Raw genomic sequence first — 255,783 nt, 5'->3', positions numbered from 1 at the left:
CACCAAGGCCAAATTAGCTGCAACCAAGGCCAAGTTAGCTCGACCCTTTTTCACACCATGCATTGGACTGCTCAGCCTCTACCATTTTCCCAGACTGTCTGGTCTTCTTCCTCACATCCCCCAGGCTGTATGCTAATCCCTGCCAGTATCCCTGAGCACAAATTGGGCGTAGGTTAGAGAATGTTTTCATATGTGGCCTTCCTCCCTAATTCCCTCTCTCTGGATGAAATCTCTCTCCCCTGAAGTCCCGTTCCACCTGTACCTCACCTGGAGACCTCTTGAGCCAGCATCACAGTTGGTTGTGTATCTGTGTTCATTTCGATTAGGCTTATAAACTAGGCACGTGTCTTTTTTCTTTGGATCTCATGTAGACCCTCAATCATCACTTGCTGAAGAGATGAAGAAGCATAGGAAAACACCAAGTATGCATTTAATGAAATTTAATGGTCTCTTTGACCCTTGCCCCGCACCCCCATTCAGTCTGCACGCCACCTCCTAAATCATTTTCTAAAGCCCAGTCAGTCATTCTAAAGCACACACCAAAAGAACCTAGTAGCTCCCCATTGCCTGTTGCATTACATCCACATTCCTCATCCTGAACCAGGCCTGCCCAGGCTGCTTTGTCACACTTGGTCTCAATCCTACCTGTCCAACTAATCTCCCAACACATTTATCTCCTCAGCCCCCACGGTACTTCTGTAAGGGCCTATTCGTCCTTCTTTTCTGTCCTAATGTCTATATTTCTTCATCTTGGAAAATTTTATTTTCTTTTCCTTATTCCCATCTTGCCACCTATGTAGTTTGGTTATTGGTCCAGCTAATACTTCCGTGCTAAGATTTTTTAGGATGAAAAGGGCCATCATTTAAATGTTGAGGGATTTTGTCTGGCAAAAAGTTTTCGTTTTGGAAAACCATGCGGTTGCACAAGTAGAAATAAGAATCCACTCAAGGTTCTTTGAGACGGAACTGAGGAAATCATGAAGCTGAAGGTAAATGTTTCCAGCTTTCAGACTGAGAGGCTGGGTGTTCTGTTTGGTAACAGACATGATGTCTACAGTCCAGTGGGAGCTGGGTCGTGGGTTGTGACAAATTTAGCTGATGCTGTATCTGAACTCTGGTTTGTTCCTTTAGGATGTGGCTTTTTTTTTTTTCTTAATTGAGAGTTTCTTGCTAATAATAACAGCAAACACTTGTTACACACTTACCATGTGCCAGGCCTGAGATAAACCCTTGCAAGGATCAATTTCTGCAATCCTCAAAACAACTTTGGGATTTTTTCAGATGAGGAAAGAAAGGCTCTGGGAAGTTGAGGATTATGTCTTTCAAATCAGAGTCAGAGCCAGGATGTGAACACCAGGAGTGTGACTTTACAGTCTGTGCTCCAAACCTCAGCATCTTTACTTTTTTTAAAAATCTCATCCTTCTAAAACTTCTAATTGGGGTATGCTTATAATTAATATAGTAGTACATATTTATTACTTGCGAGTGCAAACTCAAAAACCTTACATTGGCAGGGGTGCCCATCACACTTTGCCATTTGTTTTCATATGCTGTACTGCATTATTTGCGTATTGCTTCATTTTCATTGGTCACATTTCTCCCAAGGAATTGGAAGTCTCCTTGGATTGTGTCTTAAACTTCCACTCTGTCTCCCACAGTAGACCCAGGTATATCCTCCCTAAACACTCCATGAACTGAGTTAAATCCATACTCCAATGACCTTCTCCCTCTGAAGCAAAGCAAAGCTAGCGAAAATACACAACACTGTAGATTTCTAGGCCTTCTGGGGGAGGCTGGAGCTACTAGTAAGCACTGCAAATAGAACAACATTGTAACTTAAAAATAATTCTGCTGTACAAACATGAAAAGTGTTATTGCAGTCTCCCAGGGATGTATAATGGATTTGAACTTTAAAACACCAAAATGAAGTTCTATTTAATTTAGGGCTTTGCTGTTCAGGAAACTAGAATTGGGCGTGATCAGCCTGAGTGGAGGTGGTTACAGTTTGTGCTTTGGCTCCCTCTGTTGGCAGGAAGGAAGAGGTAATTTTTTTCTTTACTTGGAGTAATTCTTGGCTCAGGTTTTATAATGGCTGCTGTTTACTGTATGTACTGTCTGAAAAAATTCATCTTTTAAAGTTAGGAAAGGCTTAAGACCTTAAAACCTACTGAATCTTTCTTCTCAGATGGAAACTAAATACACATTTTCATTCCCTTTACGTGCTAACATTACTGTCTCTGAAGCTAGATTCACTATAAAGCGCTTATTAATTATCATAGAACACACACAGAGCTTGTTCCACTGTGGCTTTCCCAGTCTTCTAACTGTAGGGGGTAAAAAGTACAACCTCGATTGCTAGCAGAGTTTGTTACAAGCCTCATTTTCCCACACTGTCTGCTAACCCTGTATCTTGGTAGTGTTTTCCATGACAGGAGAAGGAGCTTTGATCTCAACTAGTAAAAGGAATCAAATACCCAAAATTCTTTGTTTGATTCATCAAGTGGAATAAGGAACACACACATCATCCTCTAGCACGCTGTCTCTTTCCCAATGTCCCCTACGCAGAACTTTTATATATGAGTCTGAATTGTTACTTATGTCAATGACTCATCATTTGAGAGTTGGCACCAACACCTCCAGACAAAATTCCTCTGCAAAGTGTTTCCACAGGGGCACTGAACACCTGTCTCTTCCTCTGTTCCTCCATGTTCAACTCCAAGAACCAGTGAAGACAGATGCCACAAGTGCCTGGTACATTGCAGAGTTCAGTAAAGATTTTTGTAAATATGATTTAAAGTCATAATCTATTTTACAGGCTAATTTTGCACATGTAAGAATTCCTTGATGCTTGCAAAGACATATTTTATTTCATTAATCGTTATTAAAGAGGGCATAACAATGTTATACATAAAATGCTTGTTGTCAAGGAATGTTGCTTATATTATGGTGGAATGAAACAGGCCTGACAGCAATCAGGGTCCTGCCACTAACTGTTTGGAGAGACAGGCAACCATGGGCCCTCAGAATCCTTGCACACTAAGGATCCTTGCACTAAGATGCAAAAGCCTGCTCACTTGGGCCATTTCTCAGGGTTGTGCTTATAGTGAGCAAACTTGAGGGTGTCTCCCCATAGGACAAAGAGCAGTCTTGCTTACTGCTTGCTATAAAATGGTGGGTTCCCCAAGTTTAGCATTTCTCTCCTGTAATGCAATCCATTTTGTGTGCAAGCATCCATCTGGGCCCATCTGCTTCATTCCTGTGAGAATTGGGGTTTGGAACCCAACACAAACACGTTGACACTGCGGCTACTGCTTTTGCTGTAACAGTCTTTCATTTATGACCCAGTACTCTCGTGTGCTCTGTCAGCATCCATGAAGCTGTGACAAGCTAACGTGTTAGCCTGCAAAGAGGGTAAAATCTCAGATTCTTCACAGTTCTTGATACTTACTAGCTGGGTGTCCCTACACAATTAATTTAACCTCTCTTAGTTGCAGTGTCCCTTCTTTCTGAAGGGGACAATAGTAGCTGCCTCATAGCACCGTTGAGGAGTTAAATAAGAATGGAAAGATCCCTACCAGACTACATTCTTCCTGGGAGCTCCCTTTCCCTCTTTAGAACACTGAGAGACTACTCTGCTTTGATGCCTGATGATGCTAGGCAGGGACGAATGGCGTGAGGCATGGCGTGAGCTGTGGCTGCTGGTGGTTTGGTGCAATGGTGGGCCGAGAACCGACCTGAAGAGCGCGCACAGCGGCAGAGCCGAAATTTCTACGTGGGCGGGGCTCGGAAAGCCGCAAACTGATTGAAGAGGGAGGCCCTGGGGTTTTGTCTGCAGCGGTTGCATAGCAACCACGCAGTATTTACTTAGACTGTCTATTTCAAGTGGCTTCGGGGTCGCGCTGTTGGGGACTACTGGGGCACTGAGGCCCCCTCCCCCATCACCCACCTGATTCGTGGCGACCACGCCATTCCGAGGAGCCACTGGCTTGGCCGCCTCCCCCCGCCCCGGGAACCCCGCGGCAGCGCTCGGGCGCGCGCCCTCCAGCCGCACGCACCCGCACACGCATGCTCCCGGCGCTCCCACGCGCGCAACCACCCTCATGGCTGCCGCCCACGCAACCGCGTGGTCTTGGGGCGCGGACTGGGGGCGGCCGCGCGGCGCCCGCGGACACAGCTCCCGGCCCTCGGACAAGCTCTCAGAGGATGCCAGGCGCGGGGCGCGTCGCCCCCCTCAGTCCACCAGAGCCCGGATACCTCAGAAATTCGGCTCTGGGTCTGTGGGGAGCGAAATGCAACCCAAACCCCGTTTTACCGAACCCTGCGCAAATAAAACACGCACAAGCACGCACACAGACGTCGCCGCGGCCCGCCAGGGAAGAGCCAGGGACCCGGGAGGGGCCGCCGCTCGAGATCGGCGGCTAAAAGGTGCGACGTAAGTGCCCGGCGTTACCGGCCCGGCTTAACGGCGCAACGGCCGGCCTGGTTCCGTGTCGCCGGGGCCAGGGCGGGGCGGGAGCGGCCGCCGGAGAGACCCGGTAGGCGGGGGCGCTCGGGGCAGGAAGGGACCGGGGAGGAAGAGCGAGGGTGTGATTTGTCCTGAGCGGCCAGATACGGCGGCGCCCCGGGTAGGCCCAGGACCCGGCTCTGGCAGCCCTCGGACCGACCGGCTGGGGCCCGGCGGAGTCGCAGGGCTCGGCGACCTCGTGTGAGGCGGCCGCTGGGGAAGGACGGGCGCCTTCGGCTCACGTTTGGTGGTCGCTACCCAGGCTAGCAATACCGTGGTCTCGGCAAGACAGACGGATGGCTGGGGGGACGGCTCAGGGGGCGGTGGGAAGGGCGCGGGGCCGTCGCCTCTGGCTTAACAGAGCAGATGCGCGAGGACTCCAACAGGTGGCTCCGTGGCGCAATGGATAGCGCATTGGACTTCTAGAGGCTGAAGGCATTCAAAGGTTCCGGGTTCGAGTCCCGGCGGAGTCGCAGTTTTTCCCGATTCCCCCCCGAAATTATTTTCTGACCCCATCGTTTCTCTCCCCGTTATTTTTTTCCCTAAACGGTTGAACTTGCCTCTCCATCTCTGCCCTTTCTCCTTCTGCATTGGGCTTCTGCGGCCGTTCCATCTCTAGCCGCTCGCGCAAGTGCGCTCGCCCCCCGCCCCGCTTCCTCAGCTCTGTGGCTCAGGATCTGGGCCCAGCTGACAGCGGAGCCTGATCCAGGACCTGGGAGGAACGGCTCCGGCCGGTGGCCCAAGCGAGGCCTCGCCATTTCGGCCCAAAGTTGGCCCGGGTCTCGGCTGTTCCGGAGGAGTGTCCCCCACGCTCCTGTGCTGACAACCCCTAGCTCGGAGCGCGGCGGTGAGCGCTAGGGAGGGCGCGGGAAGGATGAGAAAATGGGCCTACACCGTGACCTGCGCTGTGCAGGCTGACTGCCCTTCCAGTCCCGGAGGCTTCAAAATTGTCACGTACCGGAATCCCCAGTAGGATCCTGTCAGAAATGCAGATTCCTGGGCGTCATTGAGGGCCTCGAATGGAGTCGATTGGGGATGGGGCCCAGGAATCTGCATTTCTGGTAAGAACGCCCGCTCCTCAATCCCAGGATTCCAGTGCTAGGAACCGAGTCCCAGGTCCGTTCTGCCTGTCAGCTCCTCCAGGCAGGGATTGCTATCTTGCATCTCTTCCGACAACTCATAGGTTTGCATGTGATTAGGGTTCCACCTCACTAAATGCAAGTACATCAATGAATGGGCTTTTCAAAATTCACTGTAACAAATTTGATGCAAAAAATTGAAAATCCAAAATTGTCAAAAAACATACAGAGAAAAGTAAGCATTGTTGTTCCTATACCTTAGCCTTTCAATTCTCTTTATAAGCTTTATATAAGCTTATAAGCCTTTCAATTCTCTTTATAACCATTAGCGAAAATGGTTTCTTGAAAATATTTTCAAATGTATTTTATGCACGTGTCAATTTTTATATCTGTTGTCTCTGTTGATGTTGTTGATATACAATTGGTAGTATGCTACACTTGCTCTTTCACTTATTAATATAGGTAGACCTGCCTTGTTCCATTGTAGGTATGTATTGTAATGATTTAACAGTCTTCAATAGTTGGAAATTCAGGTGTAAATATTTTCCTGTTACAATGCTTCAGTGAACATGCTTGTTCTTACATTGTTGTAGACAAGTGCAAGTATATCTATAGGATAGATTCCTAGGAAGTTGGATTGTTGGGTCAAGGGTTTGTTTGTTCATTCTTTGATAGATATTGCCAAATTGCTCTCCTAGAGATTGTACCCACTTTACTCTCACAGACCCATGTGTTATCAAACAGGTGAAAAATGGTTTCTAGTTGTAGTGTCAATTCATGTCTTTTATTACGAGGGAAAGCTGAGCGTTTTTTCATATGGGGAGTGATTTGTATTTCTTTTTTGTTATTTATCTGTTCTTAGGTTTTGTTCATTTTTCTATTGCATAGTTGGTCATTTTGGTATTGGTTTGTAGTTCTTTACATATTCTGGAAACCAGTCCTTTGTTTATATGTGTTACAATTATTCAATTGATTTGTCTTTTGATTTCCTATATAGTATTTTATTTTACTGCCTTACAGAAATTCATATATTTGGATTTATCAGTCTTTTCCTTTATGGCTTCTAGGTTTGGGGTTATACTGCACTCAGATTCTTAAATAATTTCATTATGTTTTATTTTAGTGCTTTATCTGGTTTTATTTTTATACTTAAATTTTAATTTCATCCAGAATATACTTTTGTATCAAGGGTAAGGTGGGAATTTGGTCCCAGAATCACTGGTAATGAACACCCTAACTCTTCTTTTCTATACTCATTTATTTGAAATGCCTATTTTATCATTTTCTAAATTTCCACTTGCATTGGGGTGCTTGGATTCTCTATTCTGTTCCATTGATCTGTCTTCATTCTGATTCACCAGAACTGTGCTGTTTTTATGTCTAATGGGGCCAATCCTTTCTCATAACATTTTTTGAAAATTTTTTCCTCAGCTATTCTTGAATTGTTTTTCCCACATAATGTTAATAACTAGCACCTGTTTAGCATTTATTATATACCAGGTACTATTCTAAGTGCTTTATGCATTTTAAGGCATTTAATCCTCCTGACAACTCTACCAGGTAGATATTATCCCCTTTCGTGGAAGGGGCATCTGAAACAGAGAGGTTAAGTAACTTGACCAGGAATACACAGCTAATAATAAGCAGTATGCCAGGATGGGAACCCAGGAAGCCTGGGTCTTTGGGTAAAACCATAATTCTGCGTTGCCTTTTCACATGAGCTTTAGTTACAGCTAGTCTGGTTCTAATCTTAGGAGATATTTGTATTGGAGTCATGTTATATATAGATTAATATAGGGAGAATTGAACTGATTATGTTGAATCTTACTATTTAAGAGCAGAAAGGAGGGAAAAAAAGAACACCTATGCCTTTCCATTTGTTCAGTTGCTTTTCAGGAGTATGTAAAAGTTTCTATTATATATCTTGAATTATTTGTTAACTTTATTCCTACTTTATCCTTTTTGTTGGAGTCTTTTATTCCATTATGTTTTCTAAGTGATTATTGTTTGTATATAAGAAGGCTTTCGATATTTTAAATAATAAATTTATATGTAGCCATCTTAATTGAACTGTTTTACTATTTAAAATGGCTTTTCAGTTCCAAACTATGGGATACCACTTCACATCCACTAGGATGGCTGGAATAAAAAAGACAGACAATAACACACATTGGGAAGGATGTGGAGAAGTGGGGATGTAAAATGGTGGTATCTTTTTGGAAAAAAGTTTGGCAGTTAGTCAAAAATTTGTACAGAGTTACTATAGAACCTAGCAATCTCACTCCTAGAGAAGTGAAACCTGTGTTAACACAAAAATTTGTACGATTGTTCATAGCAGCATTATGCTTAATAGACAAAAAGTAGAAACAACCCAAATGTCCATCAAGTGATGAGTGGATAAACAAAATATGGTGTATCCATACAGTGGAATATTATTATCCAGCAATAAAAAGGAATGAAATAGTGATTCATGTTGCAACATGGATAAATCTTGAAAACATTCTGCCAAGTAAAAGAAACTAGTCATATAAGACCACATATTATATGTCTACTTAAATAAAATATTCGAAATAGGCAAATCTATTGAGACAGGAAGTAAATTAGTTATTGCTAAGTGCTGGGGATAAGGGGAATATGAAGTGACTGCTAATGGGTATTTAATGGGATTTTTTGGGAGTGATAAAAATGTTTTGGAATGAGTGATGACAATTGCTCAACTCTGAATATACAAAATCCCAGCGAGCTACACATTTTAAATGGGTGAACGTTATGGTATGTGAATTATATCTCACTTTTTTAAAAGGAAAAGTTTTTTCAGTGAACTACATTGTGGTTTTTGGAAATCTATCACCCACAAATAATTATAGTATTATCTTTGTTTTTTATGCCTCATTATTATTTCTCTTGTAATAGCATCTGCTAGTATCTCTAGAAAATGTTCATTTTTGTGATAATGGTGACAGTAGACTGAGTCGTCCTGTTTCCGATCATTATAGGAATGCTTCTCCACTAAGCATGATGCTAGCTTTTGGGGTTGGCGTGCACACACACACAGACACACACACACTTTATCACATTAAGAAACTATACCTAGTTGTCAGTAATCTGTGGAAATTTTTCTCCTTTGATCTATAATATTGTGCAGTATATTGAGAGATTTTCTAATATTCAACCCTTCTTGCATTTCTGAAGTGAATCCTACTTGGTTGTGATGTATATTTATTTTGGTATTCTAGTATTTTGCAGTTTTTGCATATTTAGAAAGATTGACATTTGTTCATATACCATAAATGCAGCATTATTTAGAATGGCCCCAAACTGGAAATAACCTAGATGTCTATCAATAGTGAAGTGTTTGAAAACAAACAGAAACAGTCTCCTAAATACACAGAACGAACTGGTGGTTGTTGGGGGTGGGAGGATGGGCGATAAATAGGTAAAGGACGTTAAGAGGTACCAACGTCAGCTATAAAATAAGTCACAGGGATGAAAAGTACAGCACAAGGAATATAGTCAATATTGTATTAACTTTGTATGGTGACAGATGGTAACTACACCTATTATGGTGAGTATTGCTTAATGTATGGAATTGTCAAATCACCATGTTGTACACCTGAAACTGATCTATGCCAACTATACTTCAATTAAAAAATTAAAAAAACAATTGAATTGTTTGAAGAAAGTATAGTAGAGCCATATAATTGAATACAATGCAGACCTTTACAAAATGAGGAAGATTTATGTATACTATGGAAAAATATCCAAGATTATATGAAGAAAGCCAATATGAAAATGAGCATGTTTAATATGATTCTCTTGGGCTAAATAATGCTAATAATAATAGTAATAATGTGTCTTACTATGGTTGTATGTGCGTAGAAAATTTCTGGAATCATATGCAGTTAACAATGCTGGAGCAGGAAGAACAGTGATATGGGGTTGTGGGCCTTCTTTTTTTATATCTCATTGTAATGTTTGAATTTTTTCATATGAAGTCTATCTTATCCTTGTAATAAAAAAGTTAAGTTTTGAAAGGGTAAAGCAAAAGAAAAAAACAAAAACAAAACCTAATGTTAATGATGAAGGGGAAAAAAAACATTTTGTCTGTTCCCTAGATCACTTTCATATGGGCAGCCATGTGATACTACTTACCATTAAAGATTTTCTGAACTTCATCCAACATTTATTGACTACTTACATTTTACTATATGCTGGATCTCAGGCATAAGTACACTGTTTAGAAGCTCCTCCTGTTAAGAGTGGAGAAACATGTAAACAAAGTATCTCTTTACAGTGATTCCAGCAGGCACTGTGTCCTGGAGGTCTTATACAAACATGTTAAGGACTGTGGACTTGACAGAAAAGGTAGTGAGTGGGAAACCACTGAACAGCTTTTTAGGTAGGAAGCAGTGTGACTATTCAATGTGTGCTTTCTGTCCCCACTCTGGCTATAGTGTGGATACCTGGCTGGACCAACAGTGCAGGACTGGAAGCTGGAAGACCAGTTCAAGGCACTTTGAGTTGTTTAGGTACGACAATGATGGAGGCTGGGGCACCTGGGTGAGTCAGTCGGTTGAGCATCTGACTTCGGCTCAGGTCATGATCTCGTGGTCTGTGAGTTCAAGCCCTGTGTCGGGCTCTGTGCTGACAGCTCAGAGCCTGGAACCTGCTTTGGATTCTGTGTCTCCCTCTCTCTGCCCCTCCCCCACTCATGCTCGCTCACTCTCTCTCTCTCTCTCTCTGTCTCTCTCTGTCAAAAATAAATAAACTTAAAAAAAAAATGATGGAGGCTGGAACTAGGGGTGGTGTGGGGAGAAACCCAGAACACAGACATTTGATGGATAGGCAAAGAATGAGGTTTTCAAAGAGTCCAAGAAAGGGTAGCCAGAGAAGTAGGAAGAAAACTAGAAGGAAGTATTCTCTCCGAGAATTGATGGAGCAAGGTGCCTCTAGAGAAGGGAGTCAGGAGGAAAAGGGAAACGTCTAACAGTTTTCCAAACAACTGCTTATGCCAACCAGTTTAGCCCTCACCATTTAATTAGTCCCCAGATCCTAGCAAGTAATGATTATCCCCGTTTTACAGATGAGAAAATTAAGATGCAAAGATCTTAATTCTTAAACTTGCATCTTAAATTAAGATGCAAAGATCATCAGGAATAAGATGAAAAGAGTAGCCTAGAGATGATGGGAAAATATCTGCTCTTCTAAGGCAGGTAGGAAGAGAGGGGGATACAAGCATGAAGGTCAAGGGAAAACCAAAGGTGTTCATTTTTGAAGACCTATTTTCTTTGTGCTCTTTTCCAGCTCTGCCCCACACACCCAGGACTCCAGGAAGGTATTGACAAAGAAGGAGTTGCCTGAAGGGGTGGAGACACTCTCATCTTACTGCTGCCTGTAGTCCATAAAGACCTGAAAGACCAGAGGCTGGGACTGGTTTCATTCAGCTTCCTCCTGATCTGGGGCTTTCTCCATCTTAATATAAAATATTAAGAAATATTTTATAATCTCATTCATCTTCAATTTGATTTATATTTTTGAGTACTAGCATAAGGAACCACGTAGGAAAGACATACAAAGGTGAGTGAGATAGAGTGCATTTTCTTAAGAGTTCACCCTAGTGTGGGGCAGGGAGCCATGGATCGATAGTCCCATTAATTAGGATTGGCTTTGGCTGTGAGTGGCAGGAAACTCAAACAATGCATTTAGCAAGATAGAGGTGTCTTCCTCAGGTGAAAGATCAGGCAGTGGCAACTACTGGATCAAGAGACACCCAGGCTCCTTTTTATTCTTTCACCTTAAAATGCAGCCTCCTCCTGATGTTCCGAGAAGATTGCTCCTCTCCTACCATCAGGTCAACATACTAGTTAGTGGGGAGAAAATAAAGGGACAGAGTCCCACTCCAAGCTCACTCATCTCAGGGACACTTCCCAGAAGTTGCACATACTGTTTTCACTCACATCCCATAGAAAGGCAAGAATCATAGCTTTTTTTTCTCTTTTTCCAGGTAGCCACATTCTCAGCTACAAATTACGTGTTCCATACCTAGTAAGGAAAGGAAGAAAGCTCAGCAGATTTTGTTGGTGATGTGGAAACAGGTATGCAGATAGTTGTAGTGCAAGGCTAAAATACAAGTGTGACAAGAGTTACACTTACTAGCTCTGTGACCTTAGGCAAGTTACTTCTTAAGCTGTCTGTGCCTGTTTCTTAACTTACATAATGACGATAATAGTAACATCTACTTCGTAGGTTTACCTGAGGTTACCTAAATTATTATATATGTTTTGTATGTACACACATATAAAGTTACCTAAAAATTTAACTCCCCTCTATATCAAGGCAGCTGAGATGAACTTTTGCGAAGCTCAAGTCGGAAGTAGTGGCAGATTTGGCTGGAAGGGCAGACGTTAGACAAATTAGCCAAGGTTTTAATGAGCTTCACATTCCGGAATTAAGCTAGGACTTGTTCTTCTCAGTGTTCATTGCTATTTTGGCAACGTGTATGTGTATAAATCTGAGTACATACACACATACATACATTTAAGGGAAAAAATGTCTTGCTGATAATACGCTAACATTAATATCTAGAAAGTCTAACCACAATGTGTGTCTTTTTTGTGTTACTTTAGCATGTTACTCTATGGAGGGTGGAGGAGTAGGTGTAGGAGAGAATGAGACTGAACAAAACTTCATACATTTCTTTTCACATGGGTGACTACAAGCACATATTTCTTTCCTATCATTTAAAAAGGTCGAGGAAAACACCTTCTCATCATTTGTAATATTCTTCACTGCATATGGTAACTAAAATTCTCATGGTAACTGGAACCAAATCTAACCATAGTTTTCATATCCATATTTCACTTTTTCTTCCCTTAATGAACAAGACGTCAGAATTTCAGTATGTTGCATGGGGTCTGAGGTCAGATTTGGTGCCTGAGCCCTACCAGTCCCTCCTTTGTAATCCTTGTTGTAACCATAAGAAAAGCCCATGGGAGGGAAAGTACCACTCATCGCACAGCTGGGGACACTGAAGGACTTCTCAGCTAAGTTGTGAGGGAATATTTATATTCCCATCATCCCCTACTTTTAGTAGAGAAAGTGAGGCTCAGAATAGCCCCAACTCCAGTTTCCCGTCTTCCCTGGAAGAGAGGAGGTAGACCTGTACCCTAACAGGGCAAGAGTGACTGCACGTTTTCAGACTTGTTAATACAGCAACTCTCTTCACTTATAAAGATAGAGCCCAGTATCTTGGGTTCACTTCAATCCTTTTTCCTCCGGAGGGGTGAGTAGGAAGGAGGCAGGTAGGGAGAATTTCCTAAATACTATGTGTTGAGCCCCAAAGAGAACATTATAAGGTGCTAGCTAACATGTTAGGGAAGTATCTTGAACCATCCAGATCTACTCAGCTACTAGCTGAATACCAGAGTGACCTCATCTTAATACCATGTGGAGCCCAAATCACCCAGGCACGCCTTGACCCACCAAATCATGATTTATAAAAACACAGTGGTTGTTTGGAGTCACTGAGCTTTGGGGGGTAATTTATTACACAGTGATAACTGGAACATACACTATGCACCACCCATCACCTGTAGCTAAAATAATTTTGCCTTCCTCACTGTTGATGTATTTACTAATCACGTTTTTTCCACGTCAGGAACTCTCCACTGTTATCTAACTTCACATCTCCTAGCTCGTTTTGAGGTTTCATTTCTTTGATACAACACTGATCTGCTAGGATAGTTAATAACAGGTCATGCTATTAACTCTGCTTCTTGGAAGCTATTAATTGGAAGCATTCCTTCTTCACTTTTAAAACTAGAAACCTTTCTTCCTCATTTTAGCTTATGTAATAATGAGAAGACCTGCATCTTACATTTTAATTGGTCAGATGCTTGGGGAACAGCTATTTAGAATGCATTTTTTGTTTCAGTCCTTACTGAAAACTTCTAATAAAATGTCCTAGGTTGTTACTCTGAACGGTAGTTGTCTGTAATGGAGAAACTGAATGGAAAAAGTACCTATACATACCTCAGAAATGGTATTAACATTTTTTTTTTCATTTGTTTTCTTGTAACTTACTGTTTCTAAAAGTGGGAATCCCATAAATTTATCCCAGTTACTCAAGTTTTTATTAAACTTTTCTATATAGCTCTCAACCCCCCCCCCCCCGCCTTTTCTTTTTAAAACTGCCATGGATCCTTGACAGCCAAGTATGGCCTCTCATCAGACATCCTTGTTATGGGGACCCATGAGACAGTTTCTCAGGTCTTAATAATAAGGAATAAATGTTTCTCTAAAGCAGTTTTTATATCAATACTGCACGTAGGACTGATTTTTGTTAGACATTAGGAAGCTCAGGCCCCACCTTTACCAACTGTTACACTTGGTTTTACAGAACTGTTTACTGACTTCACCCTGGCTTCATCTGATTTCTACCATCCTCCTTTTCTGTTCCCTCATTTCCTCACTTAAGCCTGTGCAACAAGGTAGGGCGTTTTAGAAATCTTTCAAGGTCTTACAATGTGTTGATGTCCCTTTTATCAGCACACTCTACCATACTGGCACTTTGTATGTTTTATAATGCTTTTCAGCTGAGGAGTCAAGCCACTTTCTCAGTCATTAAGCCTTAGTTCAGGTGAACCAAATTCAGGGACACAAGCCAAAATCACCAAAACCTACTTCTCTATAGAACTGCTTTGCTTAAAAACAAAGGACAAATACATCCATTATTCAAATATACAGATATTTGTAGAAGGTTATTTGTAGATTTCCTTCTGACCTTTACTATAATTATACTTAGATATCTTTCTTTAGTTTTGAAGGTTTAAAATAAATTTAAGATCATATTTGAGATGAAACTATAACATATAAATGTTAATAGAGATACCTTTAAATGATTTTTAGTTGAATTGTTTATTCCACTGAATAAGTTTTGTTAATTGTTAAAAACTCTTCTTTTTGTTCCAAGTTATTTAAGTGGCTCCACAAAAATACATATAATGAAGTAATATTAAAAATGAATCCATGGGGACAGAACAAAAGAGAGCATGTTAAAATGTAACTAAAAGTAAACCCTCAGAACACCTCTATGGTGGCTTACGGACTGACTGAGCTGGACTCGGCACTTAGGCTCAATTCTCTTTCCTCACCACTGCCTCCTAACCTAGAGAGCTCGAATGCTTTTTTTGTGTGGCAAAGATCAGAGGTCACTAATCTTGTTTTCCTTGTAATATGCACTGGACATCACAAATATTTGTAATAGCTGCAGTTTTCAAATACCAAATATTCAACCCATCATGGCATTCATGAGTCAGAAACCATAACGAAAATCATACAGTAGATAAGAAGTTGATATACACCATGACCCTGAGAAAAGCTGGGTAAGTCCTCAACCCTCTGTGCACAGAGACATCATACTGAATGATTATAACAATTTTGAGTCTTCTTACAGCATAGTAGCATGCATGAGTTGAAGTAATGTTCTGAGAACAGCGACTCCTTCTGGAAGAATCTGTGAAGGGTAATCTAACTTACTTCTTGTTTTGATTATTCAATGCTCTCATAGTGGGGTCCTTATTTTACCCAGTGGGAGGCAAAACTTAATATTCTTGGAATAAAAATTTTTCTGTAAAAGAGAACAGATGCAGATACTTGCCTAACTCCACCTATGAATGCCACTGTCAGTTCTAATACTAGGTTGGTTATGATCCCAAGCAATAAACACAAAATACGAGATTTTATATTTACTGAAATCCCAAGGAAGCAGTTTGCTGGAAAAATAGAGGTTCCATAAATGATGACATTAAAGGGAAGAACCCACAAAGAAGCATTATAAGAAATGGCCAACACGCCTTGGGTACCACAGGTAGGTTAGTCAGGATGCATACTTCTGCCATTGGAGAAGGAGATAAACCCAACCACTTTAAAATTATTCCTGGCCAAATTAAAATTATACTGATTTAATCCTAGTTCACCTGAAACACAACACTCAATCTAGATAAAATTAATCTTTCCTCCCGTTTTAGTTGCTAGGGAAAGAAAACAGTTCTCCTGTGTCTTCTACCTTTAACCCAAACTTTCTCAGAAGTCTTTGTTACCTTTTTAAGACTTTTTTATAATTTCATGTAGCTTTTCAGTCATACTGCTCCAAAAATACTTTGGTTCCAACTATGACTTTTATACTTGAAACAACTGTAGCTTCACCAATTTTCTGGAGCTAAACTTGGAAATGGGCATTTCCTGTCTACACACACACACACACACACACACACACACACACACACACACCCCTACATGTGAATCATGGTATTGTTTAGCTTTATTATAGAATTTTAAAGTTTTTTGTATATGTTAACAAACTTTATACTTTCTAAATGTTTTTTAATTCAATTTTCTTTAAATAACTAAGTGTCGAAAACTTTACAAAAATGTTAATCATCTTAAAATGGTTGATGTTTTCCTTTTTCTCCCTCAAAGGGTCTAAGGATGGGTGGGTCTTTTGTTTTTTTAAAAAAAATTTTTTTTTCAACGTTTATTTTTATTTTTGGGACAGAGAGAGACAGAGCATGAACGGGCAAGGGGCAGAGAGAGGGAGACACAGAATCGGAAACAGGCTCCAGGCTCTGAGCCATCAGCCCAGAGCCCGACGCGGGGCTCGAACTCACGGACCGCGAGATCGTGACCTGGCTGAAGTCAGATGCTTAACCGACTGCGCCACCCAGGCGCCCCTGGGTGGGTCTTTTGTAGACACGCTTGTTTTTATCCTAAGGGGTATGTGATTGATTCTCCCTCAAGTCAACTTCTTTCAGACAGGGCCAGTCTATATTAATTTGTGTGATGGTGTTCTCAAAAACATCTTGAGTAAACAAAGAGATGTAAAATACGTGGCTTGCTCGGTGAATCTCAATTGCGAAATTTCTTCTTCTTTCGAAACTTCTTTCCTGCTGCATTTGCTGCTTTTTCAGCCATGATCTCTGAGTACTTCCTTCGGTTATATCTAAAAAGAAAACCAAACCTTTAAGTTCTAAAGTATCACATTAGAAGTTAAGGTAATGGTGGTTGTATAACTTCTAACCCTCAAAACATTTTTTGCATTATCACTGTTTAATCACATTTGTACTAAGTTGTACACATTTGGAGCTGGGAGACTGGGCAGTGAACAAGACAGCCACATTCCCTACCTTCATAGAGCCTGCAGTCCATTGAGGAAAAAATGGCAACTGTAAGGGAGGGCTCTTGAAAACTTTGAGCCACTGGACACCCATGCACTATGTCCAGTTATCAGATGGTATCAAATGCTTTAAACATTTTTTGTAGGATGAAAATGTAAAAATAGACTAATGCAGAAGCAGGTATGAGGCTCTATCTATCTTTAAGCCAGACATTAAAGAGATCTGCACTAAATTATTTTTGTTTTGTTCATGAAAATATTTGTTTTTGTTAATGTGTAATGGGATATTATTTTAAAAGGAATTAATAAATATTTTTGAAGTTTCTTAATTTTAATTGCCATTATGGCAAATATTAATAAAATGTAGTACACAAAAGTTCAAAAGAAGGGCTTATCAGTACAGTTAATTAGGAAAAAGTAAAAATTCTCTAACCTGTAAAATTAGCCAGAAAGTTCTAGACCACTTTCACTGTTACATAAATCTGTTATTACTAAAGCTGAGGATTAGCTAATACTCTCTTTAAAACAGAAGCTATTTAACAGTTTTAAGAAAGGCAGAGGGGAGGGGCACCTGGGTGACTCAGTTGGATGTGTGACTCTTGCTTTTGGATCAGGTCATGATCTCATGGTTCATGAGTTGGGAGTTGGAGCCCCGTGTCCGGCTCTGTGCTGACAGAGTGGAGCCTGCTTGGGATTCTCGGTCTCCCTCTCTCTCTCTGCCCCTCCCCTGTGCACAGGCTCTCTCAAAAATAAACATTTAAAAAATAAAACAGAAGCTATTGAAGCCCATTACAATAGTACAGCTCACTCAATCCCACAAGAAGTCAGCACCACAATTTACACACATTCTAACAAATGTAAGATTACATTAAAAATGAAACAAAATCAAATGTGTTCAAACTTCAGTGACATTAAAGTAATATAGACTGCTATACACATGGGATGCTACATATGAATCCAATGATGACCCCAAATCTAAAACCGTAATAGATACACAAAAAATAAAGAGAAAGGAATCCAAGCATAATATTAAAGAAAGCCATCAAACCGTAAGGGAAGAGAGCAAGAGAAGAAAGATCAGAGAAAAACTATAAAAACAACCAGAAAACAATTAAAATGGAAATAATTACAACCTATCAGCAATTACTTTAAATGTAAATGGCCTCAATGTTCCAATCAAAAGACACAGGGTGAATGACTGAATAAAAAAGGAAGACTCCTCTATATACTTCCTACAAGAGACTCACTTCAGCCTGAAAGTGAAGGAATGGAAAGAGATATTCCGTGCAAATGAAGTGGGATGGGGGGTGGGGGGGACAGGGTAGCAATACTTGTATCAGATGAAATACACTAAAAATAAAGGCTGTTGCAAGAGACACAGAATGGCATTATATAATAAAGGGATCCAATAACAGGATATAACTATTGTAATTTCTATGCATTCAATATAGAAGCCCCTAAATAGATAAAGCAAAAACTAACAGACATAAAGGGAGAAACTGACAGTAATACAATAATTGTAGGGAACTTTAACACCCCATTTACACCAACAGATAGATCATCCAGACAGAAAATCAAGGAGAAAACAATGGCTTTAAACAACACGCTGGATCAGATGGACCTAACAGAACAGTCCATCCCAGGAACAACAGAATACACATTCTTTTCTTTTTTCTTAATACATTATTTATTGATATGCTTTTCTTTATTTACTTTTTAATGTTCACTTATTTTTAAGAGAGAGAGAGAGAGAGAGAGAGAGAGAGAGAGAGAGAGAGAGAGAGAGAGAGCATGAGTGGGGGAGGGGCAGAAAGCGAGGGAGACACAGAATCAGAAGCAGGCTCCAGGCTCTGAGCTGTTAGCTCAGAGACCGATGTGGGGCTTGAACTCACAGACCATGAGATCATGACCTAGGCTGAAATCGGACACTCAACTGACTAAGCCACCTAGATGCCCCATGAATACACATTCTTTTCAAGTGGAACAGTGAACATTCTCCAGGATAGGTCACGTGCTAGCTCATAAAACAAGTCTCAATAAATTTAAGACTGAAATCTTACCAAGCATCTTTTCTAAAGATAATGATGTGAAACAAAATGAATTATAAGAAAACAAACATGGAAGCTAAACAACATGCTACTAAACAACCAATGGGTCAATGAAGAAATCAAAGAGGAAAAAAATACATGAAGACAAATAAAAAATGAAAATGGTCAAAAATCTTTGGGACACAGCAAAAGCAGTTATGAGGCAACTTTATTGTGATAAAGGCCTACCTCAAGAAAGAAATACTTCAAACAATGTAACCTTACACCTATAGGAACTAGGAAAGAACAAATGAAGACCAAAGTTAGTAGGATGGAAATAAAGATCAGAATGGAAATAAATGAAACAGAGACTAAAAAAACAAAAAAGCCAGACTCGTCAAGAAAAGAGAACTCAAAATCAGAAATGAAGGAGAATTAATAGATACCACAGAAATACAAAGAATTATAAGAGAATACTAAAATTAAAAAAGTATATGCCAACAAATTGTGGACAACCAAAAAAAAAAAGATAAACTGCTAGAAACATAAAATCTTCCATAACTGAATCAGAAATAGGAAATTTGAACAGACCTATTACTAGTAACAAAACTGAAACAGTACTCCAGACTCTCAACAAAGTTCAAGATCAGATGGATTCACAGCTGAATACTATCAAACATTTAAAGAACAGTTAACATCTATTCTTCTCAAACTATTGCAAAAAATAGAAAAGGAAGGAAAAACTTCCAAATTCAATCTGTAAGGCATATTCCTGATACTGAAGCCAGACAAAGACACCACAAAAACAAAAAAAACCCCAAAACACTACAGGTCAATATGCCTCACGAACAGAGATGTAAAAATCCTCAACAAAATATTAGCAAACCAAATCCAACAATGTTAAAAAAAATCATTTACCACCATCAAATGGGATTTAATCCTCAGATTCAAGGGCAGTACAATATTTGCAAATCAATGTGGTGCATTAGTAGGAAAAAGGATAAAAACCACACGATCATCTCAGTAGGTGACCAAATACAACATCCATTTATGATTTAAAAACTCTCAACAAAGTGGGTTTAGAGGAAACCTACCTCAACAAAAGAAAGGCCATATATGAAAAACTCACAACTAACATCATACTCAATGGAGAAAAACTTTAAGAGCTTTCCTTCTAAGATTAGGAACAAAACAAGGATGTCCACTCTCACTAGTTTTATTCAATATAGTACCAGAAGTCCTAGCTGCAGCAATTACAGAAAAGAAATACAAGGTATCCAAATTGGTAAGGAAAAAGTAAAACTGTCACTACTTAGATGACCTGACATACATATAGAAAACCCTAGACACTAACAAAACACTAACAAAGTGTTTAACCCTAGACACTAACAAAACACTAACAAAGACACTAACAAAAAATAATCAGAATAAATTCAGTAAAGCTGTAGAATACAAAATTAATATGGAAGTTGCATTTCTGAACGCAAATAATGAAGTAGCAAAAAGAGAAGAAAACAATCCCATTTACAATTGTACCAGAAAGAAAATACCTAGGATTAAATGTAACCAAGGAGATTGAAACAACCTATATGCTGAAAGCTTTAAGACACTGATGAAAAGAACTGAAGACAACACAAATGGAAAGATGTATCACACTCATGTACTGGAAGAATTAATATTTGTAAAATGTCCATAGCACCCAACATAATATGCAGAATCAGTACAATCCCTGTTAAAATACCAACAGCATTTCTTGAAGAGCTAGAACAAATAAACCTACAATTTGTATGGAACCACAAAAGACATCAAATAGCCAAGGCTATCTTTAGAAAGAAGAACAAAGCTGGAGGTATCATAATCCCAGATTTCAAGATACACTACAAAGCTATAGTAATCAAAACAGTAAGATACTGACACAAAAACAGACACAGAGATCAATGGAAGAGAATAGGGAACCCAGAAAATAAACACACACTTACACGGTCAGTTAATCTAGGACAAAGGAGGCAAGAATATACAATGGAGAAAAAATCTTTTTAATAATTGGGAAACCTGGACAGCTACATGCAAAAGAATGAAACTAGTCCACTTTGTTATTCCATACACAAAAATAAACTCAAAATGGATTAAAGAACTAAATATGAGACCTAAAACCATAAAACTCCTAGAAGAAAACATAGACAGTAATACCTTAGGACATAAGTCTTAGCAACATATTTATGGATAGGTCTTCTCAGGCAAGGGAAAACAAAAGCAAGAATAAACAAGTGGGACTACACCCAAATAAAAAACTTTTGCAAAGCAAAGGAAACCAACAAAACAAAAAGAGACAACCTACTGAATGGAAGATTTATGTGGAAATGGTATCTGATAAGGAGTTAGTATTCAAAATATGTAACTTCCACAATTCAGACCAAAAAAACCAATCTATTAAAAAATGGGCAAAGGGACCATAACATTTTCCCAAAGAAGACATACAGAAGGGCAATACACATGAAAAGATGCTCAATGTCACTAATTACCAGGCAAAATCAAATCAAAACCACAGTGAGACATCATATCACACCAGTCAGATTGGCTAGTATCAAAAATACAAGAAGCAACAAATGTTGGCAAGGATTTGGAGAAAAGGGAACCTTCGTGCACTGTTGGTAGAAATAGAAATTGGTGCAACCCCTGTTGAGAACACCATGGAGGTACCTCAAAACATTTAAAATAGAAATACCACATGACTCAGTAATTCCACTAGCGGGTATTTACCCAAATAAAACCTCAAACTTGGAAAGATATATGTACCCCTATATTTATTGCAACATTATTTACAATAGCCAAGATATGGAAGCAACCCAAGTGTTCCAAGGACAGATGATGAATAAAGATGGTGTTAGACACAGACACACAGACACATAATGGAATATTATTGAGCTACATAAAAGAATGAAATCTTGCCATTCATGACAACATGGATAGACCTAGAGGATACTATGCTGAATGAAATAAGTCAAAGAGAAAGACGAACACTGTAGGATTTCACTTACATGTTCAATCTAACAAACAAAAAACAGACTCTCAAATACGAGTCAGAATGGCTATTATCAAAAAGAAGTAACAAGTGTTGGTGAGGATATAGAGAAAAGGGAACCCTTGGGCTTGGTTGGTGGGATGTAATTTGGTGCAACCACTATGGAAAACAGTATGGGGGTTCCTCAGAGAGAGGCAGATAATAAACTGATGGTTGCCAAAGGGAGGCTGGTGGGGGAATGGGTGAAGTAGGTAAAGAGGATAAAGAGGCACAGACTTCCAGTTGTAAAATAAGTCATGGAGATGAAAAGCACAGCAGAGAATATAGTCAAAATTACAAAAATGTTGTATGGTGAGATGATAACTACACTTACAGTGATGAGCATTTTGTAATGTACAGAATTGTCAAATCACTACGTTGTACACCTGAAACTAATAAAACACTATATCAACTATATCTCTATATCAACTATATCAACTATATCTCAACAAAACCAAAAACCACATACAACGCTGAAAATCACATTTCCTTCTGTATATCACACTTACTTCTTCTGTTCCAAGACATTCCTACTAATGGAACATATGACACATTAAAAATGTTAAGTTCCCTATCCTAAAGTATTCAGAGGCCAGAAACCTCTTAAGGAGAATGTTGTAGAAAGAATTAAAACATTCCATGGGCTAGTAGAGTGTTTCACATAGTGTGATACATAAATTTAGGTGATAGACAATATTCACTTAAAGCAATGTATTTATCTTCAGGTACATTACAAAAATTATAAGCCAACTAACCCATTTATAGTAGGCAATATAAAGTTTCCTTTTATTTTTTTCTTAAAAAATTTTAAGTTTATTTATTCTGAGAGAGAGAGAGAGCGCGTGCGCACGTGAGCGAGTGCATGCCAGCAGGGGAGGGGCAGAAAGAAAATCCTAAGCAGGTGCCAGTGTCAGCGCAGAGCCTGATGTGGGGCTTTCATGAACTGTGAGATCATGACCTGAGCCGAAGTCAAGAGCTGGATGCTTAACCGACTGTGCACCCAGGGGCCCCTAAAGTTTCCCTTTAAAATAAAAGCAGGCAACATACAGATGATGCAAACATGAAAATGGTACTCAGTGACTGAAGTATGGGAACAATGAACTGTAAGACTACCTCTAACCTGCAATTTTATGAGTTTCATTCTACGAAATTTCTAGTTTACTGCCATCTTCCTCATGCTATTACTTTTTAGTGAAAGCACTATCAACACTGCTGTGATTTCTGAGATTGCTAGCATCGAGATTACAAAATACAGGACAATTTTTAACCAGAACATATGGATCACACTTAGTAAGCAAAGAATCAGCTTGCACCACACCTCTGTGGGGATGGAGAGAAAACGACAGGCTTGAGATAGAATAGGAGAGACAGTCTGAATGTGGGATTAAAGGAAGTGCTAACCGATGGATGGTGATGCTGTTCAGTCATGAGGTACAGAGCACTGGGAAAGGATTAGACTGTATTGCAAGGGTGGGGTCAGGAAAGACCAAGTTAGCCCTTAGAGGTGTTTGTGAGATATCCACTGGATGCTCCTGAGGCAGCAGATGGCTATGTGGGTATGGACTCAAGAGAGATCCGGACTACACATAATACATTTGGAAGCCAGCAGTATATAAATTATAACTGACGCCCTATGGGGGATGAAACTCCCAAGGAGAGAGTAGTGAGAAAAGAGCATTGCTTATTTCTAAAATTTTTACCATTACCAGACTAATTAGGTTATGTAACACTTGGGTTAAATTTGTTTTCCATGCTGACAAAGTTTTTAAAACCCTTTGACAGACCTTTTCACTTTTGCTATTAAACCAATCTGGAAGTTCAACAAGGGTTTCTGTATGAGGTGTGCTTTTAAATCTCCTAGAATACACACATAGATGCTTTAAGGACATTTAAACATACTCCCAATTGCTCCCATCTTAAAAAAATCCTCCAACTCCACTTCCACTTCACAAACTTCAAAGAATTGTCTTCACGTCTCCCAACTCTCTCCAATCCAGTTTCCTCCCCATCACTCCCCTAAAACTCCTGGCAAGAATGCTGTGACCCCCACGTAAATCCAAAGGAAGTTTTTAGTTCTTATTTGATCTCTCCGCAGCATTTATTCCTGTTAACCATTCCCTCCAGTTTATATCTGCTTGTAACACTCTCTTGCCTGACTGCTATGACACTATGCCATCCTGGTTGTCTTAATGTCCGTTGGCCATTCTTTCCCAGTCTCCTTCACAGGTTCAGTCTCCTCTAGCCAGTCAAATATTTACGAGCTTCCATGTAAAGCAGTAGTTCTAAACTGGGAACTGCTTATGCCCCACAGGGGACATCTGAAAATGTCAGTAGTCATTTCTGTCACATTTTGGGAATGGAGTGCTACTGACTTATAGTGGGCAGACACCAGGGATGCTGTTAAACATTCTACAATGCACAGGACAGTTCCCCCTAATAAACAGTTATCTCATCCAAAATGTAAATAGTGCTGCCATGCTAAAGCATTTAAAAATTACCTGAAATTTAAAAGTTTATGTATGTTCGAAAGGAAAGCATATACAATTCAAAATGAAACATAAATTCCTTTACCTTCTGAACTCAGAATCAGCCAGCAGTTCTTCCACAATAGTTCTCTTCCTTTGTTTTTTGGGAATTCGGGAATGGTAGAAGTCAGCTGGATTGTCAACAATGGTTCCAATCTATGAGCAAATGATTGAAACAAGTCATGTAATACTTGAATGCTAAGTTGCCTTCATATTTCAGGGTAGCTCTAACAAACTGTATTTATAGAAAGGAAAGGAAAACCCAATTTAAATTGAACTGATATTAAAGTTAGTTTTGCCATTTTTTTAAAGCAAAAAGAAGCCACTTATTCAATTGGCATTGGGTCCTACTAATGACATTTCAATAGAATTTATAGTAAAGTCAAAAGTCCTTTTATGTAATTTAGTGCTAGGCAGTACAGCAAACTCTTGATGAACAGTGTAACTAGAAAAGTGGGACAGAGAATTTAAATTCTTTTACGTTTTAGTTTCTCAATATAACTGACACATAAATTCTACTACACACTTATTTGATCTCATACGTTATCATAAATGCTACCTTCTTAGTAACCACTCTGTTCATACATTCAACCAAATAAAACTTACAGTGTCTACTATGTGCCAAATACTGTGCTAAGTGTTTGGGAAACAAAGACAACATCTGGCTCCTGCCAGCAAAGAGCCCAGTCTTAAGGAAAATCCATAGACAAGTAACTAAAAGATTAAAGCATAACATATTATGCTGAACAAAACACTGCAGATGCCATGAAAAGATAAGTGACCACTTCCACCTAATGGAAGTCAGCGTTTCACAAGGATGACATTTTAGCTTAGATTCGTATGGGCAAAATTTCACCAAGCAAACATAGCAGAGCTAAGTACATCATGCAAAGTCGGAATGCCAAGACCAGTTTGTGTATATTATGAAAAGACAGTGGCTGAGTGTGTTGGAGCTTAAGAGGGCTATGTGACAAAACAAGGGCTAGTTAGCCAGTTGGAGTGCAGACTATATAGACTCTACCCTCTGTGTCATAAAGAAACATCGAAGGTATCATTGCATGATACCTGTGATATCACTGAGCAGAGGTGTATCATGAGCAGACTGCCTTTTTTTTTTTTTTTTTTTTTTTTTTTGTAAAGAATAGATGACTGGCTACAATGTAAAGGATAGACTATAAGGGAGAGCAGACCTGGAGGAGAAGGACTACTATAGTAATTCAGATGACTGACAAGTAAGGTAATCAACAAGAACAGAATAAAGTTGACAGCTACCAGAGGGTGAATCAACTGGATTTTCATCTGCAAACACTTTGAAAACCAACTTTTAACTTATTTTCAGCATTTGCCTGGAGATGACCCTCTACCTGGAGAAGTAGAGTTTGGTGCAAATGATTCCCTATGTCCTCCTCCATCCTGTAAGGATTCTTGCTGTTAGGCTAATATTATTTATACACGATACACCCAACTTAGAGGTTCCGTAACTTTTAGAGGTATGACCTGGCAACTTAGTTACCATTTGCAATACCTTCTCTCTATAGAGAACGCCATTACAAGTTGGTGGCCAACTGGGTTCCGGCCATTATTACACAGCCTAAGCAGATGTGTGTCATAAATATTCATCTGTGTTAAGAGTAAACAGAAAGAACACTATAGTGCTCTCCAAACTAAAATCCACAGAACATCACTACCACCATTGTTGTTTCATACCTGGAAATACTTGGGGAAGCCATCCCTATCATTTTTCTTGTAAAACCTTTTTGGGTCCATGCTAGCTCTCATCTTCAGTGCTTTGAGATCATTTTTAAGTTCATCTGTCAATTCTGGAGCTTTCATACCAAACCAGCCATCACCCGCTGATTTTTGTCGTTCTTTCTGAAATTCAGATTTCAAGAACAATTAAACCGAAAATTCTGACCTTAATAAGCAGTGTATAAACTATACCTCATTCCCTCCAAAATTATATATAGAGAATTTCATGAATTAAAAACAAGAGGTTACTTTACAGAATATATTAGTCCTCAGATTCACCTTTCATAAAAGAAATTGAATCACAAGTGTTTACTTTGGTAAATTAGGCACAGTATTATCAGTTTCATAAATGAGGGTTCCTTAAAATTTATTTTGTGTCTTAGTAAGAATTGCTGATTTGCCGGAGAATAACCCACACCTTTAATCTTTATTCTGTAATCTGGCCTACACAAGAGATAGTGTATAAAAACATTTTCACTTCTGGAGCTTGTATGTTAACATTAACATTTTTATTCAGTCACCCAGGTGTCTCAAAGTCACTTAGTCTGACCAGTCCAGAAATTTATGTTATTTCTAAAATTAAAAAAAAAAAAAAAAGGATTCTATTCTTTGAGAAACTCCCAGCAAGTTATTTACCTAATTTTATTTTTCATTCATACAACATTATGGAGTGTCTACCACATGCCCGTAATGCTCCACCTTAGTGCTGAGACATTACCAGGGGAACACCCTCAAATTTCCTTCAAGCTCCCTTGATAACTTTACCCTTATTAGTTGAAATGGCAGATGGAAACAATCCCCTATTTTTACAAAAGAAACTAGTTTGTTAGGGATGCCTGGGTGGCTTAGTCGGTTGAGCATCTGATTTTACCTCAGGTCATGATCTCACGGCTTGTGAGTTTGAGCCCTGTGTCGGGCCCTGCGCTGACAGCTCAGATACCTGCTTCAGATTCTGTCTCCATCTCTCTCTGCACCTCCCCTCTGTTCGTGCACTCTCTCTCTCTCTCTCTCTCTTTCTCTAATATAAACTTTAAAAAAAATAAAAAGTAAATAGTTTCCTACCGTCTCAGTGGGCAGACTACAGAGACCTGGGTTTTTTTTTACATTAAGTTCCCTACGACAGCTTACAACAGAGCTCTTAACTCTTTGTGAACAGTACCTATAAACCAAAGGTGTGGACAGTAACCTTATATGCTGGCTGTCTAAGGAAGGGGAAAAAATTTTCACCAAGTGAAAACCTATATAAAACGCGTTTATGAAACTGTATTTTATGGGCCCTTAAATTTTTGTGACAACTTTCTTTGCAAATACATTTTTTTTTAAGATTTTACTTTTCTTACATAATCTCTACACCCATCAGGGGGCTAGAACTCACAACCCTGAGATCAAGAGTCACGTGCTTTACAGACTGAGCCAGCCAGGTGCCCCCAAAATACATATCTTTAAGTTACACAACCATGGTGTATAAGCTGAATATATATAGTCAAACACACCTAAACATTCTAAATAATGAGAGCCACTATACTTACTCTGCGTTTTTTCTGAAGTTGATACTTTGATTCACTATATGGTGGGACACAGTAGTTTTTTTCAAAATCAGGAGTAATGATGGTTTTCTGCAAAAGCTGCAAAAATATTAAATTGGTTTTAAAAATATCAGAATATCATATAATCTTTTCCAACATCTTTTACCTTCTAAGCAAAACATCTCCCACACTGAAGACTACTCCAAATATATTAGCCCTCTTTATATACAACCATACTACTGCAAAGTTGTTTCAGTCCTTAAGTTTGTCTATTACAATAAAAATGCTTTAGAAGGCAAACTGAAGGATTATTTTAGGAAACTTCATCTTAAATTTCTTTTTCTAAACTAAATCAGCACACATCAGATTTACATTAATTTGTCTAACTTGTTTTCATGGATTTGCAACCAGCCACTTGCACCAAACTGGAAAATAAACTCAACAGGAAAAATGCCATAACAGCTCTTGAAATCTCTGAAAAAAACAAGCAAAAAACCCCTAGCCTTTAGTAAGTTCTTTTGATGTTGGTAAAACAGCTTCCTCTGATCTGAGGAGTTGGTATTAAGTACAGTGATATAAATCTGATTAAACAACACACACTTTTTTATATCAACGAAATCATCCTGTCTCGATAAATCTGCTTTGTACAATTCAACAACATATCTCAGACACTCTTTTAACATCAATTCACACATAGATCAACTTCATACTTTTTAATAGCTGTTACGCACTATAATTTTTCTTCCAATATTTAAGTGTCCATCAAACCTTTTCCCACTTAAACACTATAAACATCATCTCTACACACATATGATTATTTCTGTAAGATTCTAAGTTTTGACAGGTACTGCTAAATTGCCTTGTATTCAAGTAAGGTTAAATCCTACCAATGGTTAATCAGTGCCTTTTTCTTTACATTGCTACCAACACTAGGTATTTTTGTGTGTCGTTAGTGGTGCCTTATGGCTGTTTCCATTTGCTGTTGATCATCTTTTTGTGTATTTATTAGTTATATACAAGTCTTCTGTGGGAGATGCCTGTACTTTTGGGGGTTCTTTTTCAGAGGTTCTTCTGCATTTTTTGTTTGCATATGGTAAACAAATATTGTCATAATACTATTTATGTTACTAAAAAGTGCTTCAGGGTAATTAGTCCTCTCCCATAGTATAAGAACTAAAGACTGCTCCTGAGCCCTCAAAATAGTTCACAGAAATATTAATTTGGTCAATAATATTTGAAAGTAATCAATTCAGAAATCCTCAATTCAGGTTCAGGCGTAGGAGTTTCTGGATAGTAGAGTAGCAGTCTAGACTTTCCTTTCACTCAGAAATGAGAGCATGACATTTATTTAGCAGATTGTTAGGAGCTTGTTGTGTATCAAGTACTATAGTGTGAGTGAGTGTGTGTGTGTGTGTGTGTGTGTGTGTAGAGAGAGGTTGGGGGGTGGATGCCACTGACCAGTAGTGGGTAGAGGCCAGGGATGCCGCTACATATACTAAAGTGAACGAGGCACCTTCCTACAACAAAGAGTTACTAGCACAAAAGACCAGTATTGCTGAGGCTGAGGAATCCTGTTTTAGAAATATAAAGCTAAAAGACAGGAAACTAACAATTATATGATCAATAATGAGTCAACTCTATATTGGGTGTTGCAGAAGCACAGAGGTGGTAGAAAAGACTAGAGTTGGAGAATGTCTCCCAAAGGCAGTGGTCTATGAACTCTGCACTGGCTTTGGAAAGAGCAGGACATGTTCAGGGAACACAGCATGTGAACACAGCTGAAGGAACAGAGGCACCTTGTTTTGAAGAACCACTGAAGGACTTAAACAGGAGAATTTCATGGTTAGATTTGTGTTTGTGTGTTTTTTTAAGTAAACTCTACACCCAATATGGGGCTTGTACTCACAACATGGAGATCAAGAGTGGTATACCACATATACAACTTCCAACCGAGCCAGATTTGTATTTTTAAAAAGAGAAATCTAGCACAAGTATGGAGGGTGGCTCGAAGAAAAGAATAAAGAGACCACTGCAGTAGTCTAGATGAAAAAACAAAGCCCTGCACTAGTCAATGACAGTGGGGTGAAAAGGAGGGAACAGAGGACAAGGATGTAAGAAGCGGCATCCCTTAGGCTCAGCGATTGACTGCAAAAGGAAAAGAGATTTTGGCATCATTAACCAGCACAGAGAATACTGAAGAAGGAGCTGGTTCCAGCCAGAAAGAGAAGGAGGGCTATTAGTGAGGTTGAATGCCTGAGCAAATCTGAATAAACAGTCAACAGGCACAACAGGATTTAGACACAACAGGCACAACAGACCTGAAGGGACAGCAAGGCTAGAAAATACAGATTTGGGGAAGCCATGCACGGTTGTGATGAAAGATGAGGGTTTGGGTGAGGTTGCCTACCCTGCGTTTCCTTCTGCAATTATATGTATAATTTTAGGTCTACATGCAGGTATGTATTTTTCCTGGTGGGGGGAGTGGGCACCCAGTTTTCAGATTCTCAACAGCATCCAGCATCAGATTCAACAGAATCCTGTGCTGGATTCCTACTAGGAAATTCCTAGGAAAAGAGAAGAAAACACAACCCCTGGGATAACTGGTAGGTGCAAGAAGAGGAATGCTGATCCTGTATTGTTTTTCAAATGTCATCTTTTATAGCTAGGACTTTGAGGGGGGAAAAAAGGAGCACAGTAGGCTAATGTGGTTTTCCTGCAAGAAAATTAGTCTCTTATCAAGGACTAATAATTTCTAGAAGTGACTGCATAGTTCTGTGAAAACCAACAGGACACTCCGTGTAACTTACCGTGTCTTTCTTTTTCTCCTTGATCTGTGTTAGGGTTCTCTTGTTTGACTGTAGTTTGTCTGCATTGAAATTAATATACAAACCACCCAACTGCTTGATACTCATACCAGGGTCTATGTTGCTGCTTGTCAGCTTCAGACTGAAAGAGAAACAATCACTTAAAGATCAAGTAATCAAATAAAAATGGAAACAACGGAGACTGTATTTTTATTTTTATTGTTTTTTTAAAAGTTTTTTTGAGAGAGTGTGTGAGTGAGTAGGGGAGGGGGTTGCAGAGAGAGAGAATCCCAAGCAGGCTCTGTGCTGTCAGTACAGAACCCAACGTGGGGCTCGAACTCACAAACCGTGAGGATCAGGACCTGAGCTGAAGTCAGATGCTTAACCGACTGAGCCACTAGGTGCCCCGAAACTATATTTTTAAAATCACCTTTTTCTTTCTCTCCTTTACTGCCAATGACCTCTCCCCCTACAAAAAAAAAGAAAAATCTTACTTTTACAATGGATTCTGAAAAACTGAATACATGTCTTAAATCTAATACAACCATTTAGAAGAACATTCTAGGATGAATAATGAATGAAAAAAGTTTTTTTTTATTTCCTAGATTTTCTTAAAGATTAAGACCACATAATATGCCAATGTACTTCATAAAGGAATTTTATAAAGAAAAGAATTACAGAAAAGAAGAGATACATCTGGCAGTCTAGCTCAACTTCATACACAGGCAGTGAGTTAACAAATATACACCTGCCATCGCTAGTAACAATGAGAAAGGTTTTGAACTTCCAAGTTACCCAAACTTAAAACGTTTTCCTGGGTAACTAAGGGCATTTGGTAATGCTTCTAAATCAGTGAGTTTTAAACAGTAATGAGTATCTGTATTTCCCACTGAAGGTTTTTAAAAATATAGAAGTCATATTCCAGGATCTACCAAATTGGAATCTTCTACAGTTGGGTCTGGGTTCCTGCTATATTTATGTAATAAGAATTTCTACTTTTACATTACTGAAAGGTCCTGTTTATAAGCAAATACATTTGGACTTATAGTTACTTTCTTACCTAATTATTCATATAAACAGCAGTTGAAAGCTTTGATCAATCTCTACTGGAAAGTGAAATCACTACTGTAGTGGTTTGGCAGTGACTCTCAACCCTAAAGGTACATCAGAATTATCCTGGATGAGAGTTACTTTAAAAAATAATAAATATGCCTGCGGCTAGCCTCAGAGGTTTATTTCATTGGTTTAGAGTGAAGACTGGGCATCCATTAATGTATAGGCCCCTACCAAGGATGTCTGTATTTCCAGTGGATACATTGCCACCAGGGACCTGTGCCTAGAAAAACAAATTTAAAAGAGAAAACAAAAGAAACTAAAGAAATAGCCCCAAACATTGGTACTTTTCAATGGGTGACAGATTATAGGTGATTATTTTTCCTCCAGCTTTTCTCTATTTTTCAACTTGTCTATGATCTGCATGGAGGAAAAGAAAAAAAAGTTCCTTTCCTTTCATGTTGTTCTTAACTATCATGTAGGAAAATCTTTAATAGATTTCTAATAGGTCACTGGTGGGAGAAATAGGACTAACAAAGGCACACACAGAGACCAGGGAAATGGGGGATAAAAGAGCTCTTTCGTAAAGAACCTGAGGCAGGGGCTCCTGGGTGGCTCAGTCCGGTAAGTGGCTGACTTGTGCTCAGGTCATAATCTCACAGTCTGTGAGTTCGAGCCCCACATCTGGCTCCCTGCTGTTAGGGCAGAGCCTGCTTCAGATCCTTCCCCCCCCACCCCCTTCCCCGCTCATGCTCTCTCTCAAAAATAAACAAACATTAAAAGAAAGAAAAAGAACATGAGACAGTAATTTTCTCAATTCCCTTGATTTCTTTTATATTTTTATGGTAAATTAGCCACTTGAAGTATGTATCAAAAACCTACTTTTAAAAATAAAGGTAAAACTTACAGTTTAGACTTTGTGCTATTTAGTAAGTCATCTTCATCACTAAAGTCATCATCTTTATTTCTGTCAAGGTCTGATGGTTCTTCACTTTTTTCATCTTCTTCCCCCTCTTCTTCCTCAGTGGCAACCTCACTTGCCTTGTCTCCCTCATCCAGGTAAAAATGTTTATCAGTACTCAGTCCGGGAGTTGTGTCGATTACAAACAATGGGTTGTCACAAGACATATTTTCTGAGTCTCCATTTAATGACTCCTTTTGACCATTATTTTCAACAAAACACACAGTGTCCTCTTCGTTCTCACTGTTTTCAGACTGCTGGCTCTCATCACTGCTGAGCACTAATAAAACAGAATCACCTTTATCCAGAGATGTGTTGAGCTCAGACTTGAACAGTTTGGTTTCGCTCTCAAAATCTATACCCCTTTCGTCATTCATGTCTTCACGGATACCTTTGACCGTGCACTCTTCTTCATCACTACCACCACCAAATTCTGTCAGGTCACTTGTTTTTTTGGTGTTCTTTCTCTCTTCATTCCATCTGTCCACTTCTACCACTGCAAATGTCTGAGCTAACGATTTCATTATAGCCTTACAGTTCAGATGTGAGGACTCTGATGTAGTTTTGTTATTTTGGGGGGTTGACTGCCTCTGAGAAACTAACTGCTGAATGTCAGTGTCCTGAGGTTCAGAAAGGCTCTCCAACTGAGAATTTTTCTCATTTCTTTCTTTCTCCTCCTCTACCATTCTTTTGGATTCTTCATCTAAATTCTTACAATTCTGTTTTGTTACTTCTTTGAGAGGTACAACACTGGCCTGTTTTTCCTCTCTTAGATTAGAATGTTGACGTTTTTGCACTGCTTTTTTTCCCCCTGAATTTCTGTGGAAGGAATCATCAAAGTCATTATAAGTTTCATTACTATAGAAATTTGGCTTATTTATCTGAGAAAGAGATCTTGCAAGTAAACAAGCTGTTTGTCTGGTATCTGAATCCTCTGAATTCGTTGGCAAATTTATAATCTGCTTTTCAGTTTCTGGTACAACGTTAGTATATTTCTCCTCAGTTTGTGACTGTAATTTCTTCTGCATACTTCTTGTTGTTCTCATAGTTGTAACTTCAGAAAATGAAGAAATGTCTGAGTATGATGATTCAGCATCAGAAATAATTTCTGCATATAATTCTTGGTTTGGCTCACTTCGGGATTTAGCCTTACTTCTTCTAGTTCTTGTAGTTATTAATGTGGGCGGCACAATTCTAGAAATACCTGAGACATGTGATTCAGCTTCAGAGTCATCGTCTTCTTCAGCATGAGATTGATTTATTGGAGTTATTTTCAGCCTTTTCCTAACACTAGACACCGGGGTGCATGCAACCAAGATCTGCCGTCTCCTAGTTACTCTTAAGATGGGATCCTGGAGCTCAGACACAGAAGAACAATCTGACTCTACCTCAGAGGTCTCTCCATCAGTATATGGCTTGTTTATCTCTGGTAATGAGACTGTAGTTCCACTCTTCCTCTTTCTGCTTTTAGGAGTTCTAGGGACTGGACTTTGTTTCCTAGTGGTTTGTGATTCAGCAGTAGTTGGGTCAACAGGTGGAGATTCTTTCCTGCTTTTTGGATGTGCCTGAATTCTTTTAGCAGAATTCTGAAAGTCAGAACAAATACACTGTCATTTAGGTAGGGCTGGAATTAGGGCAAAGCGAGTGAAATACTCCTCTCAGGAGCAAATTTTAAGAGGGCACTAAAAAACTCCAGTGAGATTAATACAAAGACAACCACCACCACCCACGATTAAAGAAAAAAAAAAATCAACTTAAATACTGGATCTGCCCCTGCATTTGCAGGACCCTTCCTCATAACAACGAGTACCCATGATTTTAGAAAGTAAAAATAAAAAAACACATTGGATCTGACTCTACATTTGGAGGACCCTGCCTCAGTCTTCTTCCCAAGACCTAGATCTAACTTTAGGGAACAAAACAAGTAATTGAAAATTTTCTGCACTGAGTTATCAAATGCCAAATATGCTTGGTGGACCTGCATTCCGACACACACACACAGGAGAAGAGAGAAGAAGGGTAATACTAACTCTGAGCACAGATGTGTTTAGGAACACACACACACACACACACACCAGTGGAATCAGTCGCGTCCCTTACCTTCACGTACCTAAAGGAATTAACGCTCCATTCCCTTGGCCGCACAATCAGACCAGGGGACCACTAGAGCCACTAACAGCCACCAGGCGGCGTCACGGAAGCTCTCCCCAACGCCGAAAGAAAGTGCTGAGGCCATTACCAGCTCCCCCACGTGAAAACGGTCACCTTCTTTTCACCCTCATCAGACTCGTATTTGGTTGCCGAAATTAATCCTCCTTCGTACAGTGCTAACAGGTTAAAAGGCCGCAGCCGTGCACCTGCATTACGGAGGTGTACTGCCCGAAGCAAGTTACCTGACCTCTCTGTTCCCTGCTGAGGACTGCCTTAAAAGATCACAGCGAGGACCGAAGAGGTAGCTACGGGCTTGGCAACGGGCCTGAAACAGGGCAGCGTGCGACTGGCTCGGGCCCTTCCCTCCGCTCGTCCTCACGCTGCTCCGCCGGGCCTGCGCGCCGCCCTACCACCCAAGCGCCGTTCTGCGAAGCGGCGGGCAGAAATGACGGCACGCTGCGACCCCTACCTTCTGCTGGGAGTTTTCAGCCAACGTGGCTTGGATCGTGGCCTGAGGCCGTCCGGACCTGGTTACCACCATCTTCCCGGCTCGCGGCCACTTCGGTTCCGGCGCCCCGGAAGTGCGTCAAAGAAGCGACTTGCTAGCCTTTCCCGCGAGGATTCCGGAACTAGCGAGACTCTCGTGCCAGTCTCCGGCCCACGGACCTAGGGATTCCCAAGGCCACGGCTTCTAGCGTTCGCTGCGGTGTTTGCTGTGGAGGACTGATCCACCGGCCTTCTGCAGGGAGTGACCTTCGTGGCGGCGGCGGAACCCGCAGTGACCGAGGGCCCCGTGCCAGTTTCACACAAAACTGGAAAATTGCATCTTCTTTCCAACTTCATCCATCCTCTTATTTGGCAGTTCTAAACGTCTTAATGTAGTCATGGGTGTGACCGAAGGAATCATTTGCATTGTTTATAATACCTTTTTTTTTTTCAACATCCTGCCCTTATTCGTACAGTTAAATATTAATAACATTGAAAGACTCTTTGAGGTAAAGATGTATTTGTTAAATGTCTCAGAAACTCGGAGACTAGTTAGGAAGCTGTGTGATCTAAAGGTGGGATGGTAACTAGTGATCGGAAATACGCAGAAAAGAAGAAATGTAAATTGTAAAGGAGAGCGATCATTTTGTTTTGTTTTGTTTTTGTTGCAGTGAAGGGAATGACCAGAATCAAAAGACGTTTCATTTTCTTTTAGGATGAAGGATGGAGACCTAGAATATATCTGAGGAGAATGGAAAAGGATTGAAGTAGGTAAACGGATATTGGAAGTGAGAAAGGATGAATGCCTCATCAAATCTATTCGTTACTGTTTTATAAGAGAAAACCAATTTCTCTTACTGTCACAAAGCATACTTAAGTGGGCACATTGCCATCTAGCTAAATAGGTCCTTTCGGTAGCTTCCCTTGCAGCCAAATGTGGCTAAATTTTGGCCAATTACATACAAATTAAGGGTTGTGTAGTTATTTAGGGACTACATGAAAAGTAGGGATTTTTCGTATAGGGACTATATGAAAAGAGAGGAGGTCCTCCCTGGACCTTTAATTCTTTAATTCATTTTTCTCTCTGGAAAGCTATATTCTCAGGTTTCATGCAGCAAGTTTGTGCCATGAGGATAAAGCCAAACTTTAGGGATGGCAGAGCAGTGAGAAAGAAAAAGTGAGTCCCTGACAACTGATGGAGCTGCCATTTCAGTCCTAAACAGCCTACTTCTAGATCTGTTTCACCTGAGAGAAATACCTGTGTTTTTATTTTTTTTCTTTTTCAAGTTTTTATTTAAATCCCAGTTAACATACAGTGTAATACTAGTTTCTGGTGTAGAACTTAGTGACTCATCACTTAAACTGTCATCTGGAGATTTTCTGTTACTTGCAGCTGAGCCTAATCCCTACTGAAGAATAGGATAAAAAATAGAAATGGAGGAGTTAGTCACAAAAGAATGTTCCTTCCTTTGAGGCAGGAGGGAAGAGTTGATATCAAGCACAGAGAGAATGTGAATGCAAGGAAATTAAAGGGGAGGAAAGAAGAGGGGCTTTTGGATGGATAACCTCAATCTTCTCTGTAAGTAGAAGATTCATCTACTTAGAGGAATGGAAAAGGTTTAGACTGACTCTTATGGGGAATGTGGTAAAACAAAGGAGGAATTTTAGTATGGCCTAGTAGCAATGAGACTATGTAAGGAAGAACATAAAAGAAAACAGGCTAGATTTAAAGACAAGATAGAATGCTGTAGAGGAAGGAAAACGAACCTATTGGAGGTGGGTAGTGGAGATCAAAAGCATGGAGGACAAAGTGTCAATTATAGTAATAGCAATGAGCTCGAATTTGCTGGGTACTAAGTGCTTTACATGCATTAACTGTACAACTTTAACACGAACAAATTCATGAAAATAGCAATTAAGATCATAGGAGTGGGTATAGAAAATTGGGAAGTATTAGAAAATCAATGTGTAATGTTCACTTGTAAGTATAGCCCCTTTAAAGTAAAACAAATAGGGGCACCTGGGTGGCTCAGTTGGTTAAACAACTGACTTTGGCTCAGGTCATGATCTCACTGCTTGTGAGTTGGAGCCCTGCATCGGGCTCTGTGCTGACAGTTCAGAGACTGGAGCCTGCTTTGGATCCTGTGTGTGTCTCTCTCTCTCTCTTTCTCTCAAAAATAAATAAAACATTAAAAAAAAAAGTAAAACAAATAAAACCCCCAAACATTACAATCTTAACAAGCTCAAGAAACAAAATGCAAAAATTAAAATGGCAGTACATATTCATAATCTGAGAAGACTGAGCTGGTCTATAAACAGTCTGCTGATAATAGGCAAAACTGTGATGTGTTCCGTTTTTATGTGGGCTAATCAGGTCTGCCATGTTTCTATTTCTACCTTTATTGCCTACCCTCTTTATCCAAGGTGGATTTAGGGCCAATCCAGTATACCCAATTTTAGTTAGATATAGTATGAAAATACAGTAGTTATCACTCAGGCTCAAAGGGAAATTCTCCCTTGATAATATTTTACTAATTAAACCTTTAAACTGAAGGTTTGAATCTTTCCCTGGAACTTCAAGCATTAACCAAAAGATGGGGGTTTTAGTTCATGAGCCTTCTAAAACTAAATACTATTTGTAACCATTCTGTATTAAATAATATAAAACACTAAAGTTTGGCTTGTAAGATGGTCCCCAATGGTCCAGTCTCCAAGTTTCAAACCTTTGAATGTGGACTGGACTTAACAATGAAAGGAATGACAAGTGATACATACCTATTTTATGATTAGATTACAAAAAAAAGCTGGCTTCCATCTTGCAGTCTCACTTGTTCATTTTGTGGGAAGCCAGTTGCTTGTTATGAGCTGCCCTTTGGAGACACCATGTGGCAAGGAAGTGAGGGAGGCCTCTTGGCCTATAGCCAACCAGGAACTCATTCCAGCCAACAACCATATGAGCAAGCTTGGAAGTAGACCAACCTCAATCAAGTATATAGATGAGACTGTAATTCCAGCTGATGCTTTTTTTTTTTTAATGTTTATTTTTGAGAGGGAGACAGTGGAGTGGGGGAAGGGCAGAGAAAGAGAGAGGGAGAACAGATTCTGAAACAGGCTCCAGGCTCTGAGCTATCAGCACAGAGCCTGACATGGGGCTCAAACTTGGGAACAGTGAGATCGTGACGTAGGCCCAAGATGAACGCTTAAGCGACTGAGCCATCCAGGCACCCCCTGACACTTTTGGTTGCAACCTTTTGTGACACTCTGAGGTACCCAGACACAGCAATAAATCAAAGTCACTATCGAATAATTCTGCTTTAAAATTTCAAGTAGGTGCTCTTTAATGTCTAGCTTCTTGCACTCAGCATGTGTCTGAGATTCATCTATGCTACTGTATGTAATTTTTATTGCTGAGGAGTATTCTATGATAATACAACTCATTTATCCATTCAGCTGTTGATAGCATTTGGGTGGCTTCCAGTTTTCAGCTATTATAAGTGCTATAAACATTTATGTCCTTTTTGGACATATGTTTTTATTTTTCTTGAGTAAATACCTAGAAGAATAATTGCTGGGTCATATAGTAAGTGAACACTTAATTTTGTAAGAAATGTCAAGGTATTTTCCGTAGTGGCATACCATTTTACATTCCCACCAGCAATATCAGAGTTATGCTTGCTCCACATCTTTGTCAGTACTTGGTACTATCAGTCTTTTAAAATTTTAGATATTTTGTGTTTTAGTGACATCTCATTGTGGTTTTAAATTGCATACCCTGATGTTAAGCATCTTTTAATGTTTTTTTTTAATGTTTATTTATTTTGAGAGAGAGAGAGAGAGAGAATGCATGCAAGCATGCACTGGGGAGGGGCAGAGAGAGAGGGAGAGAGAATCTCAAGCAGGCTCTGCACTGTCAGCACAGAGCTCCATGTGGGGCTCAATCCCATGAAACATGAGATCATGACCTGAGCCGAAACCAAGAGTCAGATGCTTAAATGACTGAGCCACCCGGGTGCCTCTATTCATTTTATCTTTGGAGAAAAATCTGTTCATTTTGTCTGCTTTTCATTGGGTTATTATGAAGTTATGAGTTCTTTATACAATCTGGATACAAGTATCTGACACATGATTTACAAATATTTTCTCATCTTGTGGGTTGTCTTTCTACTTTCTTGACAGCGTACTTTGAAGTGTAATTTTAAAATAATTTTATTATGTCCTATTTTTCCTCAGAAATATGTACTAGAAATATTTTCCCTGCCTGTATCTTGTATTTTCACTTTCTTAATGTCTTTTGAAGGATGTAAGATTTAAACTTCGAATAAATCCAGTTATCTGTTTTCTTTTATGATTAAGTTTTATGTTATCAAAAAGTTTTGCAGCCAGCTTTAATTTCCTGCTTTGTTCTAATTCCAATCATATCAAAGTAGGTTGAAATTTTCAACTAAAAATAAAAAAGAGACTAGAGAAAAAGACATTACTTTTAGGGACAGAAATCCAGATTTTCATCAGGAAGAGTATATATACTGGGAATCAGTGTAATATTGTCTTCAAATTGCTCAGGGAAAGTATTTGGAAACTTAGAATTCTATAATGTCAAATGATCATTTAAGATTGAGAACTAAATTAAGATATTTTCAGACAAACGAGACCTGGAAAGTTTACTGCCCAATGACCTTCCAGGAAAGAATTACTAAGGACATATACTTAAGCAAGAAAAGTTGAAAGAGTCAACAGTGAGGAAAGAAACAAGGAAAATAGAGTTAAAATAAGTAATGGACATTGTCAAACATGAACCTTTCTAAAATAATGGACCGACACATAAAAATCTTGTATGACATTTTATACATTTATTCATTGTTGAGAGATACATATTAAAGTTTTGTTTGACTTTTCTGGTAGTGAAACTACGTAACAGCCATATTCTGATCTATGTGGGGGATTTGGGCAAGTTTTAGCCTCTTGATTATAAAACATTACTTTTCCAACCTTACTCTTGTCTCAACAGAAGCCATTCCTTTTTATCTGTAAGGGCAAGCTCTCTAAGAAAGTGTTTTCACTGAGTTTCTAAAGTTTACATATAAATTGTTCATCATTCAATAAAAGCATATTTACAAATGAGGCAAACAAAGGCCTCTGCCAGAATGCCCACCTATCCTGTCATCCTACTCTAAGACTAATTTCTTCAGGGAGTCTCCTAGCAGTAGATATTCCCTAGCCCCACTTCCTTCCATATGCCCCCAATCCCTTTTCACCACTTCAGTCATTAACAGATGCAGCCTTTATTGCTTATTCATGTACAGATCTCTCTTCCCGTCCCCCCCCCCCCCAATATACTATATGCTCCTTGAAGACACAGGTTCTTTTTCATTTCTATGTTTATCTGCCAATATCTTACACAGTGGTTGGCATATAGTAGGCATTTGATAAATCATTGAATGAATGAATGCACGAATAGCTTTATGGCTTGGATACTTAAAAGCTATTCATAATTTTCAAATCATACTGTTTATGAATTCAAATAGGTCAAAATCAATATAATATTCTAGATGCTTACACTATTCAACTCAGTTAAAAAATATACAACACACTTTATTAGGTAATTCATTAATACTCATAGGTGATATTAAAGACTATTATAAACATGTTTATTAATGCTTTTATTTTGCCTGTATTTCATAATACACTACTACAGACACATAAAAGTAGAATTATCTAATGAAAACATTTTCCCCTAAGTGTATTTCTAATTCTGAAAACTATAAAAAATATTAGTGAAAATTATGTTACATAGTTTTCAAAAATAAAACTGACATATCCCATCATCAACTTTATGGGGGAAATGACAGGTAAAAGTTCTGGTACATTAGGAAGTTAACTTTAAAAAAGAGGTTCAGAATCATAAGTTGGTATATTTGCTTATGAAAACAAATGGTTTAAATTCTCCTTAAAACAACTTCAAATTTCTCTAAACATACAATTTGCAGAGAGATCAACTGTCGGCAAATATATAATAAACTATCAATCACTTACATTCCCCAATATTGAAAATGCTAGGTGGAAAAGTTGGAAAGAAATCTGTTAAAAAATGAGATGTAATTGAATGAGACTTAAGCCTTTATCATTGAAAACAAAGATCCTATTTCAGTTACTACTTGGCTCTGGTAGGGAAAAGTCTCAGCATTTATGCAAAATAGAGTAACTTTATTTTCTATTCCATACATAGCTGTTTAAGTGATCTTTGAGAACAGAAAAATCATTAGCTACTTGTGATTCACTCTAGCACCCGCCATCCCTAAATGGATACTCTAACTTGGATACCAGCACAATGTAGTCTTCAGAATTTACACAATGTGAACGTATTTTATAAGACACCTTGGTCCTTCTGGTGACTATAGTTTCTTGGATGGGAATTCAAGATAGACTCATCATAGAACAAATTCTAAGTTACAGTACATTGTGTTAAAGTAAGGCTCCAGTGTATTTTGGAAATGTAATAACAAGCTGTAGCTTCTTTTCATGTTTATGGGGAAAAAAAAAACAATTATATAAATTCTTTGTATATTGAGTCATGGACACACCTCTCCTGAGAAAACATATCTGTTATATACACTATTGATAACTTAGCTTTCAGCTTTAAGCAATTTTTTGGTAGTATTACTGCTCTTTATTTTATGGCTTTTTAAACATTAAGTCCTTAAGTATTTGGAAAGTATTCACTATATTCTGATAGTTTATGAAAAAAAGATGCAAATATCAGCTTGGAAAATTGTAAAGCCTTAAAAAAATCATTTTTTGGGGTGCCTGGGTGGCGCAGTCGGTTAAGCGTCTGACTTCAGCCAGGTCACGATCTCGCGGTCTGTGAGTTCGAGCCCCGCGTCGGGCTCTGGGCTGATGGCTCAGAGCCTGGAGCCTGTTTCCTATTCTGTGTCTCCCTCTCTCTCTGCCCCTCGCCCGTTCATGCTCTGTCTCTCTCTGTCCCAAAAATAAATAAACGTTGAAAAAAAAATTGAAAAAAAAATCATTTTTTACAGGTTATTCAAAAACAGAAATTAAAGGTACAGAAGTGAAACAAAAAAATAATCTTAAAATTCCATATCTACCTGATCCCCTTCACAACATGAAACTATAATCTTGCTTCTTCATTGAGAGGGGGGAGAGAAGAACACACAAAAAAGCTCCTCTGACACTTGCATAAATCAGCAACATTAGTTTTTTTTTTTTTAATCTTCAAAATAACCCTTCAAACAATCCATTTCTGTAAGTCTAGGGTTTAAAAAAAAAAATGTGATATTAAAGTTCCCTCTTAAAATACCTTGACCAATTCACTGTTTAGGCTTAAATTAAAATGAACATTTGTTTAAAAACTTAGGTTGTATGAAAAAAATGTACATTTCCAGGTTAAAAAAAAAAGTTAACTATATACATTCAATAACATATACAATTACTAAAAAGGCTATATAAGGCTTTAGGAAGCAATTCAGCTGATTTCACATTATAATTCTAATGATGAAATTATCCAACCAGTAAACTATAAAATCTTGTTTAGAATAGGAAGAGTCTAGTGTATTTACTTTGAATATGAAACCATATTTTTTTTCTGTCTAAGTTGAAAAAACTTCGGCAAAATTAGTTTTATATCTTAATTTTTATAAACCATGTATTAGGACACATGGTTTAAAAGTACTGATTGAGATATGAGATTTTTGAAGAAATTTTCAAACTATTTGGATGACAGACACAAATTTATAGAACTATGGAGACATATAGTGTATATCAGAGGTCATGGCTTATTTATTTGCTATTTTCTGGTTCTTAAACTAATGAGGAATTATAATAAATAATCTACAGCCTCTTCTAGTTCTAAAGTTTGTATTATACCATTTTGTTTTTAAATAGTTAAGACTGCATCTCAAAAAAGTTGTCCAAAAAGACAATGTTGGCCCTGAATTAAAGATTTTTTTCACTCCTTTTCTGGCTTTTAGTACCTCCTAGCCAGTTATTAGTGGGAAGCAAATATTACCTATTTTACTCAACTGATTCTGAATGCTTATGCCCCCCCCCCACTTCCCATAGCCCACAATGCCCAGTACATGGTAAACACTCAATACTTTTGAATATTCTTGAATGAGTAGCAAAATATTAAGGATGGACCAAGAATTAAAAAGAATCTGGAGATGATAACAGTTGCTTTTATAAAACCCCAAATAATAATTTCAAAGCTTCTAGTCTCCTTTTTCAGATTTGCTTTGGTTCGTCTTGGAAATCATTGCAAGGAAAATATGGCACAAGAATACAAGGTTAAATCATTATAGGTAAATACAAGCAAGGACACATAAAGTTTAAGTTTTCATTCATGTATTGAAGAAATGAATTTTATTTACACTACTGTGGATCCCAGCTACTCCAGTTACTCTGGATATAATCATTAATAACAGAAAAAATATCTTCCAGTATTTCAATCTTAACAATTGTAATTGCTTAGTTATACTATAGAATAAGAAGCCTTTAATTAATTTTTGGAAATAAAAAATATGTATATACATTACCCTGATGCCTAGGCCCAAAATATATGCAACAACAAATTTTCTTGATTTCTATTAGTCATAAAAATAAAGGAAAAATATATTGCAAGTATTTTCTTTATAGGCAATTTCAATTAGAAAATAATAGTTTAATGAAAACAATACAGTGGTTCAGGTAAGTGAACTGATATGGAGGCAGGAGAAGTATTCAAAACTTGACGGATAACATGTTGTCAAATATAACTTAAGAATAGCTGCCTCCATGACAGCATTTACAGGAAGTAACCAGATTTTTATACATCTCAATTTTATCTTATATTCAAGGAAACTACAAGTCAGTAAGTAGGTTATGATCCTAAGTCATAGTTAGGAACCCCTTCTTTTAGCTTGTAAGATGTAGCCTTTTGATTTGATAATTCCTCTACTTTTAACAATGACTGAATACCGCAGTAGCCACAGGGGCACCCACTCGTGTGCTTGAATGTCAGGGATGCTTTCCTGAAGAGCTTCTTGGAAACTGGCTTCAGAAAGCAGTTCTTAAAACAAACAAACAACAAATAAAAACCCAAAGTGTTAAATTTGAAAATAACAACACTTTACCATGTAGGTAAGCATTTAGATACAACAAAAGAAACACTTCAAAGAAATATAAAATATGAAGAATATAAAATATGCTTTTCCTTAATGTATGCTATGAATCTGAACCAGAATATCAGAAAGAGCCAGGCAGTTCTTTAAGGTATCTACACCTGTACCCCGGCCTATTTAATTCATAACTTCTGATGAGTGGAGCCTGCATAGTTGTTTTGGTTTTTTTTGTTGTTGTTTTGTTTTGTTTTTGAAGATTTCCAGGCGATTCTAATGTAGAGCCAGTGAAAATACAGATAAGTTACATACAACGATGAAAAAGGAAAGTTATCAATAATCCTATCAACTGGAGACAGATCATTTCCATTGCCATGTATTTCCTTCCAACTTTTTTTCTGCATCTATTTTCCATATCTTAAAAATCATAACTGTAGTTATAACCTAATTTATTTTTTCAACTTATATTATGAATCTTTCCATGTAATTATTCTTTGGATGCATCACTTTTTTTTTTTAATGTTTATTTTTGAGAAAGAGAGACACAGGTGAGTGGGAGAGGGGCAGACAAAGAGGAAGACACAGAATCCATGCTCTAGTCTCTGAGCTGTCAGCACAGAGCTGGCGTAGGGCTCAAACCCACAAACTGTGAGATCATGACCTGAGCCGAAGTCAGACGTTTATCTGACTGAGCCACCCAGGCGCCCCGGAAGTATCACTTTTAATAATTACCCAGATACTACATTATCTAGATCTCATAATTTATACATTTCCTCATTGCTGACCAAAAAAAATTCAAATTTTTCCTAGTATTTTGCTAATAAAAATAATGCTATGCTGAACATCTTTAAAATGCATGCCTGGCTATGGAATAACAAAGCCAAAGTACAAGTACATTTTGAAAGCTTGATCTATAGGATACTCTGAGTTGCTTTCCAGATGGGCTGTACTTTACACTTCCACTAGCAGTTGATAATGTCAGAATGCCAATCTTATATTCTCTCGGGCACCAGTGATCATTTAAAAACTCTTTGGCATCTCTTTGATAAAGTAATTATTTTCTGATTCTACATTTACATCCTGCTCTGATGTACTACTCTCTTTCTCACTGCCTCTTCTCCAGCCACACTGGCCTTGAAATCCTCAAGCACATTCACACTTTTGAATCAGTTGATTACTCTTTCCTGAATCCTCTTCCTCCAGACTCCCACAGGTTCTCTCCCTTCTTGCAGGTCTCTGATTAATGTCACCTTAGCAGAGAGGCCTCCCTGACTACCCCATATAAAACAACAATCCCTAACCTGGGCACTCTTTTCTTCTTCAGTCAACTTTTCTCCATAGCATGTACCACCATTTATCACATTTAACATTTATCTTATGGTCTGTCTCCTCCCATCATGAGTGTTGGAATTTATATGACTTGGTCCTATATCCCTAGTATTCTGAACACTGCCTGACACATAATAGGTACTCAAATGTCTGTTGAATCAACCAATCAATGTGAAAAGTTTCTACTAGGGTCAGAACCAACCACACAGATAGGCATTAAGTGACCATCTAGACTGTATGATTTGGGAGCGCTAAAGGACCCACTTGCCCCAAAAGAACTGCTGTGATATTTGAATAATGTCAATAGTAAACTCTCAGTAAATGTTTGCTATTATCATGTGCTAGGCACTTTTCTGAGTACATGTATTAGCTCATTTAATCCACATGTTAACCCTATAAAATAGATATATTCTCCCCTTTTCCAGGGGGAAACCGAGGCAGAGAGGTTAGATAACTTGGCTATGCAGCCTAGTAAAGTGTAGCTTTCATAAATGGAAGGCAAATGTCTCTTTGGGAAAGTAACATGAACATGGATTTGCTTATCAGACCACCTGACAGAGAAGAGGATTCTGGAGGAAATGAGACATAAAGCAGATCAGACTTAATGGGAGTGAGGGGAGGGTGAAACAAATGAAAACGGGAAGGTTCTGAGTCAGGATCACCCACTTCACAGTTTCACCCTGACTGTAGTTGAACTGTTACCGCAACTTCTAGGGCAAAGAGTAATGGAAAATAAACACTTTCTGAAGAACAGGGTAATTTTAGAACAGAGGAAGGGCTTTAGAGGGGACTTAAAAACAAAACTCTATTTTAGATGACAAGTAGAGTTAAATGTTTTACAACTTGAGTGCTTAAAAAATAAAATGTGACACACATAATCAGAGAGCTATGCTATTATTCATCAACTTAACCACATACTTTTACATTAACCATGCGAGCTCTTTAGAATCAGTAAACACAATTAATCTTTTAAGAAAAGAATTGCTTCATTATAGATCAAAGTGAAGATTCACTAATGGTATATGCAGAATCAGCCTATAAATTCTAATCAAAGGGTTTAGAAGTAAAATTAGAAAGACATCCAAGTGTCAAGTTATGTCAGTAAAACAAAAAAAATATCAAAAAAGGATTAAATCTCTCTTCTCATATATATATATGCAATTTATTTCACCATAACAACATGCATTAGCACATAATCCACATGCCAACATTTAGATAACATGGAAATAAAATACCAGACACCTTAGTCTTTTCCTATTTCCTTTCCTACTGGAAGAAGGAAAGAGTTTTTTTCAAGTGGAGCTAGAATGGGGTGCAGGCTCATCCATCATCTGTTGGTAACAATTACTGTTGGAAAAGCCCCCCTCCTCCTCACCCCCACCAAATAAATAGATAAGTGATATAATATCTACTAACATATGGAAAGTTGGAATTTAAAGTTGGGTTTATGTTTCAGAACAAATCAGCATAGAAATTCTTTGTTAGATTTTCAACTAAAATGACTTTTTAAAAAATGAATCTAATTACTTATGAAAGTAATTACTAAAGGGAGAGGCAGAAGTCATTATCTCCTGGTATCATTTAGATGAAAACTGACAAGAAAGTAAGGTTTTCAGGCTGAAATACCACAACGCTACCATCTCAAATCAAAAAGATAGTATAGCATAGGGAGGAAGGCTCCAAATTCAGCCAGGACCAAGTCCAAGTTTAAACTCTGTCCCATGCCAGCTGGGTGGCCTTGGCTACTTTCTTAATTCTGAGGCTTACCAATAAAATGTCTAGTTTCAGCTGTTGTGAGGAATACAGATCATCTCTCAAAGGCATTTAGCATGATACCTAGTATCTAATGAACAGTAACTATTAAAACTCCTCCTCTTCATACAAAACAGTGAAAAAATGAAAATGTGGCAGACTGCTAATAAATAGTGTAACATCTTAAGGGGGTATACATGAGCACACTAACTGAATCCAACCACCAGTATAAAGCCATCTTTTTAGACATGGAAGTAAAAGCTAAATATTTTTTCTCCAAGAATCACCTAGAAAATGTAATTTCTTCCAGTATTTATTAAACTAAAACCTCTATAAAAATGTCATAGGTACCTGGGTAGCTCAGTTGGATGAGCGTCCCACTCTTGATCTCAGCTCAGGTCTTGATCTCAGGGTCATGAGTTCAAGACCCACACTGGATCCACACTGGTGTGGAGCCTACTTTGGGGGGTAAAAAAGGCCAAATCTCTAGGGCGCCTGCGTGGCTCAGTTAGTTAAGTGTCCGACTCTTAATTTCAGTTCAGGTCATGATCTCAGGTTTGTAAAATAGAGCCCTGCATTGGGCTCTGTGCTGAGCATGGAGCCTGCTTGGGATTCTCTATTCTTCACTCTCTGCCCATGTCCTGCTCACGCTCACTCTTTCCCTCTCTCTCTCAAAATAAATTAAAATTAAAAGAAATGTCTTAGGGATTTAAAACTTTCACATTTCTCACTTAGAACTATACCAAAAACACTCTTTCATTTTTTTCAGTGAAAAAATAGGAATGGAGCAGACTGCTAAATAAGTATAAAACATTCCCTTCCCAGTTTCCCTACTTATCCTGTAAAATGTTGTTAAAAATAGTTCTACAGAAGGCAGAGAAGCCATTCTCAATAATCAAATGTTTCTGATCAACACAAAACATATGTCTTGATAGTAATGATTAATAAAATACCTAATCAATTACCTATCCTAAGATGCTTAAATTTTAAATTAAATTTTACCTGCCTCTCTTTCTAGATATTTATCCCCTTTAAGTGGCTGTTCAGTACAATTTTTGCTGTACCATACAAGATTTTATATGATACTATTTAAAATATCCTAAAAGATCCTTAATATTTATAAACTTCAACAGACTGGATATTCAGGAAATGATCCCATTAATTTTTTCCCATTGATATAAAGACAAAATAAAGCTTTCTGAAACTAAAATAAAGGCATATGTATTTTGAACTAACCATTAAGAGAAGTTCTAGGTAACATTTATCACTGTCCAAAATTAAAAATTAAATTTTAACAAGTAGCTTCTTGTAAGATAAAACCTCATGATCAATCAAGAAATGAAAATCTCAGTCTTACCTTTTGGATCATTATGAGTCAATAGCTGTATGTCAAATTGTTTAGCAAATGCAGTCAAATCAGGTGGCATCACACAGCAAGAGGCAAGATTAACTTGGTTACTATTTGGTTTTACCTAAAGTGAAGAAAATCATGACATCGCCACTAAATTAAGTACTATAAAAAGTGGAAAGCAATAAAAGGACACAACTTTAGAAAATATGAAATATTGCATGTATAATGCTTACAGTTTATAAAATACTTTAAATGAATGTATTTATTAACATATGTTTTTCTAACTCATGTTAGTGGTAACAGGGAAAGGAAAGAACTTCAGGTGGTAGCCAATGTAGTGCTACACTACTAGAAACTCTCCCGCTAGCACCTGCAACCTAGTACACCTGTCTCAGAAATAAACATGATTCTAAGTGTGATGGTTCCAGCTAAAGAGGGAGTATGTCTTAAAGGTAAAAGATTAAAGAGGAGTGATACAAACATTTAATATTAAAGTATAAAATATGGTTATGGGGCACCCGGATGGCTTAGTTGGTTGGGCTTCCGACCAGCTCAGGTCATGATCTCACAGCTTGTGAGTTCGAGCCCTGCATTGGGCTCTGTGCTGACAGCTCAGAGCCTGGAGCTTGCCTCAGATTCTGTGTCTCCCTCTCTCTCTGCCCCTCCCCAACTTGTGCTCTGTCTCTCTCTCAAAAATAAATAAACGTTAAATAAAATTAAAATATGGTTATAAATCAGACACATTTTGAAAAAGAACTAGATAATTTCTAAGAGCTGCTCTGGTTAATTTATAGATACATTCCAGACCACCCAAGTCTCTCTAGCAGAATCTTGGCCACATTCTGGCTATCACCAAATCAAAGGGAGAAGGGGCAACATGTTCTCTAGGGTCTTCCTGTCCATAAGAAACTGAAAAATCTGAAAAGGAGAAGATTGGGGATGAAGTATAAAGAATAAAGAACAACACATAGAGTAAAGGTAAAATACTAGTTAGTAAGCAACTTCCCTAATAGTTTTGTACATTATTAGGCCAGAGAGTTGTGATTAATTTATGACACCTACTCTGTATCAAATTCTATGAACCTAAAGTCTTTTTTATCTTTAAGTAACAGCAAAATATTTGTATATATGATATTCCCTTACTTAAGAAATCAGAACCACAATGTAATCTTATCTAAAGAAAAATGTAATAATTTTATCACAAAAGTAAAACTGAAGGAAACAGCCTTAATTCATTTTGGCTATAAGTGCTTCAGGACACATTTTCCAGTGTTTTTGTCACTCATTTTTTTTTAAGTGTATTTATTTTGAGAGAGTGAGAGTGCAAGTGCATGCATGGGGGAGGGGGAGAGAGAGGGAGGGAGGGGGAGAGGGAGGGAGGGAGGGAGGGAGGGAGGGAGAGAGAGAGAGAGAGAATGAGAATCCTAAGCAGGCTCCATGCTGTCAGCATGAAGCCCAACATGGGGCTTGATCTCACAAACTGTAGGATCATGACCTGAGCTGAAATCAAGAGTTGGACACTTAACCGATTGAGTCACCCAGGCACCCCAATATGTCACTTCTTTGAAATCCAATTAATAATTAAGCTCAATTAGGCACGTATTTGAGACCAAAAAATCCAATGTTTTAGATAAATCTTGCCTCAAAACTCCCACATTTGGAATAGCAAATCAACAGTGACTGTCCACTATTGTGTATGATGCTAAACAGTATGTAGCAAAGACTATAACAGCTGGGCTCCTCCCAGAGTACTTGTGATCTAGCTGTGCTTTACCTGTGCCCACTGATACAGCTGTTCCAACTGTGTTTTGTCTAGATCAGAGGTACCTATTGCAACAATCTTTTTGCTCTGAACTAAGTTTTCTAATTCCTCCCAGTAAGGCTGCAAATGCTCCAAGGAAAGATTAACTCCATCTTCAATAGGAGGTGAAGCAATGATCACAGAATCCAGCTGTGCAACTCCAAGGACTGAACAGGCTGATGTGAAGGAAAACACGAAAAGGATAAATATTTGTTACATAATAAAAACAAGTATTTCTAATGTCCTTCAAGTATCCCACTAAATTCTGTCCATATGGTTCACTAGTTTTCTAATATAGCAGATTATTTCACTCAGTTTCATAATCATTTACAACATTTCCATCTCTTAAAAAAGTATAAGCTCCTGTTCATCTATTGGGTCTGTGTGGCAGACAAGTCAGTTTCTTTGACCTGCCTCCTTCCTAGAGACTCACAGTTATTATAGTCCTTCTGGAGAACAGGCCTTCATCTTGTTTCTAAGACGATTTTTTTGGTAGCTTCCTTATCTTCATAAAATTTTCTTCTCCAGTTCTACTAGTATCTTATATAGATGACTATAAGAATTCTGACCTCATATTCTGTAATTGGTAGTCATGGCAAAGAATAGTCTTGAGACTCTGAAAAACTAAATTTATGGTTCTAATCTATATTTATAGAGGTAATTTAATTTCTTTTTAAAAATTTTTTTAAGATGTTTATTTATTTTTGAAAGAAAGAGAGACAGAGTGTGAGTAGGGGAGGGCCACAGAGAGAGGGAGACAAGGAATCTGAAACAGGCTCCATGCTCTGCACTGTCAGCACAGAGCCCAATGTGGGGCTCAATCTCACGAACTGTGAGATCATGACCTGAGCTGAAGTCAGACACTTAACCGACTGAGTCACCCAGGCACCCCAATAGAGGTAATTTCTATAAAAATAATTTAAAGAGTTTACTTTAAATGATTCTTTTTTCATTCCACAGTTATATTATAGAGCTAATTACTTAAGCATCCAACCTCTATACTGTAAGAACATTTTAGAAGAAAAAATATTGAATAATTGTAATATCACAATAATCTAACCAAGAGCCAAAGATGAAAATGCTTGTTTTGTTGTGGTGGTGGTTGTGGTATTTCATTATAGTACTAAAAGGGCTAAGAATAGGATTAAGAATTTCTATCTCCAAACATATAGTCAATATTTGATTATATCTTTTACATTCTTCTTATATATCAAAATATGAACCTACAAATGCTTATATGATCTGACATAAGCCTTAAGAAATTAGGCGAGAACCTTAAAGAGTAAAATTGGAATGAGCTCATTTTCTTTTTTTCTGGACCTGAACACAAGACCTAACTAATACACCTATACTAATTTAAAGATCATTATGAAGGTAAAAAGTTAAATTTTTGCTTACCCATGTCAACTGCATTTCTAGTTGATGATGAAGAGTTTGATCCTACAATGAACAGTTTTGCTGGGTAACAAAAGAAAACAAAACTGATTACTACATTTGGGTAACTTTTACTACACAGTATTAACATTGCCAACGATATTAAGATGACAGAGAATCCTGTATGAATTATCTTTCCTTTCCTAGTCACATAATTTTATAGTTTCCATTTTAAGACATGAAAGTACATTTCCATTGTAATTTTTAACTTATATGTCAGTTGCCAAAAAAATACCCATTTGTCAAAACAAAAAAGCAAATATTAATTTTCCATCTGTTAGAAGGCAGGTCAGATAAATATACAAACTTAAATTACTCAAAATGTATATTTTTATGTATTAAATATTAATGGAGCATATTACTTTCTTCAATAAACTAAAATCAATGCAAAGACTAAATTAAAATTACTTATAATGAGAAGAAAAATGAAAAGAATACCACAACCTCACCTTTCTAATACAATCATTCTAAGTTTTAGACATTACCTTTCAGTTACTGGTCATATGAAGCAGGGTATAGCATTTATTCCTATCTATTTAGTTTACCTTTACATAATTTTTTTTACATCTTTATCAAGTATTTAGTTCCCTTAAAGTTTTTTTAAAATCATAATATATTCACTCTAGAAATGAGAAGAACCTACAAGAATACAAAGACCAAAAAAAAAAAAAAAGCCAATTGTCTCATCACTGAAAGCAGTCACTGTTTAGGTTTCTGTATACTCTCTATTTTTAATGAATAATTTTACATACTCATTTTTAATGGCTGAACATTATTCTGTAATTTTGATAGGGTATAACTTACTAAATAATTTCCTACTTTTTGAACACTTACATTAGTACCAGTTTTTTGTTATCACATACAATGTTAAAGAAACATCTTGGTAACTTTGTTCAACTTTATGCTGAAGCATTTCCCAAGGACAAATTGTCAGAAATGTGTTTATGAGTCAAAGGGTATGAGCTTTTTTGTGAGTCTTCTTATATTTTATTTACCTCCTACTGTTATATAAAAGATTTGGGGGTGCCTGGGTGGCTCAGTCGGTTAAGTGTCTGACTCTTGACTTTGGCTCAGGTCATGATCTCACGGTTCATGAGTTAAAGTCCTGCATCAGGCTCTCTGCTGTCAGCGCAGAGCCCGCTTCAGATCCTGTCTCCCTCTCTCTCTCTGCCTTCCCCTGCTTGCGCTTGCACTCTCTCTCAGAAATAAACATTTGAAAAAAAACAGAACTTCTCTCCTAACAGTATAGAACACTATCAAATGTAAGTTTTTTGCTAATTTAATAGGTACAATATACACCTAATGTGGTTTCAGGACCACATTAATTGGCATTTCTTTGGTTACCAGGAAAGCAGAGTAGTTTTCTGTAAGACTGAGGCTTTGGCTTGATTTAAATTCAAATTTATTTGTATAGATTTACCTCATGTAAATTCAGTATTCAAAATCTAAATTTACTCAATAGACAAATAGGTAGAGTAGTGGGAGAGCAAGAAGAGAGAAAATCAGAAAAGGGAATGGAGAAAAAAAAACAGGGCTAATGAAGTATTTGTATGTAAATTGCCTGGTATTCAACAAATACAACAAATTTACCTTGTACATTTCTTGTTTGTCCCTTCCTTTCTACTGCTAATATTCCTAAAGCATTGCTTTCCTCATGCAGCTTCTCTGTTTAAAAGTCATCACCACTCTCTACCAGGTGAGAGTCAATCTTCACCACTTTGGTCCAACCATAGCTGCCATAGTTATGCTCCATGAAAACCCTCCCCACCACTATCCCTGTGGTCATGAATCTGGGCTATTTGAAATGGTCTCCTTTCTCTGAAAAAGGAGGTATTTTTAGATACGTAGGGAAAGGGAAGCTCTTCAAATAGGGAAAAATTTGATACTTATCAAAAATCTCAAGCCCTCTAGGAACTGAGGACAACCTGTACAAGCTCCAAGATGGATCTAAACCATGAAGAACTGCAATCAACCACAGAGAAAAGGTTGCTTTTACCTCCTTTATCCAACACAAATAGCAATGTGTTGTAAAAGAAATGGGTTTTAGAGTCAGGCATACCTGGATGGATTCCTGGTTCAACCACATACTGGTTACATGACAACTTCTAAGTTATTTAACGTCACTTGTGCAATGGGGACAATAGACCTACCTTGTAGAATTGTTTTGAGAATCATGTGAGGAAATATAACCAAATTGTTATATTGCTAACTCAATATAACTCAACAAATGGTAGTTATTGAGTCAAAAGACAATGCCCTATCTCATCTTACATGTCCATCCTAATAACAGCCACAACACAACCACAAATGGTAATAAATAACAACTATCTAGCTAGCACTTAACTGTTTTGCCAAGCACTATGTTAAGTGCTTTTGTTATTTCACCTAATTTACAAAGAAGCCTGTGAAAGAGATGCATCCCTGTTTTATAAATGAGAAAACCGAGGCTCAGAGAGGTTAAGTAACTAGTTAGCCCAAGATTACACCAGTCAGTAATCTGTATATGAAGGAATTTCAATCTAGCCAAGGTCAAGCTTTTAATAACTGTGCTATGCTGACTGTAAACTGAGGGCAAAAACAGCACATCTCTATTTTTTCATTCCTTGAGCTTAGCATGGTCTCTGGAAAACAGTCACTCAATACATTTGTTGAATGAGTTTAACATGTATTTTACTTCTCTTCATGCAACTTGTTGCCAGACTTCTGTTTACGCTTTCAGATGACTTCAGCCATCGCTCAGCAGTGTTCCACCAGGAAGAGAAGGCTTATGCTCGCTTCAGGTAGACACTGCTCTTAAGCCTTCCCTTTCTTCTTTCCATTCCCTCCACCTTAATCTTCCTACTGCTCTGAAGTCCCAACATATAAATTAATGAGACCACCATGAAGAAGAGCAAGGTGAAGTTCTATTCTGACTCTGCTTAAGTAGCCAAAACTGACCTCCTATAACTTCCACTTGGAGTTTACATCAAGATTATGTTTAAAAAGAATCTCTGTATTTCTCACACTTAGTGACTGAGTCTCTCATTACCAGAGGGAAAGAAAGGTTTATTCCCATGCCTGACAAAATCTATCACTTCCACTGTATTACAAAATAAATTGTAAAGGCCGGACTTTACCAGAAACTTTCATTTCTTCTCTTTCATCAGGATTTATCTTTTCTACTGCATGAGATACAGTACATTCCAAGACATCTGGAAACTCCTATAATAAACACACAATGTTTACAATAAATATAAAATTAATGTTTCTGATTAGCTATATGTTTTCTATTGTCCATAGTGCCCTTTAGAAGCAGAGAGCCCATAAGATTAACTGGGTTCTTTACTGAATGTCTGGATGAGCTTCATAAGGTTTGCAAAACCCTGAAACAAAGGTAAAACGCTGTGTGTGTGTGTCCATTTACTGGGAAAAATTATCTCATTTTGAGCAGGTACTCAGAGGAATGCATGATAAAAAACAAAAACAAAACAAATAGTGGTGGCGGTGGGGAAACATGTGAGGAGTTAGAACTACTAGCACAGTACATAATTTTAGTTAAAAAAGAAACCAATGAAAAATGATAAATATTCATCTATTCAGGATAATGACATGTTAAAAACTTCTTATATTAATCACAAACACTTTAAAACAAGTTTTTTTTTTCCTGAATGCAATAAAAAAAGTAAAGGCCATTCTAATGCATTATAATGAATAAATTATGAGGAAAATGATAAAATGTTAGTACATATAAATCAGAAATATATTAACCCACATTTACAAAGTAAATAGTGAGGGCTTCCTCACAGTTCTTGAGCATATTACAATGCCTAGCACACATCAAGGGCTTACAGTAAGTGTTTATCAGTCATGCATAGAGGCAAATGGTCATTTCAGAGAAACACAGACTGATCAAAGACATTAATCAACATCTGCCTAGCAGCTAGAGAGTTTAAACTTGCAGAATGCCCAGGGAAACAAGCATTTCCAGCACATGTCCTCTTTCATAGTTTTAAAGTAGTCTATGTAATTTGTTATGAGCTTTTGGCTGAATTGGATTCCAAAGACTGGCTTGCAACCACTCTGGTTTATATATTAATATTTATGATAATAGTCATATATTGGTATTTAATGTGACACCCAGTGTTTCACTTGAAACTGACATTAAAAAAATTATATTGAGAGTTATGATGCTCTACCAAAGCAATCTAGCAACCAAAATTGCTCAACAGTCATTCCTTTACTAGACCAAATATAAACTGGAACAAAATACATTGTGAAGATACCGTGCTGGGAATTAAGCACCGAGAATCCTGATTATCTTGTCTAGTTGAAGATTTGGTGACACATCCTGGATTTTCTGTTTTATGCTTAAGCATACTGGGTCAGGCAGCCAGCCATCTCAGCAAATCAGCTACAGGGAGTTTTATGCTAATTGCCTATTTGACTTCCCTATCACAACTGGGGAATTAATTCCCTGCTTACTGCATTTCCCTTTTGACCCACATGATTTCTTCATTCACATTTTACTCACCCTGACCAAATCAGGGCTGATTTGGGAACTCCACTCATTCAAGGTCTTTTGGATACAATCTCGAAGCTGTAAAAGGAATGCGTTTTGAAACTGTTAATCAAACTCTATATATTTTTCCGTACTTCTACAATAAGAATGTATTTGTTTGATCAGTGGAAAAAAGATGTCAATAGGAAAAATCATAAAAACCAAAATTTTAGTTTTACAAGTTTTTTGTTTTCTTCAACAAAAACGTATTTAAATGTTTTTATCTTAATCTTCAAATGATGATAAACAGTACTTATTTTAAAAGTATTTTTGTACTAATGAAAGTTTAAGTAAACTTTTGAGACATAAAAGTATTCCCAAAGAAACAAAAAGAAACAGGGGTTCAAGTTCAGGGAGGCTGACTAAAATTATTATTAATCACTATGAGATATTCCTCAAAGACAAACAAATGATTCTCTAAGTGTGGCCAGAGGAACTCCTACAGTATTCACCTGTGGTATTCATTAAAAATTACAGTACCTGAGCCCCATCTTAGACCTGCTGAATCACTCTAAGGGCAGTGGAAATTGCATTTTAACAAGTATCCCATGTAATCAACATATAAAGTTTGAGAACTACCATAGTCATATCTTTTTTTTCTTTCTTTTTTTTTTTTTAACTATTTAAAAAAAATTTTTTTTAACATTTATTTCTGGAGAGAGAGAGAGAGAGAGAGAGAGAGAGAGCGAGAGCGAGCGAGCATGAGCAGGGGAGGGGCAGAGAGAGAGAGAATCTGAAGCGGGATCCAGGCTGTCAGCACAGAGCCCAACACAGGGCTCGAACTCACGAATCCACGAGATCATGACCTGAGCCGAAGTTGGTGGCTTAACTGACTGAGCCACCCAGGTACCCTGCACTGTAGTCATATCTTAACACAAGTCAACTTGCATAATGTCAGCCCACACGTCATTTCCTAACACTTAGGTATACCTCCAACCTGCCTTCAATATATTCTTGTACAAACAAAAATTTGTTTATGCTGACATTATGTATGTTGTAAATCCATTAAAATGCTCATTCATCTTTCATGCTTTATGTCAGTGTATTTCAAACTTGTCTAATAGTGGTCCAGAGTAAGACGTACATACATTCACATAGAGAGTGACTACCTACATACACAGAACAAAATGTTGACAAAACAAATAGTTTGCTACATGCCAGGCATTCTGATGGCTTCTATTAATTAGAAAAAAAAAATATGCTGTTCTATGACTCAGCAAATTGATTTAGGACCACTAATGGGCAACACTAGCAATTTGAAATCACTTATAAACATCCAAGGACACAGTGCTTTGCATTCTGTGGGCAATCAATGAGAAAATAAATGAGTAACTGGGAGCAAGTTCCTGAACTGCAAAAGCACTTTCCAAATAGCAATAACACAGACTCAGCTTCTGAACTATCTATGACTGCTTATGATAAAAATGGACACAAGCCCTTTACTGCTTTTATCTTAGTACAGATAATTACAAGAAACTGGTCTATCAATTTAAGAGCTGAGTCATCTAGATTAAGCTTCATAATCTACAACAAAACTATATGTGCTATCCACAATAACCCATACGAATTCAATCTACAAGGTCTGTATCTTCATAGAAAATATATAATCCAATTTAAAATAGTAAATAAAATTAGTTGATAATCATTCCAGAGAGAATTACAAGTCAATATTCTTTTCAAAATTAGTAAAAGTTGAGGCGGCAGGTTAAGAATTCTATCAAGTATGGTTTGGCTCATATCATGCGAGAATTTTAAGAAAACTTCCTCTGGAAGGATGGCTTATTTGCATACTTAAGGCTCTCCTGATGAATTCTCCAATTCAGGAAGGAAGTATATTTTCAGAGTATTCACCCCTTCTTGAAACCATTTCTTTAATAATCTTGGATTCTGCAAAATGTCAGAACAGACCCAATGTTACAATAATATGAGAAATTCATTGACTATATCACTAACCTAGTGATTTCTAATCTTTTATATGTTATGTATATTGACCCAACATTAACCTTATACTTTTTTATGCTCTGCTCTCTTCATTCTTATCATATACACATATGATCACTGAAGAGAAGTATCATCATAATGTCATGTATCATCAGATCTCATGTTGTTTAAGAGTTGTAAATATACTTACTATGTGAGTTCTCTGGCCAAATACTCTTACAACAAAGAACTAAGCAAAACAGTCCTATAATGGCTCATTTAAAAAACAAGATTTGACGGGGCGCCTGGGTGGCGCAGTCGGTTAAGCGTCTGACTTCAGCCAGGTCACGATCTCACGGTCCGTGAGTTCGAGCCCCGCGTCAGGCTCTGGGCTGATGGCTTGGAGCCTGGAGCCTGTTTCCGATTCTGTGTCTCCCTCTCTCTCCGCCCCTCCCCTGTTCATGCTCTGTCTCTCTCTGTCCCAAAAATAAATAAAAACGTTGAAAAATAAAATTAAAATACAGACCATCTTTAAAAAAAACAAAAACAAGATTTGACTTCATAAAATTCTAGTGAAAAAGAATTTTTTTAAAGATCATAGAATTGACAAAACACATTAGAGGGGCACCTGGGTGGCTAAGTCAGTTGAGTGGCCAACTTTGGCTCACGGTCACGATCTCACTGTTCATGGTTTCTTGAGCCCTGCATCTGCACTGACCGCTCAGAGCCTGGAGTCTGCTTTGGATTCTGTATCTCCCTCTCTCTCTGCCCCTCCCCTGCTTGTTTCTCTCTCTCTCTCTCTCTCTCTCTCTCTCTCAAAACTGGATAAACATTAAAAAGAAAGAAAAGAAAGACATTAGAACTAGAAGAGACCTTTTTAGGAAACTTGAACTCTCTACTCAATGTGTAAATGTTCTTAATAATGAGTGATTTATTCAGTTTCTTTATTCTAGGAGGTTAAACTGTTTCAAGTAGCATATCCTAATTTGGAGCTTTGGGTGATACAAAGTTCCTTTTTACATGGAAACAAAACATGCCTCTCCTAACTAAACTGTCATATTTTCCCTACAATATGCTGCCATATCTTCAAGTTTTCCTCAAATGTTTTCTCGCTTATTTTGTCCCTCTTATGCAGCAACCCAAAATAAAACACCCAAACCAGAATTAGTCCCTTGAACAATGTTTTTCAAATTGTGGAGTATGACTTGTTACATTAAGAAATAAAAACTGTAGGGACACCTTGGGGGCTCAGTCAGTTAAGCTTGCTACTCTTGATTTCAGCTCCTCTGCACTGACAGTGAGGAGCCTATTTGGGATCCCCTCTCTCTCTCTCTCTCTCTCCCCCCTTCCCCCACACACAGTCTCTCTCTCTCTCTCAAAATAAATAAATAAACTTTAAAATAAAATAAAATAAAATAAAATAAAATAAAATTAGTGTAGGGGCACCTGGGTGGCTCAGTCAGTTAAGCATCTGACTTCAGCTCAGGTCATGATCTCACAGTCCGTAGATTCCAGCCCTGAGTCAGAGCCTGCTTGGGATTCTCTCCCTCTCTCTCTGCCCCTCCCGCACTTGTGCTTCCTTTCTCTTTCAAAAATAAACAAACTTAAAAAAAAAAAAAAAAGAAATAAAGAGTGTGGTATGTGACCTGTTACATTAAAAAATAAGAAAAAAAATCAGAATACACAGGATATACTAAAGGTTAATATCTTCATAAAACCTTTGAGATTTTTTGTTTTACTTAAGTATAATTTACATAAATAAAATTCACTCATTTTAAGTGCACAACTCAATGAGTTTTAGAGAATTTGTGCAGAGTTTTACAGACTTGTGCAGCATCACCACAATCCAATTTTAGAACATCTCCATGTGCCTAGTAGGAGTCACTACCCATTCCTACCCCCGGCCCCAGGCAACCGCGCATCCTACTTTCTGTCCTTATGGACTATGAACGCGACTGCAAGGTAAAATTTCTTCCTGGGCTTGCAGTCAAAAAACTCTGAAGGCCACTACTTTAGAGGGTGTTGCAGTGAAACGAGAGAGCAAAAGTTTCACCCAATATTGTTAATATACATGGAAAATGGTGCATTGAACCAACAGCGCTGAGAGGAAATTAAGGGACTAGAAATACAGGAATATTTACTTGGGGGAGAAATAGTCTAAGTGGGGCGGTTTAAACAGAAAAAGGTATACACACTGAGGTGGATGGAATCCGGTCACAGAATATGGTGCGGACTTTGATTCCTATTAAAGTTACAGCCCAGAGCTCTCACTCTGATGGGTGCTCGCTCTCAACGCCAGGCCTGGCCACAGGCCCAGAGCGGACGCGGATGCCCTGTGCTCCTGCACCGATTACCAGCATCTCCAATAAAAGAGCAAAAGCTGCCTAGGACTACAGCTGATAGCGTCATAAGGTGGCATAGGGCACTTTCCCTTTTAATCAAGCTTTGTTTTAGCTTTCTGACGCAATCAGGTGAAAATAATAACGAGATAAATGCCTGCGTGGCGAACATTTTCCTGTATTCTTTTCATCCTCACAGCGGGTTGATGAGCTTCAAAGTTGTGGAGACAGACTGAGGGAAGGGAACTTTCTCACAGTCACACAGCTCCTGAACGAAAAGGTGCGTTTCATTTAGTCATCATCCCTCGATACTCGGATCGTCCCACACCACCGACATGCCTCCGCAACGGGCTGTGCACACGGACTCCCCACGCAGGGATGACCAGCCCCGAACCCGTAACACGTGTGTAATTCCAGACTGATCTCTGCCACTTCAAACTAGCGATTAGTCTTCGGGGAAATAAACTAAGGGAGATTCACCTTGGGCGAGAAGAATCTGTACCTTATTCCAAAGCCGAACCTGAAGCGTTTAGTCACCTGCCTTACTGTAATAGAGAAACTCCTGTCAGCCTCCGAGCTAAGTGGATTATTTACTGCTACCCTCACCTGAATCCCGGAAAAGCGAGCCTCTACACCGTCTTCACCTGGCCGCGGGGTGGGGAGGGGGGGAAGGGGCCGGGGGGCTGGGAGAGCGAGGTACTGGCTCTCTCTGCACCCACCCCGCCCATCCCACCCCCGCGAGGAAGAGGGGGCCGGTACGTTCGAGAGCTCGGCTGTCGCCCGGAAGCTTGACAGAGGCGTCCTCCGGGGTGAAGTTGCACCTGCCAAGTGTTTTAAGACGCGCGGCCGCGGGGCAGCAGGTTTGGAGGCGACGTCCTAACCCCAGCGGCCTCACCCGGCGCCCTCCGCCGCGCCCCGAGCCTGGCCGCCCGCCCTCCCCTCGGGCGCTGCCTCCCTCTCGGAGCCGCCCGGCCGGCGGCCTGCCCCGGGAGCTCGGCGTCTCTCACCTCCTCGCTGTGCGTGGACGGGCATTTCTTCCGCAGGCGGCCCCAGTTCAGCAGGTTCCCCGTCTGCAGGTGCAGGGTGCGGGCCCGCGCCAGCAGCGCCCCGGCCAAGCGGCTGTCGGTGCCCATGGCAGCGGCCGACCGAAGGGGCCAGGAGGCGACGGGGTCGCAGGCGAGGAAGGAGGCCGCCCCGCAGGACGCGGTGCCCGAGGCGGGAGAGCCGAGCGCGAGGCTGCCGGCCCCACGCGGCGGGACCTCGGCCTGCGCTCGGGAACGAGGGAGGCCGGACGGTGGCGGAGCGGCGGCCCGGGAGGGACGCGCTGGCGGCTGCGGCTGCTGCTACTGCGGCTGCCGCCTCAGAGTTGACTCCCAACCGAAGGGACCGTTTCCTGGAAGACAATGACTAAGCAGAAATCGCGGCTGAGAAAGTGCTTGGTAACCGTTACCCGTCCCGCGGCGGGGCCGGGCGGGGCGGGGCGGCGAGAAGGCTGCGGGACGCCTGCCCGCGGGTGACTGGCCCTTGGCCTGTGGCGGGCGTGGCGCCGGGCGGGCGCGCGGCGCAGAGAGCGCTGGGCGCGCAGGGCGCGCGGGGCGCGCGCGGCGGGGCGGGGCGGGGAGGGACCCGGCGCTCGGCAGGGCTCCCCCTGCCGGTCAGAGGACGGAGTGCCGGCCCGTGCCCCCTCCACCTAGCGTCACCAGCCGCGCTTGCGGTTTCGCCTCCCAGCCAATGGGCGGTCGCGCTGGTGATTTCCTTCCATACCTCTTTAAAAAGACAGCGAAAGCATCTACCATGGCTTTGAAACACTAGGTTTTAGTTCCCAAAAGCAGGTGTTAAGGCAAAGTTCCCCTTCTTTGCTTTTCTACCCTTTTAGTTCATTTTCTTTCTTAAGGCCTTTTCCCCCAAACTGCGGGTGTTTCTTCATGTTCTTTAAGGTCTCTTGATTTGCACTATTTGCTGGACAGTGTGTGAAGTCAAAGAGTAAAACTTAATCTTTGTTTTTGAGAAGCTAATACTCTAGTTCTAAAGATAAGGCGTAAGCATACGAAAGGGTAGCGTAGGACAGTTTCCTGATGAGTTCAGATTAAAGAGAACACTTCGACCGGTGAGATCAGGGAAGATTTTGTGATTCTTTACTACTAAGCTTCATATGTAGTAGACTTGGTATGAACCTCAAATTGAACATTTATTGAGCTTTCCTCAAGAAACATTTATCCTCGTTAAGAGCAATTAGATATATTAAAAAGCAAAATTCTATTATAAAAGATTCCGGTTGGTAAAAATTCAGGGGGAGGTGGAAAGAAGCTGGTAGCAGGAGGTAAGAGATTGAGTCTGATTTTGAGTAAATATTTGTTGGCTGAATGAAAGTAAGAATTCATTGAAAAGGGTAATGCCAGAAGCAGGAGCAAGCATGGAGTATTTTAATTAATGTAAACATTTGGTTCTTTAAAACAATTTTTTTTTATTATTTATTTTTTGAGAGACAGAGCAGGAGTGGGAGAAGGGCAGAGAGAGAGAGAGAGAGACACACACACACACAAAGAATCCGAAGCAGGCTCCAAGCTCTGAGCTGCAGCACAGAGCCCGCCCTGGGGCTGGAACCCAGGAACCCTGAGATCAGGACTTGAGCCCAAGTCTAATTCTTAACCATCTGAGCCCCTGTAAACATTTGATTCTTGTGTTAATTTGCTGTGGCATTGTTTCTTGACTTCCTGTATATTCTCTAATATCATGCAAATAATTCTTGATTAAAACTTAGAGGTTATACCTCCTAAACTATTAGATCCGCTTTCTTGCTAGGAATTTATACAGCATACTGGTCACAGATGTAAACCTGTATGCCTTGCAAACCTGATTTTACCAGGTACTGGCTATTTTAACTCAGTCTCTCTCTTTCACTTTCTCCATTCTGGGCAGATGATAGTTTAAGCCATATGAAATTGCTGATAATTGACCATTTTTGACCTACAGAAATGGTTCCATAGTTCACCTGACATAGTATCTACCCCATTGAGCAGGTGTGAGGAATTAGAGAACTTACAGTCCTTAGTATAGTACTTGCCTCATTGTAAAGGTTCAGTAAGTGAGAGCCCCTATCATTAACACCTCCACTCTTTTCCCCTTACAGTCCAGTTTTCACAACATTGGCAAATTCATAAAATGAATTCATAGCAGCATTGTGTTATGTTTTTAAAATTTATGTTATGTAAACTCATTTACTCTTCACAGCAAGTCAGATAAACTTACTGAAAATCTCACTACTAAAAGGAATTGGGGCCCCAGTCAAAACCCAGACCCCTTATCTTCAAATTCCTTACTCTTCCATGTTACAATTTACTTTTGACACAAAAAGTGTATTTATTGATGTGATTTTAATTCTTGAGTGTGTGCACGAATGCTTTATATGCTTTTTATACCTGTACAGCTTTAAAAAATCTATATATTATACTTACTGATAGCCTTGTCATAATTTCATAGTATTGAGAAAGGGAAACTTAATCTTATAAATTTATTTGGTGACAAAAACAAAAAATGAAAAATCAGAAGAACTTTATCATACACAGTTATTTTGAAGGAATCTTTTCTATAGAAGAGGAGTAATATTGCTGACATTTCCATATTTTGGGAATAGCATAATTTTGGTTTTACCTGCTTTAAAGTTCTGCAAATGTTTGTAAATACAAAAGTCACTAACATCCACCACTCTTTTTTTTCATTTTCCTTGACCTTTCCAGGATCTGATACTATAATCCATGCTTCCTTTTGAGAACCACTCTCCTCAACTGGCTTGTAATTACACTACACCCAAATTTCCTCAACATATTTGATCACAGAACAATTTTAAAAAACGTAATGAACTGTTGGAAGCCCAACAAGAGCTCATGAGCTATAAGTGTTTAGATTCAAGCAAAGAGCAAAAATGTTCTCATGAGTGAATTAATTGTTGCAGGAAGTGGTCACATTTTTATTCATAGTCTGTTTTTACATTATCCAGGAATAAACAAAATGTGAGAATTAGAATTAATTTTACCTCATTAAGGAATCACCTGGTACATTTTATTCTTAATAAGGTAAAATGGGTTCAAATTATCAAATCTTGGTTTAATATTATTTTATGCAATTGATTTAAATTTTTTTAATTTTTAAAGTTTGTTTATTTATTTATTTATTTATTTATTTATTTATTTAGAGAATGCAAATGGGAGGGGCAGAGAAAAAGGAGAGAATCCCAGGCAGGCTCTGCACTGACCGTGCGGGGCTGTATCTCACAAACATGAGATCATGACCTGAGCCAAAATCAAGAGTCTGACGCTTAACTGACTGAGCCATGCAGGCACCCCACTCTCAATTTTAAATTTAATAATACACTATTATATTATTCTCCATAACAGACAATACAGTACACAGATGTCTATCTTGTCCATATTAAAAACAACGTAATACTCCATTATACGAACATACTATAATTTATTCATTTATTTTCCAAATGGTTATTTTATCAGATTGTTTGAACATTAAATTTATCCTTGTTTACAATCCAAAATAGTTACCTGAAGTTTGTTCCGTGTGTGTCTCTGTGTGTGCGTGTGTGTTTACTTTTATTGTATATTTGTTTTTAAACCCTTTGGCACAATTTTCTGGGGGTGTTCAGACTGCCACGATACATGTCAGGAGAGACCTTTCCTTTTGTGCTGCCCATACTATAATTTATTTATTCTCTGTATTTAATGGCCAGATAATTGCTTTCAGAATTTTGCTAGAATAAACATTGTGGCCATAAACATTCTTAGTACTTGCCTCTTTGTACACAGGGGAACATTTTTCTCCAATAACTAAATGTAGTACTACAGTCTTAAAGGGTGTGCATTTCCTGCTTTTATTAAAGCTACTGCTGAACCAATTTACACTCAAATTTAAATTGTGTAAGACTACCTATTTCCTCCCACAGTCACTAACACTAGATATTATCTGTCTCTTCAATTTTTGCCTGTCTGATGGGTAAGTGTATCTTGTTATTCTTTGATTACTGGTAAGATTTTATTGTTTTATGATATATTGTGATCATACTCTATGTAGTTTTACATGCCTTTAAAATTAATATTGTAGCATAAGCATTTTTCCCATTTTTATACTGAATTATTTTCCAGTCTCTCTTGACACACAGACCAGAACATTGCTAATTTTGGGCATGTTTTGGCCTTAAAGCATGTTTGATCAAGGCAACTAGCACATATCTATTCAGTATGTAACCGCTGGAGACAAACAAGCTTTTAGTAAGGAGTAATTGAGACATGTTTTAAAAAACTTCACAGGCCAAGTTTCTTCCCTCCCGGTTCCTGTTTCTGTAGCAATTCCAATGAGGCATGGTAGACAACATTCCATGAAAGACCGGAGGCTGCTGTTCAATTCCTGGGGTGGTGGTTTGCCGGTGGAACACAGTCCGCAGTGCCTCACTGCTATAGGAAGTCCGTGCTACGTTATTTGATAATGTGCTCTGTGGTAGAAATCTTCGGTTGGCACTCTATCCCCAAATACCTTCCGGGGTGCCTTCGTGTGCAGCAGAGCGTGGAAGCGAAACCCTGTCATCTCAGCATCCCTTGCAGCCCTCCTTCTAGGTACAAGTTAGATTACGTCAATGCCATGTGCGAGTTTTAGATCTCAAAGTGTGATGGAGGGCATCTTCCTGCATCTCGCGACAGCCACGGTCTCCTGTCCTATCCCCAGCTTTACAGGTGTCAGGAGGCAGTTTGCGCCGCTTCCTGATCCCTGGAACAAAGTGATAGTAATACTTTCTCAAAATCAGCAGGTTCAGTGGCAGCCTCTTGATTGCTCACCCTTCTTATTGTGACACAGGAGCAGTTCTTTGGGAAGGACGCTTAGGTTAGCAGTGTCACTCTGGGAGTTATTCCTAGAGGCCCAGACTCAAAGGTATCTACTTTGTTTTTTCAAATACATTTTTTTTACATGACTAGAATTCATACTGTCAATAACTATCTTTATTTAAAAAAAACTTGGAGCACATGGGTGGCTCAGTCGGTTAAGCATCTTACTTTGCCTCAGGTCATGATATCATGGTTTGTGGGTTCGAACCCCACATCAAGCTCTATGCTGACAGCTCAGAGCCTGGAGCCTGCTTCGGATTTCTGTGTCTCCCTTGCTCTCTGCCCCACCCCCCCCCCACCCCCTACCTCATGCTCTGTCTCTCAAAAATAACCAGTAAACAATTTTTTTAATAAAAAAATTAACATCATAGAAGACATTTTCTTTTGTTATTAAAGCTACTTTTAAGTACATCATTAATATTTTTTTAAACTTTTTTTGATGTTAAATTCTTTTTAAGTTTATTTATTTGGAGAGAGAGAGAAAGAAATAGTGACGGAGAGCACGAGCAACGGAAGGGGCAGAGAGAACGGGAGGGGGAGTATCCAAAGCAGGCTTAACGCTGTCAGTGCAGAGCCAGACGCTGGGTTTGAATTCACCAACTGTGAGATCGTGACCTGAGCCAAAACCAAGTCAGATGCTTTAACTGACTGAGCCACCCAGGCACCCCTGTCATGTTTTATTTTCTTACTGATTTATAAAAACTAAGGACATAATTGCTTTGTTAGTCTTATGTCACATGTAATTTCCCATTTGGAATTTTCTTTTTAGTTTTGGTTAAACCAAAAACAGTTTTGGTTACTGTGTTAATTGATCTATGGAAGCTTTTTATTTCTTTATAAACGAATCTGATATTCTTTTCCCTTGTGGCTTTAGCTTTTGGTGTTATGCTTAGAAAGGCCTTTCTACCATGAGGTAACATAACAATTATCTCCCTCTATTTTCTGCTAGTACTTTTATTGCTTCAGTTTCTACACTAAATCTTTATTCCATTTGGCATTTTTTTGATACAAGATATGAAATAGGTATCTTCTAATTCATCTACATACTTGGATTTGTTTCTAGTCGTTCCCTTCTATCTCTGTCTTCCATCCAGGGGCACACTATCATATTGTTTTATTTCATTTCTTTTAATCTCGTAGTACGAGTTCACTTGTATTGCTAACACCATACCATACCATTTGAGGATGCATACACAGGTATTAAAAGTAGAGGGACGCTTGGGTGGCTCAGTTGCTCAAGCGTATGACTTCCGCTCAGGTCTCGAGGTGCATGGGTTCCGGCCCCGCATCAGGCTCTGTGCTGACAGCTCAGAGCCTGGAGCCTGCTTGGGATTCTGTGTCTCCCTCTCTCTCTGCCCCTCTCCCGCTTGCACACGCTCTCTCTCTTTCTCAAAAATAAATAAGCATTAAACAAACAAGTAGAAAGTAAAGAAAAGCAGTAGTTCCAAAAGTCAAGACAGTGGTCACTTCTGAGAGTGAGGGCAGGGTTGTGAGTTGAGAGGTGCACACAGCTGGCTTCTGGAATGCCGCCAACGTTTTACTTTCTGACCTAGGCGAGGTTACACAGGGGCTCACCTTATGATAATTCAAGCCGCACCAATGTTTCACTTACTTTTTCTGTAAAGAAGATGTCCCACATCAGATAGAACAAGCCAGTTTCTCTGGGGTGTGGCTGTTATTCTCCAGCTAACGTGTGTTAAAAGTTGATAGGGTTTGGATTCTACTAGATAGGGAAGGAGAAACATACAACACACAATTTCAGCAAGTTCTAGTTACTACAAGCCTTCAGACAGGGGGAAACAGGGCAGTGGCTTGTCCTTGAGAAGTTAGAGCCTTGTGTGGTGTGCACCATTGGATGACTCTTACACCCACGTCCTTGCTGGACACCTCCACTTGGAGTGCCCACTGGCACCCTGAACTCTTGGCCACTAAGCCTGGCTCTCCGTCTCCCTCCTAAACTGTTCTGTATCTCACTTGGTGCACTACCTTCTAGCAGTTTCTGGAATTGTGGGAGCCCAGGGAGCCCTCCTTTCCTCCTTTATGGTTTCCATCTCTGCTTTTGGTCCCCTCCTTTCAACCCTTTGCAGAAGCCTTCTCATGCTGTGGATCTCCACAATGCCACCGTGGTGATCTTTCTCAACTGCAAATGGGCACTTCTCACCTCCATTTAAAACCTGTTTCTGAACTCCCGGAATGAGAAGTCCCTCCTCTCCTGTCTGCCTGCTGACAAACTCATCCTTGGAAACACAGCATGGGTGTCTTTTCTTCTGGGCCATCTTCGCTTCTCCCAGTGAACTCCTCTCTTCGCCCCTCCCCCTCCTGTGTAGCTACCCTGCAGGTCCACCACTGCGGTCTCACACTGGCTGTTGCTGGGGTTTCTATTGTGTCTTCTGTACTAGCCCAGGTGTGCTGGGGTGGTGGGTGGCTTACTTGCTTTTGGATTGTTGTACCCAGCATGCTGCCTAGCACCTAATAGCAGATGCTCAGCTAATGTCTGTTGATCTGAACATGTGAATAAATCATTGTGGGCTGGTAATCCAGCAGAAAGATGGGATATGCTGTCTTCTCACATAAGCAGGCATCTTGGAGCCCCCGAACAGCTAGTAGCCACTGCATGCCTTTGCCCTGCCCCATCCTTCTGTGCGTTTAACAGGGCAGTCCTCCTCTTCATGCTCCATCCGCTTCCCATCAGCCACCCTCTCCATGTTAGTGAGCGTATTTCCCCTCCTGTCTGTGTAGTGTCGTGGAAGGGTCACTGACTTTGCAGTGGTAGACCTAGGAACTTCTCCTGGCTCTGCTAGCGGCTAGCTGTGTGGCCTAGGACAAGTCAAATATTTTCCTCTGAGCCTCGGGCTTTTCTTCTGTAAGTGACAGGTGCAGTGGGTTAGACCACAAGGAGTGGTTTTAGAAGTGCTCAAGGGTCAGGTGGGCAACAGCTGGAACTGGGGCCTCAACCCTGCCTTTAGCCAGAGCAGCTCTGTCTTAGTGTGTTTTACTTACACATCTTGGTAAATATTTCATGTGAACAAAGGTTTCCCTCTGGCAAAACCTGTTCAAAAATCCACAGCTTAGGTGAATTTTCAAATCCTTTTCCTTTGTTTATTATCTCAGGAACTACAAAATCTCCATTTGTTAATAAGAAAAAGGTCTTGCTCTTCTTCTGAAAAGGATTCTTATCTGCTGGGAAGGCTTCTCCTCCTATAGTTGTTGGTTTTTTGTTTCTTTTTTTTAATTAACATTTAATCATAGGTCCAGCTGGTTCTCTGAACTAACCTGACGTGTACAATCCTGGCTTGTTTGTATTTTTATTGTCTTTCTAACCTTTGCTCTCGGTTCATGCTGAGATTTGCTAGCTGATTATAAAACACAGTTCTGCAGTGAGGTCATCTTGGAGATTAGCTTGCTGCTGCAAGAGATCAGAGGCAGGCCCAAACTTGCTTTCTGTGAACTGAGTGGGAAGAGAAGCATGGGGCATTGGCAAAATTCATTTTAACATTTGCCATCTAAAAAGCATTTGTTAAAAAAAAATCCAAACAATTAGGATACGAACTAAAATTCAGTGCATGTGAGTATAAAGAAAAAAAAAAGCCATTTGTTGTGTAACTAGCACATGCAGGTGAGGAGCCAGGGACAGAGGTGGGGACTAAAAAGCAAGACTCTGCTATGTCTTCTGTTACAGATCAGAAATCTTCCAAGAAATGATCCAGCTAACCCCGAACTGTGAGGTCTGTAAATGTTTGTTTCCTATTGGAAATAAAGAGAACTTGTGAGCCATTCTGACCTGTTGGTATAACCTTCAGAGATAAATTTAGTTCAGACTTGCTCTTTGTCATCTGAATCTGAATTCTTCGCTGTTTTTACATTAATGGTTAAAGCACATTACAGAGTCTGTAATAACTTATTTGGTGACTGACTTACTGTCACTTGTTTCTTTAAATGAAGCAAAGTTGCCAAAGCAAGCATGGATTTTTGCCTCCATGCTTTTGCACCTGCTGTCCCTCCTTCTGGACCCTCTCCTGTCCTCACATACCCTCACTTTGGTTATCTGATTCTTTAAGTGTCTGTTGAACGTGTGACATCTTTTGGCCCCTTGTCTGGGTTATGCACCCCTCTCGTGTCCTCTAAAACATCCTGTACTAATGCTGGCTGTAGAGAGCACTTTTATCAGGTTCATGATCACGACAGTCTGTAGTACTAACTTATACATAGGATTTACTGGCTACTAATCATAAATACAGTGAATTCACCTAAACATGAATTCACTTAATCCTCTCATAGCTGGGAGGTGGGTACTGTTATCATCACCATGTATACACGAGGAAACTAAGATACACAGAGGTTAAGTGACTTTCCCAGGGTCACATAGTTAGCATGTGGGAGAGCTGAGATTCTGATCCAGGCAATCTAGCTGCAGAGTCTGTACTCTTAAGTATGATAAGTCCGATGCCTTTCCAATGCCAGGACAGTCTTGTTCACAGCCAGCTGTATTCCAGAGCCCCGCAATTTCCTCGTACTTAGAAGGCAATAAGGCATACTTGTTGGAAGAGTGGATGAAGCATGGCACTCACCTCCAGGAACTTTCCTACATGGTGGCTTGGTCACAGAGAGATCTGTGAGGCAGAGGCAGAGACTTACCTACGGCTGAGGGCCTGAGGAAGAAGGAGAGACTCGTGCTATCTGGGAGCTGGGGGCTGACAGTGGGCTCAACATTCTCCCATGGGGAACTGGGGGCTCAGCCAGACAGTGACAGTCCCTCTCTGGTTGTGTCAGGACATCCTGGAATGCATCTTGTTCTGAATCTTGAACTAGTCACCCAGATGACCTCAATTTAAGAGAAATATTATACGTTTGATTTGCATAAGTCTATTAAAAACAAAAGCAAAATTCTCAGTGCCGAAGAGTGAAGAAATTAAACTTGCAGAACCATCTGAACAGTAGTTTCCAAAGAGCAAAGAAAGAACAACTTAAAAAAAAAAAAAAGGATTTTGAGTCCAAAGAGCTTGTGTGGAGGAAGCTGTCATGAGCCGCCCCACCTTGCAATGCCTGAGGTCCATGGAGGGAAAGGAATGTCAGCAGAGTTTGGCTGAGGAGACCCACTTGGGAAGACACATGCCCTCCTGGCAGCTCTTCCATCCTGAGTGCCCGGGCAAGGCATTTATAAGAGCTGCTAAAATTAATAGGTGTTTTGACAGTGCTCAAGTAGCCTTTTATACATGCTCAGGTAGCCTTTAATTTCCAGATTAGATACATTACAGGAGGGAAGTGAGAACATTTGCTGTAGAAAAGTCTGATCTGGGTCTTGCCCCTGCTTCTTGCACTTGTAGGACTTCTTCCCAGCACGTGGGGTCCTTGCCTCTTCCCCTTCCTCAGGACCCTGCAAATCCTTCCCCTTTTCCAAACCTTCCCAGATAAATCCACTGCTTACTAATTTCCTAATTTTTGGAAATACTACATCATTTAAAATTTGTAGTGAAATGGTAAAGGCAGTATTATATGATACCTTCCCACATCAAGTTGTGGGGTTTAAGATTATTTCTGCCAATTTCTTGAGCATGCCACTCAACCCCTCGGAGCCGTCATACTAATAACAGTTCCCCGGTATGGGGTTATGAGGATTAACTAAGGAGATACATGGAAAGTGGTTGGCACACTGCCAGGCATACACCATGCCCTCATGGGCCAATTTTGTTTATCAGGGCCCCAGAAGCTTCTCTTTGCCTCTGGATCCTTTCTGGTCCTGGTGGTACCCCAGAAGTGACTCTGGGGTTCGAGGTGGTCTTGTCAACCACCACATTCAGCAGACACAGACACAGGGAAGTTGGGTAGGGACTGAAGCTACTAATCTAGTGTCCATGTCCCTTGGAATGAGGAGGATCCCTTCTGGGCTACAGAATAGAATGTGCTAGAGCAGCTTAATCCCTGGTTTATTTATTAACCAAGTCAAGGAGAGTTTGGCTGAGGATGTCTTTTTTCTCTCTACTCCATGCCCCATCTTGATCCTTTGGTTTCATTTAAATAAAGAAACTGAGACCAACCCAAACAGCAAAAAAAGATTTATTGGCCCAGAGCTGGCAGAGACAGCTCTTTGTTCAGGGGCCACTCATTATCATGCATTCCCAAGGTGTTTCTAACTTCCTGGTTCTTACTCCCTCACAGGGATTTTTCATGAGATTCAAAAGTAAGTATTCTAAAGGTTCCCCTAGGAACAAAAGCTCACTGGGGGAGAGGCATCCCAGGCTCAAAGTCAGTAACTTGGAATTGGGCCGCCTGATCTCAGGGCTGTACTGCTAGGACAGAAAGAAACCGCAGATCCGAGCTGTGGGGATTCCTGGGTTTGGGTCTGCTGCTGTGGTCAGGAGTGGGACAGTCTTTGCCTGGAGATTTTCATTTTCACAACTCTGAGTTCTCCGTTGTTTAATCAAAAGTAGCTGAAACTATGGGGCGGTAAGTGAGGTGGCATGACAAGACCTGAATTCTGGGCTGTGGGATCAGGATTTGGTTCTGACCATGATTAATGGGGAAATTATTTTAAAAACATAAGCCCCATTGCTCTGTGCCAGACATTTCCAGGCTGTTAACAGTTGCTAGCGTTTGCTAAGCACTTAGCGCTAAAAAGGCCCTGTGCTGCATGTTTGTCAGGTGTTTCATTTAATCCTCATAACAACCCTTCAAGGGAGGCCTCCAGTATGAGCATTATATCCCCACTCTACAGATTTGAAACAGACGCAGAGAGGCTGGTAACTGGTCCAAAGTGAAATAATTAGAAAGTGGCAGAATTGGGACTTGAACTCACATGTGATCAATATCCAAGCTAGTGTGCATTTGGTAGAATTCAGGAAAAATAGCAGCAAATTCTCTCCTTTTCCCCCAGTTCAGTGAAATCGGTGGGAATAGATGTGCTCCCCTCTTCCTTATAATGTGGTCCACAGTCTCCCAACCCTAGTGCCTTGGACAGGGGGCGTGGATTTACCTCCAGCATTGTCTCAGGGAGGGAGGCTCAGGCTGGTGACATAGCCCAGCACCATGGGTCTGGTAATTGCCCGGTCTGGGTAGAAATAAGGTCCAAGTACAACTTGTACTGTGGGGAATGTGGTGTGAGGAGGTGTCCTTCCTGTCCTTCCTCTTAAAGGAAAGGTGCCAGTTCAGTCTAGATTTGTTTGTCAAAAGCACCAACTGCAAGGCCTTGGTGGGAATTTTGCCCTGTAACCCAGACTGTAAATGCCCACTGTAGGGGGGTTTGTTTTAGGGAGGAAGATTTGAGTTGGGCCATATCCAGGGCTGAGGTCAAGGTTGAGTGGGGCCCAACTGATGTGCTTTTCAGATCGCTCAGCTTCTCTCCTGCCTCTCCTCCCAGGATTTTAGCGAGGACCTGACCCACCCCTTTACCTCCTAGGCCTGGGACAGACAGGCCAGAGAAGTGAAGGGATCTGCCCAAAGTCACAGTGCTTTGGGGTGGCGTCAGAGCCGGAACTCCAGTCCCTTAGTATGCCTTTCTCTGCCCTGCCGGGCTCTTTGTTCCTGGTAAATTGACACAGTGAGAACTTCATGAGGAAAGTCTATATGCCATTACTTCTGTTGGTATGTAACTCTCTTTTTGTGTTGAAGTTTCTCTTCCAGAAAGAGACACTTTAGTAAGGGCAGTTAACTGTTGGGGTTTTCCCACCATCTTTCCCTCAGGAACTCTGAGGAGGTCATGGTGAGCCAGCAAGAACACAGTGTTGCCTGACCTGAAGGTGCCTGACGGGCTAGGCCAGGCCAGCAAGTTACTCATTTGGCAAATGTTTATGGAGCCTAGGGCCCAAACTGGAGGTCACTGTGGTAATACTATCACCCTGGCCAGGACAACAGCTACCAGGCGGGTGGGAGCCATGGGCATGTAATCAGGCAACCATTCTACAGAGTGGTAATGTTTCAGAGATGACCCAGGCTGTTCCAGTAGCAGAGCTGATGGTTTCTCACTCAGTGGGGGACCCTGGCAGGATTCTGAGTTAACAGTGCAGCTGGGGATAGAAGAAGGAATGAAGGGGCAGGCAAGGGGTTCCAGGTGAGAGAGGTGACAGTCTGGGGACAGCACGTAGTTTATTGCCTGGAGCAAGAGCTGGAAGAGGGGAGAGATAGGCTGGAGAGGAAGTCAGGGGCCAGGCCTTGCGAATCTTGATGAAGACGTTGGACATTTTCCCGAGAGCAGCAGGGCGTGAGACCTTGATTCCATCTCTTGCTTGCAGCTTAAGTGGGTGTGAGAGAAGCCCTTTGAGCCCACAAAAGAAGGTGTTTTTTCAAAAGAGAAAAAGGGGCAGAAAAAGTCCTGGCCTCTATGCCAGGGATTATAACTAACTCTGGCACTCCATGCTGGCCACCAAACCAGCTTTTGCCCTTGGACATGGTTCAGTTCCAGACCTGGGGCTAGGGAATCTCTCGTGCATCTTACCCCTCCGTGCTTTCTTCCCTGCCACAGGCTGCAATGTACACTTGATGACGTGATTGTGGGCTCGTGCTGTCTGTCACCAGCACACTTTCAATCTCTGAAAGCCAAATGCTACATCTGGTGCCTTTTTGTTTGTTTGTTTGTTTTTCTCAATGGGACTGTCTTCTTGTATGTTACTGTTATGAAAGTAATATATGTTCCTTACAACAAAAAATTAAACATCACAGAAGTGTATACAACCAAAAGTGAAATTTCCTGCCTCCTTTTATAATCCCATTTCCCTAAGAAAATCATCCTTCCAGACAAAGGAACGCATATACATGTATGCCTAGACATTTTCTATTGCAGGATCCCACGTAAAAACAGGCTCCCTGGTCCCTTAAAACGTCCTTCAGTTCTTTTTGGAAGTCCCCAGAAGGGTGTCTCCCCTGTGTCCATAACCCTGTTGGTTGTCCCTCCACATAGCAACTTCTGTGTCCCCCCTCCCATGCTTCTAGTGTATCTGCTGCTCACAGAAGCTTGAAGAAACTCACAGAAGCCAAACACCAAAGTCCAGGTCATGGGTGCCATGTCTTCAAAGCTTCCTGTCCTTGGCTGGCAGAGTTGAGACAGTGAGTTTCATCTGTTCACCATGTGCTGACCACCCTTTGTCATCGGGGGCCCAAGGCTGCTCTGCTTAGACTCTGAGACTCGACGCGTCTCTTCTGAATGGTCCCATCAATTTCTGCTGCTAGGAGCCTAAAATTCAGTCTGGGAATCAAGTGGGAGGGGAGATGCTCTTCTTGTTTTATTGCTCCTTTCCCTTTTTTTTTGGCCCTGTCCACCCTCACAAAGACAAATCTCTTCCTTCTTGTCCTTTGTCTTCAAAGGGTTTACATTAATTTGTAGAAGCTCTTTATATGTTAACAGTATCATGTATTATTTACCTTTACATATTACCACTTTTAATCTAAACTGAAAATATTTCTATCAGTTTAGCTTTGACATTGTTAATCTTGTCCTTTGTCCTTAAGAGATTCAAAGTTTATTTAGTCTAATCTACGTAATTTTTCATTTATTGCCTCTATGTTAAGGACTCTTCCACTGCAAGATTACAATAATATTCTTTTCTAGTAATGTAGGAGTTGTATATTTAAGTTAAACACTTGAACCTGTCTGGAATTTGTTCTTGTGAATGTTGTGTGGTAAGTGGAGTTTCTTTAAAATTCCCCAAATGTTGGCTGTAGAAGCTAAAAGCTAAGAGAAGAGATAGACCAAGAGACTCAGCTGGCTCTTGGATGCTCTATGTGGGAGAAACTTGTTTGCTGAAAACATAGAGGATTGTGCTCTTGGCCACTTTGCAGTTCCATCTGTTTCCTGCTGAGAATGACTCTCAAACTTTGTGTCTTTAGAGCCAGTCTTTTCCAGGTGATGTTATTCCAGGCTTCAGAAGTTTGGATGAATTCAGGGCTGTGTTTTGTTGCATATGAGGTAAGCTGAAGAATCACTGTAGATAAACTGAAGACTGACTTTCAGAGGAGGCCAGGGCTATCCTGTCCACAACATCCAAACCTACCCTGGTGGGGTGGGCAAGTAACCACAAGTTCTGAGCTGCCCTGAGACCCTAAGATCCTCAATGACTCTTGGCTAACTTCATCAACGTTGGTAACTCTCTGTACCTGGCACTTGTTGGGACCTCAAAAACATTCATTTGTTGGATTATCAGAGAGCCATTAGGAAGAAAGTATGGATGCCAAAGAAGATGATGGCCAAAATAGGAGAACTTTCACAGCAGTTCAGTATAGGGGAGATGACATCCCTCCATCATATATTCAGCAAATATTAGTTGAGTGCCTACTATGTGCCAGACACTTTCCTAGGAGCATAAGTGTGTCGTTTTTTATCAAAAACCAATTCTCCAATACCAACTGGGTGTCCAGCAATTCAACTCAATTATCACACTAACTGTTGGAAGTTAGCAGAGACCCCAGAGGTTAAGAGCACAGTCCCATAAGACTGCCCCGCTTTAGATGCCAAGTACAAATGGGGTCCCCAGGGTACCAGTATTTCTACCCAGCTGACTACAAAACTGGGGCTTCCCATGATCCTCTTACCCCCTCAGTTTTGATAATTTGCTAGAACAATACTCAGAACTCAGGAACACATACTTACGATCACATTTTATTGTAAAGAATATAAATGGACCTGGGGCACATGGGTGGCTCAGTTGGTTAAGCATCCAACTTCAGCTCAGGTCATGATCTCATGGTTTGTGGGTTCGAGCCCCACATCGGGTTCTCTGCTGTCAGCTCAGAGCCTGGAGCCTGCTTCGGATTCTGTGTCTCCCTCTCTCTCTGCCCCTCCCCTGCTTACAGTCTATCTCTCTCTTTCTCAAAAATAAATAAACATTAAAAAAATGTTTTAAAGAATATAAATGGAACAGATGAAGAGGTACATAAGACGAGGTCCAGAAAGGTCTCCAGTACAGGAGTTGTTGTCCTGGTGGAGTAGTGGTACCCAACGCTCCCAGTATGTGATTATGGTTATCAAATTTGAAGCTCCCAAACCCTGTTGTTTACAATTTTTATATGGGGTTTCTTTATATAGGCATGGCTGAAGAAATCATTGGCAATTGGTGATTGAACTCAACTTTCAGCCCTTCCCCCTCCCACCCCCAATCTAATCACATGGTTGCTTCCTCTGAAGCTATGTAGGGGGCCCACTATTAGTCACCTCATTAGCATAGATTTAGCCAAGGTCAGAAAGAAGTATGCTATGAATAAAAATACCTTCATCATCATAAGGAAGAATAAAATTATATGAAATGAAATTAAATGAGATAACCATGAAACCATTGAAGAGATAACCATTAAATGAAATAGAATAAGGTACTGTCATTGATTAAGTCATCCAGGAGACATTGAGCATCTTAGGGTCTCAGAGCTGCTCAGAACTCATGGTTACTTGCCCACCTCACCAGGGTAGGGATGACATTGTGGGCAGGAGAGTCCTGGACCCCTCTGAAACTCAGTCTCCATGGTCTACAGTGATTCTTCAGCTTGCCCCTATATGCAACAAACACAGCCCTGAACACCTCCCTCCAAACCCATGGGTGTTAAGAGAGACAGGCTTAGGTTCAAATCTTAGCTGTGTCTCTCATTAGTTCTATAGCTTGGTAGATAATTCAATCTCCCAGTTTGGGTGGCCTTATCTTAAAAGCAGGGGTAAAAATAACTACTTCGCAGGGTTATTTTGAAAGCTTCTAGCTCATAATGAGAACTTGACAAATGTTAGTGTTCCTCATTCCTATTAGGTCTCTTCAGCCTACTCTGTTTGCTATGGGTGGGGGGTAGTTAAGGAGTCACAGCCTTTGTCACACAATTATTACAGCTTGAGGCATTTGGGGTTTATTTGAAAATGGGAAGGACTCTGCCCAACCTGTCTGATATCCAGTCTCTGAGAGGAAACAGCCAGGGGCACGTAAAGCCTTTTGTATGGCTGTTAAGATGAAGGGCAGCACAGCTGTTTGTGTGCATGTTTCAGGAGTAAATATTAATCTACTGAAACTCATTTTTGTCATTGGGTGTCTGAAAACCTGTCCTGTGCTTCTGAGTAGTGTCCCTGAGCTGAAGGCATTTGGGAAGGGTAGAAGTATGGCAGTGGACCCCCCTAACCTTTGGTTCTGGCCTTATTGGCACTGGTTTAAATATGCTAGGGGACACCCTAGACCAGTAGGACACATATGATCAATATGTAGAGTTTTTCGTTGTAATTTTTGTTTACACCAGCTGGAAATTCTTGACTATAAGATCGAGAAACAATTGTGTCTTCTGGATAAAAGGAGCAAACCTAGGTATCATAGGTGTGATGTGATAGAAAGTGTAGCAGAAGGAATATGAAAATTGGGGCAGACAGATCTGGGTGAGTCCCAACTCTGCGACTTACCAGTTATATGATCTTGAGTCTCTCCCTGAGCCCCAGGTTAATCCTCTTAATAAAAGTTGGGATAATAATATCTAGAATTAAATGACATAGAATGAATATCGTGTATGTGAAAGTATCTTACATATATGTCTTTATTTTTCACAAAATAGTTATAAGATGACAACATATCATTTTGAAGACTACTTAAAGGTTTATTTGAATTAAAATAAACCAATTCCTGAATCCTAAATCTTAAAGTTCTCTCAAGATTTCAGATATCTTGGGGCGCCTGGGTGGCGCAGTCGGTTAAGCGTCCGACTTCAGCCAGGTCACGATCTCGCGGTCCGTGAGTTCGAGCCCCGCGTCGGGCTCTGGGCTGATGGCTCAGAGCCTGGAGCCTGTTTCCGATTCTGTGTCTCCCTCTCTCTCTGCCCCTCCCCCGTTCCTGCTCTGTCTATCTCTGTCCCAAAAATAAATAAACGTTGAAAAAAAAATTAAAAAAAAAAAGATTTCAATATCTTTATTCCATATCACAATGGGTGGTGACAGTGCCCACCAGTTAGGTGAATTACAAACTCACCAGGCATCATGGACAGCAAAGAGACCATCATCATTGGATTGTCCTGACCTCTTGGCCTCTGTACCAAGACATAGTGTACTTGATTGGGTCTTACTAGGGCCAACCACTCAACTCCTCATATTAATGAACTGTAATGACACTATTACTTTAGTTCTTTAGAGTAGAATAGTATCTTTGATAGCCATTTCTTCAAGCTTGAATCATGGTATTGAAAGCTGATTACAAATGCTTGACTCTCTATAAACTCACTGTTAATGATAAATATTTTGTATGTTTATTTATTTGAGAGAGAGAAAGAGAAATTGTGCATGAAGGGGAGGGACAGAGAGAGAGGAGAGAGAGAATCTCGAGCAGACTCTACACTGTCAGCAGCAGAGCCTGATGTGGGGCTTAATCTCATGAACTGTGAGATCATGACCTGAGCCCAAATCAAGAGTCAGATGCTCAAACCAACTGAGCCACCCAGGTGCCCCATGATAAAGATTTTTGATACCTATGTTGAAACTTATCTTTTGATTAATTATATGAGGTTGATGTTTCTTAGATTTTTTAGGTATTGACTACACACTCACAAATGTCATTAGATCACATACAAATGATTTTTTAAATGTTTATGGCCTGGAAATTGACAGACAAGTTGACACAGAAAAGCCAAAATATTTGAGTTAGGTACCTTGTAGCTGCTTTAAATGGAATCATCTCCTACTGGCTGTTTAAAGCAGTTGAAAGTGATTATTTTTCCATTTTCTTCTCTAGGTCCTCAGTGGTGTTCCACCAGAGTGTAAATGAGGCTTAGTCACAGCAAATGCCAGTCAGGATTCATCCAGTGGTAGGGCAATCCTGCTAAGTGTAAGCCAAAAAAAGAAAAATCTAGGGAGTGTTCAAGAAACACATGTCTTGGTCTAGAAGCTGGTGACTGGGTGGCTGCAGGGCTAAGCTCTTAGCATGTTGGCTCAGTGGCTGAACATGGGCCCAGACAGAGGCCTCATGGTTGTTTCAAGCATGCTCATTTGAGTGGCCACTCATTGGCGTAGGGAATCAGAAAAAAGAAGCCTGAAACATATGGTTCTTGCCCTCTGAGATGGCAGAATATGAAATGAAATGTTACAGACGATGGCATCGTGCAATCCTGGGGGAGACGCAGCTTTGCCGTGGAAGAGGCACGGAAGATGCGACCAGGGCTGGGCTCTGAGGGTTCATCCTGGGATGCACGTGGGTGGTGAGCACCAGGGTAATGTGAACATTACCTAACCTTCCATGCTGTCAGCCAGTGTCAGTCGGCTTGGGTTTTTTACCAGGCTCAGAATCACCAGATAATGAGAAGGCATTTTTCTGCAGAAATCCTGCTCAGTTGGTTAGGCAGCTCCAAGGGGGTGAGTGGGCAGGCTCTTGGTTGGAATGTCATTGTCATATTTATCAATGCATTAATCACCACTGGCTGTAGGAAACTGGGCTACAAGCAGGGTGAGTTCCATTCTCTGAAATGATAGACTTGGCATTTCAGGTAAGTAGCTGACATGGCCTGCACCCAAATTCCCCCTGGGCTTTTGTTAACCAAACGAGCACAGGTTCTGTCCTGTCCAGAGCTCCTGTGGCCCTGACTAGACTGGACGTGGATCTACCCCAGGCTCCAGCCCCCAGCACAGCCTGTATTCTCTAGAATCCAGAGGTCCATCAGTGGACCTAGGGCCCCAAAGCTTTTGTATTTTCGCAGCAAGCACTGGTTGCCCTGGGTTTGGGGCTACAAATGTCGCAAGGAAAACAGTCCAGGAGTACTCAGGCATGACCCTCCCAGTGGCCTCTTTTCTCAGGAGTCTGTCTCTTTCAGAGCCTACTCTGAGCTCTACACCCCATGGGTAGCAGAAGGTTACTGGGGGATTATCAAAGGATTAGGGAGCTTTGCTGAGTGAGCATGGATGGGGTACTTTCTGCCAGAGTGACTTTTCTGAAACAGATCTGATCACACCACCCCTCTATGGCTCTACATCTCCTACAGCTGTATTTAGACAAGTGTTATCCAATCATCCTCTTCAACAAACTCATCCAGCAAAGGGAGTGCTTATAAAAATGCAGATTCCTGGGTCCACTCCCTGACCTGCTAAATCTGAATTTCTGTGTGCAGCATTCGGGAACCACAGTTAGAACAAACTCCCCCATGGATATCTCCTGTTACAGGACAAAATCCAAACTGCAGAGCCTGGAGTACAAGACCCACCAGGATGCGGATCTGTCTCTATCTTCTCTCCCCCTGGAAGCACCTGCTCACCCTGTACTCCCAGCTTCTAGCCAGACTGATGCACTGCACAGAGTTAGGGTCTCTCACCCCCACCCCCTGTTGCTCCCACTGCTTAGAACATGCTCCCTCCCATTCCCCTGCCTCCTTCCCTTTGTTTTCTTTTCTCCTTTTAATAATGTACTCAGCCATGTCTCCTTTGGGTTAAGCATGCTTCTTCCACTTACCTCTTAGCGGTGCTTATGCTGACTCATAATCATTTGGGTACTCATATTTCTCCCCATTGGACTATGTGTTCCACAGGAATGGGGGCCATGTCTTGTCCCTGGTTTCCCAGTGTGTACTATGCTTCCTGGCCCTTAGTAGAGGCTCCGAAACAGTTGCAAATGAATCAAGTTCTCAAGTTAGAGGCACCAGAGACTTGGGTCTACTGGGTTTAGTACATTTTCTTAACAGAACTCCAATGGCAGCAGTGGTATTTATTTTAAATTCTCTTAAGGACAACAAAGGGATTAATACAGAAGCAGCTCAGGCAGTAAGATTAACCATGCACACTTTAGTAGCCATGATTAGGCATACTATATGCAACAAAGTACAAATGGAAGTACAATCACAAGTCCCACTGTTGTCCTGTCCAAACTATGCGAAACCATGCTCAACAGGCCCGTGGTAGGACTGGTAGGCCACTGGGGTCGTTGGTTGGGGGTAGGCTATAGTGGGGGGTCAGGGAACCCAAAAGCTGAAACTAAGATAGAGGTCCTACCCCAGGACTTTCAAGGAGAAAGGAGTGACGGTCTGGGTCAGCCTTGGCGGGCACACCAAGGGTTGGCGCTCTTAAGATCAAGTAGCGTTGCCAAGTCCTGAAGGCAGCAACTGTGGAAGGGGCCACAAACACCACCATCAGCAAGAGTCTGGAACCAGACAAAAACTGGGCCAAGAACTATGAAGAGTTTGGAAAAGGTAGAGCTAGCACTACCTTCCATGAGCTCCAGGGACAGCGTGGCAAGCCCGTGTGGTGAGGTTTTACGATGAAGGCCTTGTTTTGGGCAGTCCACTGAAGACTAGCTGTGGGCCCTGTGTGTGTTTGTGGGAACATGACACCTGCGGGAGGGTGAGCATCTGGGCCTGGTGTCGAGAAACCAACCCCTTGATGACAATCTTAACCTCCCCCCTCCCCTTTTAAATAAGCAACAAAATTTTATTTCTCACGGTTTTGCAGGCTGGAAGTTTAAGAGCAGGGTGCCAGCATGGTGGAGTTCTGATGAGGTCCCTCTTCTGGGTTGCAGACTGCTGACTTCCCTTGTGTCCCCAAATGGCTGAAAGCAGAGAGAGGAAGCAAGCCTTCTCCCTTCTTGGACTCTGCTCCAGACCATGGCTTTTGTGGTTTTGAAAGAGGCCACCATCCCTCTTTCTGCTCTGGCCAACCATAACTCTTCTTTATCTGTCGCCCACATGAAGGCAGATCATGGAGTAGGAGGCCTATGTGTTTTCACGTTTAGAACATTCTCAACACTCCTAAAGCTGTGAGACGCAGGCTCTGGAACTTCCACTGCCGGCTTTACCTCTGCCTGCCTTTTGCAACCGCAGCCTGACAGGAGGCTCTTGTCCAGCCTCTCCTCACTCGTGGAGTCTGTTCCCAGAGCCCCAGGGCATGTCACAGCTCCGGAGTGTTTAGTCCAAGTGTCTCACCACCTCTGCTGCTTTAGCTTTCTTAAGTCCTTTTGCCTCTTCTAGTTTGGCCTGATATCTGCCATTCTTTTCACCTCATCACAGAACCTCATGAAACAATGTTTGTTCATCGGATTTTCCATGGAATGATGCTGTTGGGGAGTGTCGTGAGGAAATACTGTCCCTGTGTCCCCCAAAGTCCGTTCCAGCCTGATGCTCCCTGCTCAGTTCCGTGCACGACCTCAGCTACCCGGTCTCTCTGCACACAGTTACGGCACTGTTTCAGATCTCTTCTCCACCTATCTCCTGCCCAATCCCTAGCTTTGTGTCTCATTAGTGTTTTAAGAACTGCAAAACCTATCCCCTTCCTCTCTTCTTTCCTTCCTTTCAGCTCTTTGTTGGTAATTATAGAAATACTATGCTTTCTGAGAAGAGGGTCTGGCAAGCACATACATGCAGTTTTGGCCTTTGCTTGATACCCATCTGTTTCTCTGCTTTTTTTTTCTTTAATTTTTTTTTTTTAATTTTTATTTATTTTTGAGAGAGAGAGAGAGAGAGAGAGAGAGAGAGAGAGAGAGAGAGAAAGAGCGAGCAGGTGAGGGACAGAGAGAGAGGGAGACACAGAATCCAAAGCATGCTCCAGGCTCTTAGCTGTCAGCACAGAGCCTGATGCGGGGTTGAAACCCACGAACCTGCAAGATCATGACCTGAGCCGAAGCCAAATGCTTAACTGACTGAACCACCCAGGCGCCTCTCTCTGCTCTTCTTTTTAATTAAAAGACTGGAAGGTGTGAGCGTTGGCTGAAGACCGATGGGGGCCATTAAGACTTGAGCCTAATTCTGGCTCCGACATGGAGTCTCCCTCTGGCCTTGGGCAAGTTCCTTAAATCTTTTTATTGTCTCTAATGAAGAGTCCAGGCTGTTTCTCAGAGACAGGCTGAAAACTGTTGAAAATGCTAATTATTGAAAATATCTTCATAGCTACATCCGTTGGCAAATTCCACACTCCTTTTTGCAAGGTCCAGGGTCAGATACCCTAGTTTCCTTCTGCCTTAGCGCCTTCAGATAGCTGGTCTATTTTTTTTTTTTTATAGAACATCAAAAATAGGCATTCATTATTTGGAGTTATTAAAAATAAAAACACACTCCTGAGCAAATGGGGTAGAATGTAGTTATCAAAGCCAAGGTCTGTTGCTAATAAAAGTGTGTGTGTGTGTGTGTGTGTGTGTGCACGCGCACGCGCGTGCACCCCTGCTGTGGGCCATGTCTATGTTATGTAACAACTGATCTTTGATCCCTGATTGTTATCTGGTGAGTAGCCAGTTGGAATTGGGATTCACATGGCTTGGGAGCTGCTAGTAGCCTTGCTCGGAACCGGACAATTTTATGGAGATTCAATCCTGCTTGATAAACACTCTTTCTCCCTGGTCTATCCAACACCAGTCCAGCTGGTTTTTGGGTCCAGTGATGTTGCTTACTGCATCTTCCTAGAGAAAGAGTTCCCAATGATTAGTGTGGAGCCAGCTGCTGAGCTGGCAGCCGGCCCCAGGCTTGCAGGAAGTATTCTGGGTTCTCCTGAGGACATTTGTACATCTAAGTAGGGGTTTCCAGGCTTGCTCTGTTGAGAAGCTTTAACACCCTACGCAGCTGCCTGAGTTTCTTCGGAGGGAGTGTGTATGCTTCCCCACGTGGGATGGGGAGCCCAGTTTACTTCCCTTCAAGGTAAGCTCCTTGTTAGCTGACCTAGGGCCCGTTGTTACCAGTGCACAGGGCCTAGGGGCCTGTTACAGCATTGGCTTCTTGGCTTCAGTCTAGAATGGCTCGTTTTTGGTTGTTGGGTGAGTCAAAAATGATATTTCTATCACATCACTTAAGTCAACCAATCTAGGCTGCTGTAAGCAAGATGCAAACGTTTTTGGGCCACCTCATAGTCTAGGAGGTATGTGCTGCATTGTTGGGCAGCTCTGCCCCCTCCCAGCCCCTGCTCCCCACCCCCCCCTCCCTACTCAGGAACCCATAGTCCTTCTATCTTGTAGCTCTGCCATCCCAAGTCCTTGAGGTCATTTCCATGGTTGAAGCTGGGTTACCACAAAACCAAGTCCAGATATTAGATTGGAGAAGAGAGCAGGGAAGTGCACTCCGGTTCCAATGGTGCACATTATCACTTCCACTTCATTCTGCCAGAGTGAACTCAATGACAACACTACCCCTTGCTACAAGTGTAAGGAACGCAGTCCCTACCTGGGCAATCACACACCGAGCCATTACTCTGTTATTGTGGAAGAAGAAGACAGACACTATATTGCATTGTAATAAATCTTAGCCATGACTACAACTATATGCAAGTCCTCCTAGCCAGTCTCTGAACGTAGGGGTGGCCTTGGGGACAACCATCATATGCTCCCATCAGTAGTGAGAGTTCCCACAACCCCGTGACTTTGCCCCAGGTTTGATAGCTTTTATGGACTGAATGTTTGTACCCCCTGAAATTCATGTATTGAAATCTAGTCTCCAATGTGATGGTATTAGGAGGTGGGGGTCTTTGGGAAGTAATTAGGTCATGAGGGTAGAGCCCTTATCCATGGGCTGTGTGCCTTTATAAGAGGCTAGAAAGCTAGATTGCTCTCCTTCTGCATGTGAGGATACAACAAAAATCAGCAATGTGCAACCCAGAAAAGGGCTCTCACCAGAGCCTGACCATGTTGGTGCCCTGACTTCCAGCCTCTAGAACTATGAGAAGTACATCTCTGTTGGTCATAAGCCACCCGGTCTATGGTACTTATAGCAGCCCAAGCTGACTTAAGACAGTATTATTTGACTTTCTAATTTTTGCCAACTTGATAGGTGTTAAGTAGTATCCTATTATTTGGATTTCCATTTCCTTGATTACTAGTGAGACTGAGCATCTTTTCATATGTTTAGTGACAATATGAGTTTCCTCTTCTATGAAGTGCCTATTTATATTCCTTGCTCATTGTTCTCTAGGGCTGTTTGTCTTATCTTTTTGAATCTTAATAGTTCTTTATATCTGGATACTAGGGGGGAGGAGAATGATTAAAAACAGGGAGATGAGAAAATGAAGGCCTTTTAGGGATTTGGTTTGGCTGGATTATACATATATAATGGGGACTGACAAGGATTAAAACTGGAAGGGTAAATTGGGGACAAATGAAAGGCTATTAATGCCAAGTTGAGGGTTTTGTACCTTATTCTGAGATTTATGAGAATCACTGGAAACTTGAGTAGGTGCATGATCTTTTTGGGAAGACTTCTCTATTCCCTCCTACTTCCTGCTTGTCGGGATTGAGTGGGCTTCCTCTGGGCTCCTATAGGTCATTCATTTATAGTCTCTCTCTCTCTCTCTCTCTCCTTCTCTTTTCCTCTTCCTTCTATCTCAGTCTGTTCAGACTGCTACAATAGAATACTGTAGCCTGGGTAGCTTATAAACAGCAGAAATTTCTTTCTCACAGTTTTGGAGGCTAGAAGTCTAAGATCAAGATGCTGGAAGATTGGGCATCTGATGAAGATCCACTTCCTGATTCACAGATGGCTGTTTTTTCCCTGTAACTGTGTATGACAGAATGGCTGGGGAGCTCTCTAGGATGGGACTAATCCCATTCACAAGGGTTCTACCTTCATGACCTAAGGACCCCCTAAAGGCCCCACCACCTCCAAGTACCAGCACATTGGGGGTTAGATTTCACCATATGAATTTTGAGGGGATATAAACATTTGGTCTATAGCACTCTCTTCCTACTGCATTGACCTGATCTGTTTCTGGGACAGCTTCCCCACCGGAGTGATGTTAGAGCTTTATTCTTGTTTCATCGTAATTAGCACAGTGCCTATTTCAAAACAGCTGCTCAGTAATGATTACTGAACAGAATTCAAGAGCTTAAGTATGGTATCGATGGATGGGAGAAGACAGTTAGAAGCTGGAACATCACCCAGGCAAAAAGCAGTAAAGGTAGTGGAGAAAGGGAAATGATAAAAGCAAAATAAGAGGGACAGCTGAGAATGACCTAGTGATGCTGGAAGCTGGAAGGAGGAGGAGGAGATCAAGGAGGAGGGTGACTCTGAGATGTTGAGCCTTAGGGGGAGAAGAGTTCAGAATCTCAGAGATGGATGATAATTAAAAATTTTAAAAACGTACAAAGTTGCTTATAATGGCTTAGCATTCTGTAAATTCAAGGCTTATGTCTTTATAGTGGTAAATACCACTGGTTACTCCAAAAAAGGGAAACTCTGTCCAAATAGAGGACTAAAAATAAATGCAGACTTCCTAGTTCTTCCCTGACATTTTTGCCCAAGAGCCCATATTTAAACATTAATCAATCTACTGACTGTGCTACTTTGTTTCTATAGAGCTTCTTGGTTAGCTGAGGGAAGGAACATGGATATTTGGAGCTGGGCCCTTAGACGCTGCTTTAGGCCAAGAATTGATGCTTACGCCCATAAGATATCCTGTTGCATGAGACCTGGTGGATGTGAAGCAGGCAAAAAGCCAAGCTCGGTGACACCTTCCTGTAGGCTGGTTGCTGTCGGTTGTTATTGATAAGGATCATCTTCTGTTTTGGAGCCATCAATCAAGATTGGAGATCTAAAATGATAGCTTCTGAGCTTGAAAATCATCCTCATTCTCCATCCTAAGAATTATCCTTGCTCATTTGGAGTGAAAGTCCCCACTGTATAACAGGAAAGGCAACAAGTGGTTTGGGAGTCCCTAAAAGGCACCCGGAGCTGCTTTTGCTGTCCCTCTAATACTAACTCTGCTTACTCACTGGAACAGGGTGGGCACAGTATGGCCTGTGAGCCAAATCCAGCCTCACCCATTCCATTAAATACTGTCCACAGCTGCTTCCGTGCTACAGTGGCCAAATTGAGTGTTTCAACCAGAGACTGTCTGACCTGCAAAGCTGAAAATGTTTGATATTTTTCAGAAAGTGGGCTGACCCCTGTGTGAGGATGTTAACACCATGAAGACAGAGGCTATGTCTTCTTTTCTGCTTAATAACCAGAAAAATGGAACACTGGAATTTTTTCTGTTCCTCTTCTTCTGCCTTCAGTTTCTTTCCTCTTCTCTCTTACTCCTTTGCTTCTCTGGCAGCAGTCAGTATTGTTCAAGACCAAAGAGATTGCCAAGCTATGGTGGAAAACGAAACTAGCAGCACTGCCACACCGCGTGCCGGAATGCTGTCTGACCAGGTGCTACCCGTGCTGTGCTTTGTAGATGAAATGTGCTTCCTGAAACTCACCATGACCGAAGACTATGGGATTTGGTAATAGTAAGCTGTGGTTCCTTATGGAAGTTACGAATGTACAAGATCAAGAGGGTGACTAGTTTAGGCCAAGTCCCACAAGACATATACATCTGAACCTTAATATCAGGCACCTGCCCAGAAAGCTGAGTGTATCATGGTGAGCTTTGGGAAAGGCTCTGAGGAGAGCACCTTTTGGGAGTTCTCATGTAATATATGTCTCAATTCTTCAAGAATATAAATTAAGTTATGACCCAGCAATAGCACTGCTAGGAATTTACCCAAGGGATACAGGAGTACTGAGGCATAGGGGCACTTGTACCCCGATGTTTATAGCAGCACTCTCAACAATAGCCAAATTATGGAAAGAGCTGAAATGTCCATCAACTGATGAATGGATAAAGAAATTGTGGTTTATATACACAATGGAGTACTACGTGGCAATGAGAAAGAATGAAATATGGCCCTTTGTAGCAACGTGGATGGAACTGGAGAGTGTGATGCTAAGTGAAATAAGCCATGCAGAGAAAGACAGATACCATATGTTTTCACTCTTATGTGGATCCTGAGAAACTTAACAGAAACCCATGGGGGAGGGGAAGAAAAAAAAAAAAAGAGGTTAGAGTGGGAGAGAGCCAAAGCATAAGAGACTCTTAAAAACTGAGAACAAACTGAGGGTTGATGGGGGGGGGGGGGTGGTGGGAGGGAGGGGAGGGTGGGTGATGGGTATTGAGGAGGGCACCTTTTGGGATGAGCACTGGGTGCTGTATGGAAACCAATTTGACAATAAATTTCATATATTGAAAAAAAAAAGAATATAAATTAAGCTAGCAAACTGCTCCATAATGACCTTCATGATGACAGAAGTTCCAATTCTGACTTCTTGGTTTCCACGGAGCTCCATGTTGGACTACGTTGATGCAGAGCCAGCTGCCCCATGGCTCACCTCCCTCTCCTGCTTTCCCAAGGGGCCTCACATGCCACATGTAGACATGAGTCTGCATGATTAAAGACCACCTTTAATCCAGGAAAGAGGCCCACGCAGGCCCTACAAGCAGACTTTAGAACATTTGGGAAGGGAATTCCAGAGTTCTGGGCCTGATGCCTCCTTGGACACAGGCGTGAAATAACTGGAGGAAGACCAGAGTGGGACCCACAGGGAAGGCTTCATGGCCAGCCAAGTAATTTAATCTTTTTGGGAAATGGTTTCCTTTTCCAATAAAATGGTGCAAAACAAAACAGTTCGTTAAGGCCTTAGTTTTTGAACACTGAGGTATTTTGTAGTTCTACAAGGCTGTTCTATGAATCTGAAACTTCTAGCACCTAAGCTTTTCTTAACTTGACAACCACCTTGGACAATATGTGGTAGCAATTCTGCCCTGTGAACATCAGGAGTCACAAATGATTAATCTTGGGATCTGCTTGAGGCACTGAATTATTACATTGAGGAAACCAAGCCCCACATAGCTTGGGCTTAGTGGTCTAAGTCTTTCTGGTGCTTGAAACAGCTGTCCCACCAAGGTCATGCTGCTGTATTTCTAGGGATAATCTTCCTTTCTCCATAAACTTTGCAGGACTGGTGTTACAGAACTGCGTCCTTGTTGGCCCCGGGGCAAGTACCCAGGGTGTCACAGGGTATCTTTCTTCCAAGCCCAAAGCTTGTTGTCTGCCTCACTTTCCCTTTACTGTCTCTTTAGGAGAGGCATAATAGCAGGCAAAAGTAAAGTTTTCTAGGAGTTTTGTTTTGTTTTACTCAAAGATTCTTTTTTGATTCTCCATTATTCCAAAATCTTCAGCTCCCCCAGAGAACTGGAACCTGAGAAGATCTGGCAACAAGTCACATTCCTGGCATATCTCCTGAGTGGTCTTTTTTCTGAACTGACTCTCCATTTTCTCTACCTCTTCTTTGTAAATCTTATTAAATCAGATTGGGAGACCTTTTAATAGAGTAATATGTTCTCAGGATATTTGAGCCACGCTTCCAACAGGAATACTCTTCAAACCCAAACGAAGCGTAAACATGCCTCTTCCTCCTGGATTTCTTCCCCCCTGCGTGTGTTTTGTAATTGGTATTTTTTAAAAAAGCATGGCATCCCTGTCGGTCTACCTGCACTTTGCTGCTGTCTTTAGCTTTCAGAGGTATCATTTTCTTGGACCTATTTCTTTTCTGCATATCTTTCCTTGCTGGGTTTTTATAATGTTTAGTTTGGCAAGTAATTATTGAGTGTTTTTTGTGTGTCAGGAGCCGGGGAAAACGACAGAAAAGACAGACATTTCCAGTGGAGAGCTCAGGTGTAGTTGAGACGGGCAGCTAAACTGAGCTTCCCTCCCCCAGGCAGGGTGGGACTTCCTCCCATATCTGACTCTTCCCAGTCCTGGACTCCTTCCCCAAACCATCACGACCCAGCACAAATGAGTGATTATGCTCCTCTCCCCACACCTTAGTCTCCTTTGTGATATGGTAGTTGCTGACTTAGATGACAAAACCAGACAGAATGCAAGGGCATGTGGTAAGTATCAACAGCATGCTCTGGGCTTTCCCAAACTATTTTAATTCTAGTTAAAATGGTTTTATGGTTTGGGTCATTGGTAGATTAAGAAAAAAGTCAAAACCAGATTAAGCTATGAGGCTACCAGAGTGGTTTTGTAAATCTGTAGTTTCCTGATAAACATCTATAATGGGTAAAGCGGTGGGCCAGTAACTGTGCAGGATTTAAAGCTGTGTAAGCCCTCTGCTTTCTGCCTCTGGGGAAGCATAGGAGTCTTACCGAGGGAAAAAAGGTCACCGCCTCATGTTCACTTTCTTCCACTTGCCCTTCTCGGGAAGAGCTACTAAATCTCAGCATCTTTCTCCTGCTTTCCTCCCTCACCCCAGGACTTTGGATTACACTGAGTGTTATGTGTGTGGAGCAACCCTGCTTCAGAAAGTGCTTGAACTAGGAAGCCTGTCTGTGGACCATATAGAGAAGACCGCCTTGGCAAGGCACCGTTTGCTCTCCTCATCCACAAGTCTCTTAAAATGGTTTGGATTAAAAACGATTATGTTCTGATTCTTCGTGAGCTTTTCTGTGAGCAATCAGATGTCCTGTGAACCACTACCCCCTAACATCCCTGCAGAAGATGCACACGTCAGCACTGTGGAAGTGGCACAGCACTGTATGAGTGAGGCATCGACATCTTTAAACAGTTACATAGACATACTGGATCTCATATCCAACCGAGGATCCACTCTCACCTGCCCTTGCCTCTTTGTCTCCTGTCCTAATTACACCTATGAGGTAGGCACTCAATAAGCTGGGCAAGCAGACAGGAAACCTAGATTCAGGTAATACCCAGCTGACGATGGATAATGTTTACATGCATTACCAGCTGGGTGTTTTCCTCAAACCCTCTAAAGCAGACTTGCCGTGGAACCTCAAGACCAGTCCATTCACTTCCACCCCAGCGTTGCAGAATCCTGCCGTGACTAGCACTTCTGGGACAACTCTCACAGAAGCTCACACAGAGACAGGAAGCTACGCAGGCACAAAGGAGGTCTAAATACCAGATGACGCACACCGGGGAGACGAGTGAATTCAGTCTGTGATAAGCACGTTTGCACTTTATTTTCTCCTTAAAAATCACACACACACACACACACACACACACACACAGAAGCAGATCCATTGAAAACGAGAGTGATATCCAGTCAGTGCCACTAAGAGGGTAGGCTGGGGTTCTACTTCTGCTGGCTGGATGAAAAGGGTTTCACATTTGTTTGACCGGGTCGGTTTTACCGTCAGGTGTTCCAGGTGAGCAAGTCAGTCTTGGTTTCTCTCTGAAAGAGTCCGCTTTGGAGTCCGCTGCCTGGCCTGCATGTGTTTGTTTCTGCTGCTGAGCTGGTCTGGTCAGATGACCACATGGCAAAGGCTCCCGCATTTCCAGCTGCCCGCGGTTTCTTTCCGGCCATAGTGAATGAGTGGTGTGGAGATCAGACCTGTGGAGGAGGTCAGATGGACTCTTGTCATCCTGGATTTTTGAAGAGATGGCACATTGGCTTTTAGACTTTAAAAGTTAAACATCTGTCAATCAATTGCTGAAGGAAGCTCCGCTGAGGACAGTGGTTCTGTCAGATCACCAACGTACGGGCCATGCTTGTTTCCTTGTCTGCGAAAAGGTTGGACCAGATGACCCCCAGGTCCCTCTGGCTCTACAGTGTAGACATTACAAAGACTCATGCCATATGTGTGCACATGTTTACCTCTTAGAGGGAAGCTACACCCTCTGTGCAGTTTCCAAAGGCTGTCATGGTATCTTTTGGTTTGTTTTTAGCCTAAAAACGTTACCATGCTCTTCTTGTCTTGAAAACCAAGAATCATAACTTAGGTAATTCATGAGGTACAGAATTCCCTTTGTGTAGTTCCTACAGAGGTGGCTCCTAGGAAGCATGAAAATCTGACAGGGGCATGGAAAGGTGGGAGAAATTGAAGCTGGGGTTAGGATAGCAGGCTCCAAATCAAAGTCAGGCATTACGTCCAGCTCCTAGAGAATTGGACACCTTTTTAACTGCAGAGACATGGTGTCTGGTTAGAAGGTACAGGTTGAACTCCTATACCAGTTCTGGGGGGGGTGGGTGGGAGTGTCAGTAAGGAGGGGGTTGGATGTAGGCCTACCCAAATCTGGACAAAATGTGGTTTATTAATTCTCTGGTTTAAAAATCACACATCCTCTTAAGAAGATGATTAATCTAGTATTAAGGGCTAAGAACATGCTTTGAGGTAGGGCAAAGATCCCAGTCAAGGTTGACAGTACTTCAGAAACTAATTGATAAGGATATGAGTTATACATGGAAACTCTTTAACAATGTGTAAGATTAAGGATCAGACTCACCACCAGAAAAAAAAAATCCAATTAAAAAATGGCCAGAGGACCTGAAAAGACATTTTTCCAAAGAAGACATACAAATGGCCATCAGACATATGAAAAGATGCTCAACATCACTCAACATCAGGGAAATACAAATCAAAACCACAATGAGATGTCACCTTATCCTAGTCAAAATGGCTAGTATCGAAAAGATAAGAAATAACAAGTGTTGGTGAGGATGTGGAGAAAAGGAAACCCTCATGCACTGTTGGTGGGAATATAAATTGGTGCAGCCACTATGGAAAACACCGTGGAAAACAGAAATACCATATGATCCAGTAATTCCACTTCTGGGTATTTACCCAAAGAAAACAAAAACACTAACTCACAGGGATACATGCACTCCTCTGTTTATTGCAGCATTATTTACAATAGCCAAGATATGGAAGCAGCCCAAGTGTCCACTGAGAGATGAATGGATAAAGATGTGGTATATTGTGGTAAGCATAGCATAAGGTATAGAGAAGTTGAATTATTATGTTGTATACCTGAAACATAACATTGTGTGTCAACTATACTCAAATAAAAAAACTAAAGAAAAAGATGTGACACACACACACACACACACACACACACACACACACACACACACAATGCAATATAATTCAGCCATAAAAGAATGAAATCTTGCCATTCATGACAACATGGATGGACCGAGAGGCTATGATGCTAACTGAAATAAGACAGAAAGACAGATACCATGTGATTTCACTTATATGTGTAATCTAAAAATCAAAACAAATAAGTCAGAAACACTCATAAATACAGAGAATAAACTGGCGGTTACCAGAGGGAGGGGTGAGGGGCATGGATGAAATAGGTAAAGATGATAAAGACGTACAAACTTCCAGTTATAAATAAGTCATGGGGATGAAAAGTATGGCATAGGGAATATAGTCAATAATATTGTAACAATGTTGTATGGTGACTATCATGAGCATTTGTAATGAATATAATTGCCAAATCACTACAGTTTTACAACATTTTATGTTGTACACCTGAAAGTAATATTGTATGTCAATTACATTTCAGTTAAAAAAATTGCATACCAAAAAAAAAAAAAAAAAAAAAGAATAAGGGTCAGGAACTCGTCTGAGTTGTTCCTGATTCTGGAAACACATGTGATGGTCACTCAATTATAAACCGTAGTTCACTGATCATCTATCTACTAGTTTTCTGTCAAAACCTTGACCCTTACTTGTTTCCATAAAACAGATTGTGACCCTCTATAAACCTCATCCCAAAAGATATTTTCCAGTACTGAGTACTTTAAGAACTCAAAACATCCTTGATAAGTAGTCACACTGCTCTGAAGATAATGAAATGTTGGTGTGGTCCTTGCTCACAAATTGGGGCTGGGAAGCCACCAGCCTGCTGAATTTCGTCAGTCTGTGCTCTCACATTTGTTTGGAGGCAAGTGGTGAATGTTTACTAGAACTTATTGAGAGACATGACCTTTTTCTTGTTTGTAAGAGACATTAAGGGAAATTATTTTAAAGTAGTACAATGTAAACAAGAATGTAGTTACTATTGGTTTCGTGACATTTATTTACATACAATGTTATACAAGAGGATTTTTGCAAACCTTTATAAAGGTAATATATCATTAAGTCAGACTTAGGGTTTAAGTCACAAATTTATTATAAAAATGTGCCAATTTAATAAATGTGTTGCAGTAGGTTTTCTAATATTTGTATACTAAAATGTGGCAGACAAAATAGAAAAATGGTCACATCCAAGAAGAGGGACAATTTTGGAATTAAATGCTGCAGATCACAGACAATCAGCAGCCCCTACCTGGCCTAGGGATGACCTGGTTTTAGCCCTTTAAGAGAAAGTATACTGGGTGGTGGTGGGGAGACCATTGCCAGTTCTAAGAAATACTTTTGCTGCCCAGTGATGTATTTTAAGTTATAAAAGGTATTCATAACTGGAAATGGCATTCAAAGAATAATTTTCTACAGGTGTAAACATCAAGTATAAGATTTATAAATGAGGAAGAGTGGCCAGAAAATATTAGCAGAACTATCATTACCTGGACAGATGCCTTTATTTAGGCCTTTCTGGGTCCTCTAGGGAGATGGGGTGGGGGCAAGGTTAACCTTGTCAAGTAGCTATTAGATCTCTACTGGTCAAGAGCAAAGGGAAAAATTCATTGCAAGCATGGCCTTGAAAAGAAGTGTTTCAATCCATGGCAAGATTTGTGTGTTTTTTGCAATTAAGAAGCCTGTGGGAGGAATGAGAATTTTATAGGAAATAAGGTTTTGCACATCTTTACTTGTTGTAAAACTGCTTTGATTTTATTCTCCAGGTAAGTTTGGATAGAATGGCTGAATTAATTTGTCCTTTTAAAATCCCAGGCTTGGGATGCCTGGCTGGCTCAGTTGGTAGAGCATAAGACTCTCAATCTCAGGGTCCTGAGTTCATGCCCCATGTTGGGCATGGACCCTCCTTAAAAAAAAAAAAATTCCCAGGCTTCAGCCAAGGCACTTGGATCCTGGTGCCTCCTGCAGTACTTTGCTCTCTCTCTCTTTCTGGCAACTGGGATGAGGTGGACATGCTCCTTACATGGATCACCATGCCAGGAGAGGCTCCTGGAAGCACCTAACCCAAAGGTTATCACAGGCCAGGACATACCTTCTATTGCTTCTTCCTCCACCATCTTGATACATTTTTTAAATTAATTATTTTTTAAGTAATCTCTACACCCAACATAGAGCTCAAACTCACAACCCCAAGGTCAAGAGTAGCATGCTCCACTGAATGAGTCAGCCAGGGGCCCCTTGACATTTTTATAAAGAACAAAGAGCCCTCTTCCTAAAACAGACAATCTTTGCTCTAACCAACTATGTCCACCATTGAAATGGAGTGTCAATTAATTTCCTTCCTTTGAAACTCAAACATATGACCAAAAACATAAATGTCAAGTATCCCAACAACCCAAGCATTTAAATATTCTCTATTTTCCCTGCGTCATATTTCCAAAATCCAAGTTTTTTCACTATAAGCAAAAACATACGGGAAAATTCTTTTCAAAAACGCTCTCCCACACCACCCAGATGGCTCCCTGATTACAAAAGGAAACTACACAACCACTGACTGAACAGGCCTTAGCTCAGAACTGGTGGGGAGTGGCAGGGATGTGGTGATGTGGTGTGGGTGGAGTTCTCTGTGGGAGGCGTATCTGGGCCTTGGGGTCCCTCAGGCCCAGTGGACCAGTCCCCAAGCTGAGGATGTGCCTCAAACAGTGAACTAGGAGAGAGTGACAGGAGTACCTTGGCTTGTCGGCTTGCTCCAGCAGCTCGAGGGTGCAAAGGGAGGTCATGAATTTCAGTGTGCTGTTTAGCAAAATTCACAAATACCTAGAAGAAAGAGTAGGAGAGAAAGAGTAGGTAGATGTTTCCAGAAGAATGGTATCTGCCACCCATCACTTCCTTTCTCTTTTCCCAGTTAATATATAGTCCTGCTAGAGCAGCCATGTTCCGCAGGAGAGGTAGCCTAGCCACGAGTGCCCAGGATCTGGCTGGTTTCTTAGAATTCTGAGCTAAGCCAAAGGAATTCCTGAGGGAGGATTCAAAGGCCTCAGGGCAGATTCTCAGCTAGCAACTATCCTCCTAAACCTCTAAAGAAACTGAAAACAAAAAAACAAAAACAAAAGCAGGAGTCTGATCTCTTCTCCCTTCTGTTCTTTATTCATTGTGCACTATGGCTAGGACTCTCTCTCCTGCCTTCATCCACTGGCAAGAAGCTGGGGAGCCAGCTCCTCAAAGGGGAAATGGAGACTTGCCTATTCCCATTGCTTTATTAAACAGTCTTAAGGATGTTTATTTAAAAAAATAGCAACAACAAAACCCTCAGAAACCACGCAAATGTCCAAATGGATGAATGGATAAACAAAACGTGGTATGTACATACAATGGAACATGACTCAGCCTTTAAAAGAAGGCTGACACGTACTACAACATGGATGAACTGGAGGACATGATGTTAAGTGAAATAAACTAGAGGCCAAAGGACAACTGTACGGTTCCACTTACACGAGGTAGGTGGAGTAGTCAACAGAAAGTAGAACGGTGGTTAACAGTGGCTGGTGGCGGGGAGCAGTTAATGGGGAATTATTGTCTAATGGATAGAGTCTCAGTTTGAGAAGATAAAAGATTTCTGGAGATGGATGGTGGTGATCCAGTTTACAATAATGTGACTGTACTTAATGCCACTGAATTGTACATTTAAGAATGGTATACTTTGCCATAATAAAAAAAAAAGTGATCACATTAAAAACCCTGACATACTGCACACAGGTTTATCAAAAATCACTGAATTGAACACTTTGAATGGGTGCATTTAAATGTATGTAAATTAAGCATCAGTAAAATTGATTTGAAAAGATAACAAAAGCTACCACCACAAGCCAGGAAGGATGAAATAAAGTCATAGTATAGTGGGGAAGGATGATGTAAAGTCAGTGAAATTTGCTTATATTTCTAACATATTTCTAACATATTGTTAGAAAACAATTTCTGATCTACCAAGATTTACTCTAATGGACAGAGGAACCATAGTGTTAAAAATCAGGCATGCCGTGCTCCCTATCATGTGGCTTCCAGCCCAGCCTGTGCATCAGTTCTGTACATGGTACCCCTCAGGCAACTTGCCTGGTCCAGTGTGGTCTGTGTGACTGAGTACTCCTCGATGAGCAGGCTGTCCTTGTGGGAGATGAGCAACCGGAAGATCCGGGCCAGGGAGGAGGAGGAGACCTGGAACTGGAGCATGTTGTAGTGTCTCTCCCTCTGCACGCTGCCCGGGAAATTCCCCTGGAAGAACTGCTCCACTGGATTCAGGTCCGGAAGCAAGTCTTCCTTAGGGGATTTGATTTTCATTGTGACAATGTAGCCATCTCCAAACCTAGGGGATACATGTGGTGGCATGGCACAGGCATGTTAGTGGCTGGGTCTAAGACAATTCCAAAATAAGGAATAGATAAATCAAAAATACTGGGGATTAAAGGCCCAAACAACAGACCTTGTGTGTATGTTTAAAACTAATAGGAAGAAAAAAACAATGACAGTTCCTGGAGAGATAGATTGATACTAGTTTTTAGAGGTCTAAATGTCTGTGTGGTGAAGTAAGTCACCAGACCTGTGACACAGATGTTCCTTGCTCCCTTCCCTCCCACATCCCTGCTGAAGTCAAAGTGGTTTGAGCCCCTTGGGGAGATCACAACCTACACATGAAGGAATATGGGGCTAGTGTGTACTCAGTGATAGAAATGCTGCCTGGTCCTTCTAAGGGATCTCCAGGAGGGAACAGAGACTTAGGAAGGCAGCACTTCCCTGTGGAAGCTTCCAGAAAAAATGAAGCTGCTAGGGTCAGAACTATCAGTGCTTCTCTCTTCCGCTCACCAGGTGAACTGGTCACCCACATATGAAAAAAGACTGGTCCACCAGGGAGTGTGGCTAGCTGGCTTCCCTACATGCTCATGTCAGGGTATACTGTGTCAGTTCTAATTTATTTCAATGCTCCCTGCATGACCAAGGGTTGTTCCCCTCTACAATAAAATACCTTTCCATTCAGCTCCAGAAAACTGACGGTCTCTCCACATTGGAAACATTCCCCTCTCACCTGTTCTCCCATGAGGACAGTGAGGAGTGAGAGGGAAAGGGGTAGGGAATCCATTGTGTCTCCTGCATTTGGGCCCAGGAAGCTATGACACGGGTCTGGTGGCCTCATATGCTGATGTCCCCCTAGATATATTTGTGCAGTGACCTAGCTGTCATTGCTCAAGGGGCCAAACACCCAAAAGCAGTGAATCTACTAGACCTTGCTGTCAATGGCTTATCTGCCCTGATGCATATGAAGGATGATGTGTCCTGTGCAACAGTCCCAGGGGTACATCAAAACTAAGCATCTTGGCCTAGATAAGGTGGGTTATGTACTGTTCCTTTACCAACTAGCACACTGACTTTTATATTTTGGGCTCTTACAAAGTTTTTGTTAAATAAATGAGTGGTAACTATAAATCTACCCTTCCTAGTTTTTAAAGCATATCAGAATGCAAGGAAGCATGGCATTATTATCATAATCTTATTTTAACTGATTGTTGGCTTTGGCACACAAACTATTATTCATAATATATTATATCTAGTAGTTTACAATTTGTAGGGACAGGGTAATCCTACTGAAGATTATTGGCATTGTTAGTTTGTCATATGCTACATTGTTACTTCTCAAGCCCCAAAGCATACACGTGTCAGAAAGGAAAACTGATTCCCAGGCCATTTGGTCCCCTAACCATCCCTATGTTGGTCATGGATTCTTATTCAATTGATCATGAGAGCTGGATCCATGGGGATAAGTGGTGGGATAATGAGGCAGTGGTAGTGACCCTCCCTCATCTCAGCCAGGCTCTGTATGCCCCAATCAGATCCCCATCTGGAGACTCAGGGAACCCTCAACCACAGGCAATTAGCCCAACACAGACGAGTTTCTTTCAGCACAGCAGCTTTCTCTGTTGCTGTGGAACAAGGACCATACCATACCTCTGACTGTGGGATAAAGGCAGCAGGACCCTCCCAAGTGTCAGCAGAGAGCACAGGGCCTGGCTGACTCCCCTCTACTCCCAAGAAAGGTAACAAAGGCAATCCGCTAGCATATCCTTACTTGTACTTGAGGTGCTGAATGGTGCCCAGACACTGAAAGGTGCCTTTTACCATGATGGCCAGCCGGGTACACAGAGCCTCACATTCTTCCATGCTGTGGGGCAGGAGAGAGGAAGTAAGAAGTAGGGAGGACTCCTGTCTGCCTAACTGCTCCATCCCAGCCCCTGGGAATCTCTTGCCTGTGGGATGTGAGGACCACAGCTCTCCCTTCTCTGATGATGCTCACGATGATGTTCCACAACATGCGGCGTGCCTGGGGATCCATGCCCGTGGTGGGCTCATCCTGTGGGGAGACAGAGAGGGACAGAGAGGCTTGGAGCCACCCTCTCCTGGTTATTGCACCCTGCTTGGTTGACTCTCTCTGAGCAGCTGTGCTCTCTGCTCTCTGGCACACAATGGGCAAAGTGCCTCCCCAGTGGGCAAGACTTGGGGAATCTAGGCTTTGGATATGGAAGACAGAAGATGAACCAGGAGAATAAAGAGAAATTATGATACCCATTGGCCCATTTCAGCCCATGAATGGGTTAAAGTTGATTAAGGCAATGGGAGAATGATATTAAAAATAAAGAAAAAGCAACAACCCTACACATACATTTACAAGGAGGCAGAGAGATAGCCCAGGTGACTTTTATGAGTCACCTCCCAGTCCTGAGACTCCTGCCCTCATATACCCCAGACCACATGGGCACAAGGGCCTTCAGTCTGGTACAGATCCAGTGAGAATCACATGACCCTTTGATCTAGGCCAATGCTCCTGCCCACTTTGTATCCCAAACAGACCTCCTCAGTAGTAATTCCTGACCGGAGGGACTGAACTTCCCTGCTGTAAGCCTGTGGGCCCACAAGAGAGTTCCCAGGGACTCACAGTAAGAATATGTTGTGACTCCAGTTTCCCCCAAGAGTTGTGAATCAAACACTGGGTTGATTTGTTCAAAACAAGCAGTATAGGAAACCGTCTAGATGAAAAGAGACCATAGCAGTTTCTAAGTCTACTGCCCCAAACACAGAGATGCAGCACTTATTTTAAGCCCTTGGGCTCATCTGTCCCTGCAGGTCCTGGTGGTCCTTACCAGCAGCACCAGAGGCGGGCAGCCTATCAGTGCAATGGCTGTGGAGAGTTTCCGCTTATTGCCTCCACTATAGGTGCCAACCAGGCGGTCTGCATAAAGAGACAGGCCCAGGCTCTGAATACTCCAGTTTGTCACCTAGGGAAGAGAAAGAGATCCCATTTGGAAAAGATATACAATCAAACACATCAAACCTCCACCAATTCAAAGTCTTGGGCTCCCAGATCTCACACCTTCAGGATAGACCCAGCTAGGCTGAAACAAGGCCACCTGCTGGCTCATGTGGTGGTTCATGGGCTTCAGGAGCCAGATGTCTCCCTTCCACACTGTGCCTGACATCACAGTGTGGCTTGGTGTAGCCCCCTGAGAAATGACCTTCAGCCTTGTGAAGAGCAAGACTATGCTTCTCACCCAGTGTCCCAGACTATGGCTAGAGTGGAAGACTCCTAGGGTCTCAGACCTGTTGCTTCCATCCTTCAACTGGGTCACACTTGAAGTCTCATGCATCTAATATATACTTATCGAGCAACTACTATGAGTCAGGCACTAGAGAATAATGGTGAACACAGCCATTGTTGTTGTACTCACAGGGTGGAGGATGACACACAATCAAAATAAACAGAAAAACGAAAGGTTGTAATAGGGCTTTGAGGAAAATCAACAGGAAAAAATGATTAAGAAAACAGTGTGAGCGTGTGTGTGTATGAATGTGCACAGGAAGAAAACTAGAGAAGTCTTTGGAGACAAGGCCACCATGCTTCTGCCTTCTGTGCTTATAACTCTGCCTGGAATGTTCTTCCCCTAGATATCCACGTGACTCCCTCTGTCACCTCTTTTAGGTCTTCACTAAGAGGTCACTTCCTCTGTAATGCTTGCCCTGGGCCACCCTACTTAAAAGTGCAATTCCTCCCCCCAATAATTCTTTCCTACTTTATTTTTCCCTTACCGGCTTTTCACTTTCAAATGTACTGTGTATTTTATTTACTTATCTATTTATTATCTGTCCCACTAGAATGTAAGCTTCACTTTTAACTTATTTGGAATAGTTTCCAACTTATAGAAATGTTTAAAAATAAGAATAATACAAAAACACTCATAAACACTTTACTCTCTTTTCTTTCCTCTTTCCCTCTCTTATACACACACACACACACACACACACACACACACACACACACGCACACACGATTTTTTCGGAGCCATTTAAGGTAGTTACATATCGTGGCCCTTTACTCCTAAATACTTCAGTGTCTACTTCCTAAGAAGAGAAATACTCTTACATAACCTCAGTATAGTTAGTTATCAATGTCAGTAAATTTAACATTGTTAAGATATTTTCATCTGATCTACCCTTCATAGTCTGGTTCTGTCAGCTGGCCCAATAATGTCCTTCATGGCATTATTCTCTTTTCAGTATAGGATACAATCTAGTGTCCATTACTCAGTCACTCTGTCTACTTAGCTCTTGTGGTCAGAACATTTCCATAGCCTTTGTATTTTAGACTTTGATACTTTTGAAGGGTACAGCCCCTGTATTTTTTTTTTTAATAGAATGTTCCTTTAGAGTTTGTCTGGTATTTTCTCATGATAATATTCAGGTTACACATTCCCAATCAGAATATTATGGAGGTGAAGCTGTGTCCTTCCCAGAGTATCACCTCTAGGGGTAGAAATGTCCAGGTGCCCCTCACAGGGGATGTTGATTTTGAACACCCAATTAAGGTGTTGTGTAATTTCTCCATTGTAAAATTATTATGCATCCCCCTCACAACCAATAAACAATCTGTGGAGATACTTTTAATATATACAAATATCTTCCTTCTCAAAAAAGTTTCCCCTAGATTTAGCAGCCATTGATGATTCTTGTACAGTTCAATCTTTATTATGATCACCGCAAAATGATTTTTCCAACTCTAGAATTTCTTCCACACTAACCAGTTGGCTCTAAGCATTTGAGTGTAGGCAGAAACCATCCCCTTTTCTCTTGTTTATCTATTTAACAGTATGGAGTTATGAATTCCCATGGTTCTCCCAATGTTTTATACTTTGTCACGGTATTTAATTATTTTGACGCTCAAATTGTACCATATTTGGCTATTGGGAGCCCCTTTGAGATGGTTCCTATGTGGCTATGACATGATTCTTTTTTTTTTTTTTTAAGCACTTTACTTTTTGGTATAATAAGATGTTCCAAGCTCATTTTATACCTACATTTTCCCAGCCCTGGAATTTGTCATTTGTCTGAGGAGTTATGGTTCCTGTTATTGGGGAATGAGATTAGACACCAAAATTTGGGCTTTAAGTGTACTCACTGCTACTAGAGTATTTCTGCTTCTTGGCCCTTTCAGAGGACAGATATATACATACACAAACATGCACATGTGTATGTATACACATTTATATGCATATGTGCAATATACACAAGCCCATATGCATGCATGCACAAACACATGCATATCAATATTTCATGAGTTGACAGAGATATTTTAATTCCAACCCAACACCACAGGGTTCTTTCTTGCTTTCCCCCTTTCCATATTTGTAGGTCTTTTCTTACACAGTGAGAACTCTGGCTTCAAACAACATTAACACATTTATTCATTTACTTAATCCAGTAACACATCTAAAAATGTTTCAGAATTGCTTTGCTCATGACACCATAAAAAAACAAATCAACTAAAAAGAGCTTGGAATTTGTCTGTAGTTCTTTCCCTCTGCTCTGCCTGCCCAAGGCTGAGGAAATATAGTCAGATACTGTGCCCTCAGTTATTTGTAGTTCTTTTCCTCCCCTTCTATATGGTTATGATACTTACTTCAAATAAAATTGGATTAATTTGTTTCTATTTGCTTTCAGAGTCAGAATTTTCTTTTTGTTTTTATTAATTTAGTTTTATTTTATTAATACATAGAACACTAACATGCTTCCAAGAGTCAAAACCATACAAAAATATATCCTGAGAGAAGTGTTATTCCCTCCCATTTCCATTTTACCCCATTTCCCTATTGTTAGTTACCAAATTCATTGTGTTTTAGGCCTATCATTCCTGTATTTGTATTTGTAAAGCTAAGCAGACATATGTCTGCTTTCTTGGTTTTCCTACTTTCTTACATTAAAAAGTAGCATCCTACAGCCCATTGTAATAGTGTCTTAATGTATGGAGTTGACAAATCACTGCTATACACCTGAAACTAATATAATATTGTATGTCAACTGTACTTCAATAGAAAATAGTGGGAGAAAAAAAGTAGAATTCTACATGTGCTCTTTTACCCTTTGCTTTTTTCACTTAAAAATATCTCTTGGGGGGCACCTGGGTGGCTCTGTCGGTTGAGCGTCCGACTTTGGCTCAGGTCATGATCTCATGGGCTGTGAGTTCGAGCCCCGTGTCAGGCTCTGGGCTGACAGCTCAGAGCCTGGAACCTGCTTTGGAGTCTGTGTCTCCCTCTCCCTCTGCCCCTCCCCCACTTGCACTCTGTCTCTCTCTCAAAATAATAAATACATATTAAATTTTTTAAAAAAATATCTCTTGGAAATAACTGCATTATCAGTTCACAGAGATTTTCTCTCTCTGTGCATGCGTGTGTGTATGTGTGTAACAGCTGCATAAGATGTATTCAACCAATCTCCTATGCCTGAATGTTTAGGTAATTTCTAATGTTTTAATTTTTTGTGACTACTAGTACAATGAATAACTTTGTGCATATGCATTTTGCGCTGTGGGAGGTATATATCTGGGGTAAGATACATATTTTGTTAGATATGAAGGCAGGGATTTTCTTGTTTTGTTTACTGCCATACCCCCATTTTCTATAACAGTATTTGGCACATAGTAGACACACAGTAAGCATTTGTTGAATGGATAGCATGCTCTAACTTTCCCACGTCCAAATAAATGCACTCTCACGAAACAGGTTTAGGGTTTACCAAACTTCTGAGTAGCCACAAGAAACCATTTTTTACCCTTTCGATTTCATCTGCTGGTACACCTCGAAGACGGGCATAAAGATAAAGATGTTCTCGCCCTGTGAGCTGGTCATCGACTGCATCAAACTGAGGACAGTAGCCCATACTTTGATGGACATCAGATATGTTGGTTAAAATACTGCAAGAAGAAAAGGCAATTAGCAAGTTTCCTTCATAGAGGGGGTGACCAGAGAACTGGAGCTGGAGAGCTTCTGCCTGTGAGATAAGCAAGCTACCTCTTCTGCTTTGCTTCAGAAATGTGCGCAACATTTACAAATCAAAGCAGAAGCCCTTTGGTTAGAAACTGATGAACTCTGGAATTCTGAGCTTTGAATCCAATAGATCTTTTCAAGTTTCTCTGTCTAGGATAAACTGAGTATCTCTTACCCAAAATCAGCTTTACTTTTGGAGTGGGTCACCTCACATGTGGGTTTAAAAACAAAGGGAAGATCAAGTGTTAGAAAACGTCAGTGATTTTTGATCCCTTTCAAACATTTGGGAAATACAGAAGATGCATGCTTCTGAAAGGAAGTAAACTTGATCCATCTTTGTCTATTGGCAGATATACAGTAAGCGAAAGAGGAACCAGTCAGATCACTACCCAGAGCCAGACACTGTCAGGGAACAGAGAGGAAGTGAATTGAGTTCTATTAACTCCCTTTGACTGATATATTCTCCCTCAGTAGAAAATACACTATCTTGATGAAAACAAACTGTCCATAGACTGGTCCAATCTCTCCCTGCTTCCCTTGTAGCTTAGGGTCTATGAACAAAAGATACAGGCAAGGGGCGCCTGGGTGGCTCAAGTCAGTTAAGCGTCCGACTTCGGCTCGGGTCATGATCTCGCTGTTTCTGAGTTTGAGCCCCGTGTTGGGCTCTGTGCTGACAGCCTGAAGCCTGCTTCGGATTCTGTGTCCCTCTCTCTCTGCTCCTTCCCCACTCACACTCTGTCTCTCTCTCTCATAAATAAATATTTTTTAAAAATTAAAAAAAAAAGATACAGGCAATATGATGGGAGAGGCACCATGTAGTCCCCCACTATAACAAAAAGTACTTCAGGCATGGCTGAGCCAATTAAAACCACCCAGGAAAGCAAGGACAGTACTTTGCCAAATTCATGGGAGCTGCCCTCCCAGAGAAACCCAATCTTGCATCTTAAATCCAAAGTTGTGTTCCAGTTTCCATTTCATTTAGCTTCCCTCTTGTAGGTATCAGGCTGTGTCTTACTTGGGCTGTCATTTGATGTCTTATGGTAAATCCTATTACATCCTCCTGCCTGCTGTCCCTTAGCCCCTCAAGATCCCTTTTGTTACAACTGTCAAGTTATTTGCTTGGTTGCAGGTTAAGCTGCATCTACAGATGAGACAGATTAAGCCATGGCCTGGTTGCACCCTGCTTGTTTGCTCTAAACCCAACAGGGATGGCGGAGAAGGCTGGGGAACCAAATTCATCCTGTCTGAGCCATGTTCAGTGGATATTCAGCCATGTTGCTGAGGATGGCTTCCAGGAGACAGAAGGAGGCCTTAGTCAGGCAGTTGCTGAGTGAAGTACGTACTGCCTAACTCCTCTTATAAACCAGGGCAGAGGGTTCCTCAAGGCACATCTAATGCCTGTGAGCTCTGCTGTTTAAGGAGCAGCCTGGAAAATGGCAAACAGCATAGGTTCGTGTTCTTGATCCTGTGCCACAGAGGACCAGTGTGTTTACTCATACCTTATTACAGAGAACAGCAGGCACCCTCCAGAATCCAAGGACACATGCCAGTTTTCCCTTTATAAAGCCTTCTTGGCCTGGCAAAGCCAAGGATCAGCACAGAAATAGCCAATTCAGACTAAGGCCCCTGAAGGCTCTTAAACCAGCCCCCATTTAGAAACTTGATCCAGAGAAAGGATGCTTACCACAGGGGTTCTTAACCAGGGACTCAGGGAACATAAATGTGATTCAGGGCACAGTAAATTCCCTTAAACTCTTTGCAAAAAATGTATGGAAGGAGGTAATGGGGGATAATGGCATATGTATGTATGTGCACACGCACACACACACACACATAAAGTATGTTTTTAATATATATATATATATGGTTTTAAAAAAAGATTTTAAAAAAGTAATCTCCATACTCAATGTGGGGCTCAAACCTACAACCCCAAGATCAAGAGTCACATGCTCCACCAACTGAACCAGCCAGGTGCCCCAACAATGGCATATTTTTTAGGAAGACTGCGCAAGTGTTCATCAGATACTCAAAGGAATCCATGACCCCAGAAAGAGTAAGAACCACTGACTTAGTGCTTCCCAGAAGTTTCCAAGAATCCATGCTAAGAGGAGCATATCTTAACAATCACAATTAATTTCAGTTTCCCCAGAGAGTCTATGTCTTATACTTGTGGACCATGCTCTCTTGGAGGTCTACTTATCTACACAGCTCTTCCATGCTCTCAGAGTCATCCTCAGTACAGAATCTGATGCTCACTCTCCCTATGCTGGGATGAGAGCATGGCCGAGGACCTGCGACAGGCACCCTGAGACAGGATAAGCAAGACACTCACCTCTTGCCTGCTATAGTGGCATCGCCTGAAGTCACTGTGGTGTCCCCAGTAAGCATCTTGAACGTGGTTGTTTTGCCAGCTCCATTCACTCCCAGAAGACCAAAGCACTGAGGGAAGACACACAGAACTGGCCTCATCCTAGAGTCTAAGAAGCCTGAGGAATGTGGAATGTCAGGCCCTAGGGCAGGTGTGTGGGCAGGTGGGAGACATTCTAGACCTGTGCTGCCATTACAGAGGCCACTGGCCATGTGTGGTGCGGGCTAGCAGGATTTGCCACCCCAACATATGCCCCTTTGGCATAAGGATGATTTTAAGCTGAAAGCAATTAAGTAGCAGCAGATACGAGAAAAGCTCTCTGTCCTCCCGTTTGCCTAAATGCAGGACTTAAATTTATAAGGTGTCTCTTCTTCCCCTCTGTACCAGGAAGAACAAAAGTTAACTGCCAGAAACAACTTTGAAACCTTGGCCTGGAGACAGCACCAGAGGAATCTACATAGCAAACTTTGCTAACTAGACTTTATCTGCCATTACTTTCCTCCATATTTGCCTTCCTATAATTTGCCACCCCTACTGACTCCAGGTTCTTTCCCCTTTGTCTTGTCACTTCTCTGAAAATGTATCATTCCTTTGCTAAGATGCGATGCAAGCCCAAGTTCTAACCACCCCATGTGTCATTCACCTCTGATGGGTCCCTTGTGTAGGTGCCACACACGTGCTAATAAATGTCTGTTTGTTTTTCTCTTCCTAATGTCTTTCATCAGTCAAATTTACAGTGGTCTACCCAGAGAACCCAGAAGAGTAGAGGAAAGAGGATTTCCTCCCTTACAGTGACTACTGAGCACTTGAAATGCATCTAGTCTGAATTGACATGTGCTGTATGTGTAAAACACACCCTGGATTTTGAAAATGTAAAACACAACAAAAAACAAACATAAAATATTGAATCAATAATGTTTTATATACATTACATGTTGATGTGACAATATTTTGAATACACTGGGTAAAATCAATGATCAAGATTAATTTCACCTCTTTTCTTTTTTTTCTTTTAATTTTTTTCATGTGGCTGCTAAAAAATTTCAAGTGACCTCTGTGGCTGCATTTTATTTCTTTGGGATAGCTCTGCTTTAGAAGGGAGAAGAAGTGTGCACAGGAGTCCGCAGGGTACGCACCTCTCCAGGCCGGACTCCGACACACAGCCTGTCCACCGCTGGGCTGGAGGAGCCTGAATAAATCTGCAAGATGCGGAGAAACTGGACTGAGAACTGACAGAGGTTAGAGAGAGCAAGGGGCTAAGGATGGTTTAGGTGAGAACTACCAACATGAGGAGGTTATACGTTGGCACAGGTGTTCAGAGAAGTGTCATGAGCACTGGGAAATCTCAAAGCCGACCTGCCGTGCAGAGAAGGAATGGAGAAGGTTTAGTGAGGCTCGGTTGTACGGGCTCTCACCGAGGCCCTGTGCCAGTGCCCAAGATGAATACTAGGGAGAATGCTCTGGAATTAGGTGTTCTTGGAAGACAAGTTAAAACACAGTTCTGACAACCTTGCTTAAGATCAGGAAAATGAATTGCCTGCACGGGCATATTGCTGATGCTACCAAAGGCAAATTACAATGTTGTAATTATGTTGTTGTGCCATTTCTGGATCCAACTGGCACCTCAAAACTAACTCACCTCCACCTATTCCCTTACCTTGGTCAGTTCATTTAGCCTTAAGATATCAGTTTTATTTCCCCCACTAATAATTCTTTGTCTTTCTTCAGCCACATCATCATCTTCATCTATAATGGGCTCCTTAGCAGGCTCGGCAACCCTACAGGAGGGAAAGGGGACAGGACTGAGTTGGTGTACCGCGTCCCTGGAACTCTCCTTTTCCTATTACTTTCTTCCCGTTCCCTCACTTCAGCTCCAGCCTTGCCTTATATCCCCTAATGCTTGATTCTCAAAAGGCCTCCAAACAGGAGAAGAGTTAGACATTAGGCAGAGAAGGCAAGTCCTTGAGTCCAGAGTCAGCCTTGTTCCCAGTTCTGGCCTACCCATGTGTGACCTTGGGCATGTCACTAAACCTCTCTAAACGTCACCTCCTTCGACCATATGGTAGGGAGGGGATAACAGTGTTTACTTCATAGACCGTGGAGAAGATGAACTTGGCACAGCCTCTGGCAAAGAGTCAGAACTCAAAACCTGGTAGCTGTTATCATTATTAAAACACTTCATCTATGGTAAGCACTCAGTGAATGTCACCCAGCTCCCACTTATCTTTAGAACTAACTCCTCCACCAACCTTTTGGTCAACCCTTGCTCCCCAGCCTATGCTGGTCTTTCCCAATTCCCAGCTTCTGCAGGCATTTCCAGGGCCTCAATACTTTCTTCCTCCTGCCCTGCCAAACAGAATCTTCCCCATCCTTAAAGACACAGCTTCTTCTATGAAACCCTCCCTGACCACCCTGGCCTATAAACTTTCTTTCCTCCCTCACTGGGCACATCTAATTCATGTCTAAATCTTGCCTTGCTTACCATTTATCCAATCAACCTATTTTTCTCCATCTCCCAATGCCCTGAACTCCTATCCAGGCCACCAATGACTCTTGCCTTGCCTGGGTGCCCAAATGGCCTCCTGTCTGGTCTCTCCTTCTAGACCTGGAAGATCACTCACCTGCCTGATCAAAACACCCCAATTGCTCCCTGCTGCCTTCAGGCTTAAACTTGAAGTCCTCATCGAGGTGAGAGAGCATTTTAGGACTTGGCTCTGCCCAGCTCTCCAGGCTCTTCTCTCAGCCCCTTCTCCCTCCCCCTTCACAGCTATCCTGAACTCTCCACATGTTAGCATGTTCTCTACCAAAAGCACCCTTTCTTCTGTCCTTCCCTTCTTCTCTTTGCCTGGTTGCCTCTCAGCATAGGCATGGGTGTGGGCTTCCTAAAGCCAGAGATTGTGGAATGCTTCTCTGGTGCTGTTTCAGGCCTAATGTGGAAGACTTGCTCAATTGTTTGACACAGAGTTTGAAGCTAATGAGTCTGTTTTGGTAAACAAGTCTGCCTCCTCCCTCCTACCCCAAGGTCTCTTCAAGATGTGGTCAGAGGTACGGAAGGGGGCCTGTGAGGGCTGAGGGTCCCTGGACCACTGTCCCTCATAACCAGCACCACTTCCTGGTCATGTCATTTTATTCCAAGTGTGTTGACACCTATTATCTCATTCAATCCTCACGACCCTGTGAGTAGGGAGGTAGATTCATTTCTAATAACTTGATTCCTGGTGGATCAAAACCTAATATAAGTCTTCTGAATCTTTATTTACATGTGACCAGACTCAGCCTGAGAGGATGATAGGATAAGAAACGAAACACCGTGATTTGCAGTTCAGGACCCTGTGCTGAGCCCTAATAAAGGTCTGTCAGCCTGGATTGCAGAGGACTGCCTTCTGGAAATCTGAGTGCCCATGTCAGAACGAGGCCAGGCCTGGGTAGGGAAGAATGGCACAGCTGGGCTGGGTCACAGCAGGCAGACAGCCCCACCTCCACCCCCACCCAGAGGGGCACAATCGCTTCCCCTACACTGCTCCTGGCTGCAGTCACCTTGGATGTCACCCCCATCTTACTACTTGTCTCTACTCTCAAATCTCTAATTAGCAAAGGGCCCCACTTTGTCTATTTTCTTATGAATGCATAAATCTGTTTCCCAGTACTTTGGATCTCCCTTAAACGTTATCATTTGCAATGCTATCATCCAAATTGAAATGAGTATCTGTTAATTAACTGAGAGGGATTAAATATTAGTGACTGAAATTAAAAATTGTAATTTAGGGGCACCTGGTGGCTCAGTCAGTAGAGCGTGTGACTTCAGCTTAGGTCATAATCTCGTGGTTCGTGAGCTCGAGCCCCATATTGGGCTTGCTGCTATCAATGTGGAGCCCAACTTGGATCCTCTGTCCCTCTCTCTCTCTGCCCCTCCCCTGCTCATGCTCTCTCTCTCTCTCTCTCTCTCTCTCTCTAAAAAATAAATAAACCTTAAAAACCCTGTATTTTAAATACTTTAGAGTTTAGATTCTTCACAAACTCCAATGTGCCTATTTTAATGTGTCTCTCCTTGTGTTATTCAGTACAAGCCAGGCTTTAAGAGTGTAAAAACCATCATGGAGTGGGGCTGGTGAGGAGAGACGACCACATGGATATGAAGCCAAGTCGCTGGACAGAAGCAAGGAGCTGCCCTTGATACCCTTAGGGCAGCAGCCTGAACGTACCATCGGATGAGAAAGAAGTGGTGCTGGATGAGGAGAGTCAGGAGGAAGTACACCACCCCTTCTACTGCCATGGCAACCAGGTTCTTCCCAATCAGGTTCCACTGGAATGGATTTGAAGAGTGCTCCTCACCTGGGGACAGGAATTAAGTCCATTCAGCTGCCCTAGCTGCCCCTAAAGACCTAGTCACAACATTTGGCCCAGTTAGACCAAGCCTCAGGCAAAGCAGTAAGTGAGAGCTGAACCCACGTCTCATCTCAGCCTCTTGAGTCAGAGTAGGGAAGAGTAGGAAGCTAGTCTTGACCCCTCCTGTGGCTCCTCAGCCACAGAAACAGGCACCTGATCCCTCCTGGAGAGTAGGACACTACCAGAACAACCAGGTGTCCCCCTCCCGCCCCAGTCCAGGCTGCAGGTCTGGCATAGAAATTCCGGAGGCAGCCCTCCCACACGCAGAGGATCTGGGGCCATGTTCCACAGGTCTGGAATGCCACCCACCAAACCGGGCATAGACATCCGTCACGGCCTGGCTCAGTGCCAAATCAATGAGGCCCCGGCCCAGGCAGAAGTGGGGGAAGATAATGAGCAGCATCCTCAGCATGGCGTTGAATCTGAGTAGCGTCTGAAACATAGAAAAGCAGGACAGTTAGCCGTGGGGACCAAGCCCACCTGCCCTTCCTGAGCAGAGAGGGGCCTGGATGCCCTCATAAGGTGGAAGCAGGGGAAGGCCTGAAGAGACAGGGGGCCTAGCAGCCAGCCTGGCCACAGGAGGGATCTGTTACACAGAAACAGAGGTTTTAGAATACTCACAGGAGATGCTGCTAGCCAGGTAGCCTGCCTGGGGAGCTGTCGTTGCAGACTCACTTTGAAATTACATGTGAACCCTCCAGGGCATTTGTTTCCAGGAGGTACAGCAGCTGCTGGGACTTTGGCCCAGGCTCTCTCTCCTTTGGTACAGCTGTGAGCTGTCACTGGGTTCTGAGGCTCTTTCATCTGCTCCTAGCCTAGCTTGTGCCAAAGGAGAGAGGGGACCTGCACGTCTTCCAGCTCTGCTTCTCAGCTTCCACAGGACAGCGAGGTGTCTGGCTGCTGCCAGTAGAAAAGAGGGCCAGGGACTTTCTGGTGTCTGTGTTGAGTTGGGGGGACTTGTTTTCAGATGGTCAGACTGTGCTTGCTACTTTAGCCTAGCGATGTTGGGCAGACCCTCCCCCAAGATGGGAGAGGGGACACCGAGGGGCGAGGCTGACCAGGCCGAGGCTGCCCACTTCTCTGGCCCATCCCTACTGCACAACTGGCTTCTTCCTGGTCTCCACACCTTTGCTCATATGACCTCCTCTCTCTCACTCTCCTCCCCATATCCCCCCTCCCCTGCTCCCAGCATGATGCTTTTTTGCCCCCAGGCCTTTGCACCCCCAGCTTCTATTAATCATTGCTGTCAGGAAAGAATGCTCTCTCCCCTTCTGTTCTTGGCAGATTCCTGCTCTTCTTTAGAAAGCCAGCTTGAATAACCCCTTCTCTCATAAGCATTTCCAGATTCCCATGTAATATACCTACTTCTCTCTTCTAGTACTTATAACATTGCCAGCCAGGGCTAATTATTTTTTACTTGCCTACTGTCCTCACTAATCAGTGGTTCCCGGAGAACAACCAGGTCCTAAGTATTTTGGTGTATTTTCTAAATACCTTAATCAATGATTAGCTCAAAATAGGTACTTCATTGTTTGTGACATGGGCTAATAAAATTCTGCTTATTCCAGGCCAGGCTCAATTGTGTTTCCTCTACCCAGATTCTCCTGATCCCTGTAGCCCCGTTCTTTTGGCCCACTCTGATCTGTAGTGTTTTATCTGTCTCGTTCCTTTGCTGTTCTACCACACACTGTGTTATGGGATGACATGTACGGTGGTTCATATTGGTTCCTAGCTTGGTGCACAGGTCATTTCTTGACTGGAACAGGAGTTCCAGCAGGGCAGGATAAGCGGGTCACACTTGTTTCCATCAGCACATCCATCACACGGTGTTCACCTGGTTGATACCTCTTGACTCAGTAGAGACGGCAGCTACTGGGACCTGAGAGCCTGCTGAGGGATACTGGGAATTTCTGCAGCATCTGTCTATCTGATAGCTTACATGAAAGCAACCAGGCTTTATGCAGGGGAAAGGAGTATAATCAGTAAATGGTGGCTAAATGAGTGTAACCCTCAGGGGGGAGAATGTTTTGAGTTGCTTTGAGCTTACTCTTTAATTATTCTGAAGTAACACAATTTTTTAAGACTTAGTGGGCTGTGAGCCCATGACAAACAATTCTGGAGAGGAGGATTTTCAGTCTGCCAGAAGACTCTGCCATTGGCAGGGTCTGTGTTCTTTCCCATCCATCTCCCTTCTGGGGTCTGACTGTGACATGTTAACATTTTTTTTTTTTTTACCAGTCATGGGAAATTTTGGGTTTTATTTCTTGCTTAGTGGCTGCAGAAAGTCTGACAAGGTCTGGGAAAGCATCACTCAGGAGGCCATGGGATGGGGGGGGGGGAGGGGGGGTTAGTGCAGATTTGCCATAGGTCCTCCCAGCAGGGCCTAGGGGTAGGAGTAGGGACAGGGGCCACAGAACAGCAGTGCAGATGTGCTGGCTGGTGCTTACACTCTGAACTACGAAGACCTACTAGGGGAGGGACAGGCTAGAGAGGCCACTGGGGACACAGGCATGTGGTGAGCCTACCAGTGCTTGAGAGTGCTCCAGGCCAGCCACAGGCAAGGCTCGGACACACCAGGCTGGGAGTGGGAGTGCAAACAGAAACAGCCCTGGAGCCACTACCATTGTTTTAGGGATTAGTCTGGCCAGCTCTTTCTGGGCAAGGAGAAGTCTGGGGAATGTGGACAGGTCAACTGTAATTTATAACTCATAAAAATGAATCATCAGCACCATAAATTCCTAACCCTATCTTCAGGATTAAGTTTCATGTAGTAAATGTTATTCTGTTACAATTTGTATAAGAAAGTGGGAGAAAGAAAACATATACATTTGTTTATTTGTTGCCAGAACACCAAGAAACTGAAATGCAAGTTTGCCTCCTAAGTGACTGGGAAACAGGGGTAGGAAGGAGACTTCCTATGTGCCTTTTTGCTCCTTTTAAATTTTGAAATCACATGAATGTATTGTGTGTGTGTGTGTGTGTGTGTGTGTGTGTGTGTGTGTTTGTGTGTGTGTGTGTAGAAAACTGAACACCAAAGTCACCAAGGAAACCCTGAAAGAATAAGAAAATCTAAAAGCTTAGGATCACAAAAAGTCATTTATAGCTTGCAGAATGAGCTCAGAAAACCATGACACTCAGAGCACACAAATAAACTTAAAAGAGTTAAATGAGCTTAAAGAAAAAAAGGAAGGAAGGAAGGAAGGAAGGAAGGAAGGAAGGAAGGAAAGGAATGAAAGGAAATGAAAGGAAGGAGGGAGGCAGGCACAGAGGTAGGCATGGAGGGAGGGAGCAAGAGAGAGGGAAGAGAGGAGGAAGCAACAGTCATGTATGCACTAAGATTTTCCAGCCACAGTAATTGCCCATGGCTCTACCTGACCATCAAATACTCTCTAGTATTTTAGTAATCAAACAAGAAAGCCATGAAAGTTATGCTTACCTGGTTATTCTCAAACAATTCTAAGATGAAGGTGATGGCACTGCTGTTGATGCCGATGAACAGATTAGCACAAGACAAGGCCACATAGGCTGTGCTGGGGATATCAAACAGGAAGGATGCTGGGTACATCATGGGAATGACTGCCCATCTGTGTGAAATGACATAACTCAGTGGGACAGAACTCCAGTCTCTATTCCATTTTCTGTACCACCACTAAATATAATACATTCCCTTCACACGAGGTGACATGTTTGAACTGGTGGGAGTCCCAGGAAGACCAGAAAGCTACTCCATCCCTTGGTCTTTGTTCCTTATCTTTCAAGGGAGATAATAATGCCTCCCCTGACCACCTATGGGGGTTTGGTGAGGAGCAAGTGAGATGGTGGCTATGAATGTACCTATAAACTACAAAGCCTTTTACAAAGCAGAGGGGGCAGTCTCTAACCTGCAATGCTTCCCACTCTAGTCTGGATCACCAAACCTGAGCTAAGATCCCAATAGGCTCATCATTAAAATTCACTTGAGTTGGTATGTCACAGTCAGGCTGGTTCCTGAATTCTCTATTTCTAAGAGAGAGGAATAGAGACCATTGCTCTGGCAGGACTTTACTGACCCACGTAGGAAGGATCAGGTATCACTATCTCCATTTCATAGATGAGGAAACTGAGGCCCAGATTACTTGTCCATGGTTACAGGACAGTGTTATACAGTAAGAGGTAGGCCTGGATATAAAGTTGCATGCTTTGCTGTATGATTCTATGGGATTTAATCCTTGTGTCATCCTCTGGCCCTGACTCAGGAACAGCCTTTCAGCTGCAGTCTTCTGTGTGCAAATAACTCTTGGCCAGTACAGCTGGAAACACTGAGATGGACAGGCTGGCCACAGATGAATCAGAATCAGAGCTGGGTGAGGCATGGGAGAGTGACAGATCCCCAGACTCTGGTCAGGCCACAGTTTGTGTGGAAGAAGATTCATTTGAGCCCCAGGAACACCTCCATGTGTGGAGTCAGAAACAGAAGACAGACAAATTCCTTGTCGGTAGCTACACACCCTATTGGGTGCTGGAAGCTAACATGGCTGCCAGAAACTCTGTTTTTTTGTCAGAAGAGCATCCCCCTCCCCCGGCTTTCCTTTGGGCAGCATTAGCTAATGCCAAACAACTCACCCGTACAGCATGAGCAGTGCAACAAGGGCAGGAAGATTTTCCGGAGAAGTGTAGGCTTTCTTCTGAAACCCAATAAAGATGCCCACCACCAAAGCAGCGCTCACACTATAATTCATCTTGAAAAGAGGAGAACAAGGCACTTAACCTCTAGAGACCTCTATTTTCAGTTCTATAAAATGAGGGTTGGGGCAGACTCCTCCAGGACTTATTATGGTCTGGGATTCTGATTCTGTCTGAACAGTTCTTAGTTAGCAAACATATGTTAAGTCATCCTTTGTCCTCCTATTCCTCCCCACTTCCACGTCCCAGTGCAGGAAACTTTCAGCCTATATCTTTTGAAAGAATGAATTATCAAATTCCACCTAATCTTTCATTTTCTCTTTCTAATTGGTCACAAAGTCCTGTTGATTCTACTTTCTAAGCATGTCTCTGGATTCAGAAAAAACTTAAAATATTTAGGTCTTGGCCTCATGAATTTCAAATAGATGATACCATTTTACCACTTTATCCCTTTTCTTCCTTTCCTACACAATTCAGTCCTAAAGCCATCAGGATGGACAGGGAGAGGTGGGCACCCATAATGGGGTTACAGGAGGTGTCACAGTGGTCCCAAGCAGGATGAGAACCTGAGAAGAGTGAGGGCCCACAGAGGGCCGGCTGGTGTGGGGTATTGGAGCATGTCCTTATAGGGGTCGATCTGGTTGGGGCTATCAGAGCCAGAGCAGAATGAGGAGGACCTCCACACAGGGGTCAGCTGGAGCAACTAGAGGGGGATGTCCACATGAGGGAGAAGATGGTGGCAGAGATGGGAGACTTGGTCCATACAGGTATATTGTGCAGGCAGGTAAATGAGTCAGGGGTAACAGAAGCCAGTTCCTCACTCTTGAGGAAGAGTCACAAATATGGAAACACAGAGAACCCATGGTGTTGGGATTGGAAATGGAGGTTTTAGTGAGCTCATATTGTTTGGTGTGTAGAGAGAGAAATACAGATGTAAATGCATGTATATCTATGTATATACATACATCTCTGTCCATTGAGAAGGCGTGAAGCCACTGACACCTCAGTGGCAGAGAAAATATATAGCCCTGAGATCTTGGTTTCTGAGGATTATTTTCCATAGGAAGGAACCAGCGTTCCACAAGGAGATGGCTGATTCCAGGATAGGGCTGAGGGACGTGCACGATGAGCCTGGAACATCTCACTATGCCAGGGAGCATGGAGGTGCTCAAGCAAGATGAAGACACAAGTCGAGAGAAAACAAAAGTTGGCTTAAAGGGGCTCCCACTGGCCAAATGGGATAATCTGAGCATCAAAATAAATAAGAATGGTATCAGACTGTAATTAACACAGGAACCATTAATCCACATGGCTATACATAAATAAATGGAAAGTCTGATAACAAATAGGATATTTACATAGCTTCAAAGTACCTCTCCCCCAACTCTTATCAATTATAAAATGGAGGAACTCAGCAGACACCTTGTGACCAAAGTGACCATCATCAGTAATAGAACAAACTAAAATCAGAAGCTACCTGATCAGATGCAGTGAGAAGAACAGAGTACATTCATGATACCACTGAATGATACCACCATTCACGATAACCTGAATCTAATCATAAGAAAACTTGGGTCAAACTCAAAAAACATTTTACAAAATAACTGGCCTATGATCTTTAAAAGGTCAAGGTTGTGTGTGTCAAGAAAAGACTGAGGAACCATTCTAAATTGAAGGAGAGTGAAGAGAGAGGACAACAAAATGCAGTGACTCAGAGCTAGACTCTTTTCTAGAAAAGACATTATTGGGGCAATTAATGAAATTTGAGTGGCGTCTGAGGACAAGATGGAGGTGACCCACCAGTGCTAGTGTCCTGATGTTGACAGTTATGTTGTGACTGTATTGGGTGTGTCCTCATTTATAGGAGGTAGACATTGGAGGTACGAGGTGTGTGTGTGTGTGTGTGTGTGTGTGTGTGTGTGTGTGTGTGTGTGTGAAAAGCATCCTGTTGGGAAGTTACCCTCAAATGGCTTAGAAAAAAAGTGTTGAACTATTTTTATAACAATTTTGTGATTGTTTCAAAATTGAAAGAAAAACAGATGACATATAAAAAATAACTTAGGGGTGCCTGGGTGGCTCAGTCGGTTAAGCGTCAAACTTCAGCTCAGGTCATGATCTCACGATTCATGGATTCCAGCCCTGTGTGTCGGGCTCTGTGCTGACAGCTCAGAGCCTGGAGCTTGCTTCAGACAGAGCTTGCTCTGTCCCTCCCCCACTTGCACTTGCACATGTGCTCTCTCTCTCAAAAATAAACATTAAAAAAATAACTTAAAATATCCTATCTGTGCTGAGTGAATGATATAAACAATAAGTGTTTATTCATTCATTCATTCATTCATTCACTCATTCATTCAACAATGACCCTCAGGCATATGTTATCTTTTTGCCACTGGTTAGTGAGGGTGCTAAGCTCCAACACTGTAGATCCTACAGTTCAGATTCCAGGCCAGTCTTAAAATTCTAGAGCCTCAGAAGCATGATAGCATCATATTCACCATCTTCTAACTCTTCATTGGCCTGCCAAATGTCTACTTTGCTAATATCACTTCCCATCGAGATACCCACTCTACCCTTCCAGCCACAAATTTCTCCTTTGGCTCAGAGATCTCTATAGATAGGCAAACACATGGGTTAGCCTGAAGTATAAATTTTATAATCCTTGTCTTTAAAAAAAGTAGAATGCAAAGACCAGGACTTGAATAGCTTTTCAATGCAGGCAAGCCTAGCTCCTTTCATGTTTAAAGCACAGGGCCAGTGTGGGTGGCTACACGTGATGTTCTCATCCAAAGCGAGGCTTGCAGGTTCTGATTCCTCCCCATGCATTCAGTGTTTTCTCAGGTAGACAGGACAGAGAGGAAAGAACTTAGCTGCTACTGATGGATTTCTGGTTTGTAATGTTAAGTGATGAATGTGTTTAGGAAGCTGAGTAAGAGAAAAGAAATCATGTCTTTATAAACCCTAGTATTTATCATAATTATTAAAAACCACAGGGGCGCCTGGGTGGCGCAGTCGGTTAAGCGTCCGACTTCAGCCAGGTCACGATCTCGCGGTCCGTGAGTTCGAGCCCCGCGTCGGGCTCTGGGCTGATGGCTCAGAGCCTGGAGCCTGTTTCAGATTCTGTGTCTCCCTCTCTCTCTGCCCCTCCCCCGTTCATGCTCTGTCTCTCTCTGTCCCAAAAATAAATAAACGTTGAAAAAAAAATTTTTAAAAACCACAGTGAAAAAAGTTGTTTGTGTTGGCCTCCACCATGATATATCTTATCATAACATGAAGTAGAGACTCACGTTAGTCTTAGAATACTGGGATAAAATAAAGGATCTTGTTACCCACCCACAGTCCCCAGAAAACACGAGCTGGTATCATAATGATCCCTGCTACAATATAACTAAGCCTTTGCTACCAATTTATTTTGATCCTGTGGCCTGTCATAAATAACCCACCCTGACTTCTTCCTGCTCCCAACAACCTTGGTTGTCAGAGAGGTGGTAGTCTGCTGTTGAATTGATAAATAATTTTTTCTTTATGTTCCCTAAAGTGGTGGCTAATTGGATTTAATGGGGGAAACAAAGTAAGGCCACTGGGTAGGGTTGCCAGATTTAGCCAATAGAAATATAAGATGCTCATTTAAATTTGAATTTGAGATAAACAACCAATACTTTTTTTTTAGTGTAAGTCTGTCCTATGCAATATTTGGGGGGGGGGGGGGGTTGAGTGGGATATACTCATACTAAAATCATTGTTTTATCTGAAATTTAAAATTAACTGATGTCCTATATTTATTTGGTGATTCTACCACAAGGGAAGTTCCATCCTCCCCCTTTTAGGGGTAGGTCAGGATGTAAGAAGAGAATATAGGATGAAGGACCTCTTGATATTACCTCTTCAGCTCCAGATTATGTCCAGAAGGCTAGCCTCATGCCTGCAGTGCAATGATTATTCAGTGGGTCAGAAGGCCCCTTGGTGCCCTCACTCAGCAGTTGTTAAGCTGAGCCCCACATCCTTCCCCAGCTCGGGGCTTCTAATTCTGTGCCTTTCAAAGAGACCGCGAACACACAAGGCCCTCGGCACAGCACCTCCTGTAGCCCTGACAGTATGAGAGCCCCACCCTGCCATGTCCCCTCAGTCAGAGCAAACACCCGCCACCTTGGGCCTTGGAGGCAAGGGAGGTGCCATGATCTGACACTTACAATGTCCCAGAGGAAGTTGGTCAGCCAGTAGGTTATGGGGCTCACTCCACTGATAAACTGGAGGTGCTTGGCTTTGTTTACCCTCTCCTGGATCAAATAAAGGACAAAGCTGGCTGGGATGAAGGACATGGCGAAAATCACACAGATGGCAACCACAGCATCTACCGAAGTAGTCAGCCTGCAGCAGGACGAGAGACAAGGGGAGACAGAGGTAAAGAAGGAGGAGCAAATGCAGGAGAAAGACAAAGTTAGACTCTGGGAAGTCCTCACCCATCTCCAGGTAGCAGCCTCCAGAATCCCCTTCAGTGGCTGGAAGCTTGTCGCTTCACTCAATTGTGCTACTCAAGCTGGGTCAAGGTTAAATGGCTTGAGTAGCTGTGGCTTCCTGTTCCACATTACAACTGAATACTAATATTAATGTGAACATTGAATATTTTCCATGTTAATATGATAATCTAAACAAATTTTATTATGTTTTCTAATTATCTGTAGATGGTATATAGAAATGGATTTTTATATTAATCTCATATACTATAATGTTCTCATTAGTTCTCATAATTTGTCAATAGATAACTTGAATTTTCTATGTAGAGCAATAGGGTGTGTGAAATCTTGTTAAGTCACGTTTTCAAGAAACATATCACAACATGGAGAAATGTTCATAATGTAAATTTAAGTGAAAAGAGTACAGGCCAGTTACATAGAAGCTTGGCTCTATTCACCCTTCCCTGGATTGAAGAGAAAGCATGTGGCTAAGGGGGCAGGTGTGGGCTGAAGTCCAGCCTGAGCTTCACATACAAACTATGACCCTGGTGTGGGGCAGTGCCCTCACAGAGAAAGGAGTGCTTTTTGTGCTGCCCTGATAAAACTACAAAGAACATGATCCATACATATAGTAAAAAACAGAATAAATAACTGGAAGAAAACACACAAAAATGTTTAGAGGCAAAAACTGTGTAGGGTTACGGCAAGTAAGTTTTTAAAACCCTATTCTATAAACTGACATATAAAAAAATAAATAAAAAATAAAATTCTAGGGGCGCCTGGGTGGCTCAGTCGGTTAAGCATCTGACTTCGGCTCAGGTCATGATCTCACGGTCTGTGAGTTCGAGCCCTGCATTGGGCTCTGTGCTCACAGCTCAGGGCCTGGAGCCTGTTTCGGATTCTGTGTCTTCCTCTCTCTCTGCCCCTCCCCTGCTCATGCTCTTTTTCTGTCTCAAAACTAAATGAAAACATTAAATGAATTTAAAAAAGCCTATTCTATAAACTTTATTTAATGAACATGTACTATTTCATATACTACTTTTATAACCTCAGAAGATTCCTATTTCTTATTTCAGATTCAAGAGGCTTAGCAGAAGACATAGAAACTTGGACTGAGTGAGAACTGGTGTAGGATAGACTATTCTTCCTTAGTTTAGGGCCTCAGAGGGTATCCAGAGGAAGGCCAGAAGGGACCAGGGCCCAAGTTTTAGCTGATGACATTTGACATGTTCAGGGCCCAGTGTTCAGGGCAATATACTGGGATAGGAAAACGTGGACCCTCACAGCCTACCAGAAGAATTCTGCACTAACAAAGGCATACCCACCAAAAACAGGCCTCAAATGGAGCACATATACTACAAAATTGCACAAGATTATTGTTTTTTACTGCCAGAAAATGTGCAGTAAGAACCTAAGCTTGAGGAAGGCAAAGATCTATTGATATCTTGAAAACCTGGTCATCTGAGGGATATTACCAGAATCTAAGATGATTACTTCTGGGGAGATGAAAGACTGACTCAACTTTCCCAGTTCCTGGCAGTCACTTTGCATACTGGAAAGGAGAATATTTGTGTAAGCTCCAGGAGCAACTTGTTATCAAGACCTGAAAGGGAAGAGAACTATATACATGCTTACTTTCCAAATAAACACTAAGAGAAAGAATGGCCAAACAGTTTGGTACACAAGGCGTTTGAAAGTCTCATATTCATGTGTGCCTGATTTAACAACCTTGCCATCCAGCCCAGCAGCTCATGTTAGTGAGAATCCTCTTGGGGTGTCCAAAGAATGGAGAGGGTGACAAGCAAGCTGTGAAGTTGGGGGCCATGGTGGCTTACACTGTGATCTCTGAGAGCTGCTCCTTGGTCAGGTTCAGGGGCTGGCTTATGACGGTGATGCCATACTCCTCAGGGTTCTTGTCCTTGTGCAGGCTGGCCCGTAAGATGGCGTTATGAGCCACGTTGAGAAAGCTCACCAGGGCATGCCAACCTTTGTTGTTAAACCATACCTATGGGGCAGAGATAATAGGCTTTATTAGGTGGTGCTACAGCTGTTTAGAGAAAAAATGAGCTGCAGGAAAAAGAATGTAAGGAGGAAGAAGGGTTTGGCAGCTGGAAGACATTCCATGCTAGATTTCAACAGGAGAAGGGATGGAATTTAATTAAGCTGGGAAAACAAAAATCAAATAACTAGTTTATGCGAATTTTTAGCTCTAGGGCAGATTATATAGGGCCCATACCTTAATGTTGTCTTCAGTTTCTAGGTGTTTCAGGAAAGCAGGCATTTCTTTAGAGGCCTCTCTGGTGATGGGGCCCTAGAAAACCATAATGAACAAGCACAAGGGTTTCTTCCCTGCTTAGGCCTCATGATCATTTGTTTCATGATAACCAGCACGTCAAAAGTTCTATTCAAATCTTCAGTCTGTTTACATACCCCGCTCACATTCATTATCTGGCCAAGGTGGCTTAAAAATCCAACAAGTGCTTCCCCAGTGATGGGAAGAACCGGGAGTTTTCCTCCGATGGAAATTCCTCCGTACCTGACAAGGAAACAAGAAGTCCTCAAGTCAGTGCCATGAACTGTGCTTGTGCTGCTTCCTACTTGTCAGTAACTCTCTCAGGTTCTGAAGGGAAATGTGTACTTTGAGGGGGATTTTCTGGACCAGGGAACAACATGGCTCCACTTTACAAACCTACTATTAACACTTCCATGTTGCCTCCGGGATAAATCCTAATCTTTACTGAGCTTGGTCTCTGCCTACCTCTCCAACTTAGCCCCTCCTCATGCTTCCCTCAAGTGGCATATTCCAGCCACATCAAATCACTTCCAGAGCCCCTGATGGTCCAGGCTGCCTTAGTGTCTCTGCCTCTGCGGGGCTGCTAGCTTCCTGGCAGTACCTTTCCCTCTTTTGAGCAACTGGCCAACTCCAACTCATCTGTTATACATCATCTTCTCTTTGAAGTCTTCCCTGACTCTCCTTACACTCCAACCAATGATTCCTTTATGGGTCCACTTCTGTGCTTTGCAGGCACTTCTGGCAGCAGTGGACTCACCTTCATCAGGTCAGGATCAGTCCCGCTGGGCCTCTCTGTCCGTGCCTCTCAACCCCAGCCTGCCTCCAGCAGCCCCTCACCATCCTCTCTGCCTTTAGCCCCATAATTGGGGTCCTAGCATTGGCTCTCCTGCTCTAACCGATCTTCCACAGTGCTTGGAAGTCTCAAGTGATCATCCTCAAACACTGATCTGAGCCTGTCGCTCTCTGGTTTAAAGCCCTTCAGTGGCAGGATAAAAGCCAAACTCCCAGACAGGATAAAATTAATGTGCTGCTTAGGCAAGGCAGAAGAGGGGAACTTTATTTCTCAGGGATTTAAACTGCACCCCCCCCCCAATATTTCTGCTTCAACTGAGGCCCCACACTTCCCTCTAGGGGGATTTCCCTTTCGTGGTTCAGACTCTACCCAGGAAATCAAGTCAACATCAGCTCTGCTTTCATTGTAGAGGTCCTATTCCTGAGGGACCCTGGGAGGACAGCTCATTCTTAGAATATCCCTGGATGATCCTCCAAACCTCTGAAACCATTTGAGCCTCCAGAATGTCCCAGGAACAGGGTGAGTCTGGGCCTGGGCCAGACTCCCTGAAGCTCGAAAGGGATGTGCCAGAGTGGCAGGGCTTAGGTTATGAGTCCTCTCACTGCAGCCTTCTACACTGTTATCCTTGTGAAGTTTTAGAACCCTCTCCAAGTGAGAATGCTCTGGAACTCCTCCTCAGGAAATACCACCTCCCATATAGATCCTCTGAGATCAAATGCTGAGCACCTTCTGTCAGAGCTACATACCCTTCAGGACGTGTCTTGTGAATTCCTGAGTACATACAGAGCAGCCCACATGGCTTTGAGGTGTGGCTTTTTTTTTATGTGCAATTATTTTAGAGGGATATGAGATTTTAATTTCTTACAAAAATAGTTTCTTACCTCTGTTCATTGACCCAGAATTTGCTCTTTAAGCTGAAAGCCAAAACAAATCATACGATGAATACCATAAGTAAGGCAGTAGTTTTAACTTTCCTTCCTAAACACTCATTGGGGCAGCTCAGTCCTCCAGGGCAGTTTTGCATTTCCTGATATCCAAACAGTGTGGAAGCCTCCAGGCCCAAGGGCTGAACCCAAATACACATGCAGAGGAAGGACCATACTCCACCATTGGCTCTCCAAGTCACATCCCGCATGCTGGGCCCTCTGGGTGGCCCTGTGGTCAGGTCATTCGTCAGACCATCTGGACCCAGAAAATATGGACCACTATACCAGTTCAGAGTGAAGACTGCAGCCCTCCCATCTTCCATCCTGCATAAATAAGACTCTAATAATTACCTGCACACTTGGGAAAAGTTCTGACTTAGTCTAAGCCCAAAGTTAAGGACTGAATTCCAGCCAATCAGGGGTAAAATTATAAGACAAGAAATGAGCAGATGCCAATTCTAGACCTCATAGTTTAGGCCCAGAAACTATCACGGTCATCAAGCACAAAATCCCAAATTCCATATTGCAAAAATTTGTTGCTGAGAACAAAGTTTGGGTGGTTGCTGTTTATTATAGTATTGAATAAATTCTATGCACTCTGCTCTTAATTTTTGTGCTTGGATGGCATTTTTCATTTTGCTAACTGCTGGCTTGGCACTGCCCTCTCAGCAGCGGCTCTCACCACCAGCAGTGTGTTCTGAGTCCATTTATCCCTTGTTCAGAGTTTGATAGAGGAAGCAACTGAATGCACTACTAAAATTAGTATGTTTTAAGGCCTCAGAGCACATGGGGACTGGATTAGGGTTTCCTTTGACCCTCTTTTTAGAGCATGCTGTTGTGGATCTCTGATAGGGGCTGCTGAAACCACTCACCCCGGGGTGGAGCCTGATAAGAACAGCTGCAGAGCTGAGAGAAGCGAGCACTTACGGAAGAGCTCACTGACATACTAAGGCAATGGAGGTGATAATTTACAGCAATGTGCAGTTAACCTGGCCAACCTGTGGGCTCACTCACACACTGCCATCCCACTGCCTTTTTCCTATGTTGGTCTGATTTTTTCCTTTCTCTTCTTTGCTTCTTACTTTCCCTCTTGCTTCTCTCCTTTTCTTCTACCTTTTCTCCTTTACTCTCCCTCTAAATGTGGTCTCTGTTTCTTAACCAGTTAAAACATGAGGCTGCATTACTGGATAAACTCTATGCTTTCTTATGTTACTTTTAATGCTGCATGGGTTAAACTTTAAGACGGGTTGGCTTAAATAAAACAAAACAAAACAAAAACAAAAACAAAATTAATCTTAAATTACATTTTACTTGTATATGCCTCAATTGGTTTTTTTGGTTGGATGAGGCCCTCAAATCAGGGAAAAGAAAATTTTCCACTGCCCTGATAGTTGATACATTGTGAGAATAAACTATCTTCTGTCTCTAGTTAATATTTTCTACAGGAAGCCAGGATTAAAAGTATGAAAGAATCTCTTCTTACCTGCTTCGTATAAGAGCAGGATATGTTTTTACCAAGAAGTCAGAGATGTTCCTGTTTGTAAGATCTTGTAGAATTTCAGAGCTGTGCTGTATTCTCTGAGGCAATGAGACATCTGTGTTAATCACCTTGGAATCTGATGCTTGTTCTTCTCCAAAAATTATTTATGGACTCAGCTGCTGGGAAAATACTAACTAAAGCACGGGCATGTGCCTAATTCCCACACTAAAAAGTGGGAGTCATCTTTGGCCCCTCTCTTTTCTCCAATCCATTTTCAAGGTAGGATAGAGCCAACTCCAAAACAAATATCCTCATTCCTCCGGTTCCAGACTGCCACCCTAGTCCAAGCCTCCACTCAGATCTCACCTGGACCTCGACACAGACTTCCAGACTGGTATCCCTCATTCAACCCTGGCCTTCCAAAATCCATTTTCTCCCTAGCAGCCAGACCGAGCTCTAAAAATATAAATCAGAATACCCCACTCCATGCTTTCCATACTCAAATAACCCCTGGGATCCTCTGAGGATCATCACCACGGCTGCCACGGCCTCATGATCTGGCCCTGCCCTGCTCTCTGAGGCCCTCTGCCGCCACTCTCCTTACTCCTCACCCTCCCCACGTATCTTCCCTGCATCTCCAGTGCACACTCCTCATTCCTGAGGTCGCTTTGCACTTGGCAGTGCCTTCTGCCTTCTTTGCTCTGCCCGGACAACCTCAAACGGCTAGCTCTTCCTCATTCAAGTATCAACCTACATTTTTCTCCTCAGAGAAGTATTTTATATTTCTAGTCATTCTCGATCATAACCTACTGCTGTATTATCTTCACATCTGCATCTCTGCCTGAAATTTTCTCTCCAGTTGATCTGCTTGTTTCTCTGTTACCTCCCCATAGGACATGAATTCTGTGAGAGCAGGGACTTTCTCTGTGGTGTCCCCAGCACTCAGAATAGTAGCTGGAAGGTAGCTTAAATAATAAATTTGTGACATGAATGAAAGAAGTCAAGCAGTGCCTTATAATTTACAGATTGTAATAATACACTTCAAAATATATCTAGAACTGGAAGCTTATTTCGACTTTAGAGGATTCAAAAAGCCCATGAGTTTGGCCACCAGGTGGCAATACTACTTTAAATTTGGGTCTACACTGTTCAGTTTCTGGTCAATCAGGAGCCTGGGGTGTCAGGGGCACCACCCAGATGTAGCTGAGGGGATTTTTGGTGGCATTAAAAACACATCACATATACCATCACATACCATTCCTTATATTTTTATACACTTTCTGTCACCCTTCCCCATTCCCATTTTACTCCTTTTAATTCATTTTCTTCACTTGGTTCCTCAAATGCTAGGAGAACTACCATCTACTGACCGCTTACTGTGAGCCAGACATTGTATTAAATCCTCCATATATGTTGTCTCCCTTCATCCTTATACTCTTATGAAAGAGGAACTGTTGCTTTAATTTACAGCCAGAGAAATTGAGGTCCAGAAAGCTCAGCTAACTTGCACCAGGTTACAGAACTTGTAGGTGATTGGTCTAGGATTTCAATCTCTAGCTGTCTGTCTCCACAGCCCAGCTATTTTCACTCTATCACCCTGTATTCTCACCAAGCTGAGAATGGTACCCAGGGGACCTAGCTACCCTAGGCTGGAACAATTGGTGGTGCCTGGTAATTTGTGAGAAAAATTTTTTTTAATTCTGTCAAATAAAATACTCCTACAACTTGATCTCTGTGCATTCTAGAAGTTAGGGATGGAGCACTTCCACCTCAGGGCCTACCACCATTCAAAGAATGTTAGGGCAGCAAGGGACCCTAGAGAAGACTGCATCACCATCCCCGTTTTCCTGATGTGTACAATTTACTACCTCTGAGTGAAGCCCATACCCTTTGGCCTTATTTCAGGCTGAATAGGAGAGTGTGTCTGAGTGAATAGGGTGAGTGGGTATAAATATGAGTATGTCACACACACACACACACACACACACACACACACACACACACGGCACCTCCTGTGCAGATGCCTGAGATTCAATTTTGTTTCCAAGAGAAGCATTAATGATAGTGAGGAAATGCAGAAGTGACCAAAAAAAAAAAAAATCACAGGAACTGGCTCGTCTTTTCCCAAGACTCGGCTATGGTGGTCTGTTAAATCCCACCCCGCCCAGGGACCAAGGACTAACTACTGAACAAAAGTTCCTAAGCTAGGCAGGCAGCTTGAAGGTAGGATTCACAGATGAAATGAAACCTCACGCAGCTATGCTTAGCCTTCTTTCCCTGTCTTCCCAGCCAAGGACTTGACATCCAGTGTCTCACCCTCAGTGTCCTGATGCTGGATATACCTGAGTGGACACGGTCACAGGGCCCCTCAGTAATCCCAACAGAAGCAAAGCTTTCTCTTGGGGTATAGAGAATTGGGGCAAGTTCCCTGATTCCCTACTATGGAATCTCTATGATGCTACAGTGGCTGAGTTGTGATTCAAAGGGAAAACATATTGCTTGAGAAGTATAAAGCCATATGCTTTTAGCATAAAAAAAGAAAAAGGAGGATGCTCACAAACACAGAATCATTTATAGGCCAGCAACTGTGACTGACGCTATGGTAAAATTCAGTTGTCCCCCATTATGTGCTCTAACTTTCTGCTGTAGGCCATAGTAACATCCTTTTATCTTGGGTACAAGGCCACCCAGAATAAATACTATAGTTCCTAGTCTGCCTTGATGTTCAGTTGTGGTTAATCATGTACAAGAGAAAGTGCAGTGTGGTAGCTTCTGGAAATCTTTCTTAAAAGATGGTGTATTTGCACACTGTCTTCTCTTCTTCATCCCTTCTTCTATTCTGCTGCCAGAGAAATAGATTCTGCCATCTTGGGCAGTGAGGCTGAGGCGTGTTTACCATAGAGGAGCAACAAAACACAAGGTCATGGACTCCCTGCAGAAACTTTCGCATGAGAGAGAAACAAACTGCCTCTTATTTTACTCACTGTTAGCTTGAGGTTGTCACCAATTGAGTTTACAGTTTCTTTAGTTACATTATTTCATTGAGTTCTCAACATAATGCTATCAAATAGGTAGCTACCTTTAATTTATAAGTGAGGAAATTAAGGCTCAGAAAGGCCAGGTAACCAACCCAGGGCTCTCTGATGCCAACGCCAGTGCTCGTCCCACTGTGTTACACTATGATTGTCGGGGAATCATCAGTCACTGGTAAATCATTAGAGAGGGCCACACAAGGCCCAATTCTGTGCAAGTCAGCTGTGGGGCTTATTAGCAACTAAACACAGGGTGAGACTCCTCTGGCCCCTTTCACTGTCTCTAAAACCCCTGGGAAAGACTCACTGTGATACATTAAGGGATTCAGAACTCCCAAGAGAGGATGCTGCTCAGAGAAAAGCATAGGTGGCTGTGTGTGTCTGTGTGTGCATATGCATGCATGTGTATGCATGTTAGTTACGTGGCACATGGCAAACTTCTTAATTAGGTTGTTAACAAGAGTGCAAATACATATGCATTTGAATGGACACTATGACACTGCTTATAATGGAAAAAACTGAAAACTCACATGTTCAACGAGAGGTTAAATAAATTAAAATAAATCAAAACAGAGGGATAGTATGCAGGCATGAAAAACAATGATGGAAATGGATACTTATTGACATGAACATATGTTTTAAGTGAAAATGGCAGGTTTTGAGACAGCATTTTGAATATAATCCTGTTTGGATGGATAAAAAGCAAAGGTTATTGGCTATCTCCAATTATTTTTTTCTTCTGACTTAATGGTATTTTCTAATCTTTTTGTAACAAGCATACATGACTTGTATATTTTTTTCAATGTTTAAAGTTTTTTTGACTAGAATGAAGAGGCAGTGCTTGGTGGAAAATGAAGCTATTGGATACTTCTCTAATTGGCTGTGATAGAGCCTTTTGGCACCTTTCTGAGAGGACCCCAGGACTCACCTGGCTCTTCACTCAGCTGTCAGTTTGAAATGTTAGTTGGCTAGAAACTCAGGAGGCACAGTGTATTACTTTCCCTAATCCCTGCTGTCATAGGCAGATTCGGGGCCCCTGATTTCCCATGGAGGGTCAAGGTACCTGAGGGGGTGGGAGCCCCCCTGCGCCCTCTGGGCACTCAGGGAGCATGGTGAGCTTCTCTCTGGTGCTGCACCTGCAGGAAGGCGAGGGGTCGTCTGGTGTCCATTTCTGCTTCTGGAACAGGTGGGTGATGTTTGGGGACACAGACGGAGTCTTCCAGGGGGTTGAATTGCCACAGGGGTACTCCCTCATGGAAGGCAAAAAAATATTTCACAAGCAGCTCCAGCTGATAAAAAAAATCCCTAAAAATGAGAGATAATGCCCAACCCTCTCCTTAGCCTTTCCTCTTTCTCCTCAGACCCATGCATGCATTTTCTTCTTCTATTCTTGGGAGGTTAGTTTCTGCTCGAAAAAAAAAAAAAATCAAGACTAGAATTTTGTTGATTGACTAGGTGTGGGGCTGGGCAATAATTATCTACTTTGTGGACTGTTTTACCTGCTTTCTTCCTTCTACCACCTCTAGCTGTTGAGAAACAGGACAAATAAGAGTTTGAAATTAGTCTATTTTGGCCCTTATCTATATCTGAAAAATACTGAATGAGAGCAGTTACAATTATATTTAAATTGTTGGATTTTTGGTGGGTTTCAACTGCCTTCTATAACTCCCTTCTCTATACTTACAGCAATAATTGAAAGTTAGCCATTTATGTAATTAATACCACTCTTGGTCCAATTAAACAACAGCACATCCCCCACCTCCTTCCTTTCTCTGTTCAGATTCCTTTCAAATAAGTGGGAAGCTTATGTCAGTTCAGTATGGAACTTTCTATATTGAGAATTATAGAAATACAGAGCTGCCGGTGATGCAGGGGCTTCCTAAGAAGTGGTGACACCCTTGCACATGGGTGTCGAAAGAGAGGCTGGGGGACAGTGAGGGATATGGAAGCACCCATGTAATAGAAAGCTGCACTGAGGTGGAGCCTCTCTCAACCTGCCATCCCAGAACCCCACCATCAGGGTCCCCCTCCCCGGGAGGGGCAGCTGGTGATGGTAGGACGGGGGTGTGCAAAGACTTACGGAAGCCACTCTTCCTTCAGGCAGCGGTTGCCAAAGCCCGGCTTGTTCAGGAGGACGTCTGCAAGTGCTGCAAGCTGCTCACTGCCTGGCTGGTCCAAACTAGACAGAGTGACAGGGGCTGAGCTGACAGACACGTGACTGGGACATAGGGACAAAGCAGCCAACATGCAACTTGACAAGTGTTTATTGAATGGCTGCTACATACCGGGCACATACACAAGCCACAGAATGCTGCCTAGGAGTGGTCATAGGTCTTCCGAGAAGGGAGTGTGCTACTCAAACATGCCCAGTGATCTGATGCCATATCATGTCTGTGCCTCAAAAAGGTAGAGTTCAACCCATTCACCCAACCTTTACTTTCTCTTTCCTTACTCTTGGCAGTCCTGATTGTCCACTTGGAATCACAATTTCCAAGTGACAGGTACACTAACTTCCTTTTGGAGGGCAGTCCAAGGACCCCTACCACATTAGCTGCTGTCCCAGGGAGTCAAAAGGTGAAGGTCCACCACGCAGTCTGACCTGGGAGCCCCACAACCCATGGGAGCGAATGATGACCTTTAAGGATGAGAGAGACTATGCACCTGAAGAAAGTGTACTGCTGCCCATACATCCAGGGGTGAAGGATCAAAGCAGGATATTCACCAAAGGGAGGGACGATGATGGAAAGCATCAGAGCCAAAAACACAAAAGTGGCCGGGAGCACAATCTGTTAGAAAATAAACATGGCAATGTGGGCTGTGGTATGTTAAAGACACACTCCCACACCAACACACAGACACACACACAGACACAGAGACACATAGACACACAGACACACACACACACACACACACACACACACACACACACACTCATTGTACTAAACATCCCATAGCCTCATAACTAGGCCCCTGGCAAAGAAGGTCAGGCTTCTGGGGAACATTACAAGGGAAGATGTGTAAAGGCAAGCTGTGTAGCAGTAAGCAGAATGCTCTGGTAGCCACTGAAGAATGGCTGAAGTAGGCCAATCCTGAGCACTGAAGCAGGCCAATGTTCAACCAGAGGTGAACCAGAGTTTCCATATCTGAATAACAAATAAAAAGAAAAAAAGGAGTGCCCAATCTATAGATTGAATGCAATCCCTATCAAAATACCAATAGCATTTTCCACAGAACTAGAACGAACAATCCAAAAATCTGCAGGGAACCACAAAAAACCCTGAGTGGCCAAAGATATTTTGAAAAAGAAAAACAGAACTAGAGGCATCACAATTCCAGACTGCAAGTTATATTACAAAGCTGTAGTAATCGAAACGATATGGTACCAGCACAAAAACAGACACATAGATCAATGGAACACAAAAGAAAACACAGAAATAAACCCACAATTATATGGTCAATTAATCTTTGACAAAGAATGAAAGAAGAAGCAATGGAAAAAAGACAGTCTCTTCAACAAATGGTGTTGGGAAAACTGGACCACTTTCTTATACCATACACAAAAATAAGCTCAAAATGGAGAAGAGACCTAAATGTGATACCCAAAACCATAAAAATCCTAGAAGAGAGCACAGGCACTAATTTCTCTGACATCAAAAATAGCAACGTTTTTCTAGATATGTCTCCTGAGGCACAGGAGATAAAACAAAAATAAACTGTTGAAACTACATCAGAATAAAAAGCTTCTGCACAGCAAAGGAAACAATCAACAAAACTAAAAGGTAACCTACGGAGTGGGAGAAGATATTTGCAAAGGACAGAGCCTATAAAGGGCTGGCATTCAAAATTTATAAAGAATTGATATAACTCAACACACAAAAACCAAATAATCCAATTAAAAAATGGGCAGAAGACATGAACAGACATTTCTCCAAGGAAGACATCCAGATGGCCAACAGACACATGAAAAGATGCTCAACATCACTCATCATCAGGGAAATGCAAATCAAAACTACAACGAGATACCACCCATACCAGTCATATAGTCAGAATGACTATAATCAAAAAACACAAGAAACAAAAGTGTTGGCGAGGATGTGGAGAAAAAGGAATCCTTATGCACTGCTGGTGGAAATGCAAACTGGTGCAGCCACTGTGAAAAACAGTATGGAGGTTCCTCAAAAGTTAAAAATAGAACTACCTTATGATCCAGTAATCACACTACTATTTATCCAAAACATACAAAAACACTAATTCAAAGGATCCATGCACCCCTATGTGTATTGCAGCATTATTTACAATAGCCAAACAATGGAAGCGGCTCAAGTATCCATCGGATAAAGAAGATGTGGTATATGTAGACAACGTAATATTACTCAGCCATAAGAAACAATGAAATCTTGCCATTTGCAATGACATGGATGGAGCTAGAGAGTATTATGCTAAGTAAAATCAGTCAGTCTGAGAAAGACAAATACCATATGATTTCACTCATATGTGGAATTAAAGAGGCAAAATTAACGAGCACAGGGGTAAAAAAAGAGAGACAAACCAAGAAACAGACTCTTAACTACAGATAACAAACTGATGATTACCAAAGGTGGGATAGGTGGTGGAAGGTGGGTGAAACTGACGGGGATTGAGGAGGGCACTTGTCATGATGAGCACTGAGTAACATATAAAATTGCTGAATCTCTATATGATATACCTGATCCAAATAGAACGCTGTAGGTTAATAACACTGGAATTAAAATTTAAAAGTTAATAAAAAAGTAATAAAAAGAAAAAAGAGGCCAATGACCTTGATATGTAGGGCCAATGCAAAAATGAATGAAAATATGACTTCACCCTTCGCTGTAAAAATAAAAACAATCTTAAAAACAAGAATCTTAAAAACAAAAATAAAAACAATCACTATTATTTTATTTTCTCTGCTATGTGAGGTTAAAAGCTTACAAAGGATCTTCATGTTACTAAGAACCAAAATAAAGGTTGGCAAGGAGCAAAGAAAGCCAATAGAACCTAAAGAGGGTTCTCATTGCTGTGTTTGAACTCCTGTGCAGGAGAAAGCCAAGGAGAGGATGGAAAGGCCGGCAGAGGGCAGGCAGGCCTTGGCCACCGGCAACCAAGCACAGGCAAGGGCCCAAAGTAGTACCTGGGCCAGGAAGTCCTTGTGGCTGCGAGCAGTGTGGTGGAATCGCTTGACCAGCAATGCCTGCATATGTTGGATGATGAGCTGTGCTCCTGTGTTGAACCGGCTGCGTTCCTCTGGCTTCGAGGAAGAGTGGTCCTCTGGGTGAGGAGCTGGCTCTGCAGAGCAGCCATTGGAGCCCAGGGGAATCTGTCTGGCCTTCTCCATAGGGTGTCGGAGACTGGCGTTTTCTCTTTTCTGTGGAGCGCCACCTGATTTGAAAGACTGAATTAGTAATTTAGAAAACTACTCACAGGGTCTGGCTCCCATATGCCATTTTGTTTTTTTTCTCACTGAACTCATTTTCTCTTCATTGAAATCAGCAAGAGGGGCACCTGGGTGGCTCAGTCAGTTAAGTGTCTGACTTTGTCTTGGGTCATGATTTCGCAGTTCGTGAGTTCAAGCCCCACATGGGGCTCTGTGCTGACAGCTCACAGCCTGGAGCCTGCTTCAGATTCTGTGTCTCCCTCTCTCTCTGCCCCTCCCCTGCTCACACTCTGTCTCTTTCTCAAAAATAAATAAAACATTAAATTTTTTTTAAAAATCAGCAACAATATCAATTCAGGCATGTCAATAAATTTTTACAAATTCTATTTTGGGGGGCACCTAGCTGGCTTCCTCAGTAGAGCATGTGACTGTTATACTCAGGGTCATGAGTTTAAGACCCACATTGGGTATGGAGCCTACTTAAAATAAAATAAAATTCTATTTTTGGGTGCATGGGTGACTCAGTTGAACATACAACTCTTGGTATTGGCTTAGATTGTGATCTCACAGTTGTGAGGTCAAGCCTTGTGTCAGGCTCTGTGCTGAGCGTTGAGCCTGCTTGGGATTCTCGCTCTCCCTCTCTCTTCTCCTCCCCCTCTCTCAAAATAAATAAACTTAAAAAAATTGTCTTTTTTTGGTGTAAATCATCTGTCAACAGAATCACCTGAAATCCTTTAAAAATTCTCTACAGTAGCTAAAGAGAAGAGGATAGATATAAATGCATAGACAGAGAGGTCTAAAATGTATAACTAGTAAAAAAAAATGAAGTTGCAGAACGATATGTGTAATAAGATCATATTTATGTTAGGTAGCACGTTTATCATATACAACAAAATGCATCTTATACATGCATACACATACGCACATCTGTAACTGCAAGGCTGTGACAGACTACCCACCAACTGTTAAAGCAGTTACCACTCCAGAGGTGGAGCTGGATAAAGGGCGGGGATGGGGGTGGTGGGGACGGGTGAGGGTGAAGAGTGATATTAGCCTTTTTTTATTATTTGAATCTTTAAACAGCAAAATATATTCACGTGTAACCTGTGCATTTAAGAGTTGAATTGGTTCTTTCTAAATTCTTGGAGGCCACTGTGAAGTGGTGGAAAGACTAATGAACTAGGGTTAGGAGACCTGGGTTTGAATCCTGACTCTTAGTAGATGCACAAATTGGGCTAAGTGACTCATCCTATCTGAATCTGGGCTTTCTCACCTGTAAAATGAAAATGAAAGTATTTTACAGGGTCGTTATGAAGATTAAATGAGCTAACACATGAGAATGTGCTTTAAAAACTACTCACTGCAAGTCACTAGTTATGTTGAAGCTATACAGTTCATCATCACTGATTTTTAAAAAAATTTTCCCAATGTTTATTTTTGAGGGGGAGAGGGGCAGAGAGAGGGAGACACAGAAGCTGAAGCAGGCTCCAGGTTACAAGCTGTCAGCACAGAGCCTAACGCGGGGCTTGAACGCATGAACAGTGAGATCATGACCTGAGCCAAAGTCGGACATTTAACCAACTGAGGCACCCAGGCGCCTCTATCACCAATGATTAAGGTTCATTTATAGAACGTGTTGTTGGACATAAAGGGAGAGCTTATAGGAACATTGGTTGGTTTCAGCTGCTTTCTTAACCCTCCTGAAGTCCCCCAGGACAAGGGCAGCTGCAAAGGGAGTTGGGCCAGCCCAGTCATCCTTTCAGCGAACACTTATTGCACCTGCAATGCACTATCCTGGCTTCTCTAGCCTCTCTGACGACCAGGTGCCAGAGCCCCAGCTCTCCGCCTCCTTTCCCTGATCAGGGCTCAGGTTTGATGTCTGCTGTGGTTGGTCCTTGTCTGGCGGGATTTGTGCTGCCTCTCCTCATGTCTATCCCATGAGCTCTGCTCTCTCTCTGATGCCCCATCCAGACTGGAGCCCATTGTTCAGGCCAGAGCTGAGTGCGCCAGCTGAGGGTGGTCAGAATCATGTTTGTCCCTGGCTTTCCACTGCCCTCTAGCGGTCACTGGCTGTGAGCCACACCTTCAGAAGTAGCACTGACCCTTCTGGTACCGTGCAACTGGACAGCTACAAGTTCCTTCAGACTTTGGAAACATGATCAGAAAACATCATCCTCTAAAACTGAGCCAATTAAAAACAATGTATTTAGCCATCTGAAAAATGGGAGGCAGTGAGAATATAGAATTGAGGTTCCTAGATCTGAGAGCTAAAACCAGGGGTAAGACTCAGAAGCCTGTGCGACTTTAAAGCAAGTCATCTAATCTGTGTGAGCTCAGTTTCCCCCAAGTGGGGCTAATCCGTGCCTTGGCATCCTCACAAGATTATAATGACAATCGAAACAATGGATGTTAAGTGCTCCCTGAAGTATAAAGGGCTAAACTAGTTTGAGGGAAAAGATGACTTATTTTTTTTTAATTTCTTAATGTTTTTATTTATTTTTGAAGAAGAGAGAGAGACAGAGCATGAGTGGGGGAGGAGCAGAGAGAGAGGGAGACACAGAATTCGAAGCAGGCTCCAGGCTCTAAGCTGTCAGCACAGAGCCTGATGCGGGGCTCAAACTCACAAACTGTGAGATCATGACCTGAGCCAAAGTCGGATGCTTAACCGACTGAGCCACCCTGGCGCCCCTAAGTAAAAGATTTGTAAACGTTGAGATAAGGGTTGCTAAATCTTAATCAGAAATCACACACTGTGTTAAAACTTGGCGTGTATTAACTCATTTACTTCTCTCAACAATCCTAACAGGTGGATACTGTTATTAATCCCATTGTGCAGATAAGGAAACTGAGGTACAAAGAGGCTAAGTATTTACCCAAAGCCACTCAATTAGCAAATTATGCACATCTGCCTTATTCTAACAGCTATACTCTTAACCTCTACCCCTGCAGGTCTCATTGGAACATCCTATTCTATGCTCAGGTTGACCAGTCTTCTGATATTCTCCTGAGAAGACCTAATTATTAAGGAGTATTCTGTGAAGATAAAAGGCCCCAACTCTTGATTCCATCATAGTTTCTGATATGAATACGCTTATTTTCATTCTGGTCTTGGTTAACGTAAGTCTTTGCTTTTGGGTGACCTGGGAGAGAATTCAATTTCTGTGTCTGCAAAGCTGGAAAGAAAAGCTGGGCCCTGTGGTGAGCTGTTACCACTGTCTCCAGAGGACTGCCTTCCCTCCCCACTCTGCCAGGATGCCCACCTCTTCTAGCTGCCACATGAGCTACCTGGGTCAGGGAGCACATTTGGGCTGGCATATTTGCCCACTGGTAGTTCTAAGCATAACTGATAAACAGACTTCTGGGACCACTTATGAAGCAAGATGAAAACTACATTATCTTAACAGTTGGCATCAGAAACTTTACAGGGAGGAAATGGTCTTTGCCCAGGAAAATACTGTGATATGCTACACTGGGTAGAAAGAGGTAACCAACCACAGGAGCCCAAGGCAGCAAAGGAAGATGGCCATTCAGCTTTGCCTGTGAGTGCGAGAGAGGAAAACAGAACAGAGAGAGAGGAGCCAGATCAAGGATTTTATCAGTGTGGACGGACCCCTATTGTTCTATCAGGAGCGGCCTGTGCTGTGGCATGTAATCCCTCCTACCTGTCCATTTCTCTGTCCTCCACCCTCCACAGTAAAGTGCACTCATGAACGCTTTGGGTGGCTCTGGGGTTTAGAAATCACAGGAGGAGCTAGTTGGTGTCCAGGCTCACACATGTAGAAGACAGACCCCTAAATTCACAGAAATTATGGTCCTCACAGTTTCAAAGTTCCAGAGGGCACTAAATGAAGGCTCAGAATAATTTTATCTGTCTCAAAAAAGACAGAAGATCCCATACTGTCACCATTATCTCTAGGGACTCTGTGGGCTGTCACTCATGCAGACAGGGGTGAATCAGAGGCCTGGTGGAGATAAGAGGAGCAGATGAGGATGGTGATGTGGCAGGTACAGGAGACCAGAAAGTGGGATGAGAAGCTTGGGGGTGGTGAAGCTACCAGGCTGAACTCCTTAAGGATCCTGATTCATCTAGAGTCCTTCCACCCAGACGTAATTCCGTTTGTCATTCCTTTGTCATTTAAAGGAGCCAAGAATGCAAAACATGCATTGTTTGATGGGTCAGATAAATACCGTGGAGGAGTATTTGCCTGCTTTGTTGTTTCATGAGTTTTTCCTTAGATTTTCAATATAGAGCTTGGGGAGTGTGGGGAGGGAACAAGCTACACACTCTGGAACCATACCAGCAAACAAGAGTCCTGAATCAGAATCTTCCGTGACCTTCAGAAAAATCTGTCAAGAAGGAAAAAAGAGAACATGTGGTTTAGGCATTCCATTCTCAGAAAAAAGTCTGACCCAAGCTCAGTTTTGTTGGGTACTGCTTCCTAATGGAGGGAAAATACATTACGATTTATCTAAGAACACAGTCTTCTATAAATATAAAAGTGTATGCACACAGTGACCACAACTACGTAAAACACGTTTCTGTATGGACAAAGGTATGAGGAAGTGAGCCAAAAGTGAAGATAGTTGCTATGCTTGGGTGGGGAATTATGGCTTTCTGCCTTATATAAAACTTCCCCTAGTGTTAGACATTTGTAAAGAGCCACCTTTTCTGCTACCTGACAGGAACCAGCTAGAATCTCTGCCTTACCTCTTCCAGGGGAGTGTCAGAAATTCCAAAACTGCTGAGCCCCAGTTCGGCCAGTGTTTCCTCAAGCTCTCTGAAAAGGCTGGCGTATGCTCTCTGCTTGAAATTCTTATTTGGAAGAAGGAAGATAAGTTCTTGACCAATGCATTCCACCAGCTTTGCCTCTGGAACATGGTGCTGTACCATATCCATCAGTTCATTCACATCCCCTAGGACACAAAAAGAGACTGCTAGCAACTCTGTTTACCAGAACCTGGGAGACTGTGAACTTCGTTACATCCCCTTTCTTCCCATCTGGGCAAGGGGCATTTCATTCCTCAGTCACAACCCTCGCAGAGGACCGATGCTCCAGCCCATCCGGTTTTAGCCCAGTTGGCCCAGTGAAGGGCACTGAGGAGAGGAAGATGTAAGCAAAAGCACTCCCCACTAACTAGCTGGACAAACTTGGGGAGGTCATGTAACACCTCCCTCCCAGTTTTCTCCTTTTTTCAATCAAATGGTCTGTCCCTTACAAGCTATGTAACAGGAAGCAGGTCATACCCTAGTTTTTTCATCTGTGCAAAGGGGAAAATAATGGCAGCCAGGCACTTTACTGTTATTTATGAGGACTGGATGAGTTCATATACATAAAACACTTAGAATGATGTACCTGGTGCCTAGGTAAGCATTGGCTGCTATTGTTATCATGAACATCATATCTAGTAAGAAAGCTTTTATCATTGTTATTATTCATTCTTATTCACCACAAGCCTGAAGGTTAAGTCAAAGCTGCTTTCACTTTCCTGGTCTGGCCCAAGCTACAGGTGACTTGTGTAAGACGTACACCTGGAACTGATGACCAAGCTGGGTGAGAACTCTCCTTCCCAAATCACACAGCCGTGCCTGGTCTAACTTTTTGAAGAAATGCGCCATTTCCTTTGGGACTGTACCTGCCTCCTCAAATGAACAAACAAACTATAACACCCTGATCTCAGGAAATGCAGAAGGGGATTGAGAAGCTGTGGAGTCAGACTGGGGCTGAGGGGAGGGAGTGTGGCATGCACAACATGGGGCATGAGGAAGTGTCCAGTGACAAGTATTTCCCTGACACCCTCGTACAGTCGGAATTTAATTTTATGCATAAGCATGTATTACTTTAACATCCAGAATCTAATTTAAAATTTTAAAGCATATATATGAAAAGCGGTTCCCTATTATCTTGAGAGGGAGGTCAAAGGGAGAGGGATTGTAGGGACTCAGAACCCAGCTCTCATGCACTTCTGAAGACAATCCTCTCAGTGAGGGTCACCCAGTGGGTTCTTTGCTTTCTTTGTTCTAAAAATTACCCATGTGGAGGGATTACATGGTTTCAAACCCATGTCCTTCTGGCTACCTGGAGTGGAAGGCTTGATTTATGTCAAGTTTGTAAAGTGGACTCAATTGTCTTTAGCTCTGGGATGACTTCACACAGGGGCTGGAGGGCTCCCTGCGTGAGGAAGCAGCTTTGCCCTAACAGCTCTCCAGGGGTCATGTTCATTGTTCTCTGAGGAAGGAAATCAAGCCTGAAGCTGCTGGATTCCCAGGAATTGTGTCTTAGTCATGTGTGTCAGCCTTCCAGAGGTAGTCCTGGAGGGCAGCAGGGCTCACAGCGCCTGGCAGAGAGAGGTCAGTGAGTGTGTGGTGCTCAGTTGTGGGTCCTCCTTCAAGGAGCTAACTAGGGAATAGAATGATCTTCCTCCGCTTACTTGGGGCATAACAACTTACTGCGCTTCCTACCATTCACAGCATCCCTCTTCTAGTCAAAGAAAATAAACATTTATTTAGAAATAAAGGAATATAAAAAAAAAATTACTCCAGCCAGGAGTCCCTGTTTCCAACTTGATTGTGGTGCACCACTGCATTGGTTTGTTAAAAACTATCAGTGTCTTGACCAAGATTCCTCCTGGGAGGAACCTTCAGAAAGCAGGGAGAGACCCACAGCAAGGCAGGCTAGGGAAAGACATAAAGCTGTCATCCTGAAAGGATGTGTTCATGTTCACTGCAGGTTCTGTCAGTGCAAAGTGGGCGAGAGAGGAAACGTGAGGCAAACCTTGACATTTTCCCTCAACTTTCAAGCACAGAATATAAATAGTGTCCAGTTTTCTTGTTTTATCAGATTTTAATCAGTAAATTCCTCAGACTTAGAAAAAAAAATTGTGCTAAAAAGAAAACTTGGTGTTTTTTTTTTTTGATAAGCAGATTCCCCTAACCCCACCTGTCATCAACCTGAGTCAGTACACGGGTTGAATTTTGCCCCCTCTGAGGGATATGGGGTATGTGGTATTCCATTTGCAAAGATACCCCAGAAGATGGATGGAAGTGAGCCTTCATGGAGAACAGTGAGAGATGTTGGCAAACACTCGGGGTCCCCGAGGTCAGATCCTGTGAGGCGAGTGCCTATGGTGAGAGCCTCTCTTCTGCCTCTCCCTGGAGGTGGAGGCTCTGCTGAGGAGTTTTAACGCACCCTAACTCAAGGGAGAACTACTAGGAAGTTGGGACGCTGAGGGGAAGGTCAGGAGTGTAAGAGGGATGTGTAACTCGGCATCCAGTCCATGAAATCTCTCTGGAATAGTTCACTATGAGACTGTATGTCACCATGGCTTCACCAGAAGGCCCCACCTGGCACCTAGAGAAGCCCTTCTCAGACACTAATGCCACCTGCAGCCAGGGCAGAAGGACCCAGGAGGGGAGTGGGCAGGGCAAGAAGTGAACATAGACTGTATTCCTCATTTAAGAGAAGAGGCCCTTAGGCCCAGGACTTTTCAAATTCCTCTGGGAATGGAGGAGAAGGAAGGCCAAAGAAAAAGATGAGCAACTGCATGAGCACGGGCTTGAGAAGTACACAGAGTGTTCTCTTTGCTCCCATTAAAGCCTATGACAACAGGACACACCCGACAACACCGAGAGATGATCACCAGACAAGAACCAAGATACAGCCTGCCCCACTCCTTACCATCTAAGACTTGTTCCGGACTTATCTCGTCTATGTGGGCTGGACACCTGGTAGAGAAACCCTGAGATGCACAGCTGCAGGTCCCCTGAAACGACACGGTTCAGTCACTTGAATGATAACATCTCCCTGATGCTGACTGCTATCACCACCAAGCTTCATTTGTTTCTGGCCACCAAAAGTGGTCAACAGATTTTCTGTCACCATTTGAATGTATTGCTTCATGTGAGCATTCTGGGGGTGTGGTTATTTGATTTTATCCTGGCCAGTGTGTGAGTCAGGCACAGAGAGTAGTAGAACCTCAAAGGATACCTTTGGCTTGCCATTATAATATGACAGCTGTGGGTCTGCCTGTGCGAGACATTGTGGTCCTCCTTCCCCATGGATGCACACTGGGCTGTGGAAATCCACCTAGAAAGCCTAGAGGCAGGAACACTTACACCACAGTGGCCAGAGGCATAGGTAATGCTACAAAATAATAATTGGGACAACTGAAATGTGAACAGTGCCTATTCTCAAGGAGTCCAGAGCACATTCATAATGCTTTACCTGATTTATCTTCACCACATCCCTGATAAGCAGAAGCAGAGATAACCAGTTTCATTTTCTGCGTGCAAGGAAACCAACGATGATGAAGAATTAAGGAATTTACCCAGGATGATACAGGTTGTCCACCTTGCTACCCAGACCTGAACTTCGTCTCCTGACATGTTGAGGGGGTCTCTGCTAATTGGTATTGTTTGGCTTCACCATTTTTAGGGTATAGTCCCCAAGAAAGCCTTTTCTGGGCTTTCATTTACTAGTGGACTTTGGGTTTAATTAGGGAACATAAGGGGCACCTGGATGGCTCAATCGGTTGGGCGTCCGACTTTGGCTCAGGTCATGATCTCACGGTCCGTGAGTTCAGGCCCACGTCAGGCTCTGTGCTGACAGCTCAGAGCCTGGAGCCTGCTTGGGATTCTGTGTCTCCCTCTCTCTCTACCCCTCCTCCGCTCATGCTCCGTCTCTCTCTGTCTCAAAAATAAATAAACATTAAAAAAATTTTTTTAAAATAATAATTAGGGAATATAAATGTTAGAATGAAAAACAGGAAGCTTAAATAACCACTCTCCTTAAAACTGTATAACCTTGTAGACTGAGACACTTCTACATTGCAGCACACCGTGTGTGTAGTTTAGGATTCTGGACTACAATAATCTCAGGTTTAAAACTACTTGTTTCATTTAGGGTAAAGCATCTCTGTAGGAGGGTTAGAAATGTCCATTTATCAAAATCTGCAAACAGTCTCAGAAACAAAGAGGTTGATTGCGACAGCGAGAGCCCGATTTGGGTAGAGAGGTCTGGAATGGCAGCACCACACTGTACATTTCTGTTCACCCGAAATGGACTCTTTCCCTGGGCAGACACATACCTCATAGCCTGTTTTTTGGCTCTGGATGTTTTTCATCTTGCGCACCAAAGTTAAGTAGAAGCCTGTGCCAAAGCAGTTCTTCAGGAAGAGTGGGGTGCCTGAGCAATAGAGCCTTCCCTGGGAAATGATGGCGATGCGGTCCCCGAGGAGGTCAGCCTCATCCATGTGATGAGTGGACATGATGATGGTTCTGCCTGCAAGGGCAGAGGTCAGGGGGATCACCAGGCAGGCCTGGGCAAGGCTGGATGGGAGAGGATGTAGAGTAACCTCCCTGTTACACGGGCATAAAAATTTGAAGTTGATAAATAAAAACAGGTATTCTGTGGCAAAGTCCAGAAAACTGGAATAATAGTGACAACAATTAACATTTGACAGCATCCTGCATGTTGTAAAACACTGTCACACACAGTATCTCTTCATCTGGCATTGGACCTGATTCAAATAAATCACCATGTATGGGACATATTTATTATAGTAATTGGCATCTATTGAGTTCCATATGCATATTCTCTGGAGCATTAAGCATTGGACTTATAATCTTTGCAAAGAACACACACACCCTTTGAAACCAATAGGAGATGTCACTAAAAGAAAACAGTAATGAGGATTCCAGGATGGCAAACTGACCACGGGATTCAGCCATGCTTTCTTGTTCATGGGCAGTCTGAGCTCTGCCTGCTGTCTTTCTGGATCTGCACCCCTCTGGTTGGAAGGTGCTGGGATAGAGGAAAGAAGGTCCCATTTTGAGACACTGCCCTGCTATCTGCAGTAGTCCTCTGGAGCACTGGACACCTGCGTGTCACCCTCACACCTGGTCTTGAGTGACCACCTGACAGTTATGGAGTTCCTTGGGATGTCTGCATGTGACCTGGGTTTTCTTAGTCAAAGAGGAATTTCGCATAGAGCTGCACACATTGTTCCAGACAGAAGGGCCACAGGTTGAGAGAACCTTTTAGAATATTTTGGGAAGTAGTCTGCTCCATCAGTGATTCCTGTTTATATTTGTGTAAAAACTTCAGGAGGCTTCCACGGGAACTTAGATTTACTCAAGTGACTGCTGAAGTCCCATCAGAGTGTAGTTATGGCTGTTAACTATACTCAGTTACAGAGCGCCAGGAATGAGAGTAGAGATCACAGATAGAGCTTCAGTGAGAACAAAGGGCACCGAGCAGTGGCTATTACCTGAGCGATACTTCAGAAGCAGGTCCCAAATTGAGCGTCTCGAATAGGGGTCCACCCCAGAGGTAGGCTCATCCAGAATAACCACCTTGGCACCTCCCACGAAGGCAATGGCAACAGACAGCTTCCTCTGCATGCCACCTAGAGGTACGCACAAGGCAACAAGTTCATGACAGCTGTAGAGGATCGGAAGAGAAAGGGCCAGGGCTGTGGTGTAAGGGGGGTTACCTTAAGACCAGCAGCAGCTTGACGCTGCCTCCTTAGATGTTTATATAGTGTTCAAACCTAGTGGGGTCCTCTTTAAATGCAGAAAAGGCAAGAAATGCAGAAATGGATAAGACCATCTGAAGGTTGTTCTCACATTTTAGTCCAAACACATAAACACCAGAATCAATACAGCTCAGGCTGCTCTAACATAGGGTTCCATGTGGGAAATGATCCAGAGGTGGGGTGCTCTTAGGTGCACAGAATAACGTTATAGAAGTGTTCCACTTCTTACGAGGTCTGTAATAAGCCTCCCCCTCTCAGGGCCCTGTGTCCTGGAAGACAATTCATTTGCCATCTGTAGTCCTGTCTTTTTCCAATACCGAGCACCTGACAGATCCTGAGCTTCTTCATTCCTCTTGTGGTGGAGGCCTGTGTCCTCCAACATGGCTTCCATCTCCAGCTGGGCCTCCTCCCAGGACTTTCCTTTCAGCTGGGCGTAGAACAGGATGTGTTCAGCCACTGTGAGGCTATGGGGACAGGGCAATGAGAAAGGCAATGGGCTCAGCAATTCTACCTCTAATGATTCACCTTATAGAAAGAATTAAGGGTGAGCACAAAGTTTTAGCAATCAAGATGATCACTGTGGTGCTGTTTATAACACACACAAAAAAACCAAAAAACAGACCATGCTAAGCATCTAATAAGAAAGGATGGTACATTTATATAATAGTGTAGTATATAAACAAAAAATTATTTTATAGAGGAATATATAATGACATGAAAAGATGTTAATGACATCCTGAGTGAAAAAAAACCCTAACTGCATTAAAAAATGGCAGGTTACAAAATTGTATGCAGAGTTTTACTCTCCCTTATAATTAAAACACACACACACACACACACACACACACACACACACACACACACACCTGCATAGGAGAAGTTCTGAAAAATCATACACCAAGGTGTTATGGATGGTGAAATTACAGGTGACTTCCATTTTCTTCTTTTCTGTTTTTAACTTTTTAAAAATGTTTGTTTATTTTTGAGAGAGACAGAGACAGAGCACAAGCGGGAAAGGTGCAAAGAAGAGAGGGAAACAGAATCTGAGGCAGGCTCCAGGCTCTGAGCTGTCAGCACAGAGCCCAACGCGGGGTTCAAACCCACAAGCTGTGAGATCATGACCTGAGCTAAAGTCAGATGCTTAACTGACTGAGCCACCCAGGTGCCCCATTCTATTTATATTTCTTTCCTTCCTTTCTCTAAATACAATATAGCTTTTAAAATAATAAGTAAAAGTTTCGGGGGAAAGCAAGTGAAAAGCCTCCTGAAAAGTCAGTTTTTAGTGCCTGGCTTAAGAGAGAAACAGGAACAATGGTCTCCTCTCTTGGTCCCTGAGAGGGAATATTTCAGGACTGAACAAGGGGCCCCAGGATGGACCACTCTGTCAGAGAGCAGGGGGAAGTACTTTTCTTAGGGGGTAGACCTCAGCTCCCAATGCCAGAGGCATAGCCTGACTTTCTGAGGGATACCTCTTATAGCAAGCAGGACAAAGGACCTTGAACATGGGGAAACCAAACAAGAACACACTGCCTGCTGCCCCCAGAACAGGCATCCTTGAGCTCAGCTCTAGAGAACATGTGTGTTGGGGGGCAGGGGAGAGCAAGGCATGGGGATGATCTCAATTCCTGTTCTACTTACTGGTGGAACAGGATGTTGTGCTGTGGACACATGCCAAGACTCTGTCGGACTGCATCCAGGCTGGTTTCAATGTCCTTTCCCCCAATGAGCACAGTCCCTGATGTTGGTGGCAAGAGACCCGTCAGGATGGACCTGCCAAATACAGGAGTCAGTGGCAGAAAAGATGGCCGTTAGGACTGCTTTGGGATGGCAGCCCCCCACTCTAGGGTCAGTGATGACTCTCACACTGATTCCTGCACTGGCTCTCAATTGAACCCAAACCATTATTAGCTGTGGGGACCAACAGTTTCCCATACAGGCTTTAGAACCAGTGTGTACATCCAGCCCTACTGCGGATGACCACATCTGTCATCTTTGCTTCTACTTATTTCCTAGTGCCCCAGGCAGGCACTGATAGGTTCCTGGTGTTCCCAGCTGCAGAACCTTCACTTACAGCTAAAGATCCCTCTCCAGCTCAGCCATCACCGCTCCTGGTGATGTGGAGGCTTAATTAAAGTGTGCAGTGTGTGATCAATGCTGTGCCTCATATTATTATCACAAAAGCATAGGGCAGGGTCTTAATGAGAGCCCAGGCATTCAATATGTATTTGCTGACTGAGTAATTGAAGAAAGACAGGGGAATTACCACCAACAATACTATTTCTGGATTCAAAACAAGAAGCCCAATATCAACATTGGCCCTTTTTTGGTTAAATGAGAAATAATGATGCCTGCCTCATGGGTTTGTTATGAAGATTAAATGAGCTAATACTTGTAAACACTTAGAACTATGCCAGCGTAAAGCAAAACTTGAAAGTATTATTACTATTTTTATTAAACATTGTGTTTCAACCCCCAGGGGAAGTTGCATTTCAGTAGTTGATGCAGTCATGTGTTTGCCTTTGAGAACCCTTGGGGTCCTGGATGGCGCTCTGGGCTCTCTGCCCGTATTAGTTAACAAGGAGAAAAATCAGTTGGATTTAGGGCTGCCTGGTCCAGCTCTGTCCCTGAGTTCAGATACAATCTCAGGTTATCTGGACCTGTACTTACAAGTTGAAATCTCTGTTGATCAACCACTAGAGGGAAACAGAACCAAATATAATGGCATCAGCCCCACATTCCATTCACCCTGAACCGCCCTCAGAGAACATTCCAATGTAGGGTGTACACTACATTGTTCCTTCCTGGGGCTCTGTGAGAGGTCAAAGGACTTGAAGACTGTGTGTCACGTGGCTTCCCTGCCCCCTGCGAGGGCCGCCTCTGACGCTCCTTGGGAAACCTTAGCTAGCCATGGTCTCCTTCTCAGCAGATGGTGCTCTGGTCCCTTAGAAAAGTGAAGGGAACTTCTTGACTTTTCTATGCAGAGCTTGCATCTTCCTGAACTTTACCTTCAATTGCCAGCCGGTTACCCCACAGGCCCCTCTAGAGACTACACCCTTTTTATTTTCTCCAGAACTACCACCAACCCTTACAGGTAGGAAAAGGAATCCTCTTTGTTTTGTTTTTGTTTCTCTGTTTTTACTTTTATTTGTGTTTATTTTATGTAGAATTTACTCCTGGGCCATAAGTTTTTGTTTCTTCAGTTTCTTCTATGGTATCTTTTTCTTCTGTGAACTTCCTCTTAAGGTTTAGGAACACTGCTCTTTTTCAGTGAGGATCATCTCAATGTGTCAGGGAGAGTTCATCCACGAGCCCTGTAAGTTCTATGCTGTATCTTGGGGGGCTTTGTTCACCTGGATGTGCTCAATGACCAGAGAATCTACATCTAAACCCTTAAGTTCAGCATTACTCTCTGCATTTTTAAGCATGTGCAGTAAAAATTCAGCACTTCTTTTTGGGCCACGGACCCTGTGTCCTGCCCCACTGTTTAGCACACCTACCAACTCCACCATTGTAGCGTCAGAACGGCACACATTGCTTCTGCGAAGTGACATTTTCAGATACTTGGTGGCTTTTCAGATATGCATACCCTTGATGGCCTGGGCAGTTTCACCTGTGTTCTTAAAGTGAACATGAAGATTTGAACCTCTTGATTTGCATGATTTTGTGGGGTTTTCCAGGTCAAGTGAAGAGCAAACCATTTTCAGAGATCACCTCAGGCCGCTTACGGGAAGAGCTAAAGGAATCCTCTTTGAAAATACGTAGTACTCTCTGTAGACCAGGGGTATGTGGTGGTGATGGTCATAGTTTTATCACCATCATTGATGGTAGTGACACAGGAGAGGTTGGGGGTGGGAGGACAGGCTTACAGTTTCATAGATGAGACAACTGACAAGATCTAGCTCTTGCTCTCACTGAAGCATTGCAAGTTGGTGACCCTAGAAAGTCACTTTGACTCTCTGGATGTCCACTTCCCCAGCACACATAAGGGGCAATAAACTTACTTTACCTCCCTCTCCCACTTCTTGTGAGGATCAAATAAAACAACGTATGTGAGTGAGCTTTACATATTGCAGTGTGCTTTATACGCACTTGGGACACAAATACGTAGTATATTTTTGTCACTAATACACAATGGGAAAGAGTAAACTGTAGCTAATGAGGCAGAAGAGAGCCGGAAATGACAGGATAGAATGGCAATCCAGGCTCTTTGCCCATAAAACTTACAAGGTGGTGGTTTTCCCTGCTCCATTGTGACCAAGCAACGCAGTGATCTGGTTCTCATAGAAGGTAATGTTAAGACGGTCCACGGCTGGCCTGCTGTAGGGCTCAAAAATCTTTACCAGATTTTTCACACATACCCCAGGAACCAAGCCTGGAAGCTCTCGTTCAAAGAAGGAGTCTTGGAGGAAAAAAATGAACATGATATTAGTGTAATGCCTTAATGTATTCATTCCCCAAGGTACTTTCTTCAGGCCACTGTCTTTTTCCCCCATGGCCTTAGTTATAGCCTTTGTACGGATTACTAGAGAATAACAATGGTAATAATAGTACCTAACACTTATTGAGCAGTTACTATGTGCCAGGCATTGTTTCAAATACTTTATATGTATTACCTCATTTTACCCTTGTAACAGCTCTGTGGGCGTAGATGTTATTATGCCCATTTTTATAGATGAGGAAACCTAAGACACAGAGACATCAAATATCCAATCAAGGTCACATAGTTCATGAACAGCAGAGCTGAGATTCAAACCCAGAGCGCACTCACTGTCTATTTGGAGAGTTAGCCCCTAAGCTCAATCTTCAGGCCAGGCTGCCATTTCCAAGTCTGTAGGGACATTTCCTCATGGGCTTCTGGTAGCAGCTCAGGCTCCTTATCTTCCTCCCAAAACATAACTTTCCTTCAGACTCTTCTCCCATGTCTGGTCCTGTAATGCCCCTCTCCTAGTCATCTTGGCTCAGGCCTTTGCATTAACTTTGTACAGAGCAGCTTTTTTGCTCCTCATACTTCATAGATCCTCAGTTACTGGGTAAACTCCACTCTTTTTTTTTTTTTATGTTTATTTTTGACAGAGAGTGTGAGCTGGGGAGGGGCAGACAGAGAGGGAGACACAGAATCTGAAGCAGGCTCCAGGCTGTGAGATGTCAGCACAGAGCCTGATGCAGAGCCTGAACTCACAAACTGTGAGATCATGACCTGAGCCAAAGTCAGATGCTTAACCACCTGAGCCAACCAGGTGCCCCAGGGTATACTCCACTCTTCTTCATCACCGCCCCTCCAACTCTGCCCCTCCACTCATCCACTCTGACACCCTCCCGGTGCAGACCCTCATTAATGTGGTGTCCACTTCTCCCAACCTCCAGTCACTCTCTGCTTTAGTTCACCCTATATAGCACCCCCTAATTTGTTAACATCGTAGTTCTGAGCATTGACTCCCCTACAAAACAACATCCCAATGCTTCTCCTATGTGTGCCTCCTGGTGTCTCTTAAAAATAAGGTGGACCAGGCCCCAGCCCCCCAATTTTGGCCTTAGAATTCCACTCTGGGAGGAGGGCCTTCCCAGAGGCACTATTGACTGCAGACCAGCTCTCTGATGAGCCGTGCATCATTGACTTCAGCTTTGTGAAATAGCACCTGGGGTAGGCCAGAGGGCCAGAGGCCAGACCTTCTCACACGGTGGCAGGCAAAGTCCAGAGGCCATGTTGCTTCTCTGACCCCAAGGTGAGGATGGCAAGAGCATTTTAGCATAACAGAGAAGTGTACATGCTTAGGGAATGGAGAACGTGGGGAGAAGTACAGAACTGGTTTAAGAGAGAAGGTAAAGAAGGCAAAGCCAGGGAATAGTTGCAAACCTAATTCATCAGCTCAGGAATTGTTAGGTAACTTCCACGGTCAGGAAAGGCTTTTGATGGTTTGAATGAATGGACCTCTAGATTTGTAAACTACGAATGAAGTGTAGTCAGCTCCACTAGACTCCTTCCTCCTGTGCACAGAAGCATTTATTTTTGTCTTTCCTTATAGCTCATATCCGCTTTAAGTCCCAGTGACCCAAGTTATTGTTCTTGCTAAATCCTCGGAAGTCAGCACATTTGTGCAACTCACTTGGGAATTGCCTAACAAGGGCACAAACACACCACATACTTGGGATTTGCTTTCTCTAGGAAATATGCGTTAATGTCTGGCTGGACCATTCATCCCACACACGTGCAGCTTGGCCCTTGAGGAGCTATCAGGTTTTAACCCTTGTCACCACAGAGTCAGTATCCTGGGTTTTACTTCACGCCAGGCATGAAGGGTTTTGCTCTAGCTTTTTACAGTAGTCTGAGCCTTTCCCTTGCTTCTGTTCTCTGCCCCTAATGGAGGTTTTTACCATGGGTCCCTTCTGGGTGTTCCGGATCCTCCATTTCCTCTGTTATGGGTTCCGTCTTTTCCAGGGCCCTTTCTTCTCTGGTTGAACAGCCTGCACCAACCAGAAGCCACTGTTATTCCTGGTGAGAGCTAACAATCAGTAAAGGCAGGAAAAGGAGGGGAGAAGGAAGTAGTTGCAGAGTTTCCTACCATAACTGGAAAACAGTTCCCTCAGAAGGCCAAGTCAGCATTCCCAGGGGCCTGTGGACTATAAAGTTCTCAAAATGGCTGGTATTGCTGGCTGGCTGGACTGTCAATCTTTGCTGAGCTCAGAGTGTATTTTGTAACAGGTGTTTCACTTCATCCTCTTAACATGCCAGCAGGGGCCCACAATGTCAGAAATTGTAATTAAGAAAAATTCACAAAACCAGGACCAAGTTTGCAATGGGGTAATTTTCTTTACCTTACCAACAGTAGTTCCTGCTCCAATCAAAAACATGTTAAAGTCATGATGAATCTTGAGAGAAGACGATTCAAGGTGATATGATGGGTAGCCAGCTTAAATTACAGTTTGAAAAATAATTTACCTAAGCATTTTTATGGGCATTCAAGTCTTTTGGAACTAACACCAGAGTTAGGACTGGTTGAGGTATAGGCTTATACAAATCGTTGGGGCACTTGGGTGGCTCAGTTGGTTAAGCGTCCGACTTTGGTTCAGGTCATGATCTTGTGGCTCGTGGGTTCGAGTTCCATGTCAGACTCTGTGCTGACAGCTCAGAGGCTAGAGCCTGCTTCAGATTCTGTGTCTCCTTCTCTCTCTGCCCCTCCCCTGCTTGCACTGTCTCTGTCTCTCAAAAATGAATAAACATTAAAAACAACAACAATAACAAACTGTGAAGGTGGTGTAAACACACACAGAGGCTTTTTTTTTTTTTTTTTTTTTTTTGTAAATTTGGCATTTGATTTAAAAGGACATCAGGACATCCTGGAAGGGGAAGAGAAGCAAGCTGAAGAGCAAGCCAGCCAGAGAGGTAAGCAGGGGCAGGAGGAAACCACTGTCGCCAAGAATCTAAAGGCTCTGGTCTCAGGAGCACAGATGTGGGCAGGGCGAGTTTTTTTAATGCAGCAGCCAACCAGGGCCTCTGTCATTCCTGGTCGCCCTCTTCGATCTGCAGCTGTGGGTGGAGGAGCAAATAATGGGCCTGGTGGTCAGGGACCTGCTACCTTTGGCACTTCTATTTCTGCTTCCTGGGGGATTTTCAAATCGACTACCCACAATTCCTTTGATCACTTTACTAGCTATCCTACTGCACTAACATGCAACAACATAGCAGGGGGAGATCTTCTACATAGTTTAGTCAGCGGGTGAGTTCCTTGCCAGGAAATGTGTGTCCCAGTTCCAGATTTTGTCCCAAGTGACAAAAGTGACTTAGACAAGACACCTCTTGAGCTCCATTTCTTTGTCTGTGAGAGGAGGGGATTAGGTGGGAAAACTCAGCTCTTTTCTGATTTTAGAGACAGTTAGGAATCTATTTCAGTCTAGCCTGTGAGGCAGGTGAAAAATATTTGGCTGCTGTTAGCAAAAATACATGTGATTCATTTTTGAAGGAGCACATTTGTCTTAAGAATTTTTTTTTTTGAGAGACAGATTATCTGCTGAAATTGTAGAGGGAAAAAAATGCCCACAAGTTTTGATATTCACTGAAATTAGAAATGTTCAGGAATATGCTCCTGTGTTGAAAAACCCCATTTACAATGGATAACTTTATTATGGTTGAAATTTAAAAGTTATAGACAAGATAGACAAACCAACATAACAGAAAAATACTGAGCTGTTGAAGTGCTATTTGTTTGAACCATAAAAACAAAACAAAACAAAATAAACCACCCAAGCCTTTTTTAAAGGCCCCAGGCTAATCACCTACAGAAAACATCTATCTTAGTGCTTAAAGGATAAATCCTGGCCTAGACCCAATAATATAAAATAAAGTGCAGGTAGGTGAGGAACAGATTGGAAAGTATTTCTTTTGCTTCCAGAAACTACCAGCTCCAAGGAAGTCCCCAGTAATCACGGCAGGAATTTCTTGCCTTCTCATACCTCACAAAAGAGTCTATGCAACTTCTAGAACTCTCCCTGGGCTTCCTGTCCTGTTTAGTAGGAGAGGTACATTTTAGCTAAGATGCATTCTGGGCAAATACTCCCTTACCCCTCTTCCCCAACCATAAGTAAGATGAGTATTAGAGAAGAGTCTGGGAGTGTTTGTCTTGAAGATCATAGCTTCACTCCAACCTCTGGATGTACCTTTACCTTGGGACAATGCATTAATTTATATTTTGGAAAGGAATAAAAAAGCAGGAGGGGAGGCAAAAGATAACCAGTACAAAGGTTTCTTCATGATTCTATGGATCTCCCTGCTTTAAAAATTTTTTTTTTCAACGTTTATTTATTTTTGGGACAGAGAGAGACAGAGCATGAACAGGGGAGGGGCAGAGAGAGGGGGAGACACAGAATCGGAAACAGGCTCCAGGCTCTGAGCCATCAACCCAGAGCCCGACGCGGGGCTCAAACTCACGGGCCGCGAGATCGTGACCTGGCTGAAGTCGGACGCTTAACTGACTGCGCCACCCAGGCGCCCCTGGATCTCCCTGCTTTAAATTGAGGAGTTGCAAAAGTCATTTGCACCCTAAAGTGGTTTGGCCTTTTTTTACTAGGCAATTTAATCCGCTGGGCACAAGCTGTATAGGACACAAGGGTTTAGCAATGCTCAGCCATTCACCCTGGCCCAGCAACTCCCAAAGGTGGGTTCCTAGAGGCTATGATGCTGCACCACAGTGGCAGAGCCCTCAGGAGGTAGCTAACTAATCAGGAATCACACACTTGACAGAAGGAGCCACCTCTATAGCCTATGTGTATCCATGACATAGCCAAAGGAGTTAGTTTCAAACATTAAGATTTTTATCAAAAAATTTTAAACAACTCACCTTCACCACCAAGCCAATAGGACTCTTGCAGAAGGAAGTACCAAGGAAGTGGGGTTCCATAGTTCCCTAAAAATGACAGGTAAATCATTTGAAATGACAGGGAAAAAGCCAAAGGAGTCCTGCATTACCACAGTTCTATAAAATCTAGAATTTATTTCTCTGAATCTCAAAGTAGAACTATAGATATTTATAGTTCATAAGCATTACAGGGGCTCCCACAAAGACTATTCCTTCCAACATGTTTGAATTCAAAAGGTCACTTTTTTGGGTGGACCCAGCAACACTAAGACTGATGATCTTGGTTGACATTAGTTTTCCAAGAAAACATTTTATTAAAGAATTTAATCATGCCCTTTCTCAACAATCACCAGATGATAGTAATGATGATAGTCACTAACATTTATTGGATGCTCTTTCCATGTCGGGCATTACTGTAAGCACTTTTCATGCATTAAATATATTTTTTTAAGTTTATTTATTTATTTTGAGATAGAGAGCGGATGGGGGCAGAGAGAGAGAGAGAGGGAGAGAGAGAATCTTAAGCAAGTTCTGCGCTGTCAATTCAAAGCCTGATGTGGGGCTCAAAGTCACAAACCCTGAGGTCATGACCTGAACCAAAATCAGGTTAACTGACTGAGCCATCCAGGTGCCCCTGCATTAAGTAATTTAATCCTGGAAACAATCCTAGGAGATAGGCAATGGTATTCTTGTGAATAAGGAAACTGAGGCACACTGAGTTTGATTCTTCTGCCCAAGGTCACAGATAATTAAACAGAGGTATAGGAATTCCAATATGGGTAATCTGGTTCTAATACCACTGATCTAAACTATCCTATGCTATTGCATCCATCTGGATTTCAAGGAAAAGACTCCCAAATTCTCCACTTCTGTTAGCAGGCTTTGCTCCCTTTAAAATGTTAATTTTGTAAGAATACTTTGTTTATTTAATATTATCCCATGTTCCATGACCACTAGAATGTCAGCCCTTCAAGCGTAGGTCTGGGTTTGTCTTTTCCACCCCTCTTTGCCCAAATGCTAGTGTTAAGCCAAACATATAGGTGCTGCTCAGTAAATAGTTGTTGGACAAATTAAAGTTTCAGCTCCGCTAAAATAAAGCCCTTGGATTATGGACAGATTTCATTTTCAATCCAACTAATTTTCAATGATTATATCTCCTAGTGGCCCAGTGAGATAGAAAAGCTGAGGCAAAGCAGGTCAAGTGTATTGCTCAAAGTCACCATTATGGGTTGAATTGCACCCCCTCCCAACCCCCAAAGATACCTTGAGGTCCATGGTAGAATACAAAATAGTTGGTTTTGTCCCCAGTTCCCAGCACAGAGCTTGTAAACCCCTTAGAATTTCCTGAGTCATAGGAATGTCTTTTGTTGTTCATAACAAGCCCCTTTCTCAACCATATCTGTGTTTATGCTAATGAGGTGACTCAGGGTAGAGGCCCTAGATAGCTTCAGGATGGGGGCTGGTCGCCAGAAAGACCAGGGCTGGGAAAAGAGGATAGAAACTTTCCGTCGTACCCTCCATCCTGGTAGAGAAGGGGGCTGGAGATGGAGTTATAGAAACTTTTGAAGGAGATTCAGGGAGCTTCCGGGTTGGTGAGCACATCAAGGTGCTCTCAAGGTAGTGCACCTGGAGAGGGTATGGAGGCTCCATGCACCACCCCTCCCGTACCTCCACTTAAGCACCTCTCCCGTTTGGCTGTTCCTGAGTTGTATTCTTTATTATAAAGCTGTAATTGTAAATAGACAACTTTCCTGAATTCTGTGAGTTGTTCTTAGTGAATTATTGAACTGGGGAGGTGGTTGTGAGAACACCTGAATTTGTGTACAGTTGGACAAAAGTATGGTAGCTTGGGCACTGTATTTGCTGCTGGTATCTGAAGTGGGAACAATCTTGTAGGACTGAATCTGTTTGTGGGGTCTGTGCTAATTCTGGGTAGTTACTATTAGAATTGAATTGTATTTTTGGACACCTGGTTGCATTAGAGAAATAGCTGATGCTGGGAAAAAATGACACATTTGGTATCAGAAAAAAAAAGACCCCAGAGTCTTAACCTCTGGCCCTGTTTGGAAATAGTTACTGCTAATGTGCTTAGTTGAGATTAAGTCACATTGGACTAGATAGAACCCTAATCCAATATGACTGGTATCCTTATAAGAAGATGGCCCTGTGAAGACAGACACACAGAGGGAGAACGCCACGTGAAGACAGAGATTGTTGAAAAACCACCAGAAGGGGGAAGAGGCAGGGGAGGCTCCTTCCCCTGCAGATTTCAGGGGGAGCATGGCCCTGCCAACACCGTGATTTTCTACTTCTAGTCTCCAGAACTGTGAGACAAAAAGAAAAAAAAGAAAAAAAATTGTTTTAAGCTACCCAGTTTGTGATGTTTTGTTATGGCAGCCTTAGGAAACTAAGATAGTCACACGGCTAGGATCCAAACCCAGGCCTTCTGGCTCAGCCTAGCAATCCTTCTCCTATTCCAGGGTTGCTGCCTATGTATTTCTGCCAACAATGGCTGCCCCAAGACAATGTGAGTTCATCCCTCCCCAGGGACTGGGCCCAGCCTCACTCACCCTGCCTGCTCTTGGCCAGAGCACTGAAAGCCTGGTCATGGCTGCCACAGCATTAGGTGGCAGTTGGTTGACTTGGAACCCACTCAAATGGAGGCTGGACTTCTCTAGCTACCAGGAAATGCTGATTTGAAGGAAAATCTGATTTCTACACAGCAAAACAAAACTGTGCAAACACCCAGTTTTGATTCAGGAGTTGCTCTTCCATGCTGCAGATTAATCAGGTATTCATTCAATGTCCACCAAAAGTCAGGCACTATTTGTGGCACTGAGCCTGAAACACTGAACAAAACAGACTGTGGGCCCACTCTCATTGGCCCATATTCTACTAAGGGTAGAGAGTCAAGAAACAAACACATAAAGATACATCACGGCAGACAGTGATGTCTCAAAAATAAAGCGGGATATTCAGGAGCACTAAAGGAATGTTATTTATATAGGGATAGGTATTTAGATATTTTCAATCTGGAAAGACTCCAGTGATGAAGTGATATCTGAACATAAGACTGAACAAAAGTGAGGAAGCAAGCCTGCAGGTATGTAGGGAGGGTGATGTAGAAACATGCTCCAGGCAGTGAGAACAGCAGGCGCAATGGTCCTGAGGAGGAAATGTACTTAGTGTATTGAAGAACAGTCAGTGAGGAGGCGGATGTGGCTGGAACAGAGAACATGAGGTAGAAGGGAAGGACACGAAATGGGGCAAACAGTTAGAGGCTGATAATGAAGCACTTTCTAGGCCAGGGCCGGGACACTGGATTTTACTCTGGGCAAGAGGAAAAACCACTGGAGGGATCTGAACAGAAGGCTGACACTATCTGACCCAGATTCTGAAAGGATCTCTGAATACAGCATGGAGAACAGACTGGTAGGCGATGACCATGGAAGGAGGATTGGACTGGTAAGGTAGTGGTAGAGGTGGTGACAAGGGATCAGATTCTGGATCCATTTCTAAAGTAGGGCCACCAACATTCACTGATGGATTTTTGACCTAAGTTTAAGTTTCAAATGCTGGCTATGAAAGTCCAAATTGAAAGAACTTAGGAAGGATGAGATTTAAACCAGATGAAAAGATGGGAGAGGGCTGGGAATCTGAAGAACCCAGTACCAGTACCTTTACCCTCAAGAGGTTGACACTTACCTGGAAAAACCTGGTCGAGGTACCAGGCAAGCAGTCCATACAGAGCAGCATCAAGGAGCATCATCTTCATAGACATCAGGAAGCTGAATTCATCCCCTTCCATGGGGCTATTCCCGATATTGCCCCACTGCAGCCCCAGACCTTGCTCCTCAAAGCGTACCAGGTACTCAGTGCCAAACCCAAATGCCACAGGAGACAGCAGGCTCTGCAGTGAGGCAGAGGGCACAGGAGATCAGCAGAGGTCTTTTATTCAACACAACAGCAGCCAGATGCCCTCAGGCTAGGAAGGAGGGCCAAAAGAGTGTCCAGGTTGTGTCCAGGTATAAGGATACCCCAGGGAGGGGTTAAGGCAGTCTTTCCACAGGAAGGAAATTCTGAAAATGCCTCTCAGGACTTGGGGACCCCTTCCCAATACTCACTGGGCCATCTCTCACCTGTTCAATGGAATACAGTTGTGCCACGGGAAAGACAAATACCACAAAAGCACAACACACCAAAGGACCAGAGGTCTTCATGTTCACCTTCCTACCTTTTCCCCCTTCTTCCTACCTCTTTCTTAACATCACACAGTTCTTGACAGAACAATGGGAATAACTTGAGCTTCTCTGTGTGAATCCCATTAGAAAGGTCCACAAAGTCATCGGTGTCCTAGGGCAGTCTAGGGGCCAGGCAAATGATGGTCCCATGACTTCCTGAGGTCTGTCAGTGAGGCCAGAAAAGCCTCAGATTACACTGATGTCACCTTTTCTCATCTCCAGACTGGGGACAATCATTTTCTTAGGTTCTCTGTAGAGAGAACAAGTCAACTAAATAGGTGGTGTCCAAAAGGAAGCTGAAGAGGAAGGTCCACAGCCAAATCCCCACAGGTGGTCCCTTGCATGGCATAAAGCACACAAGCACATACAGAGGGATGGGCTCTTCTCATTTCCTCTGCTCAGAGGCCTCTCTGTAGCTTGCAGGACCCAGGGTAGGGTTCAAATTATCTGTCTATTGAAGGAAGAGATTCTCCAGCTGTAGGTTCACAAAAACCATTGTAAAAATATCAGCTCAGCCCTGGTCCACACAGCTGCCAGAACTATAGCTTCTTGGTGGATCCATACACCCATGAAGCTAGTGGTGGCCTCAAAGTACTGATGTCTACTCAGTATATCAAGAGAGCCCAGCTCTGCCCACAGGCTGAGTCAGAAGGACTTCTTGCTACTAGCCCATTATGATTTTAGAAAATTGGATACTATAAATAGCAGCAATTAATTTCTTGTTTAACATGAGAAGTAAAAGGCAGATGCCCTGGCAGCTCTACAGCCAGATAAGTTTGAGTTTGATTAGGACAACTTACACCTTGGATCTTTCCTCAATAAGAAGCAGGTGGTAGTCCTTTCTTGACTCCACTGCATAGAGAACTATGGAGGGAAGTTCTCAAAGACAAAACAGTGCACCCAAGAGAGCATGAAAACTGTTTGAGCCTGGTTAATGAGAGGGTGGAAATGGCCCGTTTGAAAATGATAGAGAAAAAGGCAGTACTGTTAGTTTGGGAATTGTGAACTAAGAAGTCTATCTTTCAAGAAAATCCTCTACTGGCAAGAAGGCTTGGCTCTTAACTGGCTCATTTCTGTACCCTTTCTGCACAGTGGTATACCATGATGAAGACCCTTGTAAGCTACCCGGATTCAAGTTTTTACGGAGAAAAACGAAAGTTTTTAAAGAATGGAAACATCTTTCTGGGCCTAACAGTTAGGGGGCTAGCTCCCTCCCTTCTGGATCTTTTCACATGATTTGAAAATAAAACTGAGTGAAATGGTCCACATTCTTCTCCTCTTGTGGACACATAAAGGGACCAATGAGTTGAACTGTTTTTTGATTGCTTCCCAGGGCAGACTCGTCAGGCGGGTTTGGTAAAGAGGAACGGTTAGGTAGCTCAGGGTGAAGACTGCTCCAACTTTTGCCCCTGTGTCTTTAAACCTTACTTCCCTTTGAGCCAAAAGGCAAAGCGGATCCCCTCAAAGGGCAGGCCCGTTTTCCAGGACCACTACAGACCCCTCAAAGAAAATGTATCATATATTAGGAGTAAGCCCAAGGTCCCTCACCACAGCCATCTTCAGATCAGCCGTCATTCGGTCCTGCCAGGCGAAGCAGAGAATGTGTGGCAGGTAGAGGGTGAAGTAGATGACACCACTACAGGCTGCTGCCAGGCTGGCCCTGGAGAAGAAGGTGCTGAGCAGGAAGCACTGCATGATCGTAGCAGTGGAGAAGGCCAACAGGAACAGGAAGAGGATGAATGGATTGCTGTAATGTAGGATCCTTCCATGCTGAAACCAAAGAGGCCATCTGAGTCAGTAATTTCCACCCATGTCCATGGCACCATCCCTCTCAGGGGGCAACCTCTGTGCAGCGATTCTGGGCCTCCAGAAGCCCTCTGCTCCAGAGTGGTCTCTCCACCATCTTTGACTGGTGCCTAAATTTCCACATTTGAGACTCAGTGTGTTGAATTCCTTTAATCCTGTGAGTGTCATTCTCCCTGGGAGGGTAACACATTAGGCTGCCTATCAGTATGAGTAATTATTATGTATTAAGTAAGCAAATCTTTGATGGGAAGGGAGAAATAAGTCTAGAGGAGGAAGTCTAGGGGAGTAAGATCTTAGAACATCAAGAGCTCCAAGATACACTGAGGAGATGAGGGACAAGAAAGGGAGATAGGAGAGCCCCCAACAAGCTGTAATGTTTTGCTTGGGGCCTAACCTGCTGACTCAATCATGTGTATTCTGAGATTTACTACTCACACTGGTAAAAATATCAGTAATTAATCCACATCACTTGGAAGTGGATTAATCGTCCTCCTCCAACAATATCATCCAAATACATTTCATAGAACCCGTGGGCAAATACTCAGTATCTTTAACATTAACTAATGGCTATGTAGAAATCAGGACCAAATCAGCAATTTTCAGTAAGTGAGCTGTTGCCCAACCACATTATAGGAAAAACTGAGATGTTCACACTTATTAGGCTTTCTTAGTTCTCCTTTACTATAGACCTCCTATGAGGAATTTTACACTTTGCACATAACTCCAAATACACGTAGATTGTCTTGTCCTTTTCTCGGGAGCATAAAGGCACAAATAGGTTCATCTCTTGAATGGGTTCTGATCAAGTGGTAGTGGTGCCCTGAAGCACCAGATTCCTCATAGGAAAGAGAGACAATGAGCAATGTGAGAGTGTGTGGAAGCTGAGTGGAACACAGATGCGCCACTTAGCTGCTATTGCTACTGATTCTCCCTCATTCACACTCTTGTGCCTGCCAGGCACAACGGAACAGATTAAAAAATAGAATAAAACAAATGGCAAAGGAGGGTGGAAGAGGGCTATGCCTAACTAGAACAAAACTCTGAGGAACTCTAAATGAAAGTCAAAATTAGGACTCAGAGCTCCTGATTTTGTGTGTCAAAGAGCTCCCCACATCACCTGGAAAGCACAGTCCTTTTCCTTAATCACACAACTCAGGAAAAGCAAGTCCATGGCTGAACATGTGGCTATGGCTGGAAGAACTTTAAGATGGTTGCTGGTATTTTCAGAAGAATAAAATCAGTTTCTTACCCCAGCTCAAAGCAAAGTCCTAGAAACTTCCAGACCTGTGTAGTCTCTCACTGACAAGGCAGAGGGGACAGCTACTTGGCTGACCCAACAGACTTACAGGCCTTAGCTTCCTCTAATGACCACTGTTCTTCTTTGTTCCTAATAGCCTGAATAACAGTGGAACCCGCCCCATTGTCCAGCTTCCAGATTCTTTCCTGCAGAGTTGAGGTGGGAAGGAAGAACAAGGCAAAGATGGGAGCGTCATCCTAAGGAATCCTATTCTGGTGTGGAAAGCTCTGTTTCCGTCATCACTGGAACAATGTTCTGGTTCCCACAAGGAGAAACCTCTTTGTGCAAGAAACTCTTAGTGAACATTCTTTACCTCACGTCCTAAAAGCTTTGAAGTCTTAATGCCCATTCTTAGGAAGGCAGATCTCAATGTCACTTCTCAGACATTGCAAGAAAACACACGTGTTTATCCATTTTGCCTAAGTCTGACGCTTATGCATTTTGACCCCTTTAATTCTGAGGACACAAAATGCCTTGGAAATGGGAAAAGGAGCAGACTGAAGGATGGGAAGGAACAAGGGACCACTAGAGGAAGATAAGGAGCTTAGCTTCTCCCCTCCTCTTTGTGGAGCTCCAGGACTCTGCACATTTAAAGCCACCAATTTAAAGCGAGGTTGCCTGAGCAGAATGACCTCTACATCAGAATTTTGACAGGGCTCTAGCACTGGGTTTGACTAAGGTCACAGAGCACACTGAATCTCAGTGCAACACTGAAAACAAAACCCTTCAGAATTAGTACATTTTACTGCAAAGAGAAGGGATAGGATTTGGTTTAACTGAATATCTGCTGGATGGACAGGATATATGATGGAATATTCTTGGATCAGGTTGACACCAGTATGATCCAGCACGGGATGGGACACAGCCAGAATCTATGGTTCAGCATACATGTTGCCTACTGCAGAGGGGTGCTTAATATGACAATGCTAGGGAGGCAGAACAAGCTTGATAACACCAAGCTTGAAGTTTATACCAAATCCCACCTAATAAACATTTTAAAAAACTACCCAAATTTATGAAGTTATCATCTAACAAGTACAGAAAATCATCTGCTGTGGAGGAACTGCAAATGAAGGATAAGAATATATTATGAAATACTGTTTTATTTCCAAGTCTGGCCTGTGAGGGAGCTGCAAGCTTGCAGAGGATGGACCTATGTGTGCTGTCTGCAGCTATAAATACTCCTACCATGGAGAAAGGACAGACTCTAAATTCCATCCTTCGAAACAGAGTGGTCTTGGAGACTGTTCAGGCACCAGAATGTCCTCTGATCAAGCCATGAATGGTGTCACCATGATGGTAATTAAACAGCCCAGGTCTTCTCTCCTAATACACTGAAAAGGCTCTTTACATTCCAACTCCAGCTGCTGGCTAGGGCAGTAATCCCAGGAAAACATTCTTTGTACTCATTTCTTCTGTGTCTGCAAAGATAGAACCCTTTGCACATACAATCACTCTGTGCTGGGCTCTCCTAACAGCAGCTTCTCCAGATAGTCCATGGAATGGGGTTAGATAGTCTATGCAGACTGTAGCACACTGGGCAGAAAGTGGGAGCAGGGAACACAGGATGATACAGAGGTTCCTTGGGGGGACATTTTATCTGAGTATTTTCCACCTTGGCTGAAATCACCAGGCAGCTGCATATGGCCGCTTTGGCTAAAATGGGCGGGCAGCTACTTATCAGGCTATCCTTGCTGGCCAGATGACTGATGTAGGCATGAGTTCATTAATAGGAGGAAAGGTGGGAAGTACAAAACTATTCAAGATTTCCTGGACCTTCTCCATCTGGCTTACCATGATGAATGTGGTCAGAAGGAAGATGCTCATTGACATGATAGAGAAGCTGTCCAGGAACCAGGTAGACCAAATCACTGCATTGGAGACACCCTGATTTTTCAAGGTCTCCTTCAGTCGCAACTCCTTCTCCAAGACGATGCTCTTTACAGTCATGGAGACAGAGTAGATCCAGGCCAGCACCATGAAGATAGGGAAACAGCGGTTCAGGATGATCATAAAACTGAAGCAAGAGGAGAGAAGCAGAATAGTAGAATGCCCTGTACCTGGTAGAGGTGGACTAAATGTTTGTCAAATGAATGTGTTGAGAACAAAGCCCAGATGTAGGGAAAGGCAGAAAATCCCCACTGGGCATTCAAAAGGCATGAATCTTTTACTGCATTGCACTTTGCCCCGAAAGAATTACTTTTTCCTTAGAGCAAGATGGTAGCTTTTTGGTTAGCCCGGATGAATGCTCTACAAGTAGTATGTGTAAATAAAATTGTACTATGTATGTTACACAGTACAGACCTTGTAAATTCTTGTGGGAAAAAACTACAAACCTGTTGATGCAGTTGTGACTGGAATAGATACATGCTGACACTGAAGTCCAAGAAGGTGAACCACAAACAAAGGGACTTGGTGTTGGTGGTGAGATCAATAACTGGGCCCCGCAAACAGGTCAGGCAGCTTAGCACTATATATCCCAGAGGATCAAACCCCAATTAAGCAGGAAGAGGCACAAAAAAACCAGTGCCACCAGTGTAACACTTTCAGAAGGCAAATGACCCATCAATAAATCAATCAGTAATCCAATAGCCACTAACTCCACCAGCCATGTACCAGTGGAATAATTCCATGGATATTCATTCTAGCAAGCAGGATAGATTTGATATTCTGGAATTATTTTATTGTGAACTTTACACATATTTTGCCTGCGCTTGATGTGCTAGGAAAGCCCTTAAGACTATTATCTATTGAAAACTGTTGGTTGTCAAAGGAAGGGCCCAATTCCTCCTATGGGAGGGTTCTTTCTCAAGATGGCCCTAAGGACAGAACCAGAAAATTCATAAAGCCTGCACTTTGTGAACCTGCCACCAGAGGGCTCTCCCACTCTAAATGGCCAGAATCCCTACTGCCTCCTCATTGTGTACCCTACTACCCTGCCAGCCACTCCCATTCTGATCCTAAAAGTGGAACCCCACTTTTGCCCGTGGCTCCACATCCCATCTCCGTCTATTATCCGAAACCATAGTGACTACAGAACAGACATCATTATCTCTTTAGTCTTGTGTTGAGATGAGGAAGGAGAACCAATTGGACTAGGGTGCTGAGAGAGCATTTCCTGTGCCCATACTGGGCTTTATCTTACTGTCTTGTCAGGTAGCAATTTGACTGTTCCTTTTTTCAGGCTGTGTGTGTTTGTCTCCTCTCTGAACCCCACAGACACAATGTGCACTATGGCGAACTTGCTAGTTTTTTTCTTTTTTCTTTTCTAGGAGTTGAATCCTAAGCTAATTGTAGGTCTCTGCTGCTGTCCTGGAAGCATTTCTGCCCCCATCCACCATGGTAAATGAGGCCTCCTAGTGTCCTCTTCCTCTTTGTCCCTCTATCATCCCCCAAATACACCTTCAGTAAATAATAGGCTACTTGCTTAGCTTGCTTTGGCCAACAAATGTACAGTCCTGGGGGTGGGGATAGGGGTGGGCAGGAAGGGAGGGTTCCAGCTCATCCAACACATTCCTCTACATTCTCATTAAGCATGCAGCATGGGAATGTTAATTAAGGAAGGAGCTGCATTATTCTGAGGCTCCTAGGAACCAGACCTACTTGCAATGCAGAGTCCCAATTTGCTGATTTGGCAATCATTGGGGAAACACTCTGACCAGAACTCTTCCACATACCAAACATACTACGTAGTGGAAATTTAAAAGGCCTTTGTCCCCTTCCCCAACCTCACTTCCCTTGCTTTTATTTTCACCTTCCCTTTTCCAACCCACAACACCAACTCCTTTCTCCCTGCCACTTCATTTGACCATCTGGCCCTGCCTGGAGTCTAGGAGAAGCCAGCTCCTCAGTTAGAGCTCTATTCTCTTCAAGCCGGCCCCACTCTCTGGGTTTCTTTCCAAAGAGACTGAAGCCTGAGGAGTACTCCCATCCCACCCCAGCAACCTGATTAGTGTGTCTGGGAGGGAGATTGGGAGCCTGTGACTCACGAGTCATCCACAAAGCAGGGATAAGGCATCTGCTGGAGATAGATTCCAACTGGAACTTCAACCTGCGCCTGACTCCTTGTGATCCCCTGTTCGATCATGTCCTGCAGATAGGCAAACCCTCCCCAGATGTATCGGAAATCTTCCACAGGATCGGCTCTGGGACCAGAATCCCAGTACCTACAAAGAAACCAACGGGAGGGACAAAGGATATGAATGGAAATGGACAGCTCGCTGATGCTTCATAAGCACAAGGGGACTTGGAACTCATTCTCTTGAAATCTCACCCATAAAAATTTCCAAACTATCTGACTCTATTCTCTAATTCACAGTTTAAATCTGTTACAAATATCAGCCACAAAAAGACTTGTAATTGCTTTCATTCAAGGACCCTACATTGTGCTTTATGAAATATCTTATCTCCTCTTAATTTTATTTTTAGCCTCAGTCCAGTCTCAATCCCTCACTCTGTATTCAAATGTAATTTCCCAGTGACTTTGGAGAAACCTTATTTGCAGAATCTCTATGTGAAGATAATTCAATCCCTAGAGGTTTCCATCTCCACACTGCACAAAGGCCAGCTGGGGACGTGCTGAGTTGGCGGGGTTGGGGGGTGGGTGTTGGTGATGACAGGGTAACTGAGCTCTCCTGGTCCCACCAACTAACAGGCCAACTAGTTAGTTAGCTTAGTTCTCTGGTGCCAAAGTGTTTCTGTGCCTTTCCAAGTAACCCTCCTGTCCCTAGGAGGAGATGCTCCTTGCCCTTACATTCCTGGGGATATGTAGGGCCTTCAAGGTTGCCTGAAACATCACCTGTCCTTGATCTTATTGGTTTTCTCCACCACATCTATGTCCATCCGGATCTTGTACTTCACGTGGGGTGGCAGGGCACTGGTCCAGGGATACATGTCAGGGAACACGACACCAGCCCAGAACCTGTTTTCCTCCAGCAGAGACAGGGCTCGTTGAGTGAGCTGAATTTCATCATCATAGCTTTCAAACTTATCCAGGATCAAGCACTGCAGATAATCACAAAGGTTGAGAGCATTTGAAGAACACCAACAGAAAAGTCTCAACTGCAAAAAAGGGCAGAGGGTAAGGGCTGCTGCCCCAAGGGATGGGTCAAATGCAAGGAGATCTATGAACTTACTGTCTGCTTACCTGTGAGGTCTGGTGTCAATTTTTCACTGTGTCTAGATTTGTGGGTAAAGAGGGCCTACAAATGCTGACTTGCTCTCATCCCTCCAGATTTAGTGAGGGCTGCACTACTCGGCTGTCCAAGGCTGTCCAAATATGCAAGCCTTTAAAATGACAAAAATACTCACAGCTCTCACTCCTCAGCACGGGGAGGCAAGGGAGTGGGGTCACATTGGATACAGGCTGCTTTGAAGATCAGAAAGCAAGCCGATAAAAGAGTTTTAAAGAGAGAGAGAAATAGTCCTAGTGGCGAACCTTCCTGCCTCTCTGCAAACACACAATGATGGCCAGCTGAAGGATTAGAACAAGGAGGAAGAAAGAAAATAAAAAAGCCAAAATGATTTAGTCAGGAAAATCATTTCCAGTTACAGTTTTGACAGGTAATGTGGGTGGGGGAGAATTTCCTAATAGGTCTTTTTTCTCCTCCGGAAGAGACAAAACTCATTACCCACAAAAGAGCACTAAGAATTTCTTTTAATTTGAACATTGGGGCTTGTTCACTTTTATAGATTTGTTAAGGTATTAGACTACACTGGGATCTGATTTTTCCTTAACTTCTTGTTCCTATAATACACTAGGGTTATTGTGTCAATGTTTGTTTCTTAGAATATAACTCACGAGAGGTCAAATGGCCTTGTCTTGATTAATTTGTTCACCGAATACTTACCGAGAGCCTGTAATGTGCCAGAGCCTGCTGGCTCCAGGGATACAAGGAGGAAAGATAAACTTTCTTCTGAAGCTCTATCTAGACCTAATAAAGAGAGGGTTGGAGTACACTAACCATAATACAGAATTACTGGGTTCTGATGAAAGCAAGCCCAGGGTAGTCTGAGAGTCCATCAGTAGCTAAGTCTACATGGAGGGTTATAGGAGGGCTGCCTGGAGGAAGGAACTCCTGAGTAGGATGAGGATAGGGAATTAGCCAAGAGAAAAAATCAAGGGGAAGGTCAGCTCCAGCATAGGGAACAGCATGTGGGGTATCAGGAAACCTACAAGAACAGAGCAGTGGTTTCCATCTTTGGCTGTGTTTAGAACCACTGGAGAGCTTTACATAGACACCTACTCTCAGACACCACTCCAAACAATGACATCAGACCCTCAAAAGGGAGGGCCAGGGCATCAGCATTGTGCTGGATGCTCTTTCCAATGTGCAGACAAGTGGCAGTGACCAGAGGTGAGTGGTGACAGGTGAGCACTAGGAAGGTGGATGGGGACATCAGTTGCCCTACTGCACTTGCAGTGTGACCAACCAGAAAAGGGTTTCCTAGGACATGCAGCTTTCCATGCTAACCAGAGGCCTTCAAGACAAACTCTAAAAAGGCGTAAGAAACTAGTGGAAAGTTTTAAGCAAGGATATGATGTGTGGGGTCTGACTGTGTTTCAGTCACTGGTGAGGCAAGAAGGGAAGCAGGAAGACTGGTTAGGAGGCAGTTGTGACAGAGGCTTAAAGGAACACATAAACTTACACAGAGTCTGTGAGTTATCTGGAATCCTCAGTTTACTGAAGAAGAAACAGAACTGGAGGAGATCTGACAGAGGTCACACAGCTAGCAAGTGGCTGGCCGTGGATTCCCTCCCCACTGTCCAGGAGGCCCAGACTTCCTCCCCTCATGTCAGGAACCTCGGATACAGCCTGGTCCACTGCCCCAACTGTGCGCTTCCAACTGTCTCGTAAAGCAGGAGAGCACAGTTATTATTTATCCTCACTTTGCAGTCCAGGGAACTTAGGTTCCAAGAAGTTGAGTAACTTCCCCAAAGTGGTGGAGTAGGTATCAAACTCTAGCTCACTTGATCCCACAACTAATATCTGAAGTAGAGAAGCAAGGATGGTGGACAGGTCATAAAGGAACTGATCAGACACCTGAGCTCCCGCTGACCTAGTAAGAAGTAGGCAAGCCCAACTCTTCACCCAACCCCTCACTGCTAAGTCTCCTTTAGGAAACCTCAGAGGGTCAACCAGAACCCTCACTGTGGCCAAGGAGCTGAATCAGAACAACAAAGTACTGCAAACCCACCCTCTCTGGGCCTTCTGAACTAAACTGTCCCACCTCAGGCTCCACATCCTGGGAGCAGGTCCCATGTAATGTTCTCAGTCTTCTAGATAAAAAGAAAGGAAACAAAAAAAACTGTTAGCTTTCCAGATGATATGGGAAAGAGGAACACAGGTAATGAGAAAATATAGAGGGCCAAGGCTTAAGTGACACCATACTAAGTTATCTTAAATGGAAGTGGAATTTCTTTTTAAAATACCAGTAAGTGGGGTGCCTGGGTGACTCAGTCAATTGAGCGTCCAACTTCGGCTCAGGTCATGATCTCATGGTTCGTGAGTTTGAGCCCCACATGGGCTCACTGCTGTCAGCACAGAGCCTGGAGCCTGCTTTGGATCCTCTGCTCCCCTCTCTCTCTGCCCCTCCCCTGCTTATGCACTCTCTCTCAAAAACAAGTAACATGTTAAAAAAAAAAAAAACACAAGTATAGTCATATATCACAGAATTAAAAAAATAGGAAATTTTCTTGACCCAGCTATTCTTTTGCAAACAGGCATTGCCCAGCATAGCACTAAAGGACTTAGTACCTCATGACACTGAAAGTCCTAAACATGTGTTTATTTTTTCTGGATGGAACTAACACAGGGTTTGGTATTTTATGATTTCCTTTTTTGGGGGGGGGGGCAGGGAATATAGATTTTCACCACAGTCTAAGACCAAGGGTGTGACTCCTAGCCCTGGTCAGTACTTAAAAGCACCCTAGGGGGACAGAGAACTGACAACCTGCTTGGGCAAGGAAGCATCAAAACTAAACTGCTAGAGTACATTTAAAAAGGAAGAAAAAGAAACACATTTAAGTTTCCTCTGGGGAGACCCTGTCCAATAAAAATGTAATAAAATAATCTCATTAAAAAAAATCAGTTTGGGTGGCATCTGGCTGGCTCAGTTGGTAGAGCATACAACTATTTGATCTTGGGGTCATAAGTTTGAGCCCCATGTTGGGTATAGAGATGACTTAAAAAAATCTTTAAAAAAAAACAATAAAAATAAATTAATAAATAAATCAGTTTAGCAAGTTTAGGTCTGTGTATATAGAATTTTAGTATTGACAATTAAGGTGAATTTGAAATTAAATTTCTAAGATGAAAAAATTATTTGGGGAGATGGGATTCATCATAGTTTAGCTGTGGTACACTGTGACACACGGACTATTCTACAAATTCACTCACAGTATCACAGGGCATTTGGACAGAAGGAGTCATAGAGGTTTTGTGGTCTGATATCCTTGCTTTACTGAAGAGGAAACTGGCACCAGAAGGGCAAAGGGCCTTGCCCAAGATCAATACAGGTCAGGAGCAGAATCTGAATCCGTGTCTTCAAACATCAAGCCTGAAGGGTAGTGCTGTTTCCACACGTTCCTCTAAGAGTAAGCCACACTTACTCTACAAAGTCAGGGCAAGAGAATTCCAAAACAGGAGGATCTCTTGCCCCTGTCCAGCAGAGCAGCACTGTACAGCAGAACTTGCCACATGGTGGAAATGTTCTATATCTGCCCTATCCAATATGGTGGCCAGTAACCAAAAAAAGCTATCGAGCACTTGAAAATGTCTAGCGCATCTGAGGCACTGAATTTTTTCTTTAATTAAAATTTAGCCACATGTTGCCACAGGTTATTGCTTTGGTCATCAAAGCTCTAGAGACAGTAAGTTATCAGAGGTCAAGGGCCATTCTTGTTCACTGTGGTCTCTGGAAGAGTGTTTTCTCGTGAAAAGGACGCAGTAAGTGTTTACTGAATTGAATTGATTTAAATTTAGACATCTTGAATGCTGTAAGAAATATAGCTTTACTACTGTATTTTGAACATAATCCTGTGCACCCTGGATTCAGAGGATAAACTAGGAGTAATTAGTGGAAAGTGAGTTTTTGGTATAATGTTAATGAGAGTGTAACTCTCACTGAAGCAAAAAAGCTAATAAAAACAAATATATTTTAATAATGTGACTTTCTGAGACATCTAGCTCATTCTCTTTGAACTCTCCTTTCATGTCTTAAAGGGAAATCCATACTGGAATAAGCAGCTGATGTTTTCAGTGACATTGTTGAGACCCACAATGACGTGGGCTCCATCCTGGCTGTTTTATCAGGCAGCTGATTCACAGTCATGTTTCCTGCTGCCTCCCCCTAGATTGGTACCCTGATACTCTGTGGAAAAACAAAACTTAATAGGTTCTCAAACACTCATTTCTATCCTGAAACATCTGACCCATTTTCACAGCTATTTTCCCCATCTTGGAAAGTGATATGGCATAGTGTTTAAGAGACAAACAGCCTTGAATGCCATCCCCATTCTGCTGTTTTCTGATTGTATGGTCTGTGTTTCCCTATTGGCAAAACTGAGATACACCCTACCCCTCATAGGTGTGTTTTAAGGGTCACATGACAGTGTTTGGGAAGGGCCAGCCAGTGCCTCCTGGTAAGAATAAAAGCTGATGCTTACTGAAGGCTTACTACATACCCAAGCTGGGCCAAGGGCTTTACTCATATTAACCCTTGAATCCTTACAACCACGTCATGAGGTCAGTTATAATTATCATTCCAAGCTCATGTATGAGGCATAAAGAGGCAAAATTGCTCTGGAGTGAGCCTATTTTTTTTTAAACCACTTTATTGGCAAATGATTGACATACATGGAATGAGCCTATATTTTAACCACGGAGGACACTAAATGGTCTCACAAATAAGGGGAATTTGATAAATACCACTTTTATTACTGTTTTTGCAAAATATTTTAAAAGTCAACAAAGTCTAACGGCTTTTAAGCCCCTGCCAAGTTGCCCTTCATTTGTGACAGCTGTCTGTTGGGGAAGGAGGGCAGCTATTTTCTTTCAATAATATGGCTGGGAACACAACCCATCCCAAGCTGATCTACAGCATTTTATCTGGTTCCAACAATACTATAGACTGAAGCCAAAGCCTGTGTCCCTCCTGGGCAATGGGGATATGGGTGGAGGTGTGTCCTAAATCACTAGTGTTCGCTAGCTGCTCATTGGCCATCCAGTGAAAGTCAGACAACTCTACCCAGAGGAAGGTCTTATGAAGATAATCCAGAACGTCATCCTCACCAAATCTCCCTCAAGTAAAGGTGCAGTAATTTTGGAAGCTGTTTTGGACATAAGTCAGAAGTTCCTGGGTCATCCTCTGAGATATGACTCATGATGTACCCTTGTATTCTCATGGGGAGGTCACCTGCCTCAGAGCAAGTGGCCTCATTATCTGTTTGTACTTGCTCTTGTCCCTGAAGTTAAAATCTCGGATAATGGGCATGTACACTTATGTGAGTGTTTGGGAGGCAAAGATGAATGACTAAACCCATAGCTAGGGTCATGGATTTTGGCATATTTGGTTTGGTCTGATTAGCTTATAAGTGAAAGCATAGTAGGCTCTAACAAGGCTGAGGCCATGGAGTCTATCTAGAAAAGCTATCTGATTCTACACAGAGAGAAACTGTATGGTCATGGACGTTAGGGAAGAATACTGTAGGTAGGTAAGAATTGGCCAGTTTAAGGGTCTCAACATAAAGATAGCATCGCTAATGGGAAAAAAATTCAAAGGACATCTTCTGTGAATAAAAAGTCTGTGTCTTATGCCCTCAGAGGCTGATGATTCCAGGCAAATTTTGCAACCAGAGTTCAGAATCTGAAAAGAGAACCATTACAATGCCCTGTGACAGCCAAGGGCAGTAGGACGAGAGAAAAGGCTTCCTCGTTCCCTTCATTTCCCAACTGCTGTAGCCAGACCCCGGTGGCAAGGTGACCAGCACTTGAAGTCCGCACAAGCCCTACATTTCCTCGTTGGTTGTTTTGCTGATACTCCCCAGGAAGCAGAGTTCACCCTAGCGGAAGAGGTCCAAGCTCTCTCCACGGCAGGCAGCTGTGCTCAAGAGCCCTAGAGAATGCAGTCATTTGTTTACTCTGCTAAATCAAACACCACCTTGGGAGGAGAAGCTGCAGTAGCAGCAGGCTTCCTTCTTCAACTCTGACCTGCCAGACGCTAAATTCAAACACATTAAGTAATAGATGAATTAAATTATATACCAAGTGGAAGCGTGGCCCAGTGGAGGCAAAGAAAGAATCTCTCTTTTTGTTTGAACTTGATAATCACAGGGGAATGGCGCCCTGCGCGGACATATTGTGACTAATACACCCAGGATGTGTCCAGGGATAAGGGAGAGGCTGCACCCTTAGAGATGTAGGCTCTGTAGTCCTGCCTCTTACATCTTTAACTTCCATACTAAGGCTGAGAACAAAGCAGCTGATGAATGCCAATGGAGGCCTGAGGTGGTCCTGCTGGTGTTAATGTGGACACCTGGGGTTCCTTTTGAAAAGTGCCAATGGATGTGGGCAAACATCCCAGAATGACTTTCCTGGCAGCTCTAAACTCTAACACTTAACATTCATTTCCCACCATGTGGAAAAAGCCACCAAATAAAATAGCTTTGGGCTGCTCAAGTTGGTTGGGATGGTGAGACAGGGAGGCCAAAGGCACTACAATAAATTTTATCTAACACACTGGGCACTGTGGACAGACATCTGAAACCTTCTACCACAAAGAGTGAGGAAATGCACTACGACTGGAAAACAAAGGGACAGGAAATGCACAGCTGCTAAAAAAAAAATGTCTGTTTCTAAAACAAATAAATAATGAAACAAAAAAGGCAAGTTGGAGCACAAAGATATACACTGGGCAAAGCCACCAGATAATGCTTTCTATCTAATTGGTCCAAAGAAAGACATAATAACCTGGATAATAATTGCAGAAGACTGGAGCTCTCAAAGCTTTCGAGTTTAATCATTCCAACAACTCCGGGAGGTCAGTGTTACTGTATTCAAAGTGTTTCATAACCACCAGAGTCAGGCACTGTCCAGTCAGAGCACATTCTGATTACAAATAGCCAGTTCAGCCACTCTGGTAAACACTTCCCAAACCGCAGCTCAGGTTATCACCCTCATTTTTCAGGAGGTGGAATTGTATTGTAGCCCCAAATCACAGAACCCATGAATAAGTGCTGGAGATGGCATCCTGTAACCTACAGAGTAAAAGCTCTCAAAAGCCAGGCCAGCTGACCTTTCCAGTCTCATCTCCAGACACTGCTGCTCCTCCCTACCCCCACCTACTCCCCTGATGCTACAGCCACACCTCTGCGCTGTGATTATGCTCTTCCTGTTGCCTGAAAGTATCTTTCTGCCTTGCTTAGCCAGCAAGTTCAATCTTTTAGACCGAGCATATATGTATTTTCAGTCTTAATTTGGCATGTATGGGCATTTACTTCATGTCACTGCAGCTCCACTAAGATAAAGTGGGAAATCAAAAGATAAATAAGACAGAGTTTCAGCCCTTAAGGGGCTCAGGTCTATGGGGATGGGGAGGCTTATGAACAATAATTATCAAGGGCTACGATGGAGGAATAGCATGTGTAGAGGAAGGCCTGAAAAACAGGCGCTGAGTCCTGAAGGGAAGCCAGCAGGTGAAGGAGGGGAGGAGTCTGGCTGTCCAGGTGGGAGGCCTGGGGCAGCATGCCATCTCATACAATGCGGAAGACTCCTGGAGGAGCTAGACTGGGAATGTCTTCACCTTTACAGCAAGGCGGTAAGGAGCCTTCAGCACTAAGGAGCCTAAGCAGGAATGTCACTAAGGAGCTTTCAGGTGTCACTAAGGAGCTTTCAGCAGGAATGTCATGGTGAAATTGGTTTTACAAAGACCTCACTGGAGGCAGTGTGGGAGCTGATAGAAGCAGTAGAAGAGAATGGAGATCCAGGGACCAGCTAGGAGAGATAATACAGACTCTGAACAGAGGCCATACGTGGAGAAGGAGAGGAAGCAGGGATTTCAGAGATGATTTGGAGAAGAACTGACAGTTCTTGGAGGATAGGTGACATGTGAATTTGGATTTGTGCAATTTGTTTCTACTCCATCAGACTGAATTATTGTTCTAGGAGTCCTCTGAGAGACCATTAATATAGCGTTATTTAATATCATTCTTATCTCTCCCAATAAAGTGTGAGCTATTAGGGGTCAGGGATTATTTGTATTCAGATGTAGGTAGTTCAGTGCATGCGAATATATGAATGACCAGATCAGCTAAAATCATTTTGGTTTCCCACTCTAAATCTAGTTATTTCCAAGCAGAAAAGTCCCAATCAAAATAATGTCTATCATTCAGAGTATTACAAAATAATTGCTGTCTTCATTCAACTCATTATATAATTTATCCAGACAATACATACTGAGCCCCCACCAATGTGCCCCTCATAGTATAAAAGAACTTCCTCATTAGAGCCAGACAGGTCTGGACTTGAATTCTGGATCCCCCACTTATCTGTTGCGCTGTTAGGCAAGTCAGTCAACTTCTTTGAGCCTCCGTTTTTAATTATATAAAATGAAAACAATCATGCCTACTGGCAGGCAGTTAGGAGGCTTACATGAGATGGCATATAAAAGTGCCTCAAATTCAAGTCCCTTCCCTTCACCCATGACCCCAGCTCACCCCTCACCCCTCACCTGTGTTCTCCTTCCTCAGTCCCATTCTATGCTTCTGAGAGATTGAAGAGGCAGAGAATAAGGTCACTGCTTATGATCTAGTTCATGGCCCTCTAAATAGCACTGCTCTGATGGTATAGACTTCTGCACTTTCTACCTCTCCCCTGATTTCTCTCTAGCTTCCCAGTGCATATCTAGAGCCAACGCATCAACAGAAGAAAGCAGTAGGAGAGATATTCCACAAGTATCTACATATCTGACTCTAAAGATATTATGTGATCAGTGGCTTTATCTTTCTAATCCTATTTTTTCTTAGGCTAGCCTGAAAACTATACTCCCTGAGCACATTCTGGTTGGGTGGTGGTGGCATGTGGCCAGGAGCATGCAAGGTACAGAGGAAAAGCAGTCCAGAAAATCCCACTATGGCTAATTTATCAGCAAGATAATCACCATGAAGAAAACAAATATTAGCTATACACATATACTGACTGTGATGACATCTGAGGCAAAACCAGTTAATGAGGGCATGTTTTCTCAAGACTTAGGGAAAGGTAGCTTTGACTGGTTCAAATACAATTTTATGCCTTGATTGGAGGTATTTTAATATTGAAATTTGGCTGAATTCAGCTTCCTGATGCGAAATTCAAGACCTGAAATTCAAATATACTATGTAAATTAAATACACTGTGAACTCTAAACAGTATCCCATTTGTGCCAGGCCTAATCTTTCACTAAACAAAGAAATCAAAGGGGAGGGGTATGTATGTTTGTTTTAACTAAAGGGTAATCAGAGGAATAATTTGTTAATTTTTCCATTGTGTTTTTCTCAAGAAAAAAATATATGTAAGACACACATAAATTATGACCATAAAGTATACATATACCAGTTTAAGAGATTTACCTATGTGAAGACTCATTTGCCTTCAGTCTCCTTAAATGTGAGGAAGACGGTGATCAGAAGGCCTGCAGAAATGAATCTCTCCATATGTTTGAGATGTGAGGCTCCCCAAACACTACCCTCACCCCTTTCCCTAGCCCATTGCCCACGTTCTCACTAGGAAGGCTGCCTTTATGTTCATTTCTTTCTTTTTCCCTGCTAAGGGCAGGGGATCAGAGGATTATGGAATGAATGAGATTTTAGAAGCGTCTTGTTGAGCAGGTACTCTGAGTACAGGAGAAGTTCTAGAGCCACTGGACCACTGTCCACAGAAGTTACAAAATGGAGCCCAGGGCAGAGCCATCCTTCTGGGCCTTCAGGAATGATCTGGCCGTCTTGATTCTAAGCCATTTCACTAAGGTTAATGTAAATAGTAGCTTCATAGTGTCTCATTAAAGTTTACACAAAGTTTTTCAACCTGAGAAAGACTTTACCTGGTCTGTGGTTCAGGGGAAGAGTTGCCATGCATGGAACGTCTCTACTATGCATCCAGCCCTCTCCCATTCACCCTCATAGCCGCCTGAAAAGGAGGGCATTACCACCCCCACCTAACAGCCAGAACCCAAGGTTGAGAATTTATACACATGCCAAACTATCAATGGCATGAACATACAGACTGCTCTGCACACTTCTCTCATTTTGTCCTGACATCAACTCTTTGAAGCCTGTTGTGTTATCTGGATTTTACATATAAGCCAATTGAGCCTTAGCAGGTAAAGTGAATTTCTCACAGTGACTTAGCTCATAAGAAGCAGAGATTCAGGCCCATTTGTCCTCACTGGACAGCTGAGAAGTTTCTACAAGCAGTAGCCTAAAATTGCATAGAAGTGACCCGGCAAGGCGGCTCCAGGGGATTGAGAACTCTCCAGGCTACTTAATGGAATTTCCAGTAACTAAAGCCTCATTCCAAGTAGAAAGGAAGCAGATTTAACTTTTCTATCAGTTGAAGAGAAAACCAATTAAATCATTCCCTTTTCCTATAAAGACAAAAGGCTTAAAGGTCTTTACTCCTAGTTCTGACAGCTTGTGTTATTGTTCAATATCACATCTGAGTACCACATTGACCTAGATCAACATAATTTTCACTTAAAAGGCTGTTTTTGCTTAATTGTCCTGAAATGAGTTTTTTCTTTCTTGGAACACGCAGGGAAGTAGACAACAAGCGTGGCCCAAGAGGAAGTTCTTAAACCTCTTTAGTGCAAGTCATATTCCTGAAAAGGAGAGCTTCATTTGAGTCTTAAATAGCCTGTAAAGAAACATACTTGCTCTCCTGTCCTGAAGAGACTCTTAGAGCCACTGGGGAGGAGGTCTCATCCCCATCTGCTCTTAAGCAGTCATCAGGATGGGAGATGGAGGCTCTCCAAGTCTCTTCCAGACTTCCTGAAGCACAAGAACAAAAGCAGAAAATCCCAGGACCCACTGCAATGATTGGTTTCTTCCTCACTGCACATTTCCCCTTTCAGTTCATCGCCCCCTTGCTTTCCATCTCTCTCCTACCTCTGCAACAGCAGGAAGACCAGACACCTCATCATAATCACCTGCTGGGCTTGTGACTCCACCAAAACCACTCTTAGGAACACTTGGGGGAGGCCACTGGCCTGTGGCCACTATGGCCTTTGCTTAGGAGCACTTAGCTTGGTTAACGGGACTGCAAGGCTCTTGGAAGTCTTGGTGGCTGAGACAGGATATGATCAGCTCCTTCAAAAATCCCTACAAGGGCACCAGGAACAGCTCAGCGGCTGGGTCTGATTTCACTAATACCAGTCCTCTTCCTAAGCCTTATTTTTGGTTGGTTTGTATATTGTTAAAAAGTTAGTATTAAAGTGCTTACTATATTCCAGGAATTGTTCCAAGTGCTTTGCATGAATTAATTCAGTTAATTCTCATATCAATCCTATTAGGTAAGTACTATTAATATCCCCATTTTACAGATTCAGAAACTGAGGCACAAGTAACAGAGATTTGAACCCAAGCAATATGGTTCTAGAAACTGAATTTTTATCCATCTAAACAGTTGGTATATATTAAGTACCTGTTGGGTTGCCTGGTGCTACATTAAGCATAAGCTACATGGAAAAAATAATCCTTTAAGACCTCTGTGTCACCATGCAAATATCAAGTCAAACAAAAGAAGTATTCTTTACTACTGATGTACCTAACAAAAACACTGTGAGAACCAATGAACTCCATTCTGCAAGAATAAAGGAATAGAGCTCTTCTCTTCCATCTCTGCCCCCCCCCCCCCCAGAGTCCTGCCTGTGTTATAACCACAGCAGGTGGATGGTAGTGACGTGGCCAGGGATGGGGATACAGGTGGTAGAGGAAGCTCAGAGGACTGAATGGCTAAAATTTATGTTGAAGCAGAAGGGACATCTGAGAGCTGACTCTCAAAGAATGACTGAATGGAAGCTCAACAGATGGGGAAGGAAAAGTCACTTCAGGCTTTTCTGCCTTATGTTTCTTCTTTTGGAGGAAACAGCCTCCTCCACTTTCCAGTAATCCTGCTCAGTCCCTGAGACTCAGATTAAGCTAACTCTGCTTTCCTTACTCCATGGTGGACATATGACCTAGACCTCCACATCATAGTACACAATCCCCCAAGAGACTCAGGGATAGGTAGAGCCAGGCCAATCAGAGAACTATCCAGGAGTATGCTTATGGTATAGGAAAGCCACTCCCTGTTTTTGCAGAATTTTGGGGGTGAAGAAAATCACTGAGGGCTGTGAGCAGCTGATGCACCACCAAATGGAGAGGGCCGAGCTGAGATTGAAGCTGAGCAGAAACAAGCACAATGTGAGATGGAAAGACATAAGGATCCCATGGCGTCATTCAATCCCTAGAGCCCCTGAACTTCCAGGTTATGTCCAAAAAATTATCTTTTTCTGTTTAGGCAAAAAAGCTCTAATAAATGGCAGCATTTGCACACAGTAAATCCTGAGTATTCAGCGTATGTCTGAGGGTGGCAAAAGGGCCAGTGGAGAAGAGCAGAAGATGTGTGAGCAAGTGATGACTGGGAAGGTGGGCTGTGGCAGGTGTGGAAGGTATTTCTGTTCCCTGGGGACTGAGTCAGTGAGATTTTAAGCATGAGAGTGATGCCGGCAGATGTGTGTTTGGGATGTAACTCTGGAGAAATGCCTGATCCAACAGAGACTGGACCCTGGAACCCAGGGAAGAAACTACTCTCTACTGGCTGGTAGAGAGATGATAATGCCTCCAGAACTCAGAGCCTAAAAAGCAAGAGGTGAAGTTGAGAGATATTTAGGAGATAGATAAAGCTCAGTGTGATGCCATGACATATAATAAGATATATGTATTTGGTCTTTGTCTGTTTCTGGTACAGAGCTCCTAAAACCCTTAGAATTTCCTAAGTGAAGAGCACCATTAAGGTGTGTTTTGTTACGTTCATAAGGTGACTTTTATACCTCACCTAAGGATGAGGACTGGTTTCCAGAGGAGCCAATCATGTGATCAGAGGGTAGGAGGGGAGGGAGAGAAGTGGGCTGGAAACTGAGTTCAATCACTAATGGCCATGGTTTAATCAATCATGCCTAAGTAATAAAACCTCCATAAAAACTTAAAAGGATGGGGTTTGGTGAGCTTCTGAATTGGTGAACATGTGGAGATTTGGAGAGAATGGTGTGCCCAGAGAGGACACTTAAGCTCCACACCCTTTCCCTTACCCTATGTATCCCTTCCACTTGGCTGTTCCTGAGTTATATCCTTTTATAATAAACCAGTGATCTAATGAGTAAAATGTTTCTGAATTCTGTGAGCTGCTCTAACAAATTAACTGAATCCAAGAAGGATTCATGGGAACCTGTGATCTAAACTTGTGGGCAGAAGTGAGGGTGGTGTCTGAAGTAGGGTTGGGGGCCAGTGTCATGGGACTGAGCCCTTAACCTGTGGGATCTGATGCTAACTCCAGGCAGTGTCAGAATTGAGTTGAAATGCAGGACATCCAGCTGGTGTTGAAGAATTTCTTGGTGGTATGGGAAAAAGCATCATGTGTTAGAATTGGGTGCACAATTATCCTCGGTGACTGGACATGACAGAGGCAGTAGAGGGGTCAGTAGGGCAGGCTCTGAATTCAGACACACCCAGATCTGGATCTTATCTGCTATACATAACAGCTACAGGAGGAGATCTTATTTAGCCTCTTTAAGCCTCAGCTTCTGCATCTGTAAAATAAGAATGATTACAGTGCACACTTTGTGGAGCTCTTGTGAGGACTAAATGAGCTAATATGTATAAAAGCACGTAGCACAGTGCTTGGCACAAAGAAACACCCAGTAAATAATAGCTGTTGGGTCAAATATGAAGAAGGTAAAAAGGATGACCCTAAAATCTCTGGCTTGAGAATTAGGAACAGTGCTGAGCTCCAAGAAGACATCCATACGGCTAACAGACACATGAAAAGATGCTCAATATCACTCATCATCAAGAGAAATACAGATCAAAACCACAATGAGATACCACCTCACACCTGTCAGAATGGCTACACTTAACAACTCAGGCAATGACAGAGGTTGGCGAAGATGCGGAGAAAAGAGGAACCCTCTTGCACTGCTGGTGGGAATGCAAACTGGTGCAGCCACTCCGGAAAACAGTATGGAGGTTCCTCAAAAAATTAAAAATAGAAATACCCTACAACCCAGCAATTTCAGTACTAGGTATTTACCCAAAGAATATAGGAGTGCTGTTTCGAAGGGCACATGAACCCCAATGTTTATAGCAGCACTATTGACAATAACCAAAGTATGAAAAGAGCCCAAATGTCCATTGACGGATGAATGGATAAAGAAGATGTGGTGTATATATATACAATGGAGTATTACTCAGTGATTAAAAAGAATGAGATCTTGCCATTTGCAACAACATGGATGGAACTAGAGTGTATTATGCTAAGTGAAATTAGTCACAGAAAGACAAATATCATACGACTTCAATCATATGTGGAATTTAAGATACAAAACAGATGAATATAAGGGAAGGGAAGCAAAAATAAGATAAAAACAGTGAAGGGGACAAACCATAAGAGACTTTTAAATACAGAGAACAAACTGAGGGTTGCTGGAGGGGTGTTGGGTGGGGGAATGGGCTAAATGGGTGAGGGGCATAAAGGAAGGCACTTGTTGGGAGAAGCACTGGGTGTTACATGTAAGTGAAGAGTCACTAAATTCTACTCCTGAAATCATTATTACGCTATATGTTAACTACCTTGGATGTAAATTTTAAAAAACAAACTAATTAATTATAGAAGGAAAAAAATGAAAATCATTCCTATTGTAAGAAAAAAAAAAGGAATAACGCTGAGGACAGGGATCAGGGTAGGAAATGCTAGAGGAGGACAGATTTTACGGGAGGAAAATCTGTTTGGGGATATATTGAGTCTGATGTGCCTGCAGAACCTGGGGGTGAGAGTTTCTACAAAGCAGTGGGACCTCAGAACTTGAGGCCAATGATGACCGAAGCTATGGCAGACAAGAGAGGGCTGAGGACAAGCACAACTACGGTATAGGCTACAAGGGAGGAGGAGCAGCCAGGGTGGAGTCAGGGAGCCATCAGGAGGTAGGAGATGTAAAAAGGGAACTGTTTCAAGTGTGCATAAGCTATTAGAGAACAGGATCCATCTCTGTTTGGGAACTGTGAGAATTCCTGGTTCATCAATGGGGAAAATGAGATGCCTTACCTCCAGATATCTACTAGCCAGGCGTAGGGTGCGATCAGTGATGTTAAATACATCCCTCCAGTCAAAGTTGGCCACGTCATCAGCCTGATTCTCTTGAGGACCCTTATACAGGAAGTTCAGCACAGTTTCTACAGTAATACCTTCCTCGTCAAGCTGACTATTCAAGAAGTCTTTCACTGTTGGGTTCTGCAGGGTGTCCTTGGGAGGAAGCAATGTTATTACATTATTATTATATTACTTAAAGATTCCATAGGATCTCTGGCCTTGTTTCAGGCCATTTCCAATTTTTAACGAATAGGGATAGACTTTAAACCTCTCTAAAAAGCTAGTGGGTTTCATTCCACGATAAGGCATACCTATCTATATCCAATTTCCCTTAAATACACAGGTCTGTATAGAAGAAAAATGTGTATGTTGGGGGTTGGGAAGAATGACAGGGAAAATGGTATATCGGAAGCTTTCTTTTTGTTGTTGTTTTTGTTGTTGTTGTTGTTGCTGTTGTTCTCTTTTAATTATCCCTGCTATAGAAGACTCTGGTCTCCTGGCTTTGCAAAGTTGGTAACGACAGCAGACAGACATACACAACCACCTTTGCAGTTACAGAGCTGGCCACTTGGGGAGATGATCCTTTGAATCTGAGGCCCTCAAGTGAATCTATAAAAGCAAGAAACTTCAGGAAACCACTGATACTGTGGCAGTTTGCACCATTTCCCTCAGATTTTAAGAAACATTTCCCACCCAAAGTCAGTGACTCCAGAACTAGTGCCTTTGGCCCATGCTTGTTATATTTCAATCCAACTCCAGTAGATCAACCTTTACTGAGAAAAGGAAATATATGGAACTTTCTTGGCCCTTCTCCTCCCCTCCCCCTGCCACACGTACTCTGATCATGGTCATCTGTGTGCTCTTGTCAAAGAAGTACCAGATCTGGGGGCCTACTTCTTCCCAAGCTTTGACCAACTTCCTAAGGCGCTCCAGCTCCTCAAAAGTTGAGTTGGCCTAAAACCAGAGACAAGAACAGAGAGGAAAAAAGTGAGAGAGAACTTTTTATTCTACTTTCCCCGCTCCTGTCACAAACCCTCAGTGTTTGAGAAAGGATTTCAAGGAAGCATCTTTATTTTCTCAGTCTACTGATATTTCCCAGAAAAATATGCTACTTCCCAGCCTCCACAATGACAGAATCTGTTTCTTTTTTTTTTTTTTTTTTTTCAACGTTTATTTATTTTGGGGACAGAGAGAGACAGAGCATGAACAGGGGAGGGGCAGAGAGAGAGGGAGACACAGAATCGGAAACAGGCTCCAGGCTCCGAGCCGTAGGCCCAGAGCCCGACGCGGGGCTCGAACTCACGGACCGCGAGATCGTGACCTGGCTGAAGTCGGACGCTTAACCGACTGCGCCACCCAGGCGCCCCAGAATCTGTTTCTTAATACCTCAGAGATACATGTAATATTGATGATGCTATTGTCTCAGAACCTCATTAAAGCTAGATTTGGACTCCCTCTGAGGAAATGCTCTTCCTCCCTTCTTCCCTTTGTTCCTGGGTAGCCAGGGTTCAGAGAACAGTGATCCCTTCCATTAGATAAAATTCAGGCTCTGGGGAAGAAAACCTCATTGTAGGTTTTGTAGAGAAGGGAGGGCCCAGCCAGTGACTCTGGCACAAAGCATTCCAATGATGACTGTGGATGGGGGAGGAACCCAAGACTCCACTAAGCAAAAAACAAACATAAGGCTTGCTACCAGAGGGATATGAGTACTTGAGTGCCTGTGTGCATTTGCCTGTGTGCATGTGCACAGGCACGCATGCTCTTCCTCACTCTCTCATTCTTCTGGGAGGTCCAAGGTAGAAAAGGCAAGACTAGCTGGGACCTTACATTCTGCAGTATTCTGCGAGCTGCAGGAGAATCTGGAGTAAAGAGGATTTTTCCCATCAGCAAAGGTTTTGCTGCCCTCCAGGCTATTTTGGTGAGAGGGTTTGACTCCAGGCTCTGGATCAATGCATTACAAAAGGTCGCTGCCAGGAGAGAAGGGACAGATTTTAAAGAAACTCCAGTTGCTCAGAGCTAAACATAGTCATTAGTGTGTTCAAATCACATGTCTCATTCAACTCTATGCTGGAGGATTTGACAAATAACCTAAATTAATAGGCTGTACCCCACCAATAACAAGCTCATCATTAGTAAGTAACAAAATGCCACAGTGCATCTCAATAAGGGCCTCATCAGAGAAACAAAGGATGGGGTTTGCCCTGTGGTTTATTCTGCTTTAGAAGGAGGCTGAGAAGCCTGCCTGGGATTATAGCAAGGAACAGATGCCATTCTCACATGCAAGGGACAAGAAGCCAAACAAAGCCTCCCCTTGGAATCTCAGCTCTAGTCTCAATAATTTCCCTCCACATAGCTGCTTAATTTGTCGTGTGGGCTATCTTAGGGCACAGCTACTTCTGGTGCGTGCCTTGCTGCCTCTTTTCAATTTTTAACTAAAAGGTCACCCAGTTGTATTTCTTCCCCACTCCACCCTCCCGTACCCCACAGAAGCCTCCCCCTCCCAAAATAATAAAAGACGGGAAAGATGGCTTGCCAGGGACCTGCCATTTGAAACGTAACTCAGTACTGCACACACAGAATTTCACTGCACTGTGTTTGTAAAAACATCCTGCAGCCGTGTTTATTTGCCAGGGCCCTTCTGACCTGAGCTTTGCTTGTAACTCTGGGTTGCCTCCTCATTTATCTTTCTTCCCTTCTTCAGAACTTAACCCTAGTTCAGTCAGATCAGTGGAAAATGTCCCCTCTGTTCCCCTTCCAAGTGGGTCTCAGTTCTTTCCCTGGCTCATATCCAAAATGTTTTTATGAGCATTGCCCCTTTCCTCCAAGGGGAAATGGACTTTCTGGAAGAAGATTCTTTGCCTGGGGCCCCTTAACAAAACCAACTTAACCCCAGGACTGGGGTTCCCTGGAAGTGTTAAACCATCAGCTTAACCAGCATCAGATGCCATTTTACATACACATGACTCAGAAAACTTACTTGTTCTTTTGTCATAAGAATAGACAGGATCTTTCCTTGTGGAGTCAATCCCTAGGAAGGCCTTATAGTTATTGTCTTCATACCAGTTGAAGGAGAACACTCGAGAGCCTCCTCCCTCTGGGTAGCCACACAAGAGGTCAGACAGGATGCTCATCAGCTGTGTGAAGGTCTCTGGACCCCCAGCCTGCATGAGAGGCCTGGTCACCCACAGCAAGTCTTGAACACTCGGTTGATGAACGAACTAAGGCAAGGCAAATGCTCCAGGTTACTTTAAGGCAGTTAGAATCATCATCACTGTGACGCCAGAGCTGCAAAGTTTGGGGAGACCTCCACATATGCGTTTAACTCTCATATTGAAAAGAAAACATACATATTCTCAGCAATTATTAATCTAGCTGTGAAATAAAAACCATCTTCCATCTACTCAGGGCCTAAAAGGAAACTAGGATGAGGCTCAAAGAAAATCAGAGTGAATTCCAATGTATTTTCCTATCCCTTCTTTTGTCCAGTACCCTTTATCTGGATTCCTTGGTAATATGTACTTGGATAAATGTAGAGAATATTTCTTTACAAGCCAGTTCTTGGATTCTGTTACCCCTCAAGATGGGGATACTGGAAAAAAATGGAAATAAAATGATAAAGGAATGGTTCCATCCTAAAAAAGCAAGATCACAGCAAATTTCTTTGGCTAAGTAGTTTAGAATTTAGTTTCTTATATTTGGAAAATTACCTTCTTATTAGCTTAATTTTATCAAAGGTGAATTCTTCTATTTCCCTGAAATGTGTAGTTTGTAGTTTCTGTGTGTGTGTGTGTGTGTGTGTGTGTGTGTGTGTGTGTGTGTGTGAGTGACTTAAGATGCAAGCAAATATAGAACAAAGTCTCCGTTCTTGGAAAAACACGTTGTAAATTCTGCACCATACTAAGAACAGGCTGGTGGTCTTCTCCTCTCCTTGTGGGTACCTGTGGTCCTTGTTGGACTCATCCTCTGAAGGTAGATCTGTAATGCTAAGAACTAAGTTGAGGGTTGCCAGAGTTGTCAGAGTCTCAGGTTCCATATGCCACCTGGCTTTGGTTTAGGGGAAAATACAAAATAAAAACAATGCTGCTTTTATTCCCCAAACACACTTACTACTAATTTCCAAAGGCACTTGGGAATTAAAAAAAAAAGAAAGAAAACATTAGGATTCAAATCACAGGAGACTTAAAACAGTTCCCCCTACTTCAGTAAGTGATGTTTACCTGCCATCCCTGTCTTTGTCCACATGCCACCACTTGCCCTCTGAAACTGTTGAGTGCTGTGTAGAATCCACACTGTGAGTCATGCCTATAATCACAGTCTAGGCTTCAATAATAAAGTTGGAATCTCAAATTGCTTCGACAACAGTAAGTCTTATGATAAGTCTTGAAAGAGGTTATTATCATTATTATGTTGCTCATTTAATCAAAGCACTTGGAGATGAAGGGGCTGTTCTGGGGTCAAATGGTCTAGTATCAGTTAATATAAACTGAGCCATCTGCTGCAACCCAGTTCAGAAATGCTTACACTTGCTATCTAGACAGGCAAGAAGACTTCTGGGACTCCCACACGGAATGAGGAGTGTTGATATGTTTTGGGAACTTTTTTCACATCCTCTACCATTTTCTACCCTATTAGACTGCTAAGAATTTTTTAAATGCTTATGAAGAAAAGAATGTCAGAGACTCCCACTAGAACAGGTGGCCATCAGTACAATGGACCTTTCTCTAACTTTCCCTCATAGCAGCACTCACACCCTGCTCAGGATGAACTCAGTTTTATGCAGACAGATTCCGCAATGCAATTTTCCAGGTTGGCTAAGCCCAAGTCAGCTGAGAAATACTGGAGGGCAGAAATGTTTGGCGAAAATCATACTTCAGCTTTTGCCTCCCTTTCATAATCACACTTGAAGGTAACTTTATTTTACGTTGCTCTTCCCCATTAGATTGCATGTTTCACAGGATAGTGATCATACTTGTCTCTTCATTATTATGCCCCCAGTAGTTTTCATCTATTGAGTGGAGAATCAATTCCTATATGGAAAAGGCTTGGGCAAACAGATGTTAATTAAAACATGCACTTCTTTCACAAAACACAAAAATGTCAATTATTTTATGATGGAACGAGTCAATATATTTAAGACACTTTAAAATAGTGCCTGTAAGCACTCTGTAAGTATATGTTGTTGCTATTAGCAGTATAGATTTTAGGTGAATTGTAAAAGCATAAGAGGATGAACCACATCAATACTGGAAGGAGTTAGATTCAATGCAAATCCACTGATAATCTGCCACACAAGACAAGGTGCCATTTCTTCCTAGGTGTGAAATCAGAACCATGGTTCCCTTCTTTTTGCCTCCAACCTAGGAGCACAGATAATTAGGATATGAACAGGTGCTTTGAAGTTACTAGATGGAAAGTTCAAACAGTACTTCTCCTTGAACAGATCTAAGGTAAAATTAAGTTGTTTGATATAGTAAGTGTGGTAAAATGGTGGAAAGATATAATAAAATTATCATTAGTATCATCAGGCTACTTACCTCTTGAATTCTTGATGACATAACAGATAATATTCTTCCCCAGGATCTCAGATTGATACCTGGAGAACTGCTGTCCAGGAGTGTGGGAAGCTATGATTGATAGGAAAAAATATATAAAAAGTTTATAGTATGTGTATATACATATATATGTATAGGTTATACGTATACACATGGGTGCTATCCGATCTCCCGTATGCTTGAAAAACATTTCCTCCCTTTTTTTCATCACAGGACCTCTTCTGCTAAATTACTTTCAAAAGCAAACTTGTTTTATCTAATTCAGGAAAATCAATTCCGAGTGATGCTGCTGAGCTAGCCAATCACAAATAGTTTCACCGTGACATTAAATATGCCAAAGCGATTCTGATTGCTGGTTTAGCAACATCAAACAGGCCTCCTGGAGGAAGGAAAACAGCACAGCTGCTGGACTGTAAGGGAAGGCTGTGCGCAGAGGTGCCCATCTGTGTACCTTGGGCTCTGCAGATACTCTCAGGCTTCCGCACTGTTCACGTCTCTGCTCCCTTTGTGGCCTTTCAAGTAGGCTGTGACCCTTCCTCTGTTCAACACTATTTTCTTATATGGAAGATTTGGCTAGTTGTGTCATGCTGCTTTTAAAGCTGCTGCTGTAGCTTTGAAAAGTTTCCTTGAAGATTATCTAGTTGACGGCAGTGTTCTGGTGATCCCAGGCCCATGTGACAACACAAAACTATTCACCACTTTCTGTCTATATGGGGAATGTGGAAGCCCACAAGTTTGCTGGCTCCAAACCTGAGCCCAATTTGAAAAATTCACTTTCCTGAAACCAAGTTCTAGTCCTGAGTGAATGGCTTCATTCTTTATAGTTTCAGAACTGATTGAACCACTGATCCTGTGTCTTTTAGGAATGAATTCTAAGTTTTAAGATGGTGGTCTTCAAAGTGCATCTTGAGTACGTCTGCAGGGGCTTTGCATTTTTAACAAAATCAATGTGTAATATCTGACTCAAATATCTGTGGACCACAAGCCACAAGCCTCAGCTTTTTATGTGCCAAGGTGGTTCTCCTAAATGACGGGTGGGCTGATCCAGCCACGGCATAGCTGAGAAGCAGGTGGAATTAGGGTGTGAGCAGTCTAGCCTCCCATTTCAAGCAGTGGTCCTGCCCTCCCTTCTCCCTGCTGTAGGTGCAGGGGCCCTCGCATTCTCTCTGACCTGGATACTGGAGAATAAATATAGGCACACTCATGGAACACCAGCATTTCTAGCTCATTTTCTAGCTGGAAAATGAAAGGTTTTGTTCTGAGAGCTACAAAGCAGACAGGAGAACAATTTACCAGAGGAAGTAGCAGCAAAGCCACCACTGAAACTACACCACTGAGAAGCATCTTCCCTCCTTAACCTTCACACTGAGCCTAGCTATTGGTCTTGCCAGGACTTCTTTTCAAACTCCTTGAAAATAGTTTCAGCATACGCTGGGCAAAGCACTTTAATTCCTGTTTTCATTCCATGGGAGGGTGGGGCTGAGAACAGTAGGCAGGGAGGAAACCAGCAGGTAAAAATGTATGCCAGTGGCAAGTTATCACCAACTCCTGTTGATTCACCTCCTAAGTACATCCAATAAGATCTATTAGAGATGAAAGGAGATCTCTAAGAGATACAGCAATAAAATGTCATGTGTGCACCTTATTTTGATTCTGAACCTAATAAACCAACTGCAACAATCAGAGGGAAAGTGAACATGATTGGGTATTAGATAATATTAAGGAATTATTGTTTTGTTGGGTATGATCACAGAATTGTGGTTTTGTTAAAACAAGTAAGTTTTCATCTGTTAGAGATACATAGGGAAGTATCTAAGGGTGAAATGATATGTTGCCTGTGATTTGCTTTAAAAGATTTCAGGGAGGGGCTCCTGGGTGGTTCAGGTGGTTGAGTGTCCAACTCTTGATTTCGGCTCAGGTCATCATCTCATGGTTCATGGGTTCAAGCCCTGCATGGGACTCTGTGCTGTCAGTGTGGAACCTGCTTGGGATTTTCTCTCTCTCTCTCTCTCTCTCTCTCTCTCTCTCTCTCTCTCAGAATAAAAAAATATATATATTGGGGGAAAAAAAGTGAGGAACAGATTATAACAACAGCCAAATGTTGAAAATAGCTGAAGCTGTGTGACAGATAAATGGGAGTTCATTATATTAGTCAACTTTTATACTTATTTCTGTAATAGAAAGTTTTAAAAATAGAGGCTATTTACAAGCAAAAATAAGTAAATAGCTGAATAAATGAATACTAACTAAATAATCCCTCCTATCCTTTTTCTCTTCCTCACTAGGACTGCCTTTGCCCATGCTCTCCATGCCTCTCTCCCAGAACACTTCATCAGAATAGCCTTCCTGATGGACCCTAACTTCTAGATTCCTTCCTTCCAATGCATTCCCCAAACTGTAACCTGAGTTACTTAACAGGCCAATCCAACCATGTCACCTCTCCTGCTCAAAGATCTTATATAGCTCCCTACTGCCTCCAGGAGAAAGAGTCAGTATCAGTGCTATACACACATGGCCTCTCATGAACTGGTACATGGCTCCCCCTCTAGCCTTCTCTCTTGCTTCTCTTCCATAGAGCTGGACTTCTTTCTACATTTCCTAATATGTAGGTCTATCTGATTTTGCTAATGGTGATAATGCCTAGCTTAAAAAAACTACATTGCCCAGCCTCCCTTGTATATGGGGTGATCATGTGACAAAACTGGACCAATATGGTGTCAGGAAAAGTCACGAAGTGGGGCTTCTGGGGAACACCATTTGAAGAAGGAACACTGGAACACTGCTTGGAACACTGATGTGCTGAGAGAGGTAGAGCAGACATCTCAAGATCACCAGATGACAAGCACATGCTAGGGATGAGTGGCAGATGGAAGAGGAGCCTGGGTTCTTGGGAAAATTTGTGGAGCCTCCACATCACTCCTGAATGACCTACTGCAGGACCCTGCTTTGGAAAGAATATGAAACCCACTGTTTTTTTCAGCATTCTGTTACAATTTCTAAGTGACATAACTACACACTTGACAAATAGGAATAGACTGTCTGCTATGTGCCAGGTGCTGGGGGGGGGGGGGGCGGGTATTGCAATGATCAAAACAAAGTTCTCCCTTTAATTAAGTTTACCTTCAAGAATCTCACTGATGTATCTTCAGCTTTCCTTTCACTATTCTCACATATATGTGCTCAAGATCCTCACATGTGAGAGAACTTCCTCTGATGCCTTATTCCCTGGTAGCTACAGTCTAACTGCCTTCCTCCAGTCTCTATTCCCAAATTTCTTGGAAAAGTAGTCCATGTTCAGTGACATCAATTCATCACCAATACTTCTGTCCTCCATCCTCACCATCCAACCAAGATGCTATAACATTCTAGCTAAATCCCCAGTTTCTTCCTAGTTTTTACGTCTAATAGACACTTTTGATTCTTGTGTTTTCAGACCTCTCTGCTTCTCTCAAGACTTTTAATCATGTCCTTTTCATTCCTCAATGTCTGTGACACTGCTCTTCTCTGGTTTGCTCTGATTTTTCTCTGATTTTTCCCATGAGCTCTTCTGCCTCCACCTTCTCTTCAGTGCTGAGGTTCCTGAGGGCCTCTGTGGCCTCACTCCTCTCACTTTGCATACTCTCTCTGGATAGTTTCATTCCCCTCATCATTTAATCTGCTACCTTTTTGTTGATGACTTCTACTCCCAACCCCTACCCCCAACCATCTGCTGGACCTTTGCCCAGATCCAACTCATCCTAAACTAATCACATCACCATCCCCAGACCAGCTTCTGCTCCTGTGCACACTTCTTCAGCTGGTGGCACCAACTTCTGCCCTGTTACCAAAGCTAAAAGCCTAAAAGTCATCACTGATCCACACCCATTCCCATTCCATTGTCAAAATCCTCAGCCTAGAGACCTAGGAACTGGTACTCAGTCTGAGTGTGGGGCAGGATAAGCCCTCAGATTGCAAAGAGGGTAGCCAAGGGACATATGAAAAACTGGTATGGGAGGAAGCTGGAGTCAAGGACTAGAGTCCTAAGTGCAGAGAAATAAAGCAACCAGGTCCTAGGTAATGAGAAGGAACCCAAAAGGGGCTAGGAACCCAGAGCGTGGAAAATAAAGAACTGTCACATTCATGTGTCCGAAGAGATTGGACATCAGTAAGTCACCAGCTCCAACTGTTTTTAATTACTTCCCCTTCTTTGTGAGTTTGTTGTCTATTTTCCTCATTTGACTGTGGGCTGAGGATGATCGGAGGCTGTGTTTTACATAAGTGGACATCTTTTCTCCATCCCCTCTCTTTTACCTCCATAGGTTCTAGGCATAGTCTGCTCTTAAAACTCCATCCTGCGTCAAATTCAACCAACACACAGGTGAAAAGCACCTGTGTCTCTGTCATATCTACATATCAATATGGATAGATTTCTACATATACACTTTTGAAGGCCCTTAATTTTGCTTTTGAAATTATTTAGCTTTGGGTAGCTCACTTAATGAATGATCCGATATGATTTCTTAGCAATCATTGCAAATACTTAGGAATGTTTGTAAAGTTGGACTACAAACAAGCTTTTGAATTTTAAATTTTATGAATACTAAATTTAACTAAACTTGAATAATATTATCTTCCTTAAACATTCTATGTAATGCTTATTAATTTCAGTTTTAAAGCTTTTTCTTTGTATTTCAGAGCCATAATTTTTTTTATTTTCAAGTCTCAAACATTCTTGTAGGCCTCTGCAAAGCTACACCTATCACTTCAGAGCCTAATAAATAAAATGGCCAATCCATCCCATTCCACCCCATTCTCACCACCACTCCTAGTGGCCACTGTCAACTCATCTGAAACCACCTTGACTTCTCCAGAAAGTCTTCCTTCCCTCACTACCATGCTCTTTCAGCCTTCCTTCCCCATGAATTAGGTGCTCCTCCTAGCTGCTAGTAGAATTCTCAGGGCATTCATTTATCATTTTTACATTGGTTTACTATTATTTGTAATGTGTCTGTTTCTCCACTATACTGTAAACATAAAGCATAGTAAGCATAAAGATAGGCTTTAATTTTGTATCTTCAGGGCATGGTGCACAACAGATGCTCAATAAATATTTTATAGTAATTAATGAGTAAATTAACTATAATCTAGTGGGGAAAAGACAGAGTATATTGAGGTTTTGGGTTCCATGAGGTATGTCTCTACAGATATAATGGTGACTTACAGGAAAGGAGTGGTCAGTTCCACCTGGGGACGGGAAAGGTTACTGTTCGAAAGAAGACAAGGTGATGATCCTGAGGGTGAGGACAGTGTTTGTGGATGGAAAGGGAGGGCCAGGAATTCCAGGTGGAGGGAGGAATGTGAAGAGAGAGTGACTAGAGACATAGCCAGATAAGAACAAGACCAGGAATTTGGGGGAGAGGAGACAGGAGGAACAACAGCTTGAGATGCATTTTTATATCTAGTTAATATTCTTTTTCGATCTTGCTAATAGTAATATTCATTATTCATATATTTACTAAGTTCCAGTAATGTGCTTATACCATATCTGCAATTCTTGTCCTAGCTCTTTCCAGTGGAGATGGTAAATGACGGGGGTCTCGTATTCACATCTTTTACCATTTACATCTCAGAACAGTGCCTGCCCCCTCTAGAGAACTCTCCATGCATATCTAGTCACCGACTGTCTGACTGATGTTGCCATAAATTATAAAATAACTTTCCCAGGGATCTCCTCTTCCTTTGGTTTCCTCCCCCATTATCTATTCAAATTCACATGGATTGTTCCTGCCAAAAGAACCGGAAGAGACTATAAGTTTATTTGAATGGAAATGTAAAAACATTTCTGGAAGAAAGGTCAGAGACCAAAATGGCAAGTATCCTCCCTCTCTGTCTCTCAATCACACATGCACCCCACTGCTTCCTATGCCAACACATTCTCTTAATTTCCCAAATAACAAGTAACCCTTCCATGTCACAACCGGGCTCAACACTGTCAACCCAAGTTCAAGGTCTGATTAGGCCTCCTTAGAAAGACTGGATATATAAACAGGGCTATGGAAAGGGTATGTCCCTATCATTTCCCATCATGTGTGGTTGGTCTGGGAATGGGGGGAGGGGATCCCTGGGCCTTGATCTGTATTCAAGAAATGGATAGAAGGACCTAGCTGGCAGCCAAAAACACTCTATATTAGGTTTCTATTTGGGTTCTCAAGGGATAAGAAATATGTCTGTCCTTTGGGACTACATATTATTTTTTGCTAAGGAAGAATAAAGCATATTAGCTACTAAAAAAAAAATCTTGCTTGAGCAATATTTGCTGATGCTTTAGACCCAATAGATTAATCAAACAGATACCACTCTGCCGACACACAAAAGAATGTTTTTGTGAGTTGAGACTTTTGTTTGTTTTACTTTCTCCGATTCAAAAAAGACCATCTGGAAAACAGTATTATTTCTAAGCTGAGGATCTATCTAACACAAGGGTAAATAGGTAGCCTCAGGTTAAAAGTGTATTTACAGGGATGACATGGCCTTTGGGAGCTGGTGGAAGGTTCTGGAGTGAAGGATGAACTGCTGTTTTGAAAGCACCCAGACAGAGGTGAAAAGCAGACGAAGCTGTGGATAGACAGTACAGGCTTGCTGTGTTCAGTCCTGGGCTGCTGCTACAGGAAATCCAGATTTATCCAGGAGGGAAGTTGTTGCTGGGCAACTGGGAGAATGTGGATTTGAAGTATGTTTGTTGCAACCTGACAGTTGTTAAGCATCAGATGAAAAGAGAGGAAGCAGGCTTCAGTGGTGAGGGGGCAACCAGGAGGGGACACCCTGAGTACCAGGAAATGCGTCATGAGTGGAGAATTCAGACTAAATCACTCAGGGTTGGGGGAAATGCCAAACTGTCTCTACCAGGAGAGGTCACAGAGACATGCTGTCTCCCAAGACTGGAAGGGACAGAGCATCTGAATGAGAGGGTGGGCTCTGGAGTATGTGAACAGACAAGTGATGGGACTTTGCTTGGCTCCAAAGAAACTAGGCCTTTTTTCCTCTGCTGTGACTTCAGTCCCGATATTTGTGGCTGATGAAAGCAAAACTGAGTTTGGAATCTAAGGGCAGTTGAAAGGTCAATGCGTGAGACAGACTCTTGCTAGTCTGAGGGGTCTGAGAAAGGAGAATGTCCTACCTAAGTGTTTGAGCAGAACATTTCTGGGAGTATAGCAATGACAAGGGAGCAAGGGGGCCTCTGCAAAGTGGCTGCATTCCTGCTTTGGTAAGAGCAAAAATGCTTTGTTTCAAAGTGCTTTTCCATCTCTTCTCTAATGTGAATTTCACTATCACATTAGACAACTAGCATAGGTCTTATTATCTGATTCTACAAATGGGGAGCAAGTGTAGCAAGTAAGCAAACTGTCACTTAAATGACAGCAAGTTAGGGGCCAACCCAGAGCCAAGACCCAGTGTCCTGACCCCCAGATCTGTGTGTGCTCCAGCAGGCTGCCCAGCCTCTGGTCCTCTCACTACTGCGTCCATGCTCAGGGGAGAAGCTGATTACTTCATAAGGAGAGTTAAGGAAGAATCTGTGACTATGAGACACTTGAGGGAAGGACATATACTAACAATAGGTAAGAAAGAAATTTTAGTGCAAAAGTTCTTAACCTAGGGCCTGGCTTCACAGACTCCATGAACTCCTACCCTGTGTGTCTACGTGAACTTCTATTTCTTTAGGGAAAAGGTTTAGAGCTGTTATCAGATTCTCAAAGGTAGTCCTAATTCATAAAAAGGTTAAGAACTATCAGAGGCCAAAATCCTTCTCAAAACCAGTTTACCCTGGAGAGAACCTGATCCCTAATACATTGGTGCTCAATCTGTATCTGCTAAGCAAAGGCCAGGACCCAGGACCTGTTATCAGAAGAGCAACTTTCGCAAGGGTCCTCTTGTGTCTGATTTTCATTTTGACCTCTCAGTATTTTTTTCCTTTTAAATTGATGAAAATAACATCTCATGTATCATGAAAACACACTCTGGCCTCCTGTATGCCTGGGGCCCACAAGAAATCTAAGTAGACCAGTAACAATCAAGCCCATTGGCCAGATGCACATTTAATGTACATTAATGTTTCTCTTTCCTATTTCCTCTTTATTTCTTTACCGAAATCCATTCACCCAGTGGAGATTTTGATTGTAATAGATACATGGTTTTACAGATGCAGGCAGAACAAATACTAATGCTATAAACCAAATATACTTGCTGTGAGCTTTATAATTTTCAAAAAAGCAAAAACCCTAATTTCTGACATCATTTTATTTTCATCCAACAGCTGCTGCCCCTCGCCCATGCTGCTGGCACTGGGTATCACTCCTTTCTCTCCCTCCCTCCCAAAACTCACACAGAAGTGGGAGAAAGTTGTCAGTCCAAAGATTGAGAATCGGGAGGGAGAGGAAATCATGAGGTTAAGTCATTAACGGAACCTCATTATAAATTCCTGGAGACTGGGGCTTTTCCAGAGAATTGTGACACAGCACCATTATCTGAAAACTGAAATGCGCTAAGTTGAATTTAACAAACTGCAATGAAAGATCCCAGAGAACAGAAACCATGGCCATCTCACATGGGGCAGTCCACCCACATTTATTCCCCACGATTCAGCAAGTTAGGGAGCAGAGCCAAGAACAAAGCAGGACATTGAAAGGCGCATACGGTCAACCCCCAAGACCGGGTCCTTCCGCGTTCCAATCAGTGTTCAGCCGCCCCACAGTGAAAGAGATATAGGTGAAATGAAGTCAGAAAATTAAAAACTGTGACAGAATAGTGGCTGAGAGCAAGTAAGGAAAACCGAACTGTGCCACACCGAAAGCGGTTGCAAAGGGGAAAACCGGGGGCCAAAATGCCCGTGAGGCCAAATTTCCTCCATCAACATCCATTGAGAAGGGGGAAGGGAGGCAAATTCAGATTTCCCAGCAGTGTGGCAGGTCTTGGCACAGCCTTCGTTCCCCTGCCGAACTTCCACAAATAAACATTCAGAGCAGAAGGGACAGATTTGCTTCTCAGCAAGATTTCAAAGCTGTGCAGCAGAGTCGGAGAGAAAACAGGAAGGACCTTAGAGGGAGGAGAAGGAGGAGGAGGGGCATGCAAGCCTTGGGCCAAATCTGATGGGAAACGTCCCAACCCCTCACCCGAAACTGACATACCATTTTTACGAGGTGTGCAACGTTTCAGGTAGCGTTGGCGCGCACGCTACTTGATACAGATACCGTGGGCCCAGGCCTGAGCTGCTGGTTTTCCAGCTAGGGGCATCAAGCCCGAGAAGACCGCAGGTGAAACCAAGCTCTTTCAAGCTATCTCCGCCCAGCTGAAACCAGGAGGGCCTAAATCTCCTCAGAGAAAAATCCCGCCACCTGACAGTCCACCCAGGTCCCTGGGCGTGCGGCACGCGTGCGCGTGCCTGCCTGTACGCACGCCCCGGCAGGCACGTGCGCTTGGTGTGCGTGACTGTACGTATAGGGACGGGCGGGGTGGGAGTCAGGCCGCGGATACCGTGTTGGGATTATTTGAGGATGAGAACGCTGGCTTCTGATCTCCAAGGGGCCGAGGGAAAACACAGCTGGCCCCAGTTGGTGCTAACGGCCAAACCCTCCTCCCGGATTCCCTCAGCTGAACCTCCGGGTCTGGAGGTTGCACGCCCACCCACCAATGCACGCCCTTGCACCTTACACCACGGGGGCGGGGATTGTCACACCGGCTTGCTGACAGTGCCCCTCTTTCTTTGTTAATGAGCACTAACTTGGCATTTAATAAAACCTTATTTGCACACTGGCGGACACGCGTATGAGAAACAGCCCAGGAGAACAGAAGGTGCAGCATTCCCCCATGCTGCAGCTAAGCGTGGCTGCCCGCCAACCAGCTGCAACAACAGCCTAGTCCCGGAGGGGCCCCCACCCTTGGCCTCGGAGCAGCCCCTGCTTCCCTGATGGCCGTCTCAGAGGGTCTGAGGGTCTTCCCTGAGCCTTTCTCTGCTGCCTCAGGGTTGTTTTTCTGAAAACACTGAGAGAATAGGTACAGGAGCAGTAAAAGCAAAACTCTGGTGTTCATGCCTGCAATCTCTTTTGGGTTTCCTTATTAGTTATTATTATTTTTTAATGTTTAGCCACTCTATCCATTTTTCAAATGAAGAAGCACATTTCAAGGGCACCAGACAGGGTGTTTGTCTTCTTTGCTTGCACTCCATGCGTCCTGTCTTGGTCTCGTCTTTCCCCACAGAGAGGAGCAGGAGCAAGAAGAATGCTGGTAGGGGGTCGTCTTGGGGACCCACTTCCTGCTGAGTTTTTTTTTTCCTCCAGGGGGTCTCTGGGGCTATGAGTTGTCTTTGTTAAAAGAATGGCAGGGAGGATGGGGTCCACAGCACCCTGGTCTTATGGGTGATCAAATGAAAGCGCTTTGAAGCCTTAGTGGCATTTGGGATACTATTATTATGCTTCATCTACAGAAACTGAGACTGTAAATCAAACTCCTATGTTCTAGGTCAGTGATTCTCAACCTGGGAATCAAACTCCTATGTTCTAGGTCAGTGATTCTCAACCCAGCTGGATATTGAAATGATCTGGGAAGCTTTTAAAAACACTAAGGCCCACTGGGAGTGGGAGCCAGGCATTGGTAATTTTTAAAAGTTCCCCAGGTGGTTCAATGTGCAGCCAGGCTGGGAACCACTGCTACAGTGACCAAATGTTGTCAGTGTTGGTTTTTCTAACACCTTTTTGCTTATCTCAGGCTGAGAGCTCAGTGAGGGTGGGAGGGCTCATGGCTCAAGGCTCATGGCTGGAGACTTGGCCTCAGCACAGTGCCTAGCCCCTTGAAGGCACCCGGTCAGGTTTGAGTGCATGAACACATGTACAGAGGTTGTGAGCAACCACGCAGGACAAGTCTCAGGTCAGTGAGGACGACCAGCCAGAGTTCTCCTCTGGTTTCTGAACTCTAGCACTTACAGAAGGAAAGACTTTCTGGTCGTTCTGAAGCCAGTGACCTGAGTTTGGTTCCAGTCCCTAATGGAAATTTTTGCCTAGGTCCCCCTTTGTCCTGCTACAAGCTGTTTTCCCAGTATTGGTGGTCATGCCCTAAAGGTACATTTGCCTATTCCAGAAGCCAAGGTACTTCAAAAAGAGATGCATAACCCTGTCTTTTTTCTAGTGACCAGAGGATTGCACGATCCTGGGTGCCCAGGGCCCTTTAACACCTCTGCAAACACAGGTACTAGTCCCTAGCTGTGCTGGTGTTCAGCTGTCCAGAATAAGGGATCTTTATCACCTTACTTCCTCTTCTGATTCTAAAAGCAAACCAAGGAATGAGTCTAAAATTGACTCCCTTTGGAATTTTGGACAGAGAAGTTTGAACCACATGCCTTTAATTCTCCCTGCACCATGGGGAGCCAAGAGAGCTTTCTGGGGTCCTGGGCTCTCAGCGGTGATGGCATCCATAAGTACCGACCCCTCTTACCACTCTGGAGACCCACCTGATGAGATGAGCTGGGAACATTGTAGAGTAACATTCTAAGGGAGAGTCACACTTCGAAAGGAATGAAGTATAAACTCTGCCAGAAATGGAGGGGTCTTGTTTTATTTTGTTTTATTTTTAAAAGCTTTCAGCTTGCTTTTAAAGACAAGCTGAGAGTGGATTTTCTCAGACTTGAGAGAGCAACCATAAAAAGGCAAAAGGCAAATTCCTCAACGAAGTTCTCATGATTGACGTATTCCTACAACACAGTTTCAGAAATTAAAATGCAGGCACAAGAGGGGCACCTGGGTGGCTCAGTCCGTTAAGTGTCTGACTTTGGCTCAGGTCATGATCTCACCGTTCACGAGTTCGAGTCCCACATCAGGCTCTGTGCTGATGGCTCAGAGCCTGGAGCTTGCTTCAGATTCTGTGTCTCCCTCTCTCTCTGCCCCTCCCCTGCTCATGCTCTGTCTCTCTCTGTCTCTCAAAAATAAGCAAAAATTGAAAAAAAAATTGTTTAAATGCAGGCACAAGAAAAAACACAATTGGATCCTAGAAACATTTATATATATGAGCTATATATATAGTTATTATGTATAACTATATATAATTATTAAGTTATATTAAGTTATATATATATAACTATATATAATTATATATATAACTGTATATAGTTATTATATTATTATATATGTCATCTTCTCTGAAGGATTCTAATTTTGAGTGTTTCTTAAAGCATGGCCTACAATGATGTCCACTGGAATCCCTTAAGGTAACAGGGCAGGTTCTGGGCCCAGCCCAGATCTCCTGCATCAGTCTCTGGGGATGGCAATTTGGAACTTGCATCTTTTACCAGCTGCCCTGATGATTTTCATACACTCTGAAGTGTGAGAACTGCTGCTCTTCACCTCCTTTTTATAATTCCCTCTCATCCTCCTAGCAAAAGAGGAGGTATTATCAAGTCCCAAGAAGTGTGTCTGGGATGCAGTTCTAGAACACAGGTTTGAGCTAATTGAGGGCTTTCCAAATTTTTGAGACTATGAAGTTTTTTGTTACTCTTTTCTACCCAGAAAAGGCAACCTTTGTGGTCAAGAGCAGACCCAGAGTGTGAAGCTCTCATTTGTTGAAATTTATTAAATGCTTTACATTTATTTTTCCATGTCTCCCTTCTTAACATTCTATACAGTATTATATTTGTTTTATACATGAGTAATGGGGCCAGTAAAGGTCAGCTATCTTATGAAATGGTAGGGCAGGGAGTCAAACCAGGCCTTCTCCTTTCCACCACTGCTAGAGGTGGTAGAGAGGATTTGTCCCACATTTGGAGTGGACTCAGACCTGCCCCATAACTAAGGGTGAACCTAGCCACGTAACTACATAACCACATAACTTTTTTTATTTTTTTAATTTTTTTATTAAATATAATTTATTGTCAGATTGGTTTCCATACAACACCCAGCGCTCATCCCAACAGGTGCCCTCCTCAATGCCCATCACCCACTTTCCCCTCTCCCCCACCCATCAACCCCCAGCTTGTTCTCAGTATCTAGGAGTCTCTTATGATTTGCCTCCCTCCCTCTCTGTAACTCTTCTCCCACCCACCCATCCCCCATGGTTCTCTCATAACCACAAAACTAATGGTGAACCCAACAGTGACTCCTGGGTGCCTGGACAACTACTCTAGATATATTATCAGTCAAGATTCCTTAGGTCTTTGGAGCCTGGAGTTTCCTTAAGAACTGTGAACGCCAGGCTCAAGCCCTCCTGACTGTCAATCTGTGAGTCCCTGATGACCTGCGACAGGCTCCACTGTACCCAGGAATTACCTTCCACGAGGTAAGCCGCTAAATGCCTCCCTTACCACACGGAAGAGCTTGAAGAAGTCCACGTTGGCATACAGAGTGTCTTCCACCCACTGGAGGGTGCCCTGGGAGAGGGAGCACATGGCATCGCGCACTGTCTGTGCCCCACGGCGCTGGCTAAAGATTAAGAAGCGCTCCAGGAGGGCCTCGCTGCAGGCGATGTCCTTCAGTGTCAGGTCTGGGATTCCATGAGCAAACTGCAGGCAAGAGAAGCAAAATTGGAAACTTCCCTGTAGGAAAATACGAGCCACCCCAAAGGTGTCCATGTCCTAACAGACAGAACCTGTATATACATTGTGTTGTAGGGCAAGGGGAATTAGAATTGCAGGTGGAATTAAGGCTTGCTGATTAGCTGACTTTAAGACAAGGAGATTATTTTGGATTATCTGGGTGAACCCAATGGAATCACAAGGGTTTTTTGCTTTGTTTTGTTTTGTTTTTGTTTTTGTTTTAAACCTAGTGGAAGAAGGAGGTAGAAGACACAATGTCAAAATAATGTGATATGAGAAAGACTTGACTAGCCACTGCTGGGGAGGCCACCAGCCAAGGAATGTTGGAAACTGGAAATGGATTTCCCTCTAGATTCCCCAGTAAGAAATGAAGCCGTGCCAACACCTTGACTTTCAGACTTCTGACCTGTAGAACAAGAACATAATAAATTTGTGTTGTCTTAAGCCACTAAGTTTGTGGTGGTTTGTTACAGCAACCACAGGAAACTATACGCTCCCAAGCCTCATTTTATCAGAGAGCCACTTAAAATGTGAGAGATATGTTCTTAGCATGATGCTAAGGTACCATCAGGACCTACTCCCCTGAAGCTGAGGAGTGGGAGTGGCTAGGATGCATTCGGAGTGATGGCAAGAGACCAACCCCCTCTCTCCTTTCTCAATAGATTTAGCAAATAAAAATACTGGATGCCCAGTTAAATTTAGATTTCAGATAAACCATGAGCACCTTTTAGTATGAGTATGTTCCAAATAGAGTCCAAATGGGACATACTTATGCTAAAAAAATCATTTGTTTATCTGAAATTCAAACTAACTTGGATATCCTGTGTTTGATCTGGTGACCCTAACTGCTGGATAGTCCACAGCCTACAGCTCCCTGTGGAGCTCATGGGCAGTGACTCTTGGACCCTGAATCACAGTCCCCATGATGGCCTCAGAGACCAAGGAGACCTCAACCCTGCCCAGGGAGCCTTGGCCACCTAGGATACTAACTGGCCTCCTGACACCTAGGTATTGTGAACAGGTTCCTGAGCTTCCCTGGTCTCTGTGGTCTCCTCAAACCTTCAGATTACACAGTTCTCAGGGCAGGAGAGCAGGGCAGGTTTAGGCTCTACTACTTACATCCCTCCACCCCACCCCATCACCCGCTAAATGAGGCACAGGTCATGGCTGACATTGGGTTGATGTGGACTCCATCAAACTCAGGGGACTGTAACTGGGTGTATGTTCCAACAGAGCCTTTCTGTTTTGCCCACACTCTGCTTCTTATCTCTAGGCAAAATCCCACCCCCAACCCTAATCCCAGCATCTAGAACATTCTGAGGTGGAGGGAATCAATGAGCTCACTTTGTCCAAACCTCTAATATTCTAGGGGAAAAAAGCGATGGAGGAGGGGTTAGGTGACTTGAGAAAATTATACAGCAGGCTAGTGGGAAAGCTGGGATACCACAGAGGTTCCAGCTCATTCTTTCATTCAGTGACTCATCCATTCAATGCCCTTTCACTGAGTCCCTTTCTGCAGGGACTAAAACAGTTACTGGGGATACAGAAAATAAGGTGAGTTTTCTGCTCTCCAAGGAGTTTATCGGTTAGCTGGAAATGCAGGCATTTAAAGAGCAGGTAAGTGCTAAAGTGAATGCAGAGAAACCAGAGCACAGAAGAGGGAAGTGTTAAGAATAGCCAGGGTTTACTGAGCGTTTACTGTGTGCCAGACACTGTTCTAAGTGCTTTACATATATTAATTTTTTGACCCCCATAACAATCAAATATGGTAGGCACTTTTACTGTCTCCATTTTACAAATGAGGACACAGAGGCACAGAGTGGTTATTTAACTTGCCTGAGGTCACATAGTTAACTGTGCCACCATGCTGAGATTTGAACCGAGAGCTTGTGCTTTATCACTACCTCTTTGCTCCTTGTTGAGTAGGGAAGAGGGAGGGGCAAGACAAAGGAAGGAGGGATTATGAATGATTTCATTGGAGAGGCAACACTTGAGCTGGACCTTGAAGCAAGTCCAGGAGTTTACAGAGCTGGGTGTGGGAGCAGGGTGAGGGACAAGCCAGACAACTATTCCACTCTCATCGTCTAACAATTTCCTAGATGGAGGGAGACCTGCTCGGATGCCAGGCAGAGAGGACGAGGAGGGCCATCCAGTCCTGATGGTGAAGAACAAAATCCCATGTTTGCTGAGAATGACCGATCAGAGAGCTGTAAGCCACACATGGTTTTTTAAATTTAAAGTAATCACGGGGCACCTGGTGGCTCAGTCAGTTAAGCCTCTGATTTTCGGCTCAGGTCATGATCTCACGGTTCATGAGTTCGAATCCCGCGTCGGGCTCTGTGCTGACAGTTCAGAGCCTGGAACCTGCTTCGGATTCTATGTCTCCCTCTCTCTCTGCCCCTCCCCCTGCTTTCACTCTGTCCCTCTCTCTCACTCTCCCAAAAATAAACATTGAGAAAATAATAATAATGAGTTTAAAGTAATCTACATTAAATCACATTTAAAATTCAGTTCCTCAGCTGCACTAGCCCTGTCTTGAGTGCTACCAGCCGCATCCGGCTAGTGGCTACCATATTGGACAGCACAGAGAGAGAACACTGCTGCCATAGGGGAAAGCTCTGGTGCACGGTGCTGGGAAGGAGTTGCACAGCTGGATGGAGACTGAGTTAGAGATCAGGAGGCAGGTGTAGCCTGCAACCAGGCTGAGAAGCAGGGAGGGCAGGGGGGGGGGCAGAGAGAGCTGGGACAACAGGATTGGCCCAGAGAGAGATGGGACAACAGCATTGGCATCTGCAAGCAGCAGGAGTTTGGGGTTCCCAGCTCAAGCTCTCACGTTTGCTGATCAGGGAAGGACCAGCTAATCGGAGCAAGCAGCCTAAATAATAGCCAGTGACTCTGGCCCCTTCTCCCCACGTGAGAGGCTCAGCTCTGATGCCAGCAGCACAGCAACTAGAGATCCAAATGTCACACCAGTGAGGAACTGGAAAGAAATTTCCCCTAAATTCCTGCCCTTATCTCCATCTCCCTTTTATTACCAACTGGAAGTCATCACAGGCATTTCCAGGACTTAAGTTTTATGAGCTAAGAGAAAGCAAAGGGGAGAATGAGCCATCAATGCTGCAGCCACCACCCCCTCAGGTGGGGTGGGAGGGAGAGCAGAGCAGGGCCACCAGGCCTGACTTCAAGGGCCAAGGCCTGGGTGCTGTGGGCACTGAGTCCCAAGGGCCCTGATGGACCACCTCAAGGCTGACCCTCTGTTCCCCTCAGGTAGTTTCAGGGAAAACCTCAGGGTTTGAGAAGCCAGAAAAGCAGGTATGGGCTTCTTTACTGCTGTGCAGGGAACCAGCTTGAAAACCCCTTTCCACAGAGCCAGCCCTGCCCAGGAGGGTGGGATCCCCCTCCCTCCTCTGGGCTCAGACTTTATCTCAGGACTGACACCGGCTCTGAAATTCTCTGTTTATGTCTCAGTCTTCCCTGGGGTCTGGAGGAGGTGCAGACCTGGCCAGGAAAGGCAGGAGGGGCGTCTGCACTATGGGGCCACTGCTTATCTTACATTCTCACCGTGTTCATCACGCCAGGAACCCACAGGCCCAGGAGGCTGGGCAGGAGCCTGTGAGGCCCAGACTTTCACAGATGAGGAAGTCTTGTGTTAGTGGTGAACACACTGTGAATGCCTATAGGAGATTATGAAGGTGCATGAAATAGATTCTGGGGGGATTAGGTCAGAATGTGCAATGCGGATCGCCTGGCGCTGAGAAGAAAACATGCAGGAAATCAGAGGCCTGCCACCCGGGCAGGTTAGCTCAGCACACTCAGACACCGCATGCGTGGCCTGTTTTCACACCGAACTCTCCTCTTCCAGTTATTTCCATGGCTGCCTTCTGTTCAGGCAGGTCTACTCAGATACCACCTCGGCAGAAAGGCTCTCCCTGACTGTCTCATTCCAGTAGGCCCCCACCCCATGCCTCCCAGCTCCTCCCTAACTCCCAACTCTGTCACGTTTTCTTCCCAGCACCTATCTTAACCTGGAAGCGCTTATTTGATTATTACTTGTTGTTCCCACTGGAATGTAAGCTCCCAGAGGCAGGGGCTTGCCTGTATTGTTCACACTGTAGTCTGGTACCTAAAATGTCCCTAAGTATTTGATGAATACATGAAGAAACCCCAGTTTCCTCAAATATAAGAGGAGCTACGTGATCTCTAAGGTTCTTTCCAGCTATAAAAATCTGAGCTGTTTGAAGTGTTTCCAGGATTTGGCCTGCTTCAGAATCCTATGATGGGAAGGCCCATTATCTCAAGTGACCCCCAGGTATTTTTCTGAATATTTGGAACAAAGCATGGATTCTGAATGTGAAAGCAAGAAGGAAAAATAATGCAAGGTCTCCCCTGTTTTTCTCAGGCTCAGGGCTTACCTTTCCACTCCAGGGACCAGTGACATCCACCCACCTGCTCAGGACGAACTTGGGAGTTGACCAGAAGGTAGACGACTGAGTCAGACAGGCCAATATTTTTCATGAGAAATAGCGTCAGTGTTTCTTCATCTTTTAGGACATCCCGAATTCGTATCCCTCTTCCTGCATATGAATGAAAGAACAGGGTGACAAATGGGGAAGGAGTCAAAAAAGGAAAAACATGTAGAACTGATTGGAAACATTTCTAATTGGCTCTCAGCAGAAGACTCTGTTCTTGGGTTCCCTCGGAGCTTGGAGGTGAGGGCTTCTGCCAGTAGGCTGTCACCAACACAGTCACAGCATTTACTGCTGACGCAGCCTGGCAAAACTTAGTGAGAAGGCACAGAAGGTGGAAAAAGTTAGCTCAGGGCAGGGGAGAGGGTCATCAGATGCCTGGTGGAATTGGTCTGTAACAGTGACTCTTAACCGGATGGGGGTGAGGAGCTAAAGTGGGGCAATTTTGTCGCCCCTGGAAATATTTGGCAACGTCTGGAGACATTTTTGTCTGGGGAGGTGCTATTGGGTAAAGTCCAGGGATGCTGGTCACATTCCACAGTAGACAGGATAACCTCCCTCCTCACTACAAACTGAGGAACCATCTGGTCCAAAATGTCATTAGTGTTAAGGTTGAAAAAAACCTAATCTAGGGTCAGAGGACATACATGCTGTGTCCACACTGTGTTGTCACAGGGTAGAGGACCCTTCCTGGCATTTCTGCCATCTTAGCTAAGGCTCTCAGCTCAGGGTGTTGACATGGGCAAGGAGAGGTGGGGCTGTGTGAGGCAAGAAAAACTTCAAGTGGGAAAGAGGAGATGGCCGATAGCCTGGACTTGTAATTTCATGCTCTGATCGGCCCCAGTCACATTCTCTCTGACTTCACTCAAAACATACTAGAAGCAGAAATTAAAAACAAATTTTTTTTTAATGTTTATTTATTTTTGAGAGAGAGAGACAGCGTGAGCAGTGGAGGGGCAGAGAGGGGGAGACACAGAATCAGAAGTTGGCTCAAGGGGCGCTTGGGTGGCTCGGTGGGCTAAGCCACCACTTCAGCTCAGGTTGTGATCTCACGGTTGGTGAGTTCAAGCCCCGCATCAGGCTCTGTGCTGACAGATTCGGATTCTGTGTCTCCCTCTCTCTCTGCCCCTTCCCCGCTCACTCTCTGTCTCTCGATCCTTCAAAAATAAATAAACATTAAACAAAATTATAAAAAAAAAAAAAAAAAGAAGCTGGCTCCAGGCTCTGAGCTGTCAGCACAGAGCCCAACATGGTGCTTGAACTCACAAACTACGAGATTATGACCTGAGGGTGGGTCAACCCCAAGGGCCTGCCCGTGCAACTGGGCAGACGCTTAACCAACTGAGTTACCCAGGCTTTCCAGAAGCAGAAATGTTTTATCAGGAGGCATAAAGGACTCCTAACAGTTAAGGTGACCCTGCAGCAAGTGATTGAACCCTTGCGTCTGTACTTGCCACAACTCACAGGGTTATTGTGAGGGTGACTCGGGGTAAGGACTGTGAAGTGGCTAACTCCCAGGCCTGAAAACAGCGAACCCTGGATAAGTGCTTGTTCTGAATGTGTTGTTATTATTCTGACACCTCCCGGGGGATTCACACCCAGGTTACCCACCTCCACTGCCTGCTACCAGGGCCAACACTTCAAGAAGGCCACTGCCACAGTTCGTGAGGCCCTGGCCACCAAAGAAGGCTATAGGCCCAGATATTTATGAAATCATTTCAACGTCAAGGGAAAGCATCTGTGTTACGTGAAAATGCCTCTGTCTATATCCCAGCTCCCCTGGGAGCCTGGTTGACAACTTATCTCTTAGTGCTTCTTTAACTAACTTTAATTATCAAATGCCCCTGCTCCTTCCTGGTCCTAACACCACAGCACCCCATCCTCTCCCACCCCCCCACATTCTCTCCTCACCAGGTGACCTAGAGGCCTGCCCCGCTGAGTGCTTGACAGCCTTCACTTCCGTTTTTCAGGTCGGTCCTCTCCCTGTGGGGCTCGTCCAGATTGAGGTTGCTGCTGATTGCCTCTTAAAAGAGGGTGGGACAACGCCATGGGCCTGCCCATGCAACTGGGTCAGGGGCACCCGGCCCCGACACTCCCCTCCACAGCAGCCTCTCAGACATTGTGCCACCAGGGAGTCCAGTCTCCCCACCTTCCCCATAGGGAAAGCCCAAAGGCTTCAGGGGAACTAGAATACAAGAGGGAACCCTTCCGGGAGCAGGAGGGGTCTGAAAGTGCTGCTCTATTTTATTCTTGCCTTCCCCTTTCCCTGCTAACATGAGTCATGTTGTCTTCCAAACTCTGCTTCCTTTCTTCCTTCCCCTGAACCCCACCTCAGTTGTTCTTTCTCCCAATCACTTCTTCACCTATAGCATTATGTCATAGACTGGCTTCAGTGACACCCCAACACACACACACACACACACACACACACACACACACACACAAATCTCTGGACAGTAGAGGACTATAGACCCTGCTTTCATGATACCCCTCGTCATACCTAGCAGTGCTGGGCACACAGCTGTAAGCCCTTGAAGTCACCTCTCTCTGACACCCAGCATGAGAACCTGACATGGAATTGGGGCCTCGATAAATGCCTGTGGAGTGACAGGAGGCACCCAATAAATACCTATTGTCGGGACCTGAGATTAGGGACCCCATCTGACTGTTGATCAATTCGTTATTCTTTAACTAACTCACCTGAACTTACATACAAATATCTTGCTTGGAGAGGGTAGCCATTCCCCCCCACCCCAGGTGACTGGGTTGCTGTGGCCCCAGGGAGAAGGGGCAGGAGTGTGCTGGTTCCACACACCTGCAGAGGGGTGGGGGCCACCCTGTAGGGAGAGTGTGGGGCCCAAAATGTAAGAGGTGGCTGATACCAGACAGAAGCTCTACCAGACTCCTGAGGGAGAAATGTGAACTGGGGGCCTGAGGAAAGAAAAATAAATTTTGTTTAAAATGTGGTTCTTCTTGTTCTCTTCCCTGGGAAGAGGCTGGGGGAGGGGGATGCTGAGGCCCATGGAGGTGAGGGGAGCTGAGGGTTGGGGTGGGAGAGAAGCAAGGAGAATGTGTAGGGCTCATGGGAAGAAGGTGTTTGAAGATGATTGAGAGACCACAGAGCTTGCTTGGGGGTGAGAGGGGAGGGGGCTTCATGTCTGGTGTTTTACCATTAATCCTCCCCTGCTGAGAATGCTGCACTACAGGTTTGCTAGGAAAAGAAAAGGCCGCCTGGGTCAACCATCGGCATACTTTCCCAGGTGACTGGGAACTGACAGGCAAAAGCACATACCAACGACAGCCGCCCACCTCGCTCTCAAAGGCTTTACCCTCCAGTGGAGCTTTGGGTTGAGGACAAATGTTCACAGTGAGCAAGGTCCTCAAGTGACCCTAGAATGGACCCTAAAGTAGTCTGCCATGCTGATGGTGGACCCCAGTCCCTGGCCTAGAATTCCTTCAGAGACTTTGGGGATGGTCCCCTCTCACGGCCACCAAGGTCAGGGGTTCTGTGAAATCTTTGCTTCCAGCCCCCAAATTCCTTTGGGTAGCCTTGGCTGACCCTGTCTCCCCAGACCTCCAAAACTGCTCTCAATTAGAGAATTTCCCTCACAGCCTGGAGGCCTGCAGAAGGAACCACCTGTATGCCAACTCAAAAGTAGGCCCGTGTTGGGGTTAGCAAGTAGTGACTTTGGTTCTCATATACACACTGTAAAGACCACAGAGAAATTGTGGTTTGAAATGACTTCCTTTACATTTCCTCCCAGCTGGACTCCATCTGACAATCAGATACCGAAATGAAATGTCTGCCTCCTTCTAGATCCCACTGGATGAATGGGGTGGACAATCACTCCAGTGGTTGGACAGCCCATGTTCTCATCTGCTTCTTTAATCCTGGGCAAAAATGTTCTCTGGTTGCTGCCTCTCCCCATTTTTTTCTTACCATTAAAATGTTGATTTTACTCACACCTTACTTAGCTTGAGCTAAGTAAACTCTTCTATCCAGAGCAGCAAAGAAGGTAGTGTTTATAATCTGGTTTGTAGAAAGTTACTGCACAAAGAACATGTGTCACTATTTTTGAAAGAATTAAAATGTAATGAAGTAATCTTAACATGCATCTGAACATGCCCCTGTCCTTCATTGCTCCAATAGGCAGAGGAAGGAGAAGGTGGCCCAGTGGGAATTCTCCTAAAAGAACTTTCCCCTCCTGACTGTCCTGAGCTCTGGAAGCCCGCCTGCTTCCCTCCACCGCCCTCCCCAGGGTATGGTCACTGTTCTCTCAGTCCTGGGAGCCCTCGGGGTGACCACCCACTCTGACTTGTGTGTCGAGCTGCATGGGTGAGGAGCCCCAGAGGGCTGATGTGTGCCATTCTCCCGCTCGTCTTGTTTGGAACCCTGAGCAGGAGCTGTTCTATCTAGCCCCTCCTATCCCCTTGGTAGACCCCTTGCAAGTCCCTGTCATCCTCTAAGGTCATCCCGAGAGTCACTGCCCCCATCCCTATCCCAGGAACATAGGATGATCCAGCATCTCCAAACCTCTTCCTTCCCAGCCTCTGAGCCACATCCCTTAACAGTTCCCGCACTGGCAGCCTTTTCTCTGCCTGCAGGACTGTCAAGACTGGATTTCTGTCAAGGCTTGCTCCCTCCCTGATGCTCATTTGCTCTCCTGGGGGCAGGTGGGAAGGGGGATAGGGTTCCAGCTGGTGCCCAGGCCTCTGCCATATCCAGCTCTCACTGTTTCTGAGCCCAGGTGGCTCTCCTACCCTGATGCCCGGCTCCTCTATTCGCCTGCACAAACTCAGTGACCCAATGGCCTGGCCTCTCTTTCCCTCAACCTCCCCATCGCCTACCTTCGCCTCTGCTCTACTTCAGCCACCGTGGCCACCCCCAGGGGCTCGTTCTCATTGCTCCTGCCTGCTGTGGAAATCCTGAATCCACATAGCTCACTCTTTGAAGTCACCAAGGCTTCCATCCTGCTCAGTTCCCCGGTCCTTAAACAGGATCATGGAACTTCAGGAGACCTCTATTCCTTTGTACCCCCATTTCCTCCCAGCCATTTCAGCACTTCTGGCATCCCATCATCCATCCTTATACAGCCTGGACCCGATGCATGTCTTCCAGGCACTGCCTTCAACCGCTTGCCTCCTGGACTTTCTGCAGCACCTCCCTGTATCCCCCCAGGCCTGTCTCACCCACCTATGCACCTGCTCTGCCTCAGGGTCTGGGATGCTGAATATCCCTGGAAGAAATGGAATGATCGTATATATTTATGCCACAATACACATATGCACTCTGACCTCCCTGGCCCCTTACTTGACATTGCTTCCACACATCTTTGGCTAGCTTGCTCTCTAGTGCTCTATGAAAACAGTTCCACACCTTTCCTTTTACCTCTTTCTTCCTGCTTCCACACCTAATCTAGCTCCATACTTCCCAGAGTACAACCTCTCTCGGCATTTTCCTTTCTGTCTCTAGACTTACCTGGAATGAGAACGTTCCTGCCCTCTTCAATTTCCTAACTTCAAAGCTGATGGAAAGAGGAGTCCTCCCCAAGGTGAACTTCATGCCACCTCTATATCCATTCCTTCCTGCCTCCTCTAGTACCTTTTCCCATCAAATCTCCCTGCTCTTTCCTGTGCCTTCTGTCTCTCTGATGGATGAGGCAAGTGATGGTTGAGAACACGCAAGAGCAGCACACCTGCAACTCTCTCAGGGTGAGTCCGGAGGGTGTCCATGAGTTGGGAAAAAGTTTGAAGTTCTTTCCAAACATGGCCAAGGTGCTGGCTCTCTGGTGCATCCATAAGGAGTTCTTGAAAATCTCGAAACACTCTTGCCAAGCTGTAAGAAAGACAAAGCTTCATCAGGAAAGATATAGTTGTCACTTTCATAATAATAATAACACTTCTCGCTGTTCTTTAAGATACCACATGTTTGGCCCAGCTACTACATTATGTATCCTTATCATACTGTGAAGGCCAAAGGAGAAAAGGACATTTCAACTTTGTTGTACATATAGGTTAATAGAGCTGGTGAGCAATTTGTTTCGTTTTCTAGTTTTGGCAGGGCTGGGTCACCTCTCAACCCCATGCTCCGTGTGTCTTCTGTCCAGAGAAGCCTTAAGCAGGATGACATTAGAAGATATTACTGGAAGTTCTTTCCAACCATTGCCACTTCTCTGACACCTGCCCTTCTAGCCATTCATAGGCAGGGACAGCCATGCTAAATCTCCAATTCCTCCCTGCATGTGTACATGCACACACACACACACACACACACACACCCTCTCCCATGGCTAACTGGACAAGCAAAATGAAGCTGAACCAATCAGCTATGTTCCCAGGAATTTGAATGGTAGTCAAGGATGCTCTTATGATTGGCCAGGGCAAGGTGCTCTGAACTAGACAACCAGAGCCAGCCTGGGCTTTGAGAAGCAGGGACATTGGTCCATGGAGAGAGGCGAATGTAGTAGATGCCCAGAGAGGGCCAGAGGGCTGAACCCTGTAGGCCCAGACAGAAGAGAGCTGGTCCCCAGCCGTCCAGTCCTTGTCCTGAGGCCTGCTTGGCTTCCCTTGACTTTGCAAGAAGGTCTAGTGTCCAAATCATATATTTGTCTCTAGAGCTTCAGCTTGCTTGAATGGGTTTCTGTGCCTTGCAAGCAAAAGAACCTTGAATAAGTCAATATTTCACCTGCAACAAGTGTGTGAAATATGAAACCTATATTTCCTGGTTCAAATGCCAAGTACAGCTGGAGTCTGAAGCCCTTCTTCCCCAACTCCCTCAGGTTATAGACACCTCTAGTGCCAGTCCACCAAAGCTCCATCTAGCCTCCACTGAGGCATCTCCAAAACTCTCCTGATCCCACCATATAACCCCATGGGATCTTTATGGATGGGTGGGTGTTTCCTCTCACGTACCTCAGGGAGACTCAAGCTGAAGTTGTAGATTGCAAGTTAAAATCTCCAGGTGGTGTTTGCAACCACGTGAGCCCAACTAAAATGTCACCTCCCTGACATTCTTAGGAAAACAGATGTTCCCTCTTCTATCTTCCTATATTCCAGGGATTAGCAAACAGATACATATTATAGGCTAACAGGCCATAAGTCTCTGTTGCAACTACTCTACTCTGCCATTGTAGGGCAAAAACAGCCATCGTTTGTTCCCAATGGGGAAGGCTACCTCTGAGCATTGGGCTGACTTGCCAAGTGCTCCTCTTCTTGAGTCAAAATACAGGTTTGTCCTAGAGGAATTATATCCAGAGCTCCTCTAAGGAAAAGAACTGGAGTAACCAAATATCCTTTTCCATCTGACCTGTGTTGTTATACAAGTATAGTGAAGCCCACTTCCCAACAACCCCTTGTTGGTGTCCTTCAGATGTAAGTTGAAGATCAGCTCAGTGGGTAAAGGACAACCCTGTGAGCATTCCTGAGCCTCTGTCCATAGGACATGCTCACATTATGTTCTCCCACCTCCTGCTCTGAAAGGGAATTCCAAAGGCAGATTCTCTTTCTATGTGATTTGACTTGAAATTAGACCCCAGATGAGAGGTCATTAGCCTGGAGTCCACAACTCCCCCCAAATCATATGCACAATGTAATATTTTATGTGTGTGTCCATTTTGGGGGCATAGGGGTTTTCATCTGTTTCTCAGAAGGGTTGTTAGCTCCTCAGGTTAAGAACCAGTGCTCTCAAGATTCGGGGGAATCTCAACACTTACATGGAGTCGTTATAGTTTGACACAATTCCAGGAGATTCTCCCGGGGTGGGACTTTGAAAACAAGGATTGTTCACATTGCAGAACATCCCCTGAAGCCACGGCAACATTCCTGCTGAGGGCATCGCCTTGTTGGGAAAATGGCCTTGAGGACAGGAAATGAAGACAAGGAGTTAGTTTTGGGAATCACATGGGATGCTGGTTCTAGTTGCTGGGGCCTCTGCAGGAAGGATCCTGGCCCCTCTGGTGTTTTCCTTCATTCATCAACATTTAAGAAGCAGGAGCCTCTAATAGATGTCAGGCCCTATGCTGAGTACCAGAGACAGGCTGTCTCCTTTCAAGCTCCCAGTGTAGTGGGGAGACAGACAAATGTTCTAGTAGAGGTACGGAGGGAAGTGTGGAGGGGAACAGAGGAGGGATGGTGGAGGGATGTTAGCTCGAGATGGCTCCACAGTGTTGCTGACACTTTAGGAGGAAAGGAGGTTCATCTATTCCTTATGTTCTTATGAGCACCTACCCCAAGCATGCAAGAAGGTTGCAGGTTATGGGCTCCTTGGGGTGTAAGCAAGAGTTTGATGAACAGGAAACTGACCCAGAACTTGAGGCTTAAAACTCATGAACAATACAGTAAAAAACAAGAATAGAGGACTGAGAAGCTTTGTATTACTTCTGAGGTCTGCACGTCAGCTGCTCAGAGGGAGAAGATGTCATCCTGGCTGGAAACCATGACATAGTATAAAAGAGGCACTCACAGGCTCATTCCATGTCCCAAGGTACCTCTGGGATCCAAGAAATAATATATGACTACATGTGGCTGTACAGCATCCCTTCTCATTTTTCTCTAGCACCGTATATAACATATCCCTAGACTGGTCTCCAAAATAAACTCATTTATAATCTGCTTTTAAAACCAGTAAGAGTTTAGGTATAGGGAAAAAAGAAAAGAACCGGCAGAAACAAAAACTAATTTCACAATTCTTCAGTAACTACATACAAGTATTTGCAAAGATGTAGGATTAAAATATTAGTTTGTATGATGCTAATGAATCTCTGTTTTTTGCACTGTAGGCATGAAATGATAAGTAGATCCAATCTGGCACCCTTAGCCCCCAAGGCTTTCCTAAATGAAAGGATTGGACCTCCAGGCTGGCCAGGGCTACCCCCCTCCATTATGCTTACATTCATGTTGGCTGTAGAGTGGGTTGACATTCCTTAACCAGATCAAGAGCAGAAATAAAGATAAAGGCCATACAAGTTCCACCACAAAGCGAATCTGGAAAAACAAAACAAAAAGAAGGAAGAGTGATGCTAACACATTACTGGAAACACACCCAGATAAGACACACAAATCAGCACCTATCTGTGCAATAGGGTTTGGTTGTGGTCTATTTCCTAAAGGACTTCCTCCTTTTGTTGCCTCTCCCTCATTACCTCTATCCTGACATATTAGACCAGTAAGACTTTTTGTCCATTTGGGTTCTGCTCTGCCTCTATTTTAGGAAACTGCATTAACAAAGATTTTCAGCAAGGACCAAGATGGGTGCTTCAGTACTTTTCAGATGTCACTGTGCATGTGAATACAGACTCTGTTCTGTAGAGGCCTACCGGGATCTCACATGTCTAACAAGCTCCCAGGTAATGATAATGCTTCGGGTAGCAAAGATTTCATTATAACCTCTCATTCTGCAGATGAGGCCCAGAGAGGGCAGGTGACCTGTGTATAGTGTCAGAATAGCAGTGACAACATCTGAACCAGAATCCAGCCTCCTGTCTCCAGAACCAGTGCTCTTTCTGCATTTCTCCACTGCCCTGCCTTCTTCTAGTGCACACTAGACCTCGTGTGTATCGCCAGTGAATGACCTTGCATATGAGGTCATTGAATGAATGAGCAAATGACTCCGAAGTACTGTGATCCATAGCAAGGTCAATGAAAATCTGTGTTTACCGACATCTTTCCTTCCACAATTTCTTGTTGCTTAAAGGAAGAAAGCAGTGCATACTATTGTGAGTTTTTACAATTCTGGCTGCTGCTAACAACACACGGTTGAAAGCCATTACTAAAATATAGGTTCAATTAGAGTTTAAGGACTTGACTCCAAAGGAAGAAGCAATTGGTTGTTTCAGCCATATTCTGTGGCATTGCACAGTCATATTCTGTTGCAGGTGTGGGATTGTGGGAGGGAAGAAGAGGAGGGGGCATGTGAATTGGGGAAATGGAATAGCAATTCTACCCAACCCCCACTCCAGAGACCTTAGGAAGGAAACTCCTAAGATCTGAAGGAGAACTTTTGCTGATGGCTAAGAATAGAGACTTAAATATATATAGATCAGCTAGGGGTCATTTGCATGGTCTTTGACCCTTTGTCATTCCTTTCTTCTTCTTCTTTTTTTTTTTAAGTTTATTTATTTTGAGAGAGAGAATGAGAGAGCAAGAAAGACCAAGGGAGGGGCAGAGAGAGAGAGAGAGAGAGAGTCCCAAGTAGGTTCCACACTAGCAGCGTGTGGAGCCCAACTCAGGGCTCAAACTCATAAACCATGACATGATGACCTGAGCTGAAACCAAGAATTGGACACTTAACCAACTGAGCCACCCAAGTGCCCTGACCGTTTGCCGTTCCTTTCAAAGAAATGTACATAAGTGCTCAGCAAAGTGATAGACACCACAGCAGGTACTCAGTGAATATTTGTTCCTTTCCTGCTAGTAGAGTATGCTGGCTATGGAACTATTGCAAATTGTAACATAAATCAGTGCAGGGGAAAGGATAATGCATTGAAGAAAAAACAAAACATGCATAGGGCAGGTGGTTGCAGTTGGAACTTATTTTTTTAAGTTTATTTTGAGAGAGAGAGTGCACTTGGGTGTGCATGGGCCCACAAGTGGTGGGGGGCAGAGAGAGAGGGAGAGGGAGAATCCCAAGCAGGTTCTGTGGTTTGTGCAGAGCCCAGAACCTGACTTGGAGTTCTGTCTCATGAACCCTGAGATCATGACCTGAACCGAAATCAAGAGTCAGATGCTCAACCAATTGAGCCACCCAGGTGCCTCAAGGTTGTAACTTTTTACTCAATGTTTTATTCAAAATATGTCTAGGGAAGATATGTTAGAGGAAACACACTAAAATATTATTATATATGATATAAATTTTCCTTAAGACACTCACTTTTCAGGGCTCCCCATACACATTTTTCTATAAGATGGCAAAGCATCGAAATTGTCCAATTCCCATCCAGTGTTACAAAGACTGACCCCATTGGATAACCATTGGAATTTTGGCAGTTCCCCTAGGGCAAGCAAACCAAAGGAGGAGGGGATTGAGCCTCTTCCCCAGGGACCCTATCTCACTGTTAACACCCTCCCCAGCACAGCTGTTCCCACAGCACCCTGCACTCCCCTTACCACTCATTGTAAATCAGAGTCCTTACTCCTTCATGGAAATGGAACCCTCACTGGTTGCGAGCTTCCTAAGGGCAGGGGTCATGTCTATCCTTGTCACTACTTTGATTCCACACCCAACACAGGGCCAGCTTCATAATAGGTGCCCCATAAGTATGGAATGAACGAACCTTTGCTGAGACTGGTCTAGGAGGTTCCTGGAGGAGGTGGAGGTGACACAGAGGCTCAAGTCACCAACACTTTGCAGATTTAACAAACTGCACCCCCCGAGGCATGTTCTGTACACTGGCTCCATGCCTTCTATCCTAGGTCCTTCTGTCAATGAGTAAGATCAGGAAGCAAGTCTGGCAAGATAACCATGTGAGTGACAAGTACAAGCAATGAAACCGGAAGTTGTTCCTGGTGTCTTCACCAAGGAAGCGTGACAACTAGCCCAGATTCCACACATCAGACTCTTCCCCTTAAGACAATTGCTTGCAACCTTGGCTTTCTTCCAAGTCAGTCAGCTTCCTTCCACGTAGCAATGTCTATCCGGAGTAGTCTGGTATGTGAGACATTTGGGAATGGGAAGATCTGGGATAAGAATCACTTTGGGGCTTGTTTCATCACTGAATCTCAGTTTTCTCATCTGTGAAATGAGACCGTTTCGTCCTTCAGCATACACTAAGAGTTGAGAGTGTCAGTATTGAGGTTTTTATCCAGCTCTGCTCCCTATTAGCTGTATGACTTTGGGTAACCCATTCAATCTCTCCATGTCTCAGGACTTCATCTGTAAAATGGAGGCTGATACCAGGGCCTCCCCACCCCCCCGCCCAGAGTGGATGAGAGGAGGAAGTGAATGTGAAACACCTAGAGCAGAATCGGGTACAAGGTAACATTCAATAGACACGTATCATTTATTATTGACCCTCACTTTCACAGAGATCACAGGGACGCTGTAGGTCACAACACATTATAAAGGCTAAAGAGCAAAGAGATCTCATTTACTTTTTACCTGTGAGGTCTTAGGTCTGCCCTCCACTCACATTCAGGTTCCCTCTCTTTCTCCCTTTCTGGATTCAGAACTGTTCATTTGCTGGTTTGGAAACATGGGCTTCTTGAGTTACTGACCACCCACTGTCCCCTGCTCCATCTCTTAGGAGAGGCTTGCACCAGGGGAGGGATGGGCCAGCCTGGCCTACCTGTCCGTGGATAAAATTCCCGAACCCAAGCTAGCACACACACACAACCCTTCCAGTGTTTGTCACACACGTTCTCTCCTCTCCTCACTCACTCCTTCTTGTATTTTTGAAGTATCCGGTCTTTGCAGGACATTGTGATTTGAAGTCCCCCATCCCCCCACCCCCACCCCAAGTGGGAGACCAGATCAGAATTCTCCTTTTCCTCCTTCATTCTTTGCCTGGCCTAGGACTAGTGTGGCTCTGCAGGTGTTCCTCTCCACCGTATCTCTGAGTTAGGGCTGCTGTTGTCTGCCCCCCACCCCCTCTTGACCACCTTCTTTCAAGGCAGGTCCCAGGTGGCTGCCAGCTGGAATCAGGTGGGGAGCTCAGGCTGTGCCCCACATCAATTACACCGGACATCAGGTTGGTTTTTGTTTGTTTGTTTTTAACACTTCTCAGGTAATTCCAATTGTGCAGCTGGGTCTGAGAACCACCAGCACAGGTAGTGCTTGGTAAATGAAAAACGTCTGTTGAGAGGTCAGTGCTATTGTTCTAACTCTGCGACGTTTGTCTTGGAGGGGCCGCATTTCACACTCCCTCCTGCACAAAGACCACTGGCAATTCTTTTCCAGACGGGCAGGTCCTCACAACAACCTCTCCCCATGGTCCCCGCCCCAGTCATGCTCAGCATCCCCACCCCAAAGCGGCATCCTTGTCCTTGATGCTCAACTGTGCGCAGGCATACCCCAGGGAGAAATTCCACAGCGTAATTAAAAACATGTTTTGAAGGCGGCTCTGACTCCCCCCACCCTTTCCCTTTAAACATGTCTGTAACTTTAATTAAGCCCAGCCAAGGCTCAGAAGGGGCCGGTGGAAATTTTTTTTTTTTTTCCCCTAACTGGTATTTCCTTGTTCTCTCTCTCTTTCTCTCCTTTTTTTTTTCTTCCCCTCCCCCTCTCTTTATAGCTCAGTCTACATGGGGGAGGAGGGGTTGCAAGGAAGGGCAGAATTGTGCTTGTTGTTTTAAAACTCCGCCAGCTAGATTTCCTTCCCTCCTAGTCTGTTTCCAATTTAAAGGTGGGTAGCCAAGGCTTGAAATGAACTGCTTGATTCTCCCTTCTGCACCAACAACCCAGCCAGGATTCTTAGCCTGGATGAATCCACCCTGGGACCTGGGCAGGCTTGCAGCGGGCTGCCTACCCTCCCTGCACCTGCCAGGTTCTCCTTGCCTATTGCTGGGCCTGGAACCAAAGGCCACAGGCCTAGCAGGTGCCCAGGTCATAATAACCCCCCTACTCTCATGAGTCCTCAGGCCTCCCCAAACATCCTGCTCTGACATGGAAGCTGGGACAAGGGGAGGACACCAAGGAGGCCTTGCACCGGGAGCTCTCAGGGGCAGGAGACACACCCAGTGATCTTTATAAACCTGGCACAGTGCCTGGCCCGTAGCAGATACGGGCGGGTGTTTATTTGTCCGGGGCAGTGGGGAGAGCTCTCGTCATTGGAAGTGCATGTTCTAGGGCCAGCCTTGAGAAGTCTTCTCTCACGCTCTCCAAACCCCATTTCTCTTCTGAGCGCCCAGAGCTCATCCTCACCTCCCACCCCACGCTTCCTTCTACTCCACTGTTGCGTGCACTATTCTGTCGGTAGTTTTGTGCAGGTGTGAGCTCCCACTGGGCTCCAAATTCCATGAGAGCAGGGGCTGTGTCTGACTCACTGGGCTGTGCTGGATGTATAGGGTGATCATACAGCCCAGTTTGCTAGGTTAAGTGTTAGTTTCCATTTATTGCCCTGGTGCCATTGCTCCTAGTACCTCCTTTCACTTTCAGAACTGCCCCAGTTTGGATAATAAATTAGATGGCCACCCTATCTTTGTGGTCTCCATGACCACAGTGTGGGGTCACGGCCATATCTGCCTGTCCTGAAGTCCCAGGACCAGTCCTACCCGTCACTAACCTCTGAGGCCTCATTGACCTCAGCAGTACCTGTGGAGACACCAGTGGTATCTCTCCCATGGAGCTGAGGTGACACTACAGTGCCAGGCACTTGGTAATACTTGATACATGTTAACGGAGGAAGAAAATTTTTAAAAAGGGGTGGGAGGAATGCCCGGATCTAAAGATTTTCATCTTCTTCCGTCTGGGGTTGGGAGAAGAGGAATGGGGACATTTGATATCTGTTTTGCTGTTGCTCACAATAGTAAACACCCAAAGACCACGGACGTTTGAGCAAGTAAAAACCTGGGAGCTGAGTTGTGGGCTAGGTGTGTTGTACTTTCCTTACAGTCACTATTTGTAGAGGCAAAAGCTTCCAGAAGAACCAAAAGCTTAGGGAAGGAGCCACAGACCCCTGTCAGGGCTGCAGGGGGCTGTGGAAGATGCCCCCATCTTCCTCAGACATCCTGGAAATTCCTGGAATATGGTAGCAGTGGGGAAGTCGGCTGGAGGCATACCAGGCAGAGATCTCAAATTCCAGGCCATCGGGATGACACCAAATGAATGTCAGCCCAGACTGGGTCTAGTCTTAGGAGATTCCCCCAGCCCAGGTTCTCAGCCCAGCTGGTCCTATCTCACCACAGAGAGGCTGGCCAGGTGTTCCTCTGTGGAGAACACCATGAGAAAGACAGAGTCCCCGAGCAGGGGACACCCACCAACATCAGGGATAGGGAGCGGAGGTTGTGAGGGACTCTGAGCCAAATCCCGTCTTTAAAAATAGGGTCGTTCTCTGTAATAGCAGCATGCCTGACACAGAAATAGAATCATTTCAGCAGGTAAAGTCCTCAAGCATATTGTCTGAAGGCCACAAAGAGCACATTGCGAGTAGAATTAAGTGATATTCTTAATTTCTTCAGGAAACGAGATAAAGAAAACAGTTGCTGATTGGGTTTTCCTTGGCATTCCACAGATGGTGAACATCTTGTGGACAAAGACCATGCTTGTCTTGTTTGCCATTGTGTACCCAGCACCTGGCACAGTGCCTACTGATTAATAAGTACTGGTTGATTCAAGGAACACATTAATAAATAAATGGATTTAATAGTGAATCTTGTTTGGGGCACCTGGGTGGCTCAGTCAGTTAAGCGTCTGACTCTCCATTTCAGCTCAGGTCATGATCTCATGTTTCATGTGTTCCAGCCCTGCATTAGGCTCTGCGCTGGCAGTGAGGAGCCTGCTTGTGATTCTTTGTCTCCCTCTCTGTCTCTGCCCCTCCCTCACTAGTGTGCACTCTATCAAAAAAAATAAATAAACTTAAAAAAATAGTGAGTCTTGGGGCGCCTGGGTGGTTCAGCCGGTTAAGCATCCAACTTTGGCTCAGGTCATGATCTCGAGGTTCATGAGTTCAAGCCCCACGTCGGGCTCTGTGCTGACAGCTCAGAGCCTGGAGCCTGCTTCAGATTCTATGTCTCCCTCTCTCTCTGCCCCTCCCCAGTTCACGGTCTGTCTCTCTGTCTCTCAATAATAAATAAAGGTTAAAAAAAATCTAAAAAAAATAGTGAATCTTGCTTAACTTTTGTCTGTTTTCATTCTGGAAGGGAAGTTCTTGGAAGCCAGGGACTGAGTCTCTGATTACTGTTAGCACTTGGCTCCTGAGGGCAACAACTGACTCCAACACTTTGGAAAATCAGAGTTGCTTTGACAAAGGAAAGCAGCCTGAGAAGAGTGGTGTTTCCCAAATATGAGGGGATCCTAACTTGGCTTCCCTCTGCAGCCTCCCTAAGTCCTATCCAAGCCACACATGGCAGAAAGGACCGACCACCTGTGCACATGGTTGGACTGTCTCCTTTGCTGCTTGCTCCCTTTGGGCTAGTTATTAAGCTATTGTCCCTCTGCTCCAAACCCACCCACCAGCCAGGGTTCCTCTGGGCAGGAAGGAGCAGCCTCATTGTGCCCCTTCCTCGCAGGTCTGAGTTACAGCTCTGCCAACATCTTCTCAGTGTTTCCAAGTGCTACCGATTCCACGTCCTTCCTTTGGTTCCCTCAGCACTGGGGGTGGGAGCTGTGTCCTGCAATTGCTGCCTCTATGATACCTTGCTCTCTTCCACCCACGTGGGGAGCAGCTTTGTACTTAGCTAACACCTTTTTACATTCCAGATTTTCTCTGACTGAACCCTGACCGAGACAATCACAGGTCTTCAGATGTTCTACCAGATGGCCCCCTTCTTCCCTAACATTTTTTCCAACACCCAGGAAAACCCTGTCCCGCCTGCATATACCCATCTCAAATCGAGGCTTGGAACAAATCCATTCTCTTCTTCCTCCCCGTCCTCCTTCCAAAGTCTCCCTGCCTTGCCTGCCTCCAGTCTGTCTAATCTCAGCTCTATCCACCCCTGGGTCCTTCCTTCTTCCTTCCTCCTCCAGCATCTTTAGTCATTTGACGTTTCCAAGACTGCAAGGATATAGCAAAGTGCATATTTCTTTATAGTTACCTATTTACTTCACCCCTTTCCAGAAAAAAAATTAGAAACCAGTTGGCATTTGCATGTATACCCTTGGGGTCCTCTGATCCCCTGTGGCTCTTGCCTACACTTCTCAGGGGATATCTGGCCTGTCCCACCTTTTATTGCTCTTGGTCTCAAAACACCCTTCAGGTTTCCCCAGCCAGACTGGAAGTGAGTCCAGGGTATAATCTGTGTCTTTTTCTTTTACATCCCTGGTCCAGCCCAGCCCCGTATCAGCCCCTTTCACTGAAAGGGCTCAGTGAAAATCCGGGCTGGGTGATAAGCAGTTGTATCTCATTGAATCTAAGTCACCATCAATTGTAAGGCGCAATGTTACTTCTTGCACACTGAGAAACAAATGTGTCCAGTTAAGGTGCCGGTTGACCATACGCTGCACCCAATGTCAGAAATGTGAAAGTGTGAAAAGCCAGTGTAACTCATAGAATCAATGAAATACAGTATCATTGGTCTGGAAAGCTCTTGGAGTGTTGTTTTCCTTTGAGCCTGTTCTTCAGGGCTTAGGATCTTCCCACACAGCAGAGTATGGATGCTCAAAGGGCTTGTGGACTGGAATGGCAGGTTTCAACACCAGGGGGTGGGGGAAGGGATGGGCAGGCCAAGGATTCACATGCAGGGAGGGCAAAAGAAGACTACAATTGGCCGTGCTGGGCTGCAGGAGGAAAGGGCCCATCTCTGGACAAAGAAACATGTCTTCCTTTGAAGGACGCTTGTCAGAGAGGTTCACAGAGCAGCCAGCTGTTACTTCCGTGCTAAATGGCAAGGAGCCCACCGACCTCTCACCTTCCCCACCCCACCCCCACCTCACCCTCTCCACCGTGTCTTTGCTCTCCACCTCACTTTGAGACCACAGACTGCCCTTCTTACCTTTTGCCTTTTCCTCAGGGTCCAGTTCTTCCAGAGCAAAAGCTGGATCTGTCTCACAAAGCCCATGGTGGTGGCCACACGAACAGGAGATCACTCCAAGCCCTCGGTTTATGGAGGGACAGCAACGGACATACAACACCGCTCAGAGCACCTCTGTCTCGGGCCACTGTGTCCTTCTCTGGGTGATTAGAGGCTAGTTTCCCCCTTCAAAGCATAATCCCTTTTAATTCACGTAAGCCCTTTGTTGAGGAAAGCAGGCTGCCACTCTGTTGCCCCCATCTTAGGAAGGGAAGAGACACCTAAAGATAGGAATGGCTGGGCACTGAGCAAAAGGAGGTGGGGGACTTCAAGGGAAGCATAAACACATCACAAAAATATAGAGGCTATGAGAAATTAGATCCGTGCTGGGGAACTAGATTCATTTTGTACCCCAGGCAACGGCGCCCAGGCCAAGAGCTGAGTTTGGGCTGAAATCTCACTTGTTTGTGCTGACCGAGCCTTGGGACCTGGTAGAGGGCTGCATTCAGGGAAAAGGAGTGTCTTTTTCTTTTCACGAAGGGGCCTTCAGCTCACCAGAGAGGTGAGCCATATGGGTCGGCAGAGCCCAGAGGCTGTGTACCCCATGGCTGGAGAAATTCGATCTGCAGCAAAAGGGAATGAAGGGAGCGCATAGAGAGGCAAGGCGGAGGGCATGAGTCCCAGCTGCGTCCCTGTTTCCAGTTGTCCTTGGGACACAGCTGCTCCCTAGCTTCTCTTTCAGGCTATTTAGCTGTAAGACACCCCAATCCCTCCAGTAAAATCCCCTTTTGCCTAAATTAGCTCATTTCGCTCCTATCAATTGCAGCCAGAAAGGTTCCTGCCTATTTATTTATTGTGAGTTACCTTAATCAACAAGGGGATCTGACCTGGACAGACTGACAATGGGTCAAAGAATTTATCCGCAGCCCATTGGAATGTATCTGAATACAATTCCTGGGTAGGCACATGATTGCAACAGCAACGCAAATAGAAAACTCAATAGAGTTGCAGTCGTTCAAAAGAGAAGAACTAGACTTCATGAGTATCTTTTAAGGAAGCCAAAGAACTCCAAAATAATCAATATTGTCAGTTCCTGTATCTATTAGGAAAAGGCTGACAATTATTCAAAACCTGCTGAGCAACGTGAAGGCTTCACAAGTGGGAATATGCGTGGCAGGTTCAAAACACACCAGTCATGATACATTATCAGCTGGGACTAACCCACTTTCATAGTTGATCAAAACACTGAAAATTCTATCAACTGATTCTCCAAACACTTTGGTGGCCCATGAATCAAGTGGGGTATTGCTATTTGTTTCTAGTTTTGAACCAACTTTTTGTTTAAAATGTATTTACCATTCACCGTTACAAGAATTCTCTCTAGAGAGTCTCAAAGTGAAACTGTAAACACATTTTTCCTTTGTTTTTCAAAGTAGAAGCAATACCACATAGTTCATCGTCAGAGAGAAATGATGAATATTTCAAAACCATTTGGCACAGAGTAGAGGAATTTCTCTAGAAAAATAATCTCTAAAACTTCCATATTTAAAAATATCTTTGGAGGAGAAAAAGTTAGAAATCATGAGAATGGAGGTAGTGCATGTTTCCCTGAGTCCTCAGGATAGCATAAAATGAATATCTATTACATGCCAGTACTAACTAATTTCTAGATTTGGATTTACATTTTTTTTGAGAATGATTAAAAATAAAAATAGTTTCTTATTAATAGCAAAATACATTAAAAAATGTCTTTAGGGGCACCTGGGTGGCTTAGTCGGTTGAGCGTCCGACTTCGGCTCAGGTCATGATCTCGCAGTTCACGAGTTCAAGCCCCATGTCAGGCTCTGTGCTGACAGCTGAGAGCCTGGAACCTGCTTCCGATTCTGTGTCTCCCTCTCTCCCTGCCCCTCCCCCACTCTTGCTCTGTCTCTCTCAAAAATAAATAAGCATTAAAAAAATGTCTTTATAGACTTGATATGAGTATAATCCCAGAACTTTGCTTTTACCTAAAATATCTACACCTTGATTTTATGTATTAATCAGTCTTGACTCTTACTTGATATGGTCTCATTAATGAATTTAGGGGCTTGGAGCTATCCTTTTGAGGTGGCCGCTCACTGCAGCAAGAATGGTATGCCCATTTTCTACTTTGCCTTGCTAGGGACATTTACATAGTGTCATAAAAGAGAACCAGGTCCCGTCACTAATTAGTGTGGAGTAGAAATTAATACCAAACTAATAGAACTTAAGCATTCAGTGGTATTATGGAATCATAGGCTCTATACACTGAGAAATAAATTATATTTTACTAATTTAATCTCTACTATGAGAATCTTGCACATAGCTGGCACTAATTTAGTCTTTCCTGTAAGAATTTTGGACTTCACGTTGTTATTATTGTTCAACTGGCATATAGATATTACATTTTAGTGTGTAAAAATAGTACTATTTGAAAACATATTCACCTGAAACATGTCCACAAGCTTCTATCTTACTTAGTGAGAGGAGGCACGGCTCTCATGTTTAAGCAATCTCTGCCTCCCCAAATATTCCAGAGCCACTCTGTACACCACGTAAAAAGAGAGGTCTTGAACGGAAATCTAGAGAGCTCACTGTTTAAAAAGCAGGCACTGAGGGTTTTATCATGGCACACCTTCTAACAGCAACGTGTGGATACTCACCAAATGCCCATCACAGAAGAACAGATACATGAACTGTGGAGTATTCTCTCTGTCAAAGCTCCTACAGCAGTAAGCATGAACAAAGTGCACCTACAAAAAAAAAATATATGGACAGTTCTCCCATCCAGATGCTGAGCAAAAAAAGCCTGACACAAAACATGTTAGTCCACATTTATATAAAGTTCAAACACAGGCAAAACACATCTCTGATGTTCAAAGTCTAGATGATGGTCACTCTTTAGGTGGGCGGGGCGGCTGTAAGAGGGTGCAAGGGGTATTTCTGGGGGTGCTGGAAACAGTTTTTTTTTTTTTGATCTATGTGTCAGTTACTTGGGTATGTTCAGCTGGTAAAAATTGGTCTGTAAAGTCAGGATTTGTACACTTCTCTGTATGTATGTCAGACTTTAATAATCGTAGTTTTTTAAAGAGCAGGTGAAAGAAGAGAATGCAGTGAAGGAGCCTGAGCCGGAAGAGCTAGAGATGATGGGGAAAAGTCTGGAAAGAGGGGTAACCTTGAAGTCATGGAAAGGGGATGTTTCAAGAAGGAGGAATTGTTCCACAGTACCAAATGGCTCAAGGAGAGTGGGTAGCATAAAGGTCACTGGATTTGATGACTTCAAAGCCATTCTGTAAGAATGGCAGAAACCAGAAGCAGCGGGCTGAAGACTGAGACAGGAGAGTGCAGCTGCTGTCACGTAGCTAGACTGTGCAGGCAGATGATGGAGACAGTAGCTAGAGGCAACATCAGGTCAACCGGGTCTTCGTTTCCCTGAAGACAGGAGAGATTTGGCCATGTTAGTGTGTGGGAAAGAGCTAGTTGAAAGAAAGATGCTAAAGTTAGTGGTGGATGATTGATGGGGTCCCCAGGAAGGGGAGGAGGTGGAATTAGCCTTGGGCAGGGGAAGGGGCACTTTGCATTCCATGGACACCACAGGGAAGGAGGCCAGGGAGGTGCAGGTGCAGAATTCATTCAGGAAGCCCAGACGGAGAGTTGAGGGAGCTCATCCTAGTGGCTCTTGTCTTCAATGTGGCATAAGAAGAATAGGGAGATTAAGTGGGATAATGTGAAAACACTTTGTGAATTATAAATTGTAACAAACACACAAATTTACAGGGAGGGTATGTTACAGGAGAGCGATTTAATAGACAATATGTAGAGATCTCAGGAGCCAAATTATTCATAGACAATCCCTCTCCCACCATAGACAATGCCCCTCCTGCCCCCAACACACACTGGGTATTATATTTATCTAATTAGCTGGCAAATCACAGGTACAATCTTGTTATTCAGTTCAGCTTAGCAGTTTAAACCAATAATCAGCACCAACGGAAATGTTTTCTCCGGAGATTCTTTTTCCAGTTACAGTTAATTCTGCTCCAAGAGAACTGGTCCCTTTTAAAGGTCTGCTGTCCCTTGGAAGACAAGGTCCTAGTTTCTGGATCTCATTCTCCTTCTCCATCTATGCTGCCTCCCCCACAGGTCCCCCTGGGGGTTCCCTGTGTTTCTCTTTTTCCTGGAGACCCAGCCCGCTCAGATCTCTGGAGTTGGTTCAGCTTTTTCCTCATTCCTTAGAATGCATGAAGCATCTAGTGGCACCCCCACCTCCAAAGGCAGATGACTTTGGGGAAATTATTCATACAGAAATTAAAGGTCTAGAAATGTCTTTGTGTCGACTCTCTTGCCTGGTACCTTTGGGAAGTGTTTGTGGACTTTGGGAGGTAGAAGGTAGGGTATGTGGTCCACACACCCCAGCATGAAGAACATTGCTCTCGCAGAAGACAAAAGTCAAGCTGTTACAAAAGTGAGGAGGCAAACTGCTGTTCCAAGCACGTTTTATACACTTGCTTCAAAAGCTGCTTAGCATTTTGCTGACTTGAGATTCAGAGAACCCACCAGAGCCCAGAGATTTTACATTTTCTGGGCATTAAGTGCAAAATGCTTGCCAGATAACAGACTTTTGGGGGATGCCGGGGAGTGTTTCATAGCAGACCATTAGTCTGGGCTGTTATCACACTGAGCTGGAGTGGGGTTTTGAGCGGCTGGCGGTGCACAGTCTGATAACACCTGAGTAACCTCACTCCCGGGGCCAGGCCTGCCACTCGGCAATCTCAGGGCATCGTGCACTCAGCTTCAAGAGTAAGGCATTCCAAAGGGCTCTGGCTAGAGGCAAGCAGCACAACCAATGACAAACTTAAAGAGAGGGAAAGAGACATTTCAGTGCCAAAATAATTTTTGAAAATCAGGGACCTGGGCTAATTCAAAACAAGTTCTTTGTGGCGATCCATTTCATATGATAAATAATGGCAATAGCGGGGGTGGGGGGGGTGGGGGGGGGTGGGCAGCATGGAAGGTGCGTGCCTCCTCACAATGTTAAGGAAGCCGTCAGGAACTTTCCATCAGGAGGTTGGCAGGCAAACTGGACCACATGTGTCTGCCTAACTTTCAACAGTGGGTACAGAGCCTGCCTCCTGTGCAACCTTGCCAACAGGCGACTGATCAGGAGGAGCTCACTTCAGTCCTCCCGCTAAGTGGCAGAACCAAACAGTGACCGAGAGCAATGACGTTTTTCGGTTACTGTTTGACCTCGGGCTGGGGGGACACAGAAGGAAAATAGAAACCACTCAGGCAGTTTTCCGCGAGGTGGTAGAAGTGGCGTGGGAAAATACTTCGCATGGGTCCTGCCTGCTCAGCCCAACAAAGAAATCTCGTGGTTTGTTGTCAGATTCCTCCAGCTAAATTCGTCAAAGGGGGGGAAGAAAACCTCTGTTGGGTGAGGGAAATCTCTCCCTTGAGACAGTGCCCTAGCACTCCCCTCCTTAATGATTCATAGCCCCCCCGGCCCTCGGCTTCCTTCTCTGCTTACACCTGTGGGCAGGGTAAGGAGGAACGGGGAAGAGGTGCATCAGCTTTTGTTCCTGCCCTGGACTCCTCTCCGGCTCAGCCCCAGTGGGGATGCTCCTCCAGCATTTTCGCAACACCGAGAGCCATGACAGCGCTGGGGTCCAAGCGGTCCCCCTTAGCAACCAGCCTGGAAGCCCCCATGAATGGTGTGTGCAGGCGGTTTCCGTACACATAGCTTTCAAATTCTGATTCTCTTCACTCCCTAATGAAATTAAATTATTTTAAAAAGTGCTAGTCCTCGATACCGCTTAATAAAGATTTGAGTGTGAGTACTGTGGTATGGTGGAAAGTCATAGTCTCTGCAACCACACAGAACTGGGCTCAGATCACAGATCTGCCCCTTAGCTGTGGACCGCTGGTGAATCTCTAAACCTCCTTCTCTATGTTTTAAAAATCCAGATGTTGCTGTTAAATGATGAGAGTGGTGCCACCTGGGTGGCTCAGTTGGTTAAGCGTCCGACTCTTGATTTCAGCTCAGGTCATGATCTTCTGGTTCATGAGTTCGAGCCCCACGTCGGGCTCTGCACTGACAGTGTGGAGCCTGCTTGGGATTCTCTCTCTCTCTGCCCCTACCCTGCACATGATCTCTCTCTCTCAAAATAAAAAAATAAAATTTAAAAAGCATTAACATGATGAGAGGAAATGTCTGCATTAACCCAGGAGCTCCTTGAGAAAATACAGGAAGATTTCTTTTCCTTAATAAATGATGCTTCTTTATTTTTCTTTCAACCACTGTCTGAGCAGTTAGATTATATTTGGAGAAAGATTGGATATGGTCCACTGAAGTCCCTTAATACAGAAAACTGTGTTGCTTTTTAAGAGGCCACATCAGGTCAATACTGGTTTCTCAGAAAGGCCTGGAGAAGCCATCTTAAGTGAAAGTCCTGTCATCAAAGACAAAACCTTGCAGTAAAATAGTTATCACTGGCTTTCAACCTTTAGTAGCTTAACTGCAGCTAGAGAATGGCAGACGCTCAGGGCCTAAACTGAGGAATTAATCACAGCAGGACTGTTCTAATCCTTTTCCGGAACACTTAGACTTTCTCTCTGAAAGATGCTGGATCAGGACTTTTGAGATATCAAAAGTAAATTTTTAAACTAGACTCAGGCTCTGTGTAGAAGGCACATCCGGGGTTTGAATCCTCTGGGTAACACACAGGGTGAAGAGCATATTTCTTAGAGAAGGAAAAAAGGAGCCCTTTGGCTTCAATTGCCTTTCTTGTGGAGTGCATTCAGCTGGAGCAGGGGAGCTGGGCATGGGATGAACTTTGAGGAGTGTCCACAGGCCTCTTCACTGTCATGATGACTGCTGTTGAAGACGTGAGGAGATCAACAGAGATAAAGCCGAGAGAACCCTGACCAACTCCTCCAAGATTAGTCTGTTTCCAAATGGAGCAAGTGTTTCTCAGTGTCTCCTAAAGGCACTTGCCTTCTACTTTTACTATGCTTGCCAGATCCATGGGACACCTGTACTTGATAATACTTAGTCAACTTTAAATTGACTCAATTTTTATGCTTAGCCGAATCCTCAACAATCATCAGGGAAATCACAGGTTTTGTATATTTTCCTATAGTACTTTAGAGCATAAAACTCTGAAAATAATTTTTCATATACCCCTTTAAATAATGTCGTGTGCCACCAGTAGGTACACCAGGATTTGAAAGACACTTCTTTAGATGAGCAAATACATCATGAGAAGAGTGACTATTACAGGCAGGGGGTTAATGGTTATTTTTATTTTTCTGTACTACTTGCCAAACCATCTCCCAACCTCTTTCTGGTGGAAGAGATTCTTTCTTCCTTTCTTTCTTTTTAAATGTTTATTTCTTTATTTTGAGAGAGAGAAAGAGAGTACAAGTGGGTGGATAGGGCCAGAAAGGAGAAAGAGAATCCCAAGCAGAGCCCGACATGGGGTTTGATCCCTGGTCTCACAAATTGGGAGATCATGAACTGAGCAGAAATCAAGGAGTCAGATGCTTAATTGACTGAGCCACTAACATGCCCTGGAAGACATTTTTTTTTAATGTTTATTTATTTTTGAGAGAGAGCGAGCAGGGGAGAGCAGAGAGAGACAGGGGGACAGAGGATCTGACGCGGGCTCCGCACTAACAGCAGAGAGCCCAATGTGGGGCTCGAACTCATGAACCGCAGGATCATGACCTGAGCCAAAGTCAGACGCTCAACCAACTGAGCCACCCAGACGCCCCATCCCTGGAAGAGATTCTTAATAAAGCCCTCCCTTTTCTTTAGTATCTATAAACACTTTCGTGTGCACCATGTCATTTGAACCTCACCCAGTGAGGTGGGCTGGATAAACATTTGGACTTCCGCTCATAGAAGAAATCAAGGCTCAGAATTTAAATTCCTTACTCAAAGACACATAGCTGTCAGTACTAAGGCAGGAGTAGTAAAAGCCTAAGCTTTCTGATTTCATCAGTTATAGCAACTTCTTAGCAAATCATGGTTGACAGGGGCCGGGTGTGAGGCAGGGGAGTGTGCATGTGTGTGCACGTGTGTGCATGTGTGTGTGTGTGTGTGTGTGTGTGTGTGTGTGTGTGTGTGTGTTTACACTACTCTCATCACCATTCACCTATTTCAAAAACAGGAACTTAAGTAAAGGTCAGCTTGTCACAGAGACAGGACTTTTGTTCCAATTCAGTGGAAAACAATGTGGCTTCTATTCTCTTCAAGATTTTGGTGGTTAAGGACACATGTTTCTGAGTCAGACACACTTGGGTTTGAAACTCTGCTCCACTGCCTAGTAGGTGTATGACTCTGGGAAAGTTTTTAACAGTTTAATTTTGATGAGTTTCATCATGTTTAAAGTGGGAATAATAATACTATATGATACATACTATATGATAAATACTATATAATACTCAATGCACGGGGTTGTTGATAGTGGCTGTTGAGAACTTCCACATCACAGGGCTATGATTAAATGAGATCATCTGAAAAAGAGCGTATTACTATGCTGAGTCTAAAGGGAGCATTAAATGATGGCTATTATTCTTTAATCAGAAATGTCTACTGTTGACACATTTGTTACCTAACATTTTGAAATCAGTGATGGTCATGATTGAGTTTTTATAAGGAAGGCCCATCTTCAGATATATGAAATATGATAATAGGGATGTCCATTCAAACATTTACCATTTCCCCTCAAAGCAGTAATAGTGCACTCCCTCTCTCTCACCTCATTTCTGTGACCCAAGGCCATTGCCATCCCTCCAAATACCTTCACAGCAGCAAAGATACTTTACATTTTTTAGGGCTTAAAAATGTGCACTAACTCAGGTATACTATCTCACTTGCCCTTCACAACTGCCCTGTGATGCAGATATTATTCTCACTTCACAGAAGAGAAAACACTGTCAAAAAGGTTGTACGACCTGCCAAAGTCACATAGCGTGTAAATAGAAAAGTTGGGACGGAAACACAGGCCTTCTCATTCTTTCCAATCACATGAGTCTCTGACAAAGCAGGAAATAAATACATGGTTGAATCTTCCTTTGACTTACATCTCCTCTTCCTGGTACATAATGTCATAAGCTTCTGCAAAAAGTTTCCTAGAGCACTAGTGAGTGGGAAACCTCACTTTTTTGACTGACACCAATGTAGGAAGCTGTCCCTAACAGTCCAGCCTGGACTGCCATTGGCTGGCCATGGTTTCATCCTTTTTATTTAAATGGGGAAATCAGGCCACTGGAACTGAGCATTTTCTAAAAAGGAAAACTGAGTCATTTGTTTTTCGCTGATTTCCATTCTAACCTCCTTCTGCGTTGATAGATGGCAAAGAGCTCCCAGACCTTTTGGTGACTCATCCGCACAATGGCGGCTTGTCTAAGGTTCCAAATCAGTTTCAGGATACTAATTTCCTATTTCCTCCCCATTTCAGAAATCCTCACGATAGACTTTACTACCGTGAGCATCGAAAAGGAGGAAAAGATGGATTGGTTTTACAAACTGTTGCGCCCTTTCAATTGTGAGGATGAGACCTCTGACTGACAGTCTGCAGGAAAATGTATCATCGCCATGTTTTTCAAAGGTCAAGTGGCCCCCTTCAAAGGGCTCTACTTGGGTCCCCAGCTTCACTATACCTCTGAGAAAAAGTAAGGGAAACCAAAATAGGAGAGCAAGGGACAGAAGAGGAAAATGGTGAGAAAACAGCAGACGGGGGAAGGGACTCACCTCAGGTCCTTCTCCCACTACCTCAGTCCAAACTAGGGAAGATCTCAGTGGTACTAAAGCAGTGAGAAATGTCCTTCTCATCTCTCCTCTCTTCCCACAATGGCCTCACAGCCTGAACCAGTCGAGCCCTTTTGCAACACTGCTTACCATCTACTTCCCACTACAGAGAACTAGTCGTGTTGTCAGATTACTTAGCAGTATCCTCTTTTGGTTAGATCATGCATTGCATTTGAAGTTGTTTTAGTGGAGTCTCTATTTTATTTTCATTCAGATTAAAGGGTAGCACTTGTAAAAACACTCCCAGTAACTTTGGTGAGACAGTTTAATTCATTGGGTTTGAAAACATTGGCTCCAAGACTGAATTTCAACCAGGAATAAATGCCTCCAAGGGGCAGAAGAGGTTCTTTGACGTATAAATACACTTGTTAGAAAACAGGTCATAAAAACAGTTTACTACATGCCTAGCATGGGAAAACCCCATGATAGCTGAGGTTGTTAAGCTCTTTCATTAGTTTCCTTCAGACACTGGAAGTGAAAAAATAAATAAATAAATAAAGCACAACCCAGCATGATATTTCTGTAGGTATCACCTCCCCTGTATCAGAGTCAACCTGGCGTGGCTGTTAAACCTGCTGATTCCTAGGCTTTGTGGCTGAGCTACTCGATCAAAATCTCTGGAGGTGAGGTCTAGGAATCTACATGTTTAACAAGCTTTCCAGGCAATTCTGACACACCTAGCATTTGTGAAGCACCACGGAGATCAGGAAGACAGGTCCTTCTTCCTCTAGGGTACCAGGGCTGGCCTTCAGGCCCCATCGTCTAAATCCAGTTAATTCTTGCAGCTTTAGGATTGCCGCAAACTAATCGCCGTTGTTGGAGCTACCAAGCGTGGAAATGGTTTATACCAAGAAAATATAACACTGACTTCCATTACATTACCCGCAAATCTTCAGGAATTTTAACTTACTGCATCATAAAACTCAGCTCTGGGATCTTATATGTGAAGCGCTTATTGGAATAGATGGTTATTTCCCCATTTTTAAGTCAAGGAAAAGAACTCCATAAATATAAAGAGTGTTTTATGACAACAGAGGCATATTCTTTCTTAGATTGTTAGCAACTAGAATCTTTACATACAAAAAATTTTTTTTAAGATTTTATTTTATTTCTTTTAAAGTAATCTCCATACCTAAAATGGGGCTCGAACTTACAACCCTGAGATCAAGAGTTGCATGCTCCACCCACTGAGCCAGCCAGGTGCCCCACAAAAGTTTTTTTAGTTATAAAAGAGGTTGGGCCTGTCCTGGTTAAATCAATAATCTGGTGGGCTCAAGGGACACAGGTCAAGCTCATCTGTGGATTTGTCAGCATCGTATTTCCTTAGAATCATTGGACTTACTTGTGCAAGGACTGCCTGTGACCCCTCAAGTGAGGCTCAATCTCAAACCAGTTCACCAGTTACAGAAAGAGTTTTTGAGGGTCAGTATGCTGGGTACTATGGATAGGACTTGACATAATATTAAAAAGAGTGCCTCTCAACTCTTACTTGTGCATCAGAATTAGTGGTAAGGCCCACTTCACATCTTTTTTTTTTAATTTTTTAATGTTTATTTACTTTTGAGAGAGAGAGAGAGAGACAGAGCACAAGAAGGGGAGGGGCAGAGAGAGGGAGAGGAAGACACAGAATCCGAAGCAGGCTCCAGGTTCTGAGCCTGACATGGCAATCGAACTCACAAACCATGAGATCATGACCTCAGTCCAAGTCGGATGCTTCACTGACTGAGCCACCCACACACCCCAGACCCACCCCACATCTATTGAGTAGGAACCTTCAGGGGCAACATCCATGTTTGAATAAACAAATCACCCCGGGTGGGTGTAATGCAGACCCAAGGCTCAAGACATTGGCTATTAAAACTCCTCCCTTCTGAAGGGCACCTGAGATTTTTTAGCCTATAATAGATAACACTGATACAAATGCATCTGACATAGGATGTGTATTAAGAACACATTACAGATGGGGCCCCTGAGTGGCTCAGTCGGTTAAGCGTCCAACTATGGCTCAGGTCATGATCCCATGGTTCGTGAGTTTGAGCCCCACATTGGGCTCTGTGCTGACAGCTCAGAGCCTGGAGCCTGCTTTGGACTGTGTGTCTCCCTCTCTCTCTGCCCCTCCTCCACTTACCATTCTGTCTTTCTCTCTCAAAAATAAATAAAACATTAAAAAAAAAGAGAGAGAGAACACATTATAGACAAAACACAACAGCCACAGATAACATCAAATCCAACATAGAAACAAATGCATAGAAGGAAGGATAAATGCAAAATTGGCAGTAGTTCAGGAAAGCACAGATGTATTTCTGTGCAGATTCTATGACCTCTGGTTGATGGGAGGAGCAACAGACTTTGCTCTTGGTTTTGGTATTTCAGATTAAAGGCTTAGGGTCAAAAACTGGTTCTAGTTTAAAAGGCAATGCTTTAACTTTTTCATAATTCTGATGTATTGGAAGTTATATAAAAATCATATGAAGAAAATACCTAGAGTATATACAATTTGTATTAAGATTGTATGGTCTTTAATTTTTATTTTAGGGTAGAGTGATAATTTAACTGAGTTCTGCATAAGACTGAATATGGTGTCCAGGAAAAATGAAAGACTAAACCGAATATTCTGTGAACACATATTACACCCATGTTTAAATGAAACCCAGGCAGTCGTATAGCAAGTATAGCAAAAGAAATCAAAGCTTTGCAGTCTGGCTAATGAGAGGTTCTCTGAAGGGCATTCTGCGGAATGCATTTCTCTTGGCAGTTGATCTAGTGGACTCAATTCACTTCTAAGCAGATTTCTTTAATCCTTAGCTCTAACTGGGTCAGCATCATCTGATTTTAAGTATTATTACAGGAGACGTATGCACAATGATTATTGAAATAGCTACAACAAACCTGCCTGGAAAGTTACCTTTTCTTGGAAAAATGCTCAAAAGACCCAATTCACATAAGTGGACAGATCTCTGGTGGGACCACTGCTATTGCGGGGGAAGGAACAAATGGAGGTGGCCCTCAGATGATAAACATGCCAAAACTTCCATTGAGATTTTTGTTTAATAGGCTGCTTAGGAAAAATGTTTAATTAGCTTACCTTATTCTCTGTATTGGCTCAGGAAGATTCTGTTGGGTAATTTGTGGACATGGACTTGAAAAGAATTTTCAGTTGGGAGGGTAACACATTTTGTTTTTCAATCAGAAAATCTAAATAAAACAATCAATCTTGTGGTTACCCCTTGCCAGCGGCAATTATCAACAGGTGGGTCAGTGCTACTCATTCAAGATAGCTGTTAGGTGCTACTCATTAACTTAGAATCCTTTCCCTGTACCTCATCATCTTGCTGGATTCTCCTACTCTTTGTACTTTGTTGGTGATTCTCTTTGAGGTTGTAGGCTTACAATTATATTTCATCTACAAATAGTGATCATTTTATCTTGTCCTTTCCAAGTTTTTTACCTTTACATTCTTTCTCTTGCTTAATTATATTAGCTGATATTTCCAGTACAATGTTCAATAGTAGTTAAATAGCAGTAGTGATCAGCATTCTTACTATGTTTCTCTAGATCAGTTTGCCTCTGGTGTCGTTCATCCATTAAGTATGATGCTGACATTGGGTTACTACTCCACTCCATCCCCAAATACAATTACAAGAATAGATTTTATGTTACAGGACCCTCCAGAGTTTACAAATGTAACAGGCATTATACTGGCTGGGGCTAAGGAAGCCATCATACCATTTTTCAAGTAAATGATTTAAGGAAGAGAGGGTCTTATTCTGTTTGCTTTTGAGGTCTCTAGATCAAAAATTCACCACAGGAAACACACTTTGTTCACCTCCGTATTCCTAAATATTTATTGCCCAAATGTGCACGGTAAGAACCATCTCCAAATGCCCTTTCATCTTTGTAATTAACACTTGAAGTTATGAAGCCAGATTACCTAGAATTCCCCAACTCCTCAGGTACCATTTTTCATGTACCTACACAGTTCACTAACCATGAGGACTTCTGGTAGTCAGTAGGCCTTTTAGCTCAATACTACTGCTCTTTTCCCTCAGGCAAATTTCCCTGCCCATTTGTAATGTCACCTTCCAGTTAGTGATTTCCACAATAGAAAAAGTAGCAACTCTTCTTGTTTAATGCCCTTCAGAAGCTGGTGAGTGTCAACAGGCTGAGGATTAAAAATAGGATGAGACTCCAGGGACCCTGAAGGCAGGATTTCCTTGCTTGTCCCAGATTATACAGGTAGGGTGTTGGGAATGGACAGGAAAATCAGGCAAGAAAGAAGGAATGACAGCAAGGAACAGTTCTCCCATTGACATTTGCCAGTGAGAGGAAACAAAGATGTCAATTTACTGAGTAATTCCATTATATTCTCTGGGTTGGTTATATTAACATGTTAAAGGACATGTGAAAGTATATTAAAGTGCAAAAATACTCACACCTATTATTTAATAGTGAGATTAAGGGCCCTGATTTAGTAATCTGACCATTCTATGTGTGAGTCTTGGTTCTGTTGATTACGGGTTCTGTGATTTGGGGCAGTGTCTTAATTAAGACTTAGTTTCCTCATTTGTAAAATGGAGAAACTCACCAACCTGTTTCTTCTGCTTATGTGGATATAATGAGAGAATGTATATAGAGTACCTAGCAGTACCTGGCACATAATGGAGTCTCAATAATTGTTAGGTACCATGATTTTCTACTTAGGCTTCCTTAAGTAATGTGATTTATATTTCATATAGTAAGGACTAAAGGCAAAACTCCAGGGCAAAGAGGGCGGGCTATTCATTTCCCTCTAGTTCTTAGTGCCATTTAGAACTATAATATAACTTCCCATGAAATGTATTTCATTTCATAACCAAAGGAAGTGTGATTCAAAATGTTGAAAACCAAATGTATGGCTCACCGTCTTGAAAAATATCTGAGGCCATGATTTCAGAGGAGACACGAGTCTTTGAAATAGGTTTTGAAAATGAGTGTATATATGTATACTATATATACTATACTATATATACTATATATATATATATATTAGCTCTAACAAGGTCATAAAAAAATCAACAAGTAAATATGATATGAATGGACTAATGTGGACATTTAGACTATCTTGGCTATCTTTTAAACACATTAGTCAAAAGCCGGAAGAGGGAATTCCTATAGGCACAAACAACACTTACTAGAATAGCAGGTGAAATAGTCAACTCATAGTCGGACTCATTCATCAAATTCAGGGATCAGCAAACTTTTTTCTGTAAAGGGACAGATAGGAAATATTTTAGGCTTTGCAGACCATAGGGTCTCTGTCCTAACTACTCAACTCTGACTTTGCAGCTACAGACACTAGGTAAATGGATGGCATGGTTATGTTCTAATAATACTTTATTTATGAAAACAGGTGGCAGACCAGATGTGCTCTGTGGGCCATAGCTTTTTCATTCTGATTTAAACCATATATCATACTCTAACGTGACGTACTCAACTATTCAGAAACAAACTTAATCTGATCTCTGTACTGGTTAACAATTTGTGCATTGTTCACACATAAAGATCTATAATTATTTATTATATATACTATATATAATTGATGTATTATAAATATGTAACAAAGTTTAAATGTTTTATTTAATTGTGAAAAAACTTAAAACTGTATTGTCTTTGTTTTATGCCAATATTTCAGTTGTTCACAATTATGTGTCCCTTTACAATAAAAAAATACAGTTAATCTCATTTGTGAATGTGAGATTCACAGAAGTCATACTATTCAGAATAAGGTTTGATGGCTTTGAAACACTAGGAGTCCATCCCTCTCCCAATATTTCTGCTTTGTTGTGTATACACTTTGATTTTTTAAATCTGTAATCCAGTTCTGGATTTTTTCCACCATTACATAAAATATTTATGTTGTCAGCACCGAATTTGACTGGAAATTTAAAATTTATATATGTCAAAGACTAAGTGCTGAAAGAAACTATCAACATATTTTAAAATCCAACTAATGAGATTTAACTAAACCACATGATTCAGAAACAGGCTTAGGTGCATCTTCTTTATGCAATCCAGATGACCATCACTGATAAATACTATGATTCTGGTATAAAAATATATAGGGATGCCTGGGTGGCTCACTCAGTTAAGCATCTAAATCTTGATTTCACCTCAGGTCATGATCTCACAGTTCATGGGACTGAGCCCCATGTGGGACTCTGTGCTGATGGCACAGAGCCTGCTTGTGATTCTCTCTCTCCCCCTCTCTCTGTCCCTCCACTGCTTGTGCTCTTTTTCTCTTAAAATAAATAAATAAACATTTATACACACACACACACACACATATATATACATAAACACAGTTGCTAGCCTATGGTTATTACATAAAATATTTGAAAATGAAGCTGTCAATTGTCATTTGGAGGACAGAAGCTTATGTTTACCAGGAGACAACTATTAAAAAAAATCCTGTCATCTCTTTTTACAAGTACATAATTTATATTGGAGACTTTTTTTTTAAACTATTGTAGTCAGAAACATTATTTCTATAAATCAGCACTTAGTTCCATTCTAGAGGGTAAAATTGCTTCTTACTGATTGTACTTATTAGTTTGACAGCTGTGCCTTATTGAAAATAGATTAAAAGAGGGCATTTTATGGAAACAAAATAATCAATGGAATTAAAAAAATTTTAAATCGGCATTTTGTATTTATAAGCTTCAAAACATAAAATGTAATGATGTCACTCAAGAGGTGCACAGAATGTCACTGCTTGTTTTGGCTGCAATGTTCTTAGTGCTCTGAAAGCACAAATTCGGAAAGAACTTGAAGTTGAGCAAGATCTAGATATTTACTGTTTTTTTTTAAAGAACATCTTGGTCCCAGGCCAAAAACCTGTTGTTTTCTTTAAAAAGGAATGAATGTCAATTAATTTTTTACAAACCCAACTTGAAGGGCATTTAATTAATAGCCAAGTTTGACTGAATTCACAGATGTATAACCTCATAAATCAATAAAGAGCTCACTAGAGTTTGTTGAGAGGTAGAGGCAAAGTATGTAAAACAGTACCTGACCTAATAAAATCTGTTTATTTTAGCTATTTATTATGATCAACATTTCTTGTAATATATACTTCATTATGGGATAGAACTACCACAGTCTTAGAAATCAGATTTGCTTGGGTTCACATCCTGATAAAACTAAATTACTTAACCTCATTGGATGGTTTCACCAGATTCTATAGAAGACCTGAAAAACTGTTCTTAATTTACATTTCTTATTTCTTCTCTCTCTCTCTCTCTTAAAATAAATAACTAAACAAGCAACTAACTCTTGATTTTGGCTCAGGTCATGATCTCATGGTTTGTGGGATCAATCCCCGCTTGGGGCTCTGTGTTGATGGCATAGAGCCTACTTAAGATTCTCTGTTTCCCTCTCTCTCTCTCTGCCCCTCTCATGCTTCAGCTCTCTCTCTCTCTCTCTCTCTCTCTCTCTCTCTCTCAAAATAAAGAAATAAACTTAAAAAAGAAGAGGAAGCTGATTAGGGTTTTTTCAGGCATTTTTCATTTTGAGTTCTTGTCTGCAAACAGGTATATAATGTCCTAAAGAAAAAAAAAAAAGGAAGAGAAAAGAAAGGAAAAGGGTTGTCACTTTATATATCAAAATCAAACTTGGGTATCCCTTGATAAAAAAGCCCAATTGACAGATGGACTCACTCTCAGAATAATAGAGAAATTACATAATTTTTTTTAAACAAGTTATTCTCAGTCTACAAGATGCATAGGTATTAGTGAATATTCTTTTCTGCTTTAGAGAAAAACTGTTAGCTACTCACTAGAAATACCTATCCCCAAAATTATATTAAAAGATCAAAGCTATACTTTGAATGAAATAGTAAAGTTATATATGAGTGTGTATTTATTTATTTTTAATGTGTATTTAAGTTAATGTAATAAACAACTACAAAACACAGTTTTTGTTTTGTTTTTTTTAAACACACTTAGTTAAAAAAAAACATTTCTATGAAATTACTTTTATGAAAATTTCAGCAAATATTTCCACAAGACAAATTCATAGGAGTGAAATTGTTGGATCAAAGAGTTGTCATGATTTTAACAGGCATATATTGATAAATAAACCTCAGAAAAGCTACACCAATTTACACAACAACCAAACGCAGGTGTGCCCTGAATCCCAAGGCTTTTGCCAACTCACTCAATTTGCTGTTTTCAGTTACATTCAACCCACAGTGAGAACATATCCTATTAGATGCCTTAGATGCCCCTTCTTATCTGATCAACTAATAAATGCACTATAACATTCGTCCTGTCCCATTAAGGTTGAATTGTTCTGTTTTTGGTAAAGACAACACCATTCTCCCCATTTACTGTTTACCCCCAGGCTTACTTTCTTCTCTCTCCTACAGTCTGGACCCGTGGCCCACATTTTCTCAAACTAGAATGCTCAGCTCCTTCAAACCTTGTCCTTTTTTGCAGTGTCTCCCCCGAAAAATTCCCATTCCTGGAAAATTCCAGCCCTCTGCTCATGGCTCCTCTTTACTGCTGGAAAACATCAAACAAGTCTGTGCCTCGGCACCATTCTGGCTTTGAACTTCAGCTGCCCTGAGCACAGCAGGCAGTCCTTTCCCGTTGCCGGGCCCTCCCCCCACATCTCTTAGGCAGAGCTTTGCAGACAGGTGGCCATCAGAATCACTGGTCAGTCTTCATCTCAGCTGACCTTCCTCCTTACCTGACACCACTGACCTGTCTCCCCTGGGCTTCCAGGGCAATGCTGTCTCGTGTTTCTTTCCCAGGTCCTTCCCCACATTTAAGGACCACTCTAAGGGAACTGAGCGGTTGTGGTCGGGCTATGGGCACCAACTAAAATATGTTCCTTAAGTTCCGAGGGACAAACTTATCGTGTAATGGGTAAGAGTGCATACTCTGAGGCCCACGTGCTGGGTTTAGCTCAGCTCTACCGCTTTTGCACTGGGCAAGGCAATGTCACTGTCCCTGTCTTCATCTACCAAGAAAAAAAAAATCATAATTGTATCTATGATGATGTGTGGCCTAAATGATGTAATCATGAAAAGTGTTCAGAATTATCTGGTATATAATAAGCACTTGAAAAATGACATTTCTCTTTCTACCATCTGAAGGTACGGTAATAAAATGGCAGACTGGAGACCAGGAAGAGGGTTCTCATCAGACATTGAATCTGCCGACACCTTGATCTTGGAGTTCCCAGTCACAATGAAAAATAAATGTGTTTTCTAAGCAAAAAAAAAAAAAAAGAAAAGAAAGAAAGAAAAAAAAAGAAAAAAATATTACTATTCATAATTGGGAGCCCTAAATAATAGGATAATGAAATAAGCACAGATACAGGCATCAGACTGGCTTCAAATCCTGACTGAACAATTCACTAGGGGTATGATATGGGGTATGCTGTGACACTGATCTTGGCCTGCTGGACTATGTGTTTAATGAAGCTAATTCTATCTTTTTTATATCACGGCATTCTTATATGAGGTAAAATAAATAGAATTAAGTATCTAGTGCAGTACCCAGAATAAAGCCAGCAGAAATTTTCTGTTTTTTATTGCCATGCTTTTTAGACCCTGTGATTATTGATACTATCAGCAAGCAGATAGCAAGCAGACCAAATTTAACATGTAGGGTTCTACTTTCAAATATATATTGGAATTTAGCTCTACTAGTGTATAAACAGTGCTAGTATAAACTAGCAGTTAACAGTGGAGACTTTGCCATTGCAGCTATGAAGTCCTGCAACTAAAAAAATTGTCATACAGAGAAAAACAGTGAATAAAGTGGTATATTTTAAAGAAATAAAAATATACATATATATGTATGTGCATAATGAGTTAGACAGACCATAGCCAAAACCATTTAGGAACAACATAAAATACTCTATAAATTTCAGAAGTCTAGTTTGACCCCTTTTGAGCAGTTAGACTAATATACTTAACTGTGGGACCAGAAGTTGTAAAGAATTCTCACTTTACACAACACATACCTTAGTTGTCATTGATTCATGGCAGAATTTCCAGTCTGTAATTTTAGTACTATGCCAGTACATATTAGATAAATTAGTTTTACTGGCCATTTTAATACCTGTACTTGTAACATTTGATTGACACATTATCAACCCATATTTGTACAAACCAGGGCTATAATTAATTCTGATGTCTTTTGTATCTAGATACAATAAATGGCTATTTTTCAAATTATCTGCTTTTTGGAAAAATACGAGTCATACTATTTTAGTTTCAATATAAACATTTGCTTGTATCCTCAAACTTTGTATACAGGAAAATTCTGCTATCATTCCTGGAAAAAAAAAAAGGTATTTAGCCAAACCGGACTTTTCTAAATGTAAACTAGAACTCCCTGAGGGCCAGCTTCTGACAGTAATAGGTTGTCAGCTTCACAAAGACAGGAAGTATTTTTTAACTTCTATTTTGTCTGCATTATCTGGTATAGTGGATGGCACATGGTAAATTGTCATTAAATGCTTGTTGAATTGACTTACAAAGAAATGTATACAATGTGACCTACAGCTGTCTAAAATACACAAAAATCTTCCTCTCTCCGGAGGTGCCGACATTTCCACTTGTGCCTGGTGGTCACTGTTCAGGACCTCAAGCCTGGGAGGATGGTGTGCATTGGTAGCCTCGTCATTCCATTTCTTCTCTGAATCTACAAAAAATTCCTGGAGCAATACACATACCCTCTGATGTCCCCTTTTGTTAGTCCTATGTGGCCTAAAAATGTTCTTTGAGAGTCCCGTGATAAAAACAAAGGCAAAGTAGACTATAAGGGTGCAGACATAAATGGATTACCAAGAAAAGGACCAATGGAAATCTCTGGTAAAAAAAAGAAAAAAAAAAAAGACTGAAATGATTGTTCCAAAAGATCTCATTGTTTTAAATGGACCTGCCAAGGTGAAGCACCTTGCTTATAATGGTCTCTGACCTTTTTCTCTGAGGCCAGAATTCGGGATAGATAGCTTAGATATGTACCTGACACTAATCAGGAAATACATGACATTTATATTTAAAATGTGTTTAGTTATATTTAATGATCTCATTCCCAAGTTCCTTTTTCATTAAAGTAGCTTTCATTGCTATTTTTGTAGTTATGAATAATTAGAAGGTTTGTGACAGTGGACCCTGCTCCTAAATCAGTACCCCCAAATCCTTGGGCCTCTAGCTTTTGTTCAGGGTCTTTGAATTTGAGCAGAGTACAATTTTACTATGAAATGGTGCAGTGAAACTGTGCAGTGAAAGGAAAGGGGGTTTGGGGTGATAAGCCTTAAAACATAAAGATATAATTACTGTCCAATACAACCAAGCAGCTTCCTTACGAGAGTAGTAATTATTGCTTATTGCTCTAAGGAAAATAGAACAGGGAAATAGGAGAAACTCCTTTGAAAAATGGAATACCTTTTACAGAAATATCTAATGTATATTATAAAATTCTAGGGGTGCTTGGGTGGCTCAGTTGGTTGAGCTTCTGACTTCAGCTCAGGTCATGATCTCATGGTCTGTGAGTTCGAGCCCTGCATTGGGCTCTATGCTATCAGCTCAGAGCCTGGAGCCTGCTTCAGATTCTGTGTCTTCCTCTCTCTCTGTTCCTCTCCCACTCTCACTCTGTCTCTGTCTCTCTCTCAAAAATAAACATTAAAAAATAAATAAATACAATTCTAAAAATAAAATAAACAAATATCTATGAATACAGCAACAGTGAGATCACATTCATGTTGCCCAGGAAGATGGGAGAACAGGAAACAGGAATAAAGATCTCTGGCAGGGAGGTGAGAGCACAGGACACAAACCATGTCAGTCAGCAAAGGATGCTGTGTGGACTAGGTAACGAGGTTTATCTGCTCCCTGCTGATATTACAAAGAGGGCGATATCTAAGAGGAAGATTTCACTCACCTCAAGGCCTTAACGATCTTAGGGCTGAGAGAAGACTTAAACCAACATCTTTCCCTCCAAAAGATTCCTTTCGAAATATGTTTAAGAGATATGTGGTCATCTAGTCTTTGTTTTGAATGTGTTCTCACCGACTGAGAAATCATGGGGTCACATGTTCCATTTAGAACTATTCTAACTGTAAAATGGCTTCCTGACATTTTTGAGCAGCAGTCTGTCCACCTATGAATCCCAGCCTCTGGTCACACTTCTCCCTAAAGGAGCAGACAAGCCGTGTCCCTGTAATCTCTTCACACTCCAGTATGTGAGGACGGCTGTCATGTCCCCGGGTTTCCTCATTCCCAGGCCAGTGCGTCCCCAGTGGTCCATCCCCACTACCAACAAGTGTTATGTCTAAAATGTTTTAAAACTATACATTTAATGATCACATATCATACCTCAAATATTTGGCCAGTCACGACTTCTATGTGATTTCAATGGAGTTGGCTAACATCGGGGAAACCCTGAACAGCTCTGGGAACATTATTTTACGAGGAACGTTTTCAGATAATAGCTTAGCCCAAATAAGATTATAGGCTTTAAAGAATTCCCTTTGAAATTAGATTTAGTTTAAACAAAGGGAAGTAGTGAGGAAAGAAAAGACTTATTCAATGGCTAACCAAAAGAATTTGCAACTAACATAACCCACACAACTCTGTCATGTTAGGAGATTTTTGTCTTTATTACATGAAGTCTTTACAGGATCCTAAATAATTTAGGGCTTGTTCTAGAATGGGTCTTAATTTCTGGTGATAGCTAGAAACACTTTGTTTTCTACAAAGCTAATTATAAATATTCAGTTAAATGTTTAGGGCCCACATCTCCAGGGGGTCCCTCAAATAGCACTTGGTTTAAAGTGGGACCCAAAGTAGTTGCTAACAGTCAGCCTATAAGCCCCAGTGCTGCGTGGAGAGGTTTTTCTAAGTTTAAATTCAAGGGATTTATTTAAATGAATAAAATTTCTGTAATATATAGCGTGCACGCACACACAAACACAGCTGTGGACTTTGAGGTAGGTTAAATCCTAGACTGTACCTTATGCAGCCTGGGGTCCTAGGAGGAGGGAACACAGCCAGGAAGAACAAGACTGGAGCAGTCTGGTGGGAGAGTGGAGGAGAAAGAAAAAGGTCAAAAAAAAGAAGCTTGTGGGTTCTTCTACCTTCTTCTCTTGTTAGCCATATTACCTCTGGGCAGTTATCCTCTTTGAGGCCACTAAAGGAAAGTTCAGAACACCTATTCTGCCTCTGAGGATCATAAGACCGCCTATGTTAACGTACCTTAAAGCACATCTGTAAAAATTAACAAGAATCAGTAAGACTGGGTTGACTGTCTACACCAGTTTGGTGAGAACTACTATCTCCATATTTTTGAATCTTCCAACCCACAAAAATGGAATATCCTTCTATTTGTTTGGTTCTTCATATAAAAAATAGTTTGTGTATTTCAGTATAGAAATAAATATCTCTACACATCTGCCCTTAGACTTCTTAGCTCTTGGATGTTTTGAGTGTTATTTTAAATGATATCACTTCATAAAGTCCATTTTCTATTTGGTATTGATTTATAAATATAAGTGACTTTTGAGTACTGTACTTGTAAGAAGTTTGTTAAATTCACCTACTAATTCTAATAGTCGGTAAATTCATTTGGATTTTCTATGTACATAGTATCCGCAAACAAATGACTATTTTATTGCTTCCTTTTTAGTCTTTATGCCATTCATTTTCTTTTCTTGCCTTATTATATATGGCAAGAATCTCTAGTACAGTGTTGAATAGAAGAAGTGATTATGGGAATCCTTGTGTCATTCCTGCTCTCAAGGGCAAAACTTTCAGTATTTTACCACCAGATATGTCTGCTAGTAGACTGTATAGCAGTTTACAGAAGTTCTACTCATAGTTTGCTAAGAATTTTTTATAAATGGTTGTTAAATTTCATCAAATCCTTTTTCCAATTTGTATCAGTTGAGATAACTATTTTTCTCCCTTTATAAAAATTAACGTGGCAGAGTACATTGGTTTCTCAAGTGTTAAGCCACATTTGCATACATTGAGAATTAATGTCACTTGGTAGTGAGATATTATCTTTTGTATCTATTTCAGGTTCCCTTATTATACATCATGATGCCTTTGTCATGTTTTGATATCATGATTAGGATGGACTTAGTTGGGAAATATTCCATTTTTCTATTTATTGGAAGAATTTGTTTAAAATTAAGGTAATTTCTGCCTCAAATGTTTGAAAGAGCTCACTGAAAAGGCTTTATATTGTCTTTGTGGAAAGACTTTTGAATAACTGATTCAACTTCCACTAACAGAAGACACTCTCCAGATTTTCCATTTGTGTTGTCAGTTTAACTTTTTGAGGTATTTGTCCTTATTCACATTTTAAAATTGATGTTAAATGTTCATTTTATCATCACATCTTTTCATTGTTGGTGTAGTCTCCAATGATAATGTATTTTTCATTCCTGATGTTACTTTTTCTCTTTTTTTATTGATGTCTTAATGGGGGTATGTCAGTTCTCTTAAACTTTTCAAAGAACAAGCTTTTAGCTTGTTTTTGTTTAACTTTTTTAAAAAAAAAGTTTATTTATTTTGAGGGACAGTGGGGGGGGGGGTGGGGCAGAGAATGGGGAAGGGGCAGAGAGGGAGAGAGAGAATCCCAGTCTCCATTCAATCAGTGCAGAGCCCAATGTGGGGCTCCATCTCAGGAACTGTGAGATCATGACCTGAACTGAAGCCAAGAATTAGACACTTAACTGACTGAGCCACCCAAGTGCCCTTAGCTTCGTTTTCTATTTCACCGATTTCTGATTTTTATTGTTTTCTTCTTTCTGCACTCTTTGTTTTACTCTTCTTGCTTCTTGAGATGAAGTGTAAATGATTTTAGTCTTTCAACTGTTCTAGTAAATATAGTTAAGGCTATACATTTCTCTCCAAGCATTGTGTTAGCTGTAGCCCACAACTTTTGATATGGCACATCTTCATTATCATTCAGCTTAAAATATTTTCTAAAGCCTGTTATTTCTTCTTCGTTCCATGGATTATTTAGAAGTGTGTTCTGTTTAATTTCCAGCCACCTGAGAATTTTCTAGTGATCTTTTGTTACTGATTTCGAGCATCATTTCCCTGAAGTCAGAGCATATTTTCAATTATTTTGATCCTCTGAAATGTTTTGGGGCTTCCTTTATGGCCTGCTTATTGTCAGTTTTGATAAATTTTAAATATGGTTTTAAGTAAAACATTGTCATTGTTGGCAGTATTTTCTTTATATCAATCACATCAAGTTTGTTAACTGTTCTTCAGATCTATTATTTTTCCTACTTTTTTGTCTGTTTAGAGGTATGTTAAAGTAACCCTTATGATTGTGGATTGTCCATTTTTCTTTTTAGTTGTCTATTTTTTGCCTTATAAATCTGAAATAATGTTATTTACAGTTGTGAAATCTTCCTGGTAAACTGGCTTACCATTTCAGAATATCCCTCTTCCTCTCCAGTAATGCTTCCCGACTTCAATCTGTTTTATCTAACAGTACTGTAGGTACACCTGTTTTTTCATTAGCTGTTATATGGTTGATTTTCTGCCATCCTTGTACTTTCTACGCACCTTTACTTAATATGTGTGTCTTGTAAATCAGAAATACATACGTAGTCTTTGTTTTCTTCCTCAATCTGACATTAGCTTATTACTTGAAGTATTTGATCCATTTTCATTTAATGTAATTACTGATTTAGGTGATTTTATACCTACTATCCAACTACTTGTTTTCTATCTGACCCACTGTTTCATTTACCTTTTTTTTTTTTCTGTCTTGTCTTCTTTTGGATTACTCTTTTTGATGTTATGATACACATTTGGGTTAAATTTAATACAAATTATTGTATATACCACTTCCTTGATGATACCAGAACTTTATTCTTCCATGTTTTCCACCTTTTCCATATTATTGTTACCATGTATTCTAACTCTACAAAATTTTTAAACTTCACATTGCCAGTATTGTTTTGTAACAGTCAAAATTCACTCGCATTCACTTTTTGTAAAAATCTTCTTTCCATTTCTGTATTTCTACTTAGGATCACTTTCCTTCTGCCTAAAGACCTCTCTACAGACTTTAGTTAATGCAGCCCTGCTAGTAACTTTTTTTTAAACTTCTACATTTCACATTTATAGAGAATATTTTTATTCTACATAGAATTTTGGGTTGACTTTTGCCCCCCAGCACTTTAAAAAGTCTTTAATGATGTCTCTAATGAGGTATAATGTTTCCTTGCCTACATTAATAAGAGGGGCATAATGAAAAAACTAAAATTGCTTAATGCAGTGATTTTAGAAACATCTCCTTCACTTTAAATTCAAGGTCATAAAATTATGATCAGAGCTTGAAGACTTTACAGATCTAGCCCAACTTCCTCCCTAGTAATAATCCTTATAGGAGGTTAGTGTTTGCCTTGAATACTTTTCCGGTTTTGAGGAATTCACCAAATCACAAGATAATGCATTCTATTTATAAACAGTTCTAATCATAAATGGATTCCTTAGAGAGCACTGAAACAAAATCTGCCTCTGTTTTACTACCAGTCATGGGATCTCATTCTGCCTAAAGGAGCAAGTAAGATGTTTAACTTCAATCCTTTGTTTTCACTTCTAGCATGTAAAAAGAACTACTCTGTCCCTGGCTTCCAGGGTAAGCATCACTTTCTCTACCCTGCCAACTCCACCCTCAACCTTCACTAACTCCACATTCACAATGGGTCACTAATCCCTGTCAATTATGTTCCTAAAAATAAACTGGAATTAGGTCAGTGGCTTAATTTAGGACCTATTTCTCACCTGGATTGCTGACTCTTTTCCTGATTATAAACAGAAGCTAGGAGATCTCATGCAAACACTATTCTCTATATACTTAAATTCCTTAATAGCTCTCCATTACAGCACTGTTTTCCAAACTATTCTTTTGGAACTGAGTGTGGAGAGGTAGAATTGTTTGTTTATTCCATCACTGCTCTGTTATTCTCTCATTATTAGCAAAGTTTAACCTACAAAATTTGCTGCAATCCAGAAAAACTTCACCAATTTTAGATGCAGTGGTTTTAAGAAATGAATAAACTTTAATACGCATGTACACTAAAAATGACCTTGGAGTTGGAATATAACCCTAAATTTTAGTATCCTAGCAACCAGTAGGAAAAACTTTAGCCTGAAAGTATATTATTTATGACAGCCTCTGGCTTAAAAATTGAAGATGAATTTAGAAATGACAGCATTTATAATAAAGACACCTGGGTCCAAGTCTTAGCACCCTTTCTTATTAGCTATATAACATAAAGTTAAGTTATTTAATCTCTTTGAAGTCTATTTGCTCATCTGAAAAAGGCAGTTAAGAATTCTTGCCTTGGTAAATTTACCACAGGGATACTTTACAGTAGTTAAAAAAAGGAAAAATATGCTTGCAGCTACAAACATTTACATGGATTAATCTAAAAAATATGAATGTAAGAAGCCACAAAAGATTCAATGATGCTCTGGTAAAAGGTTAAAACAGTCAAAATTAAATAATATATAGGTAGCAAATTTTTTTAAAAGCCAGGAAATGGTGAACATAGAATTCAAGACAGAGGTTACACCAGAGAGGGTGTGTGTCGGAGGAGGGGAAGAGACAGTCATGTGATCAGGGAGGCTGCTCTGGTGTCTCCCTAACATTCTCTGAAGGGGATATTGAGAGTTTATTTTATTCTTTAAACGATACACATATATTATACACTTCTGCATTTATGACTCAAGTTAAAACAAAAAGTCATTTAAATCTCCCAGTGAATCTGAGTTAAATATGTATCTGCACTTGTCGACGGGGAATTCATAGGTTCACAGCTTTCTCCTGTGCTGAATACCACCACCATGGACTGATTTCACTGGCACCCGGCTAGATGAACTCTCACAACTTTGAAGAAAATAGCTGGATGCAGGAAAGTTTTTAATTCATTTGAAGTAGATCTCAAAAAGCAAATTTCTGGTGTAAAATGAAATGAGATACAGATAATTAATTTAGTGGAGAGCAACCATGTGTCAGGCTTTGTGCCTACAATTGTAAATAAGATCTTACCGTACTTGGTCTGTGCCCTGATTTTATTTCAGGGCCACATTCATTTACCAATTATCACTCTCTAGACAATGAAAAGCTCATTGGTCTATTCACATTTGTAACTCAGAAACATGGGAAAGTAGTCTTTTTCACCCTATTTTCTGAAAAGTATGTTAATTTTATGTATATAGGGTAATAAACTTTAGTTGTAAAGACATTAAAAAACAGCATATGTAATATGGCTTAGTTATTCAGGAAGTATTAATATTTAAAATTTATTTGCAAGTATTAGAGTGGGAACAAAAGGGATATTAAAATAATTTAAAACATTCTATGAATTTCACAAATATACCAATGTATGTTTAAACATTGCTGATATATACGTATAACCTTTCATTTGCAGACTTGTCCTAGTGAATTTAGTAAACAAATACTTAATACTTATTATCAAAAGATCATGAATTTGTCCTTTCCCTTCCTTCTGATTGGGGTGGAAGATTCAGCCAGATGACCAGGGCTGAGGATCAAATGGTTAGTATTGACATCATTAGGGTCAAGGCTCAGCTGGCCTGGTCCTTGTGGTTGAGACTAGGGTTTCAACTGGTGTTACTAGGGAGTCGTGTGGTCAGGGCAGTGCAGTGGTGGCTGACATATTTGACATATTTGGAGCTAGGTGGCCCAATGCAGCAGCTAGCATTGTCAGGAGGCTGGAACATAAAAAGTAAGCAAATAGTATATTTAGGTTTATGGGAGCCAGATTCCTCACTATGAGAGAAAGGAGTTACAAATATGGAAAGGGAAATACTAAACTCTAAACTATTGAATTAGAATTGAAGGTACTAATGTGAACTCAAGGTTTTTCAATATATATGTATATATAGATACACATATAGCATATGTCTGTGTGTACACACATGTATTTCTTTGATCTGTCTGCCAATAGGGCTTAAAACCAATGACTCTCCAAAAGCAATTAGCACTTCTCAGGTCTTGGTTTCCATATACTATTTTCCATTTAAAGGAACCAATGTTCCTCAGGAAAAAGTACAAGATAAGCTTGGGATACCTTCATGTGCCAAAAAATAAGGAAGAGCTAAAAAAAAATCAAAAGGACAGGGGAGCCTGGGTGGCTCAAGTCAGTTTAGCGTCCTACTTTGGCTCGGGCCATGATCTCACGGTTCATGAGTTTGAGCCTTGCGTCGGGCTCTGTGCTGACAGTTCAGAGCCTGGAGCCTGCTTCAGATTCTGTCTCCGTCACTCTGCCCCTCCCCTGCTCATGCTTCAGCCTCTGTCTCTCAAAAATAAATAAACGTTAAAAAATTTTTTTGTTTTAAATCAAAAGGACATAGAAGCAAGGTGTAATAGACTCCCATAGACCAAATCTGGAAAAAGTTCAGTATCGAAATAAATGATAGTCATATATAGGAATTTACTGAATAAAGGAGGAATCCATAAGTCCACATTGATATAAATGAATAAACAATAAATGAATGGAGAAGGGACTGCTTTTCTTCACATCAATCAAAGCATAAGCAATGATGAATTCACCATTTGGCAACCAGAAGAGTAATAATTGATTCAGGCAACAGGTGTTTAAATCGACTCAAACTGGTGACAATTTGATGGGAAACAGGACCCTCACAGTCTCAAAAACTCTCCTCACAAAGTTCTTTTTATTAATTTTAAAATAGACAAAACTGATAGATACTATCCTAAACCAAGTGATCGAAGTTAACATGACCAGCAATGGGACAATTTGACATTGTGTATCTCCTGGTAGGATATAATGAGAAGAATATCATTTCTGACAAAAATGTGTATCCTGAGGAAAAACTGGATAAACCCAAACTGGATAAACCCATGTAGGGACATGCTACAAAGTACCTGGCTTATACTCTTCAAAAAATCAAGGTCATGAAAGAAAAGACTGAAAAACTGTTCCCGGTCAAAGGAGGTAGTAAGACAGGACAACAAAATGCACCATTTGATCTTGCCTAGGGATGCTGGAGCAAAGAACATTGGGACAATCAGCACATTTGAATGTGGTCTATGGATTGGATGTCCTACATCAATGTTAATTTCCTGATTTTGATTGTCATACTATGGTTCCATAGGAGTGTTCTTGTTTCAAGGAAATATCGTTAAAGTATTTAGGCGGGATGGGGAATCATGTCTGCAGCTTACTTTCAAAATTACATTGGATGACCCTACATTTGAATTGATAAGTGATAGGTAAATGAACACCTTTACAATTTTGAGGCTTCCATTCCATGCACATCACAGAGCACTCCATTTTTTCCGAGATCTCTTTAAATGCTTCTTGATGGAGATTAGATTGTCTCCATGAAGATCTTGTATATATTTTGTTAGATTTATTCTTAGGTATTTCAAACTTATTTTAAGAGATCTTTCTAAAAAATTTTATTGCCTATTAGTTACTGATATGTAGGAATATAACGGACATCTGCATATTGTGAATGTAGCAACTTTGCTAAACTCCAGATGTTACTGAATTATCTACATATATAATCATATCAGCACATCAAAACAATTTCTTGCCTCTAGGAAAGAAAAACCCAGAGATTACATTGATGATAACTTATCATAAAATATACAATGGTTGCCATTGAAAGAGACTTTTATAGCTGTACAAATGCTGTAAGCAACACAATGTTAGCTGGAAGTAGTGTCGCTTTAGTATCATGTTTAAATTAATTTTAATCACTCAAGGAAGGGAAGTGTGATTTCATTTGCTTCTGAGATCTCTGGACAAGTCCTTCACAGGGATCATCTCTTCTTCATCTCTACATCAAAAGAAATACATTGCCTGAAGTGCACTAAAAGTGACTTTAAATATTCATAGATGCTAATTAACTTCTCACTATGTAAAATAAGCCTATCTAAGAAAGTCTGAATCAACCCTTCACAAACGACTTCTTACAAACTTGAATGAGATGCTTTCCACAAACCTTTCTAGTGGTGTGGCAGCTCTAAAAGGACTCCCCACTATTGCTCTTTCCCTTGACTCACATTCTTTCCATGTGTCATAAAACAATTTCCTACGAGGAATTGCTGCCATGTTACTGAGTAGAGTAGGGCACAGTGAGTACTCTAGAAACAGCAACATCTTCTGGGAGATACTTGCTTAATGTCTCAGGAAACTAGAAGCACCCATAGACTGACGGTTTAAGCTGGATGAGACGCCAGAGGGCCCTACAGACAGAAAGGCCCAAGTGGAACTCTCACATGTGAGCTTTAACAGTAAGGGGAAACAGAGACGCCAGTTGATTCTATGACATATGTTTTGACTCTGTTGTCTCAATACATTAAAAGAAAACTGAAGGAACTTAAAGGTGTATTTTCTAAGTTTCAGTATGGGATGATGAGAACGTTCTGGAGATGGGATAGTGGTAACGGTTGCAGAATAATGTGAATGTAGTTAATGTTATTGTATACCTAAAAATGGTTAAAATTGCTAATTTTATGTTACACATATTTTACCACAATGAAAAAAATTTTAAGGTGCATTTTATATTGTTAAATACTACCTGATAATACTTAGTAATAACACAGTAAGAGTAGTAACCACCAAGAGTCTGATAACCAGTTTGAGACTTGACTCCAACTGTGATACCAGTGGAACCTAGAGCACATGATAACTAAGCCTCAGTTTCCTTATCTGTAAGACAGGAATAGTAAAGTACTTACCTACATATTATAGGTTGCAGTGAACCTGAAATGAAATCATTTATGTAGGGATTTAGCAGAGTTCATGGCACAAAGAGAGGGCTCAATAAATGTTGGCTATTTACTTTTTAGGTTTTTGAAGCAATACGATTCTTTTATATTCTGTACAATAAAGACTAACAACAAGGCTCCAGAACAAAGGAGTGAGTTACTCATTTCTC

The 255,783-nt window shown here is 42.5% G+C and overlaps 4 protein-coding genes, 2 long non-coding RNA genes, 2 other non-coding genes and 2 pseudogenes across 8 annotated transcripts; 5 read left to right on the top strand and 5 right to left on the bottom strand.

Moving 5' to 3' along the window:
• Positions 1 to 4,892: 4,892 nt before the first annotated feature.
• Positions 4,893 to 4,977, top strand: TRNAR-UCU (transfer RNA arginine (anticodon UCU)). Its single transcript is given in 2 exon segments — positions 4,893 to 4,929; positions 4,942 to 4,977. It is a non-coding gene; the product is annotated as a tRNA-Arg (tRNA).
• Positions 4,978 to 16,195: 11,218 nt separating this feature from the next.
• Positions 16,196 to 35,816, bottom strand: DNTTIP2 (deoxynucleotidyltransferase terminal interacting protein 2). The gene is made up of 7 exons (XM_047870734.1): positions 35,083 to 35,816; positions 32,409 to 34,048; positions 30,452 to 30,590; positions 27,648 to 27,743; positions 26,077 to 26,241; positions 24,416 to 24,525; positions 16,196 to 16,582 (listed from the first exon to the last, which is right to left on the bottom strand). Exons 1-7 carry the CDS (start codon positions 35,152 to 35,154, stop codon positions 16,489 to 16,491), a joined length of 2,316 nt encoding a protein of 771 aa, XP_047726690.1. The 5' UTR covers positions 35,155 to 35,816; the 3' UTR covers positions 16,196 to 16,488.
• Positions 35,817 to 43,437: 7,621 nt separating this feature from the next.
• On the bottom strand, positions 43,438 to 62,204 carry GCLM (glutamate-cysteine ligase modifier subunit). Its single transcript, XM_047869410.1, has 7 exons — positions 61,677 to 62,204; positions 56,384 to 56,449; positions 54,990 to 55,074; positions 51,838 to 51,897; positions 50,413 to 50,615; positions 48,645 to 48,759; positions 43,438 to 44,157 (listed from the first exon to the last, which is right to left on the bottom strand). Exons 1-7 carry the CDS (start codon positions 61,800 to 61,802, stop codon positions 43,988 to 43,990), a joined length of 825 nt encoding a protein of 274 aa, XP_047725366.1. The 5' UTR covers positions 61,803 to 62,204; the 3' UTR covers positions 43,438 to 43,987.
• Positions 62,037 to 93,672, top strand: LOC125172014 (uncharacterized). Its single transcript, XR_007154549.1, has 2 exons — positions 62,037 to 62,108; positions 91,497 to 93,672. It is a non-coding gene; the product is annotated as an uncharacterized LOC125172014 (long non-coding RNA).
• Positions 92,208 to 197,729, bottom strand: LOC125172011 (retinal-specific phospholipid-transporting ATPase ABCA4). The gene is made up of 45 exons (XM_047869409.1): positions 197,533 to 197,729; positions 188,354 to 188,443; positions 185,797 to 186,037; positions 184,647 to 184,786; positions 183,657 to 183,773; positions 182,775 to 182,972; positions 167,240 to 167,445; positions 166,431 to 166,607; positions 164,236 to 164,458; positions 160,887 to 161,108; positions 158,803 to 159,007; positions 155,080 to 155,145; positions 152,120 to 152,209; positions 149,972 to 150,146; positions 147,386 to 147,517; positions 146,072 to 146,211; positions 145,481 to 145,618; positions 144,299 to 144,492; positions 142,891 to 142,975; positions 139,923 to 140,128; positions 139,513 to 139,561; positions 134,972 to 135,219; positions 132,481 to 132,605; positions 131,900 to 131,998; positions 130,883 to 131,069; positions 126,791 to 126,885; positions 125,263 to 125,295; positions 123,726 to 123,831; positions 123,532 to 123,606; positions 123,131 to 123,300; positions 121,032 to 121,209; positions 116,785 to 116,900; positions 115,619 to 115,766; positions 112,492 to 112,615; positions 111,999 to 112,128; positions 109,454 to 109,574; positions 108,933 to 108,995; positions 107,761 to 107,867; positions 105,214 to 105,355; positions 101,256 to 101,390; positions 100,365 to 100,468; positions 100,187 to 100,279; positions 98,182 to 98,431; positions 96,802 to 96,888; positions 92,208 to 92,597 (listed from the first exon to the last, which is right to left on the bottom strand). The coding sequence occupies exons 1-45, from the start codon at positions 197,533 to 197,535 to the stop codon at positions 92,592 to 92,594; spliced, it is 6,039 nt and encodes a 2,012-aa protein (XP_047725365.1). The 5' UTR covers positions 197,536 to 197,729; the 3' UTR covers positions 92,208 to 92,591.
• TRNAE-CUC (transfer RNA glutamic acid (anticodon CUC)) lies at positions 95,896 to 95,968 on the top strand. Its single transcript has one exon. It is a non-coding gene; the product is annotated as a tRNA-Glu (tRNA).
• On the top strand, positions 148,664 to 160,536 carry LOC125172016 (uncharacterized). The gene is made up of 3 exons (XR_007154550.1): positions 148,664 to 148,838; positions 153,069 to 153,128; positions 160,431 to 160,536. It is a non-coding gene; the product is annotated as an uncharacterized LOC125172016 (long non-coding RNA).
• LOC125172013 (60S ribosomal protein L17-like) lies at positions 148,915 to 149,445 on the bottom strand (annotated as a pseudogene).
• Positions 197,730 to 201,598: 3,869 nt separating the features above from the next.
• On the bottom strand, positions 201,599 to 234,578 carry LOC125171717 (retinal-specific phospholipid-transporting ATPase ABCA4-like). The gene is made up of 9 exons (XM_047868872.1): positions 234,497 to 234,578; positions 233,539 to 233,671; positions 224,543 to 224,610; positions 223,911 to 224,017; positions 215,275 to 215,368; positions 214,099 to 214,240; positions 212,083 to 212,222; positions 206,367 to 206,494; positions 201,599 to 201,887 (listed from the first exon to the last, which is right to left on the bottom strand). The coding sequence occupies exons 1-9, from the start codon at positions 234,576 to 234,578 to the stop codon at positions 201,651 to 201,653; spliced, it is 1,131 nt and encodes a 376-aa protein (XP_047724828.1). The 3' UTR covers positions 201,599 to 201,650.
• A 9,891-nt stretch (positions 234,579 to 244,469) lies between these two features.
• LOC125171716 (UPF0729 protein C18orf32 homolog) lies at positions 244,470 to 244,712 on the top strand (annotated as a pseudogene).
• The last annotated feature ends 11,071 nt before the right edge of the window (positions 244,713 to 255,783 follow it).

The sequence above is a fragment of the Prionailurus viverrinus genome, chromosome C1 (assembly GCF_022837055.1).
Source record: "Prionailurus viverrinus isolate Anna chromosome C1, UM_Priviv_1.0, whole genome shotgun sequence".
Classification (NCBI taxonomy): Eukaryota; Metazoa; Chordata; class Mammalia; order Carnivora; family Felidae; genus Prionailurus; species Prionailurus viverrinus.
This window is presented reverse-complemented; position numbering and strand designations above follow the sequence as displayed.

Excerpts from the sequence above, each read along its gene's own strand:
- GCLM (XM_047869410.1), bottom strand. The coding sequence starts at position 61,802 with ATGGGCACCGACAGCCGCTTGGCCGGGGCGCTGCTGGCGCGGGCCCGC. Across the intron at positions 56,450-61,676 it reads CGTCCACGCACAGCGAGGAG|CTTCGAGATTGTATCCAAAA; the intron begins GTGAGAGACGCC and ends TTCCTTTTACAG. Across the intron at positions 44,158-48,644 it reads GACTCATAATGATCCAAAAG|AACTGCTTTCTGAAGCCAGT; the intron begins GTAAGACTGAGA and ends GTTTGTTTTAAG.
- LOC125172011 (XM_047869409.1), bottom strand. Across the intron at positions 126,886-130,882 it reads GGGGGCTCCCACCCCCTCAG|AGAATACAGCACAGCTCTGA; the intron begins GTACCTTGACCC and ends TCATTGCCTCAG. Across the intron at positions 98,432-100,186 it reads ATTCAGCACCTCAAGTACAA|GTTTGGAGATGGCTACATTG; the intron begins GTAAGGATATGC and ends TGTATCCCCTAG.
- LOC125171717 (XM_047868872.1), bottom strand. The coding sequence starts at position 234,578 with ATGGGGCCTGAAGGCCAGCCCTGGTACCCTAGAGGAAGAAGGACCTGT. Across the intron at positions 214,241-215,274 it reads ACTCTACAGCCAACATGAAT|GCCATTTTCCCAACAAGGCG; the intron begins GTAAGCATAATG and ends CCTGTCCTCAAG. Across the intron at positions 206,495-212,082 it reads TCACCCTGAGAGAGTTGCAG|GAAGAGGGATACGAATTCGG; the intron begins GTGTGCTGCTCT and ends ATTCATATGCAG.
- DNTTIP2 (XM_047870734.1), bottom strand. The coding sequence starts at position 35,154 with ATGGTGGTAACCAGGTCCGGACGGCCTCAGGCCACGATCCAAGCCACG. Across the intron at positions 34,049-35,082 it reads CTGAAAACTCCCAGCAGAAG|AATTCTGCTAAAAGAATTCA; the intron begins GTAGGGGTCGCA and ends TCTGACTTTCAG. Across the intron at positions 27,744-30,451 it reads AGGAGAAAAAGAAAGACACG|CTTTTGCAGAAAACCATCAT; the intron begins GTAAGTTACACG and ends ATATTTTTGCAG.